We start from the raw sequence: 250,605 nt of genomic DNA on the forward strand, positions 1-250,605 counted from the left end.
GATCCAGTTTCCCCATGGTTTCCTTTGGTACGCATTCATCCGTACATTGGACTTTCAACTGAACTCTGCCTCAATCCCAATGTTTCTCTGTCCTCACTGTTTAATATCATCATTTACTTACTGCTTTTATATCCCACCTTTGTATCCAAGGAGCTTAGGGTGGCCTACATGGTTCTATTTTTCTAGAAAGAGAGGTGCTGGAACTCACCACGAACACCTCCCTCATTCTCTTCAAATGGCAACGCTGCCCACCTGAGAGGTGCTGGAACTGAGTTTTCCAGCGAGTTCTGACCGAAAAAAAGCCCCGGTTCTCCCCACCTCATTTAACCTCCACAGGCTGAGTGGCAGTGATTGGTCCAAGGTCACCCAGGGAGCGTCATGGCCAAGTGGGGATTCGGACCCTGGTCTCCTAGGTCTTAGTCCAACACTCTAGCCATCACAGCACATGCCATCATCCCCCTGCAGTCTGAAGTTTGACAGCCTGGACACAAGTAGCCCTGGTGCCCCTCCAGATTGTGTGTGTATATACATGCACACGGACACTTATATGTCTTGCAGGTCTGCATGTCATTGCCACAATATTTTAATTTATTTATTTAATTTCTATACTGCCCTATACTCGATACTCTCAGGGCGGTTCATAATAGCGCATTGGGGCTGGATTTATGCTGGACAGTCCACACCTTGTTCTGCTTTAGTTGCTCTGCAATCCTTTCCCCATGTAACTGCATTATTTCCTCCTGGAGAGAAACACTTGTGCTATATAGTGCAACAAAAGCGGGAACAACCAAACCCAACATTTGTGGTATAAACAGTTGCAGGATTTCAGCAGGGCACTCACCGCTTGGAAACAGAGGAGGAGTAGTCCAACCTGCAACTTTTGCAGGCTCGAACAGTGTTGAAAGCAAGGTCGCGCACAACCAACCCAGCACAAATCATCATGGATGTCTTGCCCCCCACCGGAAAATTTCTGGAGGGGTGCCTTCTCAGGGAGAAGTGGGTCAGAGTGACTAAGCCAAAGCCCTAGAAAGCAGAATTCACCCAGGAAGAAAGCAAGAGGTGACTCAGTCCTTTTGCCTGCTCCTAATTAAACTCCACAGGACTATAAATCTTTCTGCCAGCCCCCATAACCCCCACCATAAAGTAATTGAGAGAAAGAGAAACATATACAACTTTCAAATAATTACATTAACCTGGCTTCCCCTTTGATTACTGCAGCAATTAAGCCTATTTAAAGTTAGAGTCGGTCAGATTAGTCCAGGGGATGCAATACGATCCTGGCCCCCTCCCCGCAAAAAGAGCAAATGAACTCCTGCCAAATTAATCACATTTCCCGCTCCAAACAGATGTGACAATAATCCTAATTCTGATCCTTTTTGGTGGCAGGAATCTGGAGCTAGGCACCCAGAGACACCACTGCATCGGGCAGATGTCACGAAAGGCTGGCGGATGGGTGGGGTAGGGGGAAATCAGGCGACTTTCTCTGATGGGTTTTTAGAGGATACCATTCCTGCAAGAAAGGCTCACACCCAATAAAGAAAAAGGAACTTCAAAATAGCTTTCCTTAATGTTCCATGTTCAAAGCCATGTAAGCTAGTTGAAGTCAGTCTCTTACAGGCCTCGTGAACAGTGCCAGGGGTCTTGGAACACCACTGATAAAACTTATTTTCTTCACCTAAACCCAGTGTCCGGCTTGACAGAGGACAGTTTTCTATCTGAGGGGCCGACAGAGCAAAGTCCTCTGTTTGAAGGGCCGGTGGGGCAGAAGGCAAGGAGGACAGCAGTTCTGGAGCCCACAGCCAATGATAATGTGAAGCTGCCTCTCACCTGTTGGCAGCACCTGGTTTACCTGAGGAGGTTTACCTGGTGACACTCTCCTCCTCAATGGTGAGCCGTGATGTGTTTCTAGAATAGTAATTATCACAGAAACTGGTGTATGCAAAACGTATGCTAATCTGTGTCCTCTTTTGGCCTTTCTTTCGGCAAATCCTTTCTTCCGCTTTGGGTGATGTGGCTAGCAGTGTTGTCAAAACCAGGGCTGCATTGTAAAAATCACAGGCGGTGCCCGAGACCAGGCCACTGATGGTGGCTGAGGGCAGCCACATGTGAAACCTTCCCTGTCTGGAAGCACCCCAAGGAACAACACCTGTTCCAACTTACCCATTCCCTGTTCCCAAACGCATATGTCCTGCAAATAATTTCCGGCCAATCAGTATGAATTCTGTGCCCTTGCTTGGTTTTCTACCAACAGTGCATGTTTTGAACTAGAATGTTAGAAGACTCTTTTTTTATATATAAAAAAAGGGTCAAAGTCTAGACTCTTTTTGACTTGCTGAATCGCCCTTCCATGCCACCTTTAACTGTCGAGCATCTGAATGAATTGTCTGGAGCCTCGGTCTGATTGAAGGCAAAGGCCAGCCCCACTGCTAGAGATTTTATTTATCTGCCTGTTGCATTTACACCCCACTGTTTGTCTTCCAAAGGAGCTCAAGGTGGATTGCATGGTTCCCCCTGCCCCCATTTAATCCCCACAACAACCCTGTGGGGTAGGTTAGACTGAGAGGCATGCAGCAAGTATTGAGAGGGAAGTAGCTGGCGTTGGGTTAAGGCAGTCAATATGGCGGCCTAGGCTGTAGGTACACAGAAGGTCTTATAGCTTTATAGTCAGCAGTGGCATGGGATTGGCTCCCTGAAATCACCTGATTCCATGGGCCAAGAGGATTGTGGGCTTTGGTGTTAATGCTCTTGACTTGGGCTGCCTGCATTTCTAGGTCAGTGGCTCCAGTTGCATAGGAAGCAGAGAATTGGGTGCCCAATGGACAGGACTCTTAGCTGACAACTCCTTGCGCCTGACACAACCTCAAGAGCAGGGCATCTTTCAGACATCATGTCCGCAACCAGCTCTGACGCAGAAGTCCCTGTTTGTGAGCTGAGGTGGTGACGTTGTGCCAGACCAGAGTGCCCTTGGAATTTTATGCGTATTGAATTTGAACACCCACCTGCCCCCCCCCCAATAAAGGCCAGGAAGGAGCCCTGCTGGCGATAGTGTGCAGAACACAATGTATGCAGAGTTCTCTGCACACACCATTAGCCATCACACAGCTGCCTCTGTTGTGTGGTACTGGCAGCTTAGCAGAAACAAAACAAAACAAAATGAAACCTAAAAAAAGCCAGATTAGAAGGATATCCGTTCAGGTATTTGCAAGCAAATGCTAGGAGGAAGAACTCGCTTGAAATTTGCGTCTGCAAAAATTCAGCTCCGTTCTATCCCTAAAGCCAGTCATTCAATACCGACAAAAATTGGGGGGGGGGGGGAGAGAGAGCAAGCTATCGTTTTATGATCCTTGGTTTCAAACCACATTTTCTTGTATTTCTGGGCTCTATACACACACAGGAAAATGAGGCTGGCTAATGTACTCACCCATACAAGAGGCCTTTGACTGCTACCAGATATGATTAGGAGTTCCTGATTATTTTCTGGCCCTCCACTGCATAAATCTCTCATTCCTCAAATGCAGCCCAAAATGACCAAGGTTCAAGCCCAGAAGCTTTTCAGTGCTGGGGCTTCTGCCGAGCTGAAAGTCATTGACAGGGGAGTCCTTCTTCCTAACAGAGGGTTAATTAGGTCTGTGGGAAATGCACTCTGCACATGCTTTGAAACCCTCTTTTCCTTACGATTACTTCATATTGCATTTTTCAGACCCAGAGCTGGCTCCATTGTATGGCAAGGTAGGTCAAAGGGCTCATCTCTCCAACTCTGAATGCTCAGGGAGGTCAGAAAAAGCAGAAGAGAATTTGGAGAGAGTCCACTGAGAATATCTCATCCTCAGCTCCACTGTGAATCTGTCACTCGTGTGGCACAAACAATGGCATGTAAGGAAGCTTGACATGGGCATATCAAGTCAGTGCTTATTCTGGGCGCTCAAATGGACATCAAACTTGTAGGAAAAAATGAAGCAAAATCCTGACGAATCCAATTTCACAAAGCTGGCCTCCTTCCACTCAGACTGCCGACTCCTCGAGGGCAAATTGCTGAGTAGACAGGGAGGTTGTATGAATTTTCAGAAGGCCTGGGAGGTCTCAATCTGTTATCATTGTGTTGCGGTTGGAGATTTCCTCTTTGGGAAGCTTCGTCTTCCAAGCAACCTTGGAGAATCTCTTTTGGCTGATTCTTCTCCTTCCTTCCCCTCCCTCCACGCACCCCAAAATCACAAACTGCTTCTTGCCTGCCCTGCCCCATTTTTAGAAGTATTGTTCAGTGAAGAATGCTTGGTGGTTACAAGAGGGAAGGTTCTCTGTCACCCACCCCAATTATTCAAATAAACACAACTGGTGAGGTGCTGGGGGGGGGGGACGAGGCAGAAGAACCCTACCAGGCAATTTCTTAGAGAAAGCAGTTACAAAAAGATTAGGAAAGAGGAGGGAGGAGAGAAAAAGACAGGGGGGGGGGAGAGAGAGAGAGAAAGAGAGAGAGAGAATAAAAGGTTATTCACATCTTTCAAAGGTACCTTAGGGAGCATTTGCCGCAAATGTCTATTGGCGCTTTTTTATTAAAGTTGCCAAAAAAATTGTGTTAGCTAATGGATTCTTAATTCTGTCGGAAAATGGGCGCAGGAAAATTATGCTATTCATCTTGTATTGGTTCGAAATCACATCTGACATCTAATCGATCATGGTGCGCAACATTAACTCTTTGGATTGGGACCAACTTTCTCTCTTCTCTCCCCACCCCACCTCCTCCTCCTCCCCACCTCCTTGCTGTGTGCTCCCCTCCGTCTCTCTTTGTGTGCTATGTGTAAGCCTCTCAGTTTAACTGCTTCACTGCTGCTGTTTTGCACCCACCCAAAGGTTCTTTTTAAAAAGTTTTTTTAATTAAAAAAAAAACCCTGGTATGTGCCTTGTGCTGTGTTTGTGTGCGCTCGCTCGTTCCGCAGTATTATTTTCATTCCTCATTTGCCGACAGATTGTGATGTTGCGTTATCATCAATTCTCCCCCTCCACCCCTTTTTGATGCACATTTGAACTTCTATCTTCCTCCTCATCAATGCTCCTCCTTTGACCTTTACTTGACCTTGTGCCCTCCATTCTTCTGTACAAGGAGAGACAACAGAGAAAACAGATTGGCATCCTTCCTTGAACAGGATGCTAGCTTTTGTTTCCCACCCCCTTCAATTCCAGGACCATAAAATCCCTACCCCAGCAAGAGGCACTGCTCTTCTCTCTGTTAAATAATTATTTTCAGGGCTTTTTTCAGCTGGAATTCGCTGGTGCTCAGTTCCGGCACCTCTCAGGTGAGCACCGTTGCCATTATAAAAGAACAAGGGGTGTTCTGGGGAGTTCTGGCACCTCTTTATCTAGAAAGTAGCTGCTATTATTATTATTATTATTATTATTATTATTATTATTATTATTATTACTTCTATACCTAAATAATGTACATTTTATCTTAAGCATCTTGCACTGTGTGCCACATTCACATTCAAGGTAGCTTTAAAAAACTTAGCTGTACTTCAGCAAACCTCTTGTCCTCTCAGTCAGAGTCTTCCGCCCTCCTTTTCAATGGATGCACTGAAGAGGCAACTGTAGTCTAGATAAGAGATGGATTACAGAAACATATCCAATATATCCCTTGCATCTTTATATCATACCCAAATATATGTATGTTACATTATTAGAAGTAAAGGAAAGAAAGGGGAACCAAGACATATTTTGCTATGCTAGTTTGTTATAATCTTTGAAAGGGCAGATCCAATTGCATCTGGGGACTAGTCATTCAGCATTCTAATTTACTATAGGATTTGGGGCAATTCGCAGGGGTCAATAACTAAGAAGACCCAATCAATGGATTGGGAAGCAAGAGCATCCCTTTACTGAGGTAGGGGAGACAAACATGCCTTGGTTTACCCCCTCCTAAAGATTTATTTCTTTATATTTTCTTGGTGTCCAAATAGCAACTCCCAGTGAAGTAAAGATTGTGATTTGAAACCAGATTGTGGACAACTCTCTGCCCTTTACTGCTACCCTCAAATTTGCCACCTGAGGTGGTTGTTCTCACTTTACCCAATGGCAGGATTGGCCCTGTGATCATCATATGTTACATCACAAAATTATTGGGTGTGGCCTCTGAGTCACATGATTCAGCTGCCTTGCTGAAGTTAAGCAGAAGGATAGGACTGGTGCTGTCTTGAACGGTAGGAGTATTGAAGAAAGGCAGGAGTATTGAAGTATTTAATTAATTACAACTACAATATATAATAGCTGCCCATGACCCAGAACCACAGTCCACATGACAATCACAACAGCAATAAATATCCTGTCTCTTGGGGTGGGTAAATAACCTCCCCACCCCCCAGCCACAAATTACTTTGGTTTGTGCGAAATGTGCTATGTCTGCAACAAAAGCAGAGCATCGTCAGAAGGCCTGTAGAAAAAAATCCAATGCTTTGCACAGTAAATGGATTGTGGATAAATGATCATTGGGTCTTCTCTCTCCCAAAGAAATCTGATCCTGGAATGGATGCTCTGAAATCTCTTTGTAAAAGGTGAAGCAAAACAAATTCGCTATGCAAAGATATCCCCTCCTCTAAGGTTTTTGCATTTCCCTAATGAGCATTGGTGGTTGGTGGCTACTAGTTATTGCCCAGATCTCTCCAGGTGAGGTGGGCGCTGAGAGGAGAAACAGCCTGGGCATTTGGAATGCAGCCAGCAAAGAAGACAGAAGTCGTGTGTGTGTGTGTGTGTGTGTGTGTGTGTGTGTGTGTGTGTGAATGCACGCTGCAGCTGGCTGGCAGGAAGGAGCCATTACTCTGAGGGCATGGTGTTTGCTTTTAGGGGGAAACGAATGGTACCTGAAGATTAGCCATGTCTGCCTGCACGCTTCCCTGCTTCCTTATGTGCAGCCTGCATATTTGTAAATAAACAGATGGCATGAAAATGCCATTTAATCCCTGGTATTTTCTTCTCCCAAGGTAACTGACCAGGTAAGAAAACACCTTTCCCCCTCAACCCCAAAACTTTCCATTGCTCGACAAAAGCAGGGCGTGCAAAACAAGATGAAAGCAGCAGCAGCAGCCAGTGGGTAGAGTAGAATAGTTTCTAAAAGGCACAGCTGCTCAGCATCCAAAGGGACCAGAGCTGCCATTACCATTGTGTGCAACCCATTCATCTGGCATCCACGCAAAGGAGGTGAGAGAATCCTCTCCCGCAATCTGGAGGGGGTGATGATGGTGCATTTTCAGCCCTCCAATCTAAACCCAGATTCAGCTGCTTCTGGACACCGTTTTCATGGTCACACCAAGGCTGCGATCCTACAAGCACATTGTACCTAGGAAGAAGTCTCATGGATCTCAGTGGGCCTTGCTTCTGAGTAGGCACAGAACCACAGAATTGCAGAGTCGGAAGGGACCACGAGGGTCATCCCTGACATGCTTAGGATGAGCACCGCAAGTGTCTTCCTCTCTTCTCCTCCATTCCCCCCTCCTTTGCAAGATGTCTCTTGCAGTGTGTGCATGTAGTGCAATGGGGGGGGGCGGTTTGAGGTGGCAAAATAAATAAATAAAGGGAGGCCTTATGGTGCCCGCCGATCTGAACTCCGAGGTGCCTAAAGGCAAATGTTAATGCAACAGCAACTCTGAGAAGAAGAAATCTAAATGAGTGAAGAGGGGCAGCTACAGCCATATGTCAGGAAGGCTCAGGATGCATTGGGGGGAGTGGGAGTGGGGAGTGGGGGGGTGGGCTCTGACTTCCGCCAACCAAGCTGGGCTTCGTCGCCATGGCAGAGCACTACGGGAGCCAGCCTTTGACAGAAACAGATACACGTGGCTCAGTGACAGTGGTGGCTGGTTCGTTTGAGCAAGTGGGGCACACCGCCTCACCCACCTTAGTCGGCCCTCGGCCAGCCCCCTCACCTGCTCTGCCCTTTTCCCATCATCCAGTCCAGAGGATGACACACAGACTCTCCAGGTGTCCCTGTACTCCAGGGACAGTCCCAGATTTAAAGAAGCCGTTCCGTTTCTGATTCAATCCTGGAACGTGCCGCTATTCCTTAAAGGTAAAGGGACCCCTGACCATTAGGTCTAGTTGTGGCCGACTCTGGGGTCGCGGCGCTCATCTTGCTTTATTGGCCAAGGGAGCCGGCGTACAGCTTCCGGGTCATGTGGCCAGCATGACTAAGCCACTTCTGGCGAACCAGAGCAGTGCACGGAAACGCCGTTTACTTCCCCGCCGGAGCGGTACCTATTTATTTACTTGCACTTTGATGTGCTTTTGAACTGCTAGGTTGGCAGGAGCAGGGACCAAGCAACGGGAGCTCACCCCGTCACGGGGATTTGAACCGCCGACCTTCTGATCGGCAAGTCCTAGGCTCTGTGGTTTAACCCACAGCGCCACCCGCGTCTCCCACTATTCCTTAGGATGCCCCTATTTTCATCAGAGAAACGTTGGAGGGTATGGAGGACCCCCAAGCCAAGGAGATAAGTAACTGTACAACATTTAGAAGACACCTAAGGCAGCCCTAGATAGAAAGGTTTTAAAAAAAAGTTTAAAGTTTTGTTATGTTTTCATATATGCAGGAAGCCACCCAGAGTGGCTGGGGCAATCCAGTCAGATGGGCGGGGTATAAATAAAACGATAACAACAACAACAACAAAAATATTCAACAGGTGCAACTTTGACTGCTAAGGTGAAGGGAAATGACACCTATTGAATTTCTTCTAAACACACAGCTGTCAAAGGCACAAGAGCCTCTAGGAGGGTTGTGGTTCCCTGGTCACAATTAATTTTCTGAATGATCTCAGAAACCATTCATTCATTACTCAGGTGTGAGCTCCGAGGGCAGTTCACTGAATTCCGCCAGATATCTGCCAGGGGCTCACCCACGCAATCCTTCAGCACACCTGTTTGCTTTTGCAACGGGGATTTTAAAAATAACAACTCCAGTCACAGACTCTCAATGGTTGACTTAGGAACACCTGCTTTTAAAAATAAATAAACCAGTCAAAGCCGTAGCAGTTGAAACCAGTGGGTGCTGTGAGTATCTTTTCGGGTACTTACAAGGAAAGTTCTGCCAGCTTGCCAATTCTATTGCACTGGAGGAGGAAGAGGACTGACAATAGGAAATCACATTATTAGCACTATGCGAACATCATTTGCGGAACTCAAAACCACAAGAAATAGCGATGAGGACCAATGGTTTACACTCCTTTCACGGGGATTAGGCCAATTCATGCAGCATAAGGCAATTGGCAGCTATTCACCATGCAGAACTTCCAGGTTTAGGTTAAGACAGTCTACTTTTGAATACCAGTCACTGTGGCTCAGATTGTGTGTGGTCTTCATGCCCTGCCTATGAGCCTCGCAGAAGCATCTGCTTGGGCACTGTGGAAAGCAGGATGCTGGGCGAGACGAACCTTTGGTCTGATCCAGCAGGCCTCTCGAGTTCTCCAGACCAGGAGAAGCAGAATGAATAATGCAAGGCAAAATGTGTGCTTGAGCTGCATAATTTATAACGGTGGCAGAATCCCGCGTTTCTCGAAGCAGAGTTTGGGTTACCTCGATTCATGGTTCAGGTGGCTGACCCAGCTCACAACTGCTCTCAGGTCCTATCCGACCCCCATAGGGATGAGCGCTGGCCCACAGGTGGGCTTCGCATAGCCAGGTGAAAAAGAGCGCAGGGCTCCTGCACTTTGAGTGCTCATGCAGTAGAGGGCGCTTCAGCGAGAGCCGCATGTTGCAGAAGACTTAACTTGCTGCAAATTCTCTCTTCTGCACAAGGCTTAAAGGGGTCCTTGCTTGCTTTTGCATCTGAATGGCAACCAGTGATTTCACAGAACCGTAGAGCAATTAGCATTGCCCCACCAACCTCAGTCTGCCTTCAGCCAGCTTCCACCTGCCCCCCTTTCTACTCACAGCCAACCCCGAGGGCAGGGGCTTCCTCCTCCTCAGTCCCTGTGGAACTCAGCAGGGAGGAGGATAGAGATGGAACTCGAATGAGTTGGCCCCGCCTGTCATTGGCTCTGGCTCCCCCTACTGTTCGCCTCCCTGCCTTCTGCCCTACCAGGGCGCCAGCTACCACTGACTTGGAATCAACTTGGAATGTTCCCTTCTCCCAGAAGGCACAAATGGTATTGAAAGCACAATAACTGCCCTGATAGCATCACACGCACAAAGCATGACTGGTGTCTGGTGTGGTCCAAAGAGTGGGAAATCCCACATTATTATTATTATTATTTTAATTAAGTGCGGAAGTACCCTAATCCCGCTTATCTGACATAAATGCCCATTGGATTCAATGGGACGTGGTTAGAATGGCATCCTACGTAATGAAGACACTGATGGGACTTACTTCTGAGTGGACACACATATGTATGCTTGCTTAGGCAGACACACGCTTACCTCGGAGTAAGCTCTATTGCAAACCATCACTTTTGAAAAGAAAAACATAGGACTGCAGTGTTAATGAGTTGGGGATAATAGAAAAGGAATTGAAGACATGGAATTTACTGCTGGGAGTGAGTGGGTAGGAAACATAGCAAACCACCCAAACCACAACATGTATAACCAATCCCAACAGTCATTGAAAGGGCAGTGCTTTCAGCAGTCAGACACCTGCTCAAGAGGAATGGTCTGAATGGCAGCAGAGCTCAGTCTCACGTGATGTCTCTGGAGTGGGCAGTCCAGGAAGTAGGTAGCTCCAGGGTCATGGTAGAACTCTTTGCAAGTCCTTGGCTGTGCATTCACTGCCAGTGCTGGGTGTTTAATCCGTGTTCACACAGAAGGCATATGTATGCTGTACTTTGTCATAAAATACAGTTGTACCTTGGATCCTGAACACCTTGGTACTCATCCGTTTTGGCTCCCAAATGCCGCAAACCCAGAAGTGACTGTTCCAGTTTCCGAACATTCTTTTGGAACCTGAACATCTGACGGGGCTTCTTGCAGCCAATCAGAAGCTGTGCCTTGGTTTCCAAACATTTTGGAAGTCGAATGGACTTCCAAAATGCATTCCGTTCGACTTCCGATCTACCATTGTACTACTGTTTGAAGTGTTGTTTCTCAAGTTAGCTTCACACTGATTGGAATTCTTAAGCCATTTCTAATTTGTCTCTGGCCAAGGTGTGAGCACCTTCGCATGGGTGGGGTGGGAAAAAAGACACCCCCTCCTGTTAACACCCCCTCCCGAGGAGTGTGCACAACCATATATGAATCTGATACTAAACAAAGCCATGCAAAGTGAAAAGCTTAACACACACCTGAACCCCAGAGCAGTTTGGCTTGCTAACATATTACAGTGACAACACATTGTAACTTTGATTCTAAACCCAGCCGTTTAGAAGTTAGTTTTGCTGGTTTCTTGGGGATCTATTTTCAAAGAAGCCTGGATAGCTCAGTTGGTTAGAATGTGGTGCGGAGAACGCCAAGGTTGCAGGTTTGATCCCTGTATCGGACGGCTGTATGTTCCTGCCTTACAGTGGTTCTGACTAAACAATGCTCAGGGTCCCTTCCAACTGTACAATTCTATGATTCTATAACCCTCACATCTGAATGAACCCTATGTTTATAAGCCACTATGGCAGGACTTTCCTCTTAAAGCATGGTCAAGGTTATTGTATGACTAGAAGTCAAAATCAAGCAATTAAAAAACAACAAGAACACCCAAAAAATCTAGTTGCAGATAGGTAGCCGTGTTGGTCTGCCATAGTCAAAATAAAAAAAATTCCTTCCAGTAGCACCTTAAAGACCAACTAAGTTAGTTCTTGGTATGAGCTTTCGTGTGCATGCACACTTCTAAAAATCTATTTAGAGTTCCCTAATCACATTTTCAGTGCAGTAGCATGTTAGCAGCAAAAACAACAGGACCCCATGGCACTTTGAAGACCAGAACATTGACTGTGCCATAAGTGTTTAATCAAGATTAAAAATTCTCTGCTCCCAGACCAAATAAAGATATTGACATCTTTTGCATAAGAAAACAGTATTTTTAAATTTCAAAACACACACACAGAGAGAGAGAAAACTAGTTTTCATTAAAATCAGTCTGGGGCAGGGTTGCCAGCTGACCGTAAAGAAATGTGCAGGCCTGCTTCTGTTCCTTTCAACAATAATTGGAGCAACAGTAACCAGCAGTTGTTCTTTGCAATTTGGAGACAAAATATCCTCACCTGCGTTAATATCTGCAGGTCAAACTGCTTTTAAAGGCACCCTCCTCTTCCTCTTCATCCAATAATAAAAGAAGTAACATTTTAAAAAGTGCTGCACACATATTAAAATATCAGGCCGTTCCTGCCCACAGGCTTGCAATCTAATAGAAATAAGGGATTTTCTGGGCTGGCTATTGCATCTTTAAGGGCAGTGCGATATGCACCAACACAACAAGCAGGTTTAGCTGCGTGCATAAGAAAAGGAAAAGTTTAATTTGCAAAATTGCTGCACCACATCAGGGTGCTGTTGAGAACTGCAGAAAAGGGCCTGCAAAAAAAGGTTGGCGACTGTTGCCTGGGAAGAGAGGGCACCTGGAATCTTGCTTGAGGGTTCTGTGGGGCAAACACTTGCCTGCACTTGGGTCCATTGGCCACTAGGGGGATTCAAAGATGTTTTAAAAGGGACCCTAGGGATTTAGCATTCTTATGGAAAGAGATAAGGGAGCTGCTAAGCCGATCATTACAAATATCATATGATCAGTGCTTTTTTTCTTTAAAAAAATGTTTAGGGGTACTCTCATTTTCCTACTCATATTGAAATACTGCCCCTAATGAGGCCAAACTTAGATTCACAAAATGTTTAGGGGTATGCGTACCCCTGCATCCTCCCAGAAAAAAGCACTGCATGTGATTGTAATGTGTTCTTACTTTTAAAAGGAAAACATCCTGTTAAAATACAGTGGTACCTCGGGTTAGGTACTTAATTCATTCCGGAAGTCCGTACTTAACCTGAAACTGTTCTTAACCTGAAGCACCACTTTAGCTAATGGGGCCTCCTGCTGCTGCCACACCGCCGGAGCACAATTTCTGTTCTCATCCTAAAGCAAAGTTCTTAACCTGAAGCACTATTTCTGGGTTGGCAGAGTCTGTAACCTGAAGCGTATATAACCTGAAGCGTCTGAAACCTGAAGCATATGTAACCCGAGGTACCACTGTACTGCTGCTTTCACAATGAAGCTCTTTCAAAAAAAAAGAACTTCCACCACCCTTCCCCACAGCATGGCTGAAAAACGCCAGGATTTTATGTCATAGAGGGACGCTACAGATAAAGAGAGATCGTGAGAGAGCAGCAGTTTCATTTCTAAATTCACTTAAGTCAGATCTACAGAGACATGGTATACCCACATTTCAAAATTAATTAAAAGTTACTGTGTTAAAAAGTCAGCTTCCATGTAACAAATGTCTCCAGCCCCAGAGAATTAATGCTTCGCAGATCACTCATTGTACTAAGATCCAGCGACTGCACACTGCACAGAGATGATAAACCTTTTTACCTGTATAGAACTCAGGGCAAGCTGAAGAAGGGGGAAATCCCATGTCTGATTTCTCTGTGTGTGCACGCAGACATAAATCCATATGTATACCAAACGAAAACCAGAAGGGAAGGTTTTTCCCAAGCGGGGGGGGGGGGAGCTTTCAAACATGTAACACCCACACCTGAAATGGTTCAGTCTGAAATCCTTTCCTATGTGATTCTCTTTCTCGATTAAGTGCACTTCCCACCAAGTTTTCTTCTGGATATGCTCCCTACCACAGGATGTGCAGAAAACGGCAACAAAGGCCACGCTCATACCATGAATTTAAAGCCCCACAGTGCCACTTTAAACAGTTGTGGCGTCCCTCAAAGAATTCTGGGAGCTGTTGTTTGTTAAGGGTGCTGAGAGCTGTGAGGAGGCCCCTGTTCACCCCACACAGATACAATTTCCAGAGTTCCCTGTAAAGAGGGGTTGATTGTTCAACCACTTGGGGAATTGTACCTCGCTGAGGGAAATAGCGAGCTCCTAACAACTCTCAGTCAGCACCCTTAAGAAACTTGAAACCCTCAGGGTCTCTTACTATGTGTAGACTGAGGTGGTGTGTAACAGTATGCTCATGAAATGCATTGTTTTAATATTCAAAATGGAGGCTCAGGGCCGGCCCAAACATGAGGCAGGCTGAGGTAGCTGCTTCAGACAGTAGAAGCCCTGCCACCACCATTGCCAGCAGAGAAGTGGCGGCGGCGGCTTCCGGCGAGATATCATGAGGTCTTGCAGCAATCTCAAAAGATCTCGTTGTCACTGCTCACTGTGCAACCCAGGTAAAGGAGGCTTCAGTGAGGGTGGGGCAGCACCTTCACATTTTGCCTCAGGTAGTGAAACGGGATGCACCACCCCTGGCGAGGCTTTCCTGCCCCATCCTTGGTCCTTTAGCCCTAAACAAGAAGCCAGTGCCTGCAACGTTGCCTCTCCCTTCTCCTTGTTGCTAGAAGAGCACATCTTTATAGACTGTGATAGAGGCTTTAATTACTTAGTTTGGCAGGGCGAGAAACCTTCGCGCTGGCGAGCTACGGCTCTCTGAGCTGAGCTGGGGACGGGAGACAGACAGCCTTGAGCCCCAGCTGCATGCTTTGCCGTTGACGTAATGTTGAAGATTTTTCAAATGTGTGTCAAAAAGAGAAAATGGACCTGTGGTTTGGTGCACCTTTTAAAAAAAAAAATGTCAAGAAGGAAAAAAAAGGAGGGAATCTGGCAGCTGCAGGTGTGCTTGTTCATTTGTTTAAAATATCAATGTTGTTGTTGCTATTGCTATGTGCTGTGCACACACACACATATTTATTATTATTATTATTATTATTATTATTATTATTATTATTATTAAAGAATGAAATTGTCAAAGCTACGCTGTAGGCAGCAGTACAGTGGTGCCCCGCAAGACGAATGCCTCGCAAGACGAAAAACTTGCTAGATGAAAGGGTTTTGCGGTTTTTGAGCTGCTTCGCAAGACGAATTTCCCTATGGGCTTGCTTCGCAAGACGAAAATGTCTTGTGTTTTTTGCAAGTTTGTTTCCTTTTTCTTAACACCGTTAATACAGTTGCGACTTGACTTCGAGGAGCAACTCATAGAACGTGGTGTGGTAGCCTTTTTTGAGGTTTTTGGTGATTTTTGAAGCTTTTCCAAAACTTTTCCGACACCGTGCTTCACAAGACGAAAAATTCGCTAGACGAAAAAACTCGCGGAACGAATTAATTTCGTCTTGCGAGGCACCACTGTACCCAAAAACTGGACCTGGGATGGGAATTTCCCATGTTGTTCCCTAGTGAAACAAGCTGGGAAGGTAAAGCTATGTTGATCAGGCAATGACAGAAATATCCTAGTATATTACAGAAGTGGTTTAAGTGTTCATATATGGCCCACCTGGTGAATCTAGAGGCATCACACAGCCTGCCAATCACAGACACCTGGAATCCAACATCTTCATCAGGTGTGTGTGGACCTCTCTGGACTGGTGTTGTCTGCAGGGTTTATTCTGCAGCACGCCATTAATGCAGTAGAATGCATTAGTGGTGGATTTATAGAGGCCCGTCAACCCCACATTATAGTGGTACCTTGGTTTAAGAACAGCTTAGTTTATGAACAACTTGGATTAAGAATGCTGCAAACCCGGAAGTAGGTGTTTTGGTTTGTGAACTTTGCCTTGGAAGCAGAACATATTCCGCTTCCTGTTGAGTGTGTTCCATTTGTAAATTGAGTCCCCCACTGCTAGGGAAAGCATGCCTTGGTTTAAGAATGCTTTGGTTTAAGAACGGACTTTTGGAATGGATTAAGTTCGTAAACCAAGGTACCACTGTATTTTGCTTTATCCTGCAATTATTGCTATCTGGAGGACTGCCTGGAACTTTTGTGGCATAAAAAGTTACAGGATTTCAGCAGGAAGTTAGGGGGCATTCATTTACTGTACTGCTTGCAAACTCTGTTCTGGAAGATGCTGGGAGGTTCCCTAAACACTTCTCAAGAGGTCCCTCAAGAAAAGTATCAATAATGATGGGAGAGCAGCCAGTTTGGCTTCTCCATGGACAGCCTTCAGGGGAGTCTGTGGTATTTCGATGTCACACACATGGTATATTGAAGGTAGGAGAAAACTAAGTCCTCCTAGGATCTCTCCAGTTCACAGGGATTTTGTGGCAGGTGGTCGGGTGTGCCTCAGTAGACATGGTGATGTGGAAAGTGTTCCCAGAAGGTGGAAAGACTGAGAAACATTGATGTGCTCTACCTATCTGCTGCCCCATTTGAGGAGTGGGGAATGTGTGGACCTCCTGATGCTGATGGTCTTCAGACTCAGCCGGCATGGCCAACAGTGAGGGATGATGGGAGTTGCAGCCAGCAGCATCTGGAAGCTCACAGGCTCCCCATCCCTGCTCCATTCCACCCTTCCAAGAAGGGATGTCCTTCTTGGCCTTAGTTGACTTGTCCCAGACTTACCTTGAGACAAGAGAGAGGCCAAACCTTTGAGCATTCTCATGAGTCTTTAGCTTCCATGTTGGCCTCCTCTTTAGCCAAACCAAACCAAACCAAACCAAACCAAACCATGTTCCTCTCTTGCGGGAGAGCCATGTCCACAAAAAGGCGCCAAGGAAGATTTTGTGGAAGCTGCTGTTCCACACTTTCCCTCCTACCCCCTACCCCCCCATTGGTAGCTGCTGAGGCCCCACTGTGTGAGAGCTACTGAAGGAATCAATCATCCTAATGAAACTGCGGCCTGCCATGCGTGCCGGCTCACCGTGGGAGCACCGAGGACTGGAACCGGTGCCAGCATTTCCAGACGGTTCAGAGATGCTGGGCCCAAAGCACGCCTGAGAAGGAGGCGGCTGATGGAATATGAATAACTTTATTTGTGCCATGGCAACTGTACCTTGGCGACACTGAAATTCAGCTGGCACGGTTGTACATGGGAGTCTTTAAAGATATCGATACACGGCTTTGGAAACCAGGAGCAGAATGGGCCAGTTAGGGCCACTCAGAGAGTGTTGTACTGATAAGGCTGTTATCAAGACTGACAATCACAGTGGAGAGGAATGGCAGAAAAAGCTGGTCCATTACGGCAAATGGGGCACCGACCTTGGCCAGCCCCCCCCCCACCTGCCTCTGTCTTACAACCAATCAGGTGTGGCGCTGCCTTCCATTGGCTCCATCTCCACCTACTGCTGGTCTCCTCTCCTTCTATCCTACGAGATCCCATGGAGCAGCAACCACCATTGAGGAATGCTGCCCACCAAGAGGCAAACTAGCAGAGAGTCACTAGTTGCCCTGTGGTGCCCTGCCAGGTTCCAACTAGCCCTCCATGTTATTTAATATCTCTCTGAAGCCGCTGGTAGATGTCATCAAGAGACTGGGAGTTAAGTGTCTGCAATAGGCAGATGGCACCCAGCAATGTCCCTCTCTCTATTCTATTTGAATTAGTAGAAGCAGTTGCATGCCCTCTGTATCAGTATCGAACTTTATTTCAGCTGCAGACCAGCATAAGATAAAATATACGGTAAAACTGAACATATAAGACTTAAAACAGGTAAGGGATAAAAACTAGTAATTAAAAGGTGATTATATCATAGACACTTAAAAAGATAGAAACAAGGACAAACAGTTAAAAGTGACTATAACGAAGGGATTGTGAAGGAGCATTTTGGGCCTAAAATACACTCCGTGTCCCTATTTTCCAGGGACAGTCCCGGAATTACAGATGCTGTCCCAGTTTCTTGATCCCAGAATGTCCTGGTTTTCCCTTTTCCTTCCCCTCCATGTCTCAGAGAACAATTAAAAGTGGCGTCTCTGTGTAGATGCAAAAATAGAGTCCTGTTTATCCTGAAAATAAAATACCCGCACCAAATGAAGAAAATGGTGTTGTTGGCATCCGAAGCCCTTCCTACGATTTTGAAAGAACACATCGCCAGTCCACTTTAAATTCTTTAACTGCAATGCAAAGAGGTGCTTAGAGGCGGTGATAGGCTGGATGTGGGCCAATGAACTGCAGCGGAACCCTGAGCAGACAAAAGTATTGCTTGTCCCGAGTCCTCAACTCTGGGAGGTGGGGAGACAGCATGTTTTGGGTGGGGTTGCTCTTCTTCGGAAGGAGCAGGTCTGCAGCTTGGGAGATGCTCCTGGATTCAAGACTTTTCACTGGAGGCTCAGGTGGCCTAGACAGCTAGGAGTGCCTTTTCCCAGCCCCGGCTCGTTCGCCAGCTACAACCCCTTTTGGACCGAGATGATTTGGCCACTGTACCCTATGCTTTAGCGGCTTCCAGACTGAATTATTGCAATGAGCTTTGAGTGGGGCTGGCCATGAAGACGACTCAGAAACCGCAACGGGTCTGAAAAGGAGTGGCCAGATTACTACTGGCCGGCGTTCTCTTTAGAACCCACGCAACCCGTCTCTTAAAACAGCTGCATCGGTTGGCAGTTCGTTTCCACCCCAATTTCAAGGTACTCATGCTAGTGTTTGAAGCCTTCAATGACTTAGGCACCCCCAAGCCTGAAAGACCACCTAGATAGCTCAGCTGGTTACAGCACAGTGCTGATAATGCCAAGGTTGCAGGTTCAAATCCCCATATGAGACAGCTGCATATTCCTGCATTGCAGGAGTTTGGACTAGATGGGTCTGTGGTTCCCTAAAAGACCATCTTGGGTGCTAAGATAATTGGAGGGGGGGCCTCTTGGTTGTTTCACCCCCCTCCAAAGCTCAGAGGGGGTGGCAGCAGCCGAAGAAAAGGCAGCTTCACTATACAGTTCTGGGTGAATGTTGACTACACACCTCTTTTGTTTTGGCCTTTAATACCAGACCCTCCAAGAGCCCCTATTTTCCAGGGATGTCCCTGATTTAGTGAAGCAGTCCCAGTTTCTGATTTGATCCAGGAATGTCCTTAGGATGTCTCTATTTTCACTGAACTGTTGGAGAGTATGAAGTTATCTGATCCCCAAACCATCTGAAGGCAATCCTGTATAGGGAAGTTTTTTTTAATGTTTAATGTTTTATTATGTTTTTTTATATGTTGGAAGCCATCCAGAGTGGCTGGGGCAACCCAGTAAGATGTGTAGTGTATAAATAGTAAAATTATCATTATGGAAAGGGAAGTCCCTATTTTCATAGGAGAAATATTGAAGGGTATGCAATACCCGAGAAGTATGTTTTTAGGACCCACCTTATTTCTGTGGTTGTTAGTTGTTTAAACTGTTTTAATTGCTTTCTCTCTCTCTTTTTTAGGTGTCGTAACATAACCCAGGAACTTATGGGGAAGAGTGGGAAATAAAATAAAATATTATGCACTACTGAAATCTCTGGTGGTCCTGGGATAGCTCAGTCGGTAGAACATGAGACTCTGAATCTCAGGGTTGTGGGTTCAAGCCCATGTTGGGTAAAAGATTCCTGCATTGAAGGGGGTTGGACTAGATGACCCTTGGGGTCCCTTCCAACGTCTATGATCTATTCTATGATTTTATTCATATTTATTTCCTTAGCCTCCTCCTGCTGCTACCACTGGCAGGGGGTTGCTTCCCTGCTCCTTCCCCTCCACGGCAGCAGCAGGAGGAGGAAAAGAATGCAAAGTTACACAAATGCCTGGAGATTATGCAGGTTGCAGAATTCAGTGTTTCTGTTTGTGCTGCAGAATTTTGAAAGGAGAGGGGTTTGCAGGGCATGCATACAGTCCTGGCACTAGCTATATATATATATATATATATATATATATATATTTGCTTTCGTAGATATATGCTGGAATTGGGCGTGCTCAGGCATCCCCCATATCTCAGCTGCAAAGCAAGATGTGTAACCGTGTGTGCTGGTTGTGCAAATGGCCGTATGGGTGTGTGTGCGAGAAACAGCCCCCGCCAGCTCTCATTTCTGCCCTGCCGTCTGCCAGCCTCTTCCCACCCACCCGCCAGCACCGTCGTATTTTATGTGGCGCGACATCCTTCGGAGAACGCTCGCTCTCCGACCCCACCTGTTCCCGAGCTGCACGAAAGCCCATTAATGAAGTTGGGCTGGCCCAGGAAGGCAGCCAAATCCTCGTGTCCTCATCAAAAGAGACATCTGTCCTTATGAAGAAGTAAGAGATTCCCCCAAGGGGAAAGAGGAAAGGGAGGAAATGGCGGGGGGGGGGGGAGAGAGAGAGAGAGAGAGAGAGAGAGAGAGAGAGAGAGAGAGAGAAGGGAGGAATTCTGCCTTTGATACCCTTGCAAAAAAAAATATTTTATTTTTGTAAAAAAATCATGCATTCCATAGCAGCGCAAGAGAACCCCCTGTCCTTGCAAATGCAGACAATGGACAGAGTTCCAGGCCTTGATGCCCTTCAAACCTTGCGCCGCCTTGCACACTGCATATTGGGAAGAAATTGTTGAAAAGCGCTCCCGACTTCCTTTTATTCATGTGTTGTTTTATTGCTGGCAAAAGCTGTCAGAGGGCGACTTCTGCCAAAAAGCATCCCCGAGCATCTTGGCCTAACATACAAACGGCATGCTAATGTGGAAATTTTTAAAGAGCCTCTTTTGGTTTTTAAATCGGAATTTTAAATGAACAGCAAGGCGCAGAAGGGACCCAGTCAAACGCTAACAATAATATCGCATCTTTCTCCCTGTTCTCTCTCTCTCTCCCCCCCTCCCAACCCCCAGCTCATCCGACAGCTCCTTTTTCCTCCAGCAGGCAAGGAACGTGGCAAGAATTTACCACACTTTGGCCTCCTTAGGGTGGCTGCTTCTCTGTTCTGTGAGAAGGGGGTGAAGACAGAGTTGGCATGTTTGGAGGAAATGATGGTTGAGGGGTGTGGGGGTGATTCTCCAGGGCTTGATCAAAACTAGCCTGCCTCCACAGCCAAATTTGTTTTCAGTGCCAAACACCACATGCTATACAGCTGCAGTGATCAAAAGAGAGAGCTTCTGAACATGGGCAGAGTGCCTCTCACGTATCCTTGAGCCACTGCAACCAACAGCACATAGTTTCAATTTCAAGTACCAGCTTACCTACCTCCTAAATGCCAGCTTTGAAAGAGGGGCATGCAAAATATGTTGTCGCAATGCCACAGCTCCACTGAAGACAGAGATCCAAATGAAAGATGCTATACACATTCAAAGCATCACTCTCGAGTTTGAGCATCACTTTCTGACCCCTGTATCTGTTTTACAGAACTGCGGAAGAGAACAGATGCAAAATATGTTGCAATGTGATATCTGAAGTCAGGGCTGGCCCTACCATTTGGCAGAAAAGAGGCAGTTGCCTCTGGCAGCAGAAACTGGTGGGCAGGAAGCAGTGGCCAAGTGTTGGAGGGCAGAACTGTGGCTGCACTGCTACACAGCCTGTCCTGAACACACTAAGGTAATCTGCTGCCTTCAGATGCATTTAAGGATTTGGAGAATTCAGTTGCCCATCCAGAGAGCTCCTTTATTCATTGTGGGTGTGCATGTGCCATCTTGTCTTTCATCTCAGGCAACAAATTCTGTGAACCACCCTGAGACATTTGGGTATAGGGAAGTATATAAATTCAATAACAAATAAACAACAACAACAACATGTCTTGGGCCCACCCAGTCTGAAGTGAGATTTCCTGACCACCATGCTTTAGAAGTCCATTTTGTAACCTATGGATGAATGAAACGTTCTGCCTGGGATACGGATAAAGCAGCTCTTTTCTAATATTTGTTCAGAATACATAGGACCAAAAGCAATGAGGGAAGTCTTCTATCACATCAGTCCCATATCATCAGCTAAACCAGTGTTTCCCAAACTTGGGTCTCCAGCTGTTTTTGGACTACAATTCCCATCAGCCCTGACCACAGGTCTTGCTAGCTAGGGATGATGGGAGTTGTAGTCCAAAACAGCTGGAGACCCAAGTTTAGGAAACACTGACCTAAACCATGGTTTAGGCCAGCACTAGGAAACATCAAATGTTCCAGACTTTTAGACTACAAATCCCATCTTCCCGGACCATTGGCCAAGCTGACTGGTGCTGATGGGAGTTGTAATCCAAAACATCTGCAGAGCACCACGTGGGCTACCCCTAAGGGTGGGAAACCTGTCGCCTTCCAAATGTTGTACGTCCATCAGCCCCAACCAACATGGCTGATGGTCAAAGGTGCAATACCTGGCGACCTCCACCCCTGGTTTAGGTGACTGGGAAAAAACTTCATTGAGCCCTTGAGCTCCTTTGTGTGCAAGAGGAACAGAACGGAAGCATTCTGCTTTAGGGGGGGAAACACAGTTCAGTAGCATGTATGTGAACTCAAGGTACTTTTCACAAAAACTAAGAAACAAACCAGAGTTAGTTTTAAACACACAGGACCCAAAGTTGGCCTGATAGTCTTGCTAGTTAGCAAACCCTAGTGGAACCCTGTGGGCTAGCAGCAGAAAGAATAAGGCACCTGGACACTGTTCTAACCTACTGGAGCCTTAGAGAAGCTTGCATTGCAGCCATGGTATCCCATTGCCTGCTGTTCGGTTTTTTACACTGCTCAGGTACTCAGTTTAACCAGGTGAAATTTACAAAAGCAACAAGAGGAAAGAAGTTGATCATAAGGTTGATGATAAGGTGTACTTTGACTTTCATTCACGGTCATCAAGGCAAAGGAACCCACAGCACTCCTGAAGTTGAGTTGTGATTCTCATCTTCCCTGACCGTTGGCTGTGGTGAACTGGAATCTAACAGAAGGACCACCCAATTCTCCATTGCTGACACAGGAAGTCTATCATACTCTCTGGATGGAACTTTTGCAGCAGTAGTAACCGCATTTGCCGATGAAAACCACTTCTGGGCGTGGCTGCTGTGTCCAGTGTTGGTTTCTGCACAAGTTGGCTTCATTGCGCAGCAAGCAGCACTTTCCTGGCACACGACCTGCCTGACCCACAGGGGAAGCAGGCTGCAGACCCTCACCTGTACAACCAAGGCAGGTCTGATGGCCCTTGGGACATTGTTGTTTAACTCCCAACCCCCACCAGCCCCAACCAACATGGTCAATGGTTGGTGTGTGTGTGTGATAGGAGTTGTAGCCCAAGAATGCCTGGAGGGTGGCCGGTTCCCCACCCGCTGGTTGGTAATGTTGGAATAAACCCATCACACCTCGGTCCATCTGTCTGTCTGTCTGTCTGTCTGTCTGTCTCTCTTTCACACACACATAAGAAAAAGCAAGCAGAGATTTGGAACAAGCCTGCACAAATCCTGTTCCCAGTTGCTCTCAAGTAGCTGATGGAAAGGTGATCTTGTCTAGTCTGTGGGCTGACTCAGCCTAGCCAGTCTGCGCCAACAGATTGCATTTTCCTTTCTTTTCTCCGCACCTCCCCCCCCTTTTTTTGCAAACCACATGGTGTTCCTTTTTTTAAAAAAAAAAAAATGGCACCCAAATCAAATCCTCCTCTCGCCCCCTCCCTGCAGTCTTGGCCATTGCCGTGCCAGCAATTTATTAAGGACGAATGTACCAGTTGTTGCTAAGCAACAGGTCTCGGCACAGGACAATCAGCGGAGGCAGAGTGCTGGCGACCCCGGTGGGAAATGCGTTTGGAAAAGTTGCCCAGAACCGAGTTTCAGCCTCGAAGCTGGGCACGGAGGTCTTTCCGGGCCTTTCCACGTAATTATGTAAAGCGTGCCCCAAATTCGTTTTTTCCCTGTTGCCGGAGTGCAGCAGGCCCATAAGGCACATTTGGAAGATAGCAGCGGCATCACACCTGCATGTAATGAATCTGGGAGGAAACAGGCCTTCCTGCTCGGCTGTGCGCTAGGTGTGTTGGCCGCGTGGCAGCTTGCCTGCCTAGCAAATGGGTTTGGGGCATTTGCGAACCACCCGGTACTCGACACTGTTAGCGTGCGGGGTGGGTGGGGGCAATGGATGTGATAGGCCGGGGAATTGCCGACAGCAGGAGATGCTGCAGAGAGGTCCAGCTAAGGTTTTTAGGCAGGAGATTATTAATTATTTCGTTTGCCAACTATATTTATCGAATGCCTTTCCTTTCAAAAAACGAAACGAAACCGCCCAACACAATTTGCTAAGTTATACCGTATCAGTTTAAAGCCAAAGACTGTGAACAAGCATTTAAAGAAATAATAGTAATAGTAATAGTAACAACAACAACAATTCATATCCCTTTTCAGCTGATACAGTCAAAACATGTCCGTGCCATATTGGTCTCTGCAGATATTATTATTATTATTATTATTATTATTATTATTATTATTATTATTATTGTACCTCAGGTTCAGTACTTAATTCGTTCTGGAGGTCTGTTCTTAACCTGAAACTGTTCTTAACCTGAAGCACCACTTTAGCTAATGGGGCCTCCCACTGCTGCTGCGCAGCCGGAGCACGATTTCTGTTCTCATCCTGAAGCAAAGTTCTTAACCTGAAGCACTATTTCTGGGTTAGCGGAGTCTGTAACCTGAAGCGTATGTAACCTGAAGCGTATGTAACTGTAACTCTGCAACAGTTTGACTTCACTCCTCCATCAGTAGTGGCACCCGCCCTGTGGAACACCCTCCCATCAGATGTCAAGGAAATAAGTAACTATACAACCTTTAGAAGACATCTGAAGGCAGCCCTGTATAGGAGAGTTTTTAATGAATGATATCTTAATGTATTTTTAATCTTTTGCTGGAAGCCGCCCAGAGTGCCTGGGGAAACCCAGACAGATGGGCGGGGTATAAATAATGAATTATTATTATTATTATTAGTAGTAGTAGTAGTAGTAGTAGTAGTAGTAGTATTACAATTTATATGCCACCCTTTATCAAAAGATCCCAGGGCAGTGTACAACATTAAGAGCACAGTTTACGGAGCATCAATAATAAAAACACAATAAACATAATAAAAAGCATAACAACAAGCAGCATAATAATAATAAAATAAGACCTCCCCCTTCCAAGCTTTAGCAGGTCCTAGATTATTTAATGGCCAAATGCCTGGGGTAAAGAGAAATGCTGTTGCCTGGCACCTAAAGACGTGTGATGATGGCGCCATTTCACAAAGGTAAAATTCACACCTGCTGCCCTGCCCACTTTTGCCTCTGGCCCCACCCACCACTGGCAAGTGTCCCTTGGAAAGTTGCCCAGAAGGAAACAGGGCCCTGGGCTGAAAAAATGTTCCCCCCACCTTTGCATTAGGTAGAATGAGGCAGCTCTCTGAGGCAGCTGATTGGGGAGGGGGGCAAGAAAAGGCAATTATTTGGTATTTTATTCTATTGTTGTATTTTTACTCCCAAGAGGAGCTGCTTGTGGGGTTTTCTGCTTTGGGTGCCAGAACAAATTGACCAGCCTTGGATACTTTAGATGTGGGGAATGGGGTTGGAAGCGGACACTTTTATCTCTCTCGTCTTGTCCTAGACAGTAAAATAATGATCTTGGGCCAGCCCTTCATACACTGTGTCATACATGTGTTGGAAAACATGCATCTTCCACACGTTATGTTTTTATGTGTACATGTAAAATGGTTTATGTTAACTCATTAAAAACACAGCGTCTGAAGAAACCCTTAGGGCTAATGATCTAAATGAGGATAGGGAAGAAGTCGATAAGCGCTGGCACGCTCGCATAAAAGACGTTTTAAGAGGGACAAAATATATGGGCATCTTCAAGAGACAGCGAGAGACATCAAAGCTGAGTAAATTAGGGGACCTGATATTTTAGAAAGGAGAATTTAGATACATTGGGCATTTTTAGAAAGCTGGCAGGACGGTGAAAATCAACGAAAGACAGGAACCTCGGGACAGAAAATCTGTACATGACAGTGACATTTAAGATTCTCAGAATCTATTTTATTTACTTACAATTTGGGTGGATAAGTGAAGGTCAAGGGATATGTGATCGCGGCCTGCAGATCTGTGCATGCAAATGTGGATCTGCCCCAACCAGGGAGGCCGGATCCATTTTTTTAAACTGCAAAATGTTATTATACAGTCCTGAGGCAGACCTGGCTTTAGACCCTAGAAACTCATGTCATCTCTCAACTAGACTAATGCCATCTCAGTTTTCCGTTGCTATCTCTTCGGGGTTTCAGACAGGGATCTCCCCATGCCCTGAACCTGGGACCTTCTGTATGAAAAGTGGCTGCTCGTTGCGAAAATCCAATCTTACCTGCGGGAATGATGCCCAGTTAAAGAAAACCTCTCCTCAGATTTTCTATGCATCTGATGGGATCGGATTCAGTGGGGAAGACCGGGTTTTGGCAAGGCGCAGCCAAGGAATGACGAGAAAAGCTCTTGGTTCCGGGGGAATTAATTGCTAAACAATACGGTCAAAATTTGGGTCAAGTAAAAGCGTGTTTCTCAACCTTGGGTCCCCAGATGTTGTTGGACTACAACTCCCATCATCCCTGAACTCTGGCCTTGCTAGCTAGGGATGATGGGAGTTGTAGCCCAAAAACATCTGGGGACCCAAGGTTGAGAAAGGCTGCCTTAGACAATTCAGAGAGGACAGGGCAATAGACAGCTAGTAGCCATGATTGCTATGCTATGCTTCCACTTTACAAGAAGCAGTAATGCGTCTGAATGCCAGTTGCTGGAAAACACAGGAAAGGAGAGAGCTCTTGTGCGCAGGGCCTGCTTGAAGGTTTCCCCACCGGCATCTAATCAGCCACTGTGAGAACAAGATGCAGGACTAGATGCACCATTGATCCATCAGGTTCTTATTAAGTTATCATGCCCCGCTTTCCTCTGTGCCAGACTTTAGATTGTACGCTCCTAGGGGCAGGGGACTTCTCTCTTGTGCTCTGAACAGTGGCACCGATGAGGACACAGTGATCTTATTATCAGACACGGGTCTTCTAGCCATCGTGTCCAGTTTGGCCCCACGAAGCACAAAGAACTGTTAGAGAGGCATCAGCGGCCTGTGATCTTGTCGAACATTTCTACCACAGACGCTGCATGCCCACAGTTCAAACCAAAACCCATGCAAAATAACTCCGACACACCCTCAGACTCCTCTCTGTGTGTGTTTGCGAATTCCTCCCTTCCCCCTTCTTTTGCAACCAGAATGAGAAAACGCACGAGGGTGGAGGTGGGGGCCGGAGAGAGGCAGTGTGCACTGATGGGGAAGCAGGAGTTGCTGTAAAGGAGGCTGAGGGAACATCTGGTTCAATTTGGAGTGACTCTTGGTTCAGAGCCAAGAGGAACCATCATCAGATGCTTTAGGAAGCGAGGGGGAGAGGAAAGATGAAGGCGCACCCCAGGGGATGGATAGAGCAGGCAGGAAGAGACTGCAGCGGGGGAACCTGGAGGGCGGGAGATCAAGGCCGAGGCGATCCGTTTAGAACTGACTCGTCAACGGAGATGCCAAACGGGCAAGAACGGGCAAGGCAAGTGTGCCTTGCCGCTTGGTGCATCTGTGTCTCAGCCTCCAATTATGCGCCATGTTAAAAAAATATATTAAAAGAAGCAGCAAGAGATGGAAGCCAAGGGCAGGGCTGGATACCCCAGGACAGCAAACGGCACAGTTCATCTGCGTTACGTAGGGGTATGCACTCAGCAGGGCTGCCAAACAGCCCCAGTTTTACTGGCTTGGTCAGAATTTCATCCTCTGGGCCAGCTGCCAGAACAGAAGGAATTAAGGGGACCCATCATTGCGATGCCATCGACTTTGTACACGCTCCTTTGAAAACAAAATGCCTTACCTTTCGAAGGGGAACCTCTGAAGAAGACAAAGGCACTTTGTCTTTATAGCGATCCTTTTAAGAAAATGGGCTTTCCCTCAAAAGGGAAGCTTCTTTCCTTTGGGGGGAACACACACACACACACACACACACACACACACACACACACACACACTTTGCCTCCTGTTAAAGGCATTCCACAAATGCTCAGAGGCTGGATTTTTGAATACAGTAGGTGGAAACGCTATGGGGCTGGGGCCTATGGAAACAAGAGGGCTGTGGTAAATGTTCTTCCCTTATCCCTTTGCCCAAATGACTATCTTGCTGCCCCCCACCCCAGCCCCTTGAGTTTTTTTGCATAGCGATGTCTTCACTAATTCAGCTTTTGGCCTGGATCCATTCTGAGTCACATCTTCATTGCACACGCCTTCTTTTTTGTAACGGCATGCAAGGGGGCGTATGCAGGATTCCTGGGTGGTCTTCCCAACCAAGCAGTGACCCAAGCTGGACCTGCTTAGCTTTAAGGTTGCTGCATCGCGAGCCTTCAAACCACACCTTGGGGCCCTAACTTGAGAGGGAGATGCAGTGAATAACTTGCATCCTTATAGGGTTACAAAAACCAACATTTTGGGTGGTCAATGACAGGTAGCACCGTCCAGCGCACAGGACGTAAGAAGCATTCTGAGGGATCAGTCTAGTGTCCTGTTTCCACCAGTGGCCTGACAGATAGTTCCAGGAAGCCCACACTGCAGGGCATACAGACAGCATCCTTCCTCTCCTGTACCTTGTAAGCAAACTGGAACAAAATAAAGACCAGACACGCTCTTACCTTTGTGGAAGCACATCAGGATGAATGCTCAATAAAACAGGTCACTGGGAAGAGCCCGTTGCTTAGGCTACGATCCTATGCATGCATACTTTGGAGTAAGCCCCAGTGAACATGGTGAGACTCAGGGATTTTTTTCAGCCAGATCTCAGTTCCGGCACCTCTCAGGTGGGCACCATTGCCATTCTAAGAGAACGAGGGAGGTGTTTGTGGTATTATATAGATATAACACCATTTTTCCTAGAAAAAGAACACTGGCGAGACTTACTTATGAGTAAACATGCATGGGAACGCACTGTCCAATGCATTAAATAATGCTGAGCATGTTTAGAATACTTGAATTTTGCTTTGGCTATTTCAGGCATAGGCAAACTCGGTCCTCCCAATGTTCTGGGACTACAATTCCCATTATCCCTGACCACTGGTCCTGTTAGCTAGGGATCATGGGAGTTGTAGTCCCAAAACATCAGGAGGGCTGAGTTTTCCTATGCCTGAGCTATTTCAACTGACTGATTTGCCCTTCAGCAACTGGTATACAGAGGTAGACTCCCTCCAACGATGGAGGCTCCACTCAGCTATCGTGGCTGATTGCCGTTGACAGAGCTACCCTCCATGCCCTTTGAAAGAGCCACCAAAGCTGGGGGCCTTCCTCCAGCAGCTCTTGTGGATGTGAGTTCCACCGGTTAACGCCGTTTCATGCCAAACCGCCCTTTCCCCTTTGTCCGTCCTGAACCGATCACTTTAACCGAGCGACTCCGGTATTACGATGAGAGGGGGAAAGCGGTGTGACACTCTGCTCCATTTCGCTTTCCCAGCTTGTTCGACACACCCAGCTGGGTGGGAAGGGAGAGACAGAGAAAAAAAACAACTGCCCAAAGTCCACTGGTCGGAGGAAAGGCGGGCAGAATTAAGATATAGAATGTTAACGTATGTCAGGAATAAATGAGTGCCACAAAGGAGTATAATCTGTTTTTCTAATATGACCACAAGCAGAGTGTTAGTGGAATTAGGCCGACAGCTGCTACGTTATTTCCCCCCCCCCTTTCTCTCTCAACTCCCCCCACCGCCACCCCTCCTCCCAAGTGCTCCACGCGCCAGTAATGGGTGTGTGTGTGTGTGTGTGTGTGTGTGTGTGTAGGATATAGAGGAGAGAGGAAAAAACCCAGCACCCACCACCAGCCATCCCTATTTCTCTGCCTCCATTCTGCGGTTTCTCCGCAGGCACTGCTGCCGAGTTGGCAGTCCTTTGGCGTCACACCTTACTGCTTTTCAAGATTGCTCCGTAGAGAGCTGGGGAAAATGGCAATTTTGTGTTGACGCCGCTTGGCAGCAGGGGGAAGGAGTGAAGAAAAAGTTGGAACCCGTGCCAAGGATTCCCTAGGGAGAGATAGGGAAGATAGAGAGAGACAGGCATAGGGGAAGTTCACACACACACACACACACACACACACACACACACACACACACGCCTCACATACATGAGATACAGTTGACTACTTATGCCTGCTCCCACCTCATAGGGAGTAAGCTGAAATTGACCAACTTCATTCTAAGCATACAGTGTATGTTGCAAAGGGAAAGATGGTGGGAGGAGAAGGTGGAGGGGGGAAAAGCCTGTTCCTTTCTGTGTGTTTGTGTATGTTGCTTAATTTTTTTTTTTTTTTGGATAGCAGTAGAATGCAGTATGCAAATGAGATTGTTATTACCGCAATGTTCATCAAGCTGAGCTGAGAAGACATTAATAGCCTGATGAATATGCATGTGAATTTGTTAATTAAGTTAATTATTCTGCTGAAAATGCATTCGTCTTCCAAGGACATTCTCCCAATGATTTCTACATGCTCCAGTCATTAGTCATGCTATATTTTATCAGCGAAATGAGTTTGCTTAAGTTGTAAAAAAAAATTAAAAAAAATAAAAATTACCCCCCCCCAATATATTTTTTTTTACAGGAAATACAAAATAAAAGAAGGAATAAAAAAAAAGGAGGAGCAAGAAAACAGATAAGGTATGGAAGAGAAAATAGACAACTAAAACATTTTAGGTGACGGATACAAAACAAAAGTTTGAAGGACTCTGTAGTTTGGAAACAACAATGTGAGAAGCTTGTTTTTTGTTGGAGGGGGGGGGCATCCAAGCACACTCAATTTGCCTTTCCGTCTGTCCAGCTCTCTTCTTTAACTTCTGTCTTTTGTTTGATGAAAAAAAACTTTTTTTTTATTCTGGTGCCAAATTTCCAACACATTAATTAATTGTTGTAGCCAATTAACTGTAGTTGTGCAAATGAGTTTAGCACTAATTACCATGCAGTGCTTGTAATCACATAAAAACTTGCTGAGAGAAAGAAGAAAGGGGTGGGGGGGGGAAAGAAGAGAGGAAGAAAGGGGGGAAAGGGAGGGTGGAGAAAATGGAAAGAAAAACTGATAATGCCACGGCGTCAATAACTTCAAGCAACGATGCATGTCAGCACCTTGCAACACCTGAGTTATGGCAGCCAGGGTCCAGGTCCAACAGGAGCAAGAGAAATAAAGCAGACCCTGCTTGTGATCTGTGGGCAGAGCCCCAGGGGCAGGAGAGGGGAGAGATTGAGCAATTGGCTTGAGAGGTCACAGGGTGGAGTCTACTACAGCTGTTGCATCAGCCCGTTCCATGCATGCAAGGCCTTGCCAAGAAAAATAATAATGGCCATACGCATTGCTTCGCTTCAAAATAATCAGATTTTCAAAGACTGGTTCATATTCAAAAGGCCATGGAAATTTCCAACACATTGCACCTGCTTTGCTGTTGCAGAATACAGATACAGTGGTACCTTGGTCCCCAAACGGCTTAGTTGTCGGACAAATCGGCTCCCGAGCGCCGCAAACCCGGAAGTAGGTGTTCTGGTTTGCGAACGTTTTTTGGAAGCCAAACGGCCAGCGCAGCTTCCAATTGAGTGCAGGAAGCTCCTGCAGCCAATTGGAAGCCGCGCCTTGGTTGTCGAACGTTTTCGGAAGTCGAACGCACATCCGGAACGGATTCCGTTCAACAACCAAGGTAACACTGTACTATCTTTGTGGATATGTGTTGCATTAGAAAACTTGCAGGAACAGATTTAGAAATGATATAAAATTACTCACTGCCTGCCTGCCTCAGTCTAGCCATTACAAGCTAGCCCAAACAAGAGAAATCTATCAGTGCTCTCAGAAAGTACAGTATTTGAGACTATCTGAGCTGATGTAGCATAAAGCGTGTGCAGTCAGCAAGAGGGGAGGCAAAAGGCCACATTTCTGCAAAAGGCCCTGGAAGTCTCAGGATAAGAGCAGGTCAGAGTCGGACCATCAGAATGACCAAACCCGACCAAGACTCACTGCTGGGATCAATACACTATACATTTACTTACGAGTCACTCTGAACTTTAGAGCTTACATATCTCTTTGAGTTTTCCAAACAATGCCCCAAGCTGATACCTATTCTGAGATTGACCACTCATAGCAAGCACGAACAAATTATACTTCTGAACCATCATCCAAAGGAGAGCAGGACCTCAAAGAATACAAAAACTGGCCACTGCGTTATTAAACAACACACTCCTACCATTGGCATCAATGGCATACTAGGAATTGAACCAAATTCTAAGATGCGATGTGAACCCTAGATGGGCATCAGAGGAAGGTGGCTGTGATTTCATGGTCAATTGCAGGCACCATCAAATGCATTTTGAACCCAGCCAAAATTCCTTATGTGTGCCAAGGAGGTGTGTGGGAGGGAATGGACATATATTCCCCCATGAGGGATCTCAGTCTGCCCCCAACACAGCTAGGACTAGAGTGGATGATCTCCAGGGCGAAGTCTTAGGCTTGAGTCCCAGCACCTATTTCCAATGAGAAATCCCACACTGGATTGTGGCATGCTATGCTTGAGCCATTTCAAATACTTTAACCCATTTTTTACACCCACAAAAACACACACACACTCTTTTGAGTTTGGACCAGACAGGGAACTTCCAGGATGAGACACCTTGTTTGCTTGAGCTATAACTATGTGGATTGTGTAAATCAAGGGTAGGAAACATGAGACCCTCCATATATTACTGGACTCTGGGTCCCATTATCTCTTACCACCAGCCATACTGGCTGGGGCTGATGGGAGTTGTGCGCCCCCCAAAAAAACACCTGGAAGGGTCATCGGTCTCCCTGGCAGGAACGGCTTGTGCAAGCCTGCCATTTGTGCAGTTGGAGTGAATGGAAGGGTTACTAGGCCTAAGTATAAGGCAGAAGGAAACCTGCGGCTCGGCTGCATCTAAAATCAAAGGGCATCCCTTCTGTTTGACAGGAAGTGCTGAAACAAAGGAACAGCCCTTGCATTCTGTTGCCCTGCTGTGTACTCACCTTTTTACGGATGGCACAGTCTTCAGAGAAGAGGGATTCTAGGAGACTTCTAGCATGTTTGTAAGAACCTATTAAAAAGGAAGACGTAGAAGGGTATACATGGGTCCATGGCAAGCATACAGACAGTGTCACTTCTCATACAACATCATCAGCTTGAACCCATCGAAACCCAATAAGCTTTGAGCACAGCAAAACGCAGGGTTGGTTTAAGGATTTTATCGGGCTATACAACACAGGGGCATTCCTGTGCAATGTGAGTTTGTGCACCACCAGTCCCCCAGAGAAATCACAAAATACTCTCTGGAGCATTCCATTTCATGTGTGGGGAGCAAACAGTCGTCTAGATGTTTACTATATCAATTTATAAATATCAATTTATAAATTTAGACCACAGCACCACAGCGGGTGGTGCTGTGGTCTAAACCACAGAGCCTCTTGGGCTTGCCAATCAGAAGGTCGGCGGTTCGAATCCCTGACAGATTAAAATTTTACAGTCACATATTCAACATATTCAACATACAACATAGAAACAAGGTTCCAAAGAATCTCCAGGACTTCCCTTCTCCCCTTTGCGGGTCCTATTGTTAATCATTTCCTCCTGCATCTTTTATAATAATCCACATCTTTTACCTCTCCACTGTGTCGAAAAACTACAAGTGTTATTCCAATCTTATTAATGATTTTAACTGTTTACCATGGTTTTTAAGATAAATTATAATTTTTTCCCCATTCCTTATTAAAATTTTGGCCTTCCTGATTTCTGATTCTTCCGGTCATTTTAGCCATTTCAGCATAATCCATCAATTTGACCTGTCATTCTTCTCTGGTAGGAACTTTATCTTATTTCCATCTCTGGGCCACGGCCAGGGGTTCTTTACCTTTACCTTTTATAAATGGAATTATATACCACTATCCAGAGCAACTGTCACACATGATAAAAACCAAATACAAATTTTAAAATCAGAGAGCGGCTTGCTATTATAGAAAGACATATTCTTAATTGTCTACATAAGCCTGACAGAATAATAATAATAATAATAATAATAATAATAATAATAATAATAAATAAATAAATAAATAAATAAGTTTCCAGTAGGTATTGAAAAGGTGGAACAAAAGGAGCTGAACTGTTGCTGACTTCCAGCTCCCACCAGTAAGCCACCTTGAGCTGAGTGGAGAAGAATGTGTGGGATCTAAACACTAGGAAAGTTCCTTTGTCTCCTGCCTCCTCCCTGTCCAGCTGGGCATGGGCTTCCAGGTCCCCTGAGAGCTACTGTCCTTTGGAGTCTGCACTGGGGGCGCCAAAGGAACAGCCACAAGGTGCATCGGTGAGACTATTGCATCCAGAAAACACCTTTGAGGACTATCCTTAGATGACGGCTTCTTTGAAATGTCAAAGCACAATGGCATTCTATTTATACCACACCTTCCTCTAATTAAGCTCTCAAGGTAGGTGGCATTTTGTAATCAGGACTGGGGGATAAGGGGCAACCTATGATCAAAGCGCTTATTTCAGTACCATGGAAACATCAAAACGATGACGACGAGTGCGTTCCACTTACTACAACCGTAATTCCTGAACATAACAGGTGCTGGTTTTAAGTTTACATGGAAACTTCCAAACCTCCCCCTGCCCCCAGTTCCAGGCTTGTGAGAGGTTGCTATGGATTCGTAGTGAACTTGCAAAGCTGCCTTATGCAGAATCAGACCGTTCGTCCAGCTGGGACTGTTCTTATTTTACTTGGTCTTCCGATGGTTCTTCAAGGTTTGGGGCAGAGGTCTCTTGTCTCTCCAGATCCTTTAACTGACAATGCTGCAGAATGAACCTGGAACTTTCCCCCTCATGCCAAGGGGTTTGTTGTACTACTGAAATATAGCTCCTCTACCCAGCGACGGAGGAAGCCACTGAAGGCGCCTGGGGCAACACGCTCAGGGGCAGAGCGAGCTACCCATAGGGGAGGGGCGAGGGCCTCTGGAGTCTGCCTGCCACCTCCCACTCAGCCACCCTACAGCTGAGGGGGGGGGGGAGGGAGGCAGTGTTAGAATTCCTGCTCCATGATTGCAGTCATGGTATTGTTGTCTATCACATGACGGTGTATGTTTTGACTCCACAGAGTGAGAAGTGACGGAGACAGGATGTTTGTGTTACTGTGTTCCGTGAAGTGGGACTATTGTCCTTTGTTCTTTTTCTCTTTGTTGCCTGATGCTAGAGAGAGAGGGAGCCATGTTGCAGTGCTCCATGTATGTTTATATGTAAACAAAGTAGATTAGCCAAAATGCTGAGTTGCTGAGGTCTGTCACGCAAACTGCGCAGTCTCTGCGGATCCCTAAGTGTGCGGGTGTCGGTTGGCATCGGTCACTGTGATGTTTGGGCAGAAGAAAGCTTATAAAGCTCCCGAACGATTGAACAGGAGGGAGGGAACATGCCAGTTGGGCATGTGTCTCTGCCAGGGTCCTACTCGAGTGTAGGATGAGCTCCTGACAGGCAGTGGGCAGACCGTTTGGGTAACACAGAGCCAGCATGCGCCCAAGCCACCGCGTCTCTCCCAGGAGAGACGCGTGGCTCAGGCGCGCTGCAGGCCCCGTGGTGAGTGCCGCCCGCCATTTTGTCACCCCCCTCAGTGGTGACACCCAGGGCAGCCTGCACCCACCGCACCCCTTCCTCTGCCCCTGCCTCTACCCCACCCTACCCCGTTCCACATAATTATCCCCATATTGCAGACGGAACAACCAGGGCTGAGAAATTAAAGTTTGTCTAAGGCTGAGACAGGAATTCTGAACTCTCAGTTCAGAATTACCCAAGTTCATAATAACCTAAGGAGAGCCCTGCTGGAGTGAAGCTAATAGCCTGTCTGGTCCAGCATCCTGTTCACACAGCGGCCAACTAGATGCCTGTGGGAAACCCACAAGCAGGATTCGAGTTCAAGAGCCCTCTCTCCTCCTGTGGTTTCCAGCAACTAGTATAGTGGTACCTCGGGTTAAGTACTTAATTCGTTCCGGAGGTCCATTCTTAACCTGAAACTGTTCTTAACCTGAAGCACCACTTTAGCTAATGGGGCCTCCTGCTGCCGCCGCGCGATTTCTGTTCTCATCCTGAGGTAAAGTTCTTAACCTGAGGTACTATTTCTGGGTTAGTGGAGTCTGTAGCCTGAAGCGTATGTAACCCAAGGTACCACTGTATACGGAAGCATTTCTGCCTCCAACTGGAGCCATTGATTCTCCACGAATTTGTCTGGTTCTCTTTCGATAGATGAGAAGGCACTTTGTGCATGTTCTGGGGCAGCCGCGCAGGCCTGCACAGCTACTTGAGTCTTGGAAGCAAAAAAACAACAACCCCAGATCCTGTTAGGGAGCCCTGGCACCAATCACACCCCGGTTGGTTGCCTTTCTGCCATCTGAGCGGGAAGGAGTTAAAACAAATGGTGTGGGCACACCATAAATTTCTCCCTCTCTCTTTTTTGCAGAATGCAGAGGGAACTGAGTTAGAGAAGTGTGCGGCGGGGTGGGCGGGTGTGCGTGTGGGGGGGGGGGGAGAGAGGCTGGGAAAACGCCAGTAGCTTGTCTCTAGGTAACAATAAAGACTACAACCAAGGAGCATCTGCTTCCCTTACTCCTGCTGCATCACAATGTTGGAATAACGCTAATAAATTGGCAGGCACAAACACACACAAGCACACAGACGTGGATCACAAAGGCAGGCTGAGCTGACCCCCACGTCTAGGAAGATCCTACCTTTCCTTAGGGTGAAGAGAGAGAGAGAGAAATAGTCCATAACTAGGAATTTGTAAACTATGTACCCTAATCTCAAATCCAGCTATTGAAGCAGATCTTCCACATACAAGGTTGGCGCGAGCACCTGGCATCCTTGGGCAGCTGCCAGGGCCCCCGTGCTAAAGCCTGCCTTGGTCCTCCCTTGATTTCATCCCCCCCCCCCTTGTCCCAGCATTCTGAGCAGCACCAAGAGAGGCTGGATCCAGCCACCTTTCGCTTTCTCAAAATGCCCCCCCCCCCGATCTCGCTTCCCTCTAAGGCAGGGGTGGGGAAATCTGTGAGCCTCCAGAAACTCTGGCCCCAGTGAGCCTGGCCAATGATGCGGGTGCGTGTGGGGTGAGTGGGATTTCTGCTCCGGAAACATCCAGAGGGCCAACAGTTCCCGGCCCCTGCTCCAAGGCAGCCTGGGAAATTGGAAGGCTGGCTAGACCCAATTAAAAGGACAGCTGCTTGGTGCAATTCTATTATAGCTGCAAACAGGGTGAGGTGGAGGGAGGCGCCCAAACCAGAAGCCAGCCCTGTTCCCCGTTGCTGGAGGTTGTGAGAAACCACAAGAGCCGCAAGGGATCACAGGTTCATTATATATATTTTTAGGGTACCAGGCAAAAATGTTCCTCTTCAGTCAGGCCTTGGGCTGCTTCATATTCTACGGCCTCTTAAATGGGTTTGTGGGAGGAGGGGGGGCAGTTATGGTTCTGCTGTTTGTGTTTTAACTATTTGTACTTTTGCACCTTGTGTTTTGATCTTGGGAACCGGCCTGAGATATTTCAATGAAGGGCAGTGTATAAATCTGATTAACAAACAAATAAATAAAACGAGGCTGTTAAATGGGTGGAGCAAGGCTCTTTCAAGGAGTGGCTCCAACGGGTGGTAAAAGAGCGAAGGCCAAACATGGCGTTAACTCTGAATATCTGCCCTTGCTGTGCTGAACAGCAACTTTTGCACGGTTTGGTCATGTTGAACTGTAAAATCCAGTAAAAGAGATAGATAGAGATAGAGATGATAGAGATAGAGATAGAGATAGAGATGAATGAAAGAAAGAAAGAAAGAAAGAAAGAAAGAAAGAAAGAAAGAAAGAAAGAAAGAATACATAAAGTATACTGTGAGAAGTCAATCATGTTCATTTACAGCAGAAACATTTAATTTGCACTATTGTGCATTGTTTATCGTAAGTCATTTTATATTTCTGAGAGAAAAGGGGTGTTAAAATGTTCTAAATAAAATACATACCCTTCTACTTAGGAGTACAGTGGTACCTTGGGTTACAGACGCTTCAGGTTACAGACTCTGCTAACCCAGAAATAGTACCTTGGGTTAAGAATTTTGCTTCAGGATGAGAACAGAAATTGCGTGGTGGCGGCGCAGCGGCAGCGGGAGGCCCCATTAGCTAAAGTGGTGCTTCAGGTTAAGAACAGTTTCAGGTTAAGAACGGACCTCCGGAAGAAATTAAGTTCTTAACCCGAGGTACCACTGTACTTTTTAAGTCACCCTGGGGCCCTCCAGATGTTTGACGGACTCCAGCTCCCAGCAACCACAGCCAGCACGACCAATAGTCAGGGATGATGGGGGTTGTAGTCCTGCAACATCTGAAGAGTGCCACATGGCCAACCCCACTTTTAAGGTCTCCCACCCTCCCAGATTACATAAATCTAAGGTGCAGTCCTAGACCCATTTACCTGGAAGCAAACTCCATTTAATTCAATATGTCTTACTTTGGACTGCACATGTATAGGATTACTCAGTACTCTAATCACATGTTTGCAACATGTATACAGCTATGTATATGAGTTGTAGTCAATCAATCAATTTTGCATATTGATTAATAAATCAATTAAATTTGCATCGACATAAAAGCAGCAGTCCTGAAGTAAATGTATTATTTGTTTCTGTTTTTAAAATGCACTATTTTAGAAGACGTATCTCCACCTGCACTGGGAGAGGGAGACTGGTGGCTTTTCAAAGATGACACATACTCAGTGTTTATGTACTAATGAAATAATGGCTAATTATTTCAAAATCTGCCTGATTAATTGGGGACACCTTTTTATCAAACTGTTTTTAATTATTAATCCTACCAATTAATCAGCTAAATCACTGGAATTTCTTTCTTACCCATTGTTTACATGCAGCATTATATTTGGATATTGGCTGTGGCTCAGTAGTAGAGCATCTGTCTTGCACGCAGACAAGTCACAGGTTCAGTCCCAGCAGCCAGGAAACAGGAAGTACTCCAATCTGCCCCAGTGTTTCCTGAGTACAGCAGTACCTTGGTTCTCAAACTTAATCCGTTCCAAGAGTCCATTCGTCTCGCTATGGTTCAAAAACCAAGGCATGGCTTCCGATTGGCTGCAGGAGCTTCCTGCACTCAATCGGAAGCCGTGTCGGACGTTCAGCTTACGAAAAACGTTTGCAAACCGGAACACTTACTTCCGGGTTTGCGACGTTCAGGAGCCGATTTGTTCGGGAGCCAAGCCGTTCAGGAACCAAGGTACCACTGTACTTGGTCATTGCCAGAACCCACGATACGTTGAAGCACTCCCTCCTGAGCGCTCAAATCTGCATTGCCCATGGTTTCTCCATAGTACCTTGTTTCCAGTGTCAAATTATTTGGGGTCCATCATGAATTGCTGGGAGGGCCAGATCAGGACTGTGTTTTGGATTCTGAAACTGTACCGCCCTCAACTGTTTGACGGTCTCGTGCTCTCTGCTCTGCCTTAGTCTCCCTTGCTGTTCAGAAGGCCCTCCATCAATTATGTTTGTGAGGACATAACGATTTCTTCAGATCCCTCCTTAGCCTTTCAACAAAGCCTCTCTAGCTCAACCTCTTAAACCCAATCCTCATCACCCCTAACTCAGCCTAAGTAGATACAACTGGATCAATCACATTCACACACTCCTCTACACACACCTTAATTTTCTTCCCTTTCCTTTGTCTTCCCCACTCTCAAATGTTACGACTGTAGTGGTGGTGGTGGTGGTGGTGGGGTCCTTGAGAGATGCCCACAGTCGAACATCCTGGCATTTTTTCCTTGCGTAACCCTGTAGGACACAATGTATGCCGTTGGCTCTAGGAAACATTAACTACCAAGGGTAAAAGTAAAAAGTCACTATAATAATACTCAACAAAACTGTTGCCAAAATCACTGCATTCTGGGTTGGTTTGTTTTGTAACGATACGCAATGCTCTTTTACGCCACACAGAAGGGAGAAAAGGCAGCAGGGGAAGACATGGCAATTGCGACATTTGTGAGAAACGGGCTCCAGCCTCTATGAGATGGGTACAAGAGGAATAAATAGGTTTCCAAGGGTGATTGCCATAGAATTGCCAACATACTGGAAATAGAAGGCTTCACACACACACTCTCTTCCTCTCTCTGTGTGTGTGCGCAGGTCATGGATGGATGGCAGCTGTCCTTCCCTGTGGCACCCTCCTTGCCAGCTGTCGCTGTTTGACCCAGATAGTCTGGGTTTATTCCAGGTTTTCTGTTATATATATTTCTCCACCTCTCCTCCCCTAGACCCTACCCATTCCCCATACCTTAGATATCACATTCCTCTGCCCCAAACCAGCTCATCAGCCCCTCTTTGTCTTCCCTTGACCCACTCTTGTCTTATTGCCCACCTTGTGCCTGGGATGGTTGTGGGAATGTTGAGGGTGGCAGGAGAGGATATACTGGTTATTATTATCCTTCCTAACTTGCGCTAGCAAGCTTCTTCCCTTAGCAGAGTGCATTCCCCTTCTTACGCAGCAGAAAACTGGTTGAGCCTCTTAAGACAATAAACAATTCAATTGGGCTTGCCCAGATTGAGATATGTTCTTTTATTCCAGGTAAGACCCCTTTGATCCCTCCTAAAAGAATAAAGACACAACAGTCTTATTCATAAGTAACAAAAAGTAGTTTTACTCATGATCAGGCATAGCACAGTGTGATCCTTGAAGGAAGGCTTTAGGCTTAAAGTTACAAACAGGTTTACCCCATATGGGAGATAACCTGGGGGTCTGCTGGTTGGCAGCCAGCAGTACAGTCCAGGTGAATCAGGAAGTTTGCAAGACGAAAAAGATCGAAGAGAGGGAGGTGGCTGCGTGACTTGGCCTTTTACCAGGTCTGGAAAGGTCACGCCCACCTATAGTCACATGCAAGGAGGATGCTCCAGGCCAGGAGGAACAGGAAGTTTCGACTGGCTGGACCAAACATTCCCTTGCATGTTCACTCTAGCAAAACAATGAATGTTGTATTTGACTGCTCCCACATCCCACATAGGGCTCCTGCCATCAGTTTCTGCTTCAGTTCCCTTCAAACCCCTTTTCAAGACCTCATTTTGAGCAGGTGGACTGCCCTGCTTACAGATCACTTTTCGGACACCAAACACGCCAGCCAACCATTCCACGTTTTTCCCTGCCTCACTTCATGCACAAGCGTTTTTTATTCCAATCTAGCTGCACAAAGTTCTGGGTGTTTAACTCTTGCAGTTACCATGTTTTGAAAAACACATTCAAGATTGACTGGTTTGCCTTGTGACTTTATATGAGCCATAGAATCACAAAGGGACAAACAAATGGTAAGACTTCCCTCTCGGGGGCAAGATTATTTTTTCCCATGACAGTTCTGAGAGCCACAGATCTCTTGTCATTGCAATTATTCATGGGACCACAGTTAGGAGAATCATTTAAGTACAACCCTGTGCTGGAAGGAGACCCACAACCCCACTATCAATTCTTTTTTCTAATGGGAGGATGGCCACGTGAAAATTGCTGCAGAGTTCGGTGCAACAGTTAGTAAACTTTTGGGGGAATATGACAGATCAAAGCACATACACATACTTTAATATGTGATTGATGTGCCTATTTGGGGGAGCATAGTTCTGTGAAGTTCAGTGTAAAGTTTCTCAGGTCAGGTTCAGCAAAATTAAACTTAGCTGGTGAATTTTTAAGGGGAAAATTTTTAAAAGGAAAAATTTGACTGCATCAGTGCCATATTATGAAAATCATGGTCCCTTTGCCAAAACCTTGTTAGCCTTTTTTGCTGACCTGGTCAAAACAGCCTTGATCTGTGTCATCAGAAAAAAAAACGAATTAAGTGCAGTGTCAAATACAGATATTCTTTACTGTTCTACAGCCTTTCCAAGGAATGGAGTGGAAGCTTGCAACCCAAAGTTTGGCAACCTTCCAGCTCTACAATTCTGATTCTATGAACCTCTGGCACATGCAATCCAGGGCAGTTTGCCACAAACCAGGAACCAAGTCATTGCAGAAAAGTGCAACGTTGGCAAGTAGTTGAAAATGCCTCGCACAAATGAAGTGGTCATTCCATGCTCCTCCCCCCTTATTCCCACTTTTCCTGCTTCCCGACACATCTTTCTCCCCTTCCTCTCTACTTATTTGTCAGCCCTCCAATCACACTCATCTAAAGTAAATTTCAAACCCCACCAATCTGTGGTTTGTGCAGCATCTTTTAAGACTGGAGCTTAACTTCTAAAAAGAGAGGCTCTGGAGTAACTGGAAACTGGAACTTCCGTCTTCTCAAAGCCCTATTTTCTAATCCCACCAGTGTGTAGGTTGGACTATGGGTTACTTACATCTGGTTGACATACCTCTTGGAGCTAGGAATATTGCATGCATGGTGGGATACAGCCTCCCTGCTATGCATGCACTGTAAAGTGTGAACTGGGTGCACCACGGTCCCCATTGACTTTCTATCTCAGAGGATTGGCCAAATGCACACCTTACATTTTACATGCAGTAAGCTGCCCTTGCCACCCTGCATTGCATAACATATCCCTGAATTTTCTGAAATAAGTGAAGCAGGTTTTAGTAAGGAAGACAATAAACTCAGCTAATGTTTGATGCTCCTCTCGAGCACTATCAATTCACATCTTCCAGGGCTGAATCTGGACAGTGAAAATTGGCTTTGACAGCACATCCTCATTCTATTAAGTCCTTGCTAATGCACCAGGTCAATACAGACGATGCTACACCTATCAGTAACTTAGCGCGGTGTTTGTATCTGTGGCTGTGGTCTAAATCACTGAGCCTCTTGGGCTTGCTGATCAGAAGGTCGGCGGTTCGAATCCCCGCAATGGGGTGAGCTCCCGTTGCTCTGTCCCAGCTCCTGCCAACCTAGCAGTTAGAAAGCATGTCAAATGCAAGTAGATAAATAGGTACCGCTGCGGCAGGAAGGTAAATGGCGTTTCTGTGCGCTCTGGTTTCTGTCATGGTCCTCCATGCGCCAGAAGCGGTTTAGTCATGCTGGCCACATGACCTGGAAAGCTGTCTGTGGACAAACACCAGCTCCCTCGGCCTGAAAGCGAGATGAATGCCGCACCCCATAGTTGCCTTTGACTGGACTTAACCGTCCAAGGCTCCTTTACCTTTTTACCTTGTATCTGGAGAAATGCTTGTCTGTAGCCCTTGCCAAGACGGTAAAAAAACTTTTACCATGTCCCCGTTTTCATACAGAAGAGCCGGCACATGACAAAGTTCTGGAGCGGCGCTACTGAGAACCAGCTCCCCACACGCTTGTACGTCAGGTTGCCATTTTTCCCCACCAGCCCCTGCTCCTCTGCCTGTAGCAGTGGCTTGCTCTGCAGACATGGAGCAAGAGATACTGTTTCTCTCAGTGCTATGAAAAGCTTTACATACTTAGCCCTGCAGATACAGTGGTACCTCAGGTTAATTCGTTCTGGAGGTCCATTCTTAACCTGAAACTGTTCTTAACCTGAGGTACCACTTTAGCTAATGGGGACTCCTGCTGCCGCCGTGTGATTTCTGTTCTCATCCTGAAGCAAAGTTCTTAACCCAAGGTACTATTTCTGGGTTAGCGGAGTCTGTAACCTGCAGCGTCTGTAACCTGAAGCATCTGTAACACGAGGTACCACTGTATAGCGGATGTTTTATAGCAAAGGACCAGGCTTGGACTGTGTGTGTTTGTGTGTGGTCATCTGTGAGCAAGGTGGCAGTTTATTACTCCTTGATAAAAGGGGTTGTCTGGAGCACAGCCACCCACGGTTAGGGTAAATTAGTGGGTAAAACCTCAGCGCCTAGGACTTGCCAATCGTCAGGTCGGCGGTTCGAATCCCCGCGGCGGGGTGAGCTCCCGTTGCTCGGTCCCTGCTCCTGCCAACCTAGCAGTTCGAAAGCACCCCTAAGTGCAAGTAGATAAATAGGGACTGCTTACTAGCGGGAACGTAAATGGCATTTCCGTGTCCTGCGCTGGCTTGCCAGATGCAGCTTGTCACGCTGGCCACGTGACCCGGAAGTGTCTCCGGAGAGCGCTGGCCCCCGGCCTCTTAAGTGAGATGGGCGCACAACCCTAGAGTCGGACACGACTGGCCCGAAAAGGGCAGGGGTACATTTACCTTTACCTAATAGCTGCAGCAACTTTCCCCACTCTGTCCGAAAACCTTTGGGCCAAAGAATACCCCCGAGGCCTCTTCGGGCCTTGCAGCTCGCAGGCCTCAATCCTTGCCTGGGCAAAGCAAATTCCAATGCAGAGAAGGCCAAGCAGAGGCTACCACACAAGCAAGGCTAAACCTCCCCGCCGCACATTCACACTTTCCCCACAGTCCTCCAATGACACTAAATATTAATGAGTGGCCTACATTGAAAACCACAAGCACCTGACTCTCCCCTCCCCACCCCCCACCCCCAACCAGCTCCCTCTCCATCATTCCTTCTGCAGGGCAGCTGCCCTCACGCATCACCGCAGAGACCATCTTCTCTACCAGCAGGAACCCTCCCTCCCCTTCCCCCCTCCCCGCCACCCCCTTCCCCCCACCACCGCCAACTGGGGACTCGCCAGAAGGCAAAGGGGGGCTGGTGCAGCTGAGCAGGAGGAAAGCCGTACCAGCTGTGCACTCATTTCCAGAGGTTTCTCTTCCAGCCCAGGCTTCCTTTGCCGCCCTTCTGCGGAGGCAGTGGCAGTCAAGGCCGGGAGACAGTATTTCCAATATAAAAAAAGCAGACAGAATAAGGGGTGGGGGAAACGGCTGTGTGCGTGTTTTCGTTGTTTGTAGGTGAGTTAATTAGACCTTCTTGGAAGACCAACTATTGCTTTGCCCAACCGAGTAAGATCAGAAGCAGCCAAACTAGTGGGGTCTTCTTTTTGGGGGTGCACAGATTTTCTTCCCACTCCAAGCGGGAACAGGGTTGCCAACCAACCAGAAAAATAGTGGTCCAACCAGGTTCTAGTGTTCCAGTTTCTGCTTTTAGTCCAGCTGCCAGAAAAGCAAGGGACAAGGCTGGTTATTCTACCCGCCCCAAGCTGTTTTTATTTTTAGCCGTATGTCAAATCAGGTGAATAGATGGCTTTGGTGTCCCTGCGCTCTCTCCCTGGCCTGCCAGAAATCTCTGCATCGCACTCTTTAGGTCCATTCCCCACCAGATCCACTTGGGACTTTTCCGGGAACCGGCATTTTTCTATTTCAAGCCTTAGCAATCCAGGTAGAAAAAAACTGCATGCAGAAAGAACAGGATGGACGGAGGTTTGCATCTTCATGCTGGACTGTGGAACAGTTTAGCATTCTCTCTCTTATGTATGCACACATGCACACTCCTCATGCACAGGCACGGACCCATGGAAGGGCTTCCATGACTTTTACAAGCTGCATGCATTCAGCAGGCAAATCTTTTCCTGCTGTACAGATATAGAGTGATGGGAAACACATTCACTGTTGAATCTCCTCCTATCAAGCAGCAGCGATTGTTTAAAGCAAAGGGTGGTTTTTTGGGGGGGTGGGGGAGTGGCAACCCTACATTTACGCTAAAACAAGTATATTTATTTTCCACAAGTATGCCCAGAACTCTGAGTACTTGCACTTTTTTAAAAAAAGAAAGAAAGAAAATAAATTAAGATTCTGTACCCAGGCAATTCAAATTCTGTACCAACGAAAACTTGATTCTGTACCCATGGCAGCTGAATATTTTATTCAGGCACCTTTCTGGCACACGGTCGCAGCCATAAGGTTTAGAAACATTCTTCTTCTTTTTAACAAAAGTTTAAATTGCCAGGGAGCTGAGCTGGAGACAATATTCTGAATACTTTCTGTTTGCCTGAGGGAAAGGAGCCCTGAGTCTGCCTGTGGCAAATAGTTGGCTAGATTTTAGGGTATGTCTGCACAAGTAATACACTCCACTTCCAGGCGTATTTGGTCATGATTCACGGCCTAGGGAAGCTTGGCAGAGCCAAGCCCTGGAATGTATGGCTTCACTCCCGAACCTGTTTTCAACGCCAGCATTTATATATTGAACTTACGAAGGAGGAATGTCATTTAGAGGGAAGATGGCAGCATTTTGCCTCCTGCTCCCCATTTCAGCCAACACGCCCTTATTCCTTAAAAGCACCTATAGTAGGAATGGAAGAAAGCTTTGGCCCTACAACTCCCATCAGCCCTAGCAAGGATGGCCAATGGCCAAGGATGATAGGAGTTGTAGTTCAGCAAAATTGGGAGGGCCAAAGGTTCCCCACACCTGACCTATAAATTGATCCAGTCCATTCAATCACACACCAGCAGCAAACCCAATCCCACTTCACATCGGACTTCTTGTAATAGGGAACGTGACTGAAAAATGCACTGGAAACCGTAGGGCAATATTTGCTCAATGTAGCATTTGGAGCTTCCAGGCGACCTGTTCCTTGAGCAATGTCCCAGATTTGTTTGTGGGGAGGATGGACAATGTTGCATCAAAGCAAGTGCCTTCCCTGTCACTTTCCTTAACTCAAACATCCCAGTATCTAGGGGAAGCAGGGCCTCCCAATCAATTGTGCAATCTGCATGAACAATATGTGATCAAATTCTATTATTCTATGAAATCCTGCCTGAATATAGCAACAGCCTAGAAGCACCCATTGTCTGATCTCCTCGCAAGCAAATTAAGAGGATCAGTGCTCCGCAGAAATTTCGTCTCGAAGCAGCCTGAGTGGCAATTGTTACAATCAACCCAAAGGGCAAATGTATTAAGTGTGCGTGTCAAAATGGTGCCCACTCGCAGTCTTATAGGTTGTGTGTATAAAATACCCCACTCTTCTTAACATGCACTGCTTGGTTGCAATTTCATCTTGAATACATCCAATTGGCCTTGATGAAAATCTTGCCTTGCTTGCCTTCACCCCAACTGAATTCCAGAAGGGGCATCCCTGGTATAAACAGGGCACCTCTGAGGCTTCTCTCCTGATACTGAGCATTTGCTGCCACCCACCTGGCACTCAGGAATGCAAATTTCTAGATGATAAGATGCCACTTCCCCTGAAGTCTTAAACAAAGCTTAACTATCAACGAACAAAAGTCTCATCTCTTTGGAGGCAAAAGTAAAGATAACCTCTTGAGGCTGGCGCCTCTCCCAGTCGGCCAGGGCTTGTCCTTAGAAGTAAGGAGGACGAATTATTCCCTTTGATTCCTCGCCTGTCCTACACGCACATAACACATGCGCACTATCCATTTCCCTTCGTGCTGAGAGCCATCCAAACAGCCCAAAGTGGCCCTTGATTGATGGCAGTGTTTGCCCACTAAGAGCACCCTGCGGTCCAATCCTTGCACGTTCCCCAATTCCTCCCCAGTCCCTATTCAAAGACCGGCGGCGTCTCATGTCGGTCCCCGAGGTGCTATTAATTAAAAATACATCCAATTAAATGGCAGGTGAGGACGTGCCACACGAACTCCCTCCTTATCCCGCTACGATTGGCTCATCTGCGCTTTGATTCGAACGAGACGCAGGGAGAGGGAGAGAGAGGCTACAGGAGGGTTCTCTGAACCTGTGCCAACACAAGGCCATGCCAGTCTGTTCGGCTAGCGCTGTGTGTGTGTGCATGCGTGTGTATATGCACAAGAGACGTGGCAGACTGATTTCCATAGCCGGTGTTTGGCGTTATTATATTTCATCAGCTGCGGCCTGGCCCCATTTTTATGCACTCCTTCTCCCAAGTAACTAAGCCTGAATCCAGGAAGGGGAGGAGGAAAAAAGAAAACAGATTCTCTAGCAGAGAAACAGTTGCTAAGTCAACAACAGATTCCATTTGAACAAGGTTACTGGAGACGGGGTCTGCAAGCAAAGATTTGCGTAGTCATTTCAAACCAAGATGTTAACTTTGGTTTCTCCCCCCACCTCTGCCCAAGCCCAAGCCCCAGCCTTATTTCTCAGCATCCATCTTTAACAGCTTTCCTATTCCACAGCTGCTAGATACGTAACCCCAATCCCTTGTCTAAATTCTCTGGACCAAAATAAACCTGATTCAAGAGATCCATGATCTCAGTACATATTTTTCTTTGGTTAAAAGCAGCTGTCAAGATTCACAGATTTGGATCAGGACTATGGTTCTGAGGGAAGGAGCCTTAACCCTTTCCCTCATGCCGATTCCTCAGCTTAAATCACCCTCAACCTGCTAACAGCCTGGGAGCAGGAAGGCAAGAGGCACAATACAGTATTTACTCTTGTGCAGAGGTTCCGTGGCAGAATGCACACCACTCTGGCAAGCTCTTGATATTCTGTATTTGTGTCACTGTCAATGGCACAAATCCAAGACAACTTTTGTCCTTTAACCATGCTGAAGTAGAGGAGGAAAACGTTAAACCGCGTAACATTCCATTTCAACGTTTTATTTCTGTATCAACACACAATAATCTACAATGACCCACAACAGTTATAGTAGCTCTCCAGGATGGAGTCAGATATTCATGGGCTCATATTCCAAGGTATCATGCAGAATCCATGGTTTTAAATTCCGTGCTAATGGGTGGGTCAAGTGTTCGATAACACCTTTTTAAATATAATGTTGACTCCTTACATTCACAAGGGTTAGCAATTTAGGCTGCAATCCTATGTCCCCTTTCCGGGGAGTAAACCCACTCAAACACAGTGAGAATTACGGTACTTCTGAGCAAACACGCACAGGATTGCACCTTCGACTAGGCTTTGGGGCGTGAGAATCTGGCGAGGATCAGAAATGCAACTCGCAGAAAAGCAAAATGCGAAACACCCAAGTTCTAAACAAACATTTGCGTTAATAATCTCACATTTCAAGAGTTAAAAGCCTTGGAAAGGGGCTCCCAGGGTGAAAACAAAGCCATGTCTGAGAAGACTGAGTAGCAATAGCATAAATATCCACACCAACAGTGGGCAGCATAAACCAACATGGAACACCAAATCCGGCCATTAGGCTGGAAAGTGGGCTTATTCCCAATCCTGTGCGGAAGAAGCCCTATCAAGGTGTTCCCAAGCTTTGGAATCTGCCGCATTTCTTGCCGGCTTCACGTTCCCGCTAATTGGAGATTTTAATCTTCAGCGACTTTCTGCTCAGGGGTGCTGACAGGATCACCAGCTGTGCAGCTATTCCAGGAGCAGCGGCTTTTTAATCAAGCCATCTTGGCAGGGAAGGTGGGGTGGAACTGGGGAAGGGGAGGGGGAGGTAAGTCAAGGGGAGGAGGGGGTGAGGGCTTGGGAGTCCACACACAAACACACAGAGAGGGCCCCCAAAAGAAGGACTTAGCTGAGGGAGGAGAGCTGAGCACAGGAGTGCTCTCCCCACTTGCAACTCCCGACAACTGCCACTGAACCAGGGAGGTAAAATACAGTCACGATGGCTTGTGCGCCTTATGCGCTTGTCAACAAGCAGGGCCTGACGCAAAGGACCACCCCCTGTTCATTTCCACTTTTCCAGGAATCAGAATCGTTCTGCCTCTGCCATACGGGTAGAAGGTCCCTTTTCAGCTACCAATAATAATAATAATAACAATAACAATAATAATAATAATAATAATATCCCACCCATCTGACTGGGTTGCCCCAGCCACTCTGGGTAACTAAGAATTGTTGCCAAGAGACCATTTCTCGGAGAGTTCCTAGTCTGTTTAAAAGCCACTTGCCACCACCACATTTTAAAGTGGCAGGTTCCATCAGTTTAGGCACGCGTTGTATAAAGAAGTACAGTGGTGCCCCGCAAGACGAATGCCTCGCAAGACGGAAAACTCGCTACACGAAAGAGTTTTCCGTTTTGGAGGTGCTTCGCAAAACGAATTTCCTATGGGCTTGCTTCGCAAGACGACAATGTCTTGCGAGTTCCTGCTGGTTTTTTTCCTCCCCCCCCCTTTTCTAAGCAGCTAAGCCGCTTATCAGCTGATCCGAACAGCAGATAAGCCGCTAAAAGCGCTAATCCGCTAATCCTTCAATGGGCTTGCTTCACAAGACGAAAAAACCGCTAGACGAAGAGAATCACAGAACGGATTCTTTTCGTCTTGCGAGGCACCACTGTACGTTAGTTTGGCCTCTTTGGTTTGACAAAGGGTGGTGACCCCAACTGGTGGTGGTGTTATAAGGGAGAGGGATGGACCTTTGCTTTCACCATTCCCAATATTATAAGCCTTTCTCACTGCCTTGTAAGTAGGCACACAAAAGCTTCTAGCCTGAAAAGCTGCCGGCAGCCTTCTACTCGCTTCAAGCCTCCTCTAGGAATGCGCTGCTTTTCTGCGCTATGGTACAGAGCAGGGCGCTCCCCTCCTCTCATGATCTCCTTGGTTCAGTCCAAGGTGCAGAGCCTTTAGCAGCTGACTCATTCGCTTGCATGCAATCTCTTCTTTGCCTCTATAAGGTGGACCAGGTGAAAAAGAGGATGCCGTGCCTTCACCTTTAATGGTTGTGAAGACAAAGGAATTTCAGCAGGCAGTTCCTGCCTGGCAAGCCATACCTGCTGAAATTTAAAGGTTCAGGAGCCCCTGTCTTCTTGCCATGCAAGCTATGCAGCTGAAATTTCCTCTTCTGCACAACTGTCCTTTTGCACCTGGCCACTCCTAGATCTATGCTTGTGCTTAAATGCAAGGCTGCTGTGCTTCATGTTCTCCCATCCTGCTGCTTTGGAATACAATCCTATGCATGCTAATTTGGGGACAGAATGGTGGGAATCATTGGGGCTTGCTCCTGTGCAGACATGCATAGGGTTGCATACTTAACGTTCTTAATCAATTTGGCAGATTAAGTTGATGGATTATGCCGAAATGGCAAAAATGACAGGAAGAATCAGAAATCAGGAAGACCAAAATTTCAATAGGGAATGGGGAAAATTTATAATTTATCTTAAAAACCATTGTGTAAACAGCTAAAATAATTAGTAGGATTGGAATAACACTTGTAGTTTAATGGTGAATTTTGGACACAGTGGAGAGGTAAAAGATTTGGATTCTTATAAAAGACGCAGGAGGAAATGACTAAAAATAGGACCCACAAAGGGGAGGAGGAAAGTCCAGGAGATGTTTTGGAACCTTGTTTTTGTGTTGCATGTTGTATATGTGATTGTAAAACTTTAATCTGAAAAACCAAATAAATAAATTTACAGAGTTCTTAATCAATAGGGCCTTTTCTCACAGAGAAGTTCTTCCGACTCTTGGATCATTCTGATGGCCCATTTGAGCATGTTTTTCAGCTCCGTGACATGCCTTCCAGATATGAGGGAACAAATCTATACGGAAATCACAATGTGGACACACCAGAGACACCGTTCCGAAGTCCCAATGATCCCTTAAAAGAGTGAATGGCTTTTAAAGCAGTATAGGTCTATGGCGGTGCAGATATAGCTCTATGGTACATGCCATTCCCAGACTCATCACTTATTTTGGTGGCACTGAGGAACCTGTGGCTCTGCAATGTTGTCAGACTCAAACTCCTATTAGTCCCAGCAAGCATGGCCAATGGACAAGGACAATGAGAGTTGTAGTTCAACAAATCCTGGGGCCTAGTCCTCCATTCTGGCCTTGCAGGGGGTTGGACTAAATGACCCTTGGGGTCTCTTCCAGCTCTACAATTCTACGATTCTATAACAAGAGGCTGAACCTAGGTAAGCTGGTTAGCTATTAGGTTTTGTGCATCTCAGGAGGTCATCTTTGCAAATGGTTTATCAAGCAAAACATGATTAGGGGTTTTCTGTCAGTGGCACAAATCTGCTTTACATACATACGTACATAGCTCTCTCCCTGCTAACTGGTATGGCAATCCCAAGACAAAATTTATTTACCTAACAACTTCAGTACTGAGCCGCAAGACAAGCAGTTCTAACATGACTTTGGTTAATGTGGCAAAGGGATTGTGGGTACACCCAGTTAATGGGGTGTAGCATAACAGGCACAGTGATAGAATTTTTAAGGAAGCATCAAAGAGCATGCAATATATTTATACTTATTAAAATATTGTTAAATTGTATTTATTTAGTGTGGAGCATTAAATGTGTTAGATTTTTTTTTAAAAAAGAATACTCTTCATATTTGACATCTGCCCATTTTGAGCCTTCAGTAAGGAGTGGAGTATATATATATATATATATATATATATATATATATATATATATATATATATATATATATATATATAAAAGGAACTTAAAATGAATGGAAAATAATCAGCAATCAATTTGTGCAGCTCTTTTTTGGTACACAAAATGGCTCCCTGCCCTCCTCCTTCGTTTTTACCTTCACCGCCATCTTGGGAACCAGAATGCTCAAGGTCCCATTTTATTGACTGGGGAAACGTAGTCTGAGAGGAAGCAATATCCCCCGAGGCAGTGCTGTGAATCAAACGCTGAGCTGGAATCCGAATTGAAGGCAAGACAATCAATCAATGAACAAAACAGACCTCACAACTTTCATTAAAAAAAAAAAAATCCCCAGAAGCATGTCAAGCATGCCTCACCCTCAGTTGCCTGACAGTCTCATTGCTTTCTAACTTGACTCTCCCCAGCTTCCTTTCCACCCTGTATACCTGGTCCCCCTCATCACATAACTAGTGCCCCATCTCTTTCTTTTCCTTACAATACAATACAATTCCTCATCTTTTCAATGACGTATTTTTCTTAATCTTTATGCCCAACTTTACACTCAAGTACATTTCCTCACACCCATCCGTGGCTGCATTTCCTCACACCCGTACATGGCTACCTATCATCTCTTCCCCTCCCATCTTGTTTATTTGTTTTAATATTGTACATCTCTGTTCTCTTTCTTCCATCGTGGAACTCAACGTGACAAGTTCCACTCAACATGGAGTTTTCCACTCAACATGGAGTTTTGAGGAGGTCTCCTATCCAGACACTGACCACAGCAAGTCCTACTTAGCTGCACCACACCCTCAGACTATGCCCAGGATCTTCCCCCACTGCTTACATTATATTGTAAGCTCATTGGAGGCAGGGACTTGCCTGGATCAGTGTACATAGGAAACTCTGTAAAATGCTATGTACGGATGCTGCTCTATAAATAATGAAACATTGCTCTTCATACTTTTCAGAATGGAATGCAGGTTGCTTAATGGTTAACTTTATGTTTCCTTAATATAAAACCCAGGAAACAGGCAGGAGATTTTTCATGCCCCCTGCTACGTGGCAATAATTAGTTCAAGAACCAGCTTTGGATTTTATTGCGAGGATGCCTTCACCAGCAAGAAATGAGCACCTTTTGCTGCACTGCGAACTCCGAGAACTCCTCTGTCTCAGCATAGCTGACTTCTGTGGCTTCAAAGGTCTCCCTTCAGCAAGTGATAAAAGGGAACGAAACCAAAACAGAGCTCAGATGGGGTTAACAGGCCATGATAACCCAAAAGAGGGAAGCCAGAGCAGTTTCCCCCCATGAAGTGCTGGGAAGGTTTATTGGCATGTGCTGCCCTCTTGTGTCTTTTAAAGAAAGCTTGCCGCTTTCATCAAGAGCAAAACCAGCCATCTGGCCAGCTTTGAAGGCCCGTATTGAACTGCACAACAGTTATTTATGCGGCACTTCTCTCTAATGCACTCGTAATGCTCCTTGTGATATCTTGATGGTTCTTACAAACAACCTTGTGAGGTAGGCCGGACAGCCACATTTTAAAAAAACACACGTTTTAAAGTATTTGCAGCCCGCTTTTCCATTACTAATGTTGAAAACAACTGTTGCTATTTTTAAAGTGTGGAAAAAAATTGAAATAAAACATACAAAACAATTTTAACAACAAAGATTAAAATTAGTGGAGGGGTGGAGCAAGCAATAAGCAAAATCAAATAATTAAATAGGTATCTCTGGAGATGGTAATCCAGAGACTCAGCTCCCCTTATAGAAAAGTCTCTTTCTCTGATCATCCGCTAACCTCAGAAGGTGGAGGCTCCTTGATCAGGCCTACCAATGTGCATCTAAAACATGTTTGGGAATCTGTGTTTCTCCAGTGCTCATTCAGCCCCAGCCAACATTGACCGATGGTCTAGGATGGGCAGGAGTCCAGCAGTGGAGGGGGGAGGCAAGTGGAGGGGGCAAGCTCCTAGTTTGGAGGGGCCTTGCCCTGCCCCAACCACCCTCTGGAGTTGCCCATGAGCAGGAAATATTTGCTCTTTTAAAGACTTCCATACAAATGACTCTAGAGCTTTCACTTCTAAATACATGGGGTGGTCATACTCAAAGAATGGCAACCTAAAGAGAGTTGGCACCGTGTCTGTTGGCAGTAACTAGCATATACACAGAGCCAGGCCTGCAGATATCCTTGTGGTAAAACAAAAACAAAAACATGTACGTAATCTGGCGCTGAAAGTTTCCAGAGGCTTGGAAGATTCAGAACATTTTTATGTTCTGTGTGGTGGGACTTTATTATATTCATATACTAACACAACTAACCTCCAGGACTCCTTGGTTCTTATCAATGTGAGAAATAGTGGCTTCATAATGTTTCTACTAATGGGCATCTCCTCACACCTTCCAATTTTGTTGACTAATTAAGGGAATGCACATGAGGTTCGCCTGGTGCCTTCCTTATACACCTTCTGGTGCCAGGGGAAAACAAGGCCTTGGGCTGAGTGACATCCGATGCCTTTTTAAATGTGTTGTGGGACAGCGTACTATTGGTTTATTTCTGTTCTTATTTTTATTATGTATTTTGTGTTTTTTTATTGTATGTTGTGAACCTTCCTGAGATCTGAGGGGATAGGGTAGCATACAAATTTAATAAAGAATAACAATAATAATTTCTGATATTTTTACCTTTGTTGTTTTTGTTTTTATATGGATGGAATATAATCATACAGTTGTAGAGTTGAAAGCAACTACGAGGGTCATCTGGTCCTTTAAAAATAAATATAAAAGAACTTTCCAGAACTCAGTTCTGGAACCTCTCAGGTGGGTGCCATTGCTATTATAAGACAACAAGGGAGGCGTTCATGGTGAGTTCTGGCACCTCTTTTTCTATAAACATAACACTTAACACCACCCCTCCAAATCCCAGAAGTTCTTAGAGAACCCATGATGGTTAAAACCAGGTTTTAATTTGCTTTCAGTCTGTAGTATAGACATAGCTTTCCATTACAAGGCTGCTTCTGCAGGTACTTGAAAACTGCAGTGTGTGCGTTCTGCTCTCACACATTCACAAAGTATTGCTATGGATGAGGCAGCCTGGGGCGAATTGGGGTAGAAAACCTAAACCTTCCACTCCTCTACTTTGGTTATAGAGTGCCATCTGGTGGCTGTCTATCCTTCAATAATACCCATTAATGACTACGGCCCCATCTGCAACATACATTTAAATCGTGAAGCTTAAAACAACTCATGGGTTGCCCCAAAGGATCCTGGGAACTGTTGTCTGTTAAAGGGACTGCTGAGAGTTGTTAGGAGACCCCTATTCCCCTCACAGAGCTTCAGTTCCCAGACTTCCCTGTGATGAGGGATCGACTGTTAAACCACTCTGAGAATTGTAGCTTTCTGAGGGGGATAGGGGTCTCCTCTCAGCAGCACCCTTAACAGACAGCAGTAACCCATAGTAGTGTCACTTTTGGGGTACAGTCTCAATCTACCTAGTAAGTTGGTGATGTCAAAAGCTCAGATGATAAGAGAGTGCAGCCTGGCAGGCTCCCCTCGAATTGTGCCACACCCCCCCGGGGTGCATCTACTATGAAACTAAATGAAGCTTTGGTTTCAAGGCCCCTAATCTCAGAGGGGCCCCAGAAGCAACGTCAGTCCACATTGCTTTAAAAATTTGGGCCTAGTAGACCCCATTTGAGTGTCACAAGTCAAATCAATTAATTCTTTGCTGTCTATATGTCAACAATTCCAAAACATTGACAGTCGGTAGCCCAGATGTTGTAAAGGTGTGGTGATCTGTCACGGAACAGCCCCCGCTGAAGAAGATAACAGTGGATACGCAGACACTGTTGCAAAGCGGCCCCCACAACAGTTCAAGTTTCAGGGCCTCCAAAACGTAGGTCCACCACTGCTGCCGCCAGCACCTGCCAATTCTGCCCATTTGGTTGAGCCAACACAAACCATCAACACAGCTCCTGGCTCTCCTTGTCCAATGCGTTGGACTGCCCCTTGTTATGGATGTATTCAACTTCAGCAGAAATGTCCCGCTCCTCTCCCAGGACTGGAAGTCTGGGAGGGGAAGATACGTTTGAAAATTCACCAGCCTGAGTCAACTCTGCCTTTTGGCCTCCTTCCCTTCCTGCTTCTGCTTCTGGTCTTCTCTCTGCCCCAGACTCTCCCTTCTCACTAAACCCTGTAACTTCTTCAGCTCCCAACACCTCCCCCCCAAAAAAAACCCTTCTCCCTCTAACTACTCATCGTTATCCCACCACCAATCCCCTGGCTCTGAGCTTTCTTTCCTTGGGGATTCCTCAGCTGGTGCCACCCATCCTCTGTGTCCAACCAGTCCATAGCTGTCAACCTTCCCTTTTTTGCGGGAAATTCCCTTATTCCAGCGCCATTTCCCGCTGCTTCCCGCTGCTATCCCGGATTGTTAGATATCCCGTAGACTGTCCCCGGGACAGGTGAGGCTGCTGATCCCTTATTTTCAAATCTGAAAGTTGACAGCTATGAACCAGTCCATGACAGTGCCCTACAATGCTGGTCATGGCTTTTGCTTGCCTGGACGGAGACTAGAGAGGGGTGCGGGAGCCTGTGAAGAAACTGGCCTGTTTGCCATGATGTCTAAAGCTTTGCCTAGACATCAGTCACGCTTCTGAATACCAGTTGCTGGAAACCACAGTGGGGGAGAAGAGAGCGGGCTCTCGTGCTCAGGTCCTGCTGGTGGTCTTCCTACAAGCATCTGGCTGGCAACTGTGAGAGGAAGATGCTGGACTAGATGGGCTTCATCCAGCAGGCCCACCTTACATTTTTACGTACGAAGGTCAAATTTACCTTTATCGCGCCACCCAGTTGTGCCTCTGGTCACACCCACCACTGGTATGTGGGGCCTGCAACACTGAAAAAGGGTGCCTCCCCTGCTTTGAAATATCTAGGGTGGACATCTCTCATACTAAATTCTACCCCCCTCCTCTCTTTCACTTGCATTCTGTGACTTGGCTCACTTGCCTGAGTGGTGTGGAACTATTTGATCGGTGAGCAGTTCATAATCTGGACTGTGATAGCTGAGCTGGGAAGGGATGAGCCTCTATTTGGATGGCGACTTGACCAGATGGCCTTTCAGTGGCAGCAAGAAATCAGAAAAGTGGGCAAGGCCTAGCAAAGCAGGGACTCCATTTTCCAGAGCCGCTGCACTGCATCAAAGCACGAGGCCTTTTTGAAGTGTCTGTAAGGCAACGTGTCACATTCGTTACTTACAAAGTTTGGTTCTTTTCTCACTGAAGATCAGGGAGGAGCCTCCTCAATGAGCTGAGATCAGGCATACAAGGGCATGGTCATCTACACTGTTCCAGGGCATGGCCATCTGCAGTGAGAGAAAGCAAGAGTAGTTATATATAAGCTAGATGTAACCAAGGAGCTTAGGAGTTAAAAGCATGAGCTATGAACCAGAAGTTCCCAGTTGGGACTTTTCAGCTCAAATTTTGCCAAAAACTCACTCTCCCTGCCTTCATTGCATCTCCACAACAACCCTGTGAGGTAGGTTAGTCCAAGAGGTAGCGACTGGCCCAAGGTCACCCAGGGAGCTTCATGGCTGTGTGGGGATTTGAATCTTGGTCTCCCAATGCTCCCAGTTCAATACTCTAACCACTACACCACACTGGTTTGATGCCATGGGCACCAAGGCCCACTCCTGAGTTACCAGGTGACATTTTCTGCTCTCGGCCTACATGTCCTAATCTATCAAGACACCTGGTAACCCTGTACAGTGGTACCTCGGGTTAAGTACTTAATTCGTTCCGGGGGTCTGTTTTTAACCTGAAACTGTTCTTAACCTGAAGCACCACTTTAGCTAATGGGGCCTCCTGCTGCCGCCACGCTGCCGGAGCACGATTTCTGTTCTCATCCTGAAGCAAAGTTCTTAACCTGAAGCACTATTTCTGGGTTAGTGGAGTCTGTAACCTGAAGCGTATGTAACCTGAAGTGTATGTAACCCGAGGTACCACTGTACAGGTGTAACAACTCTGGTTTACCTTAGTTGCAGCGGGATTAGAGGGATTACTGAGAGCACTTAGCTGCTCTGAGCGCTTAAGAGCTATATACGTATTATGGGCTTTATGGAGCCATGATGGGCAAAATAGAATTTTTTTAAAGATAAAATAAGGAATATAAATTAACATCACTTCCACTGCATTAGCTGTAGCTGCTTTAAACATTTGCAAGCTTTCAAAACTTGCAACAAGTCATCCTAAGCATTGTCAACAAATAACCGGGTATATTGGAGGATATTGTCGAGAGGCTGAAAAAATTCTGAACGAAATCCCTGCGAAGTCTGTGCCTAGAGAAATTTAGGATTATTAATTTACTACATCTCTATCCTGCCTTTCCCCCTATGTGATCAAAGTAGCATAAATGTCCTCCCCAAAACCCCTTTATTTTAAATCCTCACAACAACAGTGAAATAGGTTACACTATATGACAGGAACTGGCCCTAGATCACTGAGTGAGTTTCATGACTGAGGGTGGAGGGATTTGAACCAGTCTCCTCAGTCCAACACACACCACCACACTAGTTCCCATGCCAGGGGTTGGTTCATTCTCACACATACATTCATCACTTGAGGACTGCAAAATGGTTGGATGGTTCTCACATGCAAAGGAGCCGTCGGAGGTCTAAACAGCACAGGTGGAACTTTCCGATTGGCCAATGGAGGCAGTTCTCACATTCAGCCACCCTCAAGTGTACAGTCACCAAGCAATGCACATGCATTTGTGATCTAGCCCAGTGATTAGAACAGATAGGGCAAACTCGCTTAATACACTGTTAAGTGTGGAGACAAAAATCAGTGTGTGTGTGTGTGTGTGTGTGTGTGTGTGTGTGTGTGTTGGTGGTGGCGGCTGATTATTAATATTATCAAAGGGCTGTGCAAGCTGAATTGTGCCACAAGGATGGCAATGGCAAGGGGAACAAATGAGAATAACTGCAAAAGACTAGAACACACACCATGTGTCATTGGAGAGCAGAATTAAGAAGTAAGGAAGAATGAACAAACCAGCCCCTCTGCATTTCTCCACAATGAAAGTCATGGTGTGTGCTACTTGCAAGCCCCAGTAAAAGGGCCCCATCGGGGGCGAACAGAAGCCTCTTGATTACTTGGACTGGCAGGGCGAAGCATTTGAAAAATCTATTGAAATCAGACATTATACATTCATCTTAGAATGGGTAGTTCACAAGTTTCTGTGGCTTTGCACAAGATTTTGTATTTTTCTCAGAAGATTGATAAAGAATGTATAATTATTCTGGTAATTATTGTGTGTATATTAGTCGCCAACGTGTTGCATGAGTTGCACTACTGCAAGGATGGCAATGGCAAGGGGAACAAATGAGAATAAGTGCAAAAGACTAGAACACACCCCATGTGTCATTGGAGAGCAGAATTAAGAAGTACAGAAGAATGAACAAACCAGCCCCTCTGCATTTCCCCAAAATGAAAGTCATGGTGTTAAGATCTGTGCCACATTTTCCACATGTGGCTTCTGCCCACAGGACAGCTTGCAAAACTGAGTTCTCTTCTTGTTGGCGGTATATCTTTCATCTTTTCCATGGATTTCTATAAACCCAGCATACCATCCAGCTAAACAAAACCAGGAACAAGCTATTGTGAAGGAGTGGTTTACTTTTTAGATCTGAAAAGCGAATGAACCAGTATTCTAGGAGGGTTGGGAGGCAATGCTTTTAACCAGAGACAGGGAACCTGTCCCCCTCCAGATGTTCCTGGAGTCCCACTTCCTATCATCCATTGGCGATCCTGGCCAAGACTGATGGAGGTTGGAATCCAACAACATCTGGAGGCTCAGTTTCTTCATACCTGCTCCAAGCAATGTTTAGGGAAGCTTTTAATGTTTTATGCATTACTGTATTTTAATATTTTGTTGGAAGCTGGCTAGAGTGGCTGGGGAAGCCCAGCCAGATGGGCAGGGTATTAATAATAATAATAATAATAATAATAATAATAATAATAATAATTTTCAAAACACCATAATTATGGAAACTGGTACTGTATATAAAAACCCCATTATCTTTTCATCCATACATGGTTAGTTACCTTGGCATTGGAGCTGAATCTGAAAGTTGGGTTTTTAAATACACTTGGATGGAAGCAAGTGGATTTCCCTCTTGCCATTAGTTGGTGCTCTAATAATGTGCAAGGCATGAATTATGTCACCAGATGTCACTACAAGCTCAGATTACAAGAGAGATGTCCATTTGGCCCTCAAAGCAGCTGCTTACTTCAGTCAGTATCTATATTATGGAGGGGCAAATCATTCCGGTTCTGTGGGAGGAGAATGAACATGGTTTACATATACAAGAAATCATGCAGGAGAGAGGCCAGAGAAGAAATATTGCATGATAGTGATCTCCTCGAGGGGGGGGGGGAGGGCTGGGGACCTGCTCCAAGTGGTGGAAGAAACAATAATAATACAAATTTTGTCATGAATGATCAGAGAGATTTGTTCAGAACATGTACAGTCCTTGTTGTTGAGAAATCTGATTTTTGGTTGAGCCTCACTACAGCGAGACTCTTGCAACCCAGATAAGCTCATTTGATTAGATCCATGGAAGAAACAAGAAGATAACATTCAGGATGAACACTCCATTACTCCAACACCCCCAACTCCAGGAGGAGGGCACAGATTTTGCACCAACATTTCAGTGAGCAAAGAACATTATGTCAATTGCACACATTTACAGCGTTATTTAGTTTCTTAAAAGCGGCCAGCAGTTGAGAATATATGCACACTGCTCTTTGCATTAAAATCAAGGAAAATTAATTCTGCAGACAGAAATAATGCAAAATCAAGAGTAACAGCCCCAGCGTAAGGCTGCACCCAAAGTGCTGCACCAGCGAACAGCAGCTTGGGAAGATGGCTGGGAGAAACTATGGGCAGGGCTTTCTTTCCATGGGAGCAGCCAAAGACATATGGTCATGCGCACAGAATTCAGCTGACTTTCATTTAAGAAAAAGTAGAAGCGTGGTTCTAGCCCTTGTGAATGCATATGGTAAGATCATATATATGCAATTGGTCTGATGCTGTTATATCCTGCCTTTAAAATTTAAATTCGTTTAAATTTTAAATCAGTGGTAGATCAGCCCTCCTAATTTGGCTTGCTTTCCCATTTGGGCCAATCCATGCCCATCTGACATCGGGCACAGGACACATAAAGCCAAGGCTGCAAGGGAATGTTCCTTTGCAGACATGACTTGAATTTGGCACTGTTTGAGTTTGGTGCCTTACCCTAACAGGCTGCTTTCAGCAGCAATCAGATACACTCAGCAGTTCCTGATCGCTCCCAGGTTTATCAGACCACCACTTCCAAAAGCAGGCCTTTTTTGAATAGACATGCAGAAGATTTCTCTGTTAATGCCTGGAGTCTGGCAACGTTTGCTAACTATACATATACACATTTAAGATAGGGCAAACAATGAACACAGGAATTTGGGGAGGCGGGGAGTAGCTCTATGTATATAAGAGATAAAATTTAGGTATTAATTATGAGCCTAACTAGTAAATCTATTTCCCTGTGGTTTTTCCCTGTGCCATCTTTTTGTTAATGTTTAGAATTACTGTTTTTGAAGTATGCCATGCACAATGCTTGGCAAAAATCTCAGAACCCACCGAAGTAGCTGAATGAGATCTGCAATGAGCTGAATGCCCTGTAGATTTCCTTGTTGTCCTCATAGCTAGCAAAACCAGAGTTATATATTAGTAAATACTTAATAATAAATTATGACAAAGTTAGAATGTAGGCAGGTTTTTCTGGTGGGGGACACATAAATTTACTTTTTTATAAAAAAAGCACTGTGTACACACAACCTTGGCCAAGGGTTCACAAGGATCTTGGACAACAAAAAAAAGCAGGCTTGTACATTCCTAGTAGAGCAGATATGAGACACTTCCTGGTTACACCTGGATTATTTCTACTGGAATGGAAACTCGGTGCATCTTGCATCTTCTCCCCTGCTTCAATTTGCAGGCTACTCTGAGCTTACTAGCTGGAATTTGGTAGTCTGCTGAATAAATTTCTAGCAATGCAGAAGAGATGCAAATATGTGATGGGTCACAGCTGTGTACAACTCAAGGAGAAAACAGCAGCTTATTGTGGGGAAGTAGATACAAGGGCTTTCAAACTTTGCGTCTTCAGGGACTTACTTTCACAGTTACACATATGTTCTCCTGCATGTTCCAGGGAAATGAGGGTTATGTTTTAGGGCACACACTTAGTTCATACACATGCATGTGTGGAATAGTGTAATTTGTTTAACTATAAAGGACAATCAAGCTGAGCCACAAATTTAGCTCTTAACTTCCTGGCCATGTTCATGTGAGGCACCGAGCTAATCTTTTGGGTCTTGTCCTTGCCTTCCATGAACTGAGAATGCAACCCAATATTCTTCTAAACCTGCATGTTTCACAGAAAAAAAATCAGAAGCAGAGGGCCAGCTATATTTCAGGGAAGCTTGGTTACCACCAGTGAACTTCTCAGTGTGGCACCTCCATGAGCTTTCCAAGGAATTTGCTGGAATTCCATTTAAAAACTGCTGCCATCTCTGTACAGTACATTGAAGTTTTCTGCCGACAGACCCTGCATGACTTCATATGTATCCCCAACTATAAGGGCTAGAAATGTTTTTTTAAAAGGAAGGGGGGGATTTGAAAGCTGGGATCTGTGTGAGTCATCTTTCTCTCCCCCCGCCCCCAGTTTGTGCAATTTTTTTGAAAATGAGCTCTAGTAATCTTCCATTAGGGTTTCCACTGCCCAGCTGCTGGCATTTCACAAGTAAAACTGTTGTGTTAATTAACCAGTAGTGGAAGCTGAAAAAAACAGGTTTGTTTAGGCTGTACCTGCTGATAGACAAGGTCCGCCCATGCTCTGTCAGGTCGTACACATATTAGCTATTTCCTGTTTGTGCATGTGTCAACTGAATGCTTTCGACTGCTGCATCCAAGCCATACCAAGTTCTACCTGTGCTGTTTGTTACATGCGTTAGGTCTTTCACAAGTCATAACCTGGGGCAACAGGTTAGGGGTGAAGTTGTTCCATGTGACTGTAAGAAATAGTGCGTGCATAAACATGATTTTCTGAAGCAAGGATTTGCGCTACTCAAAGTATTTGCCATTTTGTTAAGCAACTAAAATTGGCCCGATACAGCATAGGTATACTCTTCCACATCTGATGATCAGACGTCTCCCCACATTTTTTTTTTAAGATTCTCCAAAGAAGGGTCCCCGAGTTTATCCAAGCGGGACTTTTTAGGATCCTGATCCTCATGTGTAGGACATATTTACTCCACTTTCAATGCTCACCATCATCTCTCTTGCCTCCTAAGACGCTAAACTTGGGCACGACGACTCCTTAAGATGCACCTTTTCCACACAACACCCAAAGAGGATGCGTGACAATGAAGACTAGGATGCCACCATCTAGGCATAGGGCAGATGTCATGCAAAATAAGCTGTGGCCCAAGGGTAAACAATTCAGGTGCAAAGTTGTTCCATGTGACATTCTAACTGAGCAGCAGCAACTCAAGAAATGTCACCATGGGCCTTTAAAATAATAATAACTCCATAATGTATGAAAACTGGTAATGCAGCTGCTGGGGCCAAAATGAGGGGGAGGTTTATTATCAACTACCTCCTTTGCACCCCCTTTGTTCCCTTGAAACTCAAGGTGATACCTTAAAAGGACCCCTGACCATTAGGTCCAGTTGTGACCGACTCTGGGGTTGCGGCGCTCATCTCGCTTTATTGGCCGAGGGAGCCGGCATATAGCTTCTGGTCATGTGGCCAGCATGACAAAGACGCTTCTGGCGAACCAGAGCAGTGCACGGAAACACCGTTTACCTTCCCGCCAGAGCGGTACCGATTTATCTACTTGCACTTTGATGTGCTTTCGAACTGCTAGGTTGGCAGGAGCAGGGACCGAGCAACGGGAGCTCACCCCGTCACGGGGATTTGAACCGCCGACCTTCTGATCAGCAAGTCCTAGGCTCTGTGGTTTAACCCACAGCGCCACCCGCTTTGGGTTTAAATACTCAAAAGTGATTGGCTTCTGTAAACTCCATACTTTCCTCAGCTGGGTAAATGTTACTCATTATGGCTGCTGAGACTCCACACTAGAAGGGAGAGGGGAGAAAATCTTCATACCAGAGTATACCTTCCTAAGTAGTTTTTCCTCGGAGGATCTGAGGCAGTAAAGGAAGCGTGTTAAGTCAGAATCTGCAAGACCCAGCATGAAAGGGGTGGTCAAATTTCTTCAGGTGAGCAGGTTTATGACAAGAGCAAAAAAATTAAAATTAATGGCCACATGGCTGAATGGCAGCAATTGTGTTTTCCCCTGGAGAGAGGAAGGGAGGTGGAGAGGACGGAGAAGAGGAGAGTCATGTCTGAGAACTCCATGACAGCCTAAAAATGCCAAGGCCCAAAACATCAGGAAACTGAAGAAGGGAAAAGAAAAAAAGAGAAATGTTTAAATAAATGCCTGGGAGAAGTCTCTCCTTTTTATTTACCATATTCTGCATGTACAGTACTCTCTCTCTCTTTTCTTTGCATGTTAGGCATGAACTCATAACTGAATTAAAAAAACACACACATACAAAATTTACACTTGGAATTTTGCAAACTTACTACACTTTGCAGAATTGAAAGAAGCAGGTTGTGGGTTTTTTGTATGTTTGTCAATACAAGGTGGCACATATTATACTGAACAGTGCCTACCCCAACCTCCACAGAACTGTTTTCTAAAGGCCGTTTCAACTCCCTTGTACCACATCAGGCTCTCCTGTCCACGTGTTTTAAGGCATTTTCCCCTGCCCTCAGCAGCAGTGTGCTACACAGAGGCAGCTTTTCTTTTGTATTATACGAAAGCAAGAAGATTCCGTTCTTCTTTTGTAAAGTAAAGACCAGAAGCTGGAGCTAAAACTCCCTCTGCCCCCTGCAATTTCTGACATGCTTCTCCCCTTTGAACACTGTCAAGTTTAAAAGGAGAATGATTCCCCCCCCCCCGAGAAATTAGTCACCCTTCCAAGTTTCCACTTTTTTGGAAGAAAAAAAAACCCCGCAAAAAAACCAAAAACAGGCTTGCTGTCCTTCACAGTAAAAATCTACGTCTTAGAAAATATTTTTTGGGGAAACAAATTAACCAGAGCAGGTGGAACTGCTAAAGCCGTTAAAAGTATATAAATATAAACTGATCCTCACTGCAGTATCAGTGAGGAAAGCTGCGGGTAGGCTGCTTTTTAACATTGACAACAACGAAATCGCACAGGAGACAGTAAACACTTGTTAACCATTCGGAAGATTGAAAACGCCGATCTTGCTTGTTCGGCTCCCGTCTGCCCTGACCGCTCTCAGCTTCAATCTTAAGCTCACTCCACCCCGAAGAACTTAAGCATTACAAAGCTTTTGGTTTTTATTTTATTTTCAGCCATTTACTTTGGCCTTAAGAACTTCAACAAAAAGACACTCACCATTCTTAAGAGAGAAAATTTTTAAAAAAGGAAGAAGAAAACATCCAAAAGTCAACGGACTCGTGGACACTACAGAAATTCAGTTCGGCTAAAGGTCTGGAAGGTGAGTATGAGACAGCACGAGGCCTTTCACAGTAAAACAAGGGACAGCTAGCCAGGAGAAGAATGGTAGCATCCTGTCTTTTCATCACGGGAAGAAGATGTGGCTAAGAAGGGGGTGGGGAGAGAAATATCCCGGATCTTACAGAACATAAACCGAATCCTCCCAATTCAGTATAAAAGGCATGTAGGCACCATCTGACAAATCTTGAAATTCAAGGAGGCAAAGGAAAACAAAACAACGCATTGCCTTTGCAATACTGAGGCTGGATCTTACACATACAGCAGAACGATGCGGCAGAATGAGTTTTACCACGGGGGGGGGGGGGGGGGAGAACTGTCCTTTTCTGAATGCTCCTCTTCCCCCCTTTTTAATATATAATATATATATATATCTTAAACCAATCACTTTGCCTCCTGGAAAACAACAAGGCTAGCACAATGGGGAGAGGGACTGGGCTACAATCTCACTCCCGGGTGTGCTAAGCTTTCTGTGTGCAGGGAGGCAAGTTGTAGTGTGTGTTCGTGCGCATGGATTAAAAAAAGGTAGGTTCTCCCGCCTGCAATCTGGAGCAGTACGGCTCTTTCTGCCACCTCATTCTGCTGCAGAGGAAACGATTCAGTTTTTCCAGACTCTCAGCGGGGCTCACTCTCACAAATAAATGGCTCAAGGCTAGCAAACACATTCGGTTCATGTTTCCAATTTATTATTATGACTTCTTTAAGGATTCCTTCCTTCTCCTGCAATCTTTGAGTGGGGAAACCCAAATCAGTAGGTCTTTGGGTATTGGAAGATGTAAAAAAAAAAAAAGGAAGGGGGGGAAGGCCAAGGTCTTCATTCTAAAGCCCCACAGTGGAGTGGGGGAGAGAACAGCAGCAGCAGTCTGGTGAGCAGAAGGGGAGCAGGAGGGGAAAGTATCAACAATAAACCATTTCTGTGGTGGGCTGGAGGTGGGCAATGGTTTGCCCCGACAAACCGGCTGCTGGAAAGGTCAAGGGGGAAAAGGACGGTAAAACACCACTGAAAAAAAAAGGTACCAATTCCCCCCTCTCCAGTCATTTTTAGTAAGGTAACCCTCTTCCTCGACCTCCTCTTGGAGGCAATCTACTCTGCCCGCGAAAGGCTTTTCCGTAAGCAGCGGATTGGACCGGGTTCCCCCACGTGTGACTTGTTCCTGTGTCACTAGAACTAGCGTTTGCCACTCCCACCTCACTGTAGTTGTGAATTTTGGCCTCTGCGTGCACCAGTGTGTTGTTGCTCCCCTCGGTGGCTTTGATGAAGGACTGGCCAACGGCAGAATGCATCCCTAAAGGGATCCGGGCAAAACGGAGATCCTGGTCCCCCGGGAACTGAACCGATCCTGCGCCCTGGTAGCTGCTTGACTCCCCGAGGTGACTTGCAGAGCCCAGAAATGTCCTACTTTTCCCCAAGGTCTGAGGCGACGTCTCCGCTGTTAAAGTCTGGCTGGAGTTCCGCTCGTCGACGTCGAAGCTGCTTCCCTCGGTCCCGTCGGTGCTGTAAGTCCTGGATGAGCTTTGCGATTGGGTATAATCCGAGGAAGGCCTCACAGCTTGGGGTTCGTGCTCTGGGTGGCTCGGCAGCCCTGCCTCTTGCTGGGATAAAAGGTGGAGGAGGGCGGCCGTCACGGCCGGGTTAAAGTCCTGAGCTGCGTTGGAGATGTTCTCCTCGGCCAGGTTGGGTGGCGGCGGCGGCGGCGGCGGAGGTCCTGGAGGCTCCGGGGGTCTCTTCTCTGGTGGGAGAATGTGAGGACAGGCTGTGGAATGGTTACTTCTTTTAAACACCGTCTTAAAAGTCACACGTGAACAAACATCAAAACATTTCAGGCACGGACTCATGGGGAGGGAGCCAAAGCACATGCTCTGCGTACAAAAGACCCCAGGTGACCGCCCACTAGAAGGCTCTGAGATAGCAAGGCTTGACAGGCCTCTTCCCGAGATCTTTGAGAGCTGCAACTAATGGTAGGAGGTACAGAATTCTAAGCAGGGCAAGGTGTGTGTACTCTTGATGTTTTTAAAGGAAAAGAAACAAAAACAAAACTTAATTAACCAAGGAAACCCACATTGTGTGACATGAATAGAAAATGGAAAAATGAATGGAAAATGGAAAAACGAAAAAAAGGTTATTCTATTTACTTCATATTACAGTCATACCTTGGGTTACAGACGGTCCAGGTTTCGTTTTTTGGGGTTATGGACCCGCTGAAACCCGGAAGTACCAGAACGGGTTACTTCCGGGTTTCAGGGATCGCGCATGCGCAGAAGCACCGAATTGCAACCCGTGCGTGTGCAGATGCGCCGCTGCAGGTTGCGAATGCTGCGGGTTGCAAATGTGCATCCCACACGGATCACGTTCGCAACCCGAGCGTCTGCTGTACTATGTTCATTTTACTATGGCTAGTCATGGGGAGCTGCAAAGCCCTAGGCAGAGCCCCAAAGTCCCAGCCGCAGGAAATAAGGCTGAGCCCCTCCTTTGGCATCTGAGAATTCAGCAAATATTGCCAACATGCTTTTGAGAGCATCTCTGCAAACAAAAGAAGTAGAAACGTGCTCCTTTAAAAAGCAAACGAAAGGAAGAAAACTTGTGCCTTCACCCAGGTGGGGTAAGATTTCCTCTTAACCTATTTCCTTCTAGCTTAGCCACAGACTCAAAAAGAATTTCTAGGAGTTTCCATCCTATTCCTAGGGTGAATTATGACATTTAAAGATGAAAGTTATGGTACGTTAAACATGCACGCAGTGTAGCAAGCAAAGAGGTATGAGAAACATTTGATCAAAACATTCAGGGTGGGGGGAAACCCACATGGCAGAAAGCCTCCCATGACTATCATTTCAGAATGCGGGGCGGGGGGGGGGGGAGAACTGCTTATTTAAAATGCTTTCTTTACACATGGAAAGACAGCACAGGCAGTACAAGTGCTCTAGCCCTGCATTCTCATTGCCATGTCAGCTTCTTACATGTATGGAAGTTTAGGCCTGGAGAATATTTACGAAGTCAGCCCCCAAATTGCTTTCTAATGTGGTAGAATCCACATGAGATTGTCTGTCTGAATGTCGGAACCAGCCCTGTGTGATAGGTCTTACAGTGGCTGCCACTACTTAAATTCAGGTGGCAATTCTGATATGCAAATGGCTTCCTACTCTTAAAGCAGATTGTATTATTGTTTGGCCTTAACGCAGGAGGGAGCAGCCTGACCAAGAACTTCTGACGGGGATTTTGCTGCCAGATTCCACACACACTCAAGAGACGACTACCAGGCTTGGTTAAAGAATATTCAAAGTGCTTTTTATTTACCGCTTGGAAAGCCCCAACATCCTTTCCCTCCTTATGTCCCAGGAGCAAGAGGGGGGGATGCTGCGATTATTTACCTGTAGTTTCCTCCTGAGGCAAAGTGGGGGTCTTCCGCGGCCCCCGCAGCTCACTGCTCTTCTCCCCATTGTTCTCCTCCGCGTTTCCTGCCGGCTCCTGGGTCTTGATGAGCTGACTCAGCAAAACCGCCAGCATGCTCTGCATGTCTCCCTGAGTGTTCGCCACTTCCGGGGTGGCTTGCTCTTCTGACGGCTGGGCTGGTGGGGGCGGCTCCTCAACTGTTGCTTCCTCTTCGGACGCTTTCTGAGAGTCCTGCGGCTGTGTGGTGGCTTCATTGAGTGCATTGATGGACTGGTTGAGGGCTTCCAGCTGTTGCTGCATCTCTGGGTTTGAGTGGATGTTGAGCAGCTGAGCCATCTGCGGGACGCTAAGGTCCGTCTGGCTCTGCAACAAGTTCAGCAAGACAGCCAGCTCGCTCTGATTCAGCTGCTGCGTGATGTCACCGAGGCCTGCTGTAAACGCCAAGGAAAGCCGCCAGAGGACAAAAACAAAACAAAACAGAGTGTTAGGAATGGAATAGCAGAAGGCAGTCCATAAGCAACCACCCGTCCACATGCACAATCAGACACCTGTCTCCCTCCGCCTTCTACAAGAGACTGACAACAACAACCAAAATCAGAGCTATTAAGGGCATGGAGAGTCCAAGGATGGAGACAGGATAGGGAGCCATTCTCAGGATGAGTACCCCCTCATTTGACAGAGCAGGAAGTGCTCTGTGCCCTGCTGGTGGGTTTGACTATGCGGGGTGGGATAGCAGGTGTGGGCAGGAAGCCACAGGAGGTTTCAGTCTTGCTCCTGTATACACAGACCTAGTGCTACTCTGGAATCTTCTCTATTCAACCCAGCTGCTGCTGCTGCTGCTGCTGCTAATAATAATAATAATAATAATAATAATAATAATAATAATACCCTGCCACTTGACTGGGTTGCCCCAGTTTCACTTTCCTACTAGTCCATGCTATCTCCAGCTATCACCTGTTGGGTTTGTCATCTCAGATCTCTCAGACCAATTGACTCATTCTGTCTGAGAATCTGATAGGATCACTCTGGTGAATAGCTTAAGTCTGGAGAGAGACACGTGGAGAGTGATCCTACTGACTCCCCTGGACCTCTCGGGACACTTCAATATCATCAACCATGATAGCCTTCTGGAAACACTCTCCAAGTTGGAAGTCCTGATTAATCAGTTGACAGCCCTTCTGCCAATGCATGTCTGCATCTTTGCTTGCTACCCCAGCTTCCTGCTACATGGGTCCTGCACCAAACTTATGGTTTTCCCAAGTGCAAGACATAACAGCTGTATTCCCCTTGTCACTTTTTTTTTGGGGGGGGGAAGGGGCTGGAGATCTGGCTTCAGAATATCACCTTTTACATTAGAGCTCAACCCAGTTGCCTCTGTCTAAAGGAGCAAAAGCAACCAGCAGCCAGCTGGATGGCAAAAAGGAACCAAGGGTAGTAAGAAGACAGCCCAGTCTAGCTAACTAAAGCTATAGCTGTTACCCCAGGCTATACACTGACCGAATGAGTCTACAGCGCAAGGTTGTGTTTTGATCGGAGCAGGCTGTGGCTGTACAGGACTGCTGTGATTCTTGATAGCATCTGTGCTTATTACGGAGGCTGTCTCCTTTCGGGAAACCTTGGCCGAGGGGGGCTCCTCTACCACGATCCCACTCTGCCGTTGCCGCCGCCGCTTCTTGCTCCACAATTCGTGGCAGTCTTGCCAGTGAGGAAGGCTGCAGAAAGACAGCAAATGGACCTTTGTTGAGAAGGGAGCAATGAAGTTGGGGCAGAAGCCTGGAAGACAAATTCTGCCACTGGGTGACCGCCCCTGCCTGTCTGATGCCACACCGGTCCCAAATGCTCAGCACAAAGATTCCCTCTTCTTTCCCAAGCTTTTAGCACCTTATGGAGAACTGGGTGTGGGTGGGTGTGCTTTTGCTATCTCAGGTATTAGACCAACCCTGCCCATCCTGAGTTATTTGGCATGAATGGAGAACTTAAGAGAAAAGGCAGGTCCGTCTCCTACTACCCGACAGGCCTTACAAAAGGAGCTAGATTTGCACAACTTTTGCCCAAAATCTCAGTATGGCACAACCCTTCCAGGAGTCCTCTGTGTGTGGCAAAGGGCTCAGGGGATGCAAAGGATTGGATCAGGTCAATAACACAGGTAAGCTAAGCCAAATTTAGGGAACTCTTACAGATAAGCTTTTCATGAAGGCTTAGAGATGTACTTTGAGTTGTGCTGCAGAGTCAATTTTGGGGCTGCAGATATGCTTGGGTGTGTGGAGGCTGAAGTCTTCCTGTTGCCTCTGAATATGAATGAGGCAGGCAAAGACAGGGAGCAAAAAAATCCTTTCCTAGATCCTCTTGCCTTACAAGGTGGGGTTGGGGTGTCAGGTAAGCAGGTGATATCCTTTCTCATTGCACACAGAAGGAGCATACACTGAGGCTGAAACACATAGAAGAAGCCATTTAATTCCCCTGAGGTTAAACGGGCTCACAAACCAGGGCTGAGGTTACCTTTCCACTGCAACCTGTCACCGCAATATGCAGTTTCTGTTGCGATGGTTAAGTGGACACCTGTTTGTGAACGCTCCCTACCTGCCAGTAGCGTTCTGTGGTCTGAACTGCGCAGATCACTCTGTGTGTATCTGTGGGTTAGCTAGCCCTGCCTTGCTATGAATCCAAGCACTCCACTCTCAATGCACCTTTAAAAGGCTAGGACATATTTCAGTCCCCACCCTGCAGGCTCACTTTCCCAAGGAACAGTGAGGTGCTTACTCTGGAGGGTCCATCTTGCTGACATCAACATCCTTCAGGAAGTCACTTTGCAAGGCTTGCTCTGCTGTGCATCGTTTACTGGGGTCCAGCGTGAGCATGTGGTCCAATAGGTCAAGAGCAGCAGAAGGGATGCTGGGAGAAGAGAGAGAAAATGAAGAAAACAACAACCCACAAACGGTCCCCATTATGACAATAACAAGCGCTGCTCTTCTGCACACATATTATCTCTTAATTCCCTGTCCCCAAATACTTGGGTGATATTCATCACTGGTCCTACTCAGAATAAATCCACTGACGTTAGGAGACATGATTAATTTAGGTTCATTCATTTCAACCAGTTTCCTCGGAGTAGGACTTAGTTGAATCCATACGCCTGCCCTTTAAAAGCAGGCCAGTATTATTACTCCTAGGACTGAGCTAGTGGCTTGTGCAACACAACCCAAGTGCATTACAGTGGTACCACTGTATGAATGAGAACGGAAATCGTGTGGCAGCGGCACAGCGGCAGCACGAGGTTCCATTAGCGAAAGCGTGCCTCAGGTTAAGAATGGTTTCGAGTTAAGAACAGACCTCTGGAACGAATTAAGTTCATAACCCAAGGTACCACTATACTCTTCCCAAAGCTTAGATGGGAGCACTAGCCTGGCAGCTTCCTGCAATGTAGCTTAGGGTGAGAAACTCTGTTTTGGCCACGGTTACTACAGTGAGCTTCACGGCTCAGCAAGGATATGAACATGGATGTCTCACATTCAGAATAGAACTCTCTCATTGGGGTACCGCACTGGCTATACTCTATATTTCAGCACCAGCTCATTTTGGGCTGATCTCTTGCAGCAAATATCACAAGCATCTTGTTCCATTTCTATCGTGGATTGTTCTCCAGCAGCAAATCATTTTTCTGGTGCCTCTCCATGTCTCTCAATCCCCACCCTTATTGCTAACACACACACACACACACACACACACACACACACACACACACACACAATGTTGGGGTGTGGATCTTGTGGGGAGGGGGGAGTTATACATAAATTCAGTGCTTTCTGGAGATATCACAGACATAAGGATTCGTAGGCACACAACACCGTTACCCAGGACGTACAAGGAAAACTCCTCCCGTAGTCGCCTTCGGTATTGCTTCTTAGGTTTCATGGTGTTGAAATAAGGTAGCTTGATGACGTCTGGCCAGACAGCAGGACAGGGGCTCCCGCAAAGGCGGCTGCAGGAGATTTGGAAAAGGGAGAACGTGAACACAACTATGTATTGCCTTTCTATATTGCCACGTTGCCCAGTATTTCTTTGTGGTTTACACAAGTTAAAAGGACCATAAAATGTGAAGTGAAAGATCCATCAAAATGAAACCGCTCAAACAGAAGCCATTTAGTTCTCCAGCCTAGAAGACATGGGTGGCTGAAGCCTCTTCTGATTTTCCCTCTCATCTAGTGAAGCCAAATGGCTTCAAAGCTATTTCTGTACATGCCTGCATGCAGCCTCCCACTCCCCTTGCTACTCCTCACCCTACACTTCAGGTAGATGAGACAGGGCCTCCCGTCAAGGATGGACAGGAATAAAAATGTGATAGCGGACCTCCTGTGAAGGTCAATTTTCTGCAGGGAATGGAGGGGATCCTCGAACAGACAGTTCCCCGCCGGCACAGGATCCTATCCGAGGATCCCCTGCCCCCTGCAGGAGAATAGGCAACAAAACAGACATAACACACAGCAGATCCAAAAGAACCAGATTTCTCTAAAGCTTCCCAGGGCTTGTTTACATGCAAGGTCAGGTTAATTGCACAGAAGTGCCCATTTTTCTAACTTTTAAAGGACCCCCATGATTACTGCTGTCCTTTTAGGGAGGCTCTTCCTCATAGTAAAAAGGTAAAGGGACCCCTGACCATTAGGTCCAGTCGTGGCTGACTGTGGGGTTGCGGCGCTCATCTCGCTTTATTGGCTGAGGGAGCCGGCATACAGCTTCCGGGTCATGTGGTCGGCATGACTAAGCCGCTTCTGGCGAACCAGAGCAGCGCATGGAAACACCGTTTACCTTCCTGCCGGAGCGGTAACTATTTATCTACTTGCACTTTGCCGTGTTTTCAAACTGCTAGGTTGGCAGGAGCAGGGACTGAGCAACGGGAGCTCACCCCGTCACGGGGATTCGAACTGCCGACCTTCTGATTGGCAAGTCCTAGGCTCTGTGGTTTAGACCACAGCACCACCCGCATCCCTCATAATAGATTTTAGAAATAATTCTATCTTAAGACAGGGTGCCTTGGAAGATAAAAGCAAGTTTAGGTATGGAGCAGTTTTTTTTAAAAAGTGAAACATTAGGCTAAAGGCATTATATGCTCTGAGCTGCCCTAAACGTCTATAATGGAGGCCGCTGATATTTTTGCCTCCCTTCAATCTGGTGCCAATTAGGTAAGGCACTCAAATGAAGTCAAGGGATAATTTCTCTCTCTCACTGAGATCCTGATTGCAAGGATTGCTTCTGTTTGTGTCTACATGGTTCTGACACTTAGCTGCCAACAACCGCTTTCAGTCTGTACAAAAAAACTACCTGTGGGGGGCCCTGTTACCTGCACATAAGGTGACTGCTAGCATTTCGGAACAAAATGACTGCTGGCATCACCAAGACAGCACACACAGCTCTCTTTGCACACGCTCCGGTTGATGACACACAGAATGACTTACCTGATTAATTCCAGCTGGGACAACTCAAGATTGGCTTGAAAAATAGGCTTCTTTGTAAATAGTTCCCCAAGGATACAGCTGGGAGAGGAAAAGGAACAAAGAAAGGTTGAAATGAACAGCAGAAACTGAAGGAGCATTTGAATGGGGTGTTGGGTGACTCTCCTTGGTTGCTTAGGTTTGGTAGAAACCCAGAACAGAGAGGGAGGTGCCCAGTCAAATTTGAACGTTAAAAAAGTCTAATTCCATTAACCACTATGATCAATATTTCCCACTTGCATTGGGAAGATGTGTGACACATTCACCTTTACCATGCAAAAAGACTGCTATAAAACAAATCCAGAAAGCCTGATCAGTGTTGTGATAGCCTCTGTGCCAATTAGGTGTCCAAAATTTTCTACTTTGGATCGGGATGGAAGCTGGAACTCACAGAACACAGAATCTTCTATTCCTCAGCAGCTCCAAGGCTCATGGAACACTGAGCAGACTCTTTCTGCAATAAAGGGGCCAGGCTACCAAATTTTAAAAAGAAACAATGGGATGCATCACATAATAAAAATAACAATCCATGGGCACTCACTCACACACACTGTCATGGTTCACCATTATGATGCAAATGACAGAACCTGGCCTATAGCTTGATTTTCTAAACTACATCAAATGCGGGCACCGCCAGAGTTTTCACAGTATGCCTAAATGTTTAGAAAGTGCTTTTAGTACACAGACACAGACACACACACACACATTCGTACAAGCCACTGAAAAAGCACAACACAGGGATGCATTCAGCAAGAACTGTAAACTCATATCAGAAACTAGAAAGATGACTTACCCGCAGCTCCAGACATCAATGGCCGGAGTGTAACGTTCCTCGCCTAGCAGCAACTCAGGTGGTCGATACCATAACGTAATGACTTTATTGGTGTATGGACGGCTAAGTGAGGGGAAAAAAGAGATGTTTCAGGTTGAGAGATTTCTGTAAGGAATCAGAACATACATACATACAGAAGTGAGAATGGTGCAGCCAAACTGTGTTTGGGACCAAGGGTGAAGCTTCAATCCCAGCTGGCTTGGATTCAAATGGCTGAAACAAAAGGAACTGTGTAGGAATCGTTTTCCATAGTCACAACCCATTATTTTTTTTTTGGTGTATGTGTGTTAAAGGGCTTTAGATAGGCCAAGGAAGGTTTCTCTCACAGCCACACCTGCTCTCAATCCTGACAATGGGAAAAGGGGCTTTTAACGTTTCATCCAGATGTGTGTCGCAGGTGCTTTTACAAATCATGCTTTTAAAATGTCATCAGATCTCTAATGCTGCTTGAAAAAAATGCTTTATAGGTTAATAGGGCATGCAACCTGATGCATAAAAGCTTGAGTGACGTTTACACAATGAAACATGCAACACAAAGAATGCCACAACAGGAGGCCAGTGGCCTCCCATCTAAGGGGTTAATCGGATGCCCATCTGCTTGATTCTAGGCCATTTGTTGGACTGGAAATGGACTTACACAATCTTTAAAAAGGTGCATGTTATTGGATAATACTATTTTTAGTCCCAGAGTAGGACAGCTTCCAGGCTTTGCTTCCTTGTGGTGGTGGCAGGTAATGACTATTCCCAAACGGGCAGGCTGGGGACTTGGCTTCTCTAAGAGAAACATTCTGATTGTGGCAATTTTAAAAGGGAGCATTTCAATGTGCATAAAGCTGGAAGAACATTACTCAGACACTGAATGGAAGCATTTCAAAATACTGTAAAAGCAACCAGCATTAGAAACATATTCATTTCATCTGTTATCACTTCCAAATTATCCCCCCCCCAATCTCCCGATCCAGAACTAAAAACAATTTGCCTCAAGCTATTTTGAAATAATACAGATATTCACCCTGTGGATCAAACTACCTACCCACCCTCCCCAAGCTATTGGTAGGATGAATTATCCCCAGAATACTTGTGGTGTATGGAGAGAGCTTAATATACTGAAAGTCAAGCTTATATAAGACCTATATCAAGGATTCAAATTATTGCTTTTATTGCTGACTGTTTATATGGCACTTTCAATTGTGCCAAGCTACTTGCGATCATTACTTCATTCACCCTCAAGCGCCATTTGGCAGCACAGAATTTGAACCAAAATGAATTAGGGTGTGGCTCACAAAGGCATCTTTACTCTGCCAGAGACTGAGCTCAGGAGCATCTGAAGCAGAAATAGAAGTGCCTCTGATCACTTTTGGAAACACTCTTCCTTCACAACCACTAGCCTCCACACACTGAGGGATCAGGGAAGAAAGGGTTGCGTTCAACTAGCTTTTGCTCAGCGAACCCACTGAAATGGGATGCGGGTGGTGCTGTGGTCTAAAGCATGTGCCTAGGGCTTGCCGATCAAAAGGTCGGTGGTTTGAATCCCCATGACGGGGTGAGCTCCCGTTGCTTTCTCCCAGCTCCTGCCAACCTAGCAGTTCAAAAGCACGTCAAAGCGCAAGTAGATAAATAGGTACCGCTCCGGTGGGAAGGTAAACGGTGTTTCTGTGCGCTGCTCTGGTTTCGCCAGAAGCGGCTTAGTCATGCTGGCCACGTGACCCGGAAAAACTGTCTGCGGACAAACGTCATCTCTCTTGGCCAGTAAAGTGAGATGAGGGCCGCAAACCCCAGAGTCGTTTGCGACTGGACTTAAATGTCAGGGGTCCTTTACCTTTAACCTACTCCCAGTCACCAATTTCAATGGGTCTACTCTGAGTAAAGGTTAGTTGATCACAACGCAGAGCTTCCAAGGTCAGAGAAAGATGGGTTTGAGCCACTTCTTTGGTTTAAAATAAAAGCACTAGTCTTCACTTCATCAACAGGGACCGAAGGCTCAGAATCATTTGCTTGAGGGCTTCCAATGAGTTCAAGACCGAGGTGGGATTTGAACCCAAGACATTACTCAGATGTTCACCCAAGCAGGACTATCTCTTGCATAAGTCTCACTGAGACAGATGGGAGACATGCAAGATTAACATTTATGCAGGAGACCGTCCTGGCACTCAGCTGTACAGCTGCAACTGAAACATTTTAAGTGTGTTGTAAAGTGAAATGTACAATGTGACACTAGATGGCAGTGGTGAGCTATGGCAAATTCAATATATTTTTTCAAAACGTTTTTTAAAAAAGCATTTTCACAGTGTGTTTTTTTATATGTGTGTGTAGATTCCATCCTGGTGTAGCTAAATCCACACCTATCCTTTGCTCAGCAGACACCTTACCTTTCTTCTGAACTGTAGAGCCGGGCAAGCCCAAAGTCAGCCAGCTTGATCTGCCCACTGCAACAAGAAGGTGGAAGTAGACTTTTATTAACAATGGCTTATACAAAAGCATGAAGAGGATACAGAAAATGAACAGGAATTACTAAAACTAACAGAAGCTTCAGTCATTTGCACTTAAAAAGCTCACATATTTACAAGAAACGTCTGCAATGCTCTTTTTAAAAAAAGTTTAACAATGGCTTCTTCCCTTATTTAAAATTTAAAGGGCAGAACTGAAGAATACAGCCAATTTGAACTATCTGGTAGATTCCCATTTCTTCTTTCTGTGGAACAGTTCAGGCCTTAAAAGACATGTGCTACAGCCCAGTTCCTAATGACTTATAATTCTATTTATTTGTTTTTATAAAGCAATGGTATGAGGCACCACAAATGCAATGCCCAATTTAAAACGGCACAATAAAAAAAAAGATTTAAGAACCAATTTTTTTGGGGGGGGGGAATTAAACAGAGTGGAATTAATCAAATTTAAATTAGTCAAAACGCTACATAGAAGTAAAATAAGTTTTAAAGGCCTCCTCAGGGAGGGCATTTCAAAGCTGGGGTGCCACCACAGAAAAGGCTCTGTTTCGCTTGGTGGTGGGATATACAACAAGGCCTCCAAAGCTTATTTTAAGTGAAGCCTATCTTTGAAGTAGAGATTAATCCCCTGAAGCAGATTCGTATCAGAGGAGTCTTTCAGATATCCTGTCTGCAAAATGTTTAGGACTTTATAGGTAACAACTAGCACTTTCAATTGTTCTTTGAAAGTGCATTTGGTGGAGGGCTGTTGTAGCATCATCCACCACGTATATTCCAGAAAGCAATCTGGCTGTAGCGTTTTATATGAGCTGCAGCTTCCAAAAACCTTTCCACATTGGACTTAAAAAGCACAGGAATTGGGAGCCACATCTCCTTTGTTGATTTGGTCTGGCAGTTACCTGTTGTTTAATAAGATGTTGGAGCATTTTATGTCTCGATGTAGAAAGTTTTTTTTGTGACAGTAGTCGAGCCCCTCCATCAACTGCTTCATGAAAGACTTGATGTGGTCCTCTGAGAAATGCACCAATCCAGATTCTAGCAATCCCATGAGGTCGTGGTCCATATATTCAAATACAAGATAAAAGGCACCTGGGAGAAGGTAAGAAGGAGAAAACGCCTGTTAATACTGAAAGTGTCAAAGCACACAATTTTGTGCTTTAGGCCAAACACTTGTCTGTGAAATTTCCAAGATGGATTATGGTGTGAGCAGGAAAAGGCAAGAACAGCTTTTGCTCTGACTCTGTATTTACAGCTGAAACCCTCCTTTTTCTGCCTGCCTTAATATTTATGAAGATTGTCATGATTTCCGGTGTGTGTGTGTGTGTGTGTGTGTGTTAAAATTGGCATGTGCCAGCCCATCACTCACCTTGGAATCATATAGGTCACTGCACTGAACTGATCTCTAAAGAGAGAAACATTTCCTTCCCTGCTCACCACGGTTACGGCACCCAAGTAAAAGGGATGGACTGGGAAAGCCTGAAACTCTTCTACATATCTCACGAAAGATCCTCAAAATGGGAGAGCAAACTTCAGGCATGAATGTTTGTGACAAGACAAGCCTTTGCCACGCTAGCACCCCTGGCGAAAATTGAAGCAAGGCTACGCAGAATCCTTTACCTGGATGGAGCATTTTTATACGCTAAGTATGTTCACTGCTACCAAGGGGGCCACACAACCTGCATCAGCCTCACATCTTACTTCTCAGCACAATGTCCTTCGATACCTTTGTCCTTCTTGAAATCCAGTGCATCTTGTTTGTCTGTGACGATTTCCTTCATGTTGACAACACTGCGGTGAATCAACTGCCGGAGAATTTTGATTTCACGGATGGCCGTGATGGGGAAGCCCTCCTTTTCATTGTCCAGCCGCACTTTCTTCAAAGCCACCAACTCGCCTGTCAAACACAAACGGCAGTCGGTAAGAAGGCAGGCAACCATTTGCAATAAAAATGAGCCGCAAAAAGGCTGGTCCTCTTAAACGCAACCCTCCCTTCCAAGTTACATGAAGAAATATTAAGTCAGCACAGCCGGACCTTTGATAAGTACAACACTGGTTGGTAGATAAGGCCAACACTGCTTGGGGTTTGGGGGGGGGGAAGTAAGGTTAATTGATTTGTTTTGTCCTTGTTTTTATTATGTATTTTGTATTTTTATCTTGTGAACCACCCTGAGATCCACGGATGAAGGGCAGTATACAAATTTAATAATAGTAGTAGGAGCAGCAGCAGTAAGAGATACATTATGTTATTTGCACACTTACAATCTGACATCAAGAAGACAATTATTGTCAACTGCCAGTCATCTTGCCCATTTCGTTCTTACAAATCATTGCAAGACGCTTTGGACTGTGATGCCATGGCTAGTGTTGGGGAGGAAGGTAGGAAATTCAGCCTGGATACATCCCTAGGCCTCTTCTTATGCTATCAATAGTGGCGTACTGCACAGGGTTTGTTGTGAGAAAACATGAGAAAGCATACTGGCATTGCATTCTGAAGAAATGGTGAATTGAAAGAGCCCTCCAAGCAGCAGCCTGTGACTGCTAGAATTTCTGATCTATGATTGCAGTCATGGGATTTTTGTCTATCACATGACGGTGTATGTTTTGACTCCACAGAGTGAGAAGTGACGGAGACAGGATGTTTGTGTTACTGTGTTCCATGAAGTGGAACTATTGTCCTTTGTTCTTTTTCTCTTTGCTGTCTGATGATAGAGACGGAGCCACGTTGCAGTGCTCCGTGTGTGTTTATATGTAAATAAAGTAGATTAGCCAAAATGCTGAGTTGCGGAGGTCTGTCACGTGCATGATGCACAAACTCCGCGGATCCCTAAGTGTGCCGGTGTCGGTTGGCGTCGGTCACTGTGATGCTCGGGCTGAATAAAGCTTATAAAGCTCCTGAATGATCAACCAGGAAGGAGAGAACATGCCAGTCGGGCACGTGTCTCTGCCAGGGTCCTACTTGAGTGCAGGCTGAACTCCTGACAATTACATGGCCACCGGCCACATCCATGTAGGAAGAGCCCAGCTGTATCAGGGCCAGTAGCCCATCTAGTCCAGCATCCAGTCAACGATTTGCCTGTGGGAAGCCCACAAACAGGACACGAGCACAACAGTCCTCTCGCCTCCTGCAGTTTCTAGCAACTGGTATCTGTAAGCATACTGCCTCTGCCTATACGAAAACAGCTGATGTCAACAAATGTGAAAGCAGTTAGTACTGCCATGGATTGGTTGGATGCAGGGGAATGGTGGGAGGAGCCAACTGGGAAACCCCCAAGGGAAGAAGGCTGACCAGCACGCTCTGCGACAGCTACTTAAAAGTGAATTCAATATGAGAAAAACGGACTGAAAATAGTGTGCACTTTTCTATGAAAATGAAAAGGATGCTTAAAATAACCTTTGGGAATTATAGGGACAGAACGACCTAAAATGTATAGAAACTTATTTATGTACCGTATTTTTCGCCCCATAAGACGCACCGGCCCATAAGACGCACCTAGATTTTAGGGGGGGGAATAAAGGGAAAAAAATTTATTTCCCCCCCCCCCCCAGGTGCGCTGCGCTAATCCAGAAGCTTGGGGCAAGCTGAGGTCAGCGCGCCCCAAGCTTCTGCATGCCGGCAAGCAGTCCGCTGCCGCCCCAAGCCTCCCGCACCCGGCAGGAGGTCCCGCCGGGTGCGGGAGGCTTGGGGCGGCAGCGGACTGCTTGCGCGCACCGAGAAGCTTGGGGCGGGCTGAGCTCAGCTGGCCCCAAGCTTCTAGGTGCGCGCAAGCAGTCCGCTGCCGCCCCAAGCCTCGCGCACCCAGCGGGACCTCCTGCCGGGTGCGGGAGGCTTGGGGCGGCAGCGGACTGCTTGCGCGCACCGAGAAGCTTGGGGCGGGCTGAGCTCAGCTGGCCCCAAGCTTCTCGGTGCGCGCAAGCAGTCCGCTGCCGCCCCAAGCCTCGCGCACCCGGTGGGACCTCCTGCCGGGTGCGCGAGGCTTGCAGACACTCGCCCGAAGCAGGGGGAGCCCTCCAGAGGGCTCCCCGTGCTTCGGGCGACAGGCTGCCGCCCCAAGCCTCGCGCACCCGGTCGGACCTCCTGCCGGGCGCGCGAGGCTTGCAGGCATTCGCCCCATAAGACACACCCCGATTTCCCCTTCATTTTTGGAGGGGAAAAAGTGCGTCTTATGGGGCGAAAAATACGGTATGCTACTACAGCAGCAAGAATGTTACGTGCCCCAAAACGGAAAGAAGCAAAGTCCCAGCAAAGGAAGAATGGATACAAAAACTTATGGAATATGCAGAAATGGCGAAACTACCGGAAGAATAAGAAATCAAGGTAACGTATTTTTTAAAAAATAAAAGAATGGAAATTGAATATTTACAGATAAATTACAAACCGATAAAAACACTGGCAGGATTGCTGTAATAACCTGCAGTTTTACAAGAGTATATATTGAAAGAAAATGAATAAATGAGCAAATTAAGATAATTTGGATATGCAGAAGATATTAAAAACAAATTTAAGGAACCACAGAAAGAGGGGGGAGGAAGTCAAGATTTGAAATGTCAAAATGACTGTAAATTAGTTAAATGTATAAAATTAGTGAAATGTATAAATTTGAAAAGTATGTATGAATAAATAAGAAAATAGTGTGCACCGAGTACCCACCTGTGTCCTTGTCCTTGGCTTTGTACACTTGCCCATAGGTCCCCTCGCCGATAATACCAATGATATCAAATTTGTCCACGCAGCGCTTTCCCCAGTCACTTTCCGTCTGCCTCCTCTCACCGTAACGAGGACAACAGATTCTGAGAGAGAGAGAGAGAGAGAGAGAGAGAGAGAGAGAGAGAGAGAGAGAGAGATGGGAGTTGCGTAGGAGAAGCACAAGAGCCGTAAAAATCCCAAATGCCGACTTCGACAAAACGTTTCTGAATAACAAGCTTTGGTGGATTTTCCTGTCCATTATCTGCCTTCATGGTTCCTATATCAACACCTGACACTACAGATTCTTTAGAGCATGCATGCATACAAGTTGTAACACTGACTGAAATTTCTAATTCGATATGTTATTTATTACATTTATGCTCCACGCTTCCTCTTAGGAGTTTGAAGAACCTCAGACGTTGGTTCTGGGCAAATTCCCATTGAGACATTACAGGACTAGGTGTTTAAACATATTTGAGAATTGAAGCTGTTTTATACAGATTTTAGCTATTGGTCCAGTAGTATTCCAACATGCACTGGGTTTCCAAAGTCTCAGACAGAGATCTTCCTCAGTCTTGCTACTACAGATCCTGACACAGAGATGTGGCTCTACAGATGTTGCCAGACTATTTCTGCATTGGTGCTCTTACAAAGTGAATCCTCAGTCAGTTGCTTGCTATTTGTTTTGCTTCTGTAAATTTGTGTCCATTGTTTTCAATATTTTATAAAAATAGAGCAGGTTACATTTAATAAATAAACACAAAGAAAATAGATTTGCTCTGGGAATTTGGCTTCTTCCCTTTAGTTAGGATACCAGCAACTGATTCCCGCACCACACCAAAAAGCAGTGGCCCTCTGATTTGCCATTTGCTACCTTCTACGTAGTAATCTTTTCCCTCTCTCGTCACCCGAAACGATTCCTAAAGACTTACTCTTTATGTGCAGAGATTCCTTTTATGAACCTCTTTCTTCTGCCATTTCCTCTCCCTTTAAAAAAGTTTTATATAGATTTGCAACGTAATCATAGTGTTATTTACTGGTGCTAGTCAGACAGACTCAGTTACACCAGAGTTAAATAAATCTTTACTGGCTACCAATCTATTTCTGAGCTGAATTGCAAGGTGTTAACATTGAATATTAATGTTCCACATTGGTTAGGCCATGATAGTTTATATTTTAGGTATTTATATAGAAAATGCATCTTTCTCAATGACCTTCCCTGTGTCTTAATATCTTCTGGTGGAACCCTTTGTCAGATGCCTTCCTTGCTAAAGACAAGGCTGGTATCCTCTAACAGTAATGCTTTTTCAGTAGTGACATTTTGCTTGCAGAATACTCTCCCCTATGAGCCACAAAAGGTTAGCATCTTCTTAGCTTTACTGTGCCTCATGAGATCTTTTAATTCTGCCAGGCCTCCAAGGAGTAGATTTCAGCCTCTCCATGCTGTTTCTATTGTTATTTTAGAAGCGTGAATGTCAACATATTATGCAGAGTTTATTCTATTTTTAATCATTAAAGAGGAATCGCGTATATCAATTCACAAACAGGTTTATCAGTCTGCACATGACACCTAACATGGCACGGTAACTCATCTGGGAACCAGTAGTTCCCAGTTCAAATCTTGCCTCTCCCTTCAACACAGTATGTAGCCTTTGGCAATTGCCACACAAGGCTCCTATAAGGTGATTCAGAATGAATGAGAATACAAGACATAAATGCTAACTGTTCTTATCACTACGAAAACATGGCATGAGATTGCTTGAGCAATGATCTGGCAAGCTCTACTTTCCTGGAAGGAACTGCTTTACACAACTTGGGTGAGTAGCTAAGCATCTATCTTCATCTGGTTTCTTATGATTCTTCCCATTAATTCCAAACCTTACCAAAATGACCAGATGTTTCCCTGAAGTGGCCGCTATGCAAACAGATGTCCTCTCCACACTTACTTTGGTCTCTTTCTACATGGTTGCTGAGGTGGTGTGGCTGCCTTTGGTTCTGGAGACTCTGGAGGGGAAGGGTCTCCACCAGGAAGCTCTGGAGGGAGTGGGAGGTCCGTGAGCAAGTGTCGTGGTCTCTGGTCTTTCTCCTTCTTCACAGGTTTTGAGGGAACAATCTCCTTTGGGCTAAAGCACCAGGAAAAACAAAACAAAACAAAAGAAGGGCACATTTATGAATTATTTAGAGCAACTACTTGTCACATCTCAACACCCTCCAACACAAAGGTGACATAAGCTTTATTTTTTGGAGCAATGTGATAGTCACCAGGATTCCAACTTTATCGACAGTGAGTATTTGTTGGTATTTAGCTCATCCCAAGCAATGCGCCATACAAGAACCAAATCTAGTATATGGCATCAATTTGGGTATCCAAAGTTACTTTAACACACAAACACATACACACACTAGGAAGCATCTACACTCATGGTCGCAACTTCAGGGCCAAAATGAGTAGGCAATCTCTAGAGAAGCCAGAAAAAGGCTGGTTTGCACAGGTACTCCTTTCCTCCCTTGTACGTTATCTGTTAGATTGACTGGCCATCTAACCCCTTTCTGCTCCTGCATACAGGTGGAGACCATTTTAGGAGTATCCAACTGACACGCAATCGCTGATGCGGGGTCCTGTTGGGCCCAGAAGAAGTCAAAACAAGGACATAACGGGGAACACTTATACGTGCTCCAGCAATGCACTGGGAGCTGAAATGGTTGCCACTTCTGGGGTCCATGGCATCCCCCCCCAGCAGATGTGAAGAATTGGAGCCCTCTTTGCCATGGTTGGTGAGAGGGAGGGAGGGGTAGATAGGAAAAAGAGAAGAGAAACACCCCTCAACTGTTACTTGCAAATATTAATTTCTGATAAAAAAAGGAGTGGGCTGACTTTCTCACCGCTGCATATATGAGCTTTTTACATGAAGCAATTTTCTCTGCAAGTTAAAATTTAAATCTTCATCCATCTTCAATTACCTGGTGTTACAGGTGTGACACCCCTCACCATCACCAACCATGGCAACACACCAACCATGGTTCGTGTGCAGCGTCAGCGGGACAACCTAAAGTGGTAATGTGCATGTGTGAATGCACCACTACATATGTAGGATTAGTTAAGGAGAGATCAGCTGGATCAAACCAAAGACCCATCTAGTACAGCCTGCTGTTTTCAAAATGGCCAACCAGATGCCTCTGGAAAGCCCACAAGCAGGGCACGAGTACTAAAGCACTCTTTTGCTCAGGATCCCCATCACTCAGAGACATACTGCTTCCAATGCTGGAGGGTAATGTAGCCATCATGACTAGCAACCACGAGTGGCCTTAATCCCCCATGGCCTACAGGCAAGAACTTTCATTTCACTTCAAACACAAGACAGGCAGTGATCATTTTCAGAACATCCAATTGACACGTGATTGCCAATACATGGGTCCTTTTAGACCCGGAAGAAGGCAGAAAGGGTGCTCTAACGGCATGCACAAGGGGTAAGAATGGAACCCCAGTGTGAAATGGTTGCCGCCTGTATCCAGTTGTCAAGTAATGTATATATGCAACTTTGAATCAGCCCTGTGTGAGGTGCACACACAGAAAATGTCACTACCTCCTCTGAAAATGAGTAACGCCGAGCTAAGCCTAGCAAAAATTCATACCTGGGGTCCAACTAACTGCCCTGTTTGAGGTCAGGAATGAAGGCCCTCCCTGGAAGTCAGTCTGGCTAGTGACACTGAGAACTTTTGACTTCTGATGGCCAAAGTCAGCTAGATCTACTGCCCTGTAAACTCTCTTTCAGGGGTGCACTAGGTCTTTGCTTAATTGCACAGCTGATCAGATGGATTGAAGGTCTTTCCTCTGGGCAGGATTTTTAAAGTATCAGACTTCTTTGGCAAATTCCAGCCCCACAATTCTAAAGGTGGGCTGTATGGTTCAACACAGCTGCCGGGCATTAACTATGACCCCCTCATCACCACCCTACTAATCTTTGATCCTCCCTATCTTATCTCCCCGTAGTAGTGTCAGTATTATTTTAAAAAAGAACAATATTGTAAACGAAGCAAACCCCCACTCAATTGTTTGAAGATGGTTTACATAACTTTCACCATATAGAACATTAGATTCTACAAGCGCAGAATATGATCACAATGCACCATTCCAATCTCTCTCTTGGAAGCCTCTATGGGCTCTAGCTGAATTGGAGAGAAGAGGCAAAACCAGATCCCACCCCCAGTGCTCGAAACTCCCATTGTTCTAGGCGCATTGCATTTTACGACAGGGAATTTCATAAGTGCGAGCAGTTTCTGAGCTCTGGGCGCAGTACTGTGCCTAAGATTTCATATTAAAACTGCCTCCCCACTTCCAACTACTCTCTGAAGACTGGAGGAGAGACCCTCTTAAGAATATTACAGGGAAGGACTAGACCATATGAAAAATTAACATAATATTTTAACTGCTGTTCATTTTCAGCTTTGTTGTCGTTAGAAAAAAGCACACCTAGACATTCCGTTGTTGCGCTCATAACCCAGGTTTAAGGTGCCATTTAGCTCCCAACTTTCGTAACTCAGTCTCTAACACTGCCTGTACGTTTGTATGACATCACAGTACATGCTCCTTAGAAAGGAAAACCACCTCACAAGCCAAAAAGACGGGCAATTTCCATGTTCATAGTTAATTCAAGACTTACAGTTACGTCAGTATTTAGGAATATTTTAACAAAGTCTGGCAGGAGTTTATCTCCTCCTTACAACTACACCAGACAAGGAGTGGGGAAAACAAAAGCCTCAGCTTCGTCCATTATTTAGCATTACATCTGAACGTGGTTATCTACAAATTCAGGGGATTGTAGTTTTAACAAACTAGTTAGACTAAAACAAGCCTTGGTTTGATAAGAAGGCTGAGAACCTATCCAGAAAAAGCAAATGAGCCAAAGGACTCGCTAAAAAAGAAGCCCAACCTCCCTAAAAACTCAGACTCTGTATTGTGAGAATATTCTCTCTGACCCCAAATACGGCAATCAAACATTGATAGGGAAGCAAATGCCACACACTGTCCTTGCTCGGATGATAATCTCTCAGTGCACAGGCAGCTCCTTTGCCACGATTAAATCAGGAAGTCTCTGTTGAACCCATTTTGTCCAAAATGGAAAACTATGTTACAAACTTCAAAACAAGTTAGGATATTAAACATAGTTCAATATCCAGGCTAATATGCTGACTTGTCTTAAAGCTGGTAACCATATTTTCCCAGTTAATCCAAAATAGGAAACTAGGGTTAACAAGAAGTTTCCTAGTTTAACTGTGGAAAGCAGCAAACTGTGAAGGGGAGCGTGCAAGGGCTAAACACTCATGCATTTCTCAGATTAATGAACCAAGACAAGATAGTCTGAACCTGACTGCCAAGTCCTTTAAAGAGAAAAATTTGAGCCCAGTAGCATAAACCTGACGCACTTAAACTTTTGCTAACTGGGGATTTTTTTCTGAGCTGGCCACATAAGTGAGGCATTGTGAACAAGGGAACAACACTAAAACAAAAATTTAGGTTTTTATATGCCAGGGGTCGGCAAGGTTTACCTTGCCTGGGCCGGTTCACTCTAGCAGAGATCCCTCGGTGGGCCGTTGGCGTCTGTATCTGCACAGATGTGATTTCCAGCGTCTGCATCTACACAGATGCAATTTCTGGCGTCTGCACATGTGCAGACGTGATTTTCGGTGCAGCAAAAGCGAGTCCCCATGCCACACTGTTTTAGCGCAGCACAGGGGGGCTCGCTGAGTGGGCGGCTCGTGGGCCAGTTAAACAACCTGCGTGGGCCACTTGTGGCCCATGGGACTTAGGTTGCTGACCCCTGATATATGCTATACAAGGAATAGCACTGGTGTACAGCCAATCATTCATGTCAACTAAATCCAGTACTATCCTGACTGGCAACAGCTGCCCAGAATTTCAGGCTAAAGCCTCTTTCAGCTCTGTTACTCAAGCAAATATCCTTTATTCAACATGCTCTAACTTGGGGCCATATCTTCCATTTCCTGCAAGGGAGCCCCAATCCTATCCATCCCACTAATTTAGAAGTCTGTTTTACACATTCCATATACCTGGTATCCTCTCCATACATTCCAAAGCTGCTTTCTACATCTGAGGCCTTGAGTTTTTCTTCACTATCTGTGCCATTTTCAGAAAGCCAAATCACATTTCAAACACCAGATTATTTCATTTGCAATGAGAAATGAGCAGATACATAAAATTCTAACAAGTCCTGGTCCATAATATTACCAACCCTTTGTGGAAGAGGTTTGCTTGGTTATTCCCCTTACCTATCCATGTCATCTTCCCCAGGCAAGACAGGTGGAAAAGGAAGCGGAGGCAACGTTGACGTTTTCAGATGCGGAACAGCAGTTGTCACAGATACATGCGCCTTTAAGGAGGACTGTATGGTGGGTTGAGAGTTAGCCTGAGTAGTCAGAGATGTCCTGGAGTGGGTAGACGACGGCAGACACGATGGAACTAAAGCAGGGGTGTGAGTGGCAGGTGACTGGGCAGGCGGAAGAGGGGGAATAACTGGTGATGGAGGCAAAGGGGGTAACGGAGGAGGAGCCTGAGCAGGGGGTGACGATGTTGGCAGAGGAGGTAGTGACTTAACAGAAGGCAAAAGAGGTGGGACCTCTTGCTTGGCTGTCTCTGTTTCCTTTGGAGTCACAGTTTCCTCCTTTCCGCCTGCAAGTTTCATATCTTTTGTTCCCATTGCTTTCGAGTCTTTAACTGAAGCAGGAGGTTTCTTCTCGTGGTTCTCTACTGCCTTTGTTTTTAGGGGCTCAGGAGTAGTTTTTGTCTCTGTGTTGTGCTGTGTGACATTTGCTGGCTCAATGTCAGAAGGGCACTTCTCAGGTTTAGCCGTTTTTGCCTTTTTGGCCTCAACCGCTGGCTCTTTAACCTCAGCCAAACTGTTTTCTTTCCTAGATAAAACACTAGGAGAGTCCTTCCTCTCCTTCCCATCAACCTTTGCTGCGGCTGCAGCAGCAGCTGCCCTCTCTTTTTTCTTTCTACTCAGTTCAGCTCCCAGGCTGGAGTTCAGTGGTAGCCGGGCAGGTGAGATACTGGAATGGCGACTGCGGGACCCAGATCTCTGCTTTTTGTTATGCGAAGATGAGTGCCTCGAGTAAGCAGGACTTCTACTTCGAGACTTCACTGGCTTCCTGTGGAAAAAGAAGGGGAAAATCAGAATCTCCAAAGAACGCTACAGTCGGGTTTTAGGTAAAAACGCAAACCTTTAGCTCTCAAAGGGATGGGGGGCTTGCTTGAAGTGTGTAAACATGGCTGTGATCCTGTGGCTCCAATGAACATTTTAACTCCTCACCGGCTTCCCCATTTGCTTCTATTAGAGGTTCTCAGACACATTTTTTTTACACAACACATTAAACAATCAGTCACTGCACTACCTGCCAAAGTAGAGGTGGACAACTTCTGGACATGGTGTATTTGGCTCCTAGCCAACTTGCCCAGGGGCTAGAAACACTACACCAGGGGTCAGCAACCTTTTTCAGCCGTGGGCCGGTCCACCATCCCTCAGACCATGTGGTGGGCTGGACTATATTTTCTTTTGGAGGGGGATGAACAAATTCCTATGCCCCACAAATAACCCAGAGATGCATTTTAAATAAAAGCATACATTCTACTCATGTAAAAACACACTGATTCCCTGACAGGTCAATTGATCACCGTAATCTAAATCATTCCTAAACAGGAACACAGGAACATAGGGGGGGGGGGAATTCGAGTAAAAGAATATGTACTAAACAGTTACCTCACAAGTTCAAAAATGTTAAACCAACTTTTGGAGTCAGGTGTTTTCAGAAGATGAAGCAATTCCTTTGAAATGAAAACTCAACCAAATCCTGGTACTCTGTCTTAGCTGGCAAGGACAAGATGCTGCTAAGAGCCATTTTAGCAGCTCAAAATGTAACGTTCCTGGAGATAGTAAAGTTTTATTTGGTTGCCTTATTAATTACAGGTGATTTGAAAGTTTGGGCATATATTTTACAACCACTACTGAAAGACAGCATTACTTTTGACACTCACAGGCAGTGTTGGAAAAATCCCAGCTGCATTTTTCACTAAATGCACAGGACTGAATGCACTGCTGCTTATGACAGGCAGGGACAATTTAAATTAGGCTCTGAGATTTGGCTGTACAAGGACCAGGAGACTGGGGAGGAGGAGGGCACACACAGCAGAAGGCAGCCCCTCTAGGAGCAACCAAAAGGAGTGTCATTGATTCAGTTTAGTAAACAAACTGAATTCAGCTTCAGGCCAGTCACTCTAACTCATTCTGTGTGCACATCAGACTGTCAATAAGTAACTACAACAGGCATACCTGCCATTTCAGACTGTTCAAACTCTCTGAATGGCCTCTGACATGGGAAATTCCAGTTGGGCTCTTGGTGATAGCTAGCTCACTATTCACAGTTGCTATTCTGAAAGCCTCCATCAGGGAAAAACAGCCAGTTGCTGGGTAGGTTCTTCCCTGGGTGTGCCTCCCTTGACTGGGGCACAAATCAGATTGTCTTCCCTAGAGCAGATGACCACCACTGTTGGGGACATCCATTTATCCTACACACACAATCACCAGGATGTTTTCTTGTAACTCCTTCAAGGACCCTCCAAGTCATATATGCAAATATCCACTTGCCTAGCTTTCCACGCGGAGTAAGAATCACTTTCAAGCAACCAAGCAGGGAAGCTTTGATACACTGGAAAAGAGCTCTTTTGTTTTTTCCAGGCTGTTTGAAAGCTCTATGTCCATGTAACTCTATCCCTCCCTTTTGTTTTGACTAAGACAAGTCCAAAGAACTGCAAGTGGAATGTCTGAGCATCTTTTCTCGACTCTCAGGAACCTACTGTCACAATGAGAAATTCCCTCATTGGCATTTTCAAACTTTTCAAGAATTTATTTATAACACCGGACTTCAAAAGAGTGCCCCACAGAACTTCCACAATAACAAGACTAGAAACGGTTGTCTGAAAAGATAGTTTGTTCACCATTAACCAATATTTCTCTGGAATGCACACAGCACTGCAGTTTTCTTGGGCACACTTTAATTTCAGTGAGGTGATGGCTACACATAACAGGCCTCTCTTGCAGTCCATAAATCCAAGCATGTATGCTAAGACATTTCCCAGAATCCTCTGAAGTGTGAAGGAACTGCACAGTAGATGGGCCAATGTGGAAAGTGTTCCTGCAGGTAGGGTATTTTCCATGATCTGCAACCCCACTCTCATTAAACAGCATACTCAATTTGGCTAGAAACTAGAAACTGGACCCCACCCCCACCCGTGTCCAAAGCAGGCAACTCATTTGATACTTGGCTTCTTCAAATTTTGAAAAAATTATTTTGCCCTAAGGGGTCTTTTCCTATTGTTCCCATGAAACAGTCCAGAAGCAAGAGAACATGCTTTCTATCAAGGAACATTAACTTTCTACTCCCAGTAGGAAAAGGAGGTGAACTAGAGCAAGTTAAGGGTTTTTTTAAGCACCTAGTGAAATAACGCGGCATACACATAAAGGAAAAAAAAGTCAAGAGTAGACAAAGCCAAAGAGATGAACAAGGGTGTATGAAAACAAACAGGAAAGAGATCCCCTCATAGTCTCACATATTTAAACATCTACTCTGTTCAAGCTTACTCTACCTAGTACCTAACAAAGGCTCCACCAGGCACTCCTTTTCATAGCAGCTTCCTAAAAGTACTTAAGGTACTCCAAGTGCTTGAAATCAGCTCTCATTATCCAGTTCTTTTTCATTAAAAAGAGATGCTGTATGCCAGAGAGAATTTTCTGATAGCACTTGCTCCTTAATGAGCAGGAAATGGCAGCTGCACTTGCTCTACACTGTTTAGAAGTAGCTGCCAGGAATCAACCTGCCTGACCCAAGAGATGTTACTACTGCACAGGTGGGGAATGGTGGCTGAGAGACAGGGATTTGCTGAAGGCTATCCACAGAGTTCATGGCTTGGCAGATACGACCCCACTAGAATCTAGTGACTAGATAGCCAAAACAAGATGGTGACTATATGTTTCACACTGACAAGGTGCTAGGCACTAGATAGAGCACAAGGAGCTTAGAGTCTAATGGCAACTTTGCACATTCAAAGCACCAGCAGCAAGCTCAGTGTTCGAAACTCCCATTGTTCTAGGCGCATTTTACAACAGGGAATTTCATAAGTACAAGCTGTTTCTGAGCTCTGGGCGCAGTACTGTGCCTAAGATTTCATATTAAAACTGCAGAGCAGAAGGAAAGGAGGACCTTTTTCTTCCTCCCCACTTCCAACTACTCTGTGAAGACTGGAGAATATTAGTGGGGTGGGCAGGAGAAGGACTAGCCCATGTGAAAAAAGAACACAGTATTTTAGCCGCAGTTCATTCATTTTCAGCTTGTATTCTTGTTATAAAAAGCGCACCTAAACATTCCTTGGTGCGCCCATAACTAGGTTTTAGGTGCCATTTAGTTCCTAGCTTTCATATCTCAGTTTCTAACACTGAGCAAGCTGTTGGGTGATCTGTGACCAAAGCAATTCTGCACATCCAGATTATGAAATAACTAAGTTTCAGAAATGACAAAAATGCAATCTCATTCTAAGTAAACTGAACAGGTGAAAGGTGTTGACTGGCTTTGACAAAGGACTAGCAAGGATGTTAGTAGTGAATTCAAGATCCCCTTTACTGACTGACTGTTAAAAACATTTTACTGCCCCCAAGGTCAATTTAAACAGATTGTAGGATGCCTGGATTCCCTTGAAGGTGATCACTAGCTGTATTCAAAAGGGATTTCTGAAGTACTGACATCTAACATGAATGTGGTAATGGATCACAAGCAAACATTTCGACACACATCTTGAGATTTGGGTTACATACACCACAACTCATGTATGGGGAGATTTCATATTCACCTGTTCTACCTTGACAAAAGCAGCTATCCAAGGCAGATTTAATTGAAACCAAGTTCTACTGAAACGAGTGGAACCTGGTAACCACATACCAGGCACAAATCTTGTGAGAAATTGGTACCTTGGTTACCACTGCAATCTGAGACTTTGGTTCTATTGACTTCCAACGTACCTCACTTTCTAGTGCTCAATATACTTAGGATCAGGATGGAACAGTTCTCTGCAACTCTAAACCTTGCTTTTTTAGTTAACATAAGCAAGATTTAGTAAAAGGTATCCATCAATTTTCCCATTCTGTGCATCTCCACCAGCTGTATAGATTAGAAACTGACATGCTACAAAATGGAACCATGGTTTGCCACTTCAGAAATTGTGTCCAAATCATGGTTCACTTTCAGGGGTCACATTAAACTCTAGTTTACTATGATGAGGATGAGCTGCAGTAGTTTCCATCTCCCCTATCCCCTCTTCTGGTGTAGCTCCAAGGAGTTTTTTTGTTTCCGATTTTCATTAACCACAGTTCAGTGCGTTATCTGAATCCTAAATTGTGGTTGATGCTAACTATGATTTGTTTCAACAAGGCAGCTTAACACATGGTTTTAAGTTACCTTGTTTCAAACAACAAGCTAGTTAATCTAAACAAAAACTTCTAAACATCTCCTCAAAGCCATGCAGGAGCAGGAAGAGGAAGCATGTTATTCCAACGCTCACTGTACTCATTCTTGTCATGCTAAACGATGGTTTAGCACAACCTTTTCCAAACTAGTATCCTCTTGGTATCATCCCCAGCCAGCATGTTCAAAGATCAAGAATGATGGGAGTTGTAGCCTAAAAAAATCTGCAGGGCACCAGGCTGGGGAACAATGATTCAGCGCGACATCTGAACTGAACCAGTGTCTCATTGGCTGAATGGGTTTGGTTACCTTTCAAACTCAGTTCCCCAATGCAATAAAGTGAAAATAATACAGTGGTGCTTCGCAAGGCGAAAAGAATCCGTTCTGTGATTCTCTTTGTCTAGCGGTTTTTTTCGTCTTGCGAAGCAAGCCCATTGAAGGATTAGAGCTATTAGCGGCTTTTAGAGGCTTATCTGCTGATCGGATCAGCTGATAAGCGGCTTAGCAGCTTAGAAAAAGGGGGGGAGGGGGAAAAACCAGCAGGAACTCGCAAGACATTGTCGTCTTGCGAAGCAAGCCCATAGGAGATTCGTTTTGCGAAGCACCTCCAAAATGGAAAACTCTTTCGTCTAGCGAGTTTTCCATCTTGCGAGGCATTCGTCTTGCGGGGCACCACTGTAATTATCTAATCAAGCAACAAAGACCTTGTACCCTAAACAAATCACGTTACAGGGGAGAAGCAAATACTTTTTTTATCTGACTTCAGGACACTAGCACCATCCGAACCAAAGAAGTCAAACACTTTAAACGAAAGATAAAGGCCACGCACCTGGACACAGGACTTCGACTCAGCGACCGCTTGGAAACAAAAGGACTGCTGGAGCGCCTTCGGTTGAATGGGCTAGGTGACCTTCCACTGTAAGACCCACTTCCTCTCTCGTAGCTTGATGAACGCCTCCTGCTGTATGGGCTGACCGACCGCTGCCGCCTGCCGTATGGGCTGGGAGAGCGCATATTGGATTGGTATGCAGCAGGCTCCTTGTATGGTGGGCTGACTGATGGTCTCCGTGAAGACCCACCGGGACTCTTCTTGTAGGAATCATAGTTACTGGATGTGTGTGAGCGTGGAGGGCTGAGATCATAGTCCTGTGTGTAAGAGGCTCCTGAGGGGCTATCATCCTGCTTGGGACTGTCTGACCACTTGCGATGGGGACTTCTGGATTTCCGCTTTGGACTGTCCAGCGATTTGTAACTTTTAGGAGCATCCCTTTTGCGGTGACTTTTGCTACGGTCTTTGTGACCGGACTTAGTCTCTCGTTCTTTCCTGGACTTTTCCTTGTGCGATTTGGCTGACCGGGACTCCTTGCTGCTGCTCTTGAATGACTTAGATGAATGGTCATCATTCTCCTCATGTAGCTTTTTGGAGGCCCCCGACACCCTTTCTTTAGTGGAACTCAACTTGCCTGAGGAGTCTTGGTTCCTGTCCAGCCTCTTCTCTTTGTCTACCAGCTTGCTTTTCATCAACTCACGGACTCGCTTGTGTTGATGATGCCGATGCCTGTGTAGCCGGTCACTCCTTTCCGATGTCCCTTTTCTCTCATCATTCTCCCTGCGTTCCAGCTTGAGGACTGCTTCATCTGAAAATGTGTCCGAGTCAGAGCTGATATCATCATACTCCACCAATGGCTTGATCATGCTGCCGAGCGGTGCTCCAGCTTCTTGGGCCCCCATCGGTGAGTCTTTGGAATGCCTGGACTTGTGTCGTTTGTGCTTGGAGAGTCGGTGCCTCTCTTTGCTGTTTGAAGTGCCGCTGCTGGACACTGCTTCTTGATACAAGGACCCCCCTCCTCCTGAATCCTTCTTACCCCCATGTCTCTCTGGGTTTGGCATTCCTTCTCCACTGTGCTTGAAAAGAGGGGGGAATCCTCCAAAACCCCCAAAGTCTAAAGCTCAACTTACCCGCTTCCAAAACAGAAGGGCTGCTTTCACTTTCGTTACCCTTTCCTACATTCAGCCCACCCTTCTCTCTCCTACATGGGGCTGAATGTGGTTTCTTTACAAGGATCTGGGTCGACAAATTATATTATGGGAGAAGTCGCCCCACAGGCTACCCCCAACCCTCTGAACAGGGGACAAGCAGCAATGGCAAGAATGTCCCCTGTACTTACAGACTTCAAAGGTAGGATGGAAGACCCTGAAAACTACCTTACCTCAGTTATCCACCGGTTTCAGAACATAAACACGCCAGGAGCACTAAGTAAGATGCTCTTGGGTCCCTTTGTAAATGGGCAATAAGTTTGGGAGTTCTCCAACCTGCTGCCCAACCCCCCACAAAGAGAGCTTCAGAAAAAGACCCCACCCCACCCCCAGTTTTCTGAAGCAGCGGTCCCCCAAACAATAGGCCCCTTCGTTTCTAAGCCACCCAGATATTTAAGCAACGTTCTCCTCTTGGTCAGGGGTACCCCCTCCCCACTAACTTAGTTCCTACCTCAAACACCCCCTAAGTTCCTGAGAAGAGAGCACGGGGGCGGGGAGATGGGAACACCTCCACCCGCCCCAAGGCCTGGCTGTGTGGGAAAACCCCTGGGCCCCTGCGTCCACACCGAGGGGGCTCCCCTGCCCTCAGCCTGAGTCTCTAGCGAGGCCCCCAAGCCGGGACCCCCACCTTCCTCTTCCTCCTAGTACTTCCCAGAGCGAAACGGAGCCGCTTCCAGGTTCGGGTGGGGGGAGGGGTTGGGGGGAAGAGGAAAGGTAGAAAAGTGAGCAAGGGAGAAGGTTAGCCACCAACTCTCGCGAGAACGTGGGGAGAAATCGCCGTCGTCGTCCTCCCGGCCGCCGACGCCGTGGCTTCCTTTGCAGCCGCTCGGGGGTTCCTTCCCCCAACTCCTCTCTACCTGCTCCTGTTTCTCCAGATATCGCGAGAGCACGCACATGCGCGCGTGTGAGCACTCGCTTGCCCTCCTTCGCGCGCAGGCGCACACGGTCGGAACGCAGGGGGAGACTCGAAAAGTCTCGCGACGCCGGGCGCTGGAAGCAAATAGGGAAGCAGGGCGGGGGGGGGGAGGACTTGAAGGCCGATGAAACAATTTTTTTCGTAATCTCGCGGGAAGTGATTTTGTCTTTCAACAAAACTTTATTTCACGGTAACCGCAGACGACAGCATTCCTCAGAAAGGGAACTTTTATTAAGGGAAAGCGCAAGGTTGTTTTTATAGGGAGGGGCCGTGAACTTCCATTCATTCATTCATTTCTTCCTGTACCGTTCAACAAACTTTATTGAAACTTCTCACGCTGTAGTTCTGGGGACATATATCTTTCAACAAAACTTTATTATTGATTCCCCGCCCCCTTGGCAACAGGAACAAACGAACTTATGAATGGCCGTTTCTTCGCCTTCTCACTTTCAGCTTTTTTGGGCCGCTTGGTAACCATGACAGAACACCACAGGATGCGGGCACACTTTGTCCTTCTCATCCTTCCACAAAAGTATTCCATGTTTAAAGCAAACGACAACAACAAAGCCCAGCTGTTCGCGTGAAAGAGTTAAAAGGTGGGTCCTTTTAAGAAGCGGAGCGCGTATCTGTGTCCAAATCTCGCGAGAGCTTCCCTTAACCTTTGCCGGTTGGCCGCACCGCGGGATTTCCTCGTGAACTTTCTCCCCTCCCCTTGTCTTTTTTTTCGAATCCCGCGAGAAGAAGCGCGACTTGGTCTCGCGCGGCCGGCGGCAGGATGGCGGTTGTTGCGGGGTAGCATCTCAGGCCAACTGCTGCTCTCGCCTCGGCCTCGCCGCCTCCTCCTCGGAGCGGGAGAGGCCCTCTCCCCCCCACCTCCACATGAGGGAGAGCGGAGGGGGGCACCTGGCCCCTCTCCCGCTCCACCACGCTCCTGAGGGATGAAGGCGGCCCAAGGGGGCGCCGAGGGTGAGTGACGGGGGGGTCAAGATCTCTCGCTTTCCTTTGGTAAATGCTGCGTGTGAAGGTGCTCGAGTTTCATAGGAAGACCAGGCCCCTTAGAGCAAGGGGGGGAGGGAGTCCGAGCGGCGGTTTCTAGATTTCATTAAGGTTCGCCCGCCACCGCCGCCTAATGCTTTCAGCTGCGGAACAGCATCGGAAGTTCTCTGGCGAAGAGGTCAGAAGGGCCTCACTGCTCGTTCAAAGAGAGCTACGGGGGGGGGGCAGGTTCATGAGTCGCCTCCCTTTCTTTCCATGGACGGGAGGAAAGCGCTTCCGGGAAGACGTCGGACCTCATTTGTGAATTCCTCTCCGGGAGTTATGTGCAGATTGGAGTTTTCAAAAAGCCCCCCCCCCTTTTTTAAATGTAGCATCCAGGGGTGTCGACTTGAATAAAATTATTATTATTACTATAAAATATGGGGGTGAGGGTGAAACGCAATCAATCACAAGATCCAGCACATGCACGCCATTTGAATGCCGATGCCTGTGAACTTGGGGCGGGGGGGGGCTAGGAGTCTGCTCCTATGGTAGTATCTGCAAAGCATGCAACAGTTGAATGCTTCTTCAGTGGGGGGCGGGAAACAAGCTTGGCTTTCTTTATTTAAACGTGCTCCATCTCTCTCTGCTGCTTGCTTTTAAGGCGGGTGTGAGGAACCTATGGGCCTCAAGATGGTGCTGTGCCCCAGCTCCCATCATAACTGACCATTGGCTATGGTGGCTAGGGGCTGATGAGAGCTGGGATCAAACGACATCTGGAAGCCAGCAGACTCCCCACCCTGCAGGTGGAAAGGGGCTTGGTGGAACGCCCAAAACTCAGAAGCGGGTGTGGAATTTACTGCTGAATCCTATACTGTGCTTACTTTGCAGTAAACCTCACTATGTTCAGTTGGCCCGACTTATAGTACATGTTCAGGACTGTAGCTTTTGCAGTCCTCCCATCATGCAATAGATGGGCTTTGTAGAAGGAGAAAGGGACTTTCATGGACTTGAACCTCAGAAATGAGCTGGATGTTTCTTTAGCATATGCGCTGTGGGCTAAAGCCTCAGCGCCTAGGGCTTGCCGATCGAAAGGTCGGCGGTTCGAATCCCCGCGGCGGGGTGCGCTCCCGCTGCTCGGTCCCAGCGCCTGCCAACCTAGCAGTTCGAAAGCACCCCCGGGTGCAAGTAGATAAATAGGTACCGCTTACCAGCGGGAAGGTAAACGGCGTTCCGTGTGCTGCGCTGGCTCGCCAGATGCAGCTTTGTCACGCTGGCCACGTGACCCGGAAGTGTCTCCGGACAGCGCTGGCCCCCGGCCAATAGATGTGAGATGGGCGCACAAACCCCAGAGTCTGTCAAGACTGGCCCGTTCGGGCAGGGGTACCTTTACCTTTACCTATCCACCATGTTGAGTTAAATCAAAGGTTCTTTCAAGCCTTTTGTCTGCAAGCAGTGACTAGCTAGAAGACACAGGGATGTGTATGGAGGACATGCTAGAGGGAGTGATCTATTGCTTTTCAAAACTCATAGTGAAGAGTAGGTTTTTAAGGTTTCTGGTGAGGGTTGACCATAGCTGAGTAATAAAGTACTTGCTTTGTGTGCATAAAATCTCAGATTCAATCTCTGGTATATCCAGTTAGAAGACCATCAGCAGTGGTTTGAAAGACCTTTGTCTGACCAATAAATAGCATGAGGCTTAGCTGCCCATTAGTAGACAGTAGTGGCCTAGATGGACCAATATGCTGAGTATATGACAATATAAGATGATCATCCTGAATTGGAGATAGATATCTTGGTAGAAATGTCAAGGAAAGAAAAAAATGCAGTTGTGTTACTACCTAGAAATATGCTGTCTCCACTTGTCACTCAGCAACTGCCTAAGAATTTGAAACTTTTCCAGCCCTGTATATGACATACATAATACCCATAATTAAATGGAGATGGTTTTAGAGGTGTTGATGCCTTCTGCATTTCTGAAACTTGTCAGAAAAATAGCAACATCCAAAAAGAAATCACTTTTAAAAAAAAAAATCTAGGCTGCCTGCCAACATGCACCTCTTAGTCATTTGTGGGTTTACAGCTTTCCCGCCTTGTTACCTGGAGGTAGTTCTTACTTCACCACGGGCAGTCAGGGGAGTTGCTATTTACGGCTTTGTGTTAAAGGTTACTTAACTTTCCATTGAAAAAAGGAAAGTAAATATTCTTGCTACGGTTTTCTTTACAAATCTTTTGTTCGTTATTTATGATTCTTCCTAACTTGCTTTCTGAGGTTTAAAAATATTGAAGTAATTGCTCCCTTGCGAAGCCTCCTATGTTAAAAGTGGCAGCAGGGTGCATTTTAGATGTTACAGCATTGTTAGCTTGCCAGTAGGATAGCTGAAAACAATGCCTGTTTAACCTGCCTTCTTATAAATGTCTCAGAAAGGGATGCATCACTTAAGAATCACACGTTCACAGAGAGCATTAATAGTAAATATATCAGCTCCAGTAGATACAAAAGAATCAACCTGAGGTCCTTTAACTGGAAACAAAATATTAAACTTTAGGGTTTCTGTTTGTAAACCCACTGAGCTATATTTGCCTTTAAAACAACATCTTGAACTCCTCCATTTGATTTTGCCGTTCCATTGTTAACATAGGATTTTAAATAAAGTTCTGAGGTTGAATAATATGAAGCAGGCCCCTTTTAGCTGTGTTCACTGTAGGATTAAGCCCTCTTATTGCGTCCTGAGCTTGATATTTTACTTATGACAGTATTGATCTCTTCTACACCTGTATGTAAGAAATATGGAGAACATAGATCAGTACCTGCCATTGGTTACCTAATGTTGATGGTACGTATTGTAAATAATTCTGGATTGCATGTACCATGGTCCCATTCTGCAAGGTACTTTAGTCTATTCACGGTCACATAGCTCAAGTTAATGTTCTCTGGGGGTTATGCAGGGAAATTGAAGGTGAACCTGCATCTCTGGACTGAAATTCAAATATATCGTATGCTTCACTGACTTGCAATTTCTCTTATAGAAACGGAGAAACTGAATAAGATGAGTTCCCTTCTAGAAAGGCTTCATGTCAAGTTTAACCCTAACAGTAGACCTTGGACAGAAACAATGAAGCTTGTCCGGCAAGTTATGGTAAGAGTTTAGCATATTTTGGATGGGAGTACTTGATAAAATCTCCTTGCACATTTTCATAAAACAGTGATTGTCAAGATTGTCTACTTAGAGAGGGCACTGTCAACAGTAAATTGCCACGATATCTTTCACAGAATGTGTGCATCTTTCACAGAATCCCAGCAGTTACAGAAGATTCTGGGTTGAATTCTATGACATGCTCTCCATTCTGGTAGCACTGTCTTTGCTGCTGTTCCATATCAGTTGCGAATACTCCCTAGATGAAGGTTCCTAGCATTCCTCTGCAACTATGCACTATATGGGAAGATTGGCAGTGATGGACCACAATTGCAAAGAAACTGTCTTTGCTGATTCTTTTATCAAAAACCCAGTAACTCTTAGAACACAGAAAGTATTAGTCAAAACAATCTAGCTTTTGAATAATAATTATTTTTATTTGCTGTTATTTAGTAGAACAATTGTAAGCTGTCATTGGTTTGAGTTGGTGTGACTCATACAATGGTCTAGCTTTATAATGCACAAGGCCAGCATCTGTGGAGGGTTTTTTTATTTACAGCGCCCATAGGAGCTGATTTTTTCAGAACAAACAAAGTGGAAGCCTTCAGGAATACAGTTGAATGTGCCAATGCTTTAGTTATAGCTTTCTTTTCACAGTATTGCTGAATGTACATGAACACTTTCTCTATTTTTTTCTCTCCATCACCTTTGAACACAGGAAAAGCGAGTTGTAATGAACTCTGTTGGTCACCAGAATCTTGTCAGCTGCTTAGAAACTTTGCAGAAGGCATTAAAAGGTTGGTAGATGCTTCTGAAACATAAATAAGTGTCTGTGGTTTTTTAAAAAAAAGACTAGGAGGAATTGACATTAGGATAATAAAGGTGTTTATATGGTTTGTACTAGATGGGTGCAAAGAATTACTATGATACCCTCAGGGTTATTGGACAGCCCTTTGCATGCTTACTCAGAAGTCCTACTGTATTTAGTGGAACTTATGGCCTTGTATGTTTATAACTGCATTCTTGGGCTCTGTGTTGCTGTAATGGGTAAGCTGCATACTGGGCATGTATAATGCTCATGTTCAATAGACTCATTGAATCAATTATCACTGTTTGTATAGTCACATGTTATATTACACACTCCTAACCTCTTGGTGTCTGGTTGAAGAAGAAAGATTGTTTATGTTCCTGTTCAGGCCGGTTACCAAAACTTGCAGCCTGTACCATAGTTATTCTCTCTTTTTTTTTCAATGGGAAAACTGGGTAAGCGAAAGGCTCCTGTGAGACCAAAGTTCCCACTCAGATGACTGTGTGTTGAATCTGCATAGTTCAATATCCTGGTTATCCCCCTTTTAAAACCGCCACTGCTGTGAGGTGGCAATTCTGTCACTTTCTGACATCAAGTTTAATTAATCAAGTAACTAATTAAATTAGTACAGACACAGCAGTTGCCTCTTATGTACACATCTGAGGGCAGTTCAGGATCAATTTTTTACTCTTATTTCCACAAGTTGTGGAGTAAGGGTCTACAATTGTAGGATTGCTGACCAAGAGGCAGGGTCTTGTCTTTGGGCTGCATCTTTGGAATGTGGCACAAGTTCAGTGACAAATAGAAGTGCCTTGGCCATTGCCTCTACCTCATAGTTGATAAGGGGCTGAGAAGGTGAGCTGGCTTTCTCAGGCAGCTAAAGCTCCAGCTGCCCAGCAGATGGAAAGATAAACCTGTATGTCTGCCACCCCCTTTCAGTTCAGATCAACTGTCCATTGATTTCAGTGGGTCTGAGTATGGCTTGGTTGGATATCACCTATTGGGACTTTAATAAATTTGCTTATGTATTTGGCTTTAAACAAGCTCATCTTCCTCCTAGTGACATCACTACCTGCCATGACAGATCGCTTAGAGTCTATTGCAAGACAAAATGGGTGAGTAACTCCCATGATCCCTGACGATTGGCCACACTGGCTGGGACTGTTTGGAATTTTAGTCCAGCAATATCTGGAGGGCCATAGGTTCCCTGCCAATGAGTAAGATTAATCCTTTTTGTCTAAAGAGCTAATTGAGACTACAACCAACTACATTTTTTGTTTTTAATTCATTGTTTATACTACACGCTTAAGAATGTAGAAGCCAAAGTTTTTGTTACAGTGAGGTCCAGCAAGTCAAATGTTTGATTTACTTCGACTTAGATTTTAGTTTAGTTCCATCTCTGCCCTGGATGGGTGGAAAGGAATGTTGCCATTTTTTGGTTTTGAAATAAAAAATTCAAAAAAAGGAATGTTGCCAAATAACAATCACATGGTGGTTATGTAGAAAGAGAAAAGTAAGAAGTATGTACCCTACACATTGGACTAGAATCAAGATTGGTTGTTGCACTTATTTCTCATTGGAATTCAAAGGACAAGTTAATCAAGACTTACAGTACAATCCTAGCTATGGCTGTTTAGAACTATTGAAGTCACTGTGACTTACTTCCTGAAAGAGAGGTTGAGATTGCAGGTTCAGTATAAATTCAGTGCAGCTAACCTGTATGCAGCCCATTATTATCAATCTTGAGCCTCCAGGGGAGATCAGGATAGATGCCTCCAGCCAAACAGATTAATTGATGTGCTATTGATTGGTATTTGATAAAGCTTTTCATGACTGAATACCTTTTCTCTCCTTGTGTGTTAGTCTTGGATCTCATCTTAGTGCAAATGGCACTGAATGTTACATAACTTCAGACATGTTCTATGTGGAAGTCCATTTGGATCCTACAGGACAGCTGTGCGATGTTAAGGTGGCCCATCATGGAGAAAACCCTGTGGTACGTAGAAACATCTTTTTACAACCCACTATGTTCTGAGAGCACAGGGCAGGCTACAGTATGTATCAACCCAGAGCTTAACAGCTTCCTAAAATCCAGATATCTCTACTCCTGCATTTAGTTTTACACTTCTCCAGAAGGAAAGTGATCTATTCAGCCCAATTCCCTTTAAGTCCTCTTAGCCAGTCCCTTGTAAAAAAAGTCACAAGCTGTCACATTTTCACATTCTGCCTACTCTTTCAAAACCGAAGCTATCATTTCCCAGCCTTTAATAAAATGTTGGATCCCTCAGTAGTAGGGAGAGAAGTCAAAGCTCCCTTTGCCCTATTACTAGTGTGGTACAAATAGCTTGCTAACCAAGTTAGTACCATTTGTAAGTCTCTCCCCCTCCCCAAACTTATTTTTTGTTCTTTGTCAGAGCAGTGTAAGAATTTGAGATCATTTTTTAACTTTATAGTCTCATCCTTCAAAATGCTTGCAGTCATTTCTAATCATCCTTACTTATCACCCAGTGTTTGAAACACTGGACATCTCTGACCTGCCTTCTGCATTGTCCAAACATTCTGTAGGACTGTTTAGGAAAGTTTTTAGGGTTTTGTACTCACATGAAGCTGACATTCCCTATAGTCATGTACAATTTAAGCCAGCTCCATTGTGCTGAATAACTGCAACAGTTTCAAATGAAGTTGTGGCACACATTTTTATTTTCCCTTCTAGAGTTGCCCAGAGCTGGTGCAGCATCTAAGGTGAGTACTAAGTCTCTTTCATTATTGGCTACATACCTTCTCCCTGTGCAGTTCTGTTGTATGGCTACAACCATTTCTCCATTCCCTATAATGTCTCTTGTACAATTTATTATATACAGCGTTCTGGATTTATTGTGGCTTACTCATCCACCATATTGGCTATTTTAGAACATAGAGTACAGATCTTTTCTCAACCATAGTGCTTTTCAGGAATTGTGTAGGGTGAGGGGAAGATTTTGGAATGAACAAGAATTGAAGTACTGGGTGGGGCAGCAGTGTCGCTTAGATTTAACAACAAACAGTGGGTGCATATGAACTGAGGATATTCATCCAGTTTTCAGTTTCTGACCCTTTTAAAAAGCAGCATAAATAGCCCGTATCAGAGACCATGAAACAGAATGTTTATTGACTTGCTTTTTTAAAAAAAAGTCCAATGTCCAAGCAATATGGAATTTTTAGGGGCACCGTAATCAGGTTTCTTTTCCCTTCTCTTTTTCCTGTTATAAAGCACCACCCTGCCAAAATGAGCCTTTTAAGCATGCAGTTTTCCTTAGGATGTAGTATGTTGCTCCTGCCTTTGGTGGCTAATTAGCTATGACTTGTACAGCTGACCCAAATCTCTCTCACAACATGTGAAGAGTATGTTGACACTGGTGCAACATAGACCCAATATATATTCTGTATTTACTGAGCTGATTCAAACAACACCAAGTTGAGTTTGGTGTTGTATAAATGGGCCTTATGATAAGGCCCTCCATCCTCCCCGTGGGCTCTCCATTTCATTGAGTTACTTCCCTAGTACAAACCATAGTTTGCTGTTACCACCAAATTGTCAAATAGTTGCTTGTCTTGCCCTCCAAACAGAATTGTAAAGCAGCTTCAAGCTCATGTTTGAAAGGTCCCTATTTATCCATGAAGGTCTTTGAAATGCATTGGATAAGTCATTGTAACTTGCACATTTGGGGTTTTTAAAAACATAGATTTCAGCAGAAGGTCTTTACTTCCTCTTTGGAATTATATGAAGACTGTTCTCATCCACTGGGGAGAAGGCAGGGTTGAGTCTTTAATAAGAAGTTAGGAGTGTTGTCACTCTGTACATAGGGATCACCAACATTTTTCAGCCAGTGAGCACATTTGGAATTTTAAGAAAGCACTGTGAATGTTAGTTATAAAATGGCTACCGAAGGAGCATAGTATAGCACAAAATGGCTGCTGGGTGCGTGTTTAGGAGAGGCCAAGCCAGTGCAAATAGGAACGGAGGGGGGAGAGCAAATAGTTTCTCATGCATTGTGACTTTTTGAAGGGGTATTTTCTGAGACCTTTGGCAGATGCCATAGATACTGGCAGGCACATTGACATCATCAGGCACTGCACTGGTGAACTTGTCATATTTCTCTTCTATCAGGAGAATAGGGTTGTTGGCAACCACCTAGGCCTTACAATAATTTGTTTTGTTCTAAAGATTTCTCTCTTAGAAATTCTTCTTCAGAATAGTGGTTTCAGGGCTATGAGAGTCACATAGGGAAAAAGTCCTTTCAGAGAGTTTTGAGAAGGCCCAGGAGGACAAGTAGCCAGCAAAAGAGCACTGAAACCCACATACAGCTTGAGAGGGCACAGCACCATAGGCAGGCAGCTTGGGCCATAACATTTCAAAGTAAGGATACTGAAATGGAAGCTTCAGTACTTGCAACCCTCCAGTATTGGGGGGGCTGCCTATCTATTTTTCCTATGAATTGTATTATGCATCTTGGAATTTACTGGAGGAGTGCTGTAGTAGGGTGTGCTTTTGGAGCTAAAATGTTGAAATTGACTCCTTTTGCCAACTCTCTTAGGTGAGTCTAACTGTAGATATCTCTGGCATGTATGATTCTTCCAGATTCTCTAAAATTGATATGTTTTTCTTTCCCAGAGAGAGAAATTTTGAAGAATTTTCTAAGCACCTGAAGGGTCTTGTCAATCTGTATAAACTGCCTGGTGACAAGTAAGCATTCCACTAGTCATAATTTCTGTGATGCGGCAACACCTGCAGTCACATATTTGTTAGAGCATTGCATATAGTGGTTGAAACCCTGCCCAATTATATGTCTACCTGCTCCTTTTCTCCTTACTTTATGTGCCACCCCCATCCCTTTCCTGCATTACCACTCTTGATTATCTCTCCCAACTTCAAGAAAGGAAGCTAAGGTAGAACTTCAGTATTTCTGACGCTAGAAAGAACAAAAAAGGGGCTAAAATCTGCATCTTTTTTAAAAGAGGAGTTGTGCAGCCAAGATTGGATCCTTTGTGTACACTGGAAATTTTAGAAATATGGCCAGTCTTAGAATATTGTCTTCATTTTGTCAAAAAGGGATTTTTTTTAGGAAAGCTAAGAATGTAAGAACTTCATGACCCATCTAGTTCAGCATATTGTTCTCACAGTGGCCAACCGGATGCCTTTGGGAAGCCCACAAGCAGAGTGCGAGAGCAGTCTCCCTTCCTGTGGTTTCCAGATTCTGGTGTTCAACTGAAATAACTACATAAGCTGTAAAAAGTCTGAAGCTTAAGTCCTTGGCATGTCTGTGATCTTGGATGATAACGGTTGAGAGCCCTTCCATGGAAGGCTACTACTGGTTGGACAGTGCTCTGGTTGGCTCACAGTGCAGTTCTATACATGTATACTGGAAGGAAGTCCCAGTGAGTTCAAAGAGACCTACTCCCAGGTTAATGTGTATAGGGTTGCCACATCTAAGCATCTTTTTGTCTTTTTTTCTGTACCAATTTTAAAATAATATTTTATTTTTTCTCGTTAGCAAACTGAAAACTAAAATGTACTTGGCTCTTCAGTCCCTGGAGCTTGATCTTTCAAAGATGGCAGGGATGTACTGGTAAGAGAAGTTTGCCTTACTGAATGAACCCAGCATTTACCTGTTGATGTCTGTAATGTGTATGGGTTGCTCGTGCGTAAGTTGCCGCCTCTCCAGGCTTTGTTGCCTTGCTAAACCTTTCAGTCTGGGCAGCCCTTCACTTCGTGGCTGCCTCAGTCGCTAGCAGAATCCATCAGTGGGCGTTTCTTAAATCTTTTCCAACATGAAAGTTGTTTGACACCCAGTCTCCTCCTACTCTCTCTGCGCGGAAGTCTTCTGCGCAGGGTGGGCGTGGGTAGCGGAGGACCCGTGCTCTCCCCGCTGGTGTCCGGTGAAGAGTCCTGGAGCCCTCTCGCCAATTCCCCCATCAGCTCCTCTGTATCCCTGGTGTTGCGCTGATTTGCTTCCCCATCTGCGGAGCTGCCTCTCTCCCTGCTGGGCCCTTCTCCAGCATCATTTGAGAGCCTTCCCTCCGCCTCTAGCTCCGATGTCAGTTCCCTGACAATGTCCTAAGCAGCAATACTGTTCAGGAAGTAGAACATTGAACTTGGAAGGAACTGAGTTCAAATCTTACTTGAATCACAGATCCGCTAGCTATTCCCCGGATAAGCCACAACCTTAGCCTCCGTTCCACCCTCTGTAAATATGGCAGATTATGATTAAGTTTCAAGGGCTCACATGAAGATGAATGCAACAAACACAGCCAAACTCACTGTACCCTAAAGCAGTCTATAGAAATAGATGCTTATTAATAAAGAAGTTTGGATATTACATTTCTTAAATTTGAATTGCTATTTAAGTTTCCAAAGGTAGCATTATGGAATCCAGAGTCTTAAAACTGAAAGATAAACAAACAAACAAACAAACCCAACAACTACCTTTGGTCTTTGAGGAACTGGGGTTGAAAGACTGACTGCTAAAGTCCAATGAGGAGGTGGTACTGGATTTCCAGGCTCCCATATCCAAGACCAGCTGTCTGTCCTGTGACCTACACTGCCTATCATCTTGGTAGTAAAAAGGGGAAAATAGTTTCAGAAGGAAAAATGGGTTCCTCTTTTTAATCTTAGTGCTGCAAGCCTAAAATTTCAGTTTGGGCATGTTACAAATTCAGTCTAAGATAATAATCCAAAAGATTTATACTGTGGCAGTCTGGGGTCTTAATTCTGCACCAGCTTATCATATGTCTTTGATTCTGTCTGCTTGTAGGCAAGCCACCAATGCAAGCCCTTTGGACAAGATTCTGCATGGCAGTGTTGGCTATCTCACCCCAAGGAGTGGAGGTAGGCGACTGTATATTGTGACAGAAGAGGGGTCCATTTTACAATACTGCTCATTTTCCACGTTTAAATATGACTTGTGAAATGGTGCAATGCTATTTCTTTTGTTAAAGAGTTGAAATACCCATCCGCATATTAGCCCCTTATGGAGCTCAGCCTATCCAGTATGCCATAAGCAGAGAAAAGATGCATATTGGAAGACTGCTATCTAGTAAAGCAAAGAGCTCCATAAATGCAAGTGATCCACCTCTTAACAGAAAAGACAAAATATTCTCAGAATCTGCAGCCAAAGTGACTTCAAGGAAAATTCTTTCCCAACCCCGGATATAGCCATCAGCAGGACCAAGAACCTTCAGAGCTTCTGAATATATGTTTGGTAAATTACCAAACATGACCCACATCGTAATTTACTGGGTTGTTGGGGGTTTTTTTTTGCTCATAGCCAGTATATGACTGTGGTTTCTCTGTTAATTCCGGGTGTTGGAATCCCTACCCTACTATGAAGTTGCTTGGTGATACTAGGCAGGCCATTTTTCTCATGGGACTGTTGTAAGAATAAAACAATGCTACATATGCCACCCTGAATTCCTTGTAAGAAGGTCATAATATGAAGGTGGCATATTCTCAAGGCTGAGCCACATTTTAAGTGCCATGAGAGGAAAGGGAATGTAGTTGATGACCTTTAGTCTCCCACGTTTATTGAATTGTTCCACCAATACATTATTTGAAGCAAAAGGCCAGCTGTTTGGACAGAATTTATTCTATGGTAGAGCAGCCTTGTCAGTCCTGAGTTTTGTCTACAACTCCCAAAAGTCCCAACCAGCATAGCCAGTGATCAGGGCTGGTGAGATCTGTAAATCATAGTGATGGGTTTCTGCTTCACAGATAAGAGAATGAGATTTGGGAATACATGGAACTTTATGCGAAAGAGAATAGAAGGTGGTGGGTAGTATGAAAAATTAACCCCCAAACCCTAAAATTTATAGATCTTTGTCCTAAGAGCTGTGACCTTCCTAATTACATAGAATGCTAGGTGGACATAATCTTGTATGTCCAGATCAACACATAGGCATCACTTCTGACCTTCCCATCCCCATTGTGTTCCCTTTCCCATTAACAAGCTTTCTTCTTTCAGGTCACCTGATGAATCTGAAGTATTATGTTTCACCCTATGATTTGATTGAGGAAGGTACTGGAGCTCCTATTATTCTGAATGAGAACAACGGTATGTTTCTAGACATGCTTTCTGCTTCCAAATGTGCATTCTGAACACACCTTGGATTATATTGAAGGTTTTCTTTGAACCCCAAGCAGCAGATTTCTTTTATTTTGGTTTAAGGTTTATTTGTGTTTTCCTGAGTATAGATACCCCCCCAATGTTTGTATATTGAAATAGTATATTCTATAGTCAGTTGAGTATCGACAGCTTCTTATATTCCAACACTGTCTGATGTTTATCAACAAACAGTCATATTAACATTCCTGTGGATTAATTTATCTAGACTCCAGGCAAGTTTCTTGGCATGTGCATGTCTTGATTAACAGTGAGGCAGTTAAATAATGAGTTCAGATTACAGTAGTAGTAGTAGTAGTAGTAGTAGTAGTAGTAGTAGGTTTGTGTTTTGTTTTTTTAAGAGACAATGGTTATTAGTAGGAAACATAAGCTTGTACTCTCTGGTTTTCTGGTTAATGATTGTGAGCATGATGGAGTATCCTGGAAATTATCTAGCCTAAATATCAGTACTGGACCTGCAGTGGACCTTGTACATTAAACCCCCAACCATGAAGTTTGCAGCTTGTTGCAAAGACTAAATACCATAGTAAACAGCCAAGTGACAAATTGAACCAATTTGTGGTTTTTTTCCATGTCTAGCCCAACTTGCTGTCACTGCACCCATTCTTCTTCCCTCTTATTCTGATTGCACCACACCTGATGGTCTTTCAAATTAGAGAAGTGGAGTACAATAGGCACTCCCTCAATTTTTAAAGTACTTATTCCTTAAAGCAGGTGTAGGAAACCTATGGCCCTCCAGATCAATTCTTTAAAGGGTTTTAGTACATAATGCTGATAAGCAATGCATAACATCCAGTTTATTACCCGTTGCTGTGCAGTGGATTTTTATTTTTATTTAATACAGCTGTTTGAAAAGTTAACACTTGCCTCCACTTTCAGTTCCTCGCTACCTGGGTATGAACATATGTGTTACAATTGAGGGAACACTGACAATGAACAAACTTCCAATTGCCCCTCTCATTATGGGATCTCATCCGGTGGACAACAAAGGGTAAGAAACAGGCACGATTTGTTGGTTACTTGTTGGTTCTATTTTACCATAATGAATTAGAATGATTCCATACGGTCATCCAAGATGGACAATGCATATATTAGTTTTCTAACGGCATAAATTAGTTACTCAGAACTGAACAAAGTGTATTTACATCCTTCCTAATGTTAAAAAAAAAGTTATTTGCATGAACCCAGATGTAATACTATTGTAATCTTTTATTCTTTAGGACACCTTCTTTCTCCTCAATCACCAGTGCCAATAGTGTTGATTTGCCAGCTTGCTTCTTCTTGAAGTTCCCAAGGCCTATTCCAGTTTCTCGGGCTTTCATTCAGAAACTTCAGAACTGCACAGGTCAGTCATGTCTTCAGATAAGCTGTTGATAGAGTTTTGCTAGCATCAGTGATGTATTTGGTGCCATAACCTGACACCTAGAGGGCAGCAGTCAAAGCATTTTAAATTTTGGGTTGATATGAATATTTGCTCCCCTGTTCTTCAGCATTTCTGCAGCCTAGATCATGTTTTCCATATACCGTATTTTTTGCTCTATAAGACTCACTTTTTCCCTCCTAAAAAGTAAGGGGAAATGTGTGTGCGTCTTATGGAGCGAATGCAGGCTTCGCATTGCTTTCGCTGAAGCCAGGAGAGCAAGAGGGATCACTGCTTTCGCTGCACAGTGATCCCTCTTGCTGTTCTGGCTTCTGGGATTCAGAATATTTTTTTTTCTTGTTTTCCTTCTCCAAAAACTAGGTGCGTCTTGTGGTCTGGTGCGTCTTATAGAGCGAAAAATACGGTACCTGCAGCTTCAGACTGTCTTCCTCTTTTTTTAAAAAAAACCAAAGTGTCTAATGTTAATCATGGAACTGATTAACCCAAATGATACAATTGGGAAAAGGCAAGAAATCAGAGTAATGCTAACCAGAGTCTTGTATTAATGAGAGCACATGGATGTCTTCATCCTTTTTCCCATATCCCTACTGACCACTTAAAAGCTAATCTTCTCAATCTGTTTTTGTTACTAGTTTTTTGTGTTTGTTTAAATCCAAGCCAAATCCTTAGAGACGTTAATTTTTCAGTCAAACAAATGGCGCAGAGCAAGCAGATACAGAAAAACATGTAATTTGCCTAATTGGGGAGGGACCAGTATGTGGCCTTCCATGGCACATAGGTTGGATTACTCTCAGGCCTTTTAGATTGCCTTTAATGCTACTACTTTTCTCATTCATCTTCACACAGATCATGGGAGGGCTATCTCACTAATATACTTGTTTAAGATCCTGCTGCTGCTGCTGCTGCTGCTTCTTCAAGATTACTAGTGTAATTTATTAGTGTTCAGGTATTTGAACCCATCTCTCCCAGGTGCAGCACTCCATAAGATCACGCTGATTTTCATGTTAGCTCCATGTCAAGAATTTCACAGTTCCTAGCATTCAATATCCACATTGGAATATATTAAACACAAGTGGTTTCTGGATAACTGATTATAGAAATTTGACACTGCAACAAGCATCTCTCATGTCAAGTTGTAGTGAAAATTATTGAGATCCCCTCTAGTACAAATACAAGTTGTAGGTAACAGCTAATACTTGTATTTTATGAGAGAACAAATCTCTGGGTGGGTGGTTATAGTTTTTTTTTCTTTTTTCAGGCATTCCATTGTTTGAAACCCCTCCAACGTATGTCCCCTTATATGAGCTTATCACACAGTTTGAGCTATCCAAGGAAGATGACCCTGGACCACTGAATCATAATATGCGTTTTTATGCGGTAAGTTATAAGTGGGGATTTCATAAATTGCCTTCACCCACAGAATGTGAGAAGGTTGGTAAATTCTAGGTGCACATTCAGATAAATATCAGTAATTTTAATACAGGATCCTATATATAGCTTTTCATGATTAGACAGGCTATATTATCTGACTACTGTATAGAAAATTATGTTCTCTCACTGGAATACTTTACATTGTTAGAGAATTTGTGGTAGGTTTAGATGATGCCTTCAGTATAAATTATGGTGGAGTTCCACCATTGTTCTTTATCTTGAGGCTTCAGGGGAAAGTGGTCATAAAGTACACAGCAGAGATAGGCAACCTAAGGCCTGGGGGCCGGATGCTGCCCAATCGCCTGTAGACAGTTCGGGAATCTGTGTTTTTACATGAGTAGAATGTGTGCTTTTATTTAAAATGCATCTCTGGGTTATTTGTGGGGCATAGGAATTCATTCATTTCCCCCCTCCCCCCCAAAAAATATAGTCTGGCTCCCCACATGGTCTGAGGGACGGTGGACCGGCCCACGGCTGAAAAAGGTTGCTGACCCCTGGTACACATTAACAGGGGATTTGCTACAAAATAGTGCAGTGTTTTTCCACCCCTTATCTGGAGCACTTCTGTTAAAGGCTCAAGCTTTCTTGGAACAGGGAATCCCATGGCTCTGGTTCCAGGACACTTTTTTATTTTCCCAGTTATTTTATTTAGAAACATATTTACATCCTGCTATCTCATAAAAAACCAAAGCTGTTTACAACCATATCTGTGTATAATGAAAATACCTAATTTAAAATCAAAGACCATCAACTAACCATTACGGAAAGTTGTTTTCTTAATTGCTTGTATAGACTAGGGCCTCAGCAGGATCTCCTGCCTTATTTATTGAGAAAACCCAGAACAGTCAGGAATCTGATTCAATCAGCATCTGAGGACAGACTATCCTAAATGGCATTCCACCCTTGTAGGGGAGAGTTGTCACTGCAAGTCCAAACCTCAACAGGAAGTAGTCTGACCATGCCAATGGGAGGGAAATCTACCCCTCCTATTTCCAGACCACCTTCCTTTCCACTTGGAGCAAAAGACTAAATCTAGGGTATGCCCTGCTCTGTGTGCTGGACCAATGATCACTTGTGAGATCTATACAAAGCCATTTTGATGGCCCCATTTTGCTTCCTAACTGATAGATGTTCCACTACTCAAGTTTGCTTTTAAGAGAGAATATTATTGAGAGAAGTGCAGTAGAGAAAGTGAACCTTGGACTGAAAGGAATGAAGGCAATTCCTGTTCTAAGAACCTCATATGATATGATTAGTGATCTGCAAAAGAGAATTTTTGGCATTATGTATTGATAATACTTTCAACTGGCTCTTCAAAAGACAAAGTAATTATGCTGCTGTTGCTAAACTTACACTGATGTCTAGAAAAAAAATAGCATGAGATGGTATATAATGAGATCTTATTTTAATCCCAGTACCAGAAGATTAAGTATTAACTAGGCAAGCCATATAATTGAGCCCCAAAGAGAGCAAATACAACCTAGTGGAGTTTCCCAAACTTGGGTCTCTAGTTGTTTTTGGACTACAACTCCCATCATTCCTAGCTAGCAGTACCAATGGTCAGGGTTGCTGGGAATTGCAGTCCCAAAACACCCAAATTTGGGAAACCATAGCACTGGTTCCTACCTCTTTTAATGTGGACACAATGCTTTTGTTGTATCTATTTGCTTTTGTTAGAGCCATTACTCACCTTCCACTGCCACTAGCAGGACTTTTTGGGAAAGGGTGGAATAAAGTATAAATGAATAATGCAGTTTTGTTCTTCAAAAACAGTAGTTTGGTTTTCATCTCCTGGCTATGCATGATTTTGTAGCACCGATCCATACTTTACCAAGCAGTAAATGTGAGATTGTGTGTGCCCCCTTCATAACAGGCTTTGCCAGGACAGCAGCACTGCTACTTCCTCAACAAAGATGCCCCCTTGCCAGATGGACGAAGTCTTCAGGGAACTCTGCTCGGCAAAATTGCTTTCCACCATCCTAGTCGGGTTCCTCTCATCCTCAATTTGATCAGGCATCAGGTGGCCTACAACACTCTGATAGGCAGCTGTGTCAAGCGAACAGTCTTAAAAGAAGGTCAGTGCTACCATGGTACATTGCCTGAAGTATTTGTAAAAACATACTGGTCTCTATAATCTGTCAGTCTTCTCCAGATGTTGTTAGGTTTGAATCACTACAGCAGCTGACTCCTTTGGCTTTTCCTCCAATTTATTTCACTTGCCTAGGAAGATCAGTTTTTCTATCCATTTATGTATGTTAATACTTGTACTCTTAGTACTGTTCTTGCTTCTCAACCCTTGCATTTATTGACCATATCAAAATTCTGAATAGTGTAGGGAGGCATGAACCAGATAGCCAGTAAGTTCAGGTTCAGGATTTCCATTCAGTTAGTAAGGAAACTAAGCAAGAGTATAAAAAACAAAAGAAAGCAGGCCCTAAAGCAAACTGCTCACATGGCAGTTAGCAGGCAAAGCCCACAATGCACCAAACTAATATTTATTTTATTAAAATTAATAGAAGATGCTTCCTTCCAGAGTAAACTTGAAGCAGCTAACATAATAAACATAAACTTTGAAAAGAGTAGAGTAGCTGTTACACAACCCATGCACCATCAAATGTTTCCTGACCTATTTTTCCATGTCTTAGTTGAGCTGCAAATAAAAGTATGAACATCTTTCTCTCTTTCCCTTATTTTAGCTATAGGGTGAACACGACTTTTTAAGTTCATGGTCTTTGCTAGCAAGTTCTTTTGTCTTTCCAGATTCCCCAGGCATCCTGCAGTTTGAAGTCTGCCCTCTGTCAGATTCCTGTTTCAGTGTATCCTTTCAGCATCCTGTAAATGACTCTCTAGTTTGCGGTAAGTTGCTGGATGGAGGGTTTTTAGAGGGGGGGGGGGAATGTATGTATAAACAGTCATTGAATGAAGATGGACACATTTTCGATTTAATGACCTCCCTGTGATTCCTCTGTGTCTTTCAGTGGTAATGGATGTGCAAGATTCTACACATGTGAACTGCAAATTGTATAAAGGGCTCTCTGATGCACTCATCTGCACAGATGACTTCATTGCTAAAGTTGTTCAAAGGTATGTCATACTACTTAAGCCAGAATAAAAACTGATCTTTGAAGACAGTGGTTAAATATAAACCTGGTAACTCAGAGGTCACTTACATTAAAGTTTTACCAAGGGAAAAATAATTTTACAGTAACATTTTCCTACCATCCTTTTTATATTCTGCTCTAATGGTGACAGCAGTAAAAGTCTACACCACAGCAGTTTTATTTCAGTAATGAGAGCCTACCCCAGGCAAGGGAGGAAAGTTTCTGGGCTTAATCCTTAAAGCAATGTCATCCTGAACCTTTTCCTTTCCCTATTTTTTTTTTGGGGGGTGCTTTAAATGCTTGGGACACATGCCTTCCATCACACTGCAATCACTAGCTTCCCTTTCGGCCAGAATTAACTTGGAGCTCCTGCTTTCCATCTCTACATTTCTCTTTCTTTTATCTATTTATCTACATATATTTATAACAAAATATAATAGATGGCAAATAAATTAGAAAGAGGTAACTAGAACTTCTGTTACCTTTCATGTCCAATAATCCTTATGGAGATTTGTGGCACTGCAGCAAGTCCATCCTTCTGTGGTTTTCTCAAAATTTCTCGTGCCCACACTTTGACAGACCTGACCTATCAACTCACACTATGCTGTCTTGGATGGTGTGCTTTGGTATTAAAAACTCTCTGCAACTTAGAGTTGGATTTAAGGTCAGCTGCTGATTTCTAATTATTAAAGGCATTTGGGTTCCCTTCTGTCTATCAAAAGGAAAAGGCTCAGTCCTGTCTTCTGTGGGTTGCTTTTACTGCTGGTGATAAAGAGCTTTCCTCCAGGAGCAGAAGTTTGAGATAGCTGCTTGTCCATGCACCAGTGACATAAGGCAATTTCGTACACTTTGTGTAGGAAGAAGTATATAAAGCATGTACACAATTTGTGAAAAGTGCATGCACTTTATATTTTACAGCTTGCATTTAGCTGTGGTTACCCAGTGACCTCCTGGAAAATAGGCATGTGTTTTTCACCCATGATGGTCTCTGTATGTTGTGCACACTTTCATGTATGCTGAAATGATACATGTAGAATTTATGTCTTCTGTTAACTGAATCTGAAGAATGATGTTTTCTATCTCTTCTGGGCCTTCAAGCCATCTCTATAGTCTTTAGAGAAAGGAGTAAAATGAATAAAATAACCAAAATTTATCTTGATGTGAATAGAAATGATTTGTTTGAAGTTCAGAATTTGGGTTTCATTAAAGTGCATAGCCATGTATGAAAGGAGTGCCTAGATCTGTCTGCCCTGTACTTTACTTTGTAATTCAGGGGTGGGTAACCTATAGACCACCAGATGTTGGACTTCCCAACTCCTATCAGACCCACCCCCCATAGCCGATAGGAGTTGTAGTCCGACAACATCTGGAGGACTGCAGGTCCCCCATCCCTCCTGTAACAAGGCCAATTCTTCAGTTTACCATTTTCAAAATGTGGCATATTTACTTGGGCCATATTTACTTGAACAGGCTCTTCAGTTCAGCAAAGCCTTAACATGCTTTGATTTTGTCATGTTCATGGAATAAGAAGATAAAGTAGGAACTCTCTTTTAAAAGAGTACATTCACCTATTTATTAATGAGAACTTTAATGAATTGAGTAGGGCTTCCTTACTCCTCAATTGCTACTTTGTTGCTGTGGTGGAGAATTCACTTCTAGAAAAAAGAGTAAAAGTTTATATTCCTGTATATAGTGTGCCTGAGTAGTACAGAAGTCAGGCTCACTCTGTAGAGGTGTACCTAACACTGCTCATAATTGTTTATAATGAGTACAGCTTTTAGCTTCATGGGGGAACTTACTGCTGGCAAGGATGACACTAAACCACCTTTTCTCCACCTTGCCTTATAGATGCATGTCAATACCTGTGACAATGAGAGCCATCCGGAGAAAGGCTGAAACAATCCAAGCAGACACACCAGCCTTGTCCCTCATTGCTGAGACAGTTGAAGACATGGTGAAAAAGAACCTGCCCCCTGCCAGCAGCCCAGGTTATGGCATGACCACCGGCAACAATCCAATGAGTGGCACCACCACCCCAACCAACACTTTCCCCGGGGGACCCATCTCCACCTTGTTCACAATGAGCATGGGTATAAAAGAACGGCATGATTCAGTGGGCCACGGGGAAGACTTCAGTAAAGTGTCTCAGAACCCCATCCTTACAAGCTTGCTACAAATCACAGGCAACGTGGGCTCCACTATTGGCTCCAGTCCCACGCCTCCACACCATACCCCTCCCCCTGTGTCATCTCCGGCAAGCAACACCAAGAACCACCCCATGCTCATGAACCTGTTGAAGGACAACCCAGCTCAGGATTTCTCAACGCTCTATGGAAACAGCCCACTTGAGAGGCAAAATTCCTCTTCTGGCTCCCCAAGGATGGAAATGGGTCCAGGGGGCAACAAGCAAAAGAAGAAAAAATCACGTGTCACGGTGGAGAAACCCAAGCATCAAACTGAAGATGACTTCCAGAGAGAGCTGTTTTCCATGGACGTTGACTCCCAGAATCCCATCTTTGATGTCAATATGACCACTGACACTTTAGATACCCCTCATATTACACCAGCTCCCAGTCAGTGCAGCACTCCACCAACAACGTATCCACAGTCTATACCTCATACCCAGCCCAGTATTCAGAGGATGGTTCGGCTCTCCAGCTCAGACAGCATTGGTGCTGATGTGACAGATATCCTTTCTGACATAGCAGAGGAAGCATCCAAGCTACCAAGCACCAGTGAAGATTGCCCTCCTATTGGAACACCAGTAAGAGACTCCTCTAGTTCAGGGCATTCCCAAAGTGCCCTGTTTGATCCTGATGTCTTTCAGTCTAACAACAGTGAAAACCCTTACACTGATCCAGCTGACCTGATTGCTGATGCCACTGTGAGCCCAAACAGTGACTCTTCAAATCAGTTTTTCCCTGATGGAGTTGATTTCAACCCTGACCTCCTGAACAGCCAGAGCCAAAGCGGTTTTGGAGAAGAGTACTTTGATGATAGCAGCCAGAGTGGAGACGCTGATGACTTCAAGGGCTTTGCATCACAAACGATAAGTACTCTGGGCGTGCAAGTGCTGGGGGGAGATGGAGGGGAGAGTAAGTTCAAGGCAAGCAGCCAAGCGGACACAGTCGACTTTAGTATTATCACTGCTGCCAGCAAGGCTCTGGGGGTCTCTGATGTCATGGAGCATCATAGTGGAAGCCAGAGCCCCTTACTGAGCACAGGAGATTTGGGGAAGGAAAAGTCGCAGAAGCGGGTCAAAGAGGGTAATGGATCCGGGAGTTCTTTAACAGGCCCTGGGCTAGATGGCAAGGGTGGAAAACGCAGCCGCACCCCATCCAGCGATGGGAAGAGTAAAGAAAAGGTCCAGAAGCGGAGGAAGGTGGAGCCAGAAGGCAAATCTCCCTCTCATAGTTCGTCTACCAGGCCTTTCACCCCACCAGCAAGCACAGGCGGCTCGAAATCTCCTGGAAGTTCAGGCAGGTCTCAAACACCCCCTGGGGTAGCCACTCCTCCCATACCCAAAATCACCATCCAGATTCCCAAGGGAACAGTGACTGTTGGCAAACCTTCCCATGGGCAGTACACAAGCAGCGGCTCAGTCTCCTCTTTGAGCAGCAAAAGTCATCACAGTCATTCCTCCTCCTCCTCTTCCTCCTCCTCATCGTCATCCTCGTCCTCTTCGTCTTCCTCATCGACCTCGGGCAAAATAAAGAGCAGCAAGTCGGATGGGTCTTCTGGGTCCAAGATGAGCAGCAGCCTCTACTCGGGCCAAGGCGGCTCTGGATCAGGTCAGTCCAAAAGCTCCACCCAATCAGTGGGAAAGCCCGGGTCCTCCCCCATCACAAAACACGGCCTCAGCAGCGGCTCTGGAGGTACCAAGATCAAACCTCAAGGGAAGCCTTCATCACTTATGAACCCTTCCATGAGTAAACCAAACATTTCTCCTTCTCATTCTAGACCCTCGGGCGGTTCTGACAAGCTGGCCTCTCCGATGAAACCCGTTCCAGGTACTCCCCCGTCGTCTAAAGCAAAGTCCCCTATTAGTTCCGGTTCTGGAAGCTCACACATGTCTGGGACTGGATCAAGTTCAAGCATGAAGTCCTCTTCAGGGATGGGATCCTCCAGTTCCATGTCCCAGAAGCCACCCCCTTCTTCAAATTCTTCAGCGGGATCTTCATCTTCCTTCTCATCTGGCAGCTCTTCCATGTCTTCATCTCAGAATCAGCACGGGAGTTCAAAAGGCAAGTCCCCAAGCCGGAACAAAAAGCCATCTTTGACAGCTGTGATTGACAAACTCAAGCATGGTGTAGTCACCAGTGGCCCTGGTGGGGAAGACTCAATGGATGGACAGATGGTCCAGAGTTCCAGTTCCTCAAGTCACTCCATGTCCTCCAAACACAACCTCTCTGGAGGTGAATTGCAGGGGAAGCGGGAAAGGAGTGACAAGGAGAAATCCAAAGTCTCTGTTTCAGGAGGCTCCTCTGACTCTTCCAAAAAGGCATCTGATTCAAAGAATGTTGGAAGCACTGGAGTGGCCAAGATTATTATCAGCAAACATGACGGTGGCTCTCCTAGCATTAAAGCCAAAGTTACCTTGCAGAAGCCTGGGGAAGGAGGTGGGGATGGCTTAAGGCCTCAGATGACATCTTCCAAAAGCTATGGATCACCACTAATAAGTGGGTCTACTCCAAAGCATGAGCGCTGTTCTCCCAGTCACAGTAAGTCTCCAGCATATACCCCGCAAAACATTGACAGCGAGAGTGAATCAGGATCATCCATAGCAGAGAAATCCTATCAGAACAGCCCCAGCTCTGATGATGGAATTCGGCCACTTCCAGAATACAGCTTGGAAAAGCATAAGAAACACAAAAAAGAAAAGAAGAAAGTAAAAGATAAAGACCGGGATAGGGATCGTGACAAAGAGAGAGACAAAAAGAAAACTCACAGCATTAAGACGGAGAACTGGTCTAAATCTCCTATCTCTTCAGAACAGTCTTTGTCTATGACAAGCAGTGCCATTCTTACATCAGAAAGGCCATCCAGGCCTAGCCCTGATTTTTTGATTGGGGACGAAGATGAGGATCTCATGGATGTTGCCCTGATAAGAAATTGAGAATATTTAGCCAAGGTTGGCAGGTGGGGAGTGGGCTGGGGCTAAATGTTTCATATAGTGTTGTTTTAAAAAATGTTTTTAAAGTTGTGAGTGCAAACAACACCCTTGTGGGTTCAGGTAAAAACAAGCATTTTTCTTTGGCTGTTCTTGACAAACGGAGCATAGAGAAAAAATATTCTTCAACTCTTGGAAGTTTACATGGACTCTTACACATGCATACTTCCATCTAATCAGAGTCTCTACCACAAAGAATCAATGCACCACGCTATTTGGTGTAGTTCTGTCACTTGTCCCAGAGTTACATGCCTGTGGACTTGCAAGATAGAATTGAAACTTGGGCAGATATTTCATTTCTTTTACTTCACTTTTTTAGGAACATTTCCATTCTGGAGCGTATTTTTAGTGTTCAGGATTTAAGCTTGTTTGGGTTTTGTTATTCATACTCTGATATTTACACCAAAAATTAATTAACGGAATTGGTTCAGTGCCTGGTATCTCCCCTAGTTCACAAGGTGCTGAGTGCCATCTCCTATTAAGAATAAAATCTGAAATGGAACTGTTCAGTGGATAGCACCAGTTGGGCCCTTATGCAGGTGGTGAAGTATTTGACATAGATGTGTTACATCTTTTACAGCCATTTCACTTAATCTTTGTATTATAAAATTGATTTCTTCCATGGAAACGGTTGGCTTCCATGCATGTCTCCTCTGTTACCGCTGGGTAGTATAAGATGGCAACTGAGTGGGGAAGAAGAAAGTGAGGGTTTGGTGCTGTGAATGTAGATTGTTAGACTTCTCAGCCTCTTTAATTTTGAATTAGGTTGAAAACCCAGCTAGGAGAGAATGCTGTTAAAATAAGTGGGAGTGACACTTTTCCCCTTTTGTAAGTGTGGTTTGTTGGCATGAGTGTAGAATCAGTTTCCTCTTTGGTATAAGATCCACTGCAACATGGCTCCTTTACATACCACTCCAGAAAAGTAGGAACCTTGAGGTCATATGGGAGGAATCAGCAGTGCGGCTACTTTCCTTGGTAGTTGTCTCAAATCCTAGGCAGAGTAAAGTGGCTGCATCTTTGACTCCTCTCACATGACTTCAGCAGTTACTGGAACAGCATACTGGAGCAGCTCACAGGCCAGTGAGGTAATACAGGGCTCCAGACCTATTAAGAAGGAGCCTATAATGTGCGAGTGGTCAGAATATATGCTTAGTGAATGTGCACTTCAACTCCCACCTAGATACAAGGGAAACATTCTAGAATTTTTCCATAACCACACAGTACCAGATAGAGATGGTATTGTAGTGAATTAAGATTTGCCATTAGAATTTGCCTTGCTGTGTTCCATTGAAGGCCATGAACTATATGCATATCACCCTCACCTTGATGTCTTGTTCTCTCTAGTATCGTCTTCACATGGAACATTCCCTGATGCTCAAGAGAATAGGGTAGCACCTGGTCACACAGAACTTCACATGGTATACTAGAGCATACAGCAATAATGGGGAACCTGTGGCCATCCAAATGTTGCCGGACCTAGAACTCCCATCATCATTTGCATGACCATTGGCCCTCCTAGCTGTGACTAATAGGAGTCAGAATCCAACAACTTCTGGAGTGTCACAGCTTCCCCATCCCTGGCATACAACCACCCATGCTGGGTTTGCAACGGTTGCAGGACTTTATGATCGCTAACTGTACACCCCAAACTGCTTCCACTCTCAGCAGCTTTTATGTCATAGGTTTGCTCCACCAAGGATTATCTAATGAAGAAGTTGCATTGAGGCTTCTAATGGAGAAGCTGTACCCCCACACAACCATATGTTGCAGAGTTTTCCTGACTTGTGTACCTGCTTCCTGAGTTTCCAAGATACTGCGGATCGTAAATTCAGAGCAAATGACACAATTCATTTTACTGCAGACAACTTGGGTGTGTACAAGGTCTCTGATAGATCAATAGGTTTTTTGTGATAGCCACATCACAGAATGTAATCCTGTGTATGTTCAGGCCACAGCAGTTGTCTTTATTATGATGGTTTTTACAGTATTCTTTTCATTTAGGGAAGAAGCTGGGTTCTGAGAAACAGTGTGCAACTCAAAATGAGAAGCTTTTATTGTTTAAGGCTTTGGACGTCTTGCTGCATCCCAGCAGCAACATTTGAGTGGTGTTTTCATGATGGGACGCACAGTATAGTTCTGGTATCCTCTGTAATTGGAATGGAATTCTTGAAATATTTGGAAGATGAAGGCTGTGAGGAGCAATGTAATACAATTCTTAGGTATGGACAGTGTCTAAAATATTAAAAGAGTTAATGGCTCTTGAACCATGAATTCTACCAGATCTTTTAGAGGGGTAATTCTTTGGGTCCCAAAGTTAAACAATTGAGACTTTCTGTTTTTCAGTGGACATCCACCTTGGCCAGTAGTAGGTTTTTGAGTTATACAAAAAGGTTCTTCAGAATAAAAACGAGCCTTGATCCACAGTGTATGAGAGGTGCAGGATTTGCTCATGAATGGATTCCCTTATCAGTCATAATGGCTCTTTCCCTGGCACATATGAGGGATGAGGATGATGTACCAGCCTTCCATTTCCCACAAGTGCTGAACACCCAATTATATGTGGGAAAGAGGGGAGATATTAGGTTTATTGTGGCCTATGAGCCCTCTGTGCATAAACTGGATTAAGTCATATTAATTCCATGGAAGTCTAAAGTCTACCATGCTAACAGGTTCCAAAATTGTGTGGTTGTTTTTTTTTTACCTTATGCAAGCAGGATGTTAATAAAGTTCTACTTTTAATACAATATACCTTTTTTTGTCCAGCAGTGATGTTTTTTTCATAGGGAATGAAGAAAGATAAGCCATTCAAAGAATAGTTCCACCAATTAAAATTGGGAGTACACATACCAGTATCACACAATCCTTTTCTGTGTTAAAATCTCTCATGTTTACTTCTAAAAGTGCATTTATTTGTTCACATTACCCTACATCTTTCAGTATTGTAAAGACAAAACAGAAAATAGGAAAGAATCAAACCTATTAATCTCAGGTGTAGGTACTTCACCTGAGATTAAGATTGGTTCTTTTCATGTACATGGTAGGTCCTTTACTCTTGTGAACAATTGTGTAAATACTGCTTCTGGTGACTGAGGAGGTGGGGAAGGAATAGACCATTTTTAGTTTTTTGATGTACTTCAAATAACATGTTTGTTTTACATGCAAATAAATTTTGTTTGATAGAAATGTTTGCCTCAGCTCAATTTCTGCACTTTAAAAGTTGGCTTCTACTTGGATGAAGTTCTGGTTGTCAAGTAAGAGCTTTTTTGGAAAGAGGGACGCCTTTTTTGAAACTTCTGTTTCAAAACTTATAAAGTTGGTAGTGCATTTCCTTCACGACCATAGCTGTTTTATATTAGCAGGAACTGGTAGGTGCTGAACATTCATCTGCATTTTTGTCTAAGAAGCTCAGTTGTCTAATAGTCTGCATCCCCAGACTCTTGGACTTCTGCTCATGCTAAACAGATGAGGACCACATCTTGTTGGTTACCCCTTGTACATGATCCAAGTTCTCAGTGCTTTTTTTCTTTTAATTCCTAGTCACCTATTAGTTCCTGAAGGCTTTGATTTACATTACAAGTTGACGTGGTCTAGAATATAAGCCACAATATGATGAACATAAATACAGTACAGATGCCTATTGGTTTATTATAACTATTCTGGGGAACCTTGAGAAGGACTGTGTAGATAGATATTGGGGTGGATGTGGGAGTTTGTGTAATATGAGAATAGTTGGTCATAGGATGTTACTGCCTGGGAGCAGAGATTCTTAATTGGAAGATGGCATATATGGGACTAATGCTGAGTGTTGACAGTGGAAGGTATCCAGGTTAAGTGTGTCTGCTTCTCTTCATCTCCCAAATCAGATGGGCTAGTTAACACGGTGCAATATTCAGACTTTGTTTCTAAAATGGGCTTAGAAGCCCTATTTCCTTAATCACAGATTGGGGTCAAATTTGTAATAGTAGAGAAGGTAGTGTTTTGTGTGTGCTTGGAGGACTTCGCCTGTGTCCTCATGTACTCCTCTATTTCCAAAATTTATTCCTAGAGGAAATTTTATTTATTTCATTACATTCCAAAAGGAACGAACCCAGGGCAGACCAGCAATTTGATTTAACAAAAATGTTTGCATTAGTCAAAGGTGGGGAAAATATAGCGTGGAAACAAAATGCTGGTTTGTTGTTGTTCTTTAGTCGTTTCCGACTCTTTGTGACCCCATGGACCAGAGCACACCAGGCACTCCTGTCTTTCACTGCCTCCCGCAGTTTGGTCAAACTCTTCAAGAACACTGTCCAGCCATCTCATCCTCTCCCGTCCCCTTCACTTTGTGCCCTCCATCTTTCCCAACATCAGTGTCTTTTCCAGGGAGTCTTCTCTTCTCATGAGGTGGCCAAAGTATTGGAGCCTCAGCTTCAGGATCTGTCCTTCCAGTGAGCACTCAGGGCTGATATCCTTAAGAATGGATAGGTTTGATCTTTTTGCAGTCCATGGGACTCTCAAGAGTCTCCTCCTCCAGGTTTGTAGAAGAGCTGTATTGTTCATATACAAACAAAATAAATTTCTAAATTTTAATCAACTTCTTTTGTTCCCGTTTGAGTAAACAACTGGCAAAAGCATCATTTAATTGGTTTTGGTTGTTTTCAATGCATGGTATCAGAGTAAAAGCTTAATAGTTTTGTTTAATAATTAACACTAGTAAGAATGCCTGACATTTATACAGTGTGTTTTCCAGTACATGCAGTTTCACGCACAGTCCTTTCAGTAATCCTTACAATAGCCCTTGTACAGTAAATTAGTAAGATTATATGGAAGGGACCTCAAAGGTAATCTTAGTTCCAACCCCTTGCTTTTGCAGAAATCCTTTGCTGTTGAACCCCAGTAGCTAGTCTTCCATTCTCTGCTTTAAAGTCTCTAGTGAAGGAGAATCCACCACCTTTTAAAACAGTTTGTTCCACTGTCAAACTGCTTGTATCATCATTACCAGTATATGGCAACCATCCTCTATATATGTTTCCCCCCTCACCAAAATGTATGTGGAGCTGATAGGATAATTGGCTTGCTGAAAGCCAACCTAGTGAGTGCAGGTGATCCACAACTCGCTCTATCTACCAATCCATCAGATCTTGGCAGAATTTGGATGCAAGGGAGTGAGGCAGCTACTTAACCTGGTTACAGAATGTCGTGTGCCCCCCCCCCCAATATATGCAATAGCTGGATGAGACACCATGCCACTGGAATTAATCCTCCCCCCAAGAATAAAGGAGCCAAATCATCTTAACTGGAAGCTTTCATCTTGTTGCTCAAGAGAATGATCTGAAGGCACCTGATGGGATGCTGAAGCTAAACAGCTTGCTGCAAGGGGCACCCCAGGGAATAATAATTCCAACCCAGAGGAAAGGTAGAGAAAATTAAAAAGAGAAAAAAGGTTTAGCTGCGTTTGAAGCATTTTAACTGATGGCAACGAAGAAGCAGCTCCTTTTGTTGATCCATTCAGCACAACGTTAAGATCAATAAGGATGCCAGTCACTAGAGCTGCTTGGGAGCATGTCCCCACCGCTGAGCGCAACCGAAATGTGCCAGTGCGCGCGCGCTGAAAACATATATCTACAAGCCTCACCGAGCTCGGTAGGGACGAACGGCTTCACCCGTGAGCCGCGCACGTGTGTAGGATCGGAACCGAAATCCTGCGCGTTGCGACGACCGTCATTGAAACGTGCATAGGTTCAGGGTTGGCGACGGGAGGCGGTCGCTTCACCTGCCCAGACCAGAGTTGAGGAAGGGTGCGGGGCGGGCGGCGGCGGGGGGGAAGGCAGACCAGGACCCTCCCGGCTTCTCCGCCTTGTCCCCGGGAGCAGGGGTGGGCGCGCGCACACGTTCCTCCTCCCACCACCGGCGCGCGCAGAGGCGCGCGCCGCCCGTGCTCTTTCCCCTCCCCGGCCTGCGCCTCCCTCATCCAATGAGCGGCGCTGTTGCTGGCAGGTGCGGAGTGTTTTTGTTTTGGGTAGAAGGAGAAGAAGTAGTAGTTGTAGTTGACGAAGGCCGAACTCTCTCTCTCTCGCTCGCTTTCTCTTTGCTCCCCCCCCCCCTTCTGGAGCTGGCCTAGTCGGCGGAGGGGGCTCCGGCCGGCCAGCCGCACCCGCTGAGGAGCCTTAACGCCGCCTGGGCCCTCGCTGCTGGTCCAGGGAGGCAGACGGGCGACGACGGGCTTTCCGCCTCCTGCCTCCCCGGCTGCTGCGCCTCCTCCAGCCCCGCAGCGCGAAGGGAGGCCGCGGGGCTGAGCGGGCGGCCGCTGCTGACGCCGCCGTTCAGGAGCCGGGGGGGCCAGGCTCGGCTCGGCCTGGCCTGCTCTCACCCGAGCCGACCCCCGCAGGGCCTTCACCATGAGGAGGGAAATGAACGGAGTCACCAAGAGCCGGTTTGAGGTGAGCGGAGGGAGCATCGGCTGGGCCTTCCCAAAGTTTCCCGGGGTGGGGAGAGGGAAGGTGGTGGTGCAGGGCTGGTTTGTTCGGTTATGAATGGGGCAGTGGGGAGGGGGGCGTTAGATTTCACCGAAGGAGATTTCCCATCCCCTCTTCTCGTTTCTCCCTCCTCCCCTCCAAAGAAAGGGGGGGACCCCAGATCTGGAGGGGCGATGAAGCGGTGGCCGAAGAGATGGGGCGGTGTTTGTGTGTCCCCTGGAATGGTTTTAAATGGGGGAAGGGAGGCGACCAGATGAGGCTGAAGGAAATTCCCTTTCCTCGCCTGCCAGACACCAGAGAAGAAAACTGGCCGCGGGAGGAGAGGGCGACAAGTTCCCCTAAGTGGGGTGGGGGTGGGAGGGTTGCCTGTCGTAATTACAATGAGGGAGATTACAAGTGTAAGGTGGTTTCTTCTCCCGTCGACGCGAGGGCATTCCGCTGGAGGAGATCCTTTCCCTCGAACAAAACTGGGAAAGGTGTATGTAGTCGTCTTTGAATAGGTAAGCCTGTAGAGAGGCAAATAAGAGGGAAACACTGTGTATATTGGGTGGGGTGGAGTCAGTCGTGATAGGTTACGCAGATAGAAGGGTTTCCTCGCCCCGCCCGTGCCATTCTGTGGGATATCGCTTGTGGGAAGGATGTGCACTGGAGGGGAAAGGAAATATTACGTTAGGAAGTCTGGTGTGTGTGCTTAGTGGCACCACGGTACATGTAGGGAAGTTGGGCGAGGAGGTTCGTTAACAGAGTTTGGGATCCCACCCACTTCCACTGGGAGTGGGGCAGGATGGGTGGAGAATGAGCTTGAAGAGGAAGGGGAGGAGCCTAAGCACACTGTGGGAGCGGCAGTGAAAGTCCCAGGATTGGGGCTGCCTTGATTATATACACAGTGGAGGAACATGGACATTAATGCATTATTATTATTTTGGGTGTGGGGTGAAATTAACCAGAACTTGAAGAGCAGACTGTGAGGTGGGGCAGGGTCTGACCTGAAAATGCTATTCTTCAGTTGTTTAGGGATGAGGATGAATTGACAGGTTGTAGCCAGAAGAAATTCAGTTATTAGAGAGTATGTGTTTGGAGCGGTGGTAGAGATAATGGAAGAAGGTTGCAGAGCTGCTGTAGAAGTGTGCTGGGACTAGATTAGAATTGGGAGAGAAACAAGTTGTAGGCATGTGGAGGCTCCTGAACAGTGTTAAGGCAGGCACACTTTACCCACATAATTTATGCCCTACCAATGAAGGGAAGGGTTGTGTGTGTGTGTAAACAGATTCCCAGGGCTGTTTAAAAGGGGGCATATTACAGATATCCTCAGTCTCCTGTGAAGGTTCTTGAGGGTTGGAAGGTGCTGTTAAGATTCTAGCTTTGTTCAGAAACTGCTAGAAGGGGATGGCACTTTTCAATTACTTGTCCAACTAATTTTCAGTTTATCCTCAAGTGCATCCTAAGTGCACTCTTATACACAGGCTGCTGTTGCTGAAGATATAGGCAATCCACAGGAAGCAGAGCAGTGGAAAATTCAACAGCTCTAATGTTCTGTCTAGATAACCTTTACTTGGTATATGTAAAGAAAATAAAGGCTGCAGTTCCTAGGTAGTGGCAGGAAAGGGTCTCATCAGGAGGCTAGCTAACCTTGGCTAGGGAGAAAAGTCATCTTCTCCCAGTTTATGTCCCACTTAAGTGGGGGAGATAAAACAGGAGAAAGGTGTAGGGATTAGAGGAGGGTGATACTTCAGAGTAGTGGGAGATTCTTTGGAGTATTTGTGGACTTCATGTCACTGGGTGGTGGGGCGGGGAGGGAATCATGCAAGGACAGAAGCATGAAATGGAGAGGGTAGGGCCAGGGAACCAGTCTTAATGCTGCTGGCATGACCAGTTTTGTGCTGTTTGTTTATGGCTACTAAGGGCCTAATTAATATATAGACAAAGGGGATCCTCCTGGTCTGGAAAAGGAAGGTGGGCAGCTAGGGGGGAAAGGAAGGGCATGCAAGAAAGGAGGAGCATAGTGTTCCAGGATGTGGAATACATAGTCTATTTCTGTGTGTTTGTAAAAGAGCAAAATTTGAGGGTTTAAAGTAATATGTAAATAGGTATATCTGTCCATGTGGGGCTAAAGTTCATTAAATTGTATGCTGTCAAAATGAGTATTGGTCACATCAGCTTAGCAAATGACAGCTGTATATTAATCACAACTGTTTTCAGACGCTGACCAGTGGTCAGGGAGGTATGCACATGAGCACATACATGTGCTCTGACATATGGCCAATATAGTGGGTTTAGAGTAAGGAAGATCCTATAGCTTTGATGCCTTGGTGTATTTTGAAGTAACAAATGTGAATGTGATTAAAGGGCATTGTGGAGCCTGTAGCTCTTTGACAGGATGGGTGACTGGTTTGCAATGTGTGGTGCTGACCCTGTGTGTTTGTGGACATTATGCAAAACGGATTGCTAAATAGCTTTAAAGGAAACATGACTGGAGGTTGGTGCATGTGTTTAATATCAGAATATATAAATGTGGTACAGTCCAGGACTACAGTTGCTTTACTATTCTGAAATTGAAAAGGAGAATCCTGAAGGATGAAGATGCTGTAAATAGTGCAAACAGAGCAAGCAAAGGGTAAACAGTGAACTATTCAGGAAAACATGGCACATAATTGACATGATCTGGCATCACACAAAAGCACCCTATCTAGCCAGAGATTCATCCAGTTCTTTGTCGTAACAGCTGTCCCTCCCCCCCTTTCCTGAATTGATAGCCACAGTGTGGAGGAGGCAGCATCGTTGACACAAATAAGAGCAATAAGATGGTTCAAGTCTCTTTCTGTGGGGATTTCATGAGGGAGGAAAATAAAGTGCCCAAGTGTAATCTTTCAACAGTGTGACCAAGGAATAACTTAAATGCAGGGAGGAGACTAGCTCAGCTCAGAAGGAACTTCTGCTTTGGGCACAGCTACTTCTTTACTTTCTGGTCCAGAAAGGAAAAATAAAAGTAACTGAGTCAAAGTACTGGATGACTTAGGCAGCGTATGGCACAAGGTGATAAGTTCTGCAGAATGAAAAAGAGCGGCGTCTTCATCCAGAAACTGAGACAGGTAAAAGCAATGTTTTGGTTTCATTCTCTTACTTTTAATGGGTACTATTGGAAGTTGAATGCAAACTAAACAAAAAGAGTGCATGTTCAATGAATTAATTTCCATTGACTAAATAGCCCAGGAAAATGTTGATTGGTAACCGAGTCCAAATAAAAAAGGTCACTAACTGAAGTATTGTGACTTGCAGGGAACAGAAGTAAGAATCAGCTGCACATAACAATTTCGTTATTTTTTACACCATCTTGTAATCTGAAAATTGAGGGGAGAGTTTAGATACATGGAGGGGTTCTTGTGATTTGACACTAGTATTTTTTCCCCATTGAGATTAATTGTTTAATTTATATGAGAAGGGGAATGTATTCCCAGGCCTTTCCCCTGTGAAAAGTATGTATTGGAACTGATAAACAGTGTTTTGGGTAGCACTGGGAATGTTTTTTTTCCAAAAGCGGTGTCCAAGGGAGATGTACAGTTGGGAACCTTAACATTCAAATGTGTGTGTTATGGTTGCTTATTCTAATTATAGATGTCTACATGGTATTCTTGTGAGGGAGAGGAAAGGAGGCATAACCCAATTGGGAAAATGTGCATACAATGATATATTTAAAAATGGAAACCGGAAATCATATGAGAGTGTTTTGTTGGACCAATTTCTGTTAGTAAATGAATATTTTAGTCTTTGAGTTATGTAGAACATGTAATTAGATACAATGGAACGATAGCTAATTTCCAGCTTGTATATACAGAGAGAGACTACTTACTAATGCAAATATTTGTAGACCAAATATATTGTTACAGTGCTGTGGGGTGAAAACATTTCTGGAAATTTTTCAAGTGATATTTTTTCCATGGAAAATGTTCCACTTTTAGAAATGAGTACTGTGCAAATTTGGCAACTGAAATGAATATAATACTAATGAAATATAAAATCATGGTTGTAATTGGCTATTTATGAAGTGACTAGCCCTAGAAAGCACTTGCTTATGCACACAGCTCTTGAGAGATACTAAATTTAGTATGGTAAAATAGTTTTCAGCACCTTAATTTTTTTTCTTTATAATTTTATACAATTGACTTGCAACTTACATGCATTTAAACTTAAACAAACAAATAAATAGGGGCAGGCATCCATTAAAACAAACAAACATTGGCAATCCCACCTGCCACTGCACTCACCTTGGGAGAGTGCTTGGAGGTGCAGGGAGAATGTGTCTTGCCTATACATGATTTTGGCTTTATGCACTGTCCATGGAATTTAATCCCCACATAAGCTGAGAGTCGACTATATGTTACCGAGTTGTTTTAATAAATTATTTAAAAGTAGTTTAATAAAGATAATTTCCAAATAAAGATTCAAACAAATTAAACCACATTGAATGTAGCAGCTTGAATTCTCCTCTCCAGGCAAATATTTAAGTTAACTGACTTTTGGAAAAAACTATTCAGATACTTAGTACATAAAATTAGCATGACATACTTTTAAAAGTCTTGTTCATTCAATGTAAGTGAAACCAACACACCAAATCAGATCTCCCATTTTATGGCAGCAGGGAACCCCAGAGATGCTGACTTGATCAAAAGACATTTATCACCAAATCTGTACAAACATCTCAAACTAGGGAATGTTTTGCCCGCACTTGTAATAACTAAAGACCTCTATTCCAGTAAAAATAGACCAGGTAATAAGTCTCTCTGCCAGATCAGAGTCATAAGGGGTGCAGGCATAATGTTCCCAAAATAATAACCATGGTTAACTGGTGTTTAGGGGGTGTTCTTAATTATCAGATGTGACATCAAGCCATGGTTGAGGGTGGAGTGTTGGGGGAGGGTGATTTGTGATCATGTCCCTCCCTTATTGCTAAACAATAGTTAGCTATCAATGACAGTATCGTGGTGAAAAAAGAATTAAGTGCTAGATAATGTTCAAGATTTTTGATTTGAGCTTTTGAGTTATGCAAGACATATTCAGGCATAGGTGTTGAAAGAAGAAAATTGTGGCAGAAGATATGGTCACATATCTAGTATATTGAGTAGTATTGCAGAGAACCTTGTAAACAGTAATTCTAACAAACGAATCGTACTGGAGGGAGTAGGTTACTTTCACAGGCTCCTTCAAAATACTGTGTTCGTAGAAAACATCTGATGTCGGGAAGGGGAGGGAATTTCTAAAGTATCTCTCATAGAATCTTCTTTAAAGCCTTTCAAAGAAAGATGATTTGCAATCTGCTTTACAATTTAGTCTCTACATAACCCTTGAAAGTAGGGAATAGTGCATAAAAGACTAGCCATTGTATATGAGTCATCATTATATTAGATCTAGAGACATACAATGATTTCTATAAATTGGCTGTAGGTGGAATGGTGCAAAATAAGCAGTGTGATAGGAGAGATTATATATAATTTCTGAATCTGTGTGCTTGATACATGTTCTTTGCAGCTTATCTTTACAGTAGTGGTGTGAATAGTTGAGGTTGTGAGCCACTGCTTTTCAAAAAGGGTTTCAAGTAGAACTTTAAGGATTATATATAGTATCTGTCAGTACATACACTGAAGTTATTTTTCACAGTATTTCACAGTGGTTGTAAAATTCTTTTTTGCTGTAGATAGTTTCTGCCTCAGGAGTGTTTGAGTAGGTCCCATGGCAGGGGGGATGATTTCTTCAAATATCAGTGTGAAAAACTGAGTAAAATTAATCAGGTATAATTTCCCCTTTCCACTTTTTGAATAACAAGGGAATTGCAGGGTGTGTCTGCCCAGCTGATAGGAAGATGTTCTGAAGTACCCAGAGCAGCATTCATATTTGACATTTGATCACTTATGTATTCTTGGAAGCGTACCCTGTGAGTGCCTCCCACTGGTAGATATTGTGGGAAAAGCCAGTGGCACCTCTGAGCATCCAAAGTCAATTGGCATGAAGATGACAGTATAGATGATTCTGAGAGGCAATAGTTGGGTACAGTGTCCTCCTCATATACAATACACTTGTGTGCATTTGAGCTTTTCAGTGTTTACAAACATCTTGGTGATCCTTACAACAAGCCTGTAGTATTATTCCCATTTTTGCAGATACTGTGCTTTGACAAATGGCTTGCCTGAGGCCACAGAGCATTGTTGTACCAGCCCTTAACACAAAAACACAGAGGTACTCAGACAACTAGATACAATGTACATTTAAGCCCCACCCTTTAATCAAATGAACCCTTGCCTGTTGCCACCAAAGATAACTTGAGTAAATAGTTCTTCAGAAAGATGGTCAGACTTTGAGTCTCCAGGGGAAGCTGCCATCTGGTAGTACATCTCTCCGTATGTTTGATGATCTGACAGAAATTGTTTGCTTTTTCAGTATCCTTCATTTCTGCCCACAGACTCAAGGAAGCTAATAACCAGAATAAAAGCACACTAAAAATACATGATGATGGGTGGTACCCAACGGAATCATACTCAGAGAAGAACCATTGAAATCAATGACTGACTTTAGTCAAATAACACCTTAACTGTGAATTGAAGAGCAGATAAAAATCTGTTAATGCTTGGACAATAAAATAATATCAAACAGTAGCCAAGTCAAACATCTTCAGAATTAAAAGAAAGGTCACATCCATACCATACATTTAAAGCATATTCAGTGCACATTTAATATTCATGACTTCCCCCAAAGAATCCTGGGAACCGTAGTTCCACCCTCAGAGAGCTACAATTCCCAACAACCTTAACAAACTACACTTTCCATGATTCTTTGGGGGGGGGAGCCATGTGCCTTAAATTGATATGGAATGTGCTTTAAATGCATGGTGTGACTCTGCTCCTGGACTGGTCAAAGGCTTCTATATGAATAGAAGCCCTCGATCCCCCAGTGGCAAAGAAGCCAGGTATCAACACCTGGGCTGGCATGGGCATGCCAAAGCCCACCAGGCTTGATACTATATTTGTAGCATCTTTCCATCCTTCCACTTATTTTAAGCTTTTTATATGCTAGAGGTGGCTGACCAGACAAGTACATGATTGTAGATGCTAATTTGATTCAACTTTAAAATATACAATACTGTTTTTCTAGAACAAAGTTTGTGCATTCCCATCAAGGCAGCAGAATCAAATTGCATTTTCTTCCTGTAGTCAGGATAGTGCAGTGATTTAAGCGAGTTTAAATATCACAACTTCATGTTCTCTATTTTCTTATTTTATCAACGTTTTCAAGCTGCTTTGTTTGTGCTTTTGCTCTAACAATGCTGGAATATTTAACCACTTGCAATGAATGAAGTGACGCAAGGTGGAGAGATGATACTCAGGGTCATATAAGGTCTCCCCACTTCCCGTAAGACCATTTAGTACAAGGTCTAGAACAGGGGTAGACAACCTAAGGCCCGTGGGCCGGATGCAGCCCAATCGCCTTCTCAATCTGACCCGCAGACGGTCCTGGAATCAGCGTGTTTTTTACATGAGTAGAATGTGTCCTTTTATTTAAAATGCGTCTCTGGGTTATTTGTGGGGCTGCCTGGTATTTTTACATGAGTAGAATGTGTGCTTTTATTTAGAATGCATCTCTGGGTTATTTGTGGGGCATAGGAATGTGTTCATTTCTTATTTATTTTTCAAAATACAGTCCGGCCCACCGCATGGTCTGAGGGATGGTGGACCGGCCTACGACTGAAAAAGGTTGCTGACCCCTGGTCTAGAAGTTCATAGCTGCACCACTGTGTGAACCTTCCTCCAGAAAGTAGTAATTGTGTAAGCCATCCATTTGAAATGCAATTGCAGGGGTAGAAAATGGTCAGAGCCAAACATCCTGCTTTCATACAAATTTAAACCATTTCCTTCCCTGCCTCACCTAAAAGTAGTTTTTCCTCAAACCAAGAACATCACCTTTGCAGAAGTAGTCCTCAAGCTGGGTATGACTGTCTTAATTGTATGTGTGCCCTGCCTCTGCTTAAAGCAAGGCACTCTCCACAAGTTGGTGATCCGCAGGATGTATTGTCTAGTCATAGACCACCCAGTTAAACTCTCACTCTCTGAACTCTTAACTTCTGTGACCTAGTTCCTTATGAGGCTATCTATATATTTTGAGAGCTATGGTGTTATATACACAAATCTCTCCTGAAATTTATGTTCCCAATCACTTAAGAGGTTAAGTGAAATATTTCAAACTGCATGTGGTTTTCAAGACATTTTTAAAATAATGTTATGCTGTTGGGCAATCACCTATTTTTACATCGTGAATTGGTACCATATGGGCTGTCCATTAAGCATTGTTTTCCTACTCCTCATGTCTGCTTGTCACAGTCAGGTCATTACAGTAATAAGGAACACCCTCCCCTCTTTTGTGGAAGAAAGCTAGTTGGTCTCTGTACCAGAATGAGAACATTTGTTAATGTCTGTTCTGAAGGTGTGGCTCCTATGGAGAAAATAATCACTTAGCTCTGCAGCAAAGCAAACAATAGAGTACTGCTCAGTAGGCTGCCTCCTTACTTTTTGACAATGGCCTCGGTTTACAGCAAGAGAAAAACCAATACTTAATCGTTTCTATTCCACTCTAGTAGTGAAGAAGCCATGTTGATATAGTTGAGCATATGCACCTGTAACTCGTATACTGTCAGAACTGAGAGGGGAATTGGTGAGATAGGAACAGGAGTATGAACACTCTTTAATATCAGTGGGGTGGCAGCTCTCCCTGGTCACTTAAGGCAGTGTTTCCCAAACGTTTTTGGGCAACGGCACACCTGCTTACCGGAAAAAAATCTCGCGGCACACCACCATTAAAGCCCCGCCCCGTGACGTCAGCGCGCAGCGTCACGCCGGGAGGGACGCACAAAAGTGAACGTTTTTTCCCTCCCCCTTGCCGGGGTGGGAGGAGGCAGCAGAGCGAGGGCAGCTGAGGCGGCGGCGGCAGCTGAGGCGGCGGCGGCTGCGATAGCGGGCGGAGGAGGAGCCGTCGCCGGGAGTTGCTGCTGCTGCTGTTGCTGCTGCTGCCCGGACATGCCGGCCTCCTCCTCCTCCGCTGTCTCGCGCTCCTCCCTTTTGCGCGCGCTGCCCCGCCGCTCGGCACCACCACCGCGGAGCCGCCCCCGGCTCGACGCGGATCCTCGCCGCCGCCGCCTCTCGCCGCCGCCTCTCGCCCGCCTCCCTCCCACGGCACACCAGCCGGTGTCTCACGGCACACTAGTGTGCCGCGGAACACCGGTTGGGAAACACTGACTTAAGGAATGCTCTGTGGCTGATCTGACGTGGCTGAAGTAGCATTAGATGTAAATCACACATTAATATAAAACCCAAAGATCTCTAAAGGGAAAGTCCAGCATGAAACAGATGAATTACAATTCAATACATATGTTAATTGGATACCAATGCCAAGATGTTGGTGCTGTCATCAACACTGCCTTGTTAATTGGTCACTGTAATTATCTTGCTTTGAGGCACTGTTCATTATGAATTTCATTTCCATTTGACTTTGCTTCCCTCAACCATGTGTTTGCCAGTGCTTACCAATTCACAATTACACTTCATGCATCAAATGAATGGACTGCAGTCCACAAAATTTATAATAAATTTGTTAAATCATGAAGGTACCACAGAACACTCTTTGTTGTAACAAGTCTGCCCCCCCCCCCCGGGATGCGAAATCTGTTTCTGGTCAACATAGATGTCCTCACAATTGCTGTACTTGGGAATGTTATATTGATATAACTCAAAAGTCACAAACGCCCTTCAGGATCCAGACTGGTTAATTTCTAAAGGATGCTATACTGCAAGTGATTTAGATTTTGACTGTTAACTTAAACACTTTATCCAGGAAATTTTGGAGGGTATTTTGATGGTAGTGAGTAATAATAATTGATTATTATTATTAATCAATTATTTATGCCTCCTTTAAAGAGCCCAAGTTGTAGAGACAATTGGAATGCTAGATCTCTGACAAGACTTTTTTAAATAGTTAGTTTGTTGCACGATACTGTGATTCAGTGTTTGGGTTGCATGTACTTGCAGTGATGAAAGTGTGTAATGCATACACTTACAGGTAGACTAGGATTCTAAACTGCACTGCCATTTCCTTGGAAAAACCGGTTATTCAAAACGATTTAATCCAAATAAGTGCATGGTATTTTGTATGTATGGAGCCTATCTCATCACGCACCTCTTCTGTTACAGTAACTCCCTTTTTGTAGTGATTCGCTACAACTCATATGTAAAGGCTCCTTTTCTGCAAACACAGTGTCTTTCTCACAGGAGCATATATTTGGGGATTAAGCAAACTCCCACTTTAACCTGTGGTGGTAATTCTATGCAGGAAGTACACAGACTCTACAACAGGTGTGGGGAAACATCCTGGTTCCATGGGCCAAATCCTTTTTAGGATCAGCTTTGCAGACCAAATTTGACAGGTGTGCAGGGTCACCCACCTTTTCAAGAGACTCTGAAGTCCTGAAGAGGGGACTTCAAAACACCTTGCAAAGTGCTGCTAAAAGGGAGTGGTTCTCCATCCATTCACAGGGGGTGCTATGCAAATTTGCATGGTGTCACCTGCTAAAATGACAGTAAATAAGCCTCTGTTTTAGCAGGTGATTTTGATGCTCACTAGGACTGGGTGACAGAGGGATATATTGTCTAAAACCAGTTTGAAGTTTACATTGTAATAACTGTTTCATAATATTTGACCTGGTGGCAGCAGTCACAGCTGTGGTTTGTGAAGCCTCATGGCAGCGGTGGCAGAAGTGCTGATGGCCTGCAAGGCCTTGTCGTGGTGGTGGGAGGCAACAGCAGTAGCAGCCTATGAGACTTTGCTGCAGCAGTGGCAATTAAAGCAGTGGCCTGGCGGTGGTAGCAAAATCAGTAGCAGGCTGCAAGGCCTCACCACAGTGGTGGGAGACAGCAGTAGAAGCGGTAGTGGTCTGGCAGCAGTGGCACAGTCAGCATTCTTGGTTTAAGAACATTGCCCAGGCTTTAAGTTTTGGTTCTGAGGTGAATGTTTAAAGCCCTCTTTAAAGCCCTAGTTTGTAAATTAAGGCCTTTTTTCTAATTATACCTATTCAGCATTTAGCTTTCCTTTAGGCTTTTAGTCACATGTGAATGTTGTGAGTCCTCCTTAACATGACTTATTGCCTCATATGCCCTCTTCCTTTCAGATTATACACATTCACAGCTAGTTACAAACTAGCATTGTATAAAATATTACAATTTGATCCCAGTTGATTTCCAGATGCCACCTCCCTAGTGTGTAGCATGGTCTAGCCTTTAATGAAAGCTGTCCACTTTGTGATATAAGTACGAAGTTTAGCACAAAGAGTAATACCAAGAAATCATATTGGATTAAATGAAATTATACCCTTGTGTACGTGCATTGCAGTGTTTAATTGAGCATCTCTATTTTGACTAGAAAGGTAATTATAGCACCCCAAATCATCAATTGATTAAATGATGACATTTTTCTAAATCCAGTTGTACTTGAAATATTTTCATGTCTATGTTCAAGGGTCTCCGTGGCCCTGGTGCCTAGATCTCTCTATCTTGGGCTGTATTACTCTAAATAGATCCACCAGCACAAGGATTTGCCCTTGCACAAATGAACTTCCCATTTTCTCTCCCTGCACCCTGCGGGAGGTTCTGTTGCACAATCAGAAATCCTTGCACTAGCAGAACTGTTTAATTGGCTACAGCCCCATGAGTGTCTGGCTATGTGCCACATTGTAGCAATGATTTGCTATTCAAAAGCTGTGTTAAAAAGTATTGTCCAGTATCTGATCATGGGACAAAGGCCAGTCTGACCTTTGACCAGCTGCTGTGTGCTATCCCTGAACAGATACAGTGGCATTAGAAGTGTGAACTAGTGGTGGTTAATGGAAAACTGTGGGTTATATATTTATAAAAGTACTTGTATGCCACTGTTCATTTTTTAAAAAATCTAAAGTGGTTTATAACGCGCGCGCACGCACACACATGCAAAAACACGCAAAAAAATGCCAGAAATAATCAGTTAACTATTACAGGAATCTGTTTTCTTAATTGTATCCATAAGCTTGGTGGCATAGAAATGTTTTCAGCAGATATGTAAAGGTTAAAGCAGAAGGCACCTGCTGAATCTCTTTTTGGAAGATGATGCTAAAGGCTCAGTGTCATGTCACTGTCAGATGAGCCTCACCAACTCAGGGGATGACCAGTGACACTCCTGCAGATGATCTTAGTAATCGAGTTGGGATATTAAGGGTTCAGACAGTCCCTAAGGTACCCTGCACCTAAGTTGTTCAGGGTTTTGAAAATTAATACAAGGACCTTGAACCTGGCTCAGTAGTAGATGGGTAGCCAGGGGAGATGTTTTAACAATGATGCCACATGTTGTTGGTCATTTGCTCCATCAGCTGACTGGCCACCACATTTTGCACCAACTGGAGCTTCTGAACCAGGTCCAAGGGCAGCCTCATATACATGCATTTCAGTAATCTAGCTTTGAGGTTGCCAGTCCATGGACTGCCATGGTCAGGCTATCCATGTCCAGGAATGGTCATAGCTGGCAAGCAGGCCAAGCTGGTAATAATGAGGCGGCAGGAATGTACTTGAACTCACTTGGATGAAAAGTTGTAGCAATGCCAATCAAACAGCCGGTGAAAGGTTTATTTCCTCACAGTGACAGTGGAGTATAAATCTGTGGATTTCACCACCTCTGAGTGCAAGGTTTTGTACAGTTGGGGCTTTACCATTCTGTGTCTCCTTTGCTGGAAGGTGCATGGCCTTCTCTGACAGGTTCTGTGGATGAAATCATTTGCATCCATTCCAGATTGATTCCACCCATTTTTCTGAGTCAACCACATGGGTGTCTGGGTAGGTTTATTGGAGGAGTGGTTTATTCCAAGTGCTGGCAGCCAAGGATGTGAAGGGGGCTTTTGGATCAGTACATTTGACGTGCCTATCTGACCCCTATCCATCATGGCTAGTGATAAAGAGCCTGGGGAAGCCAATGTTCAGCTTACTTTTATGACCAAGAATAATCAAAAAGGCTCTGGCCAAGCAATTCCAGACTCATCAAGATGACTTTGCTTAACATGACCCTCTTCAGTCAGTTTTGTTGCTGGAGTTTGGGACCCCTACTAATTTTACTACCGTAGCTGATTATCTTTGCTGGGAGAAAGATAAGTTGATTTCCCTTAATTTCTCAGCAATTTTTGGTACCATCTATCAGAAGTCCATTAATTTTGCTTGTCATTAGCCAGCCAAGATTTGTGTTCACCACTAACTGCCTTCACTTAAGGTGGGTGGGGTCTTAACTGGCAACATGCGGACCTAGAGGTGCACTCTGGCTGCAGTTGGTGAAGCCCTGTCCTCTGCCTCCCCTGACATAATGAGTCCATGAGATGCTCAGAAAGCAGCAAGACTCCTTGCTGCTTCTCAGAGGACTCCAAAACTTTGCATGCCATCAGCAAGAGTTCTGTCCTTTAGGCTTGGAGAAGGATGGGGACTCACCCTGATACTGATTGGAAGATGTATTTGCCAGTGTGAACAATGAGCATGTTTGAACTGTTGCCATTGATGATTGTATCCCTTTGAATTGGACGTATAGGTTGGAAGTGGGGGCACTGCACTGCAGTGGTTTTCCTTAAACCTTTTCTCCTACCTTGATGGGTGATATTGGGGGATTGTTGTTTCTGCCTTTGGGTATCACTCTCTTAAGGGTCGATCCTTTGTATTGTTTTTACTGTTCTGTATTAATTAACTCCTCTTCTTTTTAATTGAAAAGCAGTCTACATATCCTTTTAACAAACCCATGCTTACATTGAATGATGGCATGCACACAACCCTAGTAATTATGTTTTTAAAGGAACATTTTAACCTGTGGAGTGTGTTTATCATTTTTAAATACATATACACAAACACACAATGGAACCAGGATTTCAAAACCCCATTAAAGTATGTACATCCTCATTCACCATGCCGGCTTAACCTTAGCTGCAAAAAGTCAGCCTGAAAAGGAAAGTCTTAAAATGCTTCTGGAAGATGTTCAAGCTCTTACTTTGGCAGTTCTCCAGGAAGAGGGCAGTTGTGAAGATCTCTTTCCTTTTGTGCCCTTTTCATGCTGCTGCATTGGATCAGATCACTATACAATAGAATAAACATTATCAGTTCATCATGGGAATTGTGGTGTGACATTACATATCTTTGATGGGTTAGAATTAATGTTGCTTTATTTCATTATAAATCATTTTCAGATATTAATAAAGGTAACAGTTTCTCGAAACCAAGTGCAACAAAAATCCTAAATTTCATCAGACTGTTTGAACTGAACATTGACAACATTTTGGCACTGGGGTTGTTTTTTTCTAAAAGAGGGTAGGTGTACCTCCCTTGGTTGGTCATGCTTGTCAACTGATCAGCACTTTCAGTCCTTTTATATTCCTCACACTTAAAAATTTAGGGAGAATGGCGAAAGAACTTTGGTTTGTATCCAGCTAGATTATGAGTATACCTATTGAAATTAATGGACCCAAGTATTTTCAGTGGATCTACTCTGTGTTTGACTAGCATTAGATATATCCCTTTCTAATTGTTGTAAAGAGGGTGTTCTCTATGCCCCCAACTCTGCATTTGTGGAATGCTACCTGCAGGGACTTGGTCGGTCTTCCATCTCCAAGCAAATACATTTCTTATTCTGGGCTTTGGGGTAGTGTAAAGCTGTAGAGAAAATAATGTACCCCCTCCCATGGTGGAACCAAAAAGTGCAGAGAAAACAGTGTCAGAACCCACTGGTGGGTGATTTGGATGAACACTTTCAGTATATTTTGTTTTAATAGATTTTTATCGGATGTGGTATGTTACCCCTGTAAATTGCTTCAGGATTCTTTTCGTGTGTAGCCAGTCATAAATCTAATTAATCTCATACAGTAGATCAATAAAGTACTAAGATTACTCCTTAGACCTATTGCCCAACCTTTTCCCTTTTCTAATTGCTACCATGTGCCCATCTCTCAGTCAGACAACATTCCTGTCTTGTTTGTGAAATACAGGTTGCATTCCTTATACACAGCGATTGCTTAATGCTTTGTACAATACTTTTAGTCATCTTGGTTCTTAAATAGCAGGAGAGTTCACACCATTGTTAGAACACCTACTAGAAGCAGCAATGCTCTGACACCAATATAGTTTGCATATCTGTGCTGGTGTTCTGGTATTCTGAATTGTTAATAGCACTCCTTCAGATCTTCTGGGTATCCCAGAGGAGCCAGTGTTTGTGTGGACAGTTGTTGCATTCAGAATGACTAGTCCCACAATAGCAATGGGGGTAGGGAAGAGAATGCATGAGTGTTACCCCTATAAAAATTGGCAGTATGCTGTAATGGATAGACCGTTGGGCTTGGTCTATGGGGCCTTTGTTCACATCCCTTTGCAGTCATGAGGCTTAGTGAGCAGCTTTAGACAAGGCATTATTACTTGGCCTGACCTAACTCTCAGTACGGATGTGAGGATAAAATAGGATAATCTCAAAGTACTTGAAGCGGGAATGATTCACAATTTTGATACATACTTTTCACCACCCCAATAACTATACTCATTTTCTTTTTGTCACAGGAGTGGAAATATTCTTCCTTAATGTTTTACTGTGATCTGGGGTGAATGTTAAAGGAGAACTCTGGGGCAAATTTGTGGAGGGTTTGAAACAAAGCAGGGGAGATTATAACCCTTTAAATCAGCCTTTTTATGGTGTGTGTGTGTGTGTGTGTGTGTGTGTTAGGGTGAGCAAAAACCATTGGCCTTTGTTTTGCTCTTCTTGTGAATTACATTTCCACCCATAAGACCCTGAGATCTATCTTGCATGATGATGTTAGTTTCTCACAAGAACTTCCAGGTTAAAAAGAGATAAATTGCAACAGCTTTCTCTCTCTCCTTCTGCTTGTTACTACATGGTTATATGTTACCGTATTTTTCGCCCCATAGGACGCACCGGCCCATAGGACGCACCAGGTTTTTTGGGGGGGAAATAAAGGAAAAAAAAGTATTCCCCCCCCAGGTGCTTGTGCGGCCTGCAGCGGGGAGAAGCGCTCTTCTCCCCACCGCCCGCCTGCAGACCAGGTCCGGGGACAGTGGGAAGACGCGCTGCGCCTCCCAGCTGTCCCCGGAGCTTGCGGGGCAGGCAGCGGGGAGAAGCGCTCTTCTCCCCGCCGCCCGCCTGCAGACCAGGTCCGGGGACAGCGGGAAGACGCACTGCGCCTCCCAGCTGTCCCCGGAGCTTGTGGGGCTGGCGCTGCGGCTCTCCTGAAGCCTGGAGAGCGAGAGGGGTCGGTGCGCACCGACCCCTCTTGCTCTCCAGGCTTCAGCGAAAGCCTGCATTCGCCCCATAGGACGCACACACATTTCCCCTTCATTTTTGGAGGGGGAAAAGTGCGTCCTATAGGGCGAAAAATACGGTACCTAGGACAAGAAGTGCAGGATTCCCACTGTCCTGTGGTTGTCTACTCAGGAGCAGGCGAACAGCCAGCTGAATTCCAAGTGTCTTGCTTGGCAACTTCATCCTATCTCCCTCATGTTTTACCAGGCATTTTATTTTATTTTATTTTATTTTTTGGACTTTAAAGCATTTTAATGGATTATCTTAATTATTTTAATAAAGAAATTAGGCTTTAACATATGGCACAATATATATTTTTTGTCTTAAACATAAACTAAGCAAAATAATATAAACAATAGTTCGTTTTAAAGCAAAATTAGATATATCAGAAAAATATAAAAAAGTAAAATTAGCTGGGGGGAATCTTGAAGAATTCCAACAATATTTAGAATCAGCAATGTTAAAGGTGTACACAACAAAACATACTCCAATCAATACAATGCTTTTTCACAAGGATGGGAAGAGACACAAAACCAGAAGGCTCATCAAAACCAGAGTTACCATATTGGATGAAATAAGTTTAATACTGCAACCAACTTCGTTTGTCTACTGGTGGCAAGGCTTGCCTATGTTCTTTTCTACTGATGTAGTCTACAAAATTAAATCAAACTGCAAAACTTATCTAACTTGTTTTGACCTCATATAACCCTCAGTTTATACATCCATTTTTAAAATAAAAGTGGATGTATAAACTGAGGGTTATATGAGGTCAAAACAAGTTAGATAAGTTTTGCAGTTTTACCAGGCATTTTAACAGCCAGCAGTGGAGCAGCGGTTGGGACAACCATCCTCTGAGTGTGTTAACAAACCAGCACAGCTCAGAAATCCAGTTAAGCAGTTTATTCAAAAGGCGTATCAGCAACAGAGGGTGGTGGAGAAAAATTGAGTATGTGCAATCAAAATGAAAATACCAGAATATTGGTCTAACTGGTCTAGGGCTGGACAGTATCAGCTTTTCAACATTGTGGTATATCGTCAGCCAAACACTGAGGTTTGACAGTATACGGCAGTGTTGAAAAAACTAGGTGCATTGACTTCAGCCTGCGAGACACCGGGTGAAACTTCCTCAGTTCTCACCTCAAAAGCTGAGGTGGTTTCACCCAAGCTCATGGGCTGGCACAATGCAGCTTGTTTGCGCCGCTCAGTTGGGGAGAGGGAAGGTTCTCCCCCCACCAGCTGAGATGGCCCAGGCGCTCTTGCTGCTCACATGCAAGCGGGCAGAGCATTGGGGCTCCTTTAACTGCTCACTGTGGGGAGCATCCACTGCATTCCCCTCAGCTGAGCAGTTTCATGGAGCCCCACCCCACTTCTGGCTTGTTGGAGCCAGCACTGGCCTGGAGGCTCCTTTAACTGCTCTACTGAGTCAAGGACAGCTCTACATTGAAGCAGTTAAAAAATGTAGATGGAGGAACAAGCTGTATTGGTGCCTCGCCGCTACAGCATGTTTCTCCCTTTCTGTTGTATGAGGGCAGCGTGGGATGGTGGTTTCACTCAGTGATATATCACTGGTGAAACCACCACCGCTCCTGAGTCCCTCTGCTAGCAGCACCTGACTCCCCCCAGCAGACACTGCTAGCAGAGGAACTTTGGAGCGGTGGCAGTTTCTTCCAGCAAGCAGGATTTGAGCACAATAGCAATCTCCTCTCCTGTGGTTTCCAGCAACAGGTATTCAGAAGCATTGCTCCAATTGTAGAGGCAGAGCATTGCCATCACGGCTAAAAGCCATCAATAACCCTCTCCTTCATAAATTTGCCAAAAGCTATTTTAAAGTTGATGGCCACCACTTCCTCTTATGGGAATGAGTTCCATAATTTAACTATGTGCTGTCTAGGCCTGGGTGTTGTATCAATACCACAGTTTTCGCCTGACTCGCTTGCCCTCATTTTCCTTCCCGGGTAGTTGCCCTATGTTGACTCTTTGAGGGTAGCAGAGTGAGTGGCTTAAAGTGTTTGGATCTGGGTTTTCCCATTGAAATGCCCGTATTCAGTCTGCTCTACAACACTGGGCCTGAATTGCTTATTGTTCCCAAAGAATTAACAACATGGTACAAGCAGGGCAATGGCCCAGGAATTGCAAGGTGCTTCATGGATTCTTCCCTCATCTTTTTCTGACCTTCTTGTGGTTGCTGCCCAACACACATGCCATAATTTCAGGAAGCCCATGGAAGTTGTAGAGAAGGGGTTTGGTATCAGTGTTAGAAACTGAGATATGATAACTAGGAGCTAAATGCCACCTTAAACCTAGGTTATGGGCGCAACAACGGAATGCCTAGGTACGCTTTTTTTTAATAACAAGAATACAAAGCTGAAAACCAATGAACTTCAGCTAAAATATTATGTTCATTTTTCAAATGGTCTAGTCCTTCCCCTCCTCACCCATCTAATATTCTTAAGAATATTAAGTCTTCAGAGAGCAGCTGGAAGTGGGGAGGCATAAAAAGGTCCTCCTTTCCTTCCACTTTGCAGTTTTACTCTGAAACCTTAGGCGCAGTACTGCGTCCAGAGCTCAGAAACTGCTCATGCTAATGAAATTCTCTATTGCAAAATGTGCCCAGAACAATGGGAGTTTCAAGCACTGTTTGGTATATGTAATCGGCCATCCATCAGTTCCTGTTCCTCGGGCCTAATAACACCTGTGCTTGGAGCAGATATCAGACTTTTAATGCTTGTATTCATGAGTGTGGTGACTGTGGCCGTCTGCAGATACACATTTCCCAGAGAGAACACAGTTTATGAAGTGAGCTGTAAAAAGGGAAGTGAAGAAAAGAAAATAGAAGTCCCTGGACAGCAGGGAAGCTTCTAAAGAAAGCTCACCCAGCCGGAACTGTTTGTATTATTTATAAATTGCTGTGGACAATATTCTCCATACAGCTCCTCCCAGAGGAATAGTGGTTTTTTAAATACAATTTGTGGAAGAACTATTTCAGCATCATAAACAGAAATATGGAATCTTGTTACTCCCTGTGTGCATATTGGGTGGCTAATAGCAGGCAAAATGTATTTTTCTTTTTAGACTTCTAGTCCAAGCCAATTCCTAAGGCTCAGGATGGGTTATAGTTAGTGATTTAAGTGTCACATACAAATTAAGTTCTGATGCAGGCACAACACTGGTTCCCTGCAAAGCATGATTTGTAAATCAGGAACCAGCCATGGGAGTGCATATTCCATCCTTTCCCTTGTTGACTTAGCTGTGGCTTATATCTCACTGATGCAGTTAGGATGTGTAAAACTACTTCGACCTCTCGCTTCAAATCCTAGTTAGCAAGAGAATCCTGATTAGATGGAAGCATGCGTCCCCAAGGCTGTGCCCCTCTTTTGCAGACCATGTGCATTTCCCTTATATTTTCTGGAAAACAAGTAGGGGAAACCTAGCAATAATTTCATTGATCTCAGATGTTGCAGTTTGTACATGGTGGAAGAGGCGGTCTCTTTTTGTACTCAAAGGCGAAAGAGTTCATTAGCTTGACTTTATGGCAGCAAGAATAATCATGGTTGCTCTTTTGGAACTGGTACTCCATGGTAGGATTTAAATTTGGCAAAAAAAATATGCAAGCTATTTTATGGTCTGATGTCTACCATGCACATTCTTGGTGAAAGGCCTCTTAATGTATTTCTGTATATGCCCAGGATACCTTGTATTTCACTTGTATCCTTTCAGTCTATAAATATTTTGGAGTGTTTGGAAGTTTTCTTTGAAGTAAAAGATATAGATACAGTGGTACCTCGGCTTACATACACTTCAGGTTACATACACTTCAGGTTACAGACTCCGCTAACCCAGAAATAGTACCTCGGGTTAAGAACTTTGCTTCAGGATGAGAACAGAAATCGTGCTCCGGCGGCGCAGCAGCAGCAGGAGGCCCCATTAGCTAAAGTGGTGCTTCAGGTTAAGAACAGTTTCAGGTTAAGAACGGACCTCCGGAACGAATTAAGTACTTAACCCGAGGTACCACTGTAATGGAACTGGAATAAAAAATGGATCACAAAAGTGTTTGAGCTGTTCTGCATCTGCAATGCACTTGACCCAACATCTCAGGAAAACTTTTGTAGCAAGAGAGTGTTACAGTGGAAAACTATTTACTTATAATTGACTAGAAATATATATAAAAGTTCTGGTCCATGGGGTCACGAAGAGTCGGACACGACTAAACAACAAAATATATACCGTATTTTTCGCACTATAGGACGCACTTTTTCCCCTCCAAAAATGAAGGGGAAATGTGTGTGCGTCCTATGGTGCGAATGCAGGCTTTTGCTGAAGCCTGGAGAGCGAGAGGGGTCCGTGCGCACCGACCCCTCTCGCTCTCCAGGCTTCAGGAAGCTATCCCAAGTCTTGCAAGCCCGGCGGGATGTCCCGCGGGCTCGCAAGGCTTGCGGGCAGCAGCCTGCACCCAAAAGCTGGGGACAGCGGGGAGGCGCAGAGCCGCCACCCCGCTATTCCCCGACCTGATCTGGAGGCTGGCGGGGGGAGAAGCAAACAGCTTTCCGAAGTGGGGCGGCTGGGGCAGGTGTCCCCACCCCCCTCCCCACTTCGGAACAGCTTTCCGAAGTGGGGCGGCTGGGGCTGGTGTCCCCGCCCCCCCCGCCCCACTTCGGAACAGCTTTCCGAAGTGGGGCGGCTGGGGCAGGTGTCCCCGCCCCCCCGCCCCACTTCGGAACAGCTTTCCGAAGTGGGGCGGCTGGGGCAGGTGTCCCCGCCCCCCCTCCCCACTTCGGAACAGCTTTCCGAAGTGGGGCGGCTGGGGCAGGTGTCCCCGCCCCCCCCTCCCCACTTCGGAACAGCTTTCCTTCGGAACAGCGTTTTAAAATGCTGGGGGTCGGGAGCGAAGCGCTGCCGACCCCCAGCATTTTAAAACCTTCCCGGGACACGGGGAGATTTTAAAATGCTGGGGGTCGGCAGCGCTTCGCTCCCGACCCCCAGCATTTTAAAACCTTCCCGGGACACGGGGAGATTTTAAAATGCTGGGGGTCGGCGGCTAACGCTTCGCTCCCGACCCCCAGCATTTTAAAATCTCCCCGGGACAGAGACTTCTCTGCTGTCCCTTGGAGATTTTAAAATGCTGGGGGTCGGCAGCGAACGCTTCGCTCCCGCCCGCCAGCATTTTAAGATCGCCCGGGGCAGGCGGGGGGGGGAGGCAGGCGGGGGGAGCAAAGACTTTTGCCCCCCGCCGGCCTTCAGAAGAGGTCCTCTTCTGAAGGCCGGCTGTGGGCGAAAGTCTTTGCTCCCGACCGCCAGCATTTCCCTATGGGCTTTCGTCTTGCGATGCAAGCCCATAGGGAAATTCGTCTTGCGAAGCGCCTCCAAAACAGAAAACCCTTTCGTCTTGCGGGTTTTCCGTCTTGCCAGGCATTCGTCTTGCGGGGTACCACTGTATAATGCAAGTTTCTGCACCCTGTCTGTCTCTTGGGAAAGGTGACTTGGCGTCTGGTTCACAGAACTGAAAAGCAAGCAGTATCATGAGATGAGAGAGAAGCAAGAGAAGTACAGGCCATGTCAAGGCCAGCCCGTGGATTCTCATATTTTCCTTGAATCCAAGAGTGCTATTAACTCTCCCTGCCTGTGGTATCTGTAGTAGGCTACTTGAAAGGTTATTGGGACAGGTACTAAAATATGCCTTTAATTTCTCTTATGATCCCACATGCGTTTTGAAAACTCAGAAGTCTCTTTGCTTCTGATTTCATGGCCCACTCTCACCATTTTTCTTCCCTGGACACTGACTTGCACAAAATTTAAGGGTTTGGATATACTAGATCCTGCCCTATATTTAAATTCTGTTTCTATTACTTAGCTAGGCTCTTAAAGATCTTCCAGAATGCTATAAGCTGTAACGGTTCATCCACAATGCCCCCCATTAAAAACAACAAAAACCTTAGAAGAATACCCCCAGATCTGTATGTGCCAGCACAAAGCTGCAATGCTTTTTTTCAGCACCAGCCCATAGAAAGCTCTCAGACCAGATCTCCTTTGCAACCTTGTCCTTTGGAATAATTCCTTTACAATGTCAAGGTCTTCTTTCCAGACTAGCAGTTTCTGCTGGTTGCTGATTTTGGCATTGATTCTTTTAATCATAAGGGCTTGTGTGAGCTTTCTTTTCTTTTTCTTTTTCTTTTTTTAGGAAATAAAGTCCTGATTCTGCCTCAGCTGAGAAGCAGCTGAGTTTGCCAGCAAATCAATATCTGTTCTGACCTTGCTTGAGCCAGGCAATGAATATTCCATGCTTCTCTTCCTCACACAGCGAAGAAAGAGACCATAGCCAGTGGCAGGGCACGTGTTTGCATACAGAAGGTCCCATGTTTAATCCTTGGTATCTCCAGTTATGACTGGGAAAGATTCCTGTCTGAAACTCTGGAGAACTTCCATTGTGAAGACAGATGCAAAGAATTCATCCAGCTTCTCTGCAGTTGCATTCCTCCTTCAGCACACTTTTGACTCACTTGTTATCCAACAGCCATGTATTTAAAAAATGTTTACTTGTTGGCCTCTTTATGTTTTTAACGAAGTATTCATCAAATTCTTTTTTTTTTAAATCCCTCGTGGTCTGCTCACAACTCTTTTGCTAAAGTTTATGTTCCTTTTTGTTCTTCTCATTTGGACAGAACTCCATTTCCTGAAGGAAGTCCTCTTACCTCTAATAGCTTCCATGACTCTGCTCATTAACTATGCTGCCATCCTCTTGGCCCTGGTGGTACCTTTACTGATTTGCACTGTACATTCTAGCCAATCTGTTATTGTGGTTTTAAACAGCCCCAAACCATTCTGGAGAGATTTGACCCTCTTGACTTTGCCGTTCCACTGTCTTATAAGCAACCCCTCATTTGGGGGGAAGTTTCCACTTTTGAAGTCAAATGTGACGGTGTTGGACTTTCTTAGCAATTGTCCACTTACATGGCACTGTGATCACTGTTTCAAATTGGTTCAGCAACACTTACATCTCACACAAGGTCTTGGGCGCCACTTGAGTTGAGGGTTGCCATCTCTCTGGTCAGTTCCATGACCCAAACTGTTCTAAGGCAGAGTCGTTTAGGGTATCTGGAAATGTTACCTCTTGGTTGTGATTGGGTGTATGCATGCTCCAATCTGTGAGGGTAGTTGGAGGTTGGCCATTATTATGACACTTCCTCCTTTAGGTGCCCCCTCTATTTCAGTCTCCATCTCAAGGTCACCCTGGGCATTTTAGTTGGGAGGGGGTGATCATACATCCCCTGAATTAAATTAATCAGTGATCTTTGTAGAAGAGTTTGCCTTTTGGGGGACTTCTAGATGGTTGAACTCTTGTGTTCTCTTTGATACCACCTCCAGTGCACCCTTCCCTGAGGTCCTAGGGTTGAATGCAATCCTCTGGACTTCCGGGTTAGCGCCATTGGCGAATGGCGGAGTTCCTCCGAACGGAGGAACTGGCTCCGTGGAAACTGGGTCTTCCCACCGCGGCGAAGGTGGGGACCAACTAGAAATCCCAGGCAGAGGAAGCCTGGGAACGTGGGGTTCGGCAGGGCACCAGGAGCGCCCTCCCCTACGCACCGGGAACCCCATTTTGGGGCTCCGGAGTGAAGTGGGGTGAGCGGCGCGGTGCTGCGAACTGATTGCTACTTTCACGGAGTGAAGCCGCACAGCCATTGCCGGAGAGCGCTGACTTTTTCCTGTGGACAATTGGATTTAAAACAAGTACCCGTGAGTAGAAACGGAAAATTGGATCAAGAAATATCTTAATTTGGCACCGAAGCGGGAAGGTTCAAAACAGGAAGTCCGCCTTCTGCTTTTTGTACATAGACTGAAGCAAAAACCTTGTAAGCTAAAGTCTGGAAAGTCGTTAAAAAAGTTTTAATTTCCTTCATTTATAATTACTGAAACCCCCTTGGAAGCAGGAGAGAAGGGGGGGGCTTTGTTTAACGCCTGCAGGAGAGGGAGTGAAGAAAGATAAGTTTCCACTGTCTCTAACCTGGGAATGGGGTGTCAGAGACAGAAATTCTTGGAGAGGTTCATTGACTGTGAATGGAATACTTTGACAGATAGCTAAAGAAGAGAAATAAATTGATTCCAATGTTGCCTTCTGCATTCTAAAGAAACAAAATATCTGAAAAATGAAAGTAATTTTCCTTTGTTGAACTTGCCTTAAAAAAAATGGATACAAATAGAAATTGTCTCCTCTAGAGGGAGCTTGCTAAATTGTTGCTGCGTCTACTTGAGGACTCTACAGCTGTCAGATCGTGGGACCAGTCCTTTTTGACCTTGACTAAATATGAGCTGGGAGGAAGGTTTGGTGCTTGCTTTATGCAAGACAAGTGCCTTGCTGGAACAGATGCATGAGAAGATGGATTTGATGAATGAGAAAATGGATTTGATGACTGTTGTGGTTAATAACTGTGGACAAACAGGGAATATTGATACAGAAACTATTCAGGGACCAACTCAGGAACCTGTACTGATTGGGCAAGTGCAGAAGATAATGGAGGAGGTTGCGGTTGCACCTCAAATAATACAAATGGAGAGACCCGAGGCCCTACAGGAGTATAAGCTGCTGTCTTTGAAGATTGAAGTTGGAGTCGGCCAGGGGGAGTTTGGAGCTGAGGAGGTTCTTAACTTTGGAGAGACCTCGAAATATGTTTTTAAATATTTTTTGGACTACATTGATGATGGTGGGGAGTGGGACTCTGGGGAATGGGCTGATTGGATGAAGGGAGACGAAGATAATTTGGGGTTGGAATCCCCCAGAGACCTACTCCCCAACGAGAAAGGAAAGAAACTAAGAAAGAGACCAACAAAAGACAAGGAAAAGTGCAAGTATAAACAAGAAGAAGATCTGCAGAAGGGACATGGAAGAGACTTAAGGGCCTCGGACATTAGATTACCAGGTTGATGGACTAGATGGAATGGACAGTAAGGACTGACACAACCCGAGACCAGGAAGAAGAGACGTTGGATGAAGATTGGAAGAAAAATTATAAAGAAAATACTTTTTTCTAGGGAATTAGCCTAAAATTAATGAACATTAGGGAAAATGTTGGAATGAAACTATATGACTCTAGTAGAAAAGATATCAGGAGTTATGTATAATCGAGTATTAAGCGTTAAGCTTTAAAGTATTTTTTTGTAAGATAAGGTTAAATAACTTAAGGTAATTTGAATAACAGAATATGGGGAAAGGATGGAAAGGATCTGTTGAGTTAATTAATAGGTTAAATTGTCAAGATAAATTATTTAGTAAAAATTGAGAAAGATGGAAAGAATTTGCTGAAATAATCAAACTAGAATACAAAAAGGGAGGTGTGAGAAGGTCAATGAAACAAGCAAATGGAAGTTAAAGATATGTAATATGGGATTTGTGTCTTTTTTTCCTTTTTTATCTTTTTGCTGTATTGTTGCATTGGTTTTTATGTCTTGTTTTTGTTTTTTGTTTTTTTCTTGTTTTTTTCTATGTATTGTAGTGTTGTTTTTAATTTTTTTTCTTTTTTCTGTAATTTTGAAATTATTAATAAATATTATTTTAAAAAAAGGGGTTGAATGCAATCCTCCAAACCCTTTTAGTTGGGACTTTCCCCAGATCTTGCACACACACACACACACCCTTGAGTGTTTGTGTTTGTCCTTGGACTCTGCTAATGCCTCTTTCTTACCTAGAAGAAACATAGAGATGGGTGTGTAAGTAAGTGTAGAAACTACTTGACTGTACAAAGGTAACATATACATTCATTTCTCTGCCTTTTTTGTGTGTCTGGCCCCAGCCAGTTCTGGCATGTGGCCCCCAGAAAGTTACCAGAAAGGAACGTGCCCTTGAGCTGAAAAAAGTTTCACACCCCTGCTGTAGTTTGTATCCATATATAACTGTGCCCCACTGGTTCTCTCCATTCTACTAGTTTTACTTTATGTCTTCTATAGCTATGTTCTTCTCTTAAGACCAAGCACTGCTGCCCACTCATCTTGACTTAGACAGCCTTTCTCAATCTGTGGGTCCCCAGATGTTGTTGAACTACAACTCTCATCACCCCTAGCTAGTAAGGCCAGAGCTCAGGGATGATGGGAGTTGTAGTCCAACAACATCTGGGGACCCTCAGGTTGAGAACCGCTGACTTAGAAGCTTCCAGCATTTAGCATATAACACTTGTATATGGTGTCTTCCTCTTCATAATTTTGGCACATGTGTTTTACCCTACAAATTGGCCTCAAGTCCAGGGAGAAGGATTCCTTTTGACTAAATTGCATGACCTGGTTTCTGCAGAAGTGACATGTAATAAATGGTTGGAAGCTCATACCTTATAAAGATGATTGATTAGCTGTAAGCAAACTTGCTTACCTGGGTGCCACTGAAGTAGATATAGCTGTGTTACATCTGGTGCATCAAGACAGAGTATGAGGTGAGGCTTCTGCTTGTAGAGATTCTTCTCGATTATTTTTTTTTTAAATTACATCTGCTGTGAGGAAAGCAACAACCCGTTCTGCTGCTTCGTAATAAATGGGGTAATAAATAGAGCAGTGGTCTTTGAGCTTAGCAGACCTAGCATCAAGCAGTGTTCAGTTCTGACAGCTCCTAGTCAGATCAACTTCAAAGATTTATGAAGGGTAAAATAAGATACAGCAAGACCTAACCTGAGCTCTTAACATGAGGAAGAGAGCAGAACAAAACTTGGGTGTTGAGTTTTTTACTGGATGGGGTGCAGTCTGCATTGCACCTGTATTCTTTCCTCAGATGCATTCGCTAGAGTTTGTTGGTGCAAGATCTTTAAGCACTTGAGAGAGAGAGAATTCTGATGCACTCCTTCCTTCTGGCAATTGATCCCCTCTTTAAGAAAGAGTGAATGGCCCAAGGTCACCCAGTGAATTTGGTGGGTATTTGAACCCAAGTCTTGCACCCCAAGGGCAAGACTCTATCCTTAATTAGACCCACAAGCGAAGTCTTCATTTAACTTTTTACATACTCAAACATCATAGTAAACTGGGTGTGGGGTATCTGTTGTTACACTTTGGCTATTATTGAACTCCCAACGCACATGTACCCCAGCTGACATGGACAATGGCCAAGGATGATGATAGCAAGAGGTCTGAATTGGCAAAATGTGGCTGGTGTCTTGACTCCAAACCATGATTTACAAAGCCCTTTCAAAGTGTGGTTTCAAATCACGGTTTGGAGGCAAGGTGCTAACCCAAGTTTTCTCATTTGGCTATTAACAGCAAATATAAAAGAACCAGGAAGTGGATGAGGGAACCGTGTGTCAGGAATGAGCCCATGGTATGTGCTTTCTGAACTGGGCCTCCAATTCTGTCAGGTGAGCAAACCATTTTCTGGGATTTTCTTGGGTCGGTGGGGCAATTTTTAGGAACTGGCATCAAAATTCTAGGTAACTGATGTGGTTACATGTTGATAACTTTTTTTTTTCCAGCCTTTCACAAATGCTACCTACCTGCAGTGTAACTCTATGGAAACAGTGTCCCTATTTGTCTATTTCTGCAAAGCCATAACCACAATGCACAGAGATTACCTGCATATTCACACATAAAAAATGCTTGGCGTGCCGGGCTATTTTAAACCCGAAGCAAATAATTCTTGTCTTGTTCCCCTGCTCTCTCAAGCCAGGTTGTGTCTTTTACATGCCAGCTGAAATCTTAATACATACTACACATGGATTTTTAAAAATCCTGATTTCTATGACTGGTGAAGTCATATGAGCTGGCCCACTACTTCAGTTCTTGGCCCTGTTTGCATACCTTCCTCTTTGTGTAGAAATCTGAACTGTTGAATTGTATGCCTGCTGTGGCTTCTCCAAGTGAAGAGTGTTCATGAATGTGGTACTGATGGGGATACAGATGCTGAGAGAAACACGTTAGCTGTTAGCTGATGTATGCCCAGCAAACTTCCACTGGTTATGCCAACTTTCCATCTTTGGAGTGCAAAGTCCAAATGCCAAAGAAATAGCCCACACTACTGAGTTTACCATCAGCCAGCTCCCCTCCACTATAGTGACTACACAATTTCCTGCATTCCTATTTATATATCGCCATTCTTCCATATTGGAATACAAAGAAGTGTACATAGGGTTCCCAGACATTTTTCCATCCAGGCACTGACCAGACCCAGACCTGTTTAGCTTCAGCATGATTTACTATACCATATGCTCTGAGAAATGGTTTATGATATGAAATCCTGAAGAGCTCAGTTTGACAAATGTTGGTGGATTACTACTGTTAATTGGGGTTATTATTTGCCGATTGAGGGGTCTGTGTCTATTTAGTTTTTCTGTTTAAAATGGTACTTTGTTGTTGATGTCTCCTTTATTGTGTTGGTGTATTTTTTATTAAAAAAACAAACCCCAACGAATTGTATTTGTGGCATTGTAGGTTTTTGCTTTTATTGTGAGTCACACTTGTTAGGTGACACAGACATTAAATAAATTATAACAATAATAAACAGCTGATATGTTAGGGTTACCCTTGCCTACTAGATGAGCAAGTGATGCGACTTGGAGATAAATGACTTCTTGTATCTAGAAGTACATCTCTCTATCTCAAGGTCTGTTATAGCTCTGTTATAAGAGAGTGCTCCATTAATAGACAGGGGGCAAACAAGCAAGCAGCGCACCAAGGTATTTTCAGAGGAAATGACTCAAGCAAGTGATCCAAGACGTACACTTTTGAGAAAGCAAATATGCCCCAGGATCAAGGTTCAATCTGAAACAGGGAAATTATTTTAGGGGATTAGAACCTTTTTGCCTAATTAATAAAGGGGAAACTGTATTTGGAATTCTGATCCATTCTTTTCAGTCTGTATCTAGCTGTTGCACATCCACATAATCCAGCAGGAAAAGGTAAACACTTAGGGGTTGGGGGGGCATATGGTGTATGGCCTGTTACTGAGAAACCAAAATAAACTGCCATATTATTCATGCTAGTTCATTTAGAATTCAACACAACCCTAAATGTTCAGTGTGAGTTGCACTTTATTTTAATACCAGCCTTTTAAAATAAACATGCAAGGCACTATGTCTTCTTCAAATGCCACCTTTTCAGATTGCCTCAAAAATAGCTTTCCCTTATGAAGTTGCCATGCTCCCCCAAGTTTGTAAGAGATAATGATCCACACAACAGGGTAAATGCATGTTGTTGCTTTCTCTATTGCAGATGTTCTCAAACAGTGATGAGGCTGCAATCAACAAAAAACTTCCCAAAGAACTGCTGCTTCGGTAAGTCGCCTTTTGGCTTGTGCAAGTCTAGGAGTTTTGGTAACAGCTGAGTGAGCAGAGACCATAGTTGACTGTAAGTCAATAAAATCCGTAAATTCAACAAATTCTGAAGGTGGTGCAGAATTATGCAAACATCTCCCAAATCTCTTAATCTGTCAGTCAGGCTAGTTTTACTGAGTGTGGTTATGCCGTGCAGAATCAACAGGTATTAGGAACCTAAATAAGGTATGTGCCTTGCCACTACCGCTTCCTTAGGCAATGAGAAGTTCAGGGACAGTACTATGTGGTTTGGTTTTCTTTGGCTGAAAAAAGCACAGGAGACTATGGGGTCTTTGTAATTAATCTATTTACCAAAATGCAACAGTGTATTAGAAACAAGTAGACTCCTAAAAAGAAAGGCAGCATGACTGCTAATCTGCTTTAGATTCCCAAAGAGAGCAACTGTGGTCAAGGTGCTTCAGTTTGAGCCAACTCGCAGCTCAAAATTTGAATGAGGAAATTAAAACAAACTTTATAGATTTTTATGCCACTGCCATTGGCTTCCAAATGCAAGGGGGATCGTTTTCCAGCCATTCAGGATGGTTAATATTAAAGTGTTGTGGTTTTTAAGTTCCTGACCATCCTTTAGTGGTTTGTAGCCAGTAATAACTGGTTGACTGAGAGTTTGACGTGAATGTAATTTTAAAGATTTACACCCTGGCTTTATCTTCTGAAGTTTTATTAGATTTGATTGCTAGCAGTTAGATACAGTTGTTAATAATAAACTTGTGTTGAAGCTAGAACTTGACCACTGGTTTACTGTTGGAACTACAAATGGACTAGTCAATCTGTTTCCAGTCTGTGACGCTTCACATGTGTTCACTTGTCAGTTGCTTCTGTCCAGTTTCCACATTGACCTGCATTTTTTTTTTAAGATCTGCATGAAAATTTGCATCTCTCAAAACACTCATTCCTAAATGCATTTTCTTGCACAATGCACATTCTAACAAATATTGGTACATTTTTAGAGCTAAGGACAACATTGGAACATTAGGAAAGTGAGCGTAAAAACTGTTGGAACTAAATCTGAACTGCACATTAGTCTGGGAGGTGTCAGTTCATATCAGAATTCATAAATATGGGATTCCTCAAGCATCCCTAGTTGGAAATATTGTTAAACGTGTCTCTTCTGCCGCACATACAAGGTACCTGAAGATGTCACACAAATAAACTCAGGAATTAAGAATACGCATAGCCTAAAGAGGAAACAAAGAAAAATGTTTATTAGTGGTATATAATATTTTGTTAGCTCTTGGTAATGCAAATAGAGGAGGGATGGGAAACGTAATGCAAATAGAGGAGGGATGGGAAACATTTGCTATTAAAGTTGACACTGGAAATCCATTGTAAAGATGCAGAGCTGTGGCATATTGGCATATTCTAAAACGATTGAATTAACATACATTCGTGCTGCTTTCATACTTCCTAGTGGATGTTATTCACTCATCCTATAATTCTCCTTTTCAAAAATCATGAACTACGTGTGAACTGATAGGAGGAGTTGAGTCAGTCTCTCAAATCTTGATTTATGGATTGTATGCTCTATTCTGCTGCCTAAAATTTGATTCTATCAAGTCAGAGACAGATACTATATTGCTTATGAAAGTGTGAAAATAGTAAAGGGACAGCTATATATTTACTATGTTCAACCTACCATCTTGTAACTTCAACCTGTCTAATCTTTCATCAGGCTTGCAGATTGTACCAGTTTTACCTGCCTCTTTGCCGACTAAATGTCAGCAGTTTTTTTAAGGTGGCTTGTATGTGTGCATACCAGTGAGCAGTAGCAAGTACCTGCTTAAGTGTAAAGTGGTGGACTCTAATGTTAAACGTGAGATAAAAGAACCGGTAAAAGAAACTTGCCAATCCAGTTAGCTCAGGTTACAGACATGGTAGATCAGCGATAGGCTGCTTTACATTGTTACAGCTCGTTTTAAAGGTTGTGACATCATATACTGGCTGTTAGATAGCATCACTTGGCCTTTCTCTCCATCTAGCAGAATAGTCAATACCTAAAGCTTACTTACTGATTATTTCTTTCTTAAATATTGGATTCTGTCTCCCAGACTTTTGGAGCTGGTTTCTGGGAATTTCAAACATTTTTCCAACATCACTTCTAGTACAGTGTACAAAAACTTTAGGTGATTAAAGTTATCTCTGGTTTCTTGAACTTTAGCCCACATTGCGGATCAGGGGGATAGAAGGTTTGTTTATTTTGGATATGGAAGATCAACTTAGCAGTGAAGCATATCAGACTAGCCTTCAGCAAATCACACACTGAGCTGAATCTTCACATAGTTGCTTTGAGGATTTGCTAAGTATTGTAACTTGCCTGAAGCTCTTCAGATATAAATAATAAACTGCATTTTCATATATTTCCATTGCTGGATGTTTGTTAATCTGCATACTGATCATAGAGGTTTTGGTCTTGCAGGCCCCACGAAAACACCCCCATTTGTTCATGTATTTGTATATTACTTGCCCAGCTTTGTGTTATGAGGTTATTGATGTGCTCTGTTTTACCAAACACTTTGGTATGGCCATAGGGTCAACAGTTACCTGAGTTTTCACACTAGCAAGCCATTTGCTTGCAGTTGGGGAAGGTAGGGACCATTGAAACTAACCTGATTGTATCCTTCGTAGCCTAATTGTGTGGTTAAATTTTAGTTGTTAACTTAATGTGTTTTAGAATCGTCCTGAAAAATGTTCATTGAATTTCTTTACAATAGATATTCAGGGGTATAACTGACTCCTTAGAAATAATCGGCACATGAGTTATCCTGTTTTAGCCTCACAACTCTATAAGGCTGCATACACTGAGAGCAGAGACTTGAACCCAAATCAAAGTCCACTACAGTGGTGCCTCGCAAAACGAAAAGAATCCGTTCTGTGATTCTCTTCGTCTAGCGGTTTTTTCGTCTTGCGAAGCAAGCCCATTGACGGTTTAGCAGATTAGCGCTATTAGCGGCTTATCGGATCAGCTGATAAGCGGCTTAGCGGCTTAGAAAAAGAGGGGGGAAAGGGAAAAAACCCCGCAGGAACTCGCAAGACATTTTCGTCTTGCGAAGCAAGCCCACAGGAGATTGGTTTTGCGAAGCACCTCCAAAATGGAAAACTCTTTCGTCTAGTGAGTTTTCCGTCTTGCGAGGCATTCGTCTTGCGGGGCACCACTGTACTCTGCTGTAGTCTAGCTCTCATATAAATCCTTCATGCAGTTGGCAGAGTTACTATGGAAAGCTGCATACTCGAGATTACCCTTAAAGGCAAAATGTAGATAAGCCCGGAGACCTCTTTACATCTAAGGAATGCGTATAGAAGCAAGCTGTTGCTTATGAAAGCTTTGCCACAATAAAATGATTAATTTTGGAGGTCTTGCAAGCCACTTCTTATTTATTTATTTATTTAGCAGCAGATTAATACGGCAGTCTTTCTGGAATTCCTCCTGAGAAGCTGAGTTCTGCATTCAGGGTTCTGCCAAACTTTGCTCTTGGGAACAAACGAGGAGGATTGAGTTTATAAAAAGTTAAACCATAAGCAAGAGTTTTGAGAACTGGAAACTTTCTGTTGTGCATACTGCGAAAATTCATTAATGCACATTGGCAGGGCAGCCTTTGAAAGGGAGTCTTATCAAGGGGACAGGCTTATAAATGGGCATCAGTTTCTGTCAGACAAAGGCTGGTGTGTTTTCATACAGCCCTGCTGTGTAAGTTCTTGTTCCCTCATTCCTTCATTCCAAAGAACGTCTCATGTACGGGGGTGTTGAGTGAAAAGCATTATTTTTCTCCCATTGAGTTGCAGTAGTGTGGACAACAGGTTGGCTTCTAATCATGATGACTTTGCACTGGGATTCCTACATTGTGTCTGACACTGGAGGTTTGTTTGCCCTTTCTGCTGCCACTTCATCATGCTCTGGCAACACAAGGGAGGAAAATAGGGGACAGGAGTACCATGCCAACACTGTTTGTTTTTTCTCGCTCTAACTCTTTTGCACACACACACACTCAACACAGATGGCAGCCACATAAATGTGCAGTGGTAAAGAAGGAAACACAATATCATAACATTTGATGAGTTATGATGCTAGTATTTGAACGGATCTGGAACCTGTTTGCTTTCCAGCACACCTGAGAACTAGAGGACAACTGTGTTGTCAGTCCATTAAATGTAGGCCAGAGCTTAGGCCTGAACAGTGGCATCCATCCTTGCATAAGAGATCATGTTGCGATGGTTCCTGCTCCCTTACCGTAGGCACTTCTTCAAGCCATGCAGCACTTTTCTATAGTGATGATTTTTGTCACTTCTTATTCTTGTGAGAAAGCTTTTTGTTTAATCTAGCCTTGCGGAAAATTGCAATAACGTAGCCCTCAATTAATTTTTGCCTGCCTTCACATACCTATCAGTAACAGGGCAGCTTGGGTGGGTTTGGAGTTCCCAGTTAGAGGGACAAGAGGGGTTAGTGACTGCTCCAGTTTTCAGGGAAATCCTGTTTTTGTGTCTGTTTGCCCTTGGCCTTAAAGGCTGGTTTTTTTCTGTTGTTGCTTAAGTATTTGTTGTTTAATCTCAACCTGATTGTATCTCTGGGGGATTGGTTTTTGGAGATGGCTGGGAAGCTATATTTGCATTGGAGAAAGAAGAGGGAGCCATTCCCATTTGTGAATGTGGTGAGCAAAAGTGAATATATAGCAGTGATATTAAAACAGGTCAGTCCAAGGGAAGGCTAGGCAGATACTTAAGATGTGCTACACAGTGGGACAACATGTTCATTGAGCTATCCACTACTACCCCAAGGTCTCGTTCCTTGTCAGTCACCACCAGTTCAACCCCCCACATCACTGTATATGTCACTTTAAGATTATTATTTCTTTTGCCCCTACATGCATCGCTTTACGCTTGTTTACACTGAATTTCATTTACCGTTTTACTGCCCATTCGCTCACTAAGACTGTTTGTTTCAAAAGAATAGCATTCAAAATTCGCCTGCCCCCCAAGATTCCCGTTCTCACTCAAAGATCTACAGCATTATGTTGTCATTGCTAGAAAGTTCAGTGCTCTTGGTTTCAAACGTATGATCCAATGCACCCTATGAAGAGCTTCTGCCTGTATAGTTGTCCCTTGGGCTCTGTTTTTACTATTGTGGCTCCCTGCAGTGCCCAAGAAGCAGTTTTCAAAACTGACAGGAACTTTGGAGAGCATTCTGTCTCCAATGCAGGATATAAGGAGGTGTAAGAATCAGAACAGGAAACTGGGAAAGCCCCTTGATATCTTTGAATTCCAGGCAAGGGTGTTTTTGCTTTTTCCATTTTTGGTTTCAGTTAATATATTCTTTATTTTTGAGGGGTTTGTAGCTTCCCTTTACTGGGTTGCTGTAGTTATGACAGCTTGTAAAATTGCTCATTTTGAAAGGGCAAGTATTTGCACACACCAAGGGTTTATGGAACGTTTCTGCAGCTCTTTGTGGTTTGGCTAGCAGTCCCAGAAATTATTTTTCCCCTCCTTTAAATATACAAAATTAGGACTAGAAAGTGCTTATCCAATAAAATAAGTCCCTTCATCAGCCAGTGATAGTTGGGATGCAACTTTTGCTTTTCTCCCCCTTTGGATTCTACCCGTGGGTAAAGACAAAAAGATTACTGTGACATCTAGAGCCATTGGAGAGAAAGTGTGAGCTCTTACCTCAACTTTGACCTTCATATACGTCTCTTGAAGCTGTGGTCTGGAACACAGCAGGTTGAAACACATCTAGTTGCTCAGCAACAATTCTACAACTGCTACAGTGCCCCAAACATTAGACTTAGAGGCCTTTTAAAAAAGGCCTCCCCATTTAACTGTAGTATTTAGCTAACGGTAAGGCCTGGTTTCCACACTGCCTTCATTTCATTCCGTTCCATTTCACTTTTAATTTGTAGAGCACCTTTCTATATTACTATGCACAAGGTGGATTTGCAACAACCAAGTATACAGCAAAGATCACACACCTTATAATAATCAAATCCAATACAAAAAAGTCATGATAAAAACTTGACTTTACAATAAAAATATCAAATAAAGTAATATTCAATAATACATTAGAATATAATAGTACACAGTAAAATTAACTCTCAAAATACCAGCAAATAATAATTAAACAAAAATTCACCCTTAGCAATTCCATTGAATAATTTCTAAAGTATAATCAATAAAAATAACCATCTCACAGTGCATAAAATACCACAGTACGTACAAAGGATCAAATTGAGAAACAAAGATACACAACTTATGACAATATTTTAAAAAAATAACAATCCCTGAACTCTTCTCCCTTCCCAGCTACTTCAGAAACATGGCTGGTGTCATCCTAACAATTACACCCAGGTCCCTCGTGCAACATGTAAATTTTCTATATAAACCTCTCTAGTGACATGTATCCTCGTGGAATAAACATGATCAGCCTAGTACATAATTTCACCTTAATGTTACCGGCGGATGATATATGTTACTCATAGTAGCTGTAGAAGTAATTGTACTGAGGACATGTTGTTGGATAGCATATAAACCCAGAAATGCAACACTAAATTATCCTCAGATAATCAACAACAACCACAAATTCAATTGTTGGTCTTGAAAACTTAAGAAATAAGACTCCAATATAAAACTCCAATACATACACAGTGAATAAGGCTAAATAATATGCTAAAAGTTTAAATACTATATAATTATCATAAAACAATTACCCAATACAATAAAAGCCCCAGTGTAAACTAATGGAAAAACCACTTGAAACTGTCAGATGTCTAGTATGATGTTATGCTGGTTCTTTCCATTTAGTGCTTTCTTGCAAGTTTTGGGGGTAATTTTATGGAATAATGCTTGCATTTTTTGTGTTAGTGTGGTTTTGTAAACTGCATAGAGATTTTTAATTAAGCGGTATAAAAAAGAAATTATAAATCAGTAATCATACTTCTTCCCTCGCTACTGTGGCTTGGGGCTACTTTGGAGCTGAGCTGATCAGTCCCTCTCTCTCCTACTTACTGTAGTATATTCCACCCTCCCCTAAAGTGAGCTATTTAAGTAGAGGCATTAAGCAACAGAGGTCAGGAGGTTAATTAAACATGCAAGGGACTGAAATCGTATTACTCTTAAAAAGCAGAGCTGAGCAAATGGATATTGGCAAGGTGGCCTTTGTGTTGCTGATGGGAGATCACACAAGCACACAAAGCCAACATAGAGGTGGACTTTCTCTTAGAACAGATTGCTATACAGTGGTACCTTGATTTACTAACTTAATCCGTTCCAGAAGTCCATTCTTAAACCAAAGCGTTCTTAAACCAAGGTGTGCTTTCCCATAGCAGTGGGGGACTCAGTTTACAAATGGAACACACTCAACATGTTCTGCTTCCAAGGCAAAGTCCACAAACCAAAACACCTACTTACGTGTTTGCAGCGTTCTTAATCGAAGTTGTTCATAAACTAAGCTGTTCTTAAACCAAGGTACCACTCTATATCTCAGTGAAATGTAGGTATGATTAAATGCTTGCACCTTTCAAAATTAGCTCTCATTGGTGGTTTTTATAGATCAACATGGTTTAGAAGAAGCCACTACCCAAATAGAAATCTAGGGGTTTTTGGCAGTAGTTGGGGTGGTAGTGGTACATTCTTAGCATTTGATTTTTAAACTAAATTTCTCCCTGAAGGTTTTATTAAACAATATATACCATTGTGTTGGGGGCTTTACAACCTGCTCTGGCCCAATATTTGCTTGCAATAATATAATAAAAGTCCAGTGCCAAGGGCCTTCTGGCGGTTCCCTCACTGCGAGAAGTCAAGTTACAGGTAACCAGGCAGAGGGCCTTCTCGGTAGTGGCACCCGCCCTGTGGAATGCCCTCCCACCAGATGTCAAAGAGAAAAACAACTACCAGACTTTAGAAGACATCTGAATGCAGCCCTGTTTAGGAAAGTTTTTAATGTTTGACGGACTATTGTATTTTAATATTTTGTTGGAAGCCGCCAGAGTAGTTGGGGAAACCCAGCCAGATGGGCGGGGTATAAATAATAAATTATTATTATTATTATTATTATTATTATTATTATTATTATTATTATTATTATTAAAATTGACTGGCCACCTGTTAAAAATCTGCTCCTTAGCAACCACAGTTTATCTCACATTAAAATGTCTAGCAACATTTGTAGAGGCACTCAAGGTGGGAACCCAGTAAAGCACTTTCACATTTGAGAAACTGCAGTGAAGGACTTATCCACATTACAAAAATGCATCTTCTTTGCTTTCTTTCTCAAAATCCTAAAACCTTCCCATGTTGTATTATAATGCCTGCATGCTTTGTTGCATATAAATGCATGGAGAGGAAATTTCTGAAGAGTGAGAAGTAAAGAAAGGTTCATAGAGAGCTGAGTTTTAAAACCTTGTGACACGCATCCTGCCAAGTCTAACCCTCCTCCAAGATTGCTATATATGGCAGTGGGGAGGTTTCTGCATACAGTGGTGCCCCGCAAGACGAATGCTTCGCAAGACGGAAAACCCGCTAGACGAAAGGGTTTTCTGTTTTGGAGGTGCTTCGCAAAACGAATTTCCTATGGGCTTGCTTCGCAAGACGAAAATGTCTTGCGAGTTCCTGCAGGGTTTTTTTCCTTTTCCCTCCCTTTTTCCCAAGCCGCTAAGCCGCTTAACAGCTGATCCGCTAAGCCGCTTATCAGCTGATCCGCTAAGCCGCTAATAGCGCTAAGCCGCTAATGGGCTTGCTACGCAAGACGAAAAAACCGCAAGACGAAGAGACTCGCAGAACGGATTCTTTTCGTCTTGCGAGGCACGACTGTACTGGGAAAGGGGAAAACTGTCGGATAAGGCCTGAGAGTTACTTTCTGTTTGCCTATTGTTCTCTGGTTTGGAAACACACAGTTTATATATGGAGTAGAGTACTCCCAGTCTAGATGATGATAATGGGACAAAGGAGTGGATATGTCCCATCCCCCCCCCAAGTGTGTAGATTCCAAGTTCTTTGGTGTATAAATATTAAAAACGAACATGACTGTACCTCAGTAAAAATATCTTTCATTTCTTCTAGATAATATGCATGCCCAGGGTTAAGCCAGTTTCTGGAACATCTTTCCACCCTTTCCTAACCACTTCATTCATCCTGATGTAGTCTGTGTAAATCAAAAACTTGCATGTATTTCACATCAAGGTGGTGATCCAGTAAAATACATGATTATCTTCTTTTTTGTATCTTTGTGATTCTCATCGCTGCCCTTCCCCTTGACTAACTTCCTAGTGATGTGAAGCGTTTTCCGCTTTACAGAAAGGGTGAGCAGAAATAATTTGGAGGGAGAGCACAAAAAGAATCATGCAAATGCACAATGGTTTTGCCAGGTTCATGGAGTATGGAGCTGTGGGATCCTGTTCTAGCCCAGACTGAGGAATGCTCTGAGGAATTCCAACCTCACTGATGGCAAGAAGAAGCTGCATCATCATCAGTTCATTGCAGCTCTGGGGTGTGTAACTAAACAATGCCTGCAGAGTCTCTAAGCTGCTCTGGCTTGGCTAAAAGAGCATTCCTACTGAGCTTTTAGGCAGCTTTCAGTGCTGTTTTTAGTCCTTGAAATATCCTTGGAAAGTTTGCATAGGTTTCTTAACGCAAAGAGATCCATGCCCATCCCTGGAGATACAACGCAAATGAACCCTATCATAAACCGCCTGAGAGCACACGGATGCATTTAAATTAATGACTAGAGCATCCTTGTTGTTTCTCGATTTTCATACTTGTTGAAGCTTTTCTGAGGGATTGGGTATAGGATAGATTTCTAGTATTCAGGTACATTTAGGGAGAGAAGAAGGGAATATAAATCCCAGGAAAAAAAGGAATGCATTCAAAAGGAAGTGGTGTTACCAACGTGTTGCAGTTGTGGTCTGTATCGTAAATGCTGCGTCACGTATTAAGAGATTAAAGGAAGGGCCGTTTGTGTGCCATAACTCTTCAGGAGCACAGAAAAGGTGCAAAATGGGTTCAGTTTCCTGAGATTTTTCCACTTTCAATTCTAAGAGTGGCTAGCCCTTAAACAAAGAAGATGCATTTGAAAATGGATGGGCAGTGCCTGCTGAAAAGTCAGTACAGTCAAGTGTTGCACAAAGACGGCCTACATTTTAATTGCATCCTAGTGCCATTCAGTAATAAAGGCAAGAGTCCTGCAAGTGTCTGAGTACATCATATCTCTGTCTGCCTCTCTTTTCATCCCCAACCACACTTAAAATCTGTGTTTTATTCTTGCTATGTGGTATTCATGCTACTAGCTTTTTTATTAGTTTTACTTTGCTTTTTTTATTTAACTGCATTTTTAACAAAACGTGTCAGTATTGACAAGGATTGCTTGAGCTCATAAATATTGCTATTAGACATTTATAATGTGTGAAGTAGTGTGATAGAATTCATTGCCATTATTTTAAACAGTAAACTGATTTTGCTGTTTGTAGTAAGTGTATCTCTTAATTCCAGTTGTCATATAATAAGGAATTAACCCTAATAGAGAAATAACACATATTTGATTATTTGCTGTTTGTTATTCCAAGAATCAATCTTTGTTACAGTTCTATCAGATGAGTGCTATAGGTATTTGACCGGTCAAATTGCTACATATTTTTTGACTGGTCAAATGTTAAATCCTATTCCACTTTTAATTTTTCAGGGCTGAGCCCAGGCACTGGAAACAGGCTGCAAGACCAAATATACCAATTGTTGCTAAACAATTTGTGAGGAGAATCCCATGTGCATGTTCCAATGTTTAGTTATTTGTATGTATGTGTTTGTTAACAGAATATTCTCCTTCCTGGATGTGGTCACGCTATGCCGTTGCGCTCAGGTCTCCAGGGTAAGAATGTTTGCAAACTAGTACTGGTAAGGTTTTAATTGCTTGTCTCTTGGGCACCTCCAGTTTGTCATCATATCCCAGAGCCAAGAAAGTGTCAGTTTGAAGGGATATTTCAACAGAGGCCCCATTTGCGCTATATATTTAAAGCATACCACTTTAAACAATCATTGCTTCCCTCAAAGATTCCTGGCAACTTTTGTTTGTCAAGGGTGCTGAAAACTGTTATTCTTCCCTCGCAGAGCTACAGGTGTCATAGTGGTTTCACATTCAATTCCTCTTCCCAAAGAACTCTGGGAATTGTAGCTCCATGAAGGGAATAGGAGTTTTTCATCCTATCAACTCTCAACACCATTTACAAACTACCCAGGGTTCTTTGGGAGAAGCCATAACTGTAAAAAGTGGTATGATACTCCTTTAATTGTACAAGTGCAGAGACACAGAATGCACATCCTCCCCACAGGTTGTATTCCCCACCCACCTTTTTTTTTTTTTTTTACTTTTCTTTTTTTGTAATATTACCAGCTGAGGTCTGTCTTAGTTTCGACCAGCCAAATCTAACTGGGTGGACTTTTACTATTTTGAGATTTTCAAATAGCCTAGGATTGAGAATCACAAAGAGATGTTATATGTTTCTGCCAACTGCCCTATACTGAATAATGGGGTAAAAGGTTATCACTGTAGCAAAAGGGAAGGTCCCTAACCTATGTCAAATATTATTATTTTTCTGTTAGCTCTCTCAGACGCAAACACTGGCATGTCTCTCTTGATTGTGGAAAATGTCGGGCATACAGGGATTAATGCTCCCCTCTCTCCTGTAGGATATGTGTGCATCTGTTTATCATAAAAATTCTGGGTGGAGATGTGACTGCTATTATGGAAACATAATAATCCATAGGTTAACAAAATAATTAAGTACCAACCTGCATTTTTATTTTATTTTTTAAAAAAAGAACATTATGAACTCATAGTTTGCCCCAGTCACTAAATGCCTGACTGGAACTGATGCTCAGGCTCACACTCTGAAGGAGAGAGTGCTGAAGCTGTAGCTAAACCACTGAGATCGCTGTGATGAGGAAGGTGGGTCATGCAAATTCACATTTGTTGCTTGTTTCTCCAGCACATAGTTATTAGTAAGCACTGGCACATGCTTACACATTGGGCAAAAAAATCCTGATGGGTTCTGACCTGTCTGTGACTGTCCAGGAAATAGATCTTCAGGTTGTGGTGGATAGCTCCATGGAAATGTTAACTCAATGTGCAACATCAGTGGAGTGAGCAAATTCCATACTGGGAATCTTTAAGAAAGGGACCAAAAATAAAATGGCCGCTATTTACAAAGCTTCCGTACTTCATTCTGATTGTCCCATCTCAAAAGGGATATTGTAGCACTGGAGAAGGAAAGCCCAAAATATTCAGGGATTCAAGCATCTTCCTTACGAAGAAACAACTAATGCCCTTGGGATTTTTTTATTTGGGTAAAAAAAGACAGCTGGGGAGGCGAATTGAGTTTTTTAAATTATGTATGATGTGGAGTAGATGTTTTGCTTCCTCTCTCATAACACTAGTGAAATTAGCGGTCTGGACAGTCAAAATTAACAAAATGCATCTTTATCTTATGGTTGCCATGGGTTTTTTTAAAAAATAATATAAACCAATTCATGGGTCTTATTAGCTGCTATAGGGATATAGCAGCTATGTGGATTAGGTGGGCCTTCCATCTGATCCAGCAAGACTCTCACATTCTGTAGTTCTTTGCTTCCCTTTTTTCCCCCATGGCCCCTTCCATTGCCTGTTCTGTTCTAACCTTCCTCAGTGGGTAATGCAAAATAATATATATGACATGGCAAAGTGCCAAGAGGTAATTTTGAAAATGTAAGTACATCTCTTACCGATCTTTTTTAGGGAACTTTATTTTTGTTAATAGAGTTACTTTAATATAACACTCCCATTTGTTATATGTGAGCCATTAAAATGTGTGCTTTAAAGCTTTTTTGTTTTTTAGTGTGAAACTAGAAAATTCCAAGGCATCATCAGCCAATGCAGTCACCTCTTTTTTAATCATGTCGTTCACTGCAAAGTATGGCACCGTAGCCTGAGCATTTGAGTGTAGTCACCACGTGTGCATGTTTCAGAATTGTGGAAGACCCAACTGTCTGTGGTTCTTTAAAGAGAAAGAAATGGCAACCAGAACAAACAATGATTTAAGCATTCTCTCAGCAGTTCTGTTGCTACACTGAAAATCATTTGTGCATCGTTGGGGCCTTTCACGCATGGGTTTGCTAGAAGCATCCCACTGGAAGCTGCACCTCATTAAGGGCCAGCGGCTTTGGTGTCGGTTTAAATTAGACCCAAGTTTTGCTTTATATTTCTGCCATATTTCCCCACATTTTACATTCTTTTCACTGTCTTCTCCCTTTTCACTGCAGGCATGGAATGTCCTGGCCCTGGATGGCAGCAACTGGCAGCGCATTGACCTGTTTGATTTCCAGAGGGACATAGAGGTATAATTAAGTGGTGTGCAGAAACAATTTCTCTGGTTAAACTGTAATTACAGCGCTGTGTAAGATCAGTAATAAACTGTGTAATCTTTTGCATCTTTCCCCAGAGATAGGATTGTTAATTTCTAGTTTCTAGCTCCAGGATTTCAGATACTGAAACTGCGCTAACTTATTTTATGCACATAGGTTTGTGGATGTGTGAACTCTCACCTGTGTGCAAAGACATGGATTCCTAACTTGTTAATATTTTTACTGGGGAAAGATCTAGGGGTGGTAACTTCCCATTTAGCAGATCTGGGCAATTAGTTCATTGGCCGCTTGCAAGAATAATGCACCATTAGGATGGGTGAGACAGCGTATTTTGGGTGGTGGCCTTTTTGGAGTGCTGCTAAGGGCAGCAGATTGTAAACCATTTGGGTTAAAAAACAAACAAACAACCATTTGGTAAGTTTGCCATTTGGATTTCCTTCCTCAGGCACCAAAATATTTTGGTCCATTCCTAGTTGCACAAAATCTATTCTTTATGTGATAACCATTGCCGTGGAAAGAACCTGTTCTGGTTCCTTGGGGCTCTTAGCCGCATTAGTGGCTTCCAAGTGGAAGAAGCCTAGCTCATGGTGGAACATCTGCCCTGCATGCAGAAGGACCCAGGTTCAGACCCCGGCACCTCAAAGCAGGGCTGGGAAATACCCCAAGTAGGGTTGTCTGAAATCCTGGAGAGCCACAGCCAGTCCATGTAGAGTAGACAGTACTGACCTAGGTGGACCAATGGGATAAGGCAGCTCCCTATTTCCTCATGTAGTCAAATTTCCCATTGCGGCAGTCAGATCCGTGCCATCGGATATGACTTAGGAACTTCTGGCATGAGCTTTAAAGCTATACTGTTCATACCAGGGGTTCTCAAATTGTGTAACGGGGAGCCAATCCGAGTTAGATTTTTGTGCAGAAAACCAGCTCTCTGAACTTCTCCAATTATAATATTATTGTGGCTCGGTGACAGGACCCTATGCACGGCTGGCTAATGGTTTTCTGTCATGCTGATGGCTCCTGTCAGCTCATATTTTGTTAAGTAAAATAGTTGTCTGTGGGCTGTCTTTTGCAGGCGCAAACTGGGAAAAGAGTATATTGCAGCAAACAACCGTGAATGTGGCTTGAATGATGGCATGTCAAATCATAATTTGTGCCTATAGGTTCAGATGACCAATTTGCCACTAGCAAAGAAGAATCTAGGGCAGCACACAGGGATTGTGTGACCTTGCCCTAGATTCAGCTTATTATGGGCCAAGTACATATAAATGTTAGACATTCTACAGGACGCAAGTTTCTGGAGTACAGAATTTAAATACACAAATTTAAGGAGGATTTGAGGGTTGGAATCAAAAAGGGTATCAACCAGGGGAGGAGTGGGTTAACAGGGGGGAGTTGATGCTTTTACTAAAAAAATTGAGAAAGTTATTTACCACATGGAAAGTTAAGCAAAGCTAATTACTCTGGAAGGTCACATCAATCGAATTCTCTTCCTGGTCTTTTTACAGGGGCGTGTAGTGGAGAATATTTCTAAAAGATGTGGGGGTTTCTTACGAAAGCTGAGCCTTCGTGGATGCCTAGGTGTGGGAGACAACGCATTAAGGTAGAGAGGTCAAGTGCTTTGCCACTGAAAAAGCACAAATAATTTTATTTTTCTATCCAGCGGAGAACCTGAACATGTAGGGTGGGGCAGTGAGCCACTTTCAAATGAGGTTATAGCATTTCCAAGATAATTGACTCCTATATTGATATCACACTTAGGCGGTCCCATTTTTATCGGTTTAGAAAATGGGCCTACCAGAAATAGCGGGGGTACTTGCATAATTCACAAATTAAAAGAATTTTTTAAAATTGAAATGAATTGACAAGAACCTATTAAGAGTGACTTTCAGGTCCTACAGAGCATTGAGAGCATCAATTGAAAGAAAATAATGAGGAAATGTATGGGAAACATATTATTTGCCTGCTTGAGTCCATAACAATTTATAGTGTCCTAGAACTGGGGATTACCATTGAAAGGATGTGTGCCATGAGGTTAAAAGAGAAAATCCCTCTCTTATATGGAGAAGTTTCAAGAGAGAAAAGAAAACATGTCCTCTTTTCTGTTTTCCACCCTTCTGACCTATCCTACTTTTAGCTAAATGACATAAAGCATTCAGGTTAATGGCTGGCAGCTAACCCCAAACCTGAGCTGTTTAGCACTGTGTAGTGTAGTGGGAAAATATATGAGTAAGGACAAGAAACACTTCCTTTTCATTTTCTCCTGAAAATCCCTATCCTCATGAGCCACCAACTTTCACGTTGGCACCCCTGGTAGATTCTGCAGTTGCTGGATCACAGTCCATTGAACAGAATTACAGAACAGAAGTGGGTGTCTGCAATGAAATGTTGCAGCGTACACTCAGTCCCTGAGTCTGGATTGAGGAAACCTGTGTTCACATTCTAATTTAGGTCTTCTTCAATCAGTCAATCAAAACATTTTATTTGCATGCCGCCTTTCCAAAGTTAAAACCATGCTCAAGGCAGCATACAACATATAAAAGATTATGTAACTACAGACGTAACAAAAGTAGCCATGAACAATAAACAAAACATCAAAAAGTACACAAGCAAATTGAATAATTTCCACATCAGATCCAAAATAAAGATACAAAAAAAAGTCATCATCATCAACAACAATCCCCCAACAACCCCACCTAAACAAGATTCTGTTCCGCAGCCTCAGCTTTTGTAGCTGGAGTCAGTCAGGGCCCTGGCCCTCCCAGGCCAGGTGGGGAAAGGCCTGCAAAGCAGGGAGCAGGTCTTCAGGACTCACAGCCAAGATGGTCTCTGGCCTCTTCACTGTCTGGAGTGGCCCCACTGCTGCTGTCCCATAGCTTCTTCCAAACAACTCCTTGTAAGGCATACAGCTTGACCTCTTAGAAGGCATGGTAAATAACCACCAGGTGCCAGCATCCACACAACTGTAGATATCATATAATCAGGGCCTTACCTTTGAATATATTGGAACTTCACTCAGTCTTACTGTAGCTTGTCTAAGTTGCTAGGAATAGCCACTTGTCCTATAGGCTAGTCACTGCTCTGTGAAAGACCTCTAGCAAGTCACCGTGTTCTGAGTGCCTCTGCAAATTTGGTCTCACTTTGCTGCTTTTTTATTTATTTTGACAAAGTGATAATAAATAAATAAGAATAATAATGTGCACCCCACCCCTAAGACCATTCCATTGTAACTATCCACCCTCCCAGAATTTCAGCACCTCTTGTGATAGTTTAACCCCTTTCTGTTTTAACAATACAAATTCTACAAAAACCCTACATATCACCTCAAAATCGTTTCTCCTGCATATTCCCCATCTTACCTTAATAGCACATGTTAATTTATTATCAATAGCTATATCCCACACCTCTTTAAACCATTCTTCTATTTTATATTCACCTTGCCCCTTCCACTTCCTAGCTATAATAGCTTGTGCTGCTTTCAGTAAATTTGTGAGCAAGTCCTTCATAGCCTGTGAACCTTCCACCCCATTGCAAATTGATAATCATGCTACTCTGGACCCAGTGATTTCTATTATCTCCTTAAACACCCTTTGCCCAAATAATTGTACATATTTACACCACCACAATATGTGAACATAAGTCCCGGTTTCCTGGCATACCCTCCAACATAACACTGAATATTTCTTGTTTATTTGATTAAATCTGACTGGTGTTAAATACCATCTAACTTATAATAATTTTCTTTTATCCTTGTAGACAACATTTTCAAATTGTGTTTCTCCCATATTTACCCCCAGCATTGACTATTTATCTGCCCTGTTTTCTCCTTCTCACACACCTTTTAATTGATATTGTTGATCCTCCATTTCTACTAATATTTTATAAATTTCACTTAATTATCACTTTTATAACTATATTTTCTTCCTTTATCTCCTTTTTTATAATCATTTTTTTAAAAAATTGTATATTCTTTGCAGCTCTTATTTTCTCATAACCACTTCTTTGTCCATTGCTCCAATTGTATACAGTTAAACCAAGTTATTTTACTTCCTGTTAGAGCTTCTCTTATTTGTTCTTTTCTTCTCATTTTCTCCACCCATGTCTTTATTTTAAGTATTTTTTTTTTCTCTTTCACTTCTTTTTCAATTTCCTTTTAAAAATTTACTGGGAAGTCTTCTATCTTCGCTACCGGAGTTAGTTGGGAATTTACTGGTATCAATTTTCCTTTATATTTTGCTCATCTCTCAATGATGTTTCTTAATAGAATCATAGAATCATAGAGTTGGAAGAGACCACAAGGGCCATCGAGTCCAACCCCCTGCCAAGCAGGAAACACCATCAGAGCACTCCTGACATATGGTTGTCAAGCCTCTGCTTAAAGACCTCCAAAGTAGGAGACTCCACCACACTCCTTGGCAGCAAATTCCACTGTCAAACAGCTCTTACTGTCAGGAAGTTCTTCCTAATGTTTAGGTGGAATCTTCTTTCTTGTAGTTTGGCTCCATTGCTCCGTGTCCGCTTCTCTGGAGCAGCAGAAAACAACCTTTCTCCCTCCTCTATATGACATCCTTTTATATATTTGAACATGGCTATCATATCACCCCTTAACCTCCTCTTCTCCAGGCTAAACATGCCCAGCTCCCTTAGCTGTTCCTCATAAGGCATCGTTTCCAGGCCTTTGACCATTTTGGTTGCCCTCCTCTGGACACGTTCCAGTTTGTCAGTGTCCTAATAAGGGATTTTCAGTATTCTGCTACAATTGCCTATTTGGTTAGCTAAAAAATATATTCACGAACTTCTCCCTCATTCCTTGTGTACCACTCTAACCATTCTAACTCGCCTTGTTCTGTTATCACATCTATGATATATCTTAACTGATTTGCTATATAATATAACTTTACCTGTTTTCTGGGGGTTATACCATCATCTTTTATTAATTCTAGGCGTCTTATCCCATTACAAAATTTATTAATCATACTTTGCCAACACTTTATCTCTGTCTCCAGAGATAATTGGTAAAATTCTAAATAAAAAAAATTATTCTAGACAAAATTTTCATTTTAATTATCGCTATTCTTCCAAACCATGAAAGCTTTAATTTTTTTATATTCCTCCAGCTTTCCCTTAATTTCCCTCTTTAATTTGTTAAGATTCTCTTGTTCTAATTTTTTTAAATTTCTTGTTATTCTCAAGTACTTTATTACATTTCTTAATTTGATATCTATTTCAAGAATTTTCATTTTTCCTCTTCATCATAGTTAAATATCAACATCTCTTATTTGAACCAATTAATTCACGACCCTTTTATTTCTCCTTTTTTTCCCAAATGTTTCTCTATTCCTGCTTATTTTCCAACAGATTTTCGATTATTAGCAAGGTATCATCTGCAAATAAGTTTATTTTTTCTTTTCCATTATTGCATATTCCTTTTATATTTCCATCTTCTCTAATTACATTGGCCAGAGTTTCAGTGACCAATACAAGTAAAATTGAGGAAAGGGGGCATCCTTGCCTTGTACCTTGGGCTAGTGTTATTTGTTCTGTTATACTATCGTTCACTATGACATATGCCTTGTTCCTCAGATATAATTGATTGATTAATCCCTTAAATCATTCTCCAAATCCCAAGCTTTCTATAATCATTTTAAACGCCAGCCATTCTACACAGTCAAAAGTCTTTAAAATATCCAATGCTACTATACCAGCTTTCAGTTTATTTCTTATTATATCTATTTCATTCAACACTCTTCCTGTTAAACTAGACATCTGTCTTCCTTCCACAAAGCCACATTGGTTTTTATTTATAAATAAAATTAGTCATATTTTTTGCCATTACAGTCATACCTCGGGTTGAAGTAGCTTCGGGTTCAGCGTTTTCAGGTTGCGCTCCGTGGCAACCTGGAAGTAACGAAGCGCATTACTTCCGGTTTTCGCGCTTGCGCATGTGCAGACACTCAAAATGACGTCACGCGCATGCACAGAAGCGGCGAAACGCAACCCGCGCAGATGCAAGTTGCATTTGCTTCAGGATGCAAACGGGGCTCCGGAACGGATCCCGTTCACATCCAGAGGTACCACAGTATTGTGGTCAATATTTTAGCATCTTGATTTATTAGGGAAATTGGCTTATACGATCCTGGATCCTTCAAATCTTTTCCTGGTTTTGGAATTAAGATAATTATTGATTGTTCCCACGATGGAGGGATCCTCTCATCCTCTATTACTGAATTATATAATACTTTAAATTTAGAAACCAATATATTTTTAAATACTTTACAATATTCGGTTCCCAATCTATCTGCTCCTGGGGCTCCCCCCCCCCTTTTAGTTTTCTTATAACATCCTCTATTTCTTTTTCTGATCACGTTGCTTCTAAAGTCCTATGGAAATGTAGTATAGAACAATCCAAGATGCATGTTGCCCAGACCACTTCCAAAACCTTCTGGAAAGACATGGACTTGCTGAGTATCATGGGACAGGACTTGAGCTTGTCCCAGGGCTTTGCAGAGCTCTGCTACCAGAGGCACTTTTCAGCTTGACCGCTCAGGGCCCTTACCTGACAGGTGAACTGCTAATTATTTTTATATATTGCTAGTAATCTGTTGCTAATAACCTACTACAGGCACTTAGGTAAAGTGGCCTGTTCATTTTGCCCTCCCTGCCAGCCAGTCATGAGAGTGTATATGTTTGCTCTTGCTAGTTCGGTTTGCTCAGAGAGTGTCTGTCCGTTTCTCAAGGTGTTGAGCTCTTCCTGGTTTTCAGCACTGAGATCACTGTGCTTCCACAGCCACTCGGTTATGTGTAGATGTGTCTCCCCTTTCTGAGGTGATGGTGGTTATTATTTAGAAGTAAATGTTCTCTTGCAGCACCACAGTAGGGCAAAGTTCTGCCTAATGGTTTGCTCGGTTTCTTGACATGGCTTTGGTACCTGCTCGAAATAGGCCTGCACCACCAGTCCTCCCATAACAGATTTGGAGGGAATTATACCTATCAAAAGTGAGATGCAGGAGACCCAAACACATCCCCCATACACACTGGTGTAGTAGTTCGGACACCACAGCCTAATCATGGCTTGGCTGTCAGGAATGTTCTACAGCTCCTCTGCTCATTTCTCTCCCCAGCTTAGGGTATCATGGTATCAGAAAACTGGAGAGACTACTCAAGCCCACAGCACATCTCTGATGATCAGAATGTGACTTGACTCTGACATCTGAACTGGGCAGCTGTCTGAATCTAACCTAGAAGTTAAGTTCCATAGTCTGTAAACTGAGGCATCGTTAATGGTTTGCCTGTGAATGTGCAGGGATTGCTCCTACTTCCCTAGTGTGAGCTCAAGCAACAATCCCCATGATCTCTGGCCAAGGATTGTGGCTTGTTTGGACAGGGCTCTAAGCCTGGGATATTGGTTTGTTGCACCAGCCCTGCACAAGGGGAAGAATGAAGCAAGAGGCACCTCTGTGTTCACAGTAAACCATTGATTATGGCTTACCATAATCTGTGCCTTCACAGTGCCTTCACAGGAAGGATCATTGTAAGGATGATGAGATAAAGACTGTGAAGAATTAAAATAGGATATAGCGTTCTGGTATTTTTGTTACTTGAAATGCGAGCTGTGTGCATTGCACTTTTTCTGGTACATTGCATGGTGGCAGCAAAGATTCTCCTTCAAGGAAAGAGAGCAGAATGTTGGCAGCACAGCTATAAAACACTTAATCTTTCTCTCCTCCTGATGCTCGGAGAGGAGGAGGAGGAGGTGTTGTTGTTAACAGTTAAGTTTTCATCTCCCTCCTAGGTGTTCATGGCTTTCCCCAATTTATTCTCTCAAGAACCCTGTGAGGTAGGCTGGACAGTGACTGGCCCGTGGTCACCTGATGAGCATCATTGCTGAACAGGGATTTGAACCCTGGTTTCCCAGTCCCAGTCCAACATTTAACATCTGTGCACTGGGGTTTCTCTTTATGCTGGACCTTTTTCCAGGCAATGTTAAAAAGCAGTTTGGAGATACAGCAAGGGGAGCTGATGCATGTACTTACCTGCCTGGCACTTGCACACCTATAGGCTACAGCTAGTGTACACTGATGAAAGCACCCTGGTATGTATGTACAGCCTTGTCTTCTGTAGTTGGCAGCGGGAGATCCACATGTACATTACCATCTTGATCACAGCCAACACATGAAATAGATTGTGAATGGTGTTTTCTCTTTTCTTTTTAAGCTGGGTATCGTCCCTAAATATTCTCAAAGTATCACTTAAAAAAACAAACCAACCCCAATTATTTGCTTTAATTGCCCCTCGGTTTGTAAGACCTTTTAAATGTCAGGTGCCACTGATTTAAAATGTATGTCATTAAAAGCCTGAAAAGCACTGTACTTTTTTCTGTCACGAAGGACATTTGCACAGAACTGCAGAAATATTGAAGTGTTGAACTTGAATGGCTGCACCAAGATTACAGATGCGTAAGTGGCATTTATTTCAGCTCTCCACGGCATTTCTTTAGCTCTTTTTAATCACTTTCCCCCATTTTCTTGGTTGCATGTTTTGTTGCTCAAATGCTGTCAGAGTATATCTGTTCTTATTGTGAATGGGTAGCTAGAAAGGGCAAATTGCCAAGGGACCCCTGTCCCACTGTAGGGGGCAGCACCAACTTAAACTTGGTGCATCAAGCCCTTCCTTACCTTTGCATCACCTTCATCAAATCTGCAGTGGTCCCCTGTGCGTATATTGGACAGGCAAGGGATCAGAGGCTAAGCTTGGAGGGCACATGGTTAGGCTGGGCCAGATGTGCTGAGCATCTAATCTCTCTCATTTACCACACACAAATTTTTATATATCCCAATTTTTAATATAAACAGTAGAACATTGTGTCGTCTTAACAATGATATAGTTAAAAAGAAAAATCCAAATTAAGAAGAATATTGAGAATCTTAGTGTGTTTTTAAAGAAATAGATTTCAGTCAACTACAATGAAAATGAGGGACCCATTCTGATATAGGCACATGATCACTAAACGTCTTCTACTTAAAAAAATAATGACAGAGCAATGAACCTATGTGTGTCCTATTCTCTTCCAGGACATGTACTAGCCTTAGTAAGTTCTGCTCCAAACTCCGACATCTTGATCTAGCTTCCTGCACTTCAATAACCAACCTGTCCCTCAAAGCACTGAGGTGAGTGTTGCTCTTCATAAAACTTATCCACCCTGATTTAAAAATACCGCATTTCTTTGTGATGGAAACCCCTGCTTCATTTTACCATGCTCTGGGCCAACTCACTGTGTCAGTGGTATAGCAGCTGACCAGAATTGGAACAGGGGTGGGCGGGTGCGGTAGAGGCACACCTTGTTCTTTCTTAGTTAGCCTGACTTGGGGAACTCCAGGAAGGCTGGGCATAAGATGACAATCAGTATAAGCTTGGGCTGTTTTCTGGTCCCATGGGGTCAGAGGGAAAGAATGAGCTTCCCAATTAGTCGTGGACCAGGCGAGATCAAGAATGCTAGTAGTGCGGAAGCCACAGAATGCTGACATCCAAGAGATGGAATGGTCTTTCCTTACTGTTGATTCAGAAGTGAGACATGCTGTGGCATTGCTGTATGTGCCTTCTTAGCCCGTGCCCTGTTTAGGTCCTTTTGATACAGAAGCCCTTGTGCATGCTATACAAACAAGCCCATTCCCTTTCTCCCTGCAGTATTGCCACATGGCTTCTGTCACCACCTACCCCCATTATTCATAGACTTGTAGAGCTGGAAAGGACCCTGAGGATCATCTAGTCCAGCCCCCTGCAATGGAGAAATACGCAACTGTCCCATATGGTGATTGAACCAGCAACCATGGCGTTATCAGCTCCATGCGCTAACCAAATTCCTGCTATAGTTTTCAGTTGGTGGTCATCCTTGAAGCTGTGGCAGAGAGCAGTGTGTTATTACTGAAAAACAAGGTGGTGAATTTCCCTTGTTTCCAAAGCAAGAATTTTTTTATCCTTAAGAGTTAACATCTCTGTCTGCCTTTCCCCTCTGCCCCCTTCTCACCTCTCAAGTGAGGGATGCCCTCTACTGGAGCAGCTCAATATATCATGGTGTGACCAAGTGACAAAAGATGGCATCCAGGCTTTGGTGAGAGGCTGCGGTGGACTCAAAGCTCTGTTTCTTAAAGGCTGCACGCAGGTATGTCTCCAGAGAGGACACAGCAGCTTCAAGAAAGCTTGAGTTGAAGTGCATTTGTTTTAACTTGGGTCATACATTGTGACATTGGAAGCAAGAGGGAGAACAGTAGGAGAGATTAAATTTTATTTATTCCTTTATTTATTTTACCCTGTCCAAAAGAGTTATAATGGCAATTTGCACTACATGAGTTTCTCTGAGGATAGAGAAGAAGGGAGGAAATCTGTGAGATTACTTTTGAACAGAGGAAAAGTAGAGCAGAAGCACTGTGCTTCGTGCAGTTCTTGACTGTCTGGCGATAGCATGTGGCTTTTAAGTATAGGAACTTTTGGTTACTTCTCTTCTAGGATATTTGTCATTTTTAAAGGTGCTGGACTAGAAGATAACCAAGCCATCCAAGCCAACCTTTTTTAAAAAAACCTGGGCATCTGTACTGAAAAGCTGAGCATTTCTCGTGTCCACTGTATTTGAAATTCTGAAACACAGTCCTACCCTTTATCCAAATATGCTCCAAGTTTTGTCTTGAAATTAGAAATTACTTAAAAAGTAAAAATAGTAAGTTGGATAACTGAATTGGAAATCAGGTTGTGTGTTGAATCCTGTTCTGGGGAGGATGGCCTCTGATCTCAGCTTTGGGTGGGACCTGGTTCAACTAGTTGAGGGCCATTGTTCTTTGTGCTTTGCCCATCTCAAAGAATTTCAGTTCTTTGAGATGGGCCACATGACTTAGTTGTGGCACCTCATACAGGGAAAGGAAAAATCCCAACCTCGTTAGCAATCCCAGGCAAAATAATAAAATAGCTGTGACACAAGGCAGTTGCAGGACAGGAGCTTTCCACTGTCATGGTTTCAGGTTTCCTTGTACTGGATTTTTGCAAACATTTTTGTGGCTCTCTTAGAGCAGCTTGGAATTGTAATAGAGTAGCATAAGGCATGTTTCTAGGCCCCCAATGCAGGTTTAGTTGTGGGCAGTCAACCACATGTCACACAACTTGTGGCCTCTGATTGAGGATGTTCACCTGCATCAAATATGCATCCGGGAGCTTCAGGAGATATACATCCACATCTGTATCTGCATCCACATGGATAAAGGATGTTCAGTTTATAGTTGCACCTATATGAGTCAAAGAAAGAAGTTCTAGTGGAGAGGTTTAGCAAACGCAGCCATAATTTTATAAATTATAAATTATTATATTTTTTAAAAATAGCTTTAGCCTTTCCCCTTTTTAATGGAGTGCTAAGGAAAAAATATTGATGGAAGCAAGGCACTTGTTATCAGTTGTTTTGCCATCTGTTTCCATGATTCAAGGACATCCGTGGCATCTTTAGTAGCAGAAATAACTTGGGTGTTGCCTTTTTTTCTTTTTGTCTTAACAAAAGAGCCTCTTTTTCTCTTTTAAACAAAGCATGTTTATGTGAAACCAACAAATAGTTATATTTGACGTTTTACTATGTTTTTATATGTACTGTAAGCTGCCCAGAGTTGCTGGGGAAAGCCATCCAGATGGGCAGGGTTTAAATAATAAAATTCTTCTTATTATTAAAGGCGCTTAAGTCCTTAAAATTCAGAAACTCTGATTCTAGAACCATGTGGTTACACTGTGAGATTTTCAAACACCTCCATAATGAAGCTAAGTATTTTGAGAACCCAGCCAAATAAATTCTCGGGTGACAATGCCACAAAGGTGTAGTGCTCATGGGGGTATAGAATGGGGAAATGGAATATTTCTCTTGTTCTTCCCTCCTTCATGGCAGCCTTGATGCTGGGAGTTTTTGCAGTAGCCAGCTTTGAAAGCCTATTAGATGCTGTGGGTCCCATGGTGACATGAGATACCAGAGACCCATATGGGCTCTTAGCTGTCATTGAGAATGAGAAACTAGCCCTTTCTTTTTAAAATAAAAACAAAGACTTTTGGGAATCCAGATTTTCAGTAATTTTATTCCAGGAAAAGAAAACCCAAAATATGACTTCACGCTGACTCCTTTAACAAGTTGCTTACCTCCCTCCCTCCTATTGCACTTTTGTTCTAGCTGGAGGATGAAGCTCTCAAATACATTGGGGCACACTGTCCTGAACTGGTGACTTTGAATTTGCAGACCTGCTTGGTAAGTAATTGGTTCACACAAATCCAAATTTGCTCCTGTTTTTCTTAACATGCAGAGGCCATGAACTCTGCAAAGTGACCCTCACACCCCAAGTAATGCCTCTCCCTGTTGGCTTGGAGTAGTTGCAGTCCTGGTAGCTTGATGTTCATCTTATTTCATAGGGGCAAAATCCCTACTGTGGTGGATGGGAATGTGTGTGAAAATCTGGCTATAAAAATCGTCAGTAGCTGAGGGGACGGGCAAGTGTTTGTAGTTGCTTGCGTCTCTGTGCCTATAGCCATTCTTGACCCTTTGCTTCCAAACATGTTAAGCAAGACATTCAGTGCCCCTAGTATGCTAGGCATTCAGACGTTATTAGAATTTCCATGGTGCCCCAAAGCCACTGAAGGTTTCCTAAAACTGATATTCCCCTGTGGGGGGAATAAAGGATATTGAAAAAGAGCTCTTTCCATTTAAGAGTCTCTTGCTCTGCCAGCACGCTGGAAGTTACAGTCCAATAACATATTGAGGGCACCTTGTTGACTCTGCTCTGGCCTTACAAAATCCACTGGGCTCCACCCTCAGATCCCTAGGAGCTTGCCAACTCCACTCATTGACCAGATATTTTTAAAATCTCAAATTGGCAACCATATCACCACCCTAGACCATACACTGAATACCTTCTGCATATAGTAAAGAACTCTCCTAGTGTTAGCATTTAATGTGACAAATCTATCTGGTCCGAATTCACCCTTGCCCAGGAGGCGTTTCAAATTTTATTTGCAGGACAAGCTGGAAAAGATTCTTTTGGTCGGGTTGGAATGCTTTCTTGTCTCTGTATTTAAATTTTTGTGTGTGTGTATTTTTAAAAAGTTGGAAGAGGAAGTACATTTTTGTCCTGCGAGAAAATATCCTGAACCATTTTGTGGTGGTGCCAAAAATGGAATGTTGAGCCCAAAAAAGGAACAGATTTTGATAGCCTGTGTGCAATTGGCATCCTGCTTTTTCACATGATACTTGCTAAAATGAGTTTACCAAATAATACTTAAGATGTAATTTTAGGACTCAGAAGGGTTCTCCCACCCTGGAGCCCAGTTCAAATGTCATATCAAACCAAAGTTTAAAACAAACTGTGGTTTAATGGGAATGAGCAGCATTCTGGTTCCTATTGCGCTCCTCCCCCACAACCATTGCTGCCCCGTTGTGGACAAAACGTGCCAGAGTCTGGCTTATCCTGTCTTCTGAACCCTGGTTCATGGTTGATTTCCACCCTGCAAAGTAATAAGCAGTACCAAAATTTGTTCTTGAATGACTGCTTGTGGTTTGTTTGGTGGAAACCAACCTTTAGCCTGGGTTTGGACAACATGACAAACATGCAGATTGTTTTGTCTGCAGCATGCTGCGGGAATTTATGAGCAGTGGGCACCAGCATGCTGCTCATTCACATTAAACAATAGTTCGCTTTGACCTGTGGGTTTCATGCGCCAGGCGAAACAGACCAAAACTTGCTGCACACTACAAATGACTTTGATTACCTTCTCTCCTTCTGTAGCAAATAACAGACGATGGTCTCATTACAATATGTAGAGGGTGCCACAAGTTACAGTCTCTGTGCGCCTCTGGCTGTTCCAACATCACCGACGCCATCTTGAATGCTTTAGGGCAAAACTGTCCAAGGCTTAGGTAAGTAGGCTTTGGGTTAGAGGGCTGCTTGGGAGGATACAAGGTTAGCATGTGAACATGGGATGTATGCTGGGTAAAAATGGGTAACAGAGGAATCAAAAGCACACAGAAAAGGGTTGGCATATTATGTGGAAGAGAATGGGTCATAGAAAAATTCATTTGTTTATACTCACAATCTGTCTCATAGGTTCAAGGTTGTGAAAAATGTCATTGCCCAGAATGAAATCTGCCACTATTAAAACAGGGGCAAGCAAACTTTTTTCCGTTAAGGGCCAAAATCCCTCATGGGTAATTGTCAGGGGCCACATGCTCACTATGAACCAAGCTGAAATAGTGTGTGGAGTCAGAGCAAAAAGTAGAGGAGGAAACCCCCACTTTCTTCCTCCCTGCCCAGCAGGCTGCCAGGGAAAGGACAGATCACTCTTCCCAGAGGTCTGGACTGATTGCTTACAGAAAGCTTTTGAAATTAGACTAATGGACGTAGGTTGCCTAAAATACTGTTAATAATCCTAGCTTCCCTTCCCAGAGCTAGGTCAAGAGGACAATAGGGATGGGCTTCGAGCAATTTAATTCCCACAAAGTTGTGCAACATTGATCATCGGAAAGTGAGATTGCAAGGGTTTGATGGGTTCAGTGTTTGGAGTAAATATGGATGAGCTGGAGGAGTTTTGTCAAATATGACAGGCAGGCAAGCAGAAATAGAAAAGAGGGGGAAATTGTCTATTTAAGGTCTTCAGGAGCGATTATGGGAAGTGTAAGAATCATAAAAATGGGGGGGGAAATGTGTAGCTTGGGGGATTTAAGCTGTATTTATCCCTTCAACGTGTGTTGTTAGGATTGCTGATATATAGCGTGAGCCCATCAAGTGACATGTCCTCAACTACTTTGAAACTAGTGGTCTTGGGGTTTCTTTTCCACAGGCACTAAGTTTGTGAGATTTCTGAAAATGGATTTCTGAAAAGCACAAGTGGTTAATTTGCTGTATTTTATTTTCTGTGCAGAATATTGGAAGTGGCTCGGTGTTCTCAGCTCACTGATGTGGGGTTTACCACGCTGGCTCGGGTAAGCATCTGATCCTTTTTGTTTGCTTGTTCATAGACTTAAAGCAGTGAGTGGTGTCTTCCTTGTAGAAGACAGATGCTAAACACCTCATGCCCTATGCCATACCGGGCTCAATACCATAAGCAAGCTGGGAAAAGAGAAGAATGGTTTGAGCAATGAACTAAGAGGAGGTGATGTGTTGATTTGGCGCCCTTTTCTGCATACCCTATATAAGGCTTTATAAGTGAATGGGGATGGGCATGTGAAAAGAAATATGTAACTGCCACTGCCATAGCCAGTTTGTCCCTGAGAGAACCTAAGGGCGAGGATGGAAGCCAAGTTCTGGATTGAACAGCCATGGAAATGGAGGTTCAATAAGCACCAGAACCTGGCAGGACTGATGTCTGAAAGCACGCGCCTCTTTAGACTTTTGCAATATGGTAGCATCTTAAAAGCTTGGCTGGGGCTGAATGGAAGACAAAGCAACAATGTATCTTCTTTCCAAACTACAAGAAAGAAGATTCCACCTAAACATTAGGAAGAACTTCCTGACAGTAAGAGCTGTTTGACAGTGGAATTTGCTGCCAAGGAGTGTGGTGGAGTCTCCTTCTTTGGAGGTCTTTAAGGAGAGGCTTGACAACCATATGTCAGGAGTGCTCTGATGGTGTTTCCTGCTTGGCAGGGGGTTGGACTCGATGGCCCTTGTGGTCTATTCCAACTCTATGATTCTATGATTCTATTTTCTGTTGTTTAAGGAGTTGTGCTTCCATGCCCTTCTCCCAACTCATGGCAGCCGTTCCCTACTTCCATCCCTTGCAAAACCATCTTGTCTTCTGATCTCCATTATCTCTCCCGTCATTGAGTTTATGGGTGGGGAATCGCATCAGCTCCAGCCAGCAGGACCATCGGTCAGGGATGGTGTGAGTTGTGGTCCAACAACATCTGTAGGGCTGAAGCATCCCTATCCCCGTTCTAGACCTTAAATGCAGAGGTTATTGTGACACTCCCCAGACTAATCCCATTGGTGAAAATGGGATTGGTCTGGAGTTAAACTATGTTGAGAAATCTGGTTGATGGGAGCAGAATAAGCCATTTAAATAAGATAATTTCCATAGCTGCATAATCTGTTCTGAACTACAGAGTTGGGATTGCTTTGGAGCCAAATCAGGGAGAGGGGAAGATAATACAGTGCACTTTCTCTACCAAGCAGAACTTGCTGCACAGTGGCCAGCACTAAGGAGAGCACCGTAATGTAGTTGGATCCTCTTGCGATCATGGCTCGGATCGTGGAAGGAATGTTTCTTTTTTTAAGATACCTGTTGGCCTCATTTCTCCAGCAGCTTCCATTGGAGTGATTCCATTGAAGTAATTAGGACTAGTCTATAGCCATCTTAGCTTGCGTTCAGAAGGAAGAATCAATATGTGCTTTTTTGAAAAAACGAATGCTTAATTTTGTGTGTGTTTTGCTTTGTTTTTGATTCTCCCCAGAATTGTCATGAGCTTGAAAAAATGGACCTGGAAGAGTGTGTTCAGGTATATGAAATATCTTCATCCCATTTTTTAGGGGTGGGTGTGGGGGTTCATGCATGTGCAGAATGTCATGGACGTAGACCATGACTCAGAGAATGCTGTAATTTGTTAAGATAAGCCTTTGCTTGAGATTGTTTATCCACATTCCAACAAGCAGGAAGTGTTTTGTGCTTTTCCTCTTTGTGTGCTCTTCCTATAATGCTCAGAAAGGAATTTTGTTGATCCATACCTGCAGGGAAGCATTTTCACAAGAATGCTTTGGTGAGGGTCTTGCTCACTCATCCCCCCCCCCAAAAGGAAAAGATGTTCTTGAACTTCCATAATATTGAGACATAGTAGTATATAGTCTTGCTAATCCTATCCACTTAGAGTGGTATTGAATTCTAATCTCACTCATAGTAGACCTATTGAAATTAATTTATAAGGCTAACTTAAGGTTCATTAATTTCAACAGGTCTACTCATAGTATTGCTTAGTTGAAAACAGCCCCTTAGTTTGTAATAAAATTTGGTGGAACAAAATATTGCTGTAAGATGAGTGGCAGCTGCTCTAGCTCCACCACCTCCTCTCTCCCCAGTAATAATTTTTGTAAAGTATCATAGGGCAACATTGTACTCAAAGTTTCCCTGCTCTACTTTATTGCCTGTTGCATGCAAGAAGAGGGGGACCTGGAGTGCAATGACCTCGCTTACTGCATATTGTCACAGGAGAAGAGAGGAAGAGGTAGTGCAGAGTTGCTGCTTTTGGCAGTAGCTATATGGCTCCCATAACATCCAGCCTATCGATTCTCAAACTTCTGTTTCCTCAGACTACTTGAAAATTGCTGAAGGTCTCAGTGGATCACTTAATGAACTTGTTTGGATCTGTGAACCAAAGCACATGCACAACTCATGTTTGAATAACTGTAGGATTTCATTTCTAATGTGATAGATGTGCTTCTGAATTAAATATGAAGCAAAGTAAAAAAAAAAAATCTTCAGTGCCATCATCCCAATGTGATCATGAAAATCAGAGACCTTCAGGGGCCCCAGGTTCTTGTTTGCCAATTTGAAAGTCCATCCCTGGTCAAAACAGCTTTGCTCTCCATCAGAAAAAAAATCAGTGAAGTGCAGGGCCAGACACAGATAAAAATTTTCTGCAGGCCTCCTGAATGGAGCTTGCGGGCCGCAGTTTGAGAACTTCTGTATGTACTTGTTGAGAGACGGAATGTCTATATTAGGGATTCTTAAACTCCGGGAGCCTTCTGAAAACAGTTGACTCTGCCAGCAGCCATTTGCCTTTATCTGGAAGGCCTACCTCAAGCTTTGACATTATTCTGGTGTTAGTCCTGACCAAGAACTACTACAAGATAGGCTAGGCGATACCTTCTGAAACGTGTGTATCTTTTGATCTCTTCCAGATAACAGACAGCACATTAATCCAGCTCTCGATACATTGTCCACGGCTTCAGGTTTTGGTGAGTCTTCAAGAGCCCCCGCCCCCATCATGGATTTTAACCACGTTGTTAACTGCATTTCTAAATTATTTGCCAAGTTGGAAAAGAAAATGAGGTAGTCCACTGAGATGTGGAATTCAGCGTATTGAAATGCATGAACCCCTAAGTAATGTGCTCGTATGCAAAGCTCTGTGAGATAGGTCATCTGTTGTTTAAGCTTTACGGATCTGGATAGGAAGAAGAACTGAGAATGACTTGCCCGAAACAATGTGGTAGAGCCAGAGTTTCAAATTTAGTGCTTTTCTCTCAGCTGCAGGATTTTGGGTCATTAAAAAAGCTCAAAGTTGTGAGTGTGATTAAGAAAGCAACAGGTTGTTTAAGAAGCAACTCCTGAGTGTTCTACCTTCTAGTCTGTCATTGGCATAATGGATCTGTGAACAGGACAGCAGCTTTGTCAACAAGACGGCCCAGCTTTTAGAGCTGGTCTAGCATGGTAGCTAAGATATACGAGCCAGAAAGTTTCTTGATCTCAAATACTGCCTCAGCTAACCCCTTGAAACATGGTTCAACAATATCTAGGATGTGGCTATTTCAGAGCGACTAACAGGGCTTAGGAGGGTCACAAAAAGTGTTGTAAAGAGAAACACCTTTAATGAAACCCGCCCCCCCTCTTTTCATATGCAAGGGAAATAGATAGCAAACTTTCCCCACTAATTTTGCAACCATGTATGCGGAGAGCCTACATTGACCATTAATGTTTTAAGATTATGTAAAATGACGCTATGAATTCAATGCTATGTTTATTATTCTTTTTCTTGTGGACACTGTATTAAATTTTAGTTAATCAATAATAATAAAAAACACTCCCTCAGCTATGGATTTGCTAGGTGACCCTGAGCTAAACCACCATCTCTTGGCTTCTGTCCCTCTCTATCTGCAATATAGATGCATAATAATAGGATTGTTGCAAGGTTTCGTGAGATAATTTGAGGTGCCTTGACCACTAATTAAACACTTTTCATTATTATAATACAAATAACACGGATTAGATGTGTGTGTGTGTGTGTGTGTGTGTGTGTGTGTGTGTGTGTGTGAAGGGAAAGGTGAATGCTAAATGAAGGCGTAGTATATCGGAGGTTTAGAAGAGAACTAACTATACACACACAGCACAAAGCAAGTGAGCTTGGAGTGACTTGGAGAATCAGTAGGCCGGGGAGGAGGAACCTAGGGCCTGGGGGCCAAATGTGGCCCTCCAGACCTATCTGTCTGGCCCTTGGGTCTCTCCCTAGGCTACACACCTCACTGGCGTTGCTTTTGCACCCCAAGTGCCTGACTAAAATGTGTCCCTGAAGTGTAATAATGCTGCCTCTTGCTTGTCTAGATGGGAGGATAAAGAGGAGTGTATGAGTTTGTGCAGAAACTAGCCTACTGTACAAAGGTAACATTTACATCCACTGCTCCTCCTACTTTTGCCTCTGGCCCCACCCTCCAGTGCCATGTGGCCCTCAGAAGGTTCCTCAGGAGAGAGTGGGGAAAGTTCCCCACCTCTGCAGTAGGCAATGGAGAGGGCTGAGGAAGCAGGGATTCAGAGAGAAGCTCTTCCCAGCAGCTTGGCACATCATAGGTTGCTGGGGTTGGGGGCTCGTCTGATGAGGAGAGCATCCATGAATCCAACAAATCTGTAAGCCGAGGTTTGGAATACTGTGGTCCAACAGTCCCAGATGTTGCTGGAGGATTTCTTCAGCTGAAGATAACTTAGGCATATATCAAGTTCTGCGCTACCAGGCTGGGGTAGCTCCACCATCTTGAAATGACCTCATTATAACACCTTTGCAAATGCTGCCTGCTTCTTTCTCCTTTGCTTTCGCTTTCTTCCCTTTGTGGCGGCAGAGCTTATCGCACTGTGAGCTGATCACTGACGATGGGATTCGCCACCTGGGCAATGGTGCCTGCGCCCACGACCGCCTGGAGGTGATTGAGCTGGACAACTGCCCTTTGATTACAGACGCCTCCTTGGAGCACCTCAAGAGCTGCCACAGCCTGGAGAGGATAGAGTTGTACGACTGTCAACAGATTTCACGGGCTGGAATCAAGAGACTCAGGGTAAAAAAAAGGCATTTATTTAAGTAGGCACAAGTGAACGCTTTGCTAGTTCCTGGGCCTAGGAACTTCTTTCAGAAGATGATGCCGGGGGAAGCCCAGTGGGGTTTTATGTTAAATCTACACCACCTCCCTACCCCCTGCTAAGACTAAGGACATGCTGGCTAGTACATCAAAGTCTTAAGTTTGTTTTGAGGGGAGTGAGAAAGAACTTCACACGTAGCCCTCTGTGGTGTCAATATGGGAATTATCTGCAGGGTTGGGGGGGGGCATTGACAACTGGGAACTTTCAACCAGGAGATTCCCCACGTTAGAGAAGGCCAAGTCTGTCTCTCATTCACAATACGTAGCCTCTTTTCCAAGCCACTTTGTTCAGTTCCTGTGCACCCTCATCTATTATGAGAGAACTTTAGTATTCACTCTTTCCAGTGGCCAGACTGAGCAGGTCAAGTGTTGCAGCTTCTGTGCCCCTTTATAACTCCTTGCCTAAACCCACAAATATATTCAGACATTCCTAATATTTAAGCTAAGAAATTTGGTTTTTCCTAGACGTAGAAATGATATATTTCTTTCTGGTGTAGTGGGGGGGGGCGCACACGATATACTCAGCCTCTTGTGGGACTGGAATAGGAAGAGGGAGATCAACGAAGAGCCTGCTTAAAACGGGATGCAGAGTTCAGGGAGTTTTTCAGTTCTTGGCAGCCACCTGTGTTTTCCTAAGTGAGGCCTATAAATCTACAATATGTTAGAAGCCTATATAGAATTAAGGGGTTCCCTTCACTGGCCAGCAGAACAGTGGCGGGCTAGGAAGAAAACTGGCAAATGTTGATATGCCAGTTACAGGGTGGGGAAAAGGGTGGGAAGAATGAGGGGAAAACCAACACCTTCCCTGAAATGTCTCCCTGTTCCTTACGGAGATCTGCTTTGCAACTCATGAGCCCAGCGTCCTTCTGTGTGCAACCCATGCTCTCCCCCACCTTTCTGATTTTTTTTCTGAATGGGGAAATATATGTGTTTGTCTTTTCAGACCCACTTACCCAATATTAAAGTCCACGCCTACTTCGCACCCGTGACCCCACCACCATCTGTGGGGGGCAGCAGACAGCGCTTCTGCAGATGCTGCATCATCCTATGACGCGGGAGCCAATCTACCTTGTGCAAAACAAAAACTGAGTATTTAAATTACCCTTCTAGAAGTAACAGTGGACACCAGTATCTCCACACGACAAAAGTGATGCCGGTGGTCTCTCGCGAGGGCCTTTCGAAAAGAAAGCAAAGCAGGGGGAGCTGGTCGCAGAAGTTTCTTCCCGATTTTGCCCCATAAGCCACACACAAAAACACACACACTGCAGTATATACACCCACTCTCACCTACTTCTTCCAGCAAACTGAAGGACCTTGGAGTTTAGGAGCTGGATCAGTGGGCTCCTTCTCTCTCTCCCCCTTTTTTTCTCTTGTAGGTGGATTGGTATTATTATGAACCATTCCTACTGGGCATGCTCAGAAGAAATCATGGGGAGGTGGGTGGGAGAGAAAGTGGGGAGGTAGGGGATCATCACGCACATCTGAAGAACTGCTGTTGCTGGGGGGGGTGGGAGGGGAGAGGGTTGTTCTTTTGACATTGGAAACAGCAAACTGGACAAACCCTTCGATGCAAGTGTGGAAGCAGCGGTGATAACCAAGGAAGGGAACAAAATAAGACGTTGAATCTTCACCACCACTGTCCAGAGAGGAGAAAAACGTAAAACCTTTAAAAGCCCATGGTTATATTTTTTACTTTTTAAAAATCATCATCCTTGTGTTAGGGAATGTTGAAACAGCAGCCATTGTGAGACATTGATTCCTGCGCTTCTGTGCTTCCTCGTTTTCTGTGCCGGCACATCCACGGAGCATGCTCATGTTGAAGGTTCAGCGGTTTCTCTTCCATGTTTCCATAGCATTTGGCTCAGAGGCTTCCTAGATTGTTGTGACGATAAAGCTAGAAATCTGTAACGTCAGGTCTGATTTATTTTCTTTTGTTTTGTTTTTCTCTCTCTTCCTTCTTCAGTATCTCCAGGTTTTCGGGGGTTTTTTTATTTATTTAAGAAAACCATTCTGAGATTGTATGAAATGACTGAACATAAAATATATGTTAAGCTATTTTCCTTTTTAAAAGGTGTATTTTACCACCAGGAGGCTAGGGCGAGCTTTGAAATCACAGCTGTGAAATGGGATGAAGTTCTGAAAGCAAAATTGCTTCTATAGAGAGTCTTCTCTAGGTTCTTTTAACCCATAACACAGTCCAAGTGGGGCTCATAGCATCCTGTGTGTTCAAAGGTAACCCCGTCGAAGAACAATGTGTAGCACAAATGGGAAATGGCACACAGCTGTGCTGTTCTATTTATTTGCCATAGTAATGCAATGGTATCATTAGAGCCACCTCTGAAAATCTTTCTTTATTTGATGTGGGGTCCTTGGCACCATCGCTAGACCTGTGTGTTCTCCCCTACAAATCAGTTACCACCCTGATAGGGAAGTTGGCCAGATTCCTCCACTTCAGCATTAAATAACTGTACGTTTTGTTTCTTCAAAAGCACCGGAGCCATTTTTTGATGCCTTGCAGGGCTAGGTTGGGTAGCTGTTTTTATTTCTGGATGGGTTTTTAAAGGTCTTGTGGGCAGAAGCACAGCACCATATCAGTTTCCTCCAGTTTGAATGATTCCAGCATTTTGGTCGCCTGTTGCCCTTCCCATCACAAGTTGCCCTTCCCGCCTTAACAGTTCCCAAACACATTTTTTCTTAATAGCACCTGCCGATTTGGCTGTTGTACAGAAAGCACAGGGGAACCCTTCATAATGAGAATTCTGTCCTGAGAAATCTGGCTTCCTTGCTGATGTACAATCCTTTGCTCTGCTAGTGAGCACATCCGCATTTGCTAATGAGTGGTTTGTTTTGTTTTTTTAATTAGCCTGTTGCCAGTCCACTTCTGATCTACTGCTTTGTTTTCAACTGTGCTGGCTTCTGACTGTCCAAAGCATGGCTTGTAAAACAACTTTCCCACTGCACTTTGGTTGGATTCAAAAGCTCGATTGTCTAAGCCCGTAGAGTAGAAGATGGTTTCTTTTTTTAAAAAAAGACCACCATAGTAACAGCAGTGCTCATGAGGATTCTTAAGGCAGATTGTGAGGCTTTGTAGGAAACGCATGCTCTGTTTCACTCTTGGCCTAACTGTTTTTAAGTGTCGGGGTCCCCATCCAAAGCAGGAACCCAGCACAAATTGCACAAATAGTATGAGCTGGTCTCAAAGATATAATGGGACAGGTGTCTGGCCCAGACAGCATCCTAGGTGCTGGATGATGAGATTAGGTATTCACTAATTTTCTGTTGTCCCGCCAAGATCACAGACCTCAGACAATTGTAGCTATAATTGGGGAAGGGCTTGGAGAACAGCTCTGTTTTATGGAAATTGTCCTGTGAAGTGTTCTCTGCATTTTCCCAAAGCAGTAATCACGATTTCTTTTGATTCCAGAGGATTTGTGTTTTCTCAGTACTCCCAGAGAAACATATTTATACAGCAATCTTTGGTTTCTCAAACACACCTGTGTTAAATTTCCCAAACCCACCAATGTGGTTTTTCACAAGGCCTTCCAGCAGTTCAGACTGCTACCAAAGATCTGGAAAGGCGAAGCCTGTTTTTAAAATAATTCATTTTTCCCTTCCTTCCTTCCTTCCCCCAAAATCTTTTTTAAAACTTTTGATCTTCTTTCTTCCACCCAGATGTCTACTGATGATTCTTGTGAGTTTTGTGTCTTTAAAAAAACACACAACATTTTACGAACTCCAGCATAGAAATATGGTTGATAGTCTTCCCCTCCCATCTATGATTCGTGCATCTCGTTTCTAAAACTTGGCAGCATAATTCCATCTTTTGAATTCCAAACATCATTGTGGCAATTGCTGACATTGTGGAAACAACTCACTGTTGCAGTGTTACCGAACCTCCTGAACAAGCCAGGAGTGTGTGTTTGTGTGTGTGCGTGTGCTGCCAGCTTGTCAGTGTTCAGCACAGCTCTTGAAAGTAGAACCTTCCTCTAGGAATGGAAGGAGGGGAGTAAAAGCTTGAGTGCAGTCCATCCAACTTTATTCCAGTGCAAACTGCTTGAAACGAATGGGAATTGTAGAGCAGCAGTGCTTGCTGCATTGCATGCAGTGTATTTACATTTGTTCGATCGTAAGTAGTGGTTCTCCCTAAGGGCTGCCTTTAATCTCATGCACGTCATGTTGTGGAAACCGCTTACTCACAGTCGCGCACCACTGAGGGGTGTCCGTGTGTGGGAATATTTCATCCATATGGACAGGGCTAGTTGCAGGATTGTTTTCACCAACTCCGTCTCCAGATCGAAGCATTCAGCCTCCCCAACTAGGTGGAATAGCACCCCAGGGCAACTGTCTGCATGCCACTCTAAATGTGTGAAATGGACCTTAATTTGCCAGCAGTTCGTTTCCCAACATAGAGAAGTTGAGACCAAAGTGACGGTGCCGTGTTATTTTCAGTGGAAGGGCAGAACAGAAAGATAACTTGATTCATATCACTTGATTGATAATTTTTAAAGCCAATAATCAAATCCTTCTCTTCCCCTCCACCCTTGTCAGTGTATTTATTAATAACATCAATAAACCACATTTTTCTAAGCTTGTCTTGTTAGAAGAATGGCTTTTGCATAGGATGAGAGCTCCCTGTGTTCTTGTCTTCTGGTGTTCAGTCCTAGGTACTTCCTTCCTGTCACTTTATATTTTATTACGCATTGAGACAGCTGTGTCTCTTGGGGAAGGGTAAATAAACATCACCACCTTCGAAGAAGGCCAAGTTCCCCTTCACTGCAACCAGCAGTGCATGCTGGTCCATAGAGCTGCAACGAGAGAGAGACCTGGGTTCCCATTTTAAATTTTGTGCACCCAGTGAGGTGTCAGCCACATGCCAGATTAGCTGCATAAATGCTCAGAAGGGGTTCCCTTTGTTTGTTAGATTGACCCTGAAGGCTTACAATGTAAAGCAGTTCCCCATGACATGTGCAGAATCCCCACTTTACTTGCACGAAACCTGCAAGTAAACAATGGCAGATTTAATTTTTCAAGCCTTCTGAGCTCAGCGAGTACAAAAAGCACAATAACTTCTTATTGAGCCAAGGCCCCCCAGAAGCAACCATACCCATCTGTTAGCATGGATGGCTTGATGCAAGAATTAGCTGTGATTGTCAAGAATGCCTTTTCAGAGGCAAATATAACAGATGTTGGGAATAAACAGAAGGGCCATTGCCTCAGTGGGAGCATCTGGCTGCTGCTTTTTGGGACAGATTAATCAGATCATATTTTTATTATACATAATTTTGGAAGTAGTAATGTGTATTAACTCCCTGTGTATTAACTGACTGTTCGATACATACAGTGAGTTCTGGAAGTGCACTGTGTCATGAAAATGCCCCATTTTGTAAGGGACTCTATTTTTGTGATGAAATAATTGTCTGTCCTCCACTGCCTGGTTGCTGGTGATCAGTTGGGGTGGGGAGAGACAAGGGGCGGAGAGCTGCATTTGATATTCAAATTGCTAGGATCAATGGGAAGGCTGAGTGTTGAAGAAACACAGCGAGAATTTAATAGCCTTGTGGCCAAAGTCTGTTCTAACCAGATGTGCCAAATCCATAATTACATGGGAAATGCCATTTTCTTTGCTCCCACAAATTCCAGCTACAGCAGCTCGCCCTGATTACCGAGTATATGATGAGTGCTGTTGTCAGAAGGCCATTGCGATCACTCTTAATTTTTACTCTTTACCTTCCTCGCCTTTTGGAAATCATGAAAACTCCAGATGTCAAAACTTAACAGCCTTGCCATTGGCTTCTCCTGTACCTGAACCATATTAAGTTGTACATGGTGAAAGCTACTTTTGTTGTAAGCCTTCTGCTATATCCTGTTGCATATTATGACAAGCTTGAGACCAGCGTGAAGGCAACGGGAATGAAGTTAACATCTGCAGCCAGGTTCTCTGAAGAACCTCAAGCTTTGGAGGAACGCTGGATCAACAGAATTCGTTAGATTTCAAGGTACAATAATGCAGCCACTGGTCACAATTCTGAAACCATTCCCACAGTGGCTATTACTATGAACTCCAGGGGGGTATTTGTTTCCCCTCTTTTAATCTGAATATGGTAGGCATGGCTGGCCCATGGTATTATGTGATTCGACAGGTGTTGGGGAGGGAATTGTATGACATGGTTGCTTACACAGTAATGTTCTGTTTTAAGAGAGAAGGAGTATAGTAAGAGCCCTGGGCTACCCTTAATTTGTGATCTAATCTTTTGGTTAAGTTTGGGATGATTAGCATTCAGAAATAATTGTATTAGACATATTAAGGATGCGGCTGGTATTCCACAGGCTGGATGTTTGATAGTTAAATACTAAATTTCATTCGCACTGAGAACCCTACAGTAGAATTGATTGTACCACCCACTATCAGGAAACCTCTGGCACAGTAACTATAATGTGAACACTTTTTATTAAACAAACCTCATCATTCTTGGTGTGTTTAAAGGAATGTTGTGCTTTTCAAATTATTTTTAGGATTGCCCTCACATGTGACTCCTCCGAATTTCTTACTCAAAAGTTTAAAAGAAACACAACTTCTGATTGCTGCAGTGCAGTTCTTCTCACATTCCATGTGATGTTGAGCAGTTTTAAAAGCCAGCATATCTTCAAACGTTGTTTTTATTAACAAGGCCCTCCATTTCTTCATAAAAAATTATATTGGATGCCCAGGTTGGAACCTTGCCATTCAGCCCCCATAACTATAATACAGAGATATCTGTAAAATACTACTTTTATGATCCTGTAAACTGTGTTTTCACCTTTCCTGGACACTTGATTGTGAATATAATAATGTCAATTAACAAAAAGTAAAGCAAATATAAATATATATGTAGCTCAATCTTTTCTTTTTCTGTCCATGTTACAATATTGTGATTTCGGCTAAGTTTGTAATGTGGGGAAATGGTCACGAAAAGAAAAGAAAAAGTTTCCAAATTGTGGCTGTGAAGGGTCCTGTGGTGAGAACTTTGTTTCTATGATTTGTCTTTGTTCCTGCGGCAGAATTTTTTGTGAACTTTAAGTAGGCCCAGAATAATAATCTGGAGATTTCTTTTGAGAGTCATTTTGCAAATAAGCCGTTATTATATATTTGATGGGAGCTGTAATACTAGTACTCTAGGTGAAATACTAAGTTTAAGCATTGTATCCATCCACCATGTACTGTAGCGAATAGAGCTGTTGGCACACGTGATCCTCGTTTTTGCACTGGGGATTGCGTTCCGGACCCCCCCCCCCTCAGCCCGCTCCACCCCTTTTTGTGACATCTTTATGGCATTTTTGGGCTACTTCCGGGTTCAGCGCCATGCATGTGCACACGATCATGTATCGTTTGGACGTGCCTAACTAGGTCATTGCCTGTATATGAGATGGTTTGCATAATCAAATGTGCCCATGCCGCCACTCAAAGCCCACTAAGACTGGAAACCACAATACTGTGTTTAAAAGACTTGTGTCTATGAGAACATAAAATGAGCCCATCTGGTCCTGCATCCAGTTCCCACGGATGCCTGGAGGAAAGCTGCAAGCGACCTGATCATAAACAAGAGTTCCCTCTTCTCTCCTGCCTCACCCCAGGTTTCATCAACAGAAGCATTGCTGCCTCCGTCCATGAAGGCACAGCATTGTCATCATGGCTAGTAGCCATGTATAACTGTATCCTTCATGAATTCACTGAGTCTTCTTTCGAAGGGGTTACAGTGGAGTGATCCCAAGGAGCACTTTCACACCAAATTGTGCTTATAGCGTATTTTCACCTGGGACCTGCTCTCAGTCTCAGGTCCTTGGCAAGTTTGTGTCCTTATGATATGTGTGTCCCATTCATGCTTTATATGTTGTGGTGTGTGTAATGGTCCCTGTAACTGAGGCTATAAATCAGTGTAGTCAAGCTTGTGCACTCAGCAATGCCTTGCCAGGTTATTAGAAGATTTCCCGTATGTGGAAGGGGAGAAATTCCAGGTCACAAGTGTGGTTGCACAAATACGTTATGTGTATCTGACATAAAAATAGTCACTCTTGATTATTTTATAATTCTGTTACAGTTCCCCTATAGTGTGGAAGGATTAAAAACCATTAAAACACACATCCAGCTGGTAACAGATGGCAGTAAATCACAGCTGTTTTTTAATATAAAAAGGCATAGACAAATACATCAAAATACAAATAGATTTTTTTTTTAGATTGCAGTTAATACTAATACATGAAAAAAATGCTTTAAGCAGTATAAAGGCATATACCTTTCTTGGAAAAAGATATTTGAAAGCTAGTGGTTTGGAATAGTTTGTGTTTCTGGTCTACAGAGCAAGTGCAACATTGGAGTTCGTAACCATTGGCACAATCCTATGCAACTTTGTAAGTGAGCCCCATTGAATTCAGTGGGGCTTTCTTCCAGGTAAGTATGTAGAATTGCAGCTTAAAGCTTCCATTAGATTTTTATGAACCACCTCCTTTCAATGTTTGATTGGCTTTCCTTCTTAATAAAACTGACACACAGAAATTGACATCCAAACTCATGTAATTGGATAGCACCAGACAAACAAGCCTGGCTATTAAAGTGACCTCGCTATATCCTGAAAGTTAGAATACATACTGGAGGTCAAGCATTTGGTGTTTTAAGAAATGCGCCATTAACAGATTCTCATTCTGCCAGGTATGCAGCTGTCCCACCCCTCTTCTCCAGTTGTGGTGATGATACATCTCTCCAGCTTGACATTCTAACTACAGATTGTCCTGCCCAACAGAAACTCAGCGAACCAGTTTAACATGCATGCACACTAAAACTGTTGTCAAGCACTTTGGGGAAGGGGTGGTGGTGTCTTCTTCGCACATACAATTGGCCGTTGCTTGCAAGGGGCAAGATATTCAGTAGATTGTGCCCTGTGGTAAGTTGGGCTGAGAGCAGGAGCTGGAGAAGTTCTGAGCAAGCTACACTGGTAATCTCTGCCTTGTGGTACTGCTTGAAGATTAAAGATGTGCTTGCGCCTGAGAACTGATTAATTATACCACATAAAGGATAGCAGTGCAAGCATTTAGATAGCTAGGAGACCTCTTGCACTCCCAGCTAGATCCCTGGCGCCCATCTGTGCAGTGGGCGTTGTCAGGAAGCTGTTGCTCCCAAGGCCTCGTGTCAGATGCAGGTCAGCTATTCTGAAAATGGTTATGTAGGGACAACATATTCCAAAAAACAGCCATATGTCTTTTGCAACAGTTCTGCTAACCAATTATTGACACCGTGCTGGAACTTCAATACTGTAGCAAAAGCCTGTGAGGTTTGGTTTTTGTTTTTGTTTTTTTATTTTAAAAAAACCTTTTAATTTTATCCTATACAGCCTATACACAAATATATCTTCCTTGGATACTTTCTCACGTATAACTGACATCTCTGCTGCCTCCTTTATCAAGAAAAAGCATGTTTGCTCATCCCGCTTGCTCATCAACTTGCTTCCCACCCTCTTATAAGTTTCAGATGCAAGATGGAAAGCTGTTTCTGTGTTCAGTTTCGATGCAGATCTCTGTTGCTACAAACAAAAGCCAGTTTGGTCCTTCGGCTCCAGATCTTGAAGAGTTCAGCCTTGCGAAATCTTGCATTCAATGAGATACAGTGAACTTGTGGTTTTTAATAACTCTCTCTATATATTATTATTATGCTTGCTTCTGCATCCCTTTGCTCCTCATCTTCTTGGAGGCCAGCGTCGTGTCATCTTCTAGAAGGTCCAGGTCTATTTTAGAACTAAGTGATAACCTTCTGTGTTCTGCACTGTAGTGACACACAACACAAATTAGTCATTTTCCAAGTGTTTCTTACCCAGTGAATGGGTGGCTTTCGTATATTTTCATACATACGGATCCAGGGGGTAAGAATTATTAGCTTGGGGGTTCTAGCTGCCACTGCAGGGAAGCTGCCTGCACTTCTTGACTAGGCTAGACTGGGCTTGTTAGGGTTCATTTCAAAGTGGGTGGTTTGGGGCCAACTCTGGCATTTTGTGAGCCCTTGCGTAAGATCCAGCAAAGGAGTGTTCTGTGCCCTTGCCCAAGCAATTCAGCTAATACCAACTATTTGCCATCATCTTTTAGGTTTCTAACATGTGGAATGGCAAATTGAGGTGAGGAGTAGCTTGAAGAAGGCTGTCAAATTACTCCTTGTTTAAAACTATGATTTGAACTCAGATCCCTGTTCCTATAATCACTAGACTATAACGCCATATATTGTAAACCAAACTGAATATATGGCATTTTTCCCTGGGCTTACAGGGGACCACCTTCAAATGGACTGCTCGCTTTAGGGTTCTTCTGCCCCCGTATTTACAAAACGTCTCAATTTGATTTTTCAGGGTGAGGAAGCCATGTTAGTCCACTACACCAAAGGAATAGGGAAGAGCCTTTGAGAGACTAGCATTTATTGAGGCAAAAGGATTTGTCCACTAAAACCCACTTTGTTACAAAGAATTATCCTTAGCTGGAAAACAAATCTGTCTATGCACAGAGACAAGATCATTTGCAAACTGAGTGCATGTGATACAGCACCCTTGTTGGACTGAACGAGAGTGAGTCAGATCAGTGCCTGCATGGAAGACTGACTAAAAATCTGCCTTCATGATGGAAGAAAGGCAGGAGAGAAACTGCTAAAAAGACTTGTAGCTTCCTTTAAAGACTTAACAAGTTATCATGGCACAAGCTTTTGTGAACAATTGTCTATGTGTTAGATTTTCACCATTTTCTCCTTATTCCTGTGTCTCCATGGTTTGAGAGCCCCCCCCCCCCATGTGCAGAGGGGGGAAATTGCCAACTGAGAGTACATCTGACAGTGAACTGTAGCCCATTTAAGTCAGTTTCACAACAAAGGAGTTGGCTTGTAAGGTGGTGCCACAAGATTCTGCTCTTTGTTACAGGTAAGCTCACCTACCTTTTGTTACAGCTGCTACAAAGGATGATTCGTCTGGAAGATTTCTGACCATCTGTGGCAACCCAGGAGAGAGCAACAAGGCAAGGTTAGAAGCTGGCCAGACCCCTAGTAGCAGGTTTAAAGTCAACTTGGAGATTCTGGGTTTGTGTAAGAGAGGCACCCCAGAGACCTCAGGCCATCTCAGTGGCAGATGGCCATGATGTGTCAAAAGAGATAGCAGGCAAGCGTAAGACCCGGTGGCACTCTGAATATAACATGTGCATGTGAGTGTACGTGCACAGACAGTGTTAGTTTTTGAAAATAGATTTATGCAAATTTAATCTGGCTCGAGAGTTTGGTTTGAATGCTTAAGGGTTCTTAGATGGGGCTTGTAAAGTTTAGCACTGCTTCCGAACTTGTAGAGTTGGAGATGACCCTGAGGATCATCTAGTCTCTCCCCTTGAAATACAGGAATATGCAGCTGTCCCTTACGGGGGATTGAACTCATAACCTTGGCATTATCTGCACCAGGCTCTAACAAACTAATTTATCCAGCTGATCATAAGAATGTGTCCTACTCAGGTCTTCTGCACCAGACATTCCATGGTTGAAATATCTCCATCATCAACTCACCAGCCTCTGTCCTGCCTGCAAACTAATAAGGGGATAATACTGATCTACATAGGGTTTTAGTAATGTTAATGGAAACACACTCTTTAAACAAAACAAAAAAAAACCACTCCTGTGTTGTAGCAACAGTGTTGGATACAGTAAAATGGTTTCATGTGGAGGCAAGTTCCATTTCTAAACATGCTCCAGGTTGGTGCAAGGTCAGTTGTAGGCAGCTCTACAGCTTCTGGCCCCTGTTCGGAGGAGGCCATGGTATTAGGCTTGAAAATAAGGCTCATACCTGATCGTTGACAAGGATGTGAATTCCTGTCGGCCCCTGCCTGGAAACCTGCTGAATCTGGTTGGCTGGGAGGCTGAGCAGTTCTGCCAGTTTATTGGTCAGCTCGCTGGCGGTCAGCTCTTCCAGATACAATTCCTGGTACAGGGCTTTGGAGGAAAAGAAAACGAAAACCCCACACTTTAAAACAAAGGGGATTGAAATTGGTGCCTCCAAAAACAAATGTTCAGGCCAAACACAAACATCAAAACGTTAGTATTGCTGGCAGGGAGGGTGTGCAAGTCCCTTGTGGGATGTTTTAAAATGTCATTTAAAATCACAGAGAGGTTCTTCCTGCCCACTGGCAGGTGCGAATATATGGAGCCAGATAAAGAGTCTAATGCTAAACTTGGGAAAGTGACACTGACTTACCAGACGCTTCATTTGGAGAGACATTCCCGCTTGTTTCCACCTCCCTGGACACGTAAAGGATGAGCCGAGGGCGCACACACCTGAGGGGAGGCAAAGTTTTGTAGCCCACCAATACCTAGTAAGATGGCGTAGTGCAAAGATTGAGAATTTATGACCCTCTAGAAGTGAGGTCCTCGCATCAAACCCAACCTACAGGGTTAATGCAGAGTAGCTTTCCCACTGCACTAAGCACCATCCCAGGGCTTTGCCCTGTAAGGGAGACCCATTAGTGTTGTAGCCACCCATGCCTCTCTAAGGGGTGTTCCACAAGTGGGGCACCACCACTGAGAAGGCCCTGCTTCAGGTTCCCACGCCACCAGCAGCATCCTGCCCTTGGGATCACCATCTAGTGTAACCCAGTGACATCACCCTCTATACAGGTCTAGATGGCAGCTGCTGGTCACATCTTAGATGACATCTGCCCTAAGGGCTCTCTAGCTAGTGCCTGGCCCCATAGATAATTCTGGGTGCTGGGGGCACATTAACAAATGGGATGGTGCCCCATGCATCACCTGGAGCTCCTTGGAGATGCAAATTTAATGATAAAAAGGGCCTACCAGATTTCCCTTTAACCTTTGAAATGCAGCTAGGTGGTGAGTCAGCTGTGGTGCCTTCCACCTGCTCCTTTTGCTCCCATTCCCGTTTCCCCACTTGCTCTTTGAGTCCTGCTTGCTTCAGCAGGCCAGAGAAGGTTGTGGGGTAGAAGAAGCCACAGCTGCCTGCTCTGATTCAACAAACATGAAGCTGGGTTGAATAATTGGCTTGACCGAGAATCACAGATGGTCCCTCAGGGTTCTTTCCACCCCTCTGCAGTGCAAAAATATGCAGCTGTCCCATGCAGCTGATAATGATAATGCAACCTTGGCATTATCAACACCAGGAGCTAACTCAGGCATAATCCTAATAGAGTTCAATGGGGCTTTCTCCCAAGTAAGTGGGTCGAAGATTGCAGCCTGACCCTTTGTGTATGTTTTATCAACACTAAGCTACTTTGAGGACTTCTTTACAAGATGTAATAATAATATTCTTCCCTTTAGCTTTGCCCCCCCCCTCCAATTTTAACTGAGGGGGAATTAACATAATTCCATACCTGGCCTTTAGTGCATTTGAGAGTCTGATTCCATCTGCTGTTCCACAGATCTGCACAAGGTCCGTGCGTGAGAGCCTGAGCAAGTCAGCTCCTGCGGGAGGAAGTTAAAGAGAGGAATCTGTTGGCAAAATGGTCCCTGCCCAGAATGTGTCCTGAAGTTGTAAAATCCATGGTGCATCTTCCTGGGACAGCAGTGGGAGCAAAATAACTCGGAATCATAGAGTTGGAAGGGACCACGAAGATTATGTAGTCCAACCCCCTGAAATTCAGGAATCTTTCGCCCATTGTGGGGCTTGAACCCACAACCCTCAGACTGAGAGTCTCATGCTCTACCAAATGAGCTTTTTTGGGCTCAAGACAGAGTTGGTCCACTGTCAATTCTGATGCTTTTGTCCAGCCCATCACAGCTTCAGGAAGGCTCACTCCACAATGTGCCTTGGAGTTAATTTCCTCCACCCTTTAAAATATTTCCAGGGTGTCGGGGACTGGCACAGCCAATCAATTTGTGACTATATGACACCATCAATGTACCTGGCGCTTTACATTGTCACATAATCAGAGACAGGCGTCTGCCTTGCGGAGATTGCAATCTAAATCTCGGCTTGCTCTGCGGTGCATAGCGGTGGCTTTCTCTCTGAACTTTAAAAATGTGTGACAGAGATTTCTCCATGCCTTAAAAAAATGTTTGTAGGGTGGGGGTTGTTCTGGTGGGAGACCAGAAAAGGGGACTTGTGGGGGGTGAGAATCAACATTTCAAAGGGGAGACGAGCTATGTGTTGGAAAAGGAAAAGCCTCACCTGTATAGCTAGCGAAAATCCGGGAGTAATTGGGGAACCTGTTTTTGTGCAACCATTGTTGGGTTTCCAAGATGGAAGCGCTGGGGCTCAGGGCCTGAAAGGAAGAGTGGGAGAAACATGGAGAAACCAACATCAGCTACAACCCAGAGGGCACTGGGGATCAGATACATCAAAGGCAGTATATAAATGCCCAGGTATAAGAACAATTGGATTTTCTTGGCTTCCACACTTCGCTGGCTGGTGCCAAAAGATTTGGTAAGAGCCTGCTAAACATTCAACAGTGCTTTTTCACCCATTCCAGGCAACCATCTATGATTGGATTTGGAGTGTCATGTCAATGTTTTAGGACTGAGCCCAGGAACCTTGAAGCCCTACCAAAAAGGTGGGGTTGCTGTAATGCCACCAACCCATATTTATTTAATTTATATTCTTCTACATCCCCCAGTCTCTGGATGACTTGCATGAATATTTAGGATTTCAATTTAAAAATAAAAATGAAATAAAAGAGATGGCAGTTAGTGGCACTGTGCTGCTGTGGGACAAAATTGTTGGCAGGAATTTGAAAAAAGAAAATCTTCAAAATTTGTTCCCAAGAGCCTTTGTGTGCAATCAGTTCAGAGACCTGGACGAGGTGTGGGCTGCAGGTGGCATGTTTCGAACTCAGTGCAGGGGGGACAACAACCTTCGGGCTCTCTCCTCAGCTCCCGTTGGTATTGCTTAGAAGAGCAACACCAACAAAAATGTTGACCTGGACAAGCCACTGGCAATTATCTGGTGCTGTTGTGTGTGGTGTGTCCTTTCCCAAGCATAGTGACACACATGCATATGCCCTTTTTGGATGCCAGCTGCTAAAAGTAAAACCATCTGCTGCCACCAGGCGTCACTCTCATACCATGTTTGGGAAAGCAAAGCAAGAGAAGGCACAAGCTAGCAAAACTACTGGGATTATGGGGCAGGGGCAAGGTTCAGATCTCTTTGCCATCAAATAGTCCCTTGCCACTGGTTGCTGACCCCTGTGCTAGAGCCTTCAGGGAACCCTTTCTGAATCAACACATCAGCCAAGGATTGCCGGGCATTTTGCACACTCGTGGCAGAGCCAGGGCCATAGCTAGTGGGTGGTGAAGTGGACCCCCACCAGGGGTGCAAAATCAGCAAAAATGTCTATAAATAAAAATATTGTTATTGCCTCATAGAAGGTTTTTAATAGAAGGTGAACTGAATGGGTGGAGGGGGTGGTTGGAGGAGAGGCAGAAAGAGCTAATACATCCATTTATCTACTTGCACTTTGACATGCTTTCGAACTGCTAGGTTGGCAGGAGCAGGGACTGAGCAATGGGAGCTCGACCTTCTGATCGGCAAGCCCTAGGCTCTGTAGTTTAGACCACAGCGCCACCCGCGTCCCTGAACTGAATGGGTGGAGGAGAGGCAGAAAGAGCTAATTCGTCCATGGCTAGGGGAGCAATCTGGACATTCTGCCGGGGGCACAGGGCCACTATGCTTGGAGGCAGTAATGCTTCTGAATACCAGTTGCCGGAAACCACAGGAGGAGAGAGGGCTCTTATGCCCAAATCCTGCTTGTGGGTTTCCCATAGGCATCTGGTTAGACACCGAGAACAGGATGCTGGCCTGATTCAGCAGGGCTGCTCTTATGTTCCTAATCTGAACAAATAAATGCAAACTACTAGAATACGCCTCCTGGTTTTCATGGTGAGCCCAAGTAGTTGGGACCTGCGGAAAAATGGACCTAACTGTGTGGTTTTCTGAGACACAGCTTTCTCAGTGTATCATATAAAAACATTTTAAGATTGCACCAGTGCCTAGAAAATTTAAACTGAAAGAGATGAAAACTTTTACGAGGGTGAAGCCAGCCTATGTCCCGTCCCCCGCTTACCTCTGCTGTGCTCTCTGATGAGCTATCCAAGGTGTAGCCAGGGGAGGAGCACATCCTGCCAAACAGAGGAACAAAAGCGGGTTACAGTGGTACCTCAGGTTACAGACACTTCAGGTTACAGACTCCTCTAACCCAGAAATAGTACCTCGGGTTAAGAACTTCAGGATAAGAACAGAAATCGTGGGGCGGCGGCAGCGGGAGGCCCCATTAGCTAAAGTGGTACCTCAGGTCAGGTTAAGAACGGACCTCCAGAACGAATTTAGTTCTTAACTCGAGGTACCACTGGATTCATTTTCGATGGCCAGGGTCCCCTCTAGATGGTCAGCATTTTGCAGGAGGGATTCAAACACAGACCAGATATTTAGGTTTGTGTGATTACAGCAGTTAGAAGCGCTCTGTCGCCCTAGCACAACAAATCCGCCAAATTTGGGGGGGGGGGAGACCCGCCACGATTAGGCAAGTGACAGGAAAATGCCCTGGACAGTGTGGGAAAGATGAACAGTTTACAGGAAGACGTATAAACACAACTGGCACAAATCAGGACGAATCCTCAATGTCATTTAACAGCCCTGGAAGGAATGCTCAATAAAGACAGGAGATAGTCTGATCTCCGCATGAGCTTTGTGCAAGCAAGTCGGGACAAATGCAGCTCATGGGGATGAGGGGTGGGGAGTCATCCAGGGTTTCAAAAGGATGAGGTTCTTTTCTCATGCTACCACAGGCTCTTGCTTTGCCCAGCTTACCTTTCAGGGGTCTGAAGCTTGAAGGGATGGGGAGAGACAAGTCCAGGGGTGGTTGGAGGACTGTGAAGGTTGCCGGCAACTTCTGGCCATGGGGCACACTGGAAAAGGAGGGGAGAGGTGGTAAGAGGAAACAAAGACCAGGAGAGAAATGTTAGACCTTGGATGCTGCAACATCTGACACACACACCCATCCTCTGGTGCTTTGGGGCTACGGCCCTCCTACTTCAGAGAACACCTATCAAAGGGCTGTGTGCATCATGGCACTGCATGGTTGCAGAAAGCTTTTGTTCAAAAAGCAAGTTCCTAGTCGTTATGGATGCAATGGTAGGCTTGATGTTATGTGGGCAATGCCCACTGAAAACCTAGATGCTGGATGAGGTGCTGAGGAGGATTCCCAGTGGACAAGGCTTTAGCGCCCTGCTTAACCTTTTATCTGCCCCTATAACTAGCAAAGGGACGCTGGTGGCACTGTGGTCTAAACCACAGAGCCTAGGGCTTGCCGATCAGAAGGTTGGTGGTTCGAATCCCCATGATGGGGTGAGCTCCCGTTGCTCGGTCCCAGCTCCTGCCAACCTAGCAGTTCGAAAGCACGTCAAAGTGCAAGTAGACAAATAGGTACCGCTCCGGTGGGAAGGTAAACGGCATTTCTGTGCGCTGCTCTGGTTCACCAGAAGTGGCTTAGTCATGCTAGCCACATGACCCGGAAGCTGTACGCCAGCTCCTTCGGCCAATAAAGTGAGATGAGCGCCACAACCCCAGAGTCGTCCGCGACTGGACAGGGGTCCCTTTACCTTTATAACTAGCAAAAGCATTGTGAGATAAGAATGTGGCTGTTCGTGGAACTTTGATTTGAATAAAAAAAAAGCATAGAACAACGAAGACGCCAGGACTTAAGGGGCTATTAGGAATGGGAAGGGACCTGGACCATCAGCCCCCGACAGAATGGTTGTGCTGGCTAGGGCTGATGGGAGTTGTAGTTCAAAGCATCTTGTAGGCTCCAGGTTGGGAAAGCTGGCTCTAAGCTACGGATGGGGGGAGCCTGTTGTTGGACTTCAGCCCCAGCCATCATGGCAACTCATCAGGGATGGTACGAACTGCAGTCCAATAATTAGGCCTGGGTGATATATCCATATATCGGCCAGGACCGGTATGAGGAGCAGACAGTGATGTCAGCTTCACTCCGCGGTATATCGCTGGTGAACCTGCCACCAGGTTCCTCTGCTAGAGACTTCCTCCAGCAAGTATTGCTAGCAGAGGGACTCAGGAGTGGTGGCAATTTCACCAGCGATATATCGCTGAGTGAAACCGCCATCCCACTCTGCCCTCATACTGTGCAGAGGGAGAAAAAAGCTGCACTGGCGAGGCACCAATACAGCTTGTTCTTCTCTCTGCGTCCCTAGGCACTGGGGTGAGGCTGAAGCCAATGAAGCTTGTTCTTTCAATACCACGGTATATCACCAGACCGTGATGTTGGGCTGGTGATATTCTGCGATGTTGAAAAGCTGATATCGCCCAGCCCTACCAACAATAGCTGAAGGCACAGAAGTTATAAGGCTCGGATAGGACAGATGGCAAAGCACAAGACTCGTAATCTCTGGGTTGCAGGTTTGAGCCCCATTTTGGGCAGAAGATTCCTGTGTTGCAGGAGGTTGGATTAGATGACTCTTGGAGTCACTTCCAACTAAACAATTCTTTTATTCTCAGTCCCTGCTGTAGAAAGGGAACCTGTACCTCTGTCAGCATGGTGCTTTCGTACGAGGGCTGGTATTTCTCACGCTCCTGAAGGGACTGCTTCTCAATCTTCTCCCGGTCTGTTTTTTGCTTCCGGTCTGCTCCTTTGGGCTGAAAAGTACACATTTGCTATATCTATAAAATCAGATTTTCACATACACTTACAGTATGGTCCTGTATATAGTTACTGGTAGCCCCCCCCCCATTTATGTTCTGATTTCACGTATCGGTGAAATCACGCATAATTGAAACCCATTGATAAAGCCTGCAAACACCCTGGCCTGCCCCTGTTCCCCCCTTTTAGCGATGTTTCAGTGATGTCTTTCTGGGTCACTTCTGGGTTTGGTGAGATGTGCTTATACATAGTTGTTTACATATTGAATACATGTAAACAATGGGGGGGCGCCTATATTTGGAAGGAGCCCAGGGAGACAAATACTCCAAAAACAATGATAATTTAAAACATCAAAAATCAGTTGCAGTTTAAACAAACAAAAATATAAAAGCAGCCAAAAACATTCTTCTATCCAATGATCTCAGGGTTGCCTGGAATAGAATTCTTTAGCCACCAAACTCCTGGTAAACAGGATTAAAAAACAACAACCCAACAACAACTTGAAAGTTAATGATGAAGATAGGGAACCAGCACTGAAAAGGCCCTGTCACAGATCAGCCCCCAACTGGGCAGCACTACTAACAAGGTCTCGCCTGCTGTTCATAGGGTTTGCTCTTAGAGGGCATCCCATCCAGAAGCCAAATCAGATTCATACCCCCTTAGTTTTAGTAACGGCACACTAGTTTATTAGGTGCTCCCAACAAATTCACTAGGCCCAGGTTTTGCCTTATGTAGCATAATACAACTTGGCTTATTTGCTCGAGTCACACAGAGCAGGCACTCTCTTGTTTACACCTGCTTTCAGCTTTCTGAAAGAGGAGCTCTGTGGCAAGGCTTCTTTGCTGGGAGTATCCTGCTTCTGGGGGTGGGGGTGTTAGGTTTGATCACCAGCTCCTGCTGGGCAAGGCAGCATTACCTTGAAGACCTTGATGAGGCAGCTGGCCGAGTGCAAGTGCTCCACATGTTCCTCCTTCTCATTGGACCGGAAGGTGTCCACCTGGATTCGGAAGGGAACACCTTTCTCGCCACCGTTCTTGCGTAATGTGAATTCAGTACTGATGCAGTGGACCTGTTACCCAAAAAAAATGGGGGAAGAGGAAGGTCGGAAAACGGGTAAGCAGCATCAACTGGGAATAGGGGGTGTTCATAGAGTTGTAGAGTTGGAAGGAAGGATTTTATTTTATTTTATTTTTTGCCTAACATGAGGCTCAAACCCACAACGTTGAAATTAAGTGTCTCGTGCTCTACTCTACTGACCGAGCTATCCCGCAGGCTTGTTGCGCAAGGACTCTTCCAGGTTGGGCAGCTGCGTGGAAATGAGCCTTGTTACAGTCAAGAGCCTGTACAAAACAACTTTGCTCATTCCATGTGCAAGGCCAGAGTGGTAGCAAACATCCCTTTTAGTTCCAATGCTCAGGCACCCGTGCCAGTGTTTATGGGGCCAAAAAAATGCCACACGCAAACAAGGGGAAGTATCTGAATGTCTGGGGAACCCTAAGGCTTGCAGAAGTGCAGCAGGCCTTTTTAAGAGCATTGGCCCATCTAGCCCAGAAGTCTGTTCTCACAGTGGCCAGTCAGATGCAAGCAGGACCTGAAAACAAGAGCCCTCTCTTCCAGCAACTGGCATTCAGAAGCATCACTGCCTCCAAAAGTGGAGGAAGAATATCTCTATCAGATCTAGTACCCATTGATAGCCTTATCCTCCATGAATTTATCTGCTCCTCTTTTAAAGCCATCCATGGGGGGGGGGGGCCTCCATGAAACAGCCCAATAAAGGGTAAGCATGCTCAGTGAACACAGAATATTAACTGACTGAAGGCAGTAGGAATGGAACTGAGTGGCTGGAATCCCGGTCCTTCTGCACTGCAACGTTTTATTATTAATTATTATTATTATTATTATTAAAGGTTTTGTTGATTTACAAAAGTGTGCAATGTCTCTCGTATTTTTCCCCCATGTAACATTTTTACAAATCAGTTTCATTTGTTGAGACATTAGGAAGAAAAGGAGAAAAGAGGTGGAGGGGGGGGAAAGATGGGTGGGGTGGGGTTGGGTGGCGATGTTTCTATTTTACTTACTATATGTAGTGTTTGGTGTCAGCGTTGCTTGTGCAGGTTCTTTGCTGTTCACTTGTGTTCCTTTGGTGGTGAGAGAGGTTGGGGTTGGCCTAGGGTGTGGTTATTCATTTGTGGTTGGCTGTGGTGGTCTTTGTTTTCATGTGTGAGTGGGGTGGGTGGGTGTTTTGGATCAGGTTAGCCATATTGATTTGTATGCTGTTGGTGGATTTTTGTTGTCTTGCTGGGCTGTGTATGTGATAAAGGGGAGCCATACCGGGGTGAAGGTGTCTTCTTCTATTTGTCTGCACTGCAACATTTTGTGGCAGCTCCTACTTACAGTACTATTGCCAGAGGGCTCTCAAATTTCAGCGTGCACATACACACACATGCCTATCACACTCCTTTTTACAGCATTGTTTCGGCAGCCCCAGAAGTGCGGTCTCCTTTGTGACCAGCACCGGTTATGCCACCCTAAAACTGCCCCTATGACTGCGACTCGTGTTTGCTTGCATCTGCTGACTGCTATTATCCTAACAACATCTACTTGTTATTCAATTGCTGAAGGCATACAGGTTTGTTTACACATACTGTATTTACATTAAGTGTCAATGGTGTATGTCTTGGAAAATACAGAGGAAGCAAAACTGGTCTAAGGGGAAAGGGAATAAAGGCCCAAAGGAGGAGAAAGCAACTGTAGGAGTCAAGGAGTCCTACCGGCAGGTATCCCCACCTTGCTTGCTTACCTGGACAAAGACAGAAGTCCGCTTCGTCGGGTCCCACAGGAATTCCACGGTGTTGAGCAAGTTTGGGTGGATATGAGGTTCAAGGATGCCGACGGACATGGGGATATCTGTAGTTGGCCATCAGAGGAAGAGGGGGTCAGGATTTCAGGGCCAGCTTACAATCGGAACAATTACCTTGGGGAGGGGGGTGCATGGAGCTTCCTCCCTGGGAGTGCACATAGAATCATAGAAGGGATCTTGGAGATCCTCTCATCTGAGCCCCCTTGCTGAGAGCAGGATCCACAGTGCAGGATGCAACAACACCTTCCCTGCTCAGTGCAACCCAGCCTCTGCTTAGATGTCCCCAGCGAATGTTTCCCATCACCTCCCAAGACAGACTGTCTTTTGCTTCTCCTAATATTTTAGTGAAGCAGAAATTGGGCTGCCGCCTCCTGTCTCTCCACTGCCCTCCTTCAAATCCCTCTTCCGAGCTCAAGTTTCCCATGGAGACTTTGCCTTAAGAATCTTTTGCTTCTTATTCCCAACAGTAACCAAATTTTAAGTCCACACAACTGCATTTTCCTCCTCCTCGCTTTCCCCTTTTGTTTTCCCCATTGACTATTTTATACTCAAAACCCCTTTTTGTTTTCCCTTATGATGTTCTTTTAAAGTGCCACAAATACTGATAGTCTTGTATGTATAAATACATTTTCTCCCTCACCCTAAAGAAGAAGTCTCTGCCAGTGGAATGCAGAAGCAGAGAAATGTGGAGAGGGCCGAAAACGTGAAGCGGTGCTGGCGAAGTAGTGGCTGAGCAGGACAGCGTGCTCCAGAAAACCTTGAAATGTCAGGGTGGGAGTCGAGGCATTTGGAGACATAAAAATATCTCGGCCAGCCCCAGGTTAGGAGCAGAATGCATGAGAAAAGGACAATGATTTCCCTGGCGGGTTTCTCACCAGATTCTGTGAATAGAGCTGCTGCCAATGAGGGCTGCCCTGAGGCAAGACCTGCCCGGCCTCTTAGTCTTGTCAAAAGACCTTGATAGAGCAGATATTCCAGTGATGAGACTCCAGGGCAGGCCCCAAACATTTTCCTGCCCAGGCAAAGGACATGAAGGCACAAGGGCACCTATTCAAGGTGCTGACATTAGTGTTTAAATGACTTGGGCCCCAAATGCCTGAAAGGCCGCCTCTTTCGCTACAGACCCTCTTGGGTGCTGGGATTGGCAGAGGGGATGCTCTTGGATGTTTCACCTCAGAAGATTGTGGGGCGGCCCAGGAGAGGGCTTTCTATGTGGCAGCCCCAAAGTTGTGGATCTCCCTCCCCACAGCAGTGTGTCTGGCACCTTCGCTACACAGCTTTTGGTGAGTGCTGAAAACGCACCTCTGGCCTTGTGACATTTGAGATGTATATTTTCAAGATGCGCCCTATTCTTGTGAGGCAAACTAAGGCCCGGGGGCCAGATCTGGCCCAATCGCCTTCTAAATCCGACCTGTGGACGGTCCGGGAATCAGCGTGTTTTTACATGAGTAGAATGTGTCCTCTTATTTAAAATGCATCTCTGGGTTATTTGTGAGGCCTTCCTGGTGTTTTTACATGAGAAGAATGTGTGCTTTTATTTAAAGTGCATCTCTGGGTTATTTGTGGGGCCATAGGAATTCGTTCTCTCTTTTTTTTTTATTCAAAATATATTCTGGCCCCCCACAAGGTCTGAGGGACAGTGGACCAACCCCCTGCTGAAAACGTTTGCTGAGCCCTGGATCTTACGATCCTAAGTTGTTTTAAACTGCTTCTAATGTTCTTTTTAAAATTGTTGTAACATGGCCTGGAACCTTATGGGAAAGAGTGGGTTGTTGTTATATTATAATTATAATGTACTTTTATAATAATACATTATAATATAATGCGGGAGCAGTGGACTTTGGAGTCTTCAAGCAACCCCTCCACCCATGCACAATTCTACATTTGTAAATAAATGCAAACATTGCAAAACTCTAATAACCCTCCTTCCCTTTTTTCATATTTTATTTTCAATAATTTAACAATATAACATCCAAATTACTTACTTCTTCTTCCCTTCTAGATTCCCCACCCCACCCCTGGTTTCCAATTTCTCTCCTTTATTACCTTACACATCTTTAATTTTCCATTCCGTTACAAGTCCACTGATAACCCTAATTCACGCTAGTGAAGTAATGTGAACCAGTGACCTCCTTACAAGGGAGCCCTGTGCCCCTGGAATTTCTCATTGCTCACAGAAGTGGGGCAAATGTTCCCTGCATCCTAGCACTTATTTTCTACTGAAGCCGAAGCTTTTCTTAAGGGGAACCCTTAACCTTGTTCTGTTGACTGGGTTTCGCTTACAAAAAACTCAATCTGATCTTCAATCTGATCTTCTCTAAAATCACCATGAAGCATTCCCAGTTACAGAAGACTGACGGTTATGTTGAAGGTTTAAAAGAAGCAAGGTTTAGAAGTATTTAAATGGGCGCAAAGTCTCCAGGGCCCAATTAAAAAATGAATCCTTACTTACCAATATCCAGGATGCGGTCACCTGGCCTGTTCCACCTCCATCCCTCCAGCTGCTGGTGTTCAGTATACTGTAGTCGCCGGTCATGGAATACCACCCTGACAACACTCTGACAGGGAGAAGGAGGTGTCAGAGATCCCCCAGGATCCACTTATACCACTGGGGAAGTGCAATTCATCAAACACAACTTACACATCCTTTTCTCCTAAAATGCATAGGTCTGAAAGCACTCCCAATTAGGAATGTTGAAAACATTCAGATTTAAGAAAAGAGAAATCCAAATGTTTTTGCTAGCAAATGAATAACAGAAGAGCAGGAATGAGAAGGGAGCATCTACAAGCAAGGCATGGTGGGAATATCCCAACATCTGGGACCTTTGCTTTCAACAGAGAGATTGTGCATCTAGCTGTTGTAATTTAGTGGCTGGACCTATCTTCTATATACTCATTTATTTGTCCCCCCCCCCAAAAAAAAAAACACCTTTGCAACATATATGGTGTCAATGAATTTCAAAAGCTAATTATGCATTATGAGCACCCCAGGGTTTTTTTGTTTAATGCCAGTCAAATCTCCCTTTCCATCCTCACCTTCAGTAACTTGCGCCCCTCTGCAAACTCTCCCATCTTGGGATTGCACAGCATCCGGATCTCATAAGATTGCCCTAGAAAAGAGCAGAATATGTCAGGAATGGGAGGCTGATGTATAACAATAGGTCAAGAATCTGGAATATCAGGCACAAATTTTCACCAATGATTATCTAAGCCTAACATGGGTCTTGAACTCACAACCCTGAGATTATGAGTCTCATGCTCTGCCGACTGAACTATTTGGCTAGCAAAGGTTCATGTGTACATTTGTAGCTTTAGTATTTTACAGTATCTGATGGGCAGCTTGCAATATGATGTAATACATTTTATGTCAACCTGAATAATTAATCAACCAGAAAACATCCCATCGAAAGCATGCAATTTTAAGCCTATCAGTCAAATGTCGGATTCCGAATCAAGCTTTGATGCTGAAATCCAAATTGCAAAACTTGAAAATTTTGAAATTTCACTTGAGTTCTAGTCTAGCACCTTAGATATAGCAGGAATTTTACATGGGTCGTGGATGGGAAGCCTCTTGCTCACATGCACGGCACTTTTGGTCCTCCGGATGTTGCTGAGCTGCAACTCTCATCATCCCTGGCTATGCTTGCTGGGGCTGATGGGAATTGTAGTTCAGCAGCATCTGCAGGGCCAAGGATCCCCCACCCCTGCTGTGTCACCCTCCACAATTCCCTTCATCCCTCACCACTGGCATGCCGGCTGTGGCTGGTGGAAGTTGGGAGTTCAACAATATCTGGAGGTCAAAACCCATCAGCATGGTCTGCATCCATGCAAAACCTTCTGAAACCTCAACGAACTGCTAGCAGCATTCTGAGCTGTAAAAGCCAGCCTGAGCTGTTGGTTTGTTTGTTTTTAAGCTTCTTGGATGCTTACCATCCTATTCACTGTGTCTATTGAAGAGGCAACACATCTGTCCATGCCTTATGTTCACCACTAGGGGTCAGCATCTAGGCAAAGTTCACTCCATCCTCAGCACACACACACCTGCCCTAAACCTTACCTTGGTTGAGATAGGTAAGGGTCTCCTCATGCTGCTTGACAGCTGGAGAGGTAACGGCACACAGAACATACTGGAAAGAAGGGCAGTGTTGTTCGGCCGACGTGGAGATGCTGTTTGGTTCTTCCTGTTTCAGGAATGGCAAAGTCAGGGGTTCCCTGCAGGTAGCAAGGGAGAGGGGCACTTACAAATGATGATTTTACACTCAGCTGAGGGGAGAAACTCCTGCATAGACAACATGTACATGCAGGAAGTAGCCTGCAGGCAGAGAGCCAGTTTGGTGTAGTGGTTAGAGTGTTGGACTAAGACCCGGGAGACCCAGGGTTCAAATCCCCACTCGGCCATGAAGTCCGCACCTTGGGTCAGTCACTGCCTCTCAACTTAACCTACTTCACAGGTTTGTTGTGAGGATTAAATGTATACAGTACCTCCTTGTGGTTTCTGGAGGAAAAGGTGGGGCATAAATGCAACATATATACAGTGATACCTCTGGTTGCGAACGGGATCTGTTCCAGAGGCCCATTCGCAACCTGAAAAGCCCGCAACCTGAAGCGCAATTTTGTGCTTCTGCGCATGCGCAAGGCACAATTTAGCGCTTCTGCACATGTGCGAGCGACGAAACCCGGAAGTAACCCTTTCTGATACTTCCAGGTTGTAACATGAAGCAAATGTAACATGAGGTATGACTATATTCAAACGCACTTAAAAACTCCATACGTACATATATGCAGTGTGCAAATGTCAGGATGCCGAATCCAACAGTAGCTTCCCTGTGCTTAGATGGTGCAGTATGGCTAGTTGTTTACGTGCAAATTACCTGCTAATTTCTACATCCTTGCCCTTTCTATGTAGGAGTATCATGAGTCATAAGGCATCGGGTGGGGGGTGTTTTTGTTCCCTCATCCCACTTCTGAGTGTTCAATGTGCCCTAGGTAGGACACAGCTTTTGTCTGAAAGCATCTCTCTCTCACGTTCTGTCCGGCACTGACAACATTCACATCTGTCTTACAAATAAAGCAAGCAAAGGTTACTAGACTGCCCAATTTATAATTAGCCGGCTTGCCAAAATGTAGCCAAGTTACTCGTTAGTGGCACATTTAACAGCTCTGAAGGGAAAGAAAGGGGGAAAGAAAAGAAACAGCTCTCTTTTGCTTGACAAAAGCTTCCTTGCCCGCTCTCCTGGGGGCAATTCTTTACCCCAGACTGCCGGGTGAGTCTCTCTGTGTGCAAGCCTGTTTTCACATCTCATGAGTCTGCAAAAAGGCTTTCGACAATACCCTCCGCATTTAGCTAGGTTGCTCTCTCGGTGGCTTGGGGTCAGTCCCTGTCTTCCTCCCACCTGACGTACGTCACAGAAGTCTTTCTTTCTGCCTGCCTCTTGCATCTCACTGGCCTTGGACTCTTAAATTGAACCGTTTAACAGAACTTGTGGGCGGCTGCAAAATCTAGACTTCAACAGGCTCGATTGTCACGCTCAGGGCTTGAAGAGGCCTCTGGGGTGGTTTTCTGGACTTTAAAAATAAATCCACCTCTGCAGAGTTGCAGAGTTACAGTCTGGATGAAGGAGAGATCCGGGTGGCAGAGGAGGTGTTAGGAAAGGTGAGCTTCAGAGCAGGTTCAAAGGAAGCTTTTGGTTAGGGAGAGGAAGGCAGAGTAGAGGAGGAGACCCCCACCGAGAGTTGCAAGCATGGCCGAAGGCAGAGATAGGAGGCTGAGGAAAGATGCAGAGGTGGGCAAGAGCAGCAGAGTGGAGAGAGTAAGGAAGAAGGGGCAGAGGAGAGAGAACCAGGAGGTGAAAAACTCTGGACAGCAGTTTGGGAGGAGACTGGCGAGGCATGCTGGAGCAGTCTTGCAGGTGGGGATACAAAGCACCCCCAAAGAGCCAACAAACATAGTTGAACCCAAGAAGGAAAGCAACGGGAGATCCATCCAAATCATTGGTTCATTCACAAGTCCATAAAGTCTCCCTCGCATGGATGATTCTTGGCTTCTGTGCTGTGGAGCTTAATTTCCTGGAATTTGTTTAGGAAACTTAAACTACTGCAAGACATAGCAATGCCGCTAGTGTAGGTGGCTTTAAAATAGGTCACAAACAAATCTGTGGGAGGTGAGTCTGTGGAGGGGATATCAGCCAAAATAGTTGAAGTGGAGCCTCACCGTGCAGAGGCAGTCTACCTCCAAATAGCAGATCCCTCTCGGCTTGTGAGATTTCACAAGACCTGCTGTTGGAAGCAGGCTAGATGAGCTGTTGGTCTATAGTGAGGCTGTTTGAAAGGTTCTAAGCAGCACCAGTAATTCCTGCCACTATTCTACGCATCCCTTCCTGAATAAATTTCAGGCTTCTGCATGAACTTTCCACCTCCCCGACCTCTGCGGATGGCGTTGGGTGGGAAGGGAAATGCAGGGCAGGGCAGGACAGGGCAAAGCAGAAAAAAGAAGGCCTCTCACCTTATAATGTTGCTTCCAGAGCAAGGATACACTTCCCCCGGGCTTGGCCAGTAATGATCAGGTTGGCTGTGCCAGAAAAGCATGATTGGCAGATCCCAAAAAAAAGATGGACTAGGAAAATACCAGAGAAAAAGAAAAGAAAGTCTTAGCTCTGCAGCAGGCTGTGGCTGTTGTGCAACTGGGACCATCCCTTTTCTTTTTATGCACCTGCCGGCCAGGTGGGAGTGTTCAAAAGGAAATGCCATTCAATTGGCTGAGGGTTAAATACCTTGGATAACAGCATTTTATAGCCTTTTCCTTTCCTGGGGTTGACCAGAGGAACTGGTGGGTGCCAAGGACCCAGGACACATTTCTTTACTTAAAGAATAGCCCACAACCTCATTAAAGAGAGACATGGGTGTATAGTCCAAAAGAGCAGAGAAAGAAGCATGAAAAAGCCCAGGCAGGTAAAAAAACAACAACAACAATCTGGTGGCTAAACCCCAAAGTCAGGTAAAATTGCCTGTTTGGAACTAGGTTTCATTGGGCAGCGCTGGATAAATTTCAAACCCTTATTTAAGGGTTTTTTTGAACAATCAACAAACTATCACTATTAAATGAAATCATTCAGAGGGAGGGAGGGAAGGGAGGGAGATAAAAGAATAATTGCTTGCATATGTTTGTAAATGTAATTGCAGACAGGAAGAGCAAAATAATTTCTGCTTAAACCACTTGCAAAATAAAACAATAATGTTCCATTGGCTGCTGGAGCAAGCTGCGTGACAGAATAAACTGTGGTTTCTGATCCGCATTTTAATCCAGCATTCTGTATTTTTAGATATAGGTTAGAGGGGCAGGTTAGAAAGGGTCTCTCTTTCTGGAACCCCCATCCCAGTGCAGAAGGGGAAAGTCTCCATTGCCACCGGATAACTGGGGGAGCTTTGTGTACACACAAACAGCAGAATCTTCTCAAAACATTGAATAAAATGTGGATTCCATCGAAGTTGCATTGCCTTTCTTTTTGAATGCAGAGTGAGCCTCCCTCCTCAGACTATGTTCAGTGATAAGAGGGGTGAATCCTTCTTTAGCATGGGCAGGGCACTTTACCTTTACTGCATATTTATCATAGCCAGCTCTCGCTGCTTTCAGGTCAACTGAAATGTCTTCCTGGCAGGCTCAGATTCCAGAACACCCCCCTTTTAGAAAGGGAACCCCTGGTGGGAATTTACATGCGGCTTGCTTGAAAGCAAGCACAGTTCTAGAGTATCCAGCAATCCGTCACACTCTGGCGTGACCAAGATACAGAAAACAGGCAGAATGGGGCTTTGCAGCCTGGTTCACAATGGCTGGTGTCAGCAGGGGGCAGATTTAGCACCCACTTCAGTGGTGTATCCTGAAGTGCACCCCAATACTTCCTTCTATATGCTTGGTCCCTTCACTGGGAGAAACCAAAACTCAGCACTTTTTCGACATTCATTTATCAGGTTTGTTTGTTTTAATACCTCCCTATGATGTGCAAATATCAGGATGGTTTATACATGTAAAAGTAGAAAGAAAATACCAAAGGCAGATGCAAAATTATTATTATTATTTTTAAAAAACTGGAAGGTGGAAAAGCACCGTGGCAAAAGCCTTTTGGGGTGAGAGGTCTCTTTCCTTGGTGATGGAAAGTCCTTGGTGCTTAACATAACCAGGCAGGCCTGGAGTTGAAAGACAACCACCTCACCCAATTGCCTTGCCCAAGAAGATGATATACGGTATATATAAAACTGTCTGGTAGCTGCTAGAATCCCCGAGGTCCATCCAGGGAGTGATCTCACTCAGCCACCTCTTTCAAGGCAATCAGGACCAGCCCCTTTCACAGTGAGGCACTTACCTGGACCCAGGCACCTTGCTAAAAACCAGAGCCAAGGTGAGCCAAAGGTCAAGCAGACGTGGTTGGCCACACCTCCTCCAAGCACTTCATCCACCTTCTCAGACCACTGGCCTTTCACAGCATCCAGGGATGGAGAATCTGTGGCCATAAACATAAAACTAGATGGTGCTCTGGTTGCAACCATTGATCTGATCTGTAGAAACAACAGCATCTGGAGTCAAGATAGATACGGACTATTTTATCCTCAAGCTGCTTAGCAATCATGGCACCGTATGCCTTTATAAGGTAAAGGTAAAGGGATCCCTGACCAGTAGTGGCTGACTCTGGGGTTGCGGCGCTCATCTCGCTTTATTGGCTGAGGGACCCAGCGTACAGCTTCCGGGTCACGTGGCCAGCATGACTAAGCCGCTTCTGGCAAACCAGAGCAGCGCACGGAAATGCCGTTTATCTTCCCGCCAGAGCGGTACCTATTTATCTACTTGCATTGGCGCGCTTTCAAACTGCTAGGTTGGCAGGAGCTGGGACCGAACAATGGGAGCTCACGCCATTGCAGGGATTCGAACCACTGACCTTCTGATCGGCAAGCCCAAGAGGCTCAGTGGTTTAGACCACAGCTCCATCCATGTCCCTAGTATGCCTTTATAGGGAAGGGCAAAACTTGCCCTGGAGTCCTGATAATGGACAGCCCAGCCCATCCTTCACTGACCAGGCTCTGGCAGACGTCCTCCCCATATGCGTACAAACACCCCACCCATCCTAATGACAGAACTAGTCCTGGGAATCATAATCAGACTTCTGCAGCTCATTTCAAATGTTCAAAGCCCTTCGCCTCCCTCATTGCGGTGCAAAAGCCCCACAAAGTAGGTCAGCTTTGTTCTTCTCACATTGCAGAAAGGGTGTCTGAGGCTGATCAGATGGCGGCTTGCCCAAGGCCTCCTAGCAGATTTGTGACAGCCATACAGGATTGGTGCTGTCCCCTGGCATCCTTGGACCATTGCCAGGGCCCAGACAAGACCCACTGCTGATGCCTCTCCCTGGAATGCTTAAAATTCTGGCCCCGTGCTCTGAGCAGCCCCAGGTAGCCGGTCCAGTTTCCCACAATGCTCCTCACCTAGCATTGCATCTAGGATGACAGCCACCCACCCAAATAAGTTTTTCCTGGGACCAAGAAAGAGAGGAAGGGACCCACTAGGGCCCCCCTCAAACCTGAAGCTGGTCAATATATTACACATGTTTAGGGAAGTTTTTAATTATTATCAGAGATAAGGTTCAAACCAGGGACTCCCCATTTCCCCTTCTAAATCCACTTTACTACACATAGCTCTCTCTTACGGGCAAATAGAAGCCTTCCAATTCCATCACCTAAAAGTGTGTCTTCCTGAGAGCTGGCCTCACAATGGGTTAACTTTGAAGGCAGTGTTGGTAGTAATGACTGTTGCATAGTCAAACACAGAGTTGCCTGGAGTGTGTAGGAGGTCAGTGGGGAAAATGGGGTCTGACGCAGTAAGGCAGGAAGAATCCTTTCGGCTCTTGCGCAACCGTCCTGGAGCCATTTCCGTATTATTACGGAGAAGTGTTATAAATGTGTCATTATGTAAATCCTCCAAGTCAGACAATCACTACCAGAATGAAAAGAGGGAAAGGGCAGTGGGGGTGGGGGGTGGAATTGTTGCCTGCTCCTCACCTCTTGCCGGACGATTCCCAATTGTGTGATTGTTTTGGCAGCGTCACCGCCAGCATCATAAAAGTGAACTCGCCCGGCGTGTTCAAGAGCCCAGGTGTCAATTCCGGAGACGGGCAAATTGCACCTGTACTTCGTACAGCAGGTCTGTGGGAGGTATGGGGGATGCCATAGCTCAGTGGCAAAGCACATTCTTGGCATGCGTCCAGCCCTCTGCATCTCTCAGAAGGCCTTTGCTCTGAAACCCTGGAGAGCGCAAGTTGCACTGTGTAGAACACTATATTCTATTGGAAGGGCAGTCCGGGTTCAAGTCTGGCGAATAAAGAAAGAAGCTAAGAAGGGTGAGCAGGAGACTTGAAGTTGCCCTTCAAGTCAAGGCTGGTTCAAGATATTTTGCTGCCTGAGGTCAAGGACAATATGGGCACGCATCTACACACACATGTCCTGTGTGTGGAAACAGAGCACACTGGAAGTTGAACCCTCCCCATGATGAGACAGTGTCCTCCATCACACCTGGGCTCAGTGTGCTAGCATAAGAGGCTCAGTGCAGGCTGTGTGGAGCACACACAGAGAGCTCAGTTCTCCCACCCCACCCCACACACTGATAATTTTACTATTTATGCCCCACACATCTTACTGGGCTGCCCCAGCCACTCTGGGCAGCTACCAACATATATTAAAGCATAATAAAACAGTAAACATTAAAAAAAAAATACTTCCCTATACAGGATTGCCTTCAGACAGCTCAGGGGTCAGATAACTCCATACCCTCTGACCTTTCCCCAATGAAAATAGGAATGTTCTAAGGAAAAGCGGGACATTCCGGGATCAGATCAGAAACCGGGATGGCTTCTCTAAATCAGGGATGTCACTAGAAAACAGGGACACTTAGGAGGGTCTGCAATATGCATGGGGGAGAAATTCTCCAGAAAATTCATCAGCATGTTAGTGCACAGTTCTCCTAATAAACGCCTTTTTAAAAAATGGAGCTTTGCCTGAAGTACATTTTTGCAAGAATTTTTCCCTATTGATTTTTTGTTTATTACTTATCATGATAGGTGCCTTGTTGTGGCATGAACACTTTCACCTACTACAGGGATTTGGGGGGGGGGTTCAGCCCCACCCCTGCCTTAATACAGCCGTACCTTGGAAGTCGAACAGAATCCGTTCCAGAAGTCCATTTGACTTCCAATACATTTGGGAACCAAAGCGTGGCTTCTGATTGGCTGCAGGAAGCTCCTGCAACCAATCAGAAGCCATGGAAGCCCCATCAGACATTTGGGTTCCAAAGAATGCTCACAAACCGGAACACTCACTTCTGGGTTTCTGGTGTTCGGGAGCCAAAACGTCAGAGTACCAAGGCGTTTGGGTTCCAAGGTACGACTGTGAATGCATTTTTGTAGACATTGGTGGGTTGGGGAACTTCACTGCAACCTTAGAAGTAGTGTGAATTTTAAAGGGGAGCTGTGGTTTGGTTTTGCATATTGGCTGAGTGTGGATTAGAGTAGTTTCTCATTAATATGCCAACAAAATTGAATTTCTCCTGCCCCTCCCTACCTGGACTACCATTCAACATATTAGTCCATGAATTTGAGGACAGTCACATTACCTATCAGTTTATGACATACCCTCCAACATTTCTCTGATGTCCTAAGGAAAAGCGGGACATTCAAGGACATTCTGGCTTCTGTAAATCCAGGACTGTACTTGGAAAATAGGGACCCTCAGAGGGTCTGTTATGAATGTTGATAATTCTCTACTCCCACTATGAAAGCTAAACCATGACTTAGTACTAAAATTCTGATTAGGAGAATCCTAAATTCATTTTTTAAAGAAAATTTGAGTTGGGCAAACATTGCTTAAGCTTTTCCCCTCTCCCCATTACATTTCACCGTGTCCCATTACAGGAGGAAGTAAATTCCAGTTCCAGGTTTTCTTTGGTAGAGAATATTGCAATGGAGTAGAGCGATCCTTAGCTGGCAGCCGGCATGTAAGGAACCCTTGGTCCCTGGTGGAATCCTGTGCCAGGACAAGATCCTCTTCTGGAATAGATTCCCTGCAATCAGGAGAAGTGAAGCAGAGAAGCTGGTTGAATCTAAGAGAGTCACTTTGGGCCCCGGGGATGAGGGACCTTGAGAGAAACTCGTCTTAAAACAGAGTGTTACTAGCTCTGGGATGCTGACGGTGTGCTAAGCATCCATTCTACAGCTCCTCTTCTTCCTACGCAGTCGCTCTGACTAAGAAGGTTCAGCAAAGGCCATGGAGAGAGGAGACACGGTGGGGCATGAGTCATATATGCTGCCATACAGAGCTTTGGCAGCTTACAACTTCCCTATGATTGCATTTGGGCAAAATGAATGTTTTTGTGCTCCAGTTGCCAGACGAATAGGAAAGGTAATTCTGCCTTCTACTGTGCCGTGCATGTGAAAATAATTGTTCTGTGAAGGTACTGTTTGCAGTGGGGATTTTTTTAAAAAAAATAGTTCAAGTTTCTAGGCCTCATTATGGTGGAACCGTACACCCTGAAACCACGTATCTGCAAACAGATCCAGTGCTCATTTCTTGTCTATTTGGTTGCTTAATTAACTCTATCCATTCCTCTCCAGCTTATCCCTGAACACACACACACCAACCCCCCCCCAAAAACCCCACCACATCCTGATTTTTGCACCAGTTCACTTACTAAGTTTGTAACAAAAGCATTAGCAAGTCGCAGCATCAAGGTGATATAGACTAATTTCACAACAGATTTGCTAATGCTCCAACCTCCTTAAAATCCCCAACCCCAACCTGGAAATCTTGCTCCTACCTAATCCCTAACTTTGTAGGGTTGGCTGTGGTTATTTAGTGGTGACGTAGGGGTACCCTGTGCATGCTCAAGGGCACAGTTATCTTTATTATTACTTTATACAGTTCCCAGGCTTTGCTTCTGGAGCTGAGACCCTCATTATCTCTGGCTCCTTCTGGGGTTTAGATGAGCTAACTTGGGATGTTTGTTTTGGGAGCTGAACTGGAAGCCTCGCCAGTTTTATTATTCAGAAATAGCTCCTTTGTACTCTTCCCTGTACTGTAACTTGTTGCTTACTTTCCCCGTATAATGTGTTCAAAGCGAGGGGTGAGGAAAGGAAATATCCACAATATGGAATGTTCTCTGAATACGAAATCAGGGTTTACAGCAAACAATTTTAAAAAGGGAGGGGGTTGTTGTGAAAATGGGCAGGAAGAGAGGATAGAACCCTTGGCTGAAGGAATCGCCCAGAGGAATCACGGTCTGAATGCCCAAGGTTTAATTCAAGGTGACAAATGTCTCCCCAAATAGTTCAGGAAGCAGTGAACAGCTACAACCAGGACTAGATACTTGATCACATAATTGATCACAAGGGGTGCTTCCCATGGGTTCAGACAGATATCTGGTTTGACACTGCATCTCTGTGGCCAGCCAGATGCCACTGGCTAATCATAGCATGTCAGAAATCATCTGTCCCCAGGATTTGGCCATCAAACGAATCCTGCCTGAAACACAGAGGGTGGTATTCCTGCTCAGAGTAGACCCACTGAAGTTAACAGACATGATTAACTTTGGTTCATTCATTTCAATAAGTCTGCTCTGAGTAGAATGCAACTCATTTGTTCCATTTTTAGCTCTAAATGTCATTGATATATCACCCTCCATTAATTTGTTCAACCATTTTAAATATATATATGTATGTATGTGTTTCATTTATACACACCTTTTCTCCAAGGAGCACAAGATAAGCCTACATACTTTAATCCTCACAACAACCCTTGAAGGTAGGCTCAAAGATACTGACTGGCCCGGTGTCACTCAATGAGCTTCATGGATGAAACAGGATTTGAACCTGGGTCTCCCTGCTCCTGTTGCAGGGGGAAGGTATGGCCCACCGACTCCCATCAGCACCAGCCAGCATGGCCAGTGGTAAGTGATGATGGGAGCTGAGAGACCAACACCAGCTGAAGGGTAACTTCCCTACCCCTGATCTAAGAAAATGCAAAATGAACGTCACTTCCCAAGACAGACAACCTACTCAGCCAACAGTCTCTACATCTTATCTGAGTTGAGCCTTAGTTTGTTGGCCCTCATCCAGCCTAGTGCTAGTTCCAGGCATTAATGATGTGTGTGGTCGAAGTGTCAGCTTTCAGCCTGTAAAGACAGACTCAGCAAAAGACAAAATATGGAGAAGGCCCTGAATTCAGTATATACAACTGGGTTAATTTTCATTATCTGTATATGCTGCCCAGCCTCTGATGTGCCTTGAGGGAAAAGGGCATTGCTTAACCCCTAAGCATTTCAGCTTGAATTATTAAACTCTTGAATTATTATTATTATTATGGGGGGGACATGTTGCTTCCTACAGGGAAACCAAGCAAGTCAAATGGTAGAGCCAAGAGGTGGGGTCCCAGCGGTTTTGTTGGAAACCGAGAGACAAAAGCCATGCAGCCTTTGGCTGGAGCTGGTCCAAGACACTTTGCCGCCTGAGGTGAAGGACAGCAGTTGAATGTTACTTTAAACCTGGCAATGGGACAGCATCCGCCATTTTGTTTTTTTTCTGGTCAATTGGCAACTCTAAGGCTGAGGTGCTGCACATTCCCTGAGTTTAAGGGCTGTGTGGCCAGGGGATGAGAGAGAAGAGCAGGCGCTCCGGACCCAAAAGTGGAATCTGGCAGGAGGGCTAGGGGATGGCTGACAACAATTAGAGGGTCCTGTTTCTGGTCTAAAAGGGGAAGTAATGGGGTTCCTTGGGAAGTTATCAATGGTTTCTTAAACCAAACAATAATATTCCAAAATAATATTCTAAAATTCCCAGAGTTCCCCAAGAAGGAGGACTGATAGTCAAAGCACTCTGAGAACGGTTTCTCCGTGAGGGGAATAGGGGTCTCCTAGCAACTCTCAGTACCCTTAACAAACTACAGTTCCCAGGATTCTTTGGGAGAAGCCATGACTGGCATGACACAGCGTAGAAGGGGCCTATTTCTCTTTCTGTCATAGGAATTAAACTCTGACACGGAGGGTGGGTCCTACTTAACCCCCTTCACACATTGAATGAATACATGGAGGAGGCCATGGGGCCACGTGAGGTCTCCCCACCTACCACCATCCCCACACACCAACACCACCCTCCCCGACAGACATCTGTTTCAACATTCATTGGCAAGAGGTCTCTGCATGCACAGATGCATGTGTGGAGGGCTCCCGTGTGCATTAATCCCAGGGATGTGGTGGCAACATACAGGACTAGGCTTCAAGGACCTGCAAGCCGCCATTCATCGGTTCATTCCTTCACGCAACGTGTGGAGGCAATTGTGTGTAGCAGCCCTTGTCAATTCTCCACAAGTGGAATATCCCATCCCCTTGCTGAGATTTCTGATCTCCGCCCCACTCTTCCTCCTCAGGGAGTTGCTGGCACTCTCCCGTTTGCCTCTGGTGAAGTTTTATCTGCAAACAACTAAGCAAGCAATAAATTTATCAGTAAACAAATGGCATAGATTGCCTCTCCCCCCCCCCATCTCCAGCACCAACCCCCAACTCCTATTTCTCTTGTTTATACTGTATACATACCAGAGGCTCTCACGCTGTCCTAGAAACCTGGCACGTGTTTGATGTCAAAACATATGGAGATCAAAGGCCTGGAGAAGGAGGAGGAACAGCAGAGAGGAAAATTCATATCCAAAGTCCAGGTCCTGCCTGGGCACCATTTGTAGCTCGGGGACAGGAGTGAGGCACAGGTATTGCCTTCACCCGAGAGGGGGTTTGACCCCAGAGCAAACTGGCAGTGCTGGGGCTCAGCCCTGGAACACACAATAACAGAAAATGCTTTCAGAGCACATGAACATTTCTTGGGTGTTCACAGATACAGTGGTACCTCGGGTTACATACGCTTCAGGTTACAGACTCTGCTAACCCAGAAATAGTGCTTCAGGTTAAAAACTTTGCTTCAGGATGAGAACAGAAATTGTGCTCCGGCTGCGCAGCAGCAGCAGGAGGCCCCATTAGCTAAAGTGGTGCTTCAGGTTAATAATAGTTTCAGGTTAAGTACGGATCTCCGAAACAAATTCAGTACTAAACCTGAGGTACCACTGTAATGATAGAACACAGCCTTTCCAGCTAATTTTGGTCTGTTGTGAATGTGCAACATGCTGGTACGCACTGCTCAATTGCTCCCCCGCCTCATTCCTCCCTTTGCACAAGTGGGATAAACAAAGCCTTGGTTTCTCGTTGCATCCAAACCAGGGCCTGTGGTTTGTTCGTTACTCCCTAGAAAGGCAAGCCAACCACAAATCATGACTGAAGGTTGGCTAGTAATTGTGGCTCATTGTGGAGGAGCAAGCCATGATCCCGAGGGGGTCTCTTAGCAACTCTCAGCACCCTTAACCAATGACACTTCCCAGCATCGTTGTGGGGAAGCCGTGACTGCTCAAAGTGGTATGATACAGCTTTAAATGTATAGGGCAGATGGGGCCCAAGTCTCTGAAGACCAAACACTGAGGACATCACGGCATTTCTTATGCTTTGGGTTATAACTTCCCAATGCAACTTGCAGAACCCATCACTTAGGTTCAAAGAGCTGAGCACTAAGCGTGCTTCCATACTTTGGGGGAGCCAGCCTTGTACACAGCAAATGCTTCCTTTTCAGATAGGGAGAGGGGTTTAGTGGGCAGAGGAAACGGGTATGGAAGACATATACATGTTCCACTTTATATCCTGGAGACTTGCAACATAGTGAGCGGAAGTTCATCAGGTGTAGCTTGTCCGAGCATTAAGTTACAGAGATCAAGGAATATGTACCTGTTAAATATTGTTCAGCAGTGACAGCTCCTCCAGAGCTCTGCCTGAGGGGGAGAAACACTACAAGGCATCTCTAGGAGCATGCCAGACAAGTAACTAGGAGTCAGTAGTAGTAGTAGTAGTAGTAGTAGTAGTAGTAGCAGTAGCAGTAGTAGTATATTACTTATACCCCACCCATCCAACAGGGTAGGAAGAGAAACAAATACTTTTTTCTATCTGCTTCTCATTTTTAAAGTCCCCCCCCCATACATTCCATTGCAAACATTTCATTGTTTCTGTATTATTTCCCCCCGCTGATTTAATGGGAGACCAGTCAATCATCTGCTGCCTGTATATTCCTTGTTATCTATCCAAATAGGATTAAATACTACTAGCACTCCTTTCCCAAACAGGCCATCAGACCTGCCAGATTTCAGACACACTGAACAAAGGGCCCCCTGTTTCGCAGGCAATTTAAAAAACGGTGCTCTTCCTATAATCTTCACATTACTTTTAATGGGAGACCCAGGTGCATACCTTCTGCTTGTACCTTCAGCGTTCTTTATTTTGCCTACCGGCATGAAACTGTCAGGCATTCCGCTACCCTGCAAAGGATTAGGTCTGCAGTGTTTTAGAAGGATAGAACAAAAGAGTCCCCATTTTATAGGCAATTGAAGAAGAGACACTCAGACATAGCCTAGCTGCTGTCTGAACTACATTATACGAACCAGAGCTAGGGAGCGTTCTCTTTTTTAAAAAAAATGATATTTATTGAAAGTTTTATAGAATTACAAAAAGGAACAAAGAAGAAAAAAGAAAGAAAAAACAAACCACATCAAACAATACAAATTCAAAAAACAAAAATACACCACAAACACTTAAAAACAAATCCATCATTCTCAAATCCTCAACTGTCATTACCTTCTTTCTTTGACCTCCTCCTCCCCCCTTTTTTGTATCCTAGTTGTTAATTGTCGCAGCAAATCCTTTCCATATTTCATAATATTCTGTCATTACATTACCTTAATCTATTTTAATCTTATCTTACTGTAAAAAACCTTAAAACTTAAAACTTAAATCTTATTTTTACCAACTTCTCATAACCATAATATTCTTACATAATTCTTTAAACATTTTTGCTAAAGCCAAGTAATTTCGTTCCAACATTTTTCTAACATTCATCAATTTTATAAAACAATCCTAGTAGTAAAAAAAAGAAGAAATAAAAACAATCCAATCTTCATCCAGCGTCCCTTCCTCCTGGTCCCGGGTTTTGTCAGTCCTTATTATCCCACTGATCTAGCGCATTAACCTGGTAACCTTGTATCCGAGGCCCTTAAGTCTCTTCCATGTCCCTTCCGCGGCTCTTCTTCATATTTATAACTGTATTTTCCTTTGTCTCCTGCTCCTTTCACTCGTGGGAACTCCAGCTTAACAATGTTTTTAACCCTTCTCAACAAATCAGCCCCTTTTCCATAGTCCACACTAAACTCCATGTGGTATTTAAGAACATATTTCAAAAACCCTCCAAAATTAAGAGCCCCCACAACCCCAAACATCTCACGGGCCATTGCCAGACTTGAAAAGTCCAAACATCCCTGCATAGGGGGGGTCTATCCAACCCCCCCATTTCCAAGCCAAACCAAACTTTATCTTTCCAAATCTGGCTTTTTCCAAGTTCATTTGTCAAATCCAAAGGCTCATGTTCCTGCTGGGCCACAGCTCCCTCTGTCTCTGGTGCCCGAGATTCAGCAACATCCTCTTCCCTCATCTGTTCTGTCAGGGCACACTCCTGATTTAATTCCTGGGTGGGCTCCATATAATTTCCCACTGCCTGTTCAAAATTTCTGATCGCATCAGTCATCAAATCCGTCTTCTCATGTAGCTGTTCCAGTAGGGCATTTGTTTTAGAGAAAGCACACAACAGAGCTTCTGAATACATTGTCCTGCAAGGTCAGAAGTCTATTCCCACGATTGTAATCTGTAACAGCTGCAAGCTCCCCGGAGATGGTTACAGTTTCACAGTCTCCCTCTAGGGGGAAAACTTCTATTTGTTCTTTCTTTTAAAAACAAGTCTAACAACAAAGTTTCCTTTTTCAGATATTTTGTCAATATTTGTTCCTTTAAAAAGCGAAGGGGAACAATGGATCACTGTTTCTCTTTTTATAGCTATCTGTCAAAAACGTTTGTCTCTGGTCAATGAGCTTAAAAAAACACACAAAAAAACACGTCAGTCCTGACACCCCGCTCCAGGATCAGGACGGTGGAAAGTTACTTTACTTTAGACTCACTTCTGCAGGTTTAAACAGTCCGAAAAAATCCCCCCTCTTCCCCTGCTTCGGAAGGGGGTTCAACAATTTTAAATGGTGAAAGTTAATCTTTTACAAGCGATTTTCTGAGCTCTAGTTTGCCATGTCTTTGCTTTAATCTATCTACAAAGAAACGGAAGGCTGACTTCCTGTTTAGACCTTCCCTTTTCAGTGCCAAATTGAGGTAAACTTTTAAGTCCAATTCTCCTTTCTGCTCACAAGTCCTTATTTAAAGTCCAATTGTCCGAGTTTAAGTACTCACGGGTGATTATTTTAGAAGCCAAATGTCCCAGGAAAAAGGCAGCGCTCTCCGGCAACGGCTGTGCGGCTTCGCTCCACGGAAGAAGCAGTTGACTCTCAGCACCGCGCCACTTCCCCCTCTTCGCTCCGGAGCCCGTTAGTGGGTTCTTTTGCAGGTTGGGGGGGCGCTAAAGGTGCCCGCCGAGTCCCATGGTCACAGGCTTCATCCGCCTGTGATTTTTGAAAGGGTCCCCGCTTCGCCGTAGCGGAAAAGACCCGTTTCGCGTGGAGCTAGTCCCTCCAGATCAGAGGGAGTCCGCCGTTGCCGATGGCGCCACCCCGGAAGTTCCCCAGAGCTGGGGAGCGTTCTCCAAGGGCCACATTCTAGCAGTGGGTGGGGCTCCAAAAACTTTAAAGGGTGGAAACAAAGCACACACACAATATACAGTCACACCCTCATTCATTCTTTCTCTCTCTCACACACACACACATAAAAATACAGTGGTACCTCGGGTTAAGAACTTAATTCGTTCTGGAGGTCCGTTGTTAACCTGAAACTGTTCTTAACCTGAGACACCACTTTAGCTAATGGGGCCTCCCGCTGCTGCCACGCGATTTCTGTTCTCATCCTGAGGCAAAGTTCTTAACCAGAGGTACTATTTCTGGGTTAGCTGAGTCTGTAACCGGAAGCGTCTGCAACCCGAGGTACTACTGTACACATGAACCACATTTCTTTCTTTCTTTCTTTCTTTCTTTCTTTCTTTCTTTCTTTCTTTCTTTCTTTCTTTCTCTCTCTCTCTCTCTCTCTCTCTCTTTCTTTTTATTTATTTATTAAATTTCTATACTGTTCTTCATACGAGTATCACAGGGAGGCTTACAATATACAGGCGTCTCCACACATTCGACTCGTGCTCGACCCCGTGTCCGTGTGGCACTGGGAAATTATTAAATAAATCGAGTTAAACCGCAAAAAAGGGCCAGAAAAGAACAGGGAAACTGCAAAAAAAAACCTTGTCGTTGTTTCCATGCCATCCTGCAGAGACAAGGAATACTGAGAGCCAGCATTGCCACTATTCATGCCAGTCTATTAAGTGCTGCTGGTTTTCTAAAAGGGTTTTACAGGGGTTTCCAGAGATTTAGAGGGTGTTTGCAGGCTTTTGCTATGTGTGATTTCACTTATATGTACCCGGGAGCATAAGACGCCTGCAAAAACACAAAAACGCAGAGCATAACAACACACAATAACAATTCCACCCTCCCACCATTTAAAAGGCCATAGATTGTTTAATTAAACAAAGGTACTCAAACATACACACCCCTTTTACACACACACACACCAATTCTCTCTCACTCACACATGTACACCCACCAGTGCCTGATTTACGTATAAGCTAAACAAGCTATAGCTTAGGTTCCCATTCTCTTGGGGCCCCCAAAAACAATTAAAGGGGGAAAAATTGGATGTACATTTCCAAAATATAAGATAAAAAACAAATAAAATAAAACCTACATACAGCAACAGTGTTTTATGTTGTGTAGGCTCCTATGATGTGAGTAATGGGCCCCGCCTGCTAGCCTGCTCCCTAAAATATCACTGGTTTGCTCATTTCTGTATATAGGGTACCCACATTCTGCATGTGCAAATGGCTTTAGATACTTATTAGGTCCATAAATTACCATATAGCATATATTCAGCACAAAAAACTGCCACAATTTGTTGTTGACAAAGGACAGCTGGACATATAAAGGACCCCATTACCTTCAGTATCTTAGGGCCTCATCAAACCTAAAGTCAGCCCTGACACCCACTGTACTTCCATACTGTGGAGTCCCTTCCCCAGGGCACAACTGATTGGCAACTGGGTTTGCAATGCACAGTTCCCTCTTCCTGCTGCTGCGGCTTCTGCACTGTCCAGAGAGGGAGTGCTTTCCCTGCGTCAGAAGCCAGCGCAAAAGTGGACCAGGCTGGCAATGTAGCAAAAGGGCCCTCTGCTTCTTCTGTCTAATGGCGAAGGTTCCCCAACATCTGGAGGTTGCCCATCCTTGATCTAAGCCCACACCCTGTGTAACCTTTCTGTGACCTGTGCAGGTTCTTCTAAAAAAAGAAAAAGAAAAGCTTTCCCATCTCCTTTTTCACTATTCTCTCTCTCTTCCTCTCCCTCCCTGTGACCTTCCTGCGAACTGCACATAGTGTTCTAGTCCGGTTCATCAGTGCAAAACAATGCCTCCGATGCAAAACAGCTAAAAGTGAATGAACAAACAAATGAACTGGGTTTTTGGTTTTTTTTTTGTTTTTTTCATTTCCATCAGCTCAAATTCCCATGCATTTGTGCTAATGAAAATGAATGAACAAACGGGGCCTCGTCGTTTGCTTAGATTCCCATTTGTTTCTAAACTGTCCCATTAGACCAGTGTTTCCCAACCACTGTTCCGCGGCACACTAGTGTGCCGCGAGATGTTGCCTGGTGTGCCGCGGGAAAAATTAAAAATTTTGAAAGATTTTTTTTTTTAAGTCAAATTTTCGATTGGGGTGCCGTCACTAGATGACCCCTGGGGTTCCCTCCCGCTCTGCGCCTCCCTCCTCCTCCTCCGGGGAGGCCCTTCCTGGCTCTCGGCCAAGGCTTGGCGGCTGCCAGTCACTCACTCGCTTGCCCACCCGTCCCTCCATCCCTGCACCTGGCCTCTCCCCCTCCGTCCCCGGCGCGGGGGCTGCCGGGATCCGTAGTCCCCTCGCCCTTGGGCTCCGCGCCCGCGCGGGGTGCGCAAACTACGTTTCCCAGCGTGGCCTGGCGGGCCGGGCGTTTTGTTTGAAGCACTCTTCTCCCGGCCATGGAATGAGCGCGGTGGCGGCGGCCGGGCGGGCAGGGGCTCTTCCGCGCAGACCCCGCGCAGCCTGCCTGCGCCCCCGCGGAGATCGGGCGGCAGGATGGAGCCCGGGGATCCCCGCGGAGGCGGAGTGGCGGAGGCTGCCGCCCAGGTAGGGCTGCGTCGGGGGGGGTATTTTTGCAATGCTGCATCCGCGCCAGAGGGGACGCATCGGACCGCAGGGAGACCCCTTGGCGGGCGTGCAAGGCAATGCATGCGTGCAGGCGTTGCATGGAGTGCAGTGCAATGCAATGGCAACGCGGCGCCCTGCATGCATGCATGCAACTTCCACCGGCGCTCCGGACTTGGCAGGTGAGGGGGGTCCCCAGTGGGCGGCAGAGAGAGCCTGGAGGGCGAAGGGGAGCCGGGGGGGAGCAGCGCTGCTCCCCGAGCCGAGCCCGGGGGGAAACTTCTGCGTCGTTGCGCCGGGTGTTGGAAGCGGAGGCTGGCGGGGGCCCCTCACCTGCAAAACCTGGTCGCCTCTCATATATTTCGTGCATTGCATTCATCGCCCGCTTTCTCCTCCAAGGAGCTCCCGGGGGCGCGCGTGGTTCTCCCCGTGTTATCCTCGCAACAACAGCCCTGTGAGGTGGGTCAGGCGAGTGGCCCAAGGGAGCACCCAGGGATTGTCCTGGCCAGGTGGGGTGATTTGAACCCTGCTCTCTGCCCGGTCTTCGTCCTCATTTAGCCCCCACATGTGCATGACTGTGCATGACTGAGGTTTTCCCCCCTCGTCTTGGCTATGGTGTGAGTCTGTCCTGTTAATTAATGGGGTTCTGCCTTCGGAGAAGATGAGCCAGCCCTCAAGGAGGTGATTATGTAATTTGCTAGCAATTCATGTCCCTCCCGGCGTGACGCTGCGCGCTGACGTCACGGGGCTGTAATGGTGGTGTGCCTCAAGAATTTTTTCATGAAACAAGTGTGCCTTTGCCCAAAAAAGGTTGGGAAACACTGCATTAGACGCACAAAGTGCACTTTCTGGAAACATCACGTGTTGTCCAACCAGAGAGAGAGAGAGAGAGAGAGAGAGAGAGAGAGAGAGAGAGAGAGAGAGAATTTAGTGCATTCACCTGAAAGCATCAAGAAGTCCCCCTCCAGACTTCCCACTCATTGCCAAAGGTTGCTTCCTGGATATGCCTGGGGTTCACACATGCACGCCCCATATACATGTTTTATTCCCACATGTTATTTTGAATGGGTGACGGGGCTTTCTCTTTCTCTCCATTCCCTGGAACATAAGCATGTTAGCACTTGTTATCCTCCTGGGATCTAAGGATCCCAGACTGAACTTCAGATGTCCTGGATTTTGCGTTCACGCCAAGGATTCAGAGTTCCTGACTCTTCCAGGCTGGAAGTGGGATCTTAAGGTGCTGGGGAGTTGCATAATTACCGAGCTCTAAAATTCCGAGACTCTTATTTGTTTGGCCATCACAGCCTCCAGTCTGGAAATCTGAAAATGCCAAGGTGATGTATACACTGGTGCAAGAAAGGAATTCTGCACATTTGCAAAAGCTGCCCCCTTCACATTATTATTATTATGGAGAGTTAGCCCTGACTCAACTGTTAAAGTGAAATGAAGAACAAAATAAATAAATAATAGTCTTGGATTGGAGGCACCCCAAATTTCCTCCCTTTTTTGGCAATGCATTCCCATGGGCAGCTTCCCATGAAACGTCTGGAATAATGGCAACTGGGGTGCTAAATCAACGTCAATAGCAAATAGCCCTGGCTAGTCTCTTGACATCTGGGTCAGTTACCAAGGCTTTTTCATGCAAAGACAGAAATTTGGTCCTTGTTTTTGAATTAACACTTTTTTTAAAAGTAGGGGGGGGGACCTAATGTTGTCAAGACCATAGGTAGGGAAACTAAGGCCCAGGGGCCGGATCTGGCCCAATCGCCTTCTAAATCTGGCCCATGGACGGTCCGGGAATCAGTGTGCTTTTACATGAGTAGAATGTGTCCTTTTATTTAAAATGCATCTCTGGGTTATTTGTGGGGCACAGGGATTCGTTCATTCCCCCCCCCCCAATATAGTCTGGCCCCTCACAAGGTCTGAGGGACAGTGGACCGGCCCCCTGCTGAAAAAGTTTCCCGACCCCTGGTCAAGACTGAAGCACCAAGTTGTTCAGCTCAGCCCCAGTGGACAATTTGGCACCCTGCCACATGTAAGGCTGCAAAAAGGCTGTCTTTGAGGTCCCTTCATGGGGCGCTGGCGGGTTGTGGCTGAGCAGCATGTCAGGGCAAGAACAGCCCTGGGGCTTTCTCTCTCACACCCACTCCCCTGACATTTCCCAAACTCCTTCTCCTCCTCCTCCTCCTGCCTCCTGGATCTCTCCTGGTATCAGAATGCGTGGAACCAATAATCAGCAACTGTAGGTAGAAGAAAGGTGAGGCAGCTATCGCAGGCCTTGGGAGCATAGGCGGCAATTATTCTCCACTGCTGTTTTCTATATACACATGCCCCGAGTCTTCCCACCTGTTTCTAGTAAACACTGTTGCACGCACAATGCTAGTAAAACTTCCAACTCCCATCCAGCATGTTTGGGAAGTAGGAGGATTTTACAGATAGATAGACAGATAGAAAAATCCTCCCCTTCTATGTGTTTTCCTTTCAGAGTTAACACTTTACTAACCCTGAACAAAAGCGTCGTATAGTAAGCAAGACACCCCGCTTCTTAAAGGAGGGAAAGAATGCAAGAGATCCTATCCTGCATGAATCCCATTCAAACCAAAGGGAATGAAGTTTGCCGACTCAGGACCAGCTTGTCCCATTGATTCCGGCATGATTTGTGTTTCTAATTTCCCCGTGATTAGAAACGCTGCAAATGTTTGTCACCACATCCTTCTTCTTCTGCGGATTCATTAATCCATATTAGCTACCTAACACCTATTATTGGTTCTCCCCCACGACCACAAAAAATCGCTGGGGCTTATTGGAACCCATCCTTTGTTCCTAGAATTAGTCAAGTTCAAATGGCTCCCCAAATGCCCTTGTCCCATCCTCCGGCTCAAGCCAAGCCATCGCAGACTATGGAGGATGAGGGTGGGGATATTAGACACCAGACACAGCCTTACCTTGAGTCAGGCCACTGGCCTCTCTAGCTGTCTCTTCTAGATATGGGGAACCTCTGGCCCTACTGTAGTTAGTTCTTCTAAATATCTACTGCAGATGGGGCCCTATCATACCGCTTTAAATAGACATTGCTTCCCCCCAAAAAAAATAATAATCCTGGGAACTGTAGTTTGTTAAAGGATGTTGAGAGTTGTTAGGAGACACCTATTCACCTCGCAGAGCTACAGTTCTCAGGGTGGTTTAACAGTCAGTCCCTCTTCCCTGGGAACTTGAGGAACTGCAGCTCTGTGAGGGCGAAAGGGGTCTCCTAACAACTCTCACCCTCCTTTAACAAACTGCAACTTCTCCCAGGATTCTGTTGTGGGGAAGCCATGGCTGTTTGATAGCTCAGTCGGTTAGAGCAGTGTTTCCCAACCTTTTTTGGGCAAAGGCACACTTGTTTGATGAAAAAAATCTCGCGGCACACCACCATTACAGCCCCGTGACGTCAGCGCGCAGCGTCACGCCGGGAGGGACGCACGAAAGTGAAAGTTTTCAATTTTTTTCCCTCCCCCTTGCCGGGGAACCTCCAAGCTTTGGGGGTGGGGGGGGAGGAGGCAGCAAAGCGAGGGACTGAGGGACGGCGGCAGCTGAGGCGGCGACGGCTGTTGTGGTGGTGGCGGCGATAGCGGGCGGAGGAGGGGGCGGCGGCGGGGCCGAGGTGGCCGGCGGCGGCGGGGGAGGTGGCGGCGGGTGGAGCAGGAGGGCGGCCGAGGCCGGTGAGGGAGTAGGGTTGCCCGGGGCTTGAGGAGCCGTCGCCGGGAGTTGCTGCTGCTGTTGTTCCTGCTGCTGCCCGGACATGCCGGCCTCCTCCTCGTCCGCTGTCTCGCGCTCCTCCCTTTTGCACGCGCTGCCCCGCCGCCGCCCCATTGGCTGGGTCCTGTCAGCTGATCCTGTGTTATTTCCTGTGTGTGTGTGTGTGTGAGGGGAGAATGGAGAGAGAAACCTCGGCACCACCACCGCGGAGCCGCCCCCGGCTCGACGCGGATCCTCGCCGCCTCTCACCGCCCGACTTGCCCGCCTCCCTCCCACGGCACACCAGCCAACGTCTCACGGCACACTAGTGTGCCGCGGAACACCGGTTGGGAAACACTGGGTTAGAGCAGGGGTAAGCAAACTTTTTCAGCAGGGGGCCGGTCCACTGTCCCTCAGACCTTGTGGGGGGCCAGACTATATTTGGGGGGGGGGATGAACGAATTCCTGTGCCCCACAAATAACCCAGAGATGCATTTTAAATAAAAGCACACATTCTGCTCATGTAAAAACACTGGGCAGGCCACCCAAATAACCCAGTGATGCATTTTAAATAAAAGGGCACATTCTACTCATGTAAAAACATGCTGATTCCCTGGACCGCCTGCGGGCCGGATTTAGAAGGCAGTTGGGCCAGATCTGGCTCCCGGGCCTTAGTTTGCCTACCCCTGGGTTAGACTATGGTGCTGATAACATCAGGGTTGCAGGTTCAATCCCCATATGGGACAGCTTGCTTGCCTATTCCTGCACGGCCGGGGGTCGTGGGGGGGGGGGGACTGTGCACTGTTTTTTTGTTAACTCTCATCACTGCAGGCTCCCTGGAGTTAAAAGAGGACTCGCCACCTGGGCGTGGGTTGTTGAAGGAAACATCTGGCCAAAGGAACTCTGCAGATCCTAACTCAGTCTGGCCGTGAAAGGATCACAGCGCCCCCTGCAGCACAAAGAAGCAACTGCAGCAAAAAATACTTAATGTCATAGGGAGCAGCCTTTGCCAACCTGGCTGCAGCTGAAGGGAGATCTAGTCCAGAACATCCGGAGGGCACCGAGTTGGTGATTAATGACCTGAGTGTTCAAAGTGCTTCATACGTGTTCCTTGTGGTGTAATCCTTCCACAGATAAACCAGTACCGTTATGCCAATCAACAACTCACGAAAAGAAGAAAGGAACTTCCCTGCAAAAAGAACGAGCAGTTTATATAATCAGCTGATGTGAGAGGACAGGTTCATCATAGTCTAAAGTTACGTCACCAGAACTGATAGTTTTTAATTAATATTTATGAACATTTCTAACCCTTTCATGTGACAGAATCTCTAACAGTTATCAACAAAAACAACAACAAAGCCTTTTACCAGATCGTATCTCTCGCTTGCCTGAATTGGCAGCTCTAAGCTGAGGGAAAGTGTCACATTTTGGTCCAGTTGTGTGCATCAAAACAAGTTGCAAAACCTATCGAATGCCTCTAAATTTGGGATGCAGGCCAAATATTGCCTTCCTCTGATTGGCCGTGTTCATAAAAGAGTGTCAGATTTGGACAGGGACTTTGTAACCCACAGTGGAATCCTATGCCTGTTTTCTCAGATGTAAGCCCCATTGGGTCCTTTAGCTAAGCACTACACCAGGATTTGGGGAGGGTTACTTACTAATTGGGATGCAGGTGGCGCTGTGGGTTAAACCACAGAGCCTAGGACTTGCCGATCAGAAGGTTGGCGGTTCGAATCCCTGCGACAGGGTGAGCTCCCGTTGCTTGGTCCCTGCTCCTGCCCACCTAGCTGTTCGAAAGCATGTCAAAGTGCAAGTAGATAAATAGGTACTGCTCTGGCAGGAAGGTAAACGGTGTTTCCGTGCACTGCTCTGGTTTGCCAGAAGTGTCTTAGTCATGCTGGCCACATGACCCGGAAGCTGTACGCCGGCTCCCTCGGCTAATAAAGCGAGATGAGTGCCGCAACCCCAGAGTTGGTCACGACTGGACCTAATGGTCAGGGGTCCCTTTACCTTTTTACTTACTAATTAAGGTAACCACTAGTAGGACAGTTTTTGCTGAAGTGCCCAGAGTGTCACACCTTTGACTCCTGCTCTGCTCTCAAAATTCTCTGCCCATCTTGTGGACTGAGAAATAGGGGTGAGGGCAGGGGACGGTTTCACCAACTTACGTACTTCAGAGTGAAGAGAAATTCTCTAGCACTTGCTCAGAGGTGGGGCTTTCCATTAGCAATAGCAGTAACACAGCACCTTTCTTTTTTCCCCTTAAGAGTTTTTTTTTGGGGGGGGGAGAGGCTGCTGTGGCAAATGGCACCACCAGCAACTCTGCTGGCAGCCTGGCTACCGTTTTGCACCCTCTGCAACGATTTAGCATCGTCCTGGGTTTTTAAGAGGGGGTGTTCAGTGTGTGTGTGGAATGACAACTTCCAGAAAAAATAATTGGAGAAAATTCAGCAAAGACTTCTTCTTTTTCCAGAGCCGGGCGTGAGAAAAAGGAAAATGTCACAGTCTTAGAAATTTGATGGAAGCATCATAAGCATAACTTATTATGGATGGTAGGGAGAAGTGCAATGTTGAGACTTGTCTGAGAGTGTGGGGGCTGGAAGGTTCTTGGTTCAACTTTTGCTTCAACTATGAAATCTTTTGACATTATCTACCCGTCTCCCATGCCAGAAGGTCAGAACATGGGCCTGGACTTTATTTATTTAGTTGATTCATTCAGTCCAGTTTATTACCTGCCCCTGCCCTTCACCAGGGGGTCTCAGGGCAAGTTAGAACAATTTAAAATTCAATATTAAAACAGTGAAAACAAAACACAGCCACAAGAATAAGGTGGGTCCTGGGGGGAAAAATCTTGAAAACTAGCACAGTGTAGTGGTTCGAGTGTCAGGCTAGGACCTGGGAGACGAGGGTTCAAATCCCCACTAGGCTGTGAAGCTCGCTGGGTAAACTTAGGCCTCTTAGCATAACCCAGCTCATAGGGTTGTTGTGGGGATTAAATGAGGAGGGGGAGAACTAGGTACATAGGCCCCCTTGAGTTTCTTGGAGGAAAAGGTGGTAAATAAAGACAATGAGTAAATAAAAGATCTCATAATCTTCAACATCCTTGGTTCTGAGACCTCATGCACATGTAAGAGCAAGTGCAAGACTGAAAGATGCTTTCACACCAGAGCGAAAAAGGAGCGTCTTCCAGTCTGGTCCTCCTGCCTCTTGCGCTGACTTGTGCCAGATCATCAGACCACAAAACGGGACATTCCGGAATCCAATCAGAAGCTGGGATTGGCTTCTGTGATCCTGGGATGCCCCGCTTCAAACAGGACTGTTGAGCAGTATGGACAAAGTAGGAATGCAACACAAAACGAAAACCTATTGAAAGCACTTTAAAGCATCAAGAAGTTCTGGAAACATTAAGGGAGGTGGGGGCAGGCCTCAGGAAGGACATTTAAAAACAAATCCTGAACAAGTCTCTCCTCCATCCACTCGATTCAAAGAAGAGAACGGAAGGCAATCAGCGAAGAGAGACAAGCAGACAGGGCTGCTTCACACCATTAACTCCTTGCCGCTTAGGCTCGGAAACACAGGCGGGGAGATAATAAGAAATGGCAGGGCCCAGCTGGGCTACCCGTGTCTTCACTAATGAGGCTGCGTTTAACGGAGGGAACGAAGTTCAGGATGACTGTGTTTCAGGGCTGCCCTGTTATTTCCACCTTCTCTGGGCACCTCTGCTGGTGGCAATAGTGAGAATGACTGAAGGCTCAAACTTCTCTTCTACTTCCTGCTTTCTTTGATTGTTCCTCTTGAAAGCATTTGCAAGCTGAAAGCCTGCCAAAGTGACGCGCAAATCCTGCACAAATGGACCCACGTTCTGCCAACTAGGTGTTTGCATGAACGTCAAAACTGGCTTAGTTTTGTTTCCGCTGGCACTGGAAAGTGTGGCCATTTTGGTCTGAAGCTGCCCATTAACATTAAGTAAAGGGACATGGGTGGCGCTGTGGGTCAAACCACAGAGCCTAGGACTTGCTGATCAAAAGGTCAGTGGTTCGAATCCCTGTGACGGGGTGAGCTCCCATTGCTCAGTCCCTGCTCCTGCCAACCTAGCAGTTCGAAAGCACGTCAAAGTGCAAGTAGATAAATAGGTACTGCTCCAGCGGGAAGGTAAACGGCGTTCCGTGTGCTGCTTTGGTTCGCCAGAAGCGGCTTAGTCATGCTGGCCACATGACCCGGAAGCTGTATGCCGGCTCCCTTGGCTGATAAAGCGAGATGAGCACCACAACCCCAGAGTCGGTCACGACTGGACCTAATGGTCAGGGATCCCTTTACCTTTACCTTTATGTGGACACCACTAGAAGCAGCACTGTACACACATTTTCTCACATCCTGTTATTTTATATATTTTATATTTGTAATACCCTGATATCATGGAGCTGGCCAATGGCCCCACATAAGCACATCGGACGTGCCAAAAGTTACTCCTTTATTTCATAAAATTTATACGCTGCTTGATCATTAAAAAACCTTCAAAGTGGTTTACAAAAGGTAAAACAGTAAAATCAATAATAAGAAGAAATTACGACCTTTCTTTAAAACACGAAAAAGTTAAAATACCAGAACAGATTAAAATTACCTCAGCTTTCTAAGCATCTGGGTAGGCTGGTCTAAACATGAATGTTTTTAACAGGCGCCCAAAAGAGCAGAGTGAAGGGGCCTGCTGGATCTCAATAGGCATCCAAAATGTGTGTTTTTTCTAGCACTGCAAGAGCACAAAACACATGTTTTGGGGTCTGCATACTCTCACATGGATCACATGACTCACCTGGGAGTGTGGCCTGGAAGACGTGCATCCCAGTTTGAGGCCTGGACATGTTAGAGGGGGTGCTGGTACCAGATGCCTATGGGAAGCACATTAATAAGCAAGGTATGAGTGGCACGGTCCTTTCTCCACTTGTAATCCCAGATGAACTCAACTTTAGAATAATTGTTTCTCATCACTTATCCCTAATGGGTCATGATGTCCCCACCTCTCTAAGTAGCCCTGATCCTCCGCCCACACCAGCTGAAATGCAGCCACCTTTGAGAAGCAGGGCAACCCACAACCACACAAGATACAGAGCCCTAAAGATAGCATGCCGAGTTAGCAAAGAGAAAACATCCTATAGATCAGGGAGCTGGGTATGCATCTGTTTGTGGTCTAAATCAACGTGTAGCTCTTCATCTCCTCGAGGCTCAGGTGGCTGCAGGTGGGCTTTCTTTTATTCTGTACCCTTCCTGGCCTGTGTGGATGCACAAATGCTCTTCCACGCTCGCATCCTAGAATTAGCTGCATTGCAGCTTTGTAGCGGCGGCGGGCAATAAATCCATGCATGACAATCAGCAGCTAAATATAGCAGATGCTGGGAGCTTTTTATACCCGGCCACACCTGCCCTGGCTGGGAAGAGGGGGAGGAGCCTCAAGGTCTCTGCAGTGATGTTTGGGATGCTTCCTCAGCAAAAGATTTGAGCTCCATGACCCAGTTTATTTCCCTTTTGCTTCTGCAATGGAAGAGGAAACAAAAAAACACCAGCCAGCCCTGCATTATTTGCTGAAGATGTCACTAAACCAGTGAAGGGATCTGGAGAAGGCAGCCATCCTCCGATTCTATCCCAAAACTCCTGCAGTGCTGGATTTAGGGCAGTGTGAGCGGTTTCCCCATACAGGATTGCAAGCCGCGGGGAAACCTATATTTAAGTAAACCTATATTTATGCAGGCAAAGGTACCCCTGACTGTTAGGTCCAGTCGCTTCTCACGGACGACTCGGGTTGCGCGCTCATCTCACTCTGTAGGCCGAGGGAGCCAGCGTTTGTCCGCAGACAGCTTCCGTGTCATGTAGCCAGCATGACTAAACCGCCTCTGGCGAACCAGAGCAGCGCATGGAAATCCCATTTACCTTCCCGTTGGAGCGCTACCTATTTATCTACTTGCACTTAGGGGTGCTTTCGAACTGCTAGGTGGGCAGGAGCTGGGACCGAGCAACAGGAGCTCACCCCGTCGTAGGGATTTGAACTGCTGACCTTCCGATCAGCCAGCCTAGGTTCAGACCACAGCACCACCCGCATCCCATTTATGCAGGTAGCTACTGAGAAAATCAATGAAAAGCAACTGTGCCCAAAGGAATTATTGGAGGGGGGATGGGGAGGGGGGTTTTGCCTTTGCTCGGGGCTCCCTATTACAAAAGTCCAATGACTCCTGTTTAATTCCATGGCACGGCTGGCAGTGGGGTTTACTCCCTAGTAAGTGTTAGTATGACTGCGTGTCCTGCTTTACAGGGGACAGTCCTTTATTTGATGGTCTGCCTGAGGGCAGTCCTCTGTTTGAGGAAGCGTCTGTTGCGGTCCAAGTCCGCTTTAAAGATAAAGAACCCTAAGGAGGGAGGGAGAGCAGGGGCCAAGGACTTGAAGTTGCCCATCAACATGTAGCCCCTGAAAAATAGGCTGAGCAGGTCGCCTGGTCAAAGTCTTCCTCACCAGGTTGTATTTCTGCTTAAATTACGGTAATTTCTAAATTTGCAAATATTCATATATATTAACACATCCAAATATAACATCAGTCTGACTACTCAGTCATTCATTCATTTATTGCATTCATATCCCTTTTTCTCCAAGGTACTCAAGGTGGCCTACCTGGTTCTCCCCCCTCATTTAATCCCCACAACAACCCTGTGAGGTAGGGCAGGCTGAGAGGCAGGGACTGGGGCAAGGTCAACCAGTGAGCTTCCTGGCTGAGTGTAGGGTATTTGAACCCTGGTCTCCCAGGTCCAAGTCTGAACCACCTGAGCCCCTACACAACACTGGCTTTCTTTTGTTGATATGTAAGTGGACAGGCTTAAAACCCTAATAGTGTAATACTATGCAGGTCTATTTACAGAAGTTAAGCTCCCAGGTCAAGTGTGCATGGCAGCCTTGCCCAACCAGGTGCCCGCCAGCTGTGTTGGGAGCCCATCAGCTTCAGGCAGCATGGCCAATGTTCAGGGATGATGGGAGGGCACCAGGTTGGGGAAGCCTGGCGTATAGTCTTGCAGCAGCTTAAAACTGCAATCCTGCATACTCTTACTTGGGAGCGAGTCCCATCAGTGCTTGGGCTCTGTGAGATTGCGGTTGTGTTCACATGAGCAGCTTAATATGCAGCAAGGTCGTTTCCTCCCACCACCAACCCCTTTGCTGCGTTTAAAACTAGAGTTTTGCACAGAGTTGTTCACATCTGAGAGAGAGAGAGAGTAAGGATGTCTTCACCCGACACGCATGGCCTTTGGATTTTTGCCACCCCTACAACGAACTAGCAATGGGAGCGCACTGGATGCGCTAATGTGGGCATGGCCTTTGCCTGTGTGCCCAACACGATTCCACCCCATTCCGCTGTAAGCGTTTGGCTCTCTGCATCTTCACCATCTTGGTCCAGGTTTTTTCTTCACCTTTCACCGGCACAATCCTCTAATTAGCATGGCAAGGGTTTGCACACCAGCCTTGCAGCTGTTGCTGTTGAACCCAGGCAGCCAAAGCTGCTTTTAAGGGCAACAGAACAGGAGAGGGGGGGTCACTGCACTCACAATGTATAATTCCATGGGGAAGGCCTCCTGCACAAGCCTCCTTGGGATTAACAGGATCGTTGCATCGGGGTTTGTGCAAGAGAACTCCCGATGAGCTGAACGCCATGTGGCTGCCTGTTCTGTGCCTACAACGCCCCTGCCTCTCTATAAATGGAGAGTGAGATCATTTTAGCTAGGAGCTGGTAGCTTCATTCTTATTCCAGAAGCTGGCGACCCATTGGCAAGGGAAATTGCATTCTGCGCATGCTTAGCGGTACTGTGATGTTCTGTTACTTCACCCAGTCCAGGCCTTAGTTCTGACATAAAAACCTGAGATGCCTAATCCTGCGCAGGGCTGGCCATTGCATTTTCCTTCCATCCCCCAATATTTGGGGGTGGGGAGGTGGGGGGCTCTTGTTTCCATTCCCACACTCTACCTGTCTTTCTCCTCCTTTCATCTGTCAGTCTCTCTGTTGCCACTCCTGTTGCCTTGATGTCTGTATTTATCTTTTCCCTCGGTGCCCCTTCCATGTTGCTTTCCGTCAATCTTCATTCCCCTTGCCAGCCCCTACCTCTCTATCTCGCCACATCCTTCTTCTGTTCTGAGCCTTGCCTGTATGTCAGCTGAGCCGCCGCACGCAGCCAGAGAAGAGCCGGCAGCCTCATCCATATTAAATGAAACGGCAGGGCTTTAGCAACAAAACAAGCACAATCCAGCTGGCGTTTGTCTGCGGAATAAGAGGTCAGGGGTCTTTGAAGACCAGCCTGGAGAAGAACAAAGCCAGCAGAGAAACGCCTCCCGGCTTCCTAATTGAATCCTCACCACCACTTTACACTCACTCACTCTCACATTTCATTATGTCCAAATTTTAATTCGTTCTGGCAGCTGGGGGGGAAATGACTGTCTTTCTGACTGGCACCGCACAGCAAAAACAGCCAGCATTTGCATAGTCTGATTCCTCATACATTCCTTGGTTATTTTTAAAACAACGCTTTTAAAGCACAGGTGGGCAACCTGTTGCCCACGAGACGCATGTGCCCCCAGCCCCATGACATGTTGCCCCTGATGGTCAAGAGACGGGCGCAGGTCAGCAATAACTCACAAGGCACCAGTGCAGTTAACTCTTTATTCAAAGAAACCACACGGAACAGGCCTCTTCAGCACAGCAACTCTTCCCTGTGGGTCTTGCCCCAATGAAGCAGTTGCAAGGACTGAAGGTCCCAGCCTTCCCACAGCTCCCTAGGTCTCCTCCTCCCTGAGATCCTTCCCTCGCAATCTGAGAATTCTTCGCCTCGTCTGCCTTTGCTCCACCCTCTTCATACTTCTTCTGGTCCTGGGAGACCAGTGGGGAGGGGATCGCAGCAGGAGAGGGAGACCCCCCTGGCTTCTTCAGCAGCTTGCTTCATCTCTGCCTCTTGGCCCTTCTCCTCTACAACCTCTGCTTCTGCCTCTGATTCTAGACTGCTCTCTGCCACCTCTCCCTGCTCACTGAAGCCTGTTACCCCTTCTGCTTCCATCACCTCCACCCAGCCTGCTCCCTCTTCTCCCTCTGACCACACATCATTGTCCCACCACCTCTCCCTTGGCTCTGAGCCTTATTCCCCTGGGGGTTCCCCTTGGGCGTTTTCACCCAGCTGGTACTCTGCCACCACTCCTCTACATCCAGCCCACCCATGACGCGGACACATTCTGAAGATGCCTGTTGTTTCTCTTGCTAATTAAATACACTTCACCTTAAGGTCCCAGACCAATTAAAACATAATATTTTTTTTTAAAAAAGGTTTAAAACAGCTTACAGTCACAGAAATAATGTGGGTCCTAAAAATACACATCTCAAGTGTGGATTCCCATTATGCCACTGGTGGCTGGGGCTGATGAGAATTCGGCTGCAACAACATTTGGAGGGTCACAGGGTCCCCATTCCTGGGTTAGATGAAGGCAGGAATGGATAACTGCATGGAGAAGTGTTTTTCCTGGCGTGAGAATCATTTGCAGCTCAGCCGCAGGTAGCAAAATACCTTGAGACTTTTGTTATCACCGTTCAATACCACTTTGAGACTTATGTAGGAAAGCAGCTCATACATTGAATTATTGGCGCTTATATTGTAAAAAAATCAGAGTTTGCGGTTTAACAATGCAAATGATCATCATTTCCAGTACAGTGGTACCTCGAGTTAAGTACTTAATTCGTTCTGGAGCTCTGTTCTTAACCTGAAACTGTTCTTAACCTGAAGCACCACTTTAGCCAATGGGCCTCCTGCTGCTGCCGCGCCACCGCCAGAGCACGATTTCTGTTCTCATCCTGAAGCAAAGTTCTTAACCTGAGGTAATATTTCTGGGTTAGCGGAGTCTGTAACCTCAAGCGTATGTAACCCGAGGTACCACTGTATTGTAAATTTCAAATATCTTTTGGGGACTTAAAATAGCTCAGTGTGACTATGTTGTAACCTTAAGGTTTAGTTATCGTTCTGAAAATAATCCTGACTTCATTTGAGGTATTCCTTTATAAATCTCCCCCACATTTTTAGGCATATATGTCATGTTACATTGTGTATCTATTTCAACTATAATCATCTGCACTTTAGATGGTATCTTTTTTTTATTATCCGTGTGCACCAGTTTCTCAAACTCTGTTGCAGAGCTTAATCTATTGTATTTCTGTTTCTGAGAAGGCAGAAAAGATCGTAATTGCAGATAATAATAGAAAAAGAATCTGCCAAGCAAGAACAGTTCAGTAATTGGGTCATAAGATAATATCACATTGTTGATGAACACGATCAACCTTTCAACGCAGACTATGCATTTCCTTGATTTCACAATGGCCAAGGTGACGATGCAAACCGAAAAGGCTCATCATTAATCACAGATGCAGTGGGAGACATTGAGGGGGCCGCTTCTTCCTGTATTTGTTCCAGGCTGCTATTATGTTATCACTGTGATAAAATAGATTTATTTATCCAAACGAGGTCATGCAAAGGAATCTCGCTCCACAGACAAATGAGTTCTAACACTGACCTTTTAAATGACTGCAATACTTATATTAACTTGCTGGCATGGCAGTTCAGCGATATCTAATGCATTCCAGAGACACGCCAGGGACTGAGCTTTTGACGGCAGAGGGGACTGCTGCCAGCCACTCTGAACCCATAATATAGAGCAGTGCTACTCAAAGTGGTGGCCCGTGGACTGCTGCGGTCCACAAGCCACTGGCTATCAATCCGTAACAATCCCTCCGTAGCTCAGGGTCGGGTGAGCTTATTCAGAGACCAGATGTAGTTCCAGTCCCTGGGACACTGGCAGTCCACCACATCAGATAGTTTGAGAAACACTGGCGCAGGGGAAGAATTAAACAGGAACAGAGGAAACTTCCTTATACTAAGCAAGACCATTGGTCTGTGTTATCTACACTTCCCCTCCTGTTGTCTCTATTAGCTGATAACTAGCAAACGACCGTTCAGCTCATTACTTTCATTTATAGCTATGCAGAAGTGAAATGAGTCCCAAAGTAATTTGCAAGAAAAATAAAACTCAAAATCACACAGAAATGTCCGTAAAAACAATACAACTGCTTATCCAAAATCACCTGAAACATGGAATATCTAGCCCACTCCACAGAAGAATAAACAGCTACTTCAAGGCAGGCCATTCATACTGTCCAAGTGCCCAGGAAAATAAAACATTTTTGTCTAGTGGCAGAGTCAGGCAAGCTTCCCTGGGGAGAGCATTTCATGAGAGCAGAGCGCCTCGTATAACACTAAGCACTTTTATCACACGTAAGATGCTTTACGTACATTGTCTCAGTAATCCTTAAAAGCCCTGTAAGGCAGATCAGCATTCCAAGGCCTCATATTACACATGATTTGGGGTGGAGGGGTAATGGGTGGTGTCAAGTATCAATCTAAAATATCTAGCAAATATTGTCAAGTAAATCTCAGATATAAACAATTACCCAAGGAAAACAACAGGCAGCATTCCGAGGAGAAAATTTGTTTCAGCTCGAAAACACATTTCAGCCCCAAACAATATAGTACAACTGCACAAGAGAATAGGTGCTAAATGGGTAGCTCCCCCTACCCCAAAAGAGATGGGGGACACACACACCAATCTGACCTCCCCAGCAGGTGAGTCTCTAATACTTACTGGGAGGAGGAGGACTGAGGTAGCAGGGAAAGTGGCGCAGTGCAGGCATACCAGCAGGAACACCAGACTGGCTTGGCTGCTGTGTGTTTGCACCACACTTGCAGCAACTCACCTGGACATCCAGTATTGCTGTGGACACCTGTACCTACCCAGTTGAATACCATTTAATGCAGGGCTTCCCAAACTTGGGTCTCTAGCTGTTTTTGGACTACAATTCCTATCATCCCTGACAACTGGTCCTGCTAGCTAGGGATGGTGGGAGTTGTAGTCCAAAAACCAGCTGGAGACTCAAGTTTGGGAAACCTGGATTTAATGTCTTTGGAAAAGTGGGGCCTGGCCCACAAAAGCCAAGTTCAGCATTTGGCAGGCACCTTCCAGCCCCCAAGGGTCCTATGCCATGTGAGGGAGGAAATACACAGAGGGTACCTCTTTGTACAAGTAGTAGTAATTAATCATTAATTATTGTTATTCTGTGAACCGCCCTGAGACCCCCGGGTACAGGGCGGTATGTATTAGTATTAGTACCCTGCTTATCTGACTGGGTTTCTCAGTCTGGGCAGCTTCCAAGAGTTATAAAAACATAAACATTAAAAACTTCCCTGTACAAGGCTGCCTTCAGATGTGTCATGAACTGGCAGGACAATGGGGAGAAGGAAGAGGATCACGGCGAGGGGTGTAGCTGGGACTGGGACACACCTGGCCATGCGGGGGGGGGGGGAAGGAGTACTCACAGGGTGATGGAGGAAGGCGAAGAGAAGGAGATCAATGCACAGGAACCAGAATAGCAAC

The 250,605-nt window shown here is 44.7% G+C and overlaps 4 protein-coding genes and 2 long non-coding RNA genes across 13 annotated transcripts; 2 read left to right on the forward strand and 4 right to left on the reverse strand.

Moving 5' to 3' along the window:
- Positions 1 to 64,334: 64,334 nt before the first annotated feature.
- CDK12 (cyclin dependent kinase 12) lies at positions 64,335 to 96,287 on the reverse strand. 3 transcript variants are annotated; one of them, XM_081168639.1, is made up of 14 exons: positions 94,648 to 96,287; positions 88,581 to 89,459; positions 84,239 to 84,415; positions 82,257 to 82,396; positions 79,332 to 79,502; positions 78,508 to 78,697; positions 77,531 to 77,587; positions 75,123 to 75,224; positions 74,294 to 74,371; positions 72,706 to 72,822; positions 71,604 to 71,735; positions 70,341 to 70,555; positions 68,822 to 69,271; positions 64,335 to 67,209 (listed from the first exon to the last, which is right to left on the reverse strand). In XM_081168639.1, the coding sequence occupies exons 1-14, from the start codon at positions 95,706 to 95,708 to the stop codon at positions 66,497 to 66,499; spliced, it is 4,482 nt and encodes a 1,493-aa protein (XP_081024765.1). In that variant the 5' UTR covers positions 95,709 to 96,287; the 3' UTR covers positions 64,335 to 66,496. The 3 variants fall into 3 exon arrangements, with proteins under 3 accessions (XP_081024765.1, XP_081024766.1, XP_081024764.1); XM_081168640.1 differs by having other exon boundaries at positions 64,335 to 67,185; positions 68,822 to 69,274; XM_081168638.1 differs by having other exon boundaries at positions 68,822 to 69,274.
- Positions 96,288 to 97,511: 1,224 nt separating this feature from the next.
- On the forward strand, positions 97,512 to 124,113 carry MED1 (mediator complex subunit 1). Its single transcript, XM_081168637.1, has 17 exons — positions 97,512 to 97,737; positions 100,777 to 100,886; positions 101,602 to 101,680; positions 102,752 to 102,806; positions 103,555 to 103,687; positions 104,405 to 104,433; positions 106,343 to 106,414; positions 107,223 to 107,297; positions 108,483 to 108,556; positions 109,689 to 109,778; positions 110,727 to 110,838; positions 111,068 to 111,192; positions 112,487 to 112,605; positions 114,533 to 114,734; positions 115,420 to 115,515; positions 115,638 to 115,743; positions 117,609 to 124,113. Exons 1-17 carry the CDS (start codon positions 97,710 to 97,712, stop codon positions 120,874 to 120,876), a joined length of 4,773 nt encoding a protein of 1,590 aa, XP_081024763.1. The 5' UTR covers positions 97,512 to 97,709; the 3' UTR covers positions 120,877 to 124,113.
- Positions 124,114 to 124,964: 851 nt separating this feature from the next.
- Positions 124,965 to 126,725, reverse strand: LOC308572558. The gene is made up of 2 exons (XR_014001808.1): positions 126,545 to 126,725; positions 124,965 to 125,456 (listed from the first exon to the last, which is right to left on the reverse strand). It is a non-coding gene; the product is annotated as an uncharacterized lncRNA (long non-coding RNA).
- A 201-nt stretch (positions 126,726 to 126,926) lies between these two features.
- Positions 126,927 to 195,123, forward strand: FBXL20 (F-box and leucine rich repeat protein 20). 3 transcript variants are annotated; one of them, XM_081168693.1, is made up of 16 exons: positions 127,214 to 127,349; positions 154,995 to 155,089; positions 156,939 to 157,000; positions 167,843 to 167,897; positions 170,324 to 170,398; positions 171,931 to 172,025; positions 178,810 to 178,878; positions 179,494 to 179,589; positions 180,455 to 180,581; positions 182,610 to 182,684; positions 184,216 to 184,346; positions 185,348 to 185,408; positions 186,876 to 186,920; positions 188,317 to 188,373; positions 190,243 to 190,455; positions 191,480 to 195,123. In XM_081168693.1, the coding sequence occupies exons 2-16, from the start codon at positions 155,042 to 155,044 to the stop codon at positions 191,585 to 191,587; spliced, it is 1,317 nt and encodes a 438-aa protein (XP_081024819.1). In that variant the 5' UTR covers positions 127,214 to 127,349; positions 154,995 to 155,041; the 3' UTR covers positions 191,588 to 195,123. The 3 variants fall into 3 exon arrangements, with proteins under 3 accessions (XP_081024820.1, XP_081024819.1, XP_081024818.1); XM_081168694.1 differs by lacking the exon at positions 154,995 to 155,089 and having other exon boundaries at positions 126,927 to 127,349; XM_081168692.1 differs by lacking the exons at positions 127,214 to 127,349; positions 154,995 to 155,089 and adding an exon at positions 130,394 to 130,474.
- Positions 134,739 to 163,245, reverse strand: LOC308572559. Its single transcript, XR_014001809.1, has 3 exons — positions 162,713 to 163,245; positions 141,462 to 141,545; positions 134,739 to 135,860 (listed from the first exon to the last, which is right to left on the reverse strand). It is a non-coding gene; the product is annotated as an uncharacterized lncRNA (long non-coding RNA).
- A 5,071-nt stretch (positions 195,124 to 200,194) lies between the features above and the next one.
- On the reverse strand, positions 200,195 to 232,365 carry LOC308572531 (transcription factor CP2-like protein 1). 4 transcript variants are annotated; one of them, XM_081168676.1, is made up of 20 exons: positions 232,285 to 232,365; positions 227,652 to 227,719; positions 223,959 to 224,129; positions 222,077 to 222,875; positions 220,393 to 220,585; positions 218,538 to 218,648; positions 216,093 to 216,247; positions 215,072 to 215,145; positions 214,488 to 214,593; positions 211,976 to 212,082; positions 210,092 to 210,244; positions 209,061 to 209,171; positions 207,330 to 207,427; positions 206,587 to 206,641; positions 204,696 to 204,789; positions 203,899 to 203,989; positions 202,770 to 202,849; positions 202,362 to 202,507; positions 201,473 to 201,524; positions 200,195 to 200,326 (listed from the first exon to the last, which is right to left on the reverse strand). In XM_081168676.1, exons 6-20 carry the CDS (start codon positions 218,618 to 218,620, stop codon positions 200,289 to 200,291), a joined length of 1,443 nt encoding a protein of 480 aa, XP_081024802.1. In that variant the 5' UTR covers positions 218,621 to 218,648; positions 220,393 to 220,585; positions 222,077 to 222,875; positions 223,959 to 224,129; positions 227,652 to 227,719; positions 232,285 to 232,365; the 3' UTR covers positions 200,195 to 200,288. The 4 variants fall into 4 exon arrangements, with proteins under 4 accessions (XP_081024802.1, XP_081024804.1, XP_081024803.1 ...); XM_081168678.1 differs by lacking the exon at positions 222,077 to 222,875; XM_081168677.1 differs by lacking the exons at positions 227,652 to 227,719; positions 232,285 to 232,365 and adding an exon at positions 224,757 to 225,665.
- Positions 232,366 to 250,605: the final 18,240 nt, after the last annotated feature.

The sequence above is a fragment of the Podarcis bocagei genome (genome assembly GCF_964188305.1).
Source record: "Podarcis bocagei genome assembly, chromosome: 13".
Classification (NCBI taxonomy): domain Eukaryota; kingdom Metazoa; phylum Chordata; class Lepidosauria; order Squamata; family Lacertidae; genus Podarcis; species Podarcis bocagei.

Coding starts and splice junctions, on each gene's coding strand:
- CDK12 (XM_081168638.1), bottom strand. CDS start 95,708: ATGCCAAACCCAGAGAGACATGGGGGTAAGAAGGATTCAGGAGGAGGG. Junction 79,503..82,256: donor AGCCAAGGACAAGGACACAG/GTGGGTACTCGG, acceptor TGTGTTTGACAG/GCGAGTTGGTGGCTTTGAAG. Junction 77,588..78,507: donor AACATCTTATTAAACAACAG/GTAACTGCCAGA, acceptor TTCTTGTTGCAG/TGGGCAGATCAAGCTGGCTG.
- MED1 (XM_081168637.1), top strand. CDS start 97,710: ATGAAGGCGGCCCAAGGGGGCGCCGAGG. Junction 97,738..100,776: donor GGCCCAAGGGGGCGCCGAGG/GTGAGTGACGGG, acceptor TTTCTCTTATAG/AAACGGAGAAACTGAATAAG. Junction 100,887..101,601: donor AGCTTGTCCGGCAAGTTATG/GTAAGAGTTTAG, acceptor CTTTGAACACAG/GAAAAGCGAGTTGTAATGAA.
- FBXL20 (XM_081168692.1), top strand. CDS start 130,409: ATGGCACAAGGTGATAAGTTCTGCAGAATGAAAAAGAGCGGCGTCTTC. Junction 130,475..156,938: donor TCATCCAGAAACTGAGACAG/GTAAAAGCAATG, acceptor TCTCTATTGCAG/ATGTTCTCAAACAGTGATGA. Junction 157,001..167,842: donor CCCAAAGAACTGCTGCTTCG/GTAAGTCGCCTT, acceptor GTTTGTTAACAG/AATATTCTCCTTCCTGGATG.
- LOC308572531 (XM_081168675.1), bottom strand. CDS start 218,782: ATGGCATTTCCTTTTGAACACTCCCACCTGGCCGGCAGGTGCATAAAA. Junction 216,248..218,537: donor TCTGGAAGCAACATTATAAG/GTGAGAGGCCTT, acceptor TGCTACCTGCAG/GGAACCCCTGACTTTGCCAT. Junction 209,172..210,091: donor GCCTCATCAAGGTCTTCAAG/GTAATGCTGCCT, acceptor TGTACTTTTCAG/CCCAAAGGAGCAGACCGGAA.